Source organism: Podarcis bocagei (assembly GCF_964188305.1).
Source record: "Podarcis bocagei genome assembly, chromosome: 7".
NCBI lineage: Eukaryota > Metazoa > Chordata > Lepidosauria > Squamata > Lacertidae > Podarcis > Podarcis bocagei.
The window spans coordinates 2,215,036-2,462,493 of NC_138132.1; the positions used below are offsets into that span (position 1 = coordinate 2,215,036).

Genomic DNA, 247,458 nt, shown 5'->3' on the forward strand with positions numbered 1-247,458 from the left:
GCGGGATTTTCCTGCCGGTACAGTGATTGGCGCTCCGCAGGGGCGGGGCCAGCTGGGGGCAGGAAAAGGTGGCCGCCAAGGTTAAAGGGGCAGAGCACGTGCGCGACCCCGGCCCTCATCGAAGCCCCCAATGGTCCTACCCGCCTCGTCACTCATTGCTTTTTGGACTACTGCCTCCTGCAGCGCTGGCCGCCCACTTGGGATGGATTTTTTTTTAAAACATAATTTTTATTAACAGGCCAATCCAATCACATTATTTCCAGATCACATTACTTCCAAATTATACAGCCAGATTTTTACATTTTTTGGGGGGTACCCTTACATCAAGCTCCGAACGAGAATCAAAACATCACTTCTGTTACTGCTTTTATCAAACGATTCTATCCAGCTCTGTCCAGATAGTCTCTTTATTACTTCTTCATCTTCTTGTTATTATCATGTATTCCTTTCTTTGCAATCTCTGATAATCTTCGCAAGCAGGTTAGGAACAAACAACATCTGCGTGGATTTTGCACACTCCAAAAGTCATATCTCATAAAGACAGCCGCCATTACTCCCCTTCTTCAAAAATTTATCCTCAGTCCGTCCTATTGATTTTCCCAAGCTTGCCACATATATCACAAAGGGGCTCTGCCAGGTTATCACATTCCATCCATCATCTACATTCCAATGACCCTGGTCCTCCTCCCCTCGTCTTTCTTCAACAAGCCTGTCTTAGCAAGACGCCATTAACAACTGCGTCATAGAATTTTCCTTCCGCACTCCATATTTACCAGTCCTCTCTCCACTCAATAATTCACTCCACACAGCTCTTAAATTCTTGCTTGCGATTAGTAAAAGGTGACGATTCGTCTCTCTTGGGGTGGAGGTTTATAAATACTCACATGAGGCAAAGAAAATAACAGTTTTTTCCTCCACCCCCACTTGGGATGGATTTAAAAGAGGGTTAGACAAATTCATGGAGAGGCTCTGCTCTGCCTCCACAATTGGGAGGAAGCAGTGCTTCCTAATGCCAGTCGCTGGAGCTCACAGGATGGGGAGGACCCTTGGGCTGGTCTAGTCCTGGCTTGCAGGTAAAATAAAAAAAATTAAGGTCATATGTGTGTGTGTGTGTGTGTGTGTATTCATAAACGCACCAACCAAGCACGTACATCAATATATAAACCACATGTCTGAAACCCCACAGAAAGTCCTGAACCCATTTTGTCCCTCCCAAATTGACCTCAAACATTTCTCTGCAAGGTCGAAGGAAAATGGAAAAGCCCCCCCATTGTCTCCTCCTTCACAAATCCTGTCTTAAGGGTATGTCTGTGTATGAAAAGGGGAGCCTGTGACCTGGCTCAGGAACTAAGTCATTACAAAAGACTGGCTAGGCTCCCCGGGGTATCCAATCAAGTAACTATTAACAGTTAACCTGCCAGGCAGGAGATAAACAACGCACTCAAATTTCTGTTGTAGACCACTCTTTCTGTAATGTAGGTATGATGTATCTGGGGGGGGGTGGTCTTGAGCTACACCCCTTTCTGTGAAGTATGTATGATGTTTCTGGGGGTGGTCTTGGACTCCAGGGCGGGCAAGTTAAAATGTCTATATAAGGGCGGCCACACCTTTGTTCTGGGTCCTACTCCTCCTGTGTGTTGAGGGGGCACCCTGTTGTTAACAGTTCAATAAAGATCAGGCTTAGAAGCTGCTTTGCTTCTCAATATTCTCTGGTTGCCCTTTTTCTTTTCTCCGACCGATGGAGAACTTACAAAGGACTCTATAAGGGCTCTTGTGTTCCCCATAAGGGAATAAGGGCAGATTTTTTGTTTATTGCACAGGTTTCCCACAGGCATCTGGGAACAGCATGCTGAGCTATATGGGCCAATGGCAGGCTCTTACCCACACAACCAATACCCAAGGATATGTCTGCCTAATGAAGTTTTATTGCAAATATCCGCTTAGCTTTTTGTACTGGCACCACTCCTTTTCTCTCTTTGCAAGGTTGCAAATGGCAACTGACCCATTGCCACCTAACAAGCTTCAATCCGAAACAGGTATATGGATGTAATCGTCCTACGTTCACACATTCTAATCACTACACTAAACTGGAATCTACTCTCAAAGGTGTTGGCATGCCCAGGACACAAATCACAGTAGAATCGTAGAGTTGGAAGGGACCCCAAGGGTCATCCAGTCCAACCCCCTGCCAAGCAGGAATCTCAGCTGCACCATCCATAACTGATGGCCATCCAACCTCTGTTTAAAAAGCTCCAAGGAAGGAGAGTCCACAACTTCCGGAGGGAGGCCGTTCCACTGTTGAACATCTCTTACCCAGGGGTGTATTGGGGGGAGGGGGCCCTACGGGGGGGAAACGGCAGTGAACTCTTGCCCTTCCAGCTCAGGCTGGATATGGGAATACAGTGGTACCTTGGGTTAAGTACTTAATTCATTCCGGAGGTCCGTTCTTAACCTGAACCACCACTTTAGCTAATGGGGCCTCCTGCTGCTGCCACGCCACTGGAGCACGATTTCTGTTCTCATCCTGAAGCAAAGTTCTTAACCCGAGGTACTATTTCTGGGTTAGCGGAGTCTGTAACCTGAAGCGTTTGTAACCTGATGCGTATGTAACCTGAGGTACCATTGTACAGTAGAATCTGTGCAAGAGATATACCAAGACTTGTTCTGTTCATTCCTGTGAAATGTACCATAAACAGTCTTTTACTCCTCAACTGCACCATCAAAGCTGGGAGCCAGAGAGTTGCTGTGGTGGGTAGCTCAGCCCATGATCAATAAATGCAGAAGACAAGAAAGGCATATGGCCAGCAGAAACCATTTTGATAGCACTCAACTAAGAAACCCCCCAGCAGGTTATTACACTGAGAAAACATAGGTGGAAAACAGTCTTCTCAGCCAAACTGCAACATGAAACGTCACCTGTTCTGAACTCAGAAGGGTCTCTCCCCTCGTATGAAACGTAGAGAAGAAGAGTTTGGATTTGATATCCTGCTTTATCACTACCCAAAGGAGTCTCAAAGCGGCTCACAATCTCCTTTCCCTTCCACCTCCACAACAAACACTCTGTGAGGTGAGTGGGGCTGAGAGACTTCAGAGAAGTGTGACTGGCCCAAGGTCACCCAGCAGCTGCATGTGGAGGAGCGGGGAATCCAACCTGGTTCACCAGATTACGAGACTACTGCTCTTCACCACTACACCACACTGGCTCTATATTAAACGTAAACAGCATTTAACACTCCAAGAAGAAGACAACTGCAATCTGTTTGCTAGGAAACCTGGCTCCAGAAATAAGGCAGAAATAGCTTTAAAAGAAGATGACACAAAACTCAAGGCTCTTATGTCAAGTTTTGAATGTGACGGTTTCTCTACTAAGGTGAACACAGCACAGGCGTACGTGGTGGATGAGACTATTTTATTATAACAAGCTACACACTGGATGGCAGCAGAGGGCCTAAGGTGCTACGAGAAAGAGAGAGAGAGAGAGAGAGAGAGAAGGGAATACAGCTGTGCTCCACCCACAGGCTTCTGCTGAAGTCATTTTATGCATATATGCAAGACTGTCCCCCAAACCCCCCCAGAAAAAAGGAAATCACCTGCTGAGCTGGGGAAAGAAGCAGCAACAGAAAACAAAACAAAACACGGAAAATAAAACTTTCTTTGGAGCAAAACTGTACAAGGACATGCTGTACCAGTCTGCAGGTGATATGCTTAAAAAAAGAACGAAATAAAGCAGCCACCCACACAAAAATGGTTCTTCCTCTCTCTCTAGGCCTCCAGCAGCTTGCCAAGGAAGCGCAGATTGAGGATTTTGAGCTGTTCTTCCAAGTCCATGCGGACGATGCCATCCTCCCCGTCAATGCTCAACAGGACGCCGGTAGCCTCTCGGTCCTCTCCCAGGATGACCTTGACCTGCAGGATCGGGAGAAGCTCAGGGTCACTGATCCAAAAGCAGGAGCCACCCCACCCCAAAAAAACCCCACACTGGCCCAAGTGTGCACAGATAGGACCAATAGTAGGGACAATTAACAGATGCAACAACTGTGTGGTACGTTGGCTTGACAGCCACGGACAGAAAGTCTTTACAGAGGGTGGTGAACAGAGCACATGATATCATGGGCTGTCCCCTGAGCCCATTAGATGACATTGCAAGGGATCGATGCCTTAGGAGAGCGAGAAAAATTCTCAGGGACGATTCACACCCCAGCCAGCACCAATTTAATCTTCTAGCCTCGGGCAGGAGATATAGAAGTAGAATCAGCCGTACCAACAGGCTAAAAAACAGTTTCTATCCGCGGGCTGTTAGGCTGCTGAACAGAATATAGTGCAACTGACTTTCAGGGTTGGTGTGTTGTGCGACAAGCACACAGAGTGCAATGAGATTGAGTGTTTGTGTGTGGGGAGGGAGGCTCGGTTAATTTCATGGTACACAGGTTGTACATTGACAATAAAGGTATTATTATTAACCGAAAACAACCGTGATTAAAACGGAATGAGCAGCAGTTGTTTACGGTCTCCACCAAATTGGGTTCAAAAGCCTCATACAAAAGGGCTCCCCTGGCCACCGTCACTGCTGCCAGTTTCTTAACCCTCTCCTAGTGTTGTCTTTCCCTCTGTGATCTGGGACCGACCCCTGCCAACCAGGAGGGGAGACCATCAACCACCACCGAGAATGAAAGTCGGGGTTGATCAAGAGCGCTCCTGTGTCAACCCTCTTCAGGACAGGAGAGCACAGTAACTTAGTGCAATGTGGCAACCTGCTTCCCCCTGCCCTCCACTGTTTCGGACTATAAACTCTAATGGGAGTGGTACCCCAAAACATCTTGGTTGGGGGAAGGCTGCCATACAATATTTTTGCACTTTTTTTTTAAAAAAAAGAGATCATCACAGCAGGAGGACTTGAGACAGGAGAAACATCTTACACGTACCTTATTGTTCTTGGTTGGTATCACAGGCTCCAGGTGCTCGCTCGAAATGCTGACTACCTTCTCGCTGTCCTTAAGGTAGACTGAGCACATCCCACCCTGTCAGGGCAGAGGAGGAAGGAGGGACAGAGACAAGAGGGGAGGGAATCAAGGTGACCGGTTGCAGATGTCAGGGCAAGCAAGTAATTAATCCAGAATGCGGCAGCTAAACTGGTGACTGGGAGCGGCTGCTGAGAGTCCTGAAAGATCTGCATTGGCTCCCAGTATGTTTCCGAGCACAATTCAAAGTGTTGGTGCTGACCTTTAAAACCCTAAATGGCCTCAAAGACTGCAGACATTAACGTTTTGTTTTTGTTTTTAATGAGTAGGGCTTCAGTGGGATCCTTCATTCCTTATAATGCCCTTTATTTGAGAGTAAGGGGCGCTCAGAACTGGGGCAGGGGAAGGAGTAGGGGCGAGAGAACTACACAGAGATTCCTCTGGAGTATGACGAGCACCTAAACAAATCCCTGGCTGTTTCTCACGCCTCACCCAAAACAGCTGTCAAGGCGTTTCATTAGACACATGGGCCACTGGTGAACAAGCCCAGACCAGGGCAGAATGGCTCCTTTTTCTTGAGTCCAGGCCTTAGCCAGACACTTTGCAGGACAAAAATGCCCTGCTCTGCTCCTATTGGGTTTGACCAATGGGAAGCTATGCTACTGAACCCTGGCCAACTGTTTTAATCTCCCCCCCACCCGTTCCCCTCCGTCTCCTGACCAACCCATGCAAACAGCTATATCCATCCATCCACTTACGGTCACGCTGCGGATGACTCCGGTCTGCCCCACGACCTGGCTGTCCAAGTAGGTGTCACGTACTTTGACCTGGATGTCGGTGGTGACCCAGTCGCTGGAGCTCTGCTCGATCCCGGAACCTGGTGTGTGGGGGTTGTAAGCTCCTGGAGAGGGAACCCCTGGGGTCATAGGGCTGTAGCCCACTGGGCTAGGGCTGGGACTAGCCTGGAGAGAGAGACAGAAAGTCAACGAGGTATCAGGGTTCGGTTGACGTCAAAGCCAAACGCATCTCTGTGGATTTAACAGAATGCACTGCTAATTATGTGGGACGCGGGTGGCACTGTGGTCTAAACCACAGAGCCTAGGTCTTGCAGATCAGAAGGTTGGCGGTTCGAATCCCCATAATGGTGTGAGCTCCCGTTGCTCGGTCCCAGCTCCTGCCAACCTAGCAGTTGATCGGAGCAGGGTCCGATCAATGGGAGCTCACCCCGTTGCGGGGATTCGAACCGCTGACCTTCTGATCGGCAAGCCCTAGGCTCTGTGGTTTAACCCACAGTGCCACCCGTGTCCCTCACCTTCTTTAGGGCTACTTAAAAAAGACCTGCATACTCTAAGTGATATAGGGCGGTATACAAATGTAAAATGTAATAAACAGTAATACTGTCTGCTTCTGTGTTTAGACACAGAGGCACAGGCTGATTTTTATGTTGCACGAGCTATAGTGCATGTAACTGTGCACATGGCAAGATCTTAAGCTCTTTGCATTTCTGCAATTGATTGAAAAGTTTGCAGGCCCAAATCTTCTATGATACAAGCGTACACGTTCTTTGTGGGAGAGGGAGAATCAGTCCGCAAGCCTTTAGCTGCTTTCAAGGGCAGCAGCCTCAAAGCCATGCTTTTGGTTGCGTGTATTAAGGAGACCCAAACCCTACCCAATCTCAACAGTACCTGGTAAGCCATGGGAGATGGTGTTGGGTGGTAGCTGGCCGGAGAGTGGGTGTTTTGGTAGCCGACTGGGCTAGGCGCCACTTGATGGAAACTCTGCGGGCTTGGACTCGGCTGGTAGGAGCCCTGCGGGGATGGAACGGCGTAGGGAGAAAACTGGTCTGTGTTATACCTGCCAAGAGAGAGAGGGCTTTGGTCAGGAACAGGGAGGAAGGGAGGGAGGGAAACTGTGATGGCCTGGGATTCCGATTCTGAGAGTGAACCGGAGGAATCCCAGCCGGCACAGGAGTCCCCGCCTCCAGGGCCGGCTGAAGTGGGGCAAGGCCTAGATTCTGAGGAGCCTGCACCTGTGCCAGATCCTCAGGAGCAGGCACCAGGTGAGACCATTCTGGCCCCAGAGGTGCTTGAGGACTCAGTGTCTACAGGTGAGCCTTCCCCGGGGCCCAGTAACCATTCGGCCTCTCCTGAACTGCAGAGGCTTAGGGCAGAGAGGCGAAGGGAACTGGTTTCTCCCAGGAGTGCTCGCCTTAAGGCCAGGAGAGGCGGGGCTCCTGGGGGCCGGGACCGCCCCTGGCCTTAGAGAAGATAAAGGGCAGTCAGCCCGGTCCCAGGTTGCGGGAGCAACGTCGTCATTGAAGAGCTGTTTCGGCCAGCATCCAGTCCTGTTCCTCCAGTGTTCCTGTTCCCCGCCCGGCTTCCTGCTTCTGATCTTCGAGTGTTCCTGTCCCCGCCCGGCTCCCTGTTTCGGACCTCACCTCGCACTTTGTGGACTATCTCCAGGCTAGTGACTTAGGACTGAACTTGGACTACGGTAACAGTAACCTTCCCCCCGGGACCAGCACAGAAACACAGTCAAGTCTTCACTGCCCTGGGGTATTACACTCAGAGAAATGGCATCCTGATCTTGACCTTTAAAGCCCTTTGTGGCTTAGGGCTCTCGTATCTATGGGACCGCCTCTCCTGGTCTGCCCCACAGAGGCCCTTAAGGTCCATGAACAACCAACGTTTAGAGGTCCCAGGCCCTAAGGAAGTCAGATTATCCTCCACCAGGGCCAGGGCCTTCTCAGTGATGGCTCTGACCTGGTGGAATGCTCTGTCCCAGGAGACCAGGGCCCTGCAGGATTTAACCTCCTTCCGTCGGGCCTGTAAGACAGAGCTATTCCACCTGGCCTTTAATTTATTTCCCTTTACTTCCCTCCCCTTTTATGAAGATCACCCGCTCTGAGACCACACTGCTAATTCTCCCCTGGCCTCCTCGCTGGCCCAAGTAGGACCAATTCAGCCAGCTAGCCCTGGGGATTATGTAATGCTCATTTCCCCTAATTGATTTCTGAATTTTATTGTTATTCATGTTTTTTGACTGTATTTTATGCAGCTTTTATAATTGTTTAAAATTTGTTGTTAGCTGCCCTTATACCCGGTGGGGTATAAATAAAATATTATTATTATTATTATTATTATTATTATTATTATTATTATTATTATTATTATTATCATCATCATCATCATCATCAATCATCATCCTGAATTGTTTGGGAGAACATCAGTTTACTCCACAGAAGAGGACCGCAAAACACTAAGAAATTTACCCACATCTTAGGCAAATAAAATCCTTTTTGTTTTGCTTTCTCCATTCGCAGAGATCAAGAGAGCTCTATGAAGTCCAGGGGGAGAAGGGAGGAGGCAATACAAATCCTGGAAGAAGCAACAAACCCTCCCTTCCAACTCCAGCGCACTTACATAGCTGGGGTCCCAGGCGTCTGAGGGTTATACGGTGGGTTAACCTGCGGGGAAGAAGGGTCGGGATAGCCAGGAGTCTGTGGGTTGGGGGTTCCGCCGTAGCCTTGTGGGGAAGGGGTGGGCTCGTCGTCAAAACCATAGTCGAACTCTTCTTCCGCCCTACAGAAAAGGAAGTGGGCGGGGGGGGGGGAGGACGCAAAAGCGGTCAGCTGGGCCCAAACAGATTCTTGCCTCTCCATCCACCCACTTGCCCTGAAACCCGCCCTCCTCCTCCGATGAGGAACACCAACCTGGAGGGAGTGTTGGGGTTGTTGGGGTCCCAAGCCCCACTCTGTGCGGGGGTCCGGCTGCCGTCGTGCAAGGGGGTTTGAGAGCCGTAGTGAGGAGTCCGGTTTCCTGAAAGATGGACGCATGTCATGATATTAACACCCAAGACCGGAGGGTGAAAAAGGCAGCCTCTTTTACATGTATACCAGTGCTATCCTGGAAATCTCCTTTCTCTTGCTTAATTTATTCCGCTCCTTAAAATTAGCAAGGATTTGATATCCCGCTTTATCACTTCCCGAAGGAGTCTCAAAGCGGCTAACATTCTCCTTTCCCTTCCTCCCCCACAACAAACACTCTGTGAGGTGAGTGGGGCTGAGAGACTTCAGAGAAGTGTGACTAGTCCAAGGTCACCCAGCAGCTGAATGTGGAGAAGCAGGGAAGCGAACCCGGTTCACCAGATTACGAGACTACCGCTCTTAACCACTACACCACACTGGCTCTCAGTAACTTTATTGAGCTGTGGTTCGCTAACTAACAGGAAACCACACCCAACAGGTAAGACCTGACTGTTCTCCCCACCTCTGCCCCCAAGTGGGCCCCCCCATCCTCTACTCACCATCATGCGACGGAGTCTGTGACCCATACATTGGCGTGCGGGACCCTGACCCGTACATGGGGGTCTGAGAACCGTACATGGGTGTCCGTGCATAAGTGGAGGTCATGCCACCTGGTTTCTTTGAACCGCTGCCAGAGGGGAAAGGGAAATGCTCGTTAGATAATAACAGAATCTGGACACACACACCCTTCACTTTCTAGAAAAGAACAGACCCCGCATTCCCCAGGCATAAGGAGGAGCTATCCATTCATTCTCCATGTGGGCTGGGGCCAATGGGAGCCCGTCATCTAGACCAGTGTTTCCCAACCTTTTTTGGGCAAAGGCACACTTGTTTGATGAAAAAAATCTCGAGGCACACCACCATTACAGCCCCGTGACGTCAGCGCGCAGCGTCACGCCGGGAGGGACGCACAAAAGTGTAAGTTTCAATTTTTTTCCCTCCCCCTTGCCGGGGAACCTCCAAGCTTTGGGGGTGGGGGGGGGGAGGAGGCAGCAAAGCGAGGCAGGAAGGAGAGCACGTCTTGGCTGGGTGAGCTTTGGCAGGGGCAGGGAATGAGAGCCGCGAGGCGGGCGCTGCGGACGGAGGCGCTGCCCGCCGAGCTCGCAGGCAGCCAGGCAGGCAGACGGCGAGAGCCCCGCGCTGGGCGGCCTCTCCTCGCCGCCGCCGCCCCGCCTCTCGCCGCCCGCCTCCCTCCAGGCAACATGTCGCGGCACACCAGGCAACATCTCGCGGCACACTAGTGTGCCACGGAACAGTGGTTGGGAAACACTGATCTAGACACCACCCCACCCCTGCAGCCCATGAACGGCCAGGGATGCTGGGAGTTGTAGTCAAGCAATGCGTGGAAGGTCGCAGGCTCCCAAACCTAGTCCAAATTCCCTGGTGCTTTAAGATGATTTGCACTAAAAGCTGGGCCAGTCGTAGTCTGAAGGCAGCCCTGTTTAGGGAAGCTTTTAATGTTTGATGCATTACTGTAGTTTAATATTTTGTTGGAAGCTACCCAGAGTGGCTGGGGTATAAATAATATATTATTATTATTATTATTATTATTATTGTTATTGTTATTATTATTATCTCTGATGGGAAGGTCCGTGAGAGGTTCAAGGAAGTCAACCAGTTTGGTGGAATCACCTTTCCATTGGGGTAACATAAAACCCCTGCTCTCTTTTTCAGCGTATCCACAGTCCCTGAATGCAGGGAGCACAATGCGTTGGCTCTTCTGTGCCTCTGGGAATCCCAGGTAGTAGGGGACCCCAATCTAGTGTATATTACCAGTGCGTGTACAACAGGGGGAGGGAACTTGTGGGCACCCGGCTGCCACTGGACTACAACTTCCCCCATCCCTGACCACTGGCCTTTGAGTCCAGCAACTTCTGGCAGACCCCATAGGTCCCTCCCCCTCTGCCCCACCAGGGCTTGCAGGAGTTAGGTGTCTAAAGTGTCTTCCCACGCTGCCCCTCTGTATCCCTTATTCAATCCTGAACCCAAACACGCTGCCCTGCCGGCTCTTACAAGGTCGTGAGACGCTGTCGGTCCACAGAGATGGTCTGGCAGGTGGAATGTAGCTCCACGCGGGCGGTGGATTCCGTGGCATCCTTGACCATGCCAATGTAGCCTGTGAGAGATCGGAACCAAGCTTGTTAACACGTAGGGTATTGGGATATTCCGTTCCACCTTAAGGAAAAGGCATGACTGTTGTGTGTCACATGCCTGTTTACACTCCAGCACAGCTTGCTGGGAACTTCCGTTTGCGTATAGCTCTTGCTTTTGACACGAAGGAGACCAGACATGTTTCCTTTTGTCCCGATGTACGCTGAATAAACTGCTGGTAAATATGCTCACACAGCCTCTCCTGCCACTTCTGTTTGCACAGTGTTTACTCTGCTGAGTAGCCTGCCCGGGCTTCTGAAGCTCAGGTCGCAGATTCATGCTGCACCAAGGACTGGAGTTCGCCTGGCACACCGGCCGGTGGGCTGGAGCCAGCTGGGGGCCTGCCAATTGCCCCCCGTTTCCTTGGCTGCATGCCAACATAGGGGGCACTGCCAAACTAAGCCAGCTTCCTCCACCACATGCCTGGGAAACTGAATCCCTCGTCTGTGGAAGTCTACCCCTGCAAAACCATTTTCATTTAACTGCGGATCACTTACAACCCCAGGGCTTCAGGGGATGGTAATCCTGGCGGGGCGAGTTAAGAACACAATAAGAGCGCTGCTGGATCAGACCAAAGGCCCATCTACCCCAGCATCCTGTTCTCAGCTGCCAACCAGACGCCCATTATAGTAAACCTGCAAGCGCAACTTGAACCTATGCTTTATGAATCTGTCTAATAGCTGCGGGGGCCACTAGGGGGCGCGTTGGAAGATGGCTGACAATAACATCTCTCCGACCCACACGAGGTAATTTGGAGGCTATGATGGGGGTAATTAGCCTCCTTAAACCCCCCCCCCAGGATTGTGGGGGGGACGGCCCTTGCCTGCTGTGCCCTATACCACCCCCGAATTTGTGGGGGTGGGGGCACTAGGCACAAAGCCCTCCTGTGGGATTTCGGAACCCCTGAACGCCGTCCCTGATTCGTGCCACTAGATGCAGAACTTCAAAGGAAACAATTTGGATGAAAGGAATGCACATGTTTCAAGAAAGAAGGGGGAGTAAAGACTGCTAACAGAAGAGATCTCTGACAAAACAAGATAAGAATAAAACATGAGAAGATACGCCAAGACAAGGTACGGCAAATGACTGAGGGGGGAGGGAAAAAAAATCTCTCTCTTCTTTCCCTATGTGATTAAACAAGAATCCCCTCCCCTCACGAGTCAGAAATGTCATTTTAAGGACTTAAGCTGTGGATTTAAGGCTGTGTGGAGATAAACTTTTGAACCAAAGCATGTTTTAAGAAGAGCGAGGAATGTATAAGAGCTTGGGAATGACGCAGTTAAAAATGCCGTCGCCATATTGGGAAGTTCTGTCGGAGGTCTTGAGTCTGGGAGGAGAAAGAGAGAAATAGAGCTGTTTATATATTGTGGGTTAAACTCCTCAGTGGGACTCAGAGCGACAGTTTTACGAGACTGTGATGGAAAGAGTGATGTTATCTATGAAGGAGACGATATATGGAAACCATCTCGATTTGAGGATTGGAAGAACGGAAAATTCACACAGGACTATTATTACTATTGGTGTCTATCGGCTTAAGGAGACTATCAGAAGAGATCTTAAAGAAAAAAGAGAAAATATGTGAACAAGATGTGATGTGGAAACAGCAAGATAAGATGGGATAGAACTATGAACTTTGTTTGGACTGATTTGGACCGATTGGGACATTAACGCAGCAGCAAGAAGATGATCAGAATCCCCCTTCGGATCTTGAAATATGGGTCCCCCCCAACAAAATTTAAAATTCGGCTTTGTAATTCGGAATTTATGTGATATGATTTAATTTGATGTGATTGGCCAGTTAATAAAAATTATTTTTTAAAAAAAGAATCTGTCTAATAGCTGCGTACCGAGGGGGGGCCTTTAACCTCATGCAGCTACCCCCTCCAGGGAAGGTAATGACGCTCAACTCAGCTGAAAACGGCTTTTCAGGAGTACCGGGAGTTCTTTCCAAGCCAGTTTTCCAAGTCCTGTCCTAATTAATGTGCTGCAGAACTAACAGGAGACAACCTGGAAACACTGCTGTTTTAATCACTTTAATATTGTATTTTTAACCTGCTCCCGATAGTGAAAGGTGGGCAAGAAATCTTATAGTAGTAACAGCAACAGCCCACAGCCTGCTATCCTTTAAGCCTCTATCGGTTGCTCTCCTGAAACAAGGGCAAGAACTTGGACCGTGTTCCTGCCACCGAGCGAGGGGACAGCTTACCTTTGTAGGGGCCTTGGGAAATCCGCACGGTCTGCCCAATGAGGTCGTTATCTCTGCGCCCGCGGCCTCGGCTCATCCCGCCTCCCCCAAAGCCGCCACGCTGCCCTGCAGAGTGGGAGGAAGAACACGGAGGTGTTGCACAGAAACACAAGCGCTCCCAAAGAGACCCCAGCTTGTCAGAAACGTCAGTGGTTGCAAGCCTGGGAAGATGCAAAATGGGCATCTTCCTCCCCTGCTGTAGTCGTACACAACCTCCCCCACCAATCTCATCAACACCGTCAATTAAGGGAGGTAGCCGTGTTGGTCTGACGCGGTCAAAATATATAAATAAATAAATAAATAAATAAATAAATTGTCCAATAGCACCTTAGAGGCCAACTAAGTTTGTTCTTGGTATAAGCTTTCGTGTATAAGCTGCAGATATCTGAAGAAGTGTGCATGCACACGAAAGTTTATACCAAGAACAAACTGTTAGGATATTTCCGTTCCACCTTAAAAGGGAGCAGGCTTTGTGAGTCAGATTTTGCGCATGTCCTGTTCGCAGGATGTTTATGTTTCCTATTGCTTTCGTTTCTCTCTCTGTCAAAGACACTGACGCAGGCAGTCATGTCTTTCTTTGTTCTGATCAACGCTGAATAAAAGCTTGTAAATAATGCTCTCCTGAGTGCGACTTCTGGCTGTGCATTATCTGCTGATAAAGAGTGTGCACGAGCCCTGGAATGTGGCAAGGTATTTTCAGGAAACTCGTGTCGCTAATCGCTCATACTGCGTGACTACGTGAGATTGATGGATCGTCCAGCAGGAGCTTGGGGGCCATGATGGACTTTATCTCCCTGGCAGTATCCCAACTTAGTTGGTCTCTAAGGTGCTACTGGACAATATATATATATATATATATATATATATATATATATATATATATATATTCAATTAAATTTGCATACCACCCTACACCCACAGACCTCAGGGCACAACGTAAAAATTACAATACTGTACAGTGGTACCTTGGTTTAAGAACAGCTCAGTTTATGAATAGCTTGGGTTAAGAACACTGCAAACCCGGAAGTAGGTGTTTTGGCTTGTGAACTTTGCCTTGGAAGCAGAACATGTTCCGATTCCTGTTGAGTGTAAATTGAGGCCCCCGCTGCTATGGGAAAGCACGCCTTGGTTTAAGAAAGGACTTCCGGAATGGATCAAGTTCGTAAACCAAGGTACCAGTGTATAAAAAAACAGAAAATGCATAACAAAAGGGAAGACAACCCGATAATTCCCCCTTGCACAACACATTTTTTAAAGGGCATCAGGTGTCAATCAACCTTTCCCACTGGCAGCGAAGAAGCAGGTGCGTGTCAGCGTTCAGTTTTGGAGGGATTTGGTATTTGTTTTAGTGCCTAGACTAACAGACTCGCAGCTTATTTCATTTGCAGCAGTGCACCTCCTTGCTGGGGGGAGGGGGGCAGAAGGGGGGAAAGGGTGGAACTCAGTTCCCAGGACGCACCAGCATACATACCTCCGGCGCTGGGATGCATGGGACTGTTGATACGAGGACTCATGGGCTGGAAGCCGCCAATTGTGAAGTTTGTGACATCCCGGGGCTGGGGGGAAATAAGAAAAATGAAAACTTCAGAAAACATCAGTAAGCCCCCACCGCACACCCCGCAATCTGGCACAATGCTTCGGAAAAGGACTCAGTGAGGAGCAGGAGGGGAGAGTGTTAGAATATTCTGTTCCACCTTAAGGGACAGGCATGAGACTGTTGTGTGTCACATGCCTGTTTACACCCCAGCACAGCTTGCTGGGAACTTCCGTTTGTGTATAGCTTTCGCTTTTAGCTGTCTTGCTTTGGACACAAAGGGGATCGGACATGTTTTCCTTTTGTCCTGATGTATGCTGAATAAACGGCTTGTAGATATGCTTACACAACCTCTCCCGCCACTTCTGTTTGCGCGTTATCTCTGCTGAGTTGCATGCCCCAGCTTTTGAAGCTGTGGGTCGCAGATGCTACAACAAGTACTGGAGATCGCCTGGCACACTGGCCAGTGGGCTGGAGCCAGCTGGGGGCCTGCCAATTGCCCCCGTTTCCTTGGTTGTATGCCAACAGAGAGGGTGCTCTTGCTTTTGGTTGGGGGGGGAGAGGGAGGTGATGTTTGAAGATTCAGGATGGGGAAAAACAAAGCACTTATTAAAACAGAGCATAATGGAAATAGCTGCCACAGGAGGCAGTGATGGCTACTAGACACCATTGCTCTACTTTGAATCCCAGTTTCAGGAGGCTGCAGGAGGGGGGGGGGCTGCTTTTGTGTTCAGGTCCTGCTTGCAAGCTCCCCATTGAGGCAGCTGGTTAGCCACTGTGAGAACAGGGCTGTCTGGCCAGAGTGGTGCATGCTCTGGATATCTCCGGCTTGGACCACTGCAATGCGCTCTACGTGGGGCTACCTTTGAAGGTGACCCAGAAATTACAACTAATCCAGAATGAGGCTCCCAGTACATTTCCAGGCAGAATTCAAAGTGTTGGTGCTGACCTCTAAAGCCCTAAACGGCCTCAAAGGCCCAGTATCCCTGAAGGAGCATCTCCACCCCCATCGTTCTGCCCAGACACTGAGGTCCAGCTCGGAGGGCCTTCTGGTGGTTCCCTCACTGCGAGAAGTGAGGTTACAGGGAACCAGGCAGAGGGCCTTCTCGGTAGTGGCGCCTGCCCTGTAGAACACCCTCCCATCAAGGAAATAAGCAGCTATCCTATTTTTAAAAGACATATGAAGGCAGCCCTTTTTAGGGAAGTTTTTAATGTTTGATGCTGTATTGTTTTTAATATTCGGTTGGAAGCCGCCCAGATGGGCTGGAGAAACTCAGCCAGATGGGCGGGGTATAAATAAAAACAACAACAACAACAACAACAACAACAACAACAACAACAACAACAACAACAACAACAACAACAACAACAATAGGATGCTGGAAAAGATGGGCCAATGGCCTGACGCAGCAGGATCTTATTATTTATTATTTGTTAAATTTTTAGACCACACTATAACCTTAAATCTCAGGACGGTTCAAACCTAAAATCACAATTTCTGTTTGGCCACTATGGGAGGCAGGTTGCTGGACTAAAAAGGCTCTGCTTAGGACCTTGTGAAACCTGAAGGACAACTCAATCCGACAGCCGTGACAGACCATTGTGGATGACGAGGAGAGAAAACAAATTGCTTCGTGCAAACTTTACTGGGCCTTAGGGTTACCCATCCAACCAACTTCTTTACATCGCAAGGTTATCAAATGTACCGTATTTTTCGCCCTATGGGACGCACTTTCCCCCCTCCAAAAATGAAGGGGAAATGTGTGTGCGTCCTATGGGGCGAATGCAGGCTTTCGCTGAAGCCTGGAGAGCGAGAGGGGTCGGTGCGCACCGACCCCTCTCGCTCTCCAGGCTTCAGGAAGCTCTGCGCAACCCTCCGGAGCCCGGCGCGAAGCCGTGCCGGGCTCGGGAGGGTTGCGCAGAGCTGCCTGCGCTCCCGGGCTCCGCACAGCTCTCCGCAAGCCTGGGGAGACCGGCGCGGCTCCCTAGGCTTGTGGATAGCAGGCTGTTCTGGGGTCGGGGGAAGCTCGGGCTTCCCCCACACCAGCCCCATGCCGGGGGGTGGGGAATAATTTTTTTTCCTTATTCCCCCCCCCCAAAAAAAACTAGGTGCGTCCTATAGGGCGATGCATCCTATGGGGCGAAAAATACGGTATTAGTCAGAGGGCAGCTAGTAGCAATGTTGAACCACTGATGTCCTTTCTAAAAATGAGGACGCTGAGATGTGTTCACATGGAGGTGTGCATATTATCAACAACAACAGTAAGGTTCCAAAGAAATAAAAAACAAAGCGCTAAGTGGGTTTGTGCATGGAGAACAAGGTCTGCTCACACAATAGAACCCCCCACCCAACAGTTCCATGCAAGCAACAATGTACTTGAATCCTACCCCCTGCCCCAAATCTATTGCCAGCAACTGCTGGTTGGTCAGAGGGGTTGCAAGCAAAATTAACATGCCCCTCCTGAAAGGTGAACTACTTTCCCTTCTTACCTTTGAGCCCCCGGCCAGAACCAAATGGCGCGTCTTGCACACAAACATGCCCCCGTTTTCCACCAGCTTCTTGCAATGCAGGAAAGCGAAGCTTCTGAAGAGGTGGCGGATCTCGCCCTCGCGACCCTGGAAGGAGAGGGAGGCAGCAAGGGGCGCGTTAGTTCAATGGCAGCAAGCGCAGCCTGGGTTGTGTTGGTGGCCACGGCCTCCGCACAACAGGCAGGCAGGGCTGTCAGATGCAATGGGCAGGATGCCCTGCGCACGCCAGCTGTGCAGCTCAGCACCCGAGGGGCCCCAGCCTGCCCTGCTCCTCACCGAGTGGGGCCCGTCGATGACTTTCACGATGTCTTTGACGTGGATGTTGTTCTGCTCGGAGTCCAGCGCCACGGCAAAGCGGTTGTCCTTCTTCCGGTTCACAGCCTGGTGCCTGACTGTCACCACTTTGCCATACATGTTGAGGACCTGGGGGGGGCAGAGAAAAGGATCAGAGTTGCAGGGTTGGGAGATGTGGAAGGTGGGAAAACACACCCTCTGCTCCCTGGGATTCTTTGATGAATGCTGTATGATGAGCGAGGCATATGCTATGTCCTTGCACACGTGTGCATACACAAGATCAGCTGAAGGTAAAAGGTAAAGGACCCCTGGGATGGTTAAGTCCAGTCAAAGGCGACTATGGGGTGTGGCGCTCATCTCACTCTCAGGCCGAGGGAGCTGGCGTTTGTCCACAGACAGCTTTGCAGGTCATGTGGCCAGCAGGACTAAACCGCTTCTGGCACATTGGGACACTGTGACAGAAACCAGAGCGCACAGAAACGCCGTTTACCTTCCCGTCGCAGCGGTACCTATTTATCTACTTGCACTGGTATGCTTTCCAACTGGTAGATTGGCAGAAGCTGGGACAGAGCAACGGGAGCTCACCCCGTCGTGTGGATTCGAACTGCCGACCTTCTGATCGGCAAGCCGAAGGGGCTCAGTGGTTTAGACCACAGCGCCACCAGCTGAAAATGACTTATTGTGCCTTAACCGTTAAGAGATCCCAAGTGAACATTCTTGCTTTATAATTTTAATTTTTTTAAAAAAACATTCGTCAGTTCTGGATTTGATCCATTAAAGAAAACAAAGTAAAATCTGTATCCAGGGCAGCTGTTTACCAGCTCCATCTGGTACGCAGGCTGAGACCCTATCTGCCTGCGGACTGCCTCGCCAGAGTGGTGCATGCTCTGGTTATCTCCCGCTTGGATTACTGCAATGCACTCTACGTGGGGCTACCTTTGAAGGTGACCTGGAAACTACAACTAATCCAGAACGTGGCAGCTAGACTGGTGACTGGGAGCGGCCGCAGAGACCACATAACACCGGTCTTGAAAGACCTACATTGGCTCCCAGTATGTTTCCGAGCACAATTCAAAGTGTTGGTGCTGACCTTGAAAGCCCTAAACGGCCTTGGTCCAGTATATCTGAAGGAGCGTCTCCACCCCCATCGTTCTGCCCAGACACTGAGGTCCAGTGCTGAGGGCCTTCTGGCGGTTCCCTCATTGCAAGAAGCCAAGTTACAGGGAACCAGGCAGAGGGCCTTCTCAGTAGTGGCGACTTCCCTGTGGAACATCCTCCCACCAGATGTCAAAGAGAACAACAACTACCAGGCTTTTAGAAGACATCTGAAGGCAGCCCTGTTTTGGGAAGCTTTTAATGTTTGATGTATTATAGTATTTTAATATTCTTTTGGAAGCCGCCCAGAGTGGCTGGGGAAGCCCAGCCAGATGTGTGGGGTATAAATAATAAATTATTATTATTATTATGTTATTATAATAAAATAAAACCACTTGAGGTGCAATTTCTGATGTAAGGAATGGAAGGCAGCAACTCCCATAACCCAACCAACCCGCGAAGGCAGCCCCCACCTACCTGGAAGGTCTCCCGCTCCAGGCGGACAATGACCCCCACTGTCTGGGGGTCCAGCTGCACCAGCTCCCCCCACTCGTGCTGGCCGCCAACATCCACGCCAGAGGCTGTCTCCGAGCAGAGCTGGAGGTCTCGGGGGAGGACTTTGAGCTGCAGGATGGAAGGGAGTAATCTCAAAGAGGCACTTTTGACATTTTGACTTACACAACAAAGCACAGATGCAGAAAGTAGAGGTAATTACGAGCTTGGTTCAAAGGCAGGAGGCTGGGGATGTGTGAGTGGTAAGATACACATTGCCAAAAACCAACGAGCCTCTCAAGACACCCCACCACCACCACCAAGGCCGAGACAGAGGCTGTTTTTCTCTGCCTGCCACCCCCACTCACCTCGTGCATTGTGAGGTCGGAGAAAAGGATTACGAAGTTCTCCTCCACACGGACTATCAGTCCCGTGTCGCCCTCAAAGCGGCCGGCAATCACCTTCACGTGGTCCCCCATTTTGAAGTATTTGCGCAACTCCTGGGCCGGGAATTCTAGCATGTCCTAGTGGGGGAGGAGGAGGGAGAGAACAAATCATAGAATCCTAGAGTTGGAAGAGACCACAAGGGCCATCGAGTCCAACCCCCTGCCAAGCAGGAAACACCATCAGAGCACTCCTGACATATGGTTGTCAAGCCTCTGCTTAAAGACCTCCCAAGAAGGAGACTCCACCACACTCCTTGGCAGCAAATTCCACTGCCGAACAGCTCTTACTGTCAGGAAGTTCTTCCTAATGTTTAGGTGGAATCTTCTTTCTTGTAGTTTGGATCCATTGCTCCGTGTCCGCTTCTCTGGAGCAACCCTTTCTCCCTCCTCTATGTGACTTCCTTTTATATATTTGAACATGGCTATCATATCACCCCTTAACCTCCTCTTCTCCAGGCCAAACATGCCCAGCTCCCTTAGCCGTTCCTCATAAGGCATCGTTTCCAGGCCTTGGACAATTTTGGTTGCCCTCCTCTGGACACGTTCCAGTTTGTCAGTGTCCTTCTTGAACTGTGGTGCCCAGAACTGGACACAGTACTCCAGGTGAGGTCTGACCAGAGCAGAATACAGTGGCACTATTACTTCCCTTGATCTAGATGCTAGACTCCTATTGATGCAGCCCAGAATTGCATTGGCTTTTCTAGCTGCCGCGTCACACTGTTGGCTCATGTCAAGTCTGTGGTCAACCAAGACTCCTAGATCCTTTTCACATGTAATTGCTGGAAATTGCAGGAAGGGAGAGGGCTCTCGTGCCTGAATCCTGCTTGTGGTTTTTCCATAATGGGCATCTCGCTGACCACAGCGAGACCCGGATGCTGGACTAGGTGGGTCACTGGGTAGATCTAGCAGGCTCTTCTTATATTTCGTCACGATAAACAAAGCCAGCCAGTAAAAAAAACAGTGTGTGTCTCCTGGTCTGCCCCGCAGAGGACCTTAAGGTCCATGAATAATCATAGTTTAGAGGTCCCGGGCCCTAAGGAAGTCAGATTATCCTCCACCAGGGACAGGGCCTTTTCAGTGGTGGCTCCGACCTGGTGGAATGCTCAGTCCCATGAGCCTAGGGCCCTTCAGGATTTAACCTCCTTCCGTCAGGCCTGTAAAACAGAGCTATTCCGCTTGGCTTTTAATTTGAATTCAGCCTGATCTTTTATTCCCCTTCCTTCCCCCCCCCTCCCCTTTTATGAAGATCACCCACTCTGAGACCCCACAGCTCATTCTCCCCTGGCCTCCTCGCTGGCCCAGGTAGGACCAATTCAGCCAGCTAGCCCTGGGGATTATCTAATTGATTTTTGAATTTTATTGTTATTCATGTTTTCACACTGTATTTTATGCTGCTTTTATAATTAAGTGTTTTAAAGTGTTTTAAATTTGTTGTTAGCCACCCTGAGCCCGGTTTTTGAACCGGGAAGGGGCGGTATAAATAAAAATTCATTATTATTATTATTATTATTATTATTATTATTATTATTATTATTATTATTATTCATGCAGGCATCTCATCTAGGATGCTGGACTAAATGGGTCTTAGGCCTGATCCAGCAGGACTCAATGTGTCTGTGCTCATCCTTGCCGCAAGCAGGCACTCCCCCACCCCCACAGCAAAGGGGGCTCGCTCCCATGTCACATTTCAGCTTGCGGTTATAGATATCGCTTGGCAAACAGCCTACATTGGCTGTTCCCTGACTTTGGGGGCCATTGGACCCACGTACCTATGGGACCACCTCTCCTGGCCTGCCCCGCGGAGGACCTTAAGGTCCACAAATGACAACATTTTGGAGGTCCCAGGTCGCAAGGTGGTTAGATTGGTCGCAACTAGGGTCAAGGCCTTTTCAGTGCTGGCCCCGACTTGGTGGAACGCTCTGTCCCAAGAGACCTGGGCCCTGCGGGACTTGACATCTTTCCACAGAGCCTGCAAGACGGAGCTGTTCTACCTGGCCTTTGGCTTGGACTCAGTCTGACCCTTATGTTTTCCCTCCCCTTATGGTTTTCATCATGGGCTACTTTTAAAATGAGGCTGCATTTTAAATTATCCCCCCCCCCATTATGATTTTACTGTAATTTTACTGGTGTTGGCCACCCTGAGCCCGGCTCTGGCTGGGGAGGGTGAGGTATAAATAAAATTGATGATGATGATGATGATGATCCCCATGGCTCCATAAATTAATCCCCAGTCCCTCCTGCCCTACAGAAAGCATTATTCAGAACAGAGGTTGACACAACCCACATAAGGAAAATAATAACACAATACAATTCAGAACAGTGACCATTGATTGCACATCCATTTGAAATCCAATTAAAACTATTTAGGTTGAATTAATTCAATGAAACAGATGAACTCGATCCAGTGATCTAAGCTTTCCAAAGCCATTTACACTCCCCGGGGCCCCCTAGTTAATCCCACTGCCCCCTTGGGAACTACTGGCTGACATCATAATGCACTCGGGATGCCATGATGCCAGAGAGAGGAAGGGAGAAGACAGGGAGCCACCGTACCTTGAGGTCTTCGTGCTTCGGCATGATGGTGATCTTGTTCCCGTCCACACTCAGGATCTTGCCTTGCAGGTTGATCAACTCCCCCTCACACACCTCCACGTTGTCGCCGGGCTGGAAGTTGTGTTCCCGCTCCTTCCCTGAAAGACGGAAGGAGGCAAGTGAGGCGGCGCAACCTGGGCAACTTGCCACAGCCCCCTTCCTGAGAGAGGACAGTGTGCGGCGCATTCCAATGGCCTTGGCCTACCTGGAAGGTGCAATGGACCCAGGACAATTGGAGGCTGTGGGTCCTCTTGGCGAGGATCCCCATGAGCTAGGAGTGAGTGCCTGGGGAGTCATGGAGGAGCACACCAGAGGCCAGAAGCCTCACTCCACGGGGGGCTGCCCCTGAGACTGAGCCAGAAACTCCAGCGGGTGCAGAATGCCACAGTGAGACTCCTAATGGGGTCCTCGCTGCGGGATCACATTCACCCAGTGCTATACCAGCTGCACTGGCTCCCGGTGGAGTACAGGATCAGGTTTAAGATGCTGGTTTTAACCTTTAAAGTCCTAAACGGCCTAAGACCCTCATACCTACGGGACCACCTCTCCTGGTATGTCCCACGGAGGACCGTACGGTCTTCAAACAAAAACATCTTGGAGGTCCCGGGCCACAGAGAGGTTAGGCTGGTCTCAACCAGAGCCAGGGCCTTTTCGGCCGTGGCCCCAATCTGGTGGAACGCTCGGTCACAAGAGACTAGGGCCCTGGGGGACTTGACATCATTCCACAGGGCCTGCAAGACAGAGCTGTTCCACCAGGCCTTTGGCCAAGGCACAGTCTGACCCCCTCCTTTGGCAATCTTTACAGAACTCTAGCTCAATGGTTGCCATGAATTTGATTTTGAATTGATTTTAAAAGGAATTGATTTTAGAACGTTGTGTTACTTTTATTGTTGTTAGCCGCTCTGAGCCCGGCTTCGGCTGGGGAGGGCGGGATATAAATAAAATTTTATTGTTATTATCATTATTACCTGTGCTTTCCGTCACTACCTCCAAGTCAATGCCTTCCGGTTGGTCTTCAAATTTCTCCAGCTCGGACAGGGTGGGCTTCACTCCTTCTGTGATCTGACAATGCCCAGGAAACAGCACGGGTGGTTTGGAGGGGGAGAGAAAGCGAAACGACACAGAGCAGGTTGAGGGGGGTGGGAAGGACAGAGGCAGCACCATCTGCACCAAAAATGAACTTTTTCAAAGGCCTCTCCACTCCCTGCTTCTGCCAGGGCTGATTTGCAGATCTCACACCCCAGGGACATTGATTGCATCGGGAGGGACTACCCAGGACACATCAGCACCGGCAGATGCAAAGCAGGCCCCGGCGGGTGCCCGTTAGAGAACACCGTCCTGGTCTGGCTGGACCAATGCCTTCTCACCAGGTTCAAGTCAGCCTCCAGTGCAGAATGCCAGCCACCTGCCATTTCCTCTTATACAACAAGGGTCTATACCGCAGGAGTCCTCCTCCACCCACCCTGTTGCTCAGGGCCCCCCCAATCCTTACCACGGCAGACATAGCAAAGCTCTTGAAGAGGAAACCCTTCCTGCTGTAGCGGTTCCCCTCAAAGATGAGGAAATCCCCATCGGAGGCCACGTCGCCGCCCAAAGACCTGGAAATGAAGGGATGGAGAGGCTTAGCAGTTAGTGTGACCAGCAGCAAGAGAACAGCTGGAGATGGACAAACTGGGCATGGGTTGGTTCCCCAGGAAGACAGAGTCTGCAGCTGTCATCACTCAGCCAACAGTCTTTCTGCCCTGGGTTCCCCCTCTCAGGCCCTTCAGCACCCGCCTCCTCTCCAAATATGGACACACACACACACCCCGCCGTTCTGGACTCTCACCGGATCTTTTCGGCATCAAAGAGGCGCTGTGGCGGGCGCTTGAACTTCTTCTTTTTGGCAAACCAGTCTTTCTGAAACGGGAGAGGCAGAGGCAGGGTTTGCGACGGGAGAAGCAACCCGGGAAGTGTGGTGGTTTTAGAGAGAGTTTAAAGGTGTAAGTGGCTAATCCCTAGCTAGGGGCCTCACCTGCCTCTGGACCCTGGGCAAGATCCCAAAAATATGGAGGCAGAGGCATAAATAAAAATAAATAAAGGAGACGATCCTAAAGGAGAGAACTGGGCGTGTCCAGTGTGCACATGCAGGTGTGTGGGTGGCCACACCCACTTCTGGCCACGCCCACTAATGACCAGAACATCCCAACTCATCCAACGGGCCAAGAGCGAAGGCAGCTTACAGGGGAGAAAAGGTCATTTTGCTCTCGTTTTAGGGAAACGCATCTCTGAATTACACTGGAGCCAACGGAACTCCAGTCTCTGCAGACCCTGCTCCCATGGGTGGCTGCTTCTGTTTTGACACACCAAAGGGTTCAAATGAAGCACCTCTTCCCTTTCTCAGCCCACGAAACCTGGAGTAACCAGAGGCAAAAAACCAAAGGCCCAGCAGAAGCACCCAAAAGGTGCACTGATGAAGGGAGGCTCCCGCAATGCGCCGAGCCAACATACCAGGCTCATGCGGGCTTTGATGCGGTCGAAATCGATGCGGGGAATCATCTTCAGGGAAATCTGATTCTGGCTGGGCTCCACGTAATCCACCTAAGGGGAAAGGGAGGGAAAAGACATTGGTCGGCGTTCAGATTGCAAGCAACACAGATCAAGCACAAACTCCTTGCTCAAAGGCAGGAGTCTCTAGCCTCCACCTTGTGCAACCCAGACCATAGGATTCTCCATGTAGCATGCACTGGTGTCCAAACTTTTTTCCAAAAAGGGCCAGATTTGATGAAGTGAAGGGCCGTGGGGGCCGGCCAGCCAAAGTTGTTGAGCTTTTTATAGGATTGAAGTTGTTGAGCTTTTTGGGGGCTTGGAGTTGTTGAGTTTTTTAAAGGATTTTACCCTAGGGAAATAAACTGCCGCAGGGGCTGGATTAAAAAGACCGGTGGGCCGGATTAGGCCCCTGAATTGGGACTTTGGGCATGCCTGCAACTGAACACAAAGAGCAAAATGGCGGGCAAACGCCAGCCTACAACCTCTCAGGCTGTTGCCACCTTTCAAGCTGAGATGAACAGCGATGAGGAGATTCCAACTAAACATCAGTAAGAACTTCCTGACGTTAAGAGCAGTTCAACAGTGGAACAAACTCCCTTAGAAGCTGGTGGGCTCTCCTTCATTGAATGATTTTAAAGAGAGGTGGGATGGCCATCTGTCAGGGATACTTCAGTTGTGATTCCTGCATTCTAGGGCTCTAGACTAGATATCATCCCTGGGTCCCTTCCAACTCTACAATTCTGTGATCCTACACAAGGCGTCTGAGAAGTGGAAGTCTCAGCTGCCGCTTTTTTGGAAGCAGGTCAAAAGCTTTCAAGTTTTGTTAGGGATTGTAGGACAAGACCTGCCAAGAAAGGTAAAGAACTTATTTATGTACGCTACAGCAGCAGCAAAAGTCTTGTTAGCACAAGGATGGAAGAATGAGGAAATCCCAACAAAAGAACTGTGGCAAGAAAAACTGTGTGAAAAGGACAACTGTGACTTCAAGGAAGAATGGGAACTTTTTACAAGCTATCTAAAAAGACAACAAAATGAATTGGGACTTTGGCAGGTTTTGAATAAACATTCACAAATTTATTAGCTGAACACATGATGGACAAAGTAAGGATATGTACAATTTTATAACATGCAGAAAACAATATATGTAAAGAAATCAGGGAGGGGAGCTGAGGGAAGTCCTTGGTGGGGGGGAGAGGGAGGGTTGAGGGGGTGAAGGGGGGGAAATGATGTAACTGATTAAGAGGATTGATAAATTGTTATGTGGAAATTGGTTAATAAAAATATTAAAGAAAGTTAATAAAGCAAAAGGCAACTTTATGGGCTTAAATTTAAAAAAAACACCTTTCAAGGCAGGCAGGACACTGCTGTGATTCCGCATTGCAGGGGGTGAACTAGATGACTCTTGAGGGACCCAACCATTCTGTGATGCTATGACTGGTCTATTCTTTTGCCTATGTAACTTGGCAAAGCATCACACACACGTCAACTAGAAAAATAAGCTAAGCCCTGCTGAGTTCATACACACTCTCCCAAAACACCATAACCCATAAACCTTCACTCCATTCTGTACATTAAAATACAGTCACACCCTGGATCCTGAACGCCTTGCGAATTAAACGTTTTGGCTCTTGAACCCCGCAAACTCGGAAGTGAGTGTTCCAGTTTGCAAACGTTCTTGGGAACCCGAACGTCTGACACGACTTCCGCAGCTTCCGATTGGCTGCAGGAGCTTCCTGCAGCCTATCGGAAGCCGCGCCATGGTTTCCGAATGTTTTGAAAGTCGAACGGACTTCCGGAACGGATTCTGTCCGACTTCCGAGGTACCACTGTACAAAGAAAATACCCATCATGCCTGTTGCTAATTCCTCAATCCGGACCCTCAGCCAAGGTCTCGTCTCACCTGAGCGATGTCGTCCTTGTAGATGCCCCTCTTGAGGCGCACCCACGACTTGGGCTTCAGGTTGGTCACCTCCTTCACCACCTTAAGCACGTCCGTCATCTCCTTGATGGGCACCATCTGCTGGTTCCAGTAGCCCATCCGGAGGTTGCCCACCCCTTCGATGGCCTGCTTGACGTGCGTCTGTTTGTAGGCCTCCACGTAGATGTACCCTTTCACGTGCTCGGGGGCGACCACCGATTTGATCTGCAAGGGCTGCGGAGGAAGAATGGGGGTGGGTTACGCATAAGAGAGGCTGGGACATCGCTTGTGCAGAGTCTCCAAGCTCTCAATGCAGCTCTCTCGCATCTCTCGTTTATATCGCTCCAGGCCAGCCACACTTTGCAGGAAAAGGACACGCCAGGCTGGAACTTTGCTGTACCCAGCAACCATCAAGCTACTCACTGGCTCACAAGGGCAAATTGGACTTGGCCCTGGGCAATCAGGCTGCCCAGCAATAGACAGGTCTTCCCTCCCTTCCCTGAGCTCTCCCTTTGCACTGCAGTTTGGAGGAAGTTAAGAGAGTATTTCAAGCGACGAGGAAGGACTTCTGCAGCTTTTTTCTTTATCCAGATCCTCGGCGCAAATGAGGAAACGTAAGAAGAGCCTTACAGGATGAGGCCAAGGGCCCATCTAGTCCAGCATCCTGTTTTCACAGCGGCCAACCAGAAGCTCCAATGGGAAGCCCAGGGGCAGGATCCGAGCCCAAGACCACTCCTGTGCTTCCCAGCAACTGGTAATCAGATGCGTTGCTGCCTCCAAACGCCTTTTCCTCCACAAGGCGAGATGGAGCCAATTAAGTAATTCTCAAGAGCAGACCCAGTGAAATTCATGGGCCTGTCCACTAATTTCAATGGGTCTGCTCCGAGTCTCACCAACCTTGGATCTTGCCCACTGCCTCCTCCAATCCATTGTGTTAAAGGTTCATGAGGAGAGGCAGGGAAGAAATCCTTATTTTTCTCATACTTCACTGTAAAGTTGGCTCCCGGTGGAACATAGGGTCAGATTTAAGGAGCTGGTTTTGACCTTTAAAGCCCTTTACGGCCTAGGACCCTCGTAGCTATGGGCCTGCCTCTCCCGGTATGCCCCACGGAGGACCTTAAGATCCATAAATAGCAACACCCTAGAGGTCCCAGGCCCTAAGGAAGTCAGATTAGCCTCAACCAGAGCCAGGGCCTTCTCAGTGATGGCCCCAACCTGGTGGAACACTCTGCCTCATGAGACCAGGGCCCTGCGCGATCCGATTTCTTTCCGCAGGGCTTGTAAGACAGAGTTGTTCCACCTGGCCTTTGGCTTAGAATCAATTTGATTCCCTCCCCCTCTTTCTTTTTTCCTTTCTCCTCCTGTGAAGAGGCTGCATTTTAATGTTGTATTTGAATCTTGTTTTTTAAGTTGCATTTTAATCAACTTGTTTTTATTATTGATTGTTAGCTGCCCTGAGCCCGGTCTTGGCTGGGGAGGGCAGGGTATAAATAAAAATTATTATTATTATTATTATTATTATTATTATTATTATTATTATTATTAAAGGCAAGACCCCCAACTCATTCCCCGGCCTTTGCATCTGGCAGAGGATTCTGGGAAGGGTAAGGCCTGGTGGCAGCCATCTATGGCGGCTAGTTGGCACATCAAGCCAACGTTTGCGGCAAGGAGCAACAAGAGGGACAACCCCATGGCAAGAGCAGCGCTGTAGGAAAAGTGAAGCGTCAAGGTCTTCTTCCGTTCCCCCCTTCCCAGCCCACTTACTGTGTCTGTGAACTGGTAGGCAATGAACTTCCTCATGAGCGCAATGGCTGTGGCCCGCTCCTCTCCAATCTGGAAGTGGGAGAGAGAAGGGTTGGAATGAAAAAGGATGTCAGGTAGCAGACGCAATGCGAAAGCAACCTCTCTGTGCCTGCGGGGCTTACCTTGCATTTCACAGTCCAGAGGTTGGGATCCCTGGATGGGGAGGGGAGAACAAACACCGCAAGGTCAGCTCGCCATGGCCAAAGTAAGCATCGCCCGCTACTTAACACCAGGGCTGCGGCCTCTCAACTGGGCCGTCTCAGTCCTGCTCTCACGTCCAGAGTCATTCCCCCCCCCCAGCCTCTATCCCGCTAAGTCTCACAAGACCGAAGTCTTCTGCTCCTGCGAGAACAGAATGCTCACAACAGAAAGTCCTTACTTGACTCCAGGAAGTAGCTGTTGCTGCGTGATGTCGTCCGAAAGCTCATCAGAGCCGCCGTACACCCTGGAGAAACAGAGAGAGAGAGGAGGTCTGAGAGGTCCAAGGGTGGAGGGACAAGGCCAAGAAACTGGCCAGCAGGAGTGTTTTGAAACGGGGAACAGCCGGCAGGATAAAAGCGGCATACTCACGTCTCGCGCACCGAAGACTGGGCATACTTCTTCATGTAATACTCGCCCAACTCCTCCTCTCTCTGGTCCCTGTTGGGGGGGGGGGAGAAACAAGAAGCGTGAAGTGAGAGGGGACGTATTAGCCAGGCCAAAGCACTTTGCACATGTTCTGGTGCAGCAGAAGGGCAAAGGCAGGAAGCCCAAAGCTCAACCGCCACCCCAGTCACCTGCAACAGCCAAATCACTTGACCCCTGAGGTGTATATTTTAGGAGCCGCCTTATTGCTGTGGTTGTAAGTGGTTTTAATACTGTAATTTCATTCTTGTGATGTGCCCTGGGACCATAGGGTGAAGGGTGGTTCTTGCAGGGCTTTACCAGAAAAAGAAATCAATGAGTGACCAGCTTTGAACATCTGGAAACAGGGTTTAGGGGGAATCTGTGTCCCTCCAGGCTGCCAATTCCCTTCACCCCTGGTCACTAGCTGTGTTGCCTGGGGTCAAGGGGAGCTCAAATCCAACACACAAACTCCCTTGTTCCTGCTCCAAAAGATCCCCAAACTTGCAGGAAGCTCCTGCAGCCAATCGGAAGCTGCCGAAGCCCTGTTGGACGTTCAGCTTCCAAAAATAGTTTGCAAACCCGAACAGGCACTTCCGGGTTTTTTGACGTTTGGGATCCAAAATGTACGAGAGCTAAGCTGTTCAACAACCAAGGTACGAATGTACAATACAATCGCATCTTACGTGAATTTAACTTGCATGTTTTTAACCATATATGACTGAAGGCAGGCTGGTTGAAATTGCACATGTTAAAGGCAAGCAAGGCAGAGAGCTTTTAAGCCATCATCCATTAGCTGCAGGACAGTTCCAAGAGTTTGAATATACAGTGGTACCTTGGGTTAAGTACTTAATTCGTTCCGGAGATCTGTTCTTAACCTGAAACTGTTCTTAACCTGAAGCGCCGCTTTAGCTAATGGGGCCTCCTGCTGCCGCTCCCAGAGCGGCGCGACTTCTGTTCTCATCCTGAAGCAAAGTGCTTAACCAGAGGTACTATTTCTAGGTTAGCGGAGTCTGTAACCGGAAGCATCTGTAACCCGGGATACCACTGTATACGATTTTTCTGTGTATGTGGAACCCTTGGAACTGAACCCCCATATAAGATGCAATTGTACACTTATTTCAGTCGAGCCAAACCAGGCAATTCTGCTTTCAAAATAAACACACAAAGTCCTGCCAGAAGCCTGTGCTGCTCCTGTTCTGCGCTTTGCTCTGCATGCAATGCCATTTACCTCCACAAGTTTTGCAGCCTCCGTGCTCCAGAGCGATCCTCGTCCAGAACCACATTGTCAATATTGGACGCTAGAAGAAGAAACAGACGTTTGCAATGCTGAACAGCAGAGGCAGAGAGTTGTTGGGCAAAGTGTACGGGCGAGAGCTACAGACTTTTCAGAACTGCAAACAGCTTCAGGGCCTGGTCTGTTTGCAAGCTGAGATACCCTGCGACGCTCTCTGACAACTCCACTGTGCTTGCCAAGAAAGACCAGATAAAAGGAGGAAAGGAGAAAGGAGGAAAAAGAGAGAGAGACTTGCAAACGCTGCTAAGGGAGTCAAGGACCCGCCGTTAAGGCTGAGATATCGCAGGACAGCCCCTGCTAGGCATGAGCAGCTACTGGCAGCCATGGCCTGTTCCACCCTGTTTCTGGGTGAGGAGTCCCTATGCCAAAAATGAGGAACCTGTGGTCCTCTAGTATGGTCAGCGGGGCAGGGATGAAGGCAAGTGGAGTCCACTACAGGGTCATAGTTTCCCCATTCCTGTTCTATGCAGCGGTCTTCTGAAAAGGAAGACACATTCTTTTGGATACAGACGGGAAATGTGTGCTATACGCTTCTGATGGGCACTTGGAAGAATGGCTCATAGAATCGTAGAATTGTAAGGGACTCCAAGGGTCAACCCATGAATCACAGCCAAATAAGCCCTGGCAGATGCCCACTCTTCTCCCAGGCCTCTGAGTGGACCTTTAAACTTGGGGGGGGGGGCGGTGGGAGTAGCATGTTATTGTTTCTATTTGCTATTATGGTATGTACTTTTGTGTTCTATATTGCAAACCACCCTGTGCTCCTCAGATGAAGATCCTCATCATCCTCGTACCTACAGGACCGCCTCTCCCGGGGTGCCACACAGAGGACTTTAATGTCCATAAATAGCAACGCCCTCGAGGTCCCGGGCCCTAAGGAAGTCAGATTAGCCTCAACCAGAGCAAGGGTCTTTTCAACACTGGCTCCGGCCTGGTGGAACGCTCTGTCTCATGAGACCAGGGCCCTGCAGTATCTGATTTCTTTCCGCAGGGCCTGTAAGACAGAGTTGTTCCGCCTGGCCCTTGGCTTGGAGTCAATTTGATTCCCTCCCCCTCTTTCTTTTTTCCTTTCTCCTCCTGTGATTGAGGCTGCATTTTAATGTTTTAATGTTGTATTTAACCTTGTTTTTAACTTGTATTTCAATCAACTTTCATATTATTGGTTGTTAGCCACCTTGGCTGGGGAGGGCAGGGTATAAAGAAATATTATTATTATGAGTGGTATAGAAATTTAATAGACAATAATAAACAATTGTTCTTTTCCTGATTTTTAGATTTTGCACACTATATAGACAGATGTATGCCCATCTTTCAGGGAGGCTTGAGTTGAGATTCCTGCATCGCAGGGGGTTGGATTGGATGACCCCTGGGGTCCCTTCCAACTCTCCACCATTCTATGATTCTATGTCTCAAGTGACTAATAAATTGCAACAGAAATCTATGGACACCTGCAGGCTGTTCTCCTGGGCAGGTCCCGGAAGGAAAGGGACAGTGCTTGAATTACCGTATTTTTTGCTCTATAGGACGCACCAGCCGACAAGACGCACCTAGTTTTTGGAGGAGGAAAACAAGAAAAAAAAAATTCTGAATCCCAGAAGCCAGAACAGCAAGAGGGACCTGGCTTCTGGGATAACCTCTTACTGTTCTGGCTTCTGGGGCAGCCCGCGAAGCCTCCGCAGGCCAGTGGGATGAAGGCTCCCTGCTGCCCTGCGGAGGCTTCGCATGGCGAAGCCAGAACAGCGAGAGGGAGTGCTGCGCAGCTCTCCCTCTCCCTGTTCTGGCTTCTGGGATAGCCGCGCAGCCTGCATTCGCTCCATAAGACGCAGACACATTCCCCCTTAGTTTTTAGGAGGGGAAAAGTGTGTCTTATAGAGCGAAAAATACGGTACTTGGGACCACTGGAAGAGCATTCCTGTTCAGAAGACCACTGCGCTACCAGAGAACTTAGCTACAAGGGATCAAGTGGCAGGGGCTGCGCAAGCCCGTTCCCTGCGTGGCCACATCAACTGGGCATTTGCTGAGCATGCTCTCCCGCCCCCCCCCTCACGCACAGAACCCCACCTGGCTGAAAGGAAGCAGAGAAGCAAAGGCAGCTGGTGAAGAGGAAAGGAGCTGGAATGAAGAGGATAAAAACAAAAACCGTTCTTACCTTCAAATTCCTCTGCTCATGAAGTGGTGGTGGTGGTGGGAGGGCGGACAGTATGAGCCAAATAATACCATCAAAACCAACCACAGGGTGAGGGTGAATGGGGAACAGAAAAGCGGAAGGAACAAAATTAAGATGCGGCACACAAACCAAGCGGAAGCGAATGAAATGCACGAGAACTCAAAAAGAGAGAAGCCACCAGGCCGGGTGGGGGGGAAGCAGAGGGAGCACTACCCACAGGCAGGGGCAGCCTCGGGGGTTGGGGGGGAGGGACAACGGCCGGGAGCCAGGGGCTGCCGCCGATCCTAAGAAGCAGCTCTCCCTCCGCTGGCCGCTCTCGTTTCGCACCTCCACAACCGACAGCGCTTTCGCAAATGTGACAACCCGCGGTCATCCGCAACTCTTGGAGAAAAGTTTGATCGGTTTAAGTGCTTTCCAGAAATGGCGAGAACATTAGAACAAATGAACATGGGAATTTTAAACGAAAAAGAGTTTCCAGCTCTGGCAGGAAATAAAACAGGAAAGGAAATCCTTTTTTTAAAAAAAGAAAGAAAAGAAATTCAGTTGCATTTCCAGTTTTAGGGATCTGACTTATAACCAGGAAAGGGGAAAACATTCCAGAAAATTAATTACGCTGAATAAAGCAGATTACGTTTTCTCAGGCTTCTTCAGGTTGCTTTGGGGTTACACACAAGCATTCGAGAACTCAGCACCAGGGAGGAATTTCCTGCTTCCTCCTCAGCAGGAATTCTGCCGAAAGGTTCTGTGGGACGTCAAAGCTTGCATGCTCCTACTTGGTTATCACTCGGGCATCCAGTTACTCCAGATCCAAGATTATCTTCACAAAAAGGGTTCTCCTTACCTTTCTCCAGAATGTCTTCTGCACCATCCTCCCACTGGTCTTCGTCTTCATACTCATCATCCACATCTGGAAGGAAGAGAAAGGGAAGGGACGAGGCCCACACCATAAGCCAGGAGTCAAAGATTACATGTCTCTTAGGGTTGGGGCAGGGGGCAGAGGAGAAGAGTCCGTTTTTGTTTTTTTACCAGCTTCATCTAAAATAAATCCGCCATGTCTGGGTTTCTTCGCAGGCCGGTCATCATCGTCCTCTTCCTCCTCTTCGTCATACTCTTCCTCCTCCTCTTCTTCCTCTTCCTCCACTTCTTCCTTCTCGCTGCCTACGACACTGACACGCTCCTCTTCAGCCTGCATGTTATTGAACGAGAACCTTTAACCTGTGACTCGCAGGTGGTTCACGCTGAAGCCCACAGAAAGCAGCTTTACTTAGGGGTGGGGGAAACAGCACCAAACAGCTTGGTTACATGGAAATGGAAACCACAGGCCCCGATTCCTAGCCCCAACCTAATTTTGGACTTAGGAGGAGATATCCGGGTCTCTAGAGAACTTCTATTTTTTCCCCAAAATTTTTTTTTATTGGTTTTCACAATATTATAAACAAACAAACAAACACACAAGACAAACAAACATAAATCATAGCCTTATTGAAAATTACACTTATTAACTTTGTTAAGTGACTTCCTCGCTTCCCCTTGGTTTAATTTCATTGCATGTCCTTTTAACGGTTTTCCAAATTCCAATTCTTATGAAATTTAACCTAAACATTAACATCCTTAAATATTCACCTTATGGAATTAAACATATTAATTCATCACTTAACATAAATAAAATCCTAAGCCAATTAAGTATCTGCAAGCTATTTTCAATTAATTTAGCTTAACAAATTTAACTAGATAATCATTAAATTTATTCCACTCTTCCTGATACTCCGCCTCCTTCTGGTCGCGGACTCTTCCGGTTAGGTTGGCTAGCTCCGAAAAATCCATCATCTTCACCTGCCATTCTTCTATTGTTGGCAATTCTTGGGTGGGTCTCTAGAGAACTTCTGCCCAGGCTCAGTCCTTGGATACGGCTTGAGAGCGAGAGGCTACGCTGGGCAAACCCAAGCGCCCCTGTGCTCCTTGTGGGATTGTGCACCCTCCAACGTGCTGGTGAACTAGGCTCAGTTTAAAGCATGCCTTGACTGGTACACAGGGATGGTTTCTCTCGTTAAAGAAGCCCAAAGCTCCCTTGGGTGCACACAGCTGGATGGGGGAGTCTCTGATGATTAATTAATTACGACGATTAATTACATTTTTAAGAACCTCAAGGCGGCTTACTTCATTCTCCTCCCTATTCTATCCTCATAACAACCCTCTGAGGGACTGATCCAAGGTCACCCAGAAAGCTTCGTGGCCGAGTGGGGATGTGGAACCTAGTTTCCCTAGTCTGCCACTACACCACACTGGCCCTCTTGTTGTTCCTTACATCTGCCTCCTCACGGTAAAGACAGAAGCTTTTCTCTAAGATGTATGCGGAATGAAAAGAAAGGCTAGAATAGATATTGCTGCATTCCAGGGGGTTGGATAAGATGACCTTTAGGGTCCCTTCCAACTTTACAATCCTATGATTTACTCAATTAACGGACTTAACTTAGTCATTTCAGTGGGTCAATTCTGAGCAAGGCTAGTGCTGGATACAACCCAGAGTTTGCCCTGCTGACTCTGCGGCCTAGGACCCACGTACCTACGGGACCGCCTCTCTTGGTATGCCCTGCGGAGGACCTTAAGGTCCACAAATAACAACACTTTGGAGGTCCCGAGCCTCAAGGAGGTTAGATTGGTCTCAACTAGGGCCAGGGCCTTTTCAGTACTGGCCCCGATTCGGTGGAACGCTCTGTCACAAGAGACTAGGGCCCTGGGGGACTTGACATCTTTCCGCAGGGCCTGCAAGACAGAGCTTTTCCACCTGGCCTTTGGTTTGGACTCGGTCTGACCCTTATGTTTCCCTCTCCTTAGGGTCTTGATTTATCAGCTACTTTAAAATGAGGCTGCATTTTAAATTGCATTTTAACCTGTATTTTAAATTGGTGGGTTTTTTTTCCTCAAGAGAAGTTCAAGAGAAGCCAAAACCCGAAAAGACATGTCAGGTGAAGGGTATAAGAGCTTCTTCCTCTGTTCCAGGGTGGAAGATCCACACACGGATCTCCTTACCTGCTGAGACTGTGAACAGCCTTACATGTCTGCAAGATGCCTTGGTGACGTAAATGGTGGATAGGAAGGCTGCAAATCTGCCAAATAAATAAATTGCCTGCCTCCCCTCTCCACAACTCAGGCCAAAGACACACTTCCTTGAAGCAGGTGTGAAACACCTGCTTGCCTGCATGATCTCCTCCACCTCACCTCGTTCTCCTCCACCTCTTCCGCCTCACTGCTGCGCTCGCTCTCATCTTCAGAGAAGTTGCTGTCCTCGCTGTCAGACATTGCGGCAACACTTTTCTATCCTGGAGAAAAAGCATAAGCCTCTTAGCCACCATAATAGGCTTGCAAAATCCATTTTTGTTGCCCACCAGTTAATCCCCACGCTACAGGAATAAAGTTTAGCAGAACACTAACATCTGCAAATAATAAGGATTCATCAGTGATGTGAGGAACAACTTCGGACCAAAAATAATGTATCTCTGGACAAGACCACATTATAGGCTTCAAAGAGCATTTACATGATGAGAATGGAAAGACAAAAATCAGCATTATGCAGACGTCATAGAACTCAAATTCTCCTTTACATCTGCAGCTGCGTCAGAAACTCAGATATAAGCTAGGTGCCATATGGCTCCTTAAACTAAGGTCACAGTCACCAAAACGGAATGCCGAGTTGCCATATTTGGGCAAGACGGCTCTAAAGTCTTATTTTTCAAGGGACAGACGGTGATTGATTATCAGTTAGTTCAGATGACATCACCTTGCCAACAAAGGTCCGTATAGTTATGGTTTTAGCTATGGTTTTCCCAGTAGTGATGTATGGAATTCTGGTGCTGGAGGAGACTCTTGAGAGTCCCATGGACTGCAAGAAGATCAAACCTCTCCATTCTGAAGGAAATCAGCCCTGAGTGCTCACTGGAAGGACAGATAGTGAAGCTGAGGCTCCAAGACTTTGGCCACCTCATGAGAAGAGAAGACTCCCTGGAAAAGACCCTGATGTTGGGAAAGAGGGAGGGCACAAGTGGCCAATAACCAGGTGCAAAATGCACCTGACCAAATTTGAACACTGCTTAAGTATAAGCATGTACAGGGTCAGACAGCTGGCCAGTATTCTTCAGCTTCTTCAAAACTGGGGTGTCTTTATGGTGAATGTGTGCTTTAGGGAATGCGGGGGGGGGGGGGTTGCCTGAGAACCTTATATTGTATTTACCGTATTTTTTGCTCTATAAGACTCACTTTTTCCCTCCTAAAAAGTAAGGGGAGATGTGTGTGCGTCTTATGGAGCGAATGCAGGCTGCGCAGCTATCCCAGAAGCCAGAACAGCAAGAGGGATTGCTGCTTTCACTGCGCAGCGATCCCTCTTGCTGTTCTGGCTTCTGAGATTCAGATTCCCCCCCCCCCTTGTTTTCCTCCTCCAAAAACTAGCTGCGTCTTGTGGTCTGGTGCGTCTTATAGAACGAAAAATACGGTATTTATTGCATTGATATTCCACGTTTGGGACCTGGGTGGCGGTGTGGTTTAAACCACAGAGCCTAGGACTTGCCGATCAGAAGCTCGGCGGTTCGAATCCCCGCGACGGGGTGAGCTCCCATTGTTCGGTCCCTGCTCCTGCCAACCTAGCAGTTTGAAAGCACATCAAAGTGCAAGTAGATAAATAGGTACCACTCCAGTGGGAAGGTAAACGGCGTTTCCGTGCGCTACTCTGGTTCACTAGAAGCGGCTTAGTCCTGCTGGCCACATGACCCGGAAGCTGTACACCGGCTCCCTCGGCCAATAAAGCGAGATGAGCGCCACAACCCCAGAGTCAGTCACGACTGGACCTAATGGTCAGGGGTCCCTTTACCTTTACTATCTCACCTTTTATTCTCCAAGGAGCTCAAGGCAGTGCACAATTTTCTCCCTCCCTCTCATTTATTCTTCAATCTTCACAACAACCACTCTGAGCTGGAGAGGTAGCAACTGCCCTCCCCAGGTCACACCCACTAAGCTTCCCTGTGGCTGAGTGGGATGGATTTAAATCCTGGTCTCTCCTAAGTCCTGGTCCTCATTTAATTCCCACAACTTTGTACGGTAGGCTGGGCTGGGAGACACACACCTAGTGATACGTGGGTGGCGGCAGCAGGACTTGAACCAGGGTCACTCCCAGGTCCTAATTCTAGACCAGGGGTCAGCAGGGGGCCGGTCCTCTGTCCCTCAGACCTTGTGGGGGGCCGGACTATATTTTTGGGGGTGAAATGGACCAATTCCTATGCCCCACAAATAACCCAGAGATGCATATTAAATAAAAGGACACATTCTACTCATGTAGAAACACACTGATTCCCGGACCGGCTGGATTGAGAAGGCAATTGGGCTGGATCCAGCCCCCGGGCCTTACTTTGCCTACCCATGTTCTAGACACCACACCATGCACCACTTTGAGCCACTTAAGCAGGAAAATATGGGATATAAATCGAAACCAATGCTTAATTCTTTTAATGATTCCCCCCTTATGCTTTGGCTGTTCTTTTTTTCTCCTTTTTTTTTTAAACCTGCACACCTTCTTGAGTCCTTGTCAGGGGAAAAGGCATAAATAAATATATGACACTGACACAACTCAATCAGTACAGCATGAGACTGTTCATCTCATGGCCGTGGGTTTGAGCCCTGTGTTGGGCTAATGATTCCTCCATTGCATTGGGTTTGGACTTGATGATCCCTGTGGTCCCTTCCGACTCTATAATTCTATGACATAGAATTCAGTGTTGGAAACTCCCACTGTTCCAGGCACATTTTGCGACAGGGAATTTCATTAATGCAGTTTCTGAGCTCAAAAACAGTACTGAACCTAAAGACTTCAGATTAAAACTGCAGAGTGGAAGGAAAGAACTTTTTTCTGCCTGCCCACTTCCAGCTACAAGACTGGAGAAGAGACCCTCTTTTTAAGGATATTGGGGGCGGGTGAAGGACTGCGCCATGTGAAAAATGAAAATATTTTTGCTGCAGTTCATCCATTTTCAGCTTTGAATTCTTGTTATAAAAAAGTGCGCCTAGACATTCTGTTGTTACACCCATTTAGGTGCCATTCAGCTCCTAGCTGTCCTAGCTCAGTTTCTAACACCGATATAACAACAACAACGGCGGAATAAAGTCAACAAAACAAAACAAGAAAGCCACCGAGAGCCATAAGAAAGGGACCCTTCCCCTTCCAGGTACGAAACCATTATTATTATTACTGCTACTACTACATACTACTACTGATGGTTTATCCCAGTAGTGATGTATGGAAGTGAGAGGTGGACCATCAAGAAGGCTGATCGCCAAAGAATTGATGCTTTTGAATTCTGGTGCTGGAGGAGACTCTTGAGAGTCCCATGGACTGAAAGAAGATCAAACGTATCCATTCTGAAGGAAATCAGCCCTGAGTGCTCACTGGAAGGACAGATCCTGAAGCTGAGGCTCCAAGACTTTGGCCACCTCATGAGAAGAGAAGACTCCCTGGAAAAGACCCTGATGTTGGGAAAGATGGAGGGTGCAAGGAGAAGGGGATGACGGAGGACGAGATGGTGGGACAGTGTTCTCCAAGCTACCAGCATGAGTTTGACCAAACTGCGGGAGGCAGTGGAAGACAGGAGGGCCTGGCGTGCTCTGGTCCAGGGGGTCACGAAGAGGCGGACACGACTAAACGACTAAACAACAACAACTGCAGGGTTCATTCATTTTCAGCTTTGAATTCTTGTTATCAAAAAAAGAGCGCCTAGACATGCCGCTGTTGCACCCATCACCTCGGTTTAAGGTGCCATTTAGCTCCTAGCTCTCCTATATCAGTTTCTAACCCTGATATAACAACAACAACAACAACGGTGGAATAAACAAAACAAGAAAGCCACCGAGAGCCACAAGAAAGGGACCCTTCCTCTTCCAGGTATGACCCCATTACTCTTATTATTATTACTGCTACTACAGTGGTACGTCGGGTTAAGTACTTAATTCGTTCCGGAGGTCCGTTCTTAACCTGAAGCACCACTTTAGCTAATGGGGCCTCCTGCTGCTGCTGCGCTGCCACTGCGCAATCTCTGTTCTCATCCTGAAGCAAAGTTCTTAACCTGAAGTGCTATTTCTGGGTTAGCGGAGTCTGTAACCTGAAGCGTATATAACCTGAAGTGTATGTAACCTGAAGCGTATGTAACCTGAAGCGTATGTAACCTGAAGCGTATGTAACCTGAAGCGTATATAACCTGAAGCGTATGTAACCTGAAGCGTATGTAACCCGAGGTACCACGGTGGAATAAACAAAACAAAAAAGCCACTGGGAGCCACAAGAAAGGGACCCTTCCTCTTCCAGGTACGACCCCATTATTACTATTATTATTACTGTTATTATTATTACTGCTACTACTAAAATTTGTACGCCCCCCTCCGCCCAACAATCTCACGGTGGTTCACACCTTGTTTTAAAAAAGAAAAACGACCCACCAGCAGAAGCACAACATTGCGCGGCACGGGGTTGGGCTGGATGACCTCTGGGGGTGCCCCCTCCCTTCCCCCGCCCCCTCCGACCATTCTGCGATTCCGCGTGAGGGAAGCCACCACGGAGCAGGCCGAGAACACACACACCCTCCCTCCCTCCCCCCCCCCTGCAAAGGCGCTTCGGGGCCCCGACCGGGAAGCCAGGCCTCCTCCCTCAGGGCGAGCGGGCGAGCGAGGCCTCCTCCTCCTCCTCCCCCGCCCCCCTTAGACCCGGGCCTTGCCCTATTCTCCTCCCTCACCGCGCTGCTCCGGAGGCCTCCCGCTTCCCGACGCTCCTGCCGCCGCCGCCGCCTCAGGGCCTCTCCGTGAGGGGGGAAAAAACCGGCGCGGGCGGCGGGCGAGAACCGGAAAAACAAAAACAAAACCGCGTCGAGCGTGCCCGCGCGCACGCGCACAAGGCGTCTGGGGGGTGTGGAGAGAGGAAACCTCGCGAGAAGGCGAGCCATGGAGGGAATTGGGATTGGGCCGCCCGGGTCACGTGCCGGCGGAGGAAGGGGGGGGGGAAACAGTGACGTGTTACGCGGCTGGCGGCGACGCGGAGGAGGGTGGGGGGGGGAAATGGCGCCCCGTCACGTGAGCGCGCTCGGCCAATTACGGCTCGTCGCTGGGGGGGGCGCAAGCGGAAGGGATTGGCCGGCGGGGTGTGTGACGTAGGGGTTGGGGAAGGCCAATGGCAGCGCTGGGATGTGGGTGAAAGGTGGTTGGGAGAGCGCAGGGGATCCCCAAAGGGGCAGCCCGGGCCGGTCTACTCGGAAGTAAGCCCTATGGCGTTGCATGGGGCTTACTCCCCAGTAGCTGCGCGCGGGATTGCGGGCCTGCCAAGGCTCCTCAGCCCATTCATTGCCCCAATGGGCTTACTCGTGAGTAAATGACGTGCCTGGTGGGATCAGGCCGCAGGAACCATCCGTTTCATTCATCTGACTATTTTCCATTTATTTATTTTTCTTTTGTAATACCGAGTTTATTCTGTTTGTTATTTTTTTAAGGGTTTTTTTAATTACCGTATTTTTCGCCCTATAGGACACACTTTTCCCCCTCCAAAAATGAAGGGGAAATGTGCCTGCGTCTTATGGGGCGAATGCAGGCTTTCGCTGAAGCCTGGAGAGCGAGGGGGGTCGGTGCGTACCGACCCCTCTCGCTCTCCAGGCTTCAGGAAGCTCTGCGCAATCCTCGGAAGACCGGCTCCGAGGGTTGCGCAGAGCTGCCTGCAATCCCGGGACCAGCACAGCTCTGCCTGGCCACCGGGAGCCGGGGCGAAGGTCCGCTCCGCTCCCGGTGGCCGTGCAGAGCTGCCTGCGCTCCTGGGACCAGCACAGCTCTGCGCCCCCATCCCGAGCGGGGCGCTAAGTCCCGCCCCACTCAGGATGGCGGCAGAGAGCTGCCTGCGTCGCGGGACCGCAGGCAGGTCTCTGCCGCCATCCCGAGCGGGGCGCTAAGTCCCGCCCCACTCGGGATGGCGGCAGAGAGCTGCCTGCCGTCGCGGGACCGCAGGCAGGTCTCTGCCGCCATCCCGAGCGGGGCGCTAAGTCCCGCCCCACTTGGGATGGCGGCAGAGAGCTGCCTGCGTCGCGGGACCGCAGGCAGGTCTCTGCCGCCATCCCGAGCGGGGCGCTAAGTCCCGCCCGCTCAGGATGGCGGCACAGAGCTGCCTGCCCTCCCGGGACTGGTGCACTTCTCCCCATCGCCAGCCCCACAAGCTCGGGGGACAGCGGGGAGGCAGAGCGTGCCTTCCCACTGTTCCCCGACCTGGTTCTTCCAGCCCCGCACCTGGGGGGGGAAATAAATTTTTTTTTCTTTATCTCCCCCCCAAAAAACTAGGTGCGTCTTATGGGCCGGAGCGTCTTATGGGGCGCAAAATACGGTATTATTACCAACAACCAAAACACAGTGAAAACAGTTGCAGATAGGTAGCCGTGTTGGTCTGCCATAGTCAAAATAAAAAAATTCCTTCCAGTAGCACCTTAAAGACCAACTAAGTTAGTTCTTCGTATGAGCTTTCGTGTGCATGCACACTTCTTCAGATACACAGTGCATCAATAATAACATATTCAAATCAACCACATGTACAATTCTATATAACTTAACACTCCTCCCTCCATATGGTTTATTTAACTTTTTAACATTTTACTTACCCTAAATTGTTCAAACCTGCCCAAATAATTCAACATTTTCTCAAACCAATCCTCCTTCTCTTGAAGTTGGTTCAAAAATGGTATTATACACCTGTAAGGTTATATAGGAAAGCACACCTTGGTTTAAGAACAGACTTCCGGAACGGATTCAGTTCGTAAACCATGGTACCACTGTATTTATTGTCAAGCATAACAATTACAGTCTCTTCTACAGCTCTGGTTACCTAGGCAGCTATTCCCAGGTCTGCACTGTATGAAGCAGTTGGAGCAACAGGGGGCCCCTCCCCCCCCACTTTATGTACCTTCCCTTGAAGAGCTGCATGCACACAGCTGGAGACTGCGCCTGTGTGCAAACTTCCTCTGCTCCTCCCTTTTCAGTCCTCTCCTGGTTCAGGGAGAATGGTGCAGGAGAGGGTAGGGAAGTGCCCAGCCCTTCACTTCCCTGACCTGCCTCTTCTTCCTTTTCTTCTGACCCATACTGTGCTCCACCCTCCAGCTCTGAAGCTTCCCCAGCCTCTGAATCTTGCCTCCTGGCTGGTACAAGTGCCCACAAACCACTACCCCCCTCTCCCAAGTCAGACTCCAGCCCCTGCTTCTCCGCATGCACACTTCTCAACCAGTCCCTGAGAGCCACACGTTCCCCCACCCCTGAAATAAATGACTATCTTTACTTCTCAGGTGATTGTGTTGTAAACAAAAATCTGCCCTTTTCCCCCTTATGGGGTATCCAAGAGCCCATATGGAGTCCTTACGTAGGTTCCCTATTGGTAGGAGAAAATAACAGAGGCCAACCAGAGAATATTGAGAAGCAAAGCAGCTAGTAAGCCTGATCTGTTTTATTGATCTGTTGCAACGGGAACCCCACTCACCACACAAAGGAGGGAGGAGAGAACCCAGAACAATGGCACACAAGGCCTTATATAGACATTTTGAATTCCCTCCCTGGAGTCCAAGACCACCCCCCAGACACATCATACCTACATCACAGAAAGGGTGGTCTACAGCAGAAATCTGAGTGCGTTGTTTATCTCCTGTCCTCGGTTTATCTCTTGTCTGGTAGGTTACCTGTTAATGCTTACTTGACTGGATACCCTGGGGAGCCTGGCCAGTCTTTTGTAATGATAAACACTTAGTTCCTGAGCCAGGTCACAGGCTCACCCTTTTCATACACAGATATACCCTTAAGACAGGATTTGTGAAGGAAAAGACAGTGGGGAGGCTTTTCCATTTTCCTTTGACCTTGCAGAGAAAACATCCAGTTAGTTTGGGAATCAAAAATGGTTTCAGGTCGGTTTTCCTGTGCTGATCTATGTACGTGCTTGGTTGGTACATTTATGAACATTTATTATACATCTAAGACCTTAAAATTCTTGTTATAAGTTACAATTGTTATGAGAATTTTAAAGTCACATATATATTAGATGTTCATAAACATACCAAGCAAACACATACAATATGTAAACCACATGTCTGAAACCCACCAAAAAAGTCCTGAAACCATTTTTTCTCTCCCAAAATGACCTCAAATGTTTCGGTGGAAGGAAATGGGAAATCTCCCCATTGTCTCTTTCACAAATCCTGTCTGAAGGGCACATATAAGATATGAACAGGGTGTGAGCCTGGGACCTGGCACCTGGATTCAGGAATGGAGTAGTTAGCATAACAGAGTGGCCAGGATGCCCAGGTAATCCAATCAGGTAACCTGGCAGACAGGAAGAATCAACACACCCAGATTTCCGCCCCTTCTCTGATGTATCTAGAGCAGTGTTTCCCAACCTTTTTTGGGCAAAGGCACACTTGTTTCATGAAAAAAATCTCGAGGCACACCACCATGCCAGATGGGGAAAGGTCACTTTTTACTTATGTAAAAAAAAAATTAAAAAATAGTAACAGCATAGAAGGTAATGGTTAGGCTAGCATCCCTCTTCCAAATATGCTAGGTTTTTATTTGCAGGGACTGTTCTACATGGGAAAGCATTCAGCACTGTCATTCTCCCATCTGCCATCTGAATTGGTACTATTCTGGGTCAACTTACTCTGCTGCATGTGTAGATGAAAATGGCACCAAGTGTGGGGGAGGGGGCAGAACAGGTTTCAGATACAGGATATTAAGCATACACGTACTTCAGATTGAACTGGTTGCTTGCTTTGCAAGTTTTCATTTCCCAAATGACTGCCTTGGCAAGCGCAATACCTACCAGGCTCAACGCCGGTCTCGCACTGCCGCTTCCCGCGCTCTCAAGGCCCCGGGAGGAGGAAGGCGTGAAGGGAATCCCGAAGGCGCGAAAACCTCGCGCATGCACAGGCCTTCCGCCTGCGACAGCCCAGTAGGCCGGCCGAAGTGAGCGGCGATGGGATGTGGGAGGGAGCTCGCTCGCCGCCCCGCGTGTGCCTATGTGGGGCACGTTACAGCCCTGTGACGTCAGCGCCACACAGGCAGCCAGGCAGGCAGACGGCGAGAGCCCCGCGCTGGGCGGCCTCTCCTCGCCGCCGCCGCCCCGCCTCTCACCGCCCGACTCGCCCGCCTCCCTCCCATGGCACACCAGGCACTAGTGTGCCGCGGAACACCGGTTGGGAAACACTGATCTAGAGGGTGGTCTTGGGCCACACCCCTCCTGTGATGTATGTATGATGTTTCTGGGGGTGGTCTTGGACTCCAGGGCGGGCAATTTAAAACTCCTGTGGGAAGCTGTTGTGCAGCAATAAAGATCGTGGTCTACTGACCCAGTGGCGTAGCGTGGGGGGTGCAGGGGGGGCCGGCCGCACCGGGCGCAACATCTGGGGGTTAGGGTTAGGGGGCGCAAATCCACGGGTTAGGGGGTGCAAATTACTTGCCTTGCCCCGGGTGCTGACAACCCACGCTACGCCACTGTACTGACCGCTGTTTTGCTCCAAATTACTTGACTGGAACTTTCTTCTTTTACTGTCCTCATGGACCCACGAGGGACTTGCACCCCGATGAGTTGGGCTCTTGAGTAGCCTCTCACTCCAGAATTTATCCTTATCAATTTTGTATTGAAAGCCACTTAATTAGATTTTAATTTGATCCTGACTTGTTTTTAGGAGGTAATTTAATTATTGTTTGATTTTATATTAATGTTATATATTTGATGTTAGCCGCCCTGAGCCTGGTTTCGGCTGGGGAGGGCAGGATACAAATAAAAGTTGTTGTTGTTGTTGTTGTTGTTGTTGTTGTTATTGGAACATGACAAAGGAAAAAAAGACATTTATCCATTTGAAAACGATCATGATCCATGCAGGTAAGATGAGATGAGGAAACAACAGTTTTGATACTGCCTTTTTTGCCAAAGGAGCTCAAATCCTATCCTCATAACGACCCTGTAAGGTAGTTCAGGTTGAGAGGAAGAGAGTGGCGTAAGGTGCAGGGATATCGTTCCAGGTACCCCTGGTCTTCTTCCCACACACTAACCGCTACTCCACTCTGCCTTTCTCGGTGGTGTTTTGCACCAGCCCTTTCCTCCCTGCATACTCTCTGGTCTTTTGTTATTGTCTCCCCTACTGTCAAAATTTAGACTGCGAGCTCTTGGGGCAAGGACCGACTGTCCTTGTTTTATGTGTGTTGTTCTGTTTATACATCACTTACACTACATAAATCTCCCAGTATCTGCTGAGGGGATGGATAGCTAGAATCCAAGAAATGGATGACAATCTTTTCCCGGCCCAGTGGGTCATATTTCATCTGGAGAAACAAACAAAGAAAACCGTACAGAGGCAGGAAAATAGAAATTGCCCTTAGGAATAGAGATTTCTCCAGGGGATACAGTTCTGAACAGCACGACGGCCCCGGCTCTGTTGTTTCGCTGATGAGGGAGAGATGGGCAAGAGGAGATGCAGATGGCAACGTCTTGTTTTGTGAACCTTAAAAATGGCACTCTCTGGGGGACGTCCCCATTCCGGCTGTAGATTTTCTCAGGGGAAGGACCTGCCAGATGGGATTTGTCCACTCTGGAGAATTCAGCTCTGGAGGGAATGTACATGAAGGGGAACTCCTGAAAAAGGGAAGCAGAGCAAGATGCAGCTGTTTTTAACGAGGAACATCTGGCAGATCTGTTTACTCGCCAACGGAGAAAAAGTGCAATGCCCCATCTCAGTCAATTCTGTGGAATTTTGAAGTCATAAACAGGGTACGGTCATCCAAGATCATGAAGTACAGTGGTACCTCGGGTTACAGACGCTTCAGGTTACAGACTCCGCTAACCCAGAAATAGAACCTCGGGTTAAGAACTTTGCTTCAGGATGAGAACAGAAATCGCGCGGCGCAGCAGCCCCATTAGCTAAAGTGGTGCTTCAGGTTAAGAACAGTTTCAGGTTAAGAACGGACCTCCGGAATGGATTAAGTTCTTAACCCAAGGTACCACTGTGCATGCTTGGTATTCCACCAGCTGCTTAGTTGCATAGCGTTTTAGGTCTTTGCTTAGTTTCCTGTTTTTGCCGGCTCTGTGCCATCATCTCAGAACTGGTGCAGAATGGCAAACGTGGTGCAGAATTCAGATTCTGTAAAACCTAGTGCTTCCCCAGATGACCTGTTTATTCATCCTTATTTGCTTGCACAAAACTTATGCAGGCAGCAGACTATGTCTGGTATTAAGCTGTGGGTTAAACCACAGAGCCTAGGGCTTGCCGTTCAGAAGGTCGGCGGTTCGAATCCCCACGACGGGGTGAGCTCCTGTTTCTCGGTCCCTGCTCCTGCCCACCTAGCAGTTCGAAAGCACGGCGTTTCCGTGCGCTGCTCTGGTTCGCCAGAAGCGACTTAGTCATGCTGGCCACATGACCCGGAAGCTGTATGCCGGCTCCCTCAGCCAGTAAAGCGAGATGAGCGCCGCAACCCCAGAGTCAACCATGACTGGACCTAATGGTCAGGGGTCCTTTTACCTTTACCTTTGCAGAGTGGTAACACAATGAAGATCATTCGTCCTGATTTGCCTGTGGCCTCTTCCTCCACACCTAGTGGAGAGCCAACCCTCTCTCTAGATTCTGCCACTGCGTTCCTTCCCCCGGGAGGCAGTCACACCCTAGAAGGGGGAAATAGCCATCTCTTTGAGCCTCTGTTCCCCAGTCTTAGCCCCCATAGCTCCATGTCATCCTCCTCTTCCCCCTTCCTGTCCGTCTTATGTAAACCATTGCGCACTTGAAGATTTTAATGCTGTTTAATGTTTTATTGGTTAATTTTATTGCGTGCATCTGCTTTAACTGATTAACATGCACTGGGGTTGCATCCTGAGGTACCACTGTATTGCTGTTTCATCCAGTGCCTAAGCCAATACTACTCACATGCTGTAACCAATAAAAGTTGTGGCCTGATTTTGCCCATTACCCTAAAATAATGTGTCCTTGTGTCTTATCATACTCCTATGCGGATGGCGGGTCCTTGACTCTCAACAGGAGGCTGGACTAGGTGGCCCGTGGCCTGATCCAGCAGCCTCTTACATTATTGGAAACCTGCCCTTTGCATTTGTGTTTCCCCTCAAGCAGCAAGTCTTCAAAGGGTGTCGGGAGCTGGGTGGCCAGCTCCTTAATTTGCACCGCTGACAGAAGGCTGCTTAACTGATGTAAATAAAGCCACCCCACCCTCAGGCCATGGAGCTTAATGTGAATCTGTTCTTCATTACTGTAAGTAATAAAAATATTTCTGCCTCCACTCATTTTCATGCAAACAACTTCGGGGAGAACATCCCCTACCATTTTTTAAATTTATTGGATGGCACTGGATGCCTAGCGAGTGAGTTATTCTTCCTTCCTCTCTCTCCAGAGTGTTTGTTGACGGGAATTAATATTCCTGCCTTTTTAAGTTTGGGAAGCTGGACCGGCCACTGCAAAAGGGCTAGTTTTAAAAAGCCAATTGGTCAGTAGCAAAGAATCAGCTAGAAGGACGTGTGAGGCCAAACTGTGGCTTGAGCCAAGAAGGACCGAAAAGCCACAAGATTGGAAAGAAACAGAGGACATCCAGGTTGATCGCAGGCAAATGGTGGACAACAGAGATTCATCCTGAGTGGCCCAAAGCTTTGAGGCCTCATAGAGCATCCTTCGACACTGCTGGACCCTTCGGAATCCGAACTTTTCCTTTTGGGCTTTTTGGAGAAGGTGCTTTGTCCATGCTCCCTTCCTGCCACCTCACAGCTATTGGGCCTCTCAGGACAAGCGGTCTCCATTGTCCTGGCAGTCCTCTGCCTTTTTTCTTGTTTGGCATACAGTGGCGCTGTGGGTTAAACCACAGAGCCTAGGGTTGCCGATCAGAAGGTCGGCGGTTCGAATCCCCGCGATAGGGTGAGCTCCAGTTGCTCGGTCCCTGCTCCTGCCCACCTAGCAGTTCGAAAGCACGTCAAAGTGCAAGTAGATAAATAGGCACCGCTCCGGTGGGAAGGTAAACAGTGTTTCCGTGCGCTGCTCTGGTTCGCCAGAAGCGGCTTAGTCATGCTGGCCACATGACCCGGAAGCTGCACGCCGGATCCCTCGGCCAGTAAAATGAGATGAGCGCCGCAACCCCAGAGTCGTCCACGACTAGACCTAACGGTCAGGGGTCCCTTTAGCCTTTACTTTAAGGTTGGTAGTGCAATAGCTTTGTAAAGAAGCATTTTGGGTTCCCTGCGAATGTCCCGGTCCTCAAACACTCTGCACTTCAATCGGGAGAAAGCCGCACTCGCAGAGCTCAGGCGATGCTGGATTTCGGCATCAGTGTCGGCCCTTGTGAAAAGGTAGGAGAAGTGATTGACACTTTCCAACGTTACACCACTAAGTTGGATTTGTGGTGCTGCAGAGGGATTGTTTTGCGCTCATTGGTGCAGCACTTTGGTTTTTTGGATGTTGAGCTTTTGCAAGATGTACACGTGTACACACACACACCATGTTTGTGAAAAACAACATGCAAGAATACATTATATTAGGGGGAACTGCTTGCAAAAATGTGCACTTTAGTCAAAAACAGTATACAAAAATGTGTTTATGGGGGAAAGTCACCCTAAAATGCTGAATAACTGAAGATGACTTTAATTCATTTTTTTTAAATCACCAATTGCTGTGAAAATGTGAAGAACTGAATTTTAGACAGAAGCAATGAGAATTTGAGGGAGTTTAAACAGACAAACCTTTCCTCCTCCTCTCAAGGGCTATGCCTAAGTCAGTGGGCATTTGAAAACTCACCAATTCTTGTGGTTTGAAGGCCAAGCCCTCCTGCCTTCTCAGCTGCAACAAATGAAACCCCTTCAAGCTGACATCGTCGGAGCTCCTCCGAGATTCTCCGGGGAAAGGAACACCTAGTTTTCATGAAGACACCACAATAACAATGAGATGGGTAATTCACAGGGAACCCTGGCTTGGGTGATGGGACTGGTCTGTAACAGGATATGCTTGTTCGGGTAGTCCTAAGTGGGCAGCAAGGACATTGATCTCACCATACCTGGATGTTGAGGTGATGCTCCGCTTTGCGAAGGCAAACCTCGCACCAGACATGCAACCATAGCTGTCAACCATCCCTTATTTGGCGGGAAACTCCCTTATCCCAGCGCCGTGTCCCGCTGCTGTCCCTTACTGATGATGTCCCTTAAATTTCTCGGGTTTCAAAGGAAGCAGCTCCTCTCCCTCCCTCCCTGCCGGCCAGGGAGGAGGGAGGCTCCAACTGGGTTGCTTGGCTGCGTTGCTCACCCAATAAGGAGTCTAAGAACGACTGGGGGGTGGAGCTTGCATGCCTTGCGCCGATCAAATTGGCCACGTTGCCTGGGGACTCGCCTTTGCTCAGCGCTTCCCAGCGGAGAGGTGACGGTGGTTTTCCTTGCTGCATCCCCTTTGCCGGGTTGCTGCGCTGTGGGAACCACCGCTTGAAGCTTCGTTGGGCTGCTGGCTGGGCTTTCTGCCTTTGGCTCGGAGGGGCTCAGAAGTCGAACATACCTGTGCCCCTTGGAAAATCCCTTATTTTGGCTGCTGATCCCTTATTTTCGAGGCTGCTGGTTCCTTATTTTCACATCTGTAAATTGACAGCTATGCATGCGACAGTATGTCAAGGAGCATTACACCTGCTTCCCCTGACCTTTTGCCTTCTTGGCTAGAAAACAGGCTTTCCCCCCTGACCTTTTGTCCTCTCACAATTTGTTTGTTAGACATATTGCTTGGCTGGAGCATGACGGGGGACACAGACGTCATCAAGTATCGGGGGGAACATTTGAGGGAAACACCTGCTGACACGTGTATTTGCTAACACTGGAAATGTGCTTAGATGGAAATACGTTAAGTTCAGGGTGGTTTCACTACTGTTTCCAATTGTTGATTTCTGCTAATAAAAGGAGCTTCTGCAGAGCTAGCCGGCAGCTTGCTTGGAATATGTTTGCTAGAGCCAGTGTGATGTAGTGGTTAAGAGCGGTAGTTTCGTAATCTGGGGAACCGGGTTCGCTTCCCTGCTCCTCCACATGCAGCTGCTGGGTGACCTTGGGCCAGTCACATTTCTCTGAAGTCTCTCAGCCCCACTCACCTCACAGAGTGTTTGTTGTGGGGGAGGAAGGGAAAGGAGAATGTTAGCCGCTTTGAGACTCCTGAAGGGGAGTGAAAGGCGGGATATCAAATCCAAACTCCTCTTCTTCTAGCTTGCTTCCGCACAGCTCACCTGCATTACCAACACCTGTCTCATGTCCATCACTTCACCTGGATACAAACATTGGTCCCCACCCTGTTTATGCTTCTCTAAGTGTTTTTTTTAAAATCTGTCCTGAATCTTCCAACATTCAGCTTCGTTGGATTTCCACGAGTTCATGGAAAGTGCTCTCATTTAATCACCAGAACAACTCTTTGAGATCGGTGAGATTGAGAAGCAGCAACTGGTCCCCACCCGCTGAGCTTCATGGCTGGGTGGGGATTTGAACCCGGGTCTCCCAGGTCCTAGTCCAGCTCTCTAACCACTATGCCACACTGGCTCTTTCAAGTAGCCTGGTATCAACTAGACCTGGTATAAGGGAGCTTCCCATGTTCCTATATTAACAACAGATAAAGTGAGGGATGGGATACTTACTAGCTGTTGCCAGGAAGATCAGGGTCTGCTGGGGCAAGGAAGAGATGCATGTCCTTCTGCTTACATTTGTGTAGGTGGAAGGCTAACCATTCTTCCAGCTCTGTTTTGGGTCTTGCAACTTGGAGAGACAACGGAGATCAGCTGCCAAAACACCAGGAGCATTTTCATCCGAAATTTGCAACTTGCACCATTACTGGTGCGTCTGGTCCAGAATGTCCGGTCAACATCCACTCACCAGGACAGCGACAGCTGCCACCTCACTGGTACTGCCTGTATCCGTCATCCACAGGACCTTCTCCATAACACAACGGAAGTTGTGTCTCATGCCCCAATGCAACAGGGTAGCCCAGGGTCTCTGAGGGCACCGATCATGCAAGAGATCCCTCCAACAGAGGAACCCATGAATCACCAACACAGATTGGACGTGCTATACCAGAGCCATGGACAAAGTCAAGGGGGAGTAGAATAAAATTGTTGCGTTGGAAGGGACTCAAGGACCATCGAGTGCAACCCCCTGCAAAACTGGAATTTCAGCTGAAGCATCCCTGACAGATGGTCACCCAACCGCTGCTTATGTGCTGGGCCCAGGGGTAACCCAAGTAACGCGGTCCAGGTCCGGTCCCGAATCCAAGGGTTCCGTGAGGAGTCAGTCCAACAGGACCAAGGCAGGAAACCAGGCAAGGACAGGCACAGGGTCTCAGGCAGGTTCTAGCAAACAGCAATGTTGCTCCCGCAACCTGGGGCGGGGTCCGACAGCCTTTTATCTCTGTCGGAGTAACGGCCGGTCCTGATCCCCTGCCGACTCACCTCCCTGTCTCGCCCGAAGGCGAGCACTCCTCCTGCGAGTACTCAGGTCTCTCCTTCTCTCAGACCTCAGTCTCTGCAGCTCAGGAGACGTTGGTGGGTGACTAGACCCAGGGGCCGCCTCAGCCTCCCCTGACCAAACCGGTAGTGGAGCAGCTGTAAGTGATGGCCCAGCTGGAGGCAACGAGGTCATCCCCACATCTGGAGCCAGGGCAGGATCAGGCCCCTGACTCGGCCCAGCTGGGGTTTGCTGCAGGGGCACCTGTGCAGACTGGGACTCTTCAGGATCAGGCCCCAGATTTGGTTCAGATGATGCCTGAGGCAAAGGATCCGGTGCAGACTGAGACCCCTTTAGCTCCGAGTCCAAGTCCCAGGCCATCACAGCTCAGAAAACTCTAAGGGAGGAGACTCCATCACCTCCCGAAGGAGCCCATCCCACTGTTGAACAGTTCATACAGCCTGGAAGTTCTTCCCTGTGTTTCATTACAATCTCATTTCTCATGATTCGAATCTGTTGACTCTGTTCCTACCCTGTGAAGCAGCAAGAACCAACCTTGCTTCTCCATCGATGGGGCAGCCCTCCAGGTATTCGAAGAGGGATATCACCTCACCTCTCTGTCCTCTCTTCTCCAGGCTAAACATACTCCACACCTTCAACCATTCCTCATCAGGCTTGGTCTCCAGTCCCTCCATCATCTTGGTCTCCCTCCTCTGCCCACCTTCCAGCTTGACCATCTCCTCCTTCGACTGGCAAGGCTCCTCTTCACGGAGCGGGGGGTGGGCAGTACTTCCCCCCTAGGCTGACCCCGTTCCCGCAGTTCCACTGGTACAGCTCCAGCAGCCTGTTCAGGAAAACCAGCACAGGCCGTTCGGGGTGGTAGCGGCAGAGCCGGCAGGTGGGGCAGCGGCTCTGGCCCCTTCGGCGTAGCTTCACCTGCACCTGGTTCAGGCGGGTGGCGAGCCGGGAGAGGAGGCGCTGGGTCTGCCCTTCCTGCGCCCGCTGGACCACCTGGAGCTCCTGGTAAAAGCAGCTCAGGTTGTCAGCATAGCAGACCTACTGGGGCAAAAGAAAGAAGCAGAAAATGCCAGGCAGCATGGTTTTTTAAAATTGGCTTTGCTTGCATTAGATTACAGGCACCAGATACCGTATTTTTCGCTCTATAACACGCACCCGACCATAACACGCATGTAGTTTTTAGAGGAGGAAAATCCATAGGCATGCCACCCGTAGGCATTCCCTCCATAACACGCACAGACATTTCCCCTTACTTTTTAGGAGGAAAAAAGTGAGTGTTATGGTGCAAAAAATACGGTAATTCCTGCTCTGCATTTGCAAGAACTCACTCTTTTAGCGTTGTGGCACCTACACTTCGGAAGTCCCTGCCTTCTGACACCAGGCGGACACCTTTGCTGTATTCTTTTCGGCGTTTGCTAAAAGGTTTCGTGGAATTGTAAAGTTGGAAGAGACCCCGAGGGGCATCCAGTCCAACCCCCTGCAATGCAGAAATCTTTTGCCCCATGTGGGGCTCCAACCCATGGCGCTGAGATTAAGACTCACATGCTCTTCCAACGGAGCTGTATTTCTCTTTAGACAAGCCTACCCAGATACGTAGAATGCTGTCGTGTGGTTTGGGGGCTGATGGCTGGTGTTATGTCCTGAGTTGAATAGGATCCAAAATGAAGCAGTCTGATTGGTCCTAGAACAATAGGATCCAGGATGCAGCAGTCTGATTGGTCCTAGAACAATAGGATCCAGAATGCAGCAGTCTGATTGGTCCTAGAACAATAGGATCCAGAAAGCAGCAGTCTGATTGGTCCTAGAACAATAGAATCCAGAATGCAGCAGTCTGATTGGTCCTAGAACAATAGGATCCAGAATGCAGCAGTCTGATTGGTCCTAGAACAATAGGATCCAGAATGCAGCAGTCTGATTGGTCCTAGAACAATAGGATCCAGAATGCAGCAGTCTGATTGGTCCTAGAGCAATAGGATTCAGAATGCAGCAGTCTGATTGGTCCTAGAACAATAGGATCCAAAATGCAGCAGCCTGATTGGTCCTAAAACTATAGGACCTAGAATGCATCAGTCTGATTGGTCCTAGAACAATAGGATCCAGAATGCAGCAGTCTGGTTGGTCCACAGGAGCCACCCAATCCAGCTCCAGGTGGAAGGGAATCCGCAACCTGATTGGCCTACAGGAGAATCCCGGAATTAGCCAATCACGGGGGGCCCATTGTGTTAATAATGTATATAAAGCAGACCTTCTGGGGGAACTTCCATTTTTCCTCCTCACCACTATGAGCTGAATAAAGAGCATGAAATCCACTCTCGACTCCGAGTATATTTCAGCTGGTTTTCACGTTTTGAATGTTTTAAATACAATGGTACCTTGGTTCTCAAACTCAATCCGTTCTGGAAGCCTGTTCGACTTCCAAAATGTTCAGAGACCAAGGCATGGCTCCTGATTGGCTGATTGGCCCCGGGGGAAATGCTGAGCATGTTCGGCTTCAAAAAAAAACATTCACAAACCGGAACACTTACTTCCGGGTTTGCAGTGTTTGGGAGTCAATTTGTTTGCCAACTAAGCTGTTCGGGAACCAAGGTACCACTGTAGTTATTTTAATTGCTTTAACTAATACTTCCAGGGACGCGGGTGGCACTGTGGGTTAAACCACAGAGCCTAGGACTTGCAGATCAGAAGGTCGGCGATTCGAATCCCCGCGACGGGGTGAGCTCCCGTTGCTCTGTCCCTGCTCCTGCCCACCTAGCAGTTTGAAAGCACACCCAAAGGTGCAAGTAGATAAATAGGTATCGCTCCGGCGGGAAGGTAAACGGCGTTTCCGTGCACTGCTCTGGTTCGCCAGAAGCAGCTTAGTCCTTAGTCTGCTGGCCACATGACCCGGAAGCTGTATGCCGGTTCCCTCGGCCAATAAAGTGAGATGAGCGCCACGACTGGACATACTGGTCAGGGGTCCCTTTACTTTTACACTTTAAGTATGCATGAAAGGAATCCAGATCTCACAGCGTGGTCATTTCAAAAGACCCTTGTCCCCCACAGCAGTGCAGCCAGCCTTCAGCCATCCTGCCCAAGATGGATCCCAATTTTTCTTCTCCCTTCTTCCTTTACCTTTACTGATACTTCCACTCAACTGCTTTGAGTGTTGCTGGTTCTCCTCTCTCTCTCTCTCTCTCTCTCTCTCTCTCTCTCTCTCTCTCTCTCTCTCAACAAGGTATATCATGGAATTATAGAGTTGGAAAGTACCCCAACCCCTTACAATGCAGAAATCATGTCAATTTAATGCAATAAGCTAAGATGAAATTATCCCATTTTTATTTCTTTCAACCCAACATAGAGATGGCTGGGCCAACCAGCTTTGCCCAGTTTGCCCTCAGCATCTCGGTGGCCACTCTTAGGAGGACACAGGGCCCAGAGACAGGTGGACCACCAGTGTTACCCAACATGGGCACCGTCCTTAAAAGAGGACTTTGGGGCACGATCGCTTTCACGCTAACTTTGGACGGCTGGGTCTTTTTCTAATGCCTGCTGGGTGGTTTTGTTTTACCTGCTGAGTTTAAATTTCGCCCTTCTCAAAACACAGCTGCCTTTTTAATTGCTTTTAATTGTTTATGGTTTGGGGGAAATGCTTAAACGAAGAAGAGCGTGAATAGCTGGAGGGGCACATTTCAGCCGAGCACAGATAAGCACCACAGGCTGTTTGCGAGCAAGAAGATTTAGCCGGTTCCCACCCCACCCTGCTCTCGCCATACATACTGTCTGCAGGAGATACGCACGGTGATATTGTCTGGGGTGAACAGGGTCCCGTTGCTGGAGTTGCCCTGGAGGAAGACATCAACAGGCAGTTAGAGGAAATGAGGCTCCAAGCTTCCTGGGAGGTTTTTGGACATAATAATAATATTATTATAATTTATTATTTACACCCAGCCACTCTGGGTGGCTTCCAGCAAAATACTGAAATACAATATTGCTCAAAAAATGACACGCTAATATGCCTAGATTAAAATGAGAAGTACTGGATGGCAGAAAATTAGTAAGGAAAGAGAATAAGAATATATAGATGATTTGAGAAGATTGTAGAATGCAAAGTTTATTGTGAATTGTATAATGTGGAGGAAGTGGGGGTGGAGGGAATTGGGCGAAGGAGAAAAGAATAATATGATGGATTGAGGAAATAGAAATGTAAATGTATGGGGGAATGGGGAAGAAATGGTTTTGGCTTTGGTACATCTGTATTATAATGTAATATGTGAAAACCAATAAAAAAAAGAAATACAAAAATTCATCAAATATTATAAGCTTCCTAAACAGGCCTGACTTCAGATGTCTTCTAAAAGTCAGATAGTACTGTACTTTATTTCCTTGACATCAGATGGGAGGGCGTTCCACAGGGAGGGCACCACCACTGAGAAGGCCCTCTGCCTGGTTCCCTGTAACTTGGCGTCTCGCAGGAAGGGAACCACCAGAAGGCCCTCAGTGCTGGACCTCAGTGTCCAGGCAGAACGATGGGGGTGGAGATGCTCCTTCAGGCATACTGGGCCTTTGAGGCCGTTGAGGACTTTAAAGGTCAGCACCAACACTTTGAATTGTGCTCGGAAACGTACTGGGAGCCAATGTAGGTCTTTCAGGATCAGTGTTATGTGGCCTCGGTGGCAACTCCCAGTCACCAGTTTAGCTGCCGCATTCTGGATTAGTTGTAGTTTCTGGGTCACCTTCAAAGGTAGCCCCACGTAGAGCGCATTGCAGTAGTCCAAGCGGGAGATAACCAGAGCATGCATCACTCTGGCCAGACAGTCCGCAGGCAGGTAGGGTCTCATCCTGCATACCAGATGGCGCTGGTAAACAGCTGCCCTGGACACAGAATGGACCTGCACCTCCATGGACAGCTGAGAGTCCAAAATGACTCCCAGGCTGCACACCTGGTCCTTCAGGGACACAGTTACCCACCCCATTCAGGACCAGGGAGTCCCCCACACCAGCCCATTCCCTGTCTCCCTCTGGACAGAGATTGGCCGGCCATCTGTCACAGACCTTAGGGTAAAGGGCAGGTGGTTGTTGTTGTTAATTTCTATGTACACCTTTCCTTAATATACACATTTTTATAAATACTGTTTGGCTGGAGGACTGCGTTGCAAAATTCGGGCGGATTTTGAAGGCAGGCTGTGTTTCCGTGGCCGTATTAGTTCAAAAAGTGCAGGTTAGGTAGTTTCTTGTTAAAATGAAAATTTCCTTCCCCATCCCATGTCAGATGCAATTTGTTGATATAAGGCAGGCTGCGACTCCTAGGCTCCCCTAGGAAATGAGCAAAGAAAGTTGGGAGGCGATCAGCGTCAAACAAAACAAGGAATCCAAGGTTGGCTGCGCCACTAACTCCCATGTTTGCTTATCATATCATATCTCTCAGCGCATGCTAATCATGATCTCAATTCTCTGACTGCCGGTCCTTATATAGCCAAAACAGCTCCACCCGCGCAGAAGAGGGTGGTGTGTTAGCAAAGTTGGAGGAGTTCTGGCGTTTTGTAGAAATACTTAGAAAAACAGACCAGTGAAGACTGAGGAGAGAGATAGAATCATAGAATCATAGAATCATAGAATCATAGAGTTGGAAGAGACCACAAGGGCCATCGAGTCCAACCCCCTGCCAAGCAGGAAACACCATCAGAGCACTCCTGACATATGGTTGTCAAGCCTCTGCTTAAAGACCTCCAAAGCAGGAGACTCCACCACACTCCTTGGCAGCAAATTCCACTGTCGAACAGCTCTTACTGTCAGGAAGTTCTTCCTAATGTTTAGGTGGAATCTTCTTTCTTGTAGTTTGGCTCCATTGCTCCATGTCTGCTTCTCTGGAGCAGCAGAAAACAACCTTTCTCCCTCCTCTATGTGACATCCTTTTATATATTTGAACATGGCTATCATATCACCCCTTAACCTCCTCTTCTCCAGGCTAAACATGCCCAGCTCCCTTAGCCGTTCCTCATAAGGCATCGTTTCCAGGCCTTTGACCATTTTGGTTGCCCTCCTCTGGACACGTTCCAGTTTGTCAGTGTCCTTCTTGAATTGTGGTACCCAGAACTGGACACAGTACTCCAGGTGAGGTCTGACCAGAGCAGAATACAGTGGCACTATTACTTCCCTTGATCTAGATGCTATACTCCTATTGATGAGGCCCAGAATTGCATTGGCTTTTTTAGCTGCCGCGTCACACTGTTGGCTCATGTCAAGTTTGTGGTCAACCAAGACTCCTAGATCCTTTTCACATGTACTGCTCTCAAGCCAGGTGTCACCCATCTTGTATTTGTGCCTCTCATTTTTTTTGCCCAAGTGCAATACTTTACATTTCTCCCTGTTAAAATTCATCTTGTTTGTTTTGGCCCAGTTCTCTAATCTGTCAAGGTCGTTTTGAAGTGTGTTCCTGTCCTCTGGGGTGTTAGCCACCCCTCCCAGTTTGGTGTCATCTGCAAATTTGATCAGGATGCCCTTGAGTCCATCATCCAAGTCGTTGATAAAGATGTTGAATAAGACCGGGCCCAAGACAGTCGGTCGGTCAGCCAGTTACAAATCCACTGAGTGGTAGCAGAGTCAAGACCGCATTTTACCAGCTTCTTTACAAGAATATCATGGGGCACCTTGTCAAATGCCTTACTGAAATCAAGGTAGGCTATATCCACTGAGTTCCCTTCATCTACCAGGCTTGTAATTCTGTCAAAAAACGAGATCAGGTTAGTCTGACATGACTTATTTTTCAGAAATCCATGCTGACTATTGGTGATCACAGCATTCCTTTCTAGGTGCTCACAGACTGTTTGCTTAATGATCTGCTCCTTGATCAGATAAGGGCAGCTGTAGTGAGCCAGGACTTCCCCACACCAAAGACTCCCAGGAACTGTAGTTTGATAAGGAGGCAGCCCCCCACAGCGCTATAATTCCCAGCACCCTTTAAAAAAAGCCACAGTTCCCAGGATGTTCTGGGAGAAAGCCATGGCAAAGTAGAAAAGGAGTGCTTTAAATGGACAGTGATGGCGAACCTTTTAGAGACCGAATGCCCATACTGCAACCCAAAATCCACTTATTGATCGCAAAACGCCAACACGTCAATTTAATATGAGATAATAATGATTGTCTGCATGCACACATACAAATAAATGTAAATAAGTAAATAAAACCAGCCAGATGGGTGGGGTATAAATATTATTGTTGTTGTTGCTGCTGTTGTTGTTATTAATAATAATTTATTATATTTTGCTGTTTGATGAGAGTTTGCCTAAGAACCCCATGAATGCTAACCTCGAGTTCCGTGATGAAGGAAAGGCAGGCCATTGGTGTACGCAGGGGCAGCCATAATAATAATAATAATAATAATAATAATAATAATAATAATAATAATAAACTTTATTTATACCCTGCCCTCCCCAGCCAAGACCGGGCTCAGGGCGGCTAACACCAGGTATAAAAACAATTGATTGAAATACAACTTAAAAAACAAGATTAAAATACATTAAAACCAGCCTCATTTCAGTAGAAACTCAAATCAAAAACTTTTTGGGGGATGAAAACGTCAAGTCTTCACCATTATGTTGCTGGACTCCCAACCCCACCAGCATGGCCAATAGGCAGAGATTAGAAGTGTGATAATTCAGTAGCATCTGCAGACAGTGGCGTAGCGTGGGTTGTCAGCACCCGGGGCAAGGCAAGTAATTTGCGCCCCCTAACCCGTGGATTTGCGGCCCCTAACCCTAACCCCCAGATGTTGCGCCCGGTGCGGCCGGCCCCCCCTGCACCCCCCACGCTACGCCACTGTCTGCAGAGTACCCTCTTGGCTACCCCTATATTAAAGGATAATCTCAGCTAAAAGAAGGTAAGTGGATTTGTAACTGGCTGACTGACCGAACCCAAAGGGTGCTCATCAATGGTTCCTCTTCATCCTGGAGAAGAGTGACTAGTGGGGTGCTACAGGGTTCTGTCTTGGGCCCGGTCTTATTTAACATCTTTATCAACGACTTGGATGATGGACTCAAGGGCATCCTGATCAAATTTGCAGATGACACTAAACTGGGAGGGGTGGCTAACACCCCAGAGGACAGGAACACACTTCAAAACGACCTTGACAGATTAGAAAACTGGGCCAAAACAAACAAGATGAATTTTAACAGGGAGAAATGTAAACTATTGCACTTGGGCAAAAAAAATGAGAGGCACAAATACAAGATGGGTGACACCTGGCTTGAGAGCAGTACATGTGAAAAGGAGCTAGGAGTCTTGGTTGACCACAAACTTGACATGAGCCAACAGTGTGACGCGGCAGCTAAAAAAGCCAATGCAATTCTGGGTTGCATCAATAGGAGTATAGCATCTAGATCAAGGGAAGTAATAGTGCCACTGTATTCTGCTCTGGTCAGACCTCACCTGGAGTACTGTGTCCAGTTCTGGGCACCACAGTTCAAGAAGGACACTGACAAACTGGAACGTGTCCAGAGGAGGGCAACCAAAATGGTCAAAGGCCTGGAAACGATGCTTATGAGGAACAGCTAAGGGAGCTGGGCATGTTTAGCCTGGAGAAGAGGAGGTTAAGGGGTGATATGATAGCCATGTTCAAATATAGAAAAGGATGTCACATAGAGGAGGGAGAAAGGTTGTTTTCTGCTGCTCCAGAGAAGCGGACACGGAGCAATGGATCCAAACTACAAGAAAGAAGATTCCACCTAAACATTAGGAAGGACTTCCTGACAGTAAGAGCTGTTTGACAGTGGAATTTGCTGCCTGGGAGTGTGGTGGAGTCTCCTCCTTTGGAGGTCTTTAAGCAGAGGCTTGACAACCATATGTCAGGAGTGCTCTGATGGTGTTTCCTGCTTGGCAGGGGGTTGGACTCAATGGCCCTTGTGGTCTCTTCCAACTCTATGATTCTATGATTCTAAGTGTCAGACCACATAGGTCACCTAGGGAAGGAAAAGCTCAGGCCCAGGAGTTTTTGCCTTTCCAACCTGTTATTCAGCTCTAAATCAGGATAAACATCATTCCACAGAAAACCCCCTTGACTTTGCTCTGATCCACAGGCAGGCAGTGGGTCCCCCCCCCCCCGGGGAAAGTGGTGGTTCCAGCGGATGTGCCCTAAGTCAATCCTAAGTCATAAAGAGATGGAATCGTTGCTTTTTCACCCATTTTCGCAAAAACTGTTGGATTTGAAACTGGTCTGTAATTCCCCAAATCAGTGATCTGGTCTCCCATCTCCCAGTTCAACGCTGTAACCGCTACGCCACAAATGGGTCCGACTTCTTCCCCACCGTCAGGCTAGAGCAATAGAAATATTAAAACATATTTGGTGGGTATGTAGCTTTTACAGAGTGCTGTGGATAATTTACTGTATTTCCATTCAAAAGTCCTTCTTTTTTTTTAAAAAAAAAATATTTATTAACTTTTCAGAGGGTATACAAAAAGAAGCAAAAAACAAAAATACAAAAATATAAACACATATAATTTCATTCACTTATTTTCTTTTAACTTATTTCTCGGACCTCCTCATACCTCCCCTTTTTGTATTCCAATTCTAATTATTCATTCAGCAAATCCTCACCCTTAATTTTCACTTAATTTTACACGTTTCTTCCCCCCCCCCCAATTATCTTAATCATTACAGCTGGTAACCACTTAACTTCTTTTTATCCAACATAATTCTAACATTCATTCAAAAGTCCTTCTTGGCTATTTTATCTGTCCTACTTAACTGGCTGACTCAAACCAGAAGGGAAACAGCTGTTAGCTTCCTCCTTTCTGCTACAAAGACCTGAGAAGGGATTTTGTCAAGGCTGTATATAGTCTCCCTGCTTATTTAACTTATATGCAGAATTCATCATGCGAAAGGCTGGGCTGGCTGAATCCCAAGCCGGAATTAAGATCGCCGGGAGAAATATCAACAACCTCAGATATGCAGATGACACAACCTTGATGGCAGAAAGTGAGGAGGAATTAAAGAACCTTTTAATGAGAGTGAAAGAGGAGAGTGCAAAATATGGTCTGAAGCTCAACATCAAAAAAACGAAGATCATGGCCACTGGTCCCATCACCTCCTGGCAAATAGAAGGGGAAGAAATGGAGGCAGTGAGAGATTTTACTTCCTTGGGCTCCATGATCACTGCAGATGGTGAAAGCAACCACAAAATTAAAAGACGCCTGCTCCTTGGGAGAAAAGCAATGACAAACCTAGACAGCATCTTAAAAAGCAGAGACATCACCTTGCCGACAAAGGTCCGTATAGTTAAAGCTATAATGGTTTGCCAAGTAGTGATGTATGGAAGTGAGAGCTGGACCATAAAGAAGGCTGATCGCCGAAGAATTGATGCTTTTGAATTCTGGTGCTGGAGGAGACTCTTGAGAGTCCCATGGGCTGCAAGAAGATCAGACCTCTCCATTCTGAAGGAAATCAGCCCTGAGCGCTCACTGGAAGGACAGATCCTGAAGCTGAGGCTCCAAGACTTTGGCCACTTCATGAGAAGAGAAGACTCCCTGGAAAAGACCCTGATGCCGGGAAAGATGGAGGGCACAAGGAGAAGGGGACGACAGAGGACGAGATGGTGGGACAGTGTTCTCGAAGTGACCAGCATGAGTTTGACCCAACTGCGGGAGGCAGTGGAAGACAGGAGTCCCTGGCGTGCTCTGGTCCAGGGGGTCACAAAGAGGCGGACACGACTTAACGACTAAACAAAAAAGTGCATCTTGGTTTGCTACTGTTCTGAGTTTATATAATCACCATAGATTTTAACTCTGTGTCTGCTCTGTACGGTATGATTTGGGTGTTTCAATTAGTTTTTAACAGAGCCGTGACTCTCGCGTACACTTTGCTCTAGCACTTGGTTGCAGGTTAAAACTTGCCTCTCCTCCGATGATCAGTTACACCTGAGGAAATGAGAGGTGGGGGGAAAGGGCAAGATAATAGGAAAGAGAGAGAAGATGAGTGGAGGGGAAAAGCAGATAATAGGAACTATTGTTCAAATGGTGATACAAACATTGACCTCAGAAAACTCAGGTCATAGAATCATAGAATCATAGCATCCTAGAGTTGGAAGAGACCACAAGGGCCATCGAGTCCAACCCCCTGCCAAGCAGGAAACACCATCAGAACACTCCTGACATATGGTTGTCAAGCCTCTGCTTAAAGACCTCCAAAGTAGGAGACTCCACCACACTCCTTGGCAGCAAATTCCACTGTCAAACAGCTCTTACTGTCAGGAAGTTCTTCCTAATGTTTAGGTGGAATCTTCTTTCTTGTAGTTTGGATCCATTGCTCCGTGTCCGCTTCTCTGGAGCAGCAGAAAACAACCTTTCTCCCTCCTCTATGTGACATCCTTTTATAGATTTGAACATGGCTATCATATCAGGTTGCGGTTATTCTTTCTCCAGCTAAACAGTGAAACTCGAAACCAGCAGTTACCAAACTTTTGGGGGGGCCGCTCCCTTCCCTTGGTTCCACAAACTCACCCCCAGTGCCCTCTACACCATACAAAGCAGGGTAGTGCTTTGAACAACCCACTAAGGAAGATGATAACCCAATAAAAATTAAAAAAGTAGCAACTGATTACACATCTCCCCCCCCCCAAAAAAAATCCAATTCATAGAATCATAGAATTGTAGAGTTAGAATTGTAGAGTCTGGGTCCAATTCTGGCCATGCAGGAATATGCAACTGTACAAAACTATTTAGCTTTTTAGCTCCTTATACCTGAAGGAGCGTCTCCACCCCCATCGTTCTGCCCGGACACTAAGGTCCAGCTCCGAGGGCCTTCTGGCGGTTCCCTCCCTGCAAAAAGCCAAGTTACAGGGAACCAGGCAGAGGGCCTTCTTGGTGGTGGCGCCCGCCCTGTGTAACGCCCTCCCACCAGATGTCAAAGAGAAAAACAACTACCAGATTCTTAGAAGACATCTGGACCGGAGTGCCTGGCGTGCTCTGGTCCAGGGGATCACGAAGAGTCGGACACGACTAAACGACTAAATAACAACAACAAGAGGTGGGCGTGACCTTACCTGCCCAGGTAACACAAGGGCAAGTCACAAAACACACACTCTCTCTTTGACTTCCTCCATCGTTGGAGCAGCTTTTTAGCTATACAGTCATGCTTCATGTCATGTCCACTTCATGTTACGTTCTTTTAGGTTACGTCCCTCAGCGACTGGAAGTACTGGAAAGGGTTACTTCCGGGTTTCGCCACTTGCGCATGCACAGACGCGCAAAATGACATCGCACACATGCGCAGAAGAGGCAAATTGCAACCTGCGCGTGTGCAGATGCGCCACTGCAGGTTGCGCTCTTTTCATGTTGTGAACAGGCCTCTGGAACGGATTCCGTTCGCAACCAGAGGTATCACTGTATTTTGTAACTAAGTCTGCCTTCAGGGATCCAACTGTGAACTGGTGGTGTGAGTAAACTTCTTTTATTGACTTTGAATAAGATTGCGGTGTGTTCATTCTTTTAGGAGGGATATAAGGGGACTTACCAGGAATCTGATATTGAGAGGCTTAAACAAGCCTGCAACCAACTGCCCGCTGTGTGTTTAAAAAGGGGGATGTGAAACTCTGCTATGTAAAGGAACTTGCTAGCGCAAGTTAGGAAGAATATTAATAAACTACAAACCCTCTCCTTTGGGATGGCAAATGGTATATAGTTTATTAATATTCTTCCTAACTTGCGCTAGCAAGCTCTTTTACTTAGCAGAGTTTCATATCCCAAATGACAAAATTAATATTTTCTTGTACGCGACAACAGCAGCGAGAATGTTAATAGCCAATAATTGGAAAGGAAATTACGTTCCAACCAAAGAAGAATGGCTGAATAAATTATGTGAATACTTGGAATTAGCAAAGCTGACTGATTTGATAAAACAAAAATCAAAAAATATAATCCAGAAACAATGGAAATGTTTAAATGATTATTTATGTAGACAAAGATTAAATGTAAGGTATTGATTGTGTTTAGAATAGATTTATGAAAGATTTAGAAAACTTATTGATTAGAATATTTGTGTGAGATTGTATGAGAAAAATACGGAATAACAGATACAATCTTGCTTAAAATGTATATAGGAAGTGCAGTGTAAGTGATGGAAGTCAATCAATAAAATTTTATTATTGAGATATTTGGAAGAAATTCTTTCAACTTTTCTTCTTCTTTTTCTCCTTATTTTTTCTTTTTCTTTTCTCCATTTCTGTTCTTTATATATATATATATATATATGTGCTTATCTGAAATATGTATGTACGTATGTATGTGCAATATTTTGTAATTATGTTAAATAAAATTAATAATAAAAAAACTATATACCCTCTCCTGCCTCCCTGAACATTCCCACATGGGAATCGCATCCCTAAACATCTGGAGGGCACTGGGGCGGGAAACCCCTACGCCCGCCCCCTCCATCCAAAACATTTGGCAATTTCAGCAAGCCTAATTTGCACACCAACTCTTCCCATCCGTCTCTTGGTCCCTCTTTACTCACCATGCGCTGGATGATGCTTTGTAGAAGCCCAATGGACTCAGTCTGACACGAGAGCTGCCTGGCGGCAGGGAGACCCGGGAGCAGCATAGCCAGGAGGAAGATGCAGAGGTTGTGCAAGGCTGAAGGGCATGGGATCGCTCTGATCTCAGGCATCACGCCACCCTGGGAGAACATGGACAGCCGCATTGTTAGATGCTTCTGGAGTACCCTGAAATAAGCAGAAATTGCCACCAAACACCACCCCAGCCCAACCACAGTCCTTATCACCAAACAACTGGAGTGGGTGGTCTACAGTGGTGCCTCGCAAGACGAAATTAATTCGTTCCGCAAGTTTTTTCTTCTTGCGAGTTTTTCGTCTTGCGAAGCACGGTTTCCCATAGGAATGCATTAAAATCAATCAATGCGTTCCTATGGAGACCGTCCGGGGACAGAGGGGACCTGTTTTAAAGCAAGGGAAGGGGCAGCATGGAGAATCGCTTCTCCCCGTTGCCGCCCCTTGGTTCAAAAGGGGTCCGGGGAGAGAGGGGAAGGCACGCGCGCCTTCCCCTCTGTCCCCGGAGATGGCGGGGCTGGCAACGGGGAGAAGCGATCTTCTCCCCGCCGTCCCTTGCTTTAAACAGGTCCGGGGACAGCGGGGAAGACGCGCTGCGCTTCCCCGCTATCCCCGGAGCTTGCGGGGCAAGCTTCGTTTTGCGAAGCAAGCCCATAGGGAAATGCGTCTTGCGAAGCGGCTAAGAAAACGAAAAACTCCTTCGTCTAGCGAGTTTTTCGTCTTCCGAGGCGTTCGTCTTGCGGGGCACCACTGTATTCCCAAGGCCATTCCTGTTGGATCAGGCCAATGGCCTATCGAGTCCAGCATCCTGTTCTCACAGTGGCCAACCGGATGTCAGGTGTGCGTGCAGGAGTCAGGCCCTGGGACCAGTAGGGTTTCACAGGACTGGGGCCTGAAGAGGCAAGGTGCGGCCGCACAGGTGAGGCTGCTTGGTAACTCACTGCACCTGGTGGCAAGAGCTGGGAAGGGATATAAGGTCAGAAGAAGGAGGAGAAGAAGAAGAGTTTGGATTTGATATCCCGCTTTATCACTACCTGAAGGAGTCTCAAAGCGGCTCACAATCTCCTTTCTCTTCCTTCCCCACATCAAACACTCTGTGAGGTGAGTGGGGCTGAGAGACTTCAGAGAAGTGTGACTGGCCCAAGGTCACCCAGCAGCTGCATGTGGAGGAGCCGAGACGCGAACCCGGTTCCCCAGATTACGAGACTACTGCTCTTAACCACTACACCACACTGGCATTTCCCTTTGGCTCTTTGCCACAGCAACACGCTTCCTGATCATTGAACCTCAATTTCTTGACTCCCTGCTTCCTGACCCTCGGACCCTTGACTTTGTGACTCCTTGCTTCCTGACCCTCGGACCCTCAACTTCTTGACTCCTTGCTTCCTGACCCTCAGACCCTTGGCTTCTTGACTCCTGGCTCTCTGATCCTCAGACTCTTGGCTCCTGATTCCCGGCTTCTGGACCCCCGTTCCTGCTCCCACCCTGCCATCTTGCCCCCGGTCCCGACGTCCCCTGCCAGGACTTCGATCGCCCGTGAACTGGACCATGACACCAGATGCCCCAATGGCAAACCTGCAAGCAGGACAGAAGGATGCCAGGACCTTTGAGAGCTCCACGAGAAGAACCTTTTCCTAATATTTCATTGTTAAATAAGTACTTAAGTTAAGCAACAAGTTTATCAAAATGAAAGGAATATGGAAAGGCCGGGAAGTCAAATGCTGATGAAGAAAATTTATTGTTAGAGAAGTTTGTATATTTCTTTTGCAATTTGTGATGATTTTGATTTTGCGGATAACAATGAATGTAAGTTTATGTCGTATAGATGCAATTATGAACAATAAAGCATGAAAAAGCAAGAAGAAGAAGAATTTGGATTTGATATCCCGCTTTATCACTCCCCTTCAGGAGTCTCAAAGCGGCTAACATTCTCCTTTCCCTTCCTCCCCCACAACAAACACTCTGAGAGGTGAATGGGGCTGAGAGACTTCAGAGAAGTGTGACTGGCCCAAGGTCACCCAGCAGCTGCATGCGGAGGAGCGGGGAAGCGAACCTGGTTCACCAGATTACGAGTCCACCGCTCTTAACCACTACACCACACTGGTGCAGGAAAAAAAAGGGGGAAGACACCTTTTGGTATTGATAAGCTGCCCAGCTGGTAGGGCTGCCACTCCCCACAGGTCCCTCTGGTCAGCAAAAGAAGGAGTCTCCAGCCAAGTTAAAGAAGCAAACAGTGGCTTGTGCAAACCAGCCTGGCTGGCCTAGCAAAGAGCAAATCTGTTAATATGACAAAGGGGCCTTATGGGCCATCAAAAAGGAATCCTTTGATCTGGGGAGACAGATGTTGCCAAGGTGGTAGGGTATGTGTTTGAGGTGACAGGAAAAGAGTTTTTGAGCTGGGAAGGGTGCTGGGAAGAAGAAGGAAGAAGAAAAATTGGGATCCATCTTGGGCAGGCTGGCTGAAGGCTGTCTGCACTGCTGTGGGGGACAAGCGCCTCTTGAAATCACCACTCTGTGAGATCTGGATTCCTTTCATGCATACTTAAAGTGTAAAGGTAAAGGGACCCCTGACCATTAGGGTCGAGTCGTGGCTGACTCTGGGGTTGCAGCGCTCATCTTGCTTTACTGGCCGAGGGAGCTGGCGTTTGTCCGCAGACAGCTTCCGGGTCATGTGGCCAGCATGACTAGGCCGCTTCTGGTGAACCAGAGCAGCGCACGGAAACGCCGTTTCCCTTCCCGCCGGAGTGGTACCTATTTATCTACTTGCACTTTGACGTGCTTTTGAACTGCTAGGTTGGCAGGAGCAGGGACCGAGCAACGGGAGCTCAGCCAGTGACGGGGATTCGAACTGCCGACCTTCTGATCTGCAAGTCCTAGGCTCTGTGGTTTAACCCACAGCGCCACCTGTGTCTCAACTTAAAGTGTAAATAGGTGACTAAACCATATTTCTTAAAGCTATGACAGTCTACGATGGGTCTCAATTCTCCGAAGGAACACAGACCCTGCGTGAACCCTATGGAATCTGCAGAGAGTTACGACTTTGGTAACAGTAAGATCCCCCCAAAGGAACAATGAATTGCACATTTATTCAAAACCCAGTTTAAACTATTTGGCTTAGTAAAATCAACAAAGCTGATGAACTTGGCCAGTGAGGAAGATGGCTGAGATTTGACAGTTGAAAGGGAAAGTATTTCTGAAGGAGGTTTGACCTCAGTACGTGTTGTTGAAAGTCCCCCTGTTCTCAACTAGGCTGTCAGTAAGATTTCCCTCGAGTTATAAACTGCTCTTGTTCTGCTTGTTATCAGTAAAGTGCTATCAATTTCTTTTCTCTCTGGACTAGATTTGTTCCAGTCTCTCTGCTAACAGCTGGAGCGCAGAACATCTGGAGCGAGCCAGCTTGGCAGAGGCTGATGTAGGACACAATCCTCATGAGGCTTGCTCTTCAAGCCGCTTCTTCACAACTTTTCTCCGGAATCATTTCCCAGCTTTATGATTCACTTAGACAGCATCTACTCAAACATCTGGCAACAGACTTCAAGCACATCTAAGTGGTTACTTGACAGATCTCCTGATTCATTGCTTCCAATCTCTGCTTCGAACAGAAGCAGAGGCTTGGCTGCATGTCTAGAGTGTTTTTCGCACATTGAAAGCACCCTTCGACCCATTGTAGGGTTGGAAAGCTGAAGAATGTCTAGCTAACTGAGCCACATGTTGGAATTCTAGTCTAGGGCAGGAGACTGCATGGACTTCAGAGACCCATCAGGGCTTCCCATCTAGCTGCCAATACTTCCCCAAATCCCAACGAACAGATTGCTTGTGAATTGCCCATCTGACGGGACGTCGCAGCAAGGAGATCCTCTCCTCTTGGCTTGGGATCTCTCTGTTTTTGATTTCTAAGGAACAGGTGTGCCTGCGTAGGAGTGGCTCTGGAGAGTGCCAGCCGTGCCGTGCTCTTCGACCTACATTGGCTCCCAGTACGATTCCGAGCACAATTCAAAGTGTTGGTGCTGACCTTGAAAACCCTCAATGGCCTCGGCCCGCGATACCTGAAGGAGCGTCTCCACCCCCATCGTTCTACCTGGACACTGAGGTCCAGCGCCGAGGGCCTTCTGGCGGTTTCCTTTGCTGCGAGAAGCCAAGGTACAGGGAACCAGGCAGAGGGCCTTCTCGGTAGTGGCGCCCTCCCTGTGGAATGCCCGCCCATCAGATGTCAAAGAGAACAACTACTACCAGACTTTTAGGAGACATCTAAAGGCAGCCCTGTTTAGGGACGCTTTTAATGTGTGACATTTTAATGTATTTTTAATCTTTGTTGGAAGCCGCCCAGAGTGGCTGGGGAAACCCAGCCAGATGGGCGGGGTACAAATAATAAATTATTATTATTATTATTATTATTATTATTATTATTATTATTATTATTATTATTATTAGACCCAGTGCTCCTGCCGCTCGCACCTTGATGTAAGCCGACAGATCACGGGTGATCTGTGGGTCTGTGAGACTGTCCTCCCCCACCCTGGGAAGTCTGCCAGGGCTAATAACCCCCATAAAGGTAAAGGGACCCCTGACCATTAGGTCCAGTCATGACCGACTCTGGGGTTGCGGTGCTCATCTCGCTTTACTGGCCGAGGGAGGCGGCGTTCAGCTTCTGGGTCATGTAGCCAGCATGACTAAGCCGCTTCTGGTGAACCAGAGCAGCGCATGGAAACGCCGTTTACCTTCCCGCCAGAGCGGTACCTATTCATCTACTTGCACTTCATGCTTTTGAACTGCTAGGTTGGCAAGAGCAGGGACTGAGAAACGGGAGCTCACCCCGTCGCGGGGATTTGAACCGCCGACCTTCTGATCGGCAAGTCCTAGGCTCTGTGGTTTAACCCACAGCGCCACCCACGTCCCTGCTCCCAATAACATTAGTATCATCTAAAGAGCATGTAGGGCCTGAACCAATGGATTCAAATGACAAAGGAGAGTCCGACGAAACATCAGGAAGAAGTTTCTGACAGCAAGAACTGTTCGACAGTGGAGCGGTCTCTTTGGGAAGATGGTGGGCTCTCTTTCCTTGGAGGTTTTTAAGCAGAGGTCGGATGGCCCTCTGTCATGGATGCTTTAACTGAAATTATTATTTTGCATGGGGTTGGGCTAGATGACCCTCAGGAACCCTTCCAGCTCTCCGATTCTATGAAGCTAGGAGTCCTGTCGCATTCGTGGGAACCGTTGTGCTGGTTCCCATTAGTGCAACTCATCCAAAACCCGCCCAGAGGTTTTCAACCGAAACATATTCATGGCAAGCTTTTAAGCGTTTGCGTTTGCATCTAAAGCCTTCCCTAAACTAAGGGAAACACGGCACTCCCTTTCCCTGGGGTTTTTTCCTCCGTAAGCCTCCCTTCCTAAGCCAAACCCTCACAACAGTTGAGTGAATGTGCATCTCGTGGATATCTGACGGTTTGCCAGTGGGCAGCGGCGACTGGCTGATCTTTCTGAACTCACAGAAGATGCTTGCTCAACAGCGTTCCCCAGCCTGAACGATGCCCATTGGACAAGACACACGCAGCTCACGTTTTCCGGAGCTACGGGAAGCATGGGAGAGGCAGGATTTGCAGCTGGCTGCAAGGGGTCTCCCGTGGACTCCAAGTGGGTGCTGTTTGCTACTGCCATGGATTTGCACATGTTCTGCTTTCTGTGATGAAATGATAAGGCATCTCGTGCTGGAAGCCTACAGCTCTATCCCATCCAATCGACAGCTCAAATCCTGCAGGGTTTTGTGCTTCTGGAATAGCTCAGACTCCCATTGCTGCTGCCTGCAAGGTAAACCTCTTGGTTCTGGTGAGAAGCTTCTGTTCCACTTACCTGTTTCCACCTCAAATGTTCTTAGTTTGCAGGGCACATCCGGAGCTGTAGTTCTTGGGGTTGTGGAGGAGCTGGGTGGGTGAAGGAGCCCTGCAAACAAGAAAAGCCAGGCACTTCTCTCCCCCATCCTGACTCACCAGGCCAAAGATGTTCGTCCACTGCTGTTTTCGCCTGCCCTCTGGCTCCTCGCTGTGCCGTAGACCCTTCTGGCTGGACCGAGGCAGCACCAGCGATTCCGGACACTTGCAGGATGCAATCTTTGCCACACCTCTCTCGCTTCAGGATGGCTGTTTGGCGTTGAAACAAGGAGACGACTGCAAAGCATTCGCTGGCTGGCCAGCCTAAAGACAGCTGCCAGTACAATCACAACCCTTCCCTTCCAGCCAACAAAGTCGTTTAAAAAAAAAATTGTTTTTTTTTAAACAACAATCCAAAGAAGTCCCAGAGAGGACCGAGTCACTGCAAAGATGAAAGAGGGGAGATGGTCCAGGACTGCAGCAGGCAATGGGGGGGGGGCCTCTGTGTAAAGATCATAGAATACTAGGATTCAAGAGTTGGAATGGGCCCCCCAAAGGTCATCTAGTCCAACCCGCTGCAATGCAGGAATCTTATGTTGTGTTATGACGTGTTTGTTATGTCATGCACATGTTGTAAGGGGCGTGTCTGAACCCACATGCATGTCCAGCACCCATGCTTCTTCCTACACAAGCTACTAAGGGGTTTGGCGAGAGTTATAATGTGTGCTTGATATGAATTTGTGTTTGAAAGCCCACAAGACGTTCTCGCACAAGAGGAATAAAGCAAAGTTGGCCTGTTACATAGAACGAAAGGGACGGGTGGTCTGGATGCTGTTCAGACAGCAAGATTATAATATAAGCAAGCAGCAAATCTTACAGTGCAAGCACGCCTTGGTCTCAAGAGTAACATCATCATCATCATTTATTATTCATACCCCACCCATCTGACTGGGTTTCCCCATCCACTCTGGGCAGCTCCCAAACAGAATATTAAAAACACAGTCAAAATTCAAACATTAAAAGCTTCCCTAAACAGGGCTGCATTCAGATGTCTTCTAAAAGTCAGATAGTTGTTTATTTCCTTGGCATCTGATAGGAGGGCGTTCCACAGGGTGGGTGCCACCATTGAGAAGGCCCTCTGCCTGGTTCCCTGTAACCTCTCCTCTTGCAGGGAGGGAACCGCCAGAAGGCCCTCGAAGCTGGACCTCAGTGTCTGGACTGAACGATGGGGGTGGAGACGCTCCTTCAGGTCTACTGGACCGAGGCCATTTAGGGCTTTCAAGGTCAGCACCAACACTTTGAATTGTGCTCGGAAACGTCTTGGGAGCCAGTGTAGGTCGTTCAAGACCAGTGTTATGGGGTCTCAGTGGCGACTCTGGACACAGAATTGACCTGCGCTTCCATGGACAGCTGTGAGTCCAAAATGACTCCCAGGCTGCTCACCTGGTCCTTCAGGGGCACAGTTACCCCATTCAGGACCAGGGAGTCCCCAACACCTGTCCACCCTCTGTCCCTCAAGAACAGTCCTTCTGTCTTGTCAGAATCCAACCTCCATCCATCCTCCATCCGCCTCCAGGCACTCACACAGGACCTTCACTGCCTTCACTGGTTCTGATTTGAAAGAGAGGTAGAGCTGGGTATCATCTGCATATTGATGGACACCCAGCCCAAACCCAAAGATAGCAAGGCCATTAAAGGCTTCAGATTGCATAATAGATGGATGTTTATCTTCCCAGGCTCCAAGTATGAGTCCGTCTGCACTTGGAAAGGCTCATAAAGTTTGTTGTTCAGTGTTATTGTTTGGATGCATTTACATAAAAAAGTCAGCGCCGATAAACCAGGGCTCGACAACCCCACTTGTGTGATTTCTGTTCCTGACCTCAGGCAAAGACGTTAATTACGAGAAGCTCCCATACTCATTTTGGATAAAACGCTCAGCCGACCCAACTGTACAAATAAACCTTTCGCCATTCTCCCCTTGCCTCCTTTCAGGGCAGGCAGAAATCCAACTGGACCATTTCCAGGCAAAGCTCAAAGGGGCTTGCTGCTGATCTGTATAGAACCCTGTGCAACTTAAGGGCCAGGTTATCAGAAAGGGAGCATTCCTCCATAGAAGAGACCTTGGTTTTTTAAAAAAAGATATCGCTGATGAAATATACTCAGAGTCGCAAAGTGATTTCATGCTCTTTATTCAGCTCATAGTGGTGAGGAGGAATGAATGAAAGTCCCCTCACAGTATCTGCTTTATATACATTCTTTACACAATGGGCTGCACATGATTGGCTAATTCCGGAATTCTACTGTAAGCCAATCAGGTTGTGGATTCACTTCTATCTGGAGCATGATTGGGTGGTTCCTGCCAACCAATCATACTGCTGCATTGTTCTAGGACCAATCAGACTGCTGCATTCTGGATCCTATTGTTCTAGGACCAATCAGACTGCTGCATTTTGGATCCTATTGTTCTAGGACCAATCAGACTGCTGCAGTTTGGATCCTATTCAACTCAGTGCATAACATCTGAGATGTCGGAACCTATCACCAACGTCTGAGGCACATTTGGTGGAAATTCAAGGGAGGGCCTTCTCAGGCTATAGCAGGGCTTTGATGCGGCCCTAAGCTACTGAAAGTAATGGGGCCCTTTCTATGTCCAGCTGTCCTTTGTCAACAACAAATGGTCGCTGTTTTTTGTGTTAAATATATGCTACCTGGTAATTGATGGACCTAATAGGTATCTCAAGCCATTTGCACATGTTTCCATGCAACCAGTTCATTCAGAATGTAGGCACCCTATATATATTATTATTATTTTGGACCCCTGACCATTAGGTCCAGTCGTGGCCGACTCTGGGGTTGTGGCGCTCATCTTGCTTTACTGGCCAAGGGAGCTGGCGTACATGTGGCCAGCAGGTCATGTGGCCAGCAGGACTAAGCCGCTTGTGGCGAACCAGAGCAGCGCACAGAAACGCCATTCCCTGTAACCTCACTTCTTGCAGGGAGGGAACCACCAGAAGGCCCTCGGAGCTGGACCTCAGTGTCTGGGCTGAACGATGGAGGTGGAGACGCTCCTTCAGATATACTGGACCAAGGCTGCTTAGGGCTTTCAAGGTCAGCACAAATACTTGGAGTTGTGCTCGGAAACGTCCTGGGAGCCAATGTAGGTCTTTCAGGACCGGAGTTATGTGGTCTTGGCGGCTGCTCCCAGTCACCAGTCTGGCTGCCGCATTCTGGATTAGTTGCAGGAACCTCTCCAGACAATGGAACAACTCTTCTCTTCTCACCTCCGCCACTGAGATTTCCTGGTTGACGTGGAAGCCATTAAGCAGTTGAATATGCATGCATAGTCCGTCCGGCCCAGCCCCCTCAAATATTTTATTGGGGGCTTGAATGGACCTCGGCCCCTAGGAGTTGGCTCAGATGGCTGGCGGTTTTTAATTGTTTTAGAGCAGGGGTCAGTAAACCTTTCCAGCAGGGGGCCGGTCCACTGTTCCCTGGACTATATTTTGGAGGGGGGGGGGAAATGAACGAATTCCTATGCCCCACAAATAACCCAGAGATGCATTTTAAATAAAAGGACACATACTACTCATGTAAAAATACGCCGATTCCCAGACTGTCCAAGGGCAGGATTGAGAAGGCGATTGGGCCGCATCCGGCCCCCCGGGCCTTAGTTTGTCTACCCATGTTTTAGAATATCACACACAGAGGCAGAGCTTCCCTTATCCAACTGCACATTTCGCCCCGTCCGTTCCTGCTATCTGCAAAGACACGGAAGGCAATAAGAAGGAAGAGGCCGGAAAGAGGAACTGCTGTGCTTTTTTTCCCATTTTCTAAACTTTTATTAGGAATCTGATAGTACAGAAGCGTCAGCAGCAGGCTGGGAAAGCCCCAAAGGCACATCTTTCTGAAAGTACAAGGGATCCAAAAAGTCACCCAGATTGTTGGGGTCCAAAAGTCACCAAGATTGCGGCTCAGTGGGGCGACCGTCAGCATGGAGGGGGGGAGATTGGGGAAACAGTTAAAGGCGAGTGGGTGGGAGGCAGGCAGATCTGAGCCACCATGGGACCGATCCACCAGGACGTTCTCCTGCCCGACTCAATGATTTCAATCTGCAATGCAAAAGATTTCCCAAGTCTGCTTTGATGCCCCGTGGATGACAGCATAAAAGACTTATCATCTATACATGCATTTGTCCTGGAAGACAACACTTCGCGCTTGGTAGTTTTAATTTTTTGCCAGGAAAGTTTGTAATTTAAAAAAATTAAGAATAATGTAAATGAGGTCCGGGCAGGAGAGCTTTCCGGTGGGCTCAATCTCTGCAGGCATCTTTTGAGATATAGCTTGCGCTCTATTTTCTTTTGCAAATCGATCAGACTGCTTTCAAAGCAATTAACGCCAGTGAGTAACCAACTACACATCGCAGCCCTAAATTATAGAGAGGGGTGGGGTGGGGGGAATTACAGAGAAGGAAAAACTGCTCTGGGAATATCCTGTGGGCAAACCATTTGATGGAAAGCGAGAGCACATTTCAAGGCAGCCTAATTGCCGAAATCGCAAGCAAATCATTTTGCAAAGCAGCGGGGCTTGAGGAGCGCGAGGCAGTAAAAGGCAGGAGGGACAGGAGCTGACGTTTCAAGGGCTCACGGTTTGCTCACAGGTGATGCAAAGCAAGCTCCCAAATGCTCCATCTCCGTGGGATGGGACAAAAACATCTGGAGCGCAGGTGTGGCCAGTCTGACGGTATCTGCAACCCAAAGCAATATCTTCAAGGCAGCAGTGAGGCTACGAAACAAAGTAAAACCAGGTCAGGCTATTTTTTTGTCTAGGGATGGTGGGCAAATCTGTCCGTCTGGGTCCATTTCTTCCTTTCTTTAATTTCTGATTTTTATTGGCATTATAAACAACCCCAAAGTGATGTAGCCGGGTATTGCTTATGGAAAGCAAATAAGCAATAAAAAACAGAGACATCACCTTGCCAACAAAGGTCCGTATAGTTCAAGCCATGGTTTTCCCAGTACAGTGGGGCCTCGCAAGACGAAAAGAATTCGTTCCGCGAGTCTTTTTGTCTTGCGATGTTTTTCGTCTTGCGAAGCACAGTCCGTAGCAACTGCGCCTCTTCAAGCGGCTTTAAAAAAAAAGCGCAAGACGTTTTCGTCTTGCGAAGCAAGCCCATAGGGAAATTCGTCTAGCGAAGCAACGCAAAAACGGAAAACCCTTTCGTCTAGCGAGTTTTTCGTCTTGCAAGGCATTCGTCTTGCAGGGCACCACTGTAGCGATGTATGGAAGTGAGAGCTGGACCATAAAGAAGGCTGATCATCAAAGAATGGATGCTTTTGAATTATGGTGCTGGTGGAAACTCTTGAGAGTCCCATGGACTGCAAGAAGATCAGACCTATCCATTCTGAAGGAAATCAGCCCTGAGTGCTCACTGGAAGGACAGATCCTGAAGCTGAGGCTCCAAGACTCTGGCCACCTCATGAGAAGAGAAGACTCCCTGGAAAAGACCCTGATGTTGGGAAAGATGGAGGGCACAAGGAGAAGGGGACGACAGAGGACGAGATGGTGGGACAGTGTTCGCGAAGCTACCAGCATGAGTTTGACCAAACTGCAGGAGGCAGTGGAAGACAGGAGGGCCTGGCGTGCTCTGGTCCAGGGGGTCACGAAGAGGCGGACACCACTAAACGGCTAAACAACAAGAACAATAGAAATGGTGATGTACTGATATCAACAGAGCCATCTCTATTTCCCAAGGAGGCATGGATGGTGGATTTTGAGCATCTGAGCCCTGATGCTATGGCAATGGCTTTATATGCTGTCCTGATTCATTTGGAGAAGCAAGGGAACTATGCGAGATTGTTATTTGTAGACTTTAGTTCTGCATTTAATACTATTCTTCCGCATAGATTGGTGCCCAAACTATTAGACCTAGGACTTCCGCCGTGTTTGTGCAGGTGGATATTAGATTTTCTATCAAACCGTTCCCTACGGATCAGGATGGGTTCCCACGTCTCTGCGGATCTCATCATGAATACGGGGTGCGTGTTGAGCCTGCTTTTATATATGCTCTATACAGCTGGCTGTGCCCCCCAAAACCCCAATAATAAGATCATTAAGTTTGCAGATGATACAATGGTGGTTGGTTTAATCATGGCTGGAGAGGGAGAGGCAGCCTATAGGAAGGAAGTTGAGCAGTTGGGGGAGTGGTGCAGGAAAAACAACTTACTCCTTAAAGAAAACAAAAGAGATTATTGTGGACTTTAGGAAATGTAAATTGAATATTCAGCCACTCATTATGGAGGGGGAGTGTGTGGTCTCGGTGTTTCGATTTCTGGGAATGGAGTTGAGAGATGACCTAACCTGGGGAGAAAACAGCAAAGACCTGATGAAGAGAGCACAGCAGAGGTTATATTTTCTGAGATTCCTCCAGAAAAATAATCTCTCAAAGGAATTGTTGATGGCATTTTACCATTGTACTGTGGAGAGTGTATTAACTTATGGTCTGTGTGTGTGGTTTGGGATCTGCACAGTCAGGGGAAAAACAATGCTGTCCAAGGTTGTAAAGACTGCGGAGAGAATAACTGGGTGCACTCTTCCCGCCTTAGATCAAATCTACGCTTCCAGGTGCCACAAGAAAGCTGCAGAGATAGCGCAGGATTGTGCGCACCCCGGAAATGATCTCTTTTAGCTTCTGCCTTCTGGAAAAAGGTATAGGGTTATAAAGACTAGGATTAGCCGCCTAAGAAACAGTTTCCACCCAAATGCGATTTTGGTTTTAAACGCAGTGTAAAGAGTCTCTATGGGAGTATATTGTATTTAATTATGGGGTATCAGAGTTTTGAGGGGGCTAACCAGGCTGGGATAGCTGGGATAGCAGGCTTGTTGGTTTCTGAATGTCTGATGTAGTTTTTTCAATTTCGTTGTTCTGTATGGGACAATGACAATAAAGATTATCGTACTGCATCGAAAATAACTTAGCGAAATTGACTTGCGAGGTGGCGTGTTGTTCGATAAGAGATTGAGTGTTGGGGGGGGCTCATTTAATTTCATTGTACACAGGTTGTACAATTACAATAAAGGCATTATTATTATTATTATTATTATTATTATTATTATTATTATTATTATTATCAGGAGCCCTCTGAAACAGCAGGGCAACATGTGCTCAGCTGAGCAGGACTCCATTCCTGCAACAATCCCTCCCAAACATAAATACGCATTTAGAAAGCTCGTGGGAAGGAGATTGATGGATGATTGGTCCTTTTTTCAAGAAATCCTTGCCTCGGGTTTCTCTTTTAAAAGTATTATTACCAACCCCTGTTTCCATCAGAGACGGAATCTCTGCAAAGGACTTTCCCTGCACCTGGGAGTTCCACTTGGAAGAGAGGAGCAAAAAAGGGGGGAGTCCAGGGTGTGTGTCCATCGTTGAGTCACATCAAGAGCAGATTTTTGTCTTGCTAGTTTTTGTTTGGAGTTGACTCAGCGCAAGCCTTCCTCGAGGAAAGAGACTTGCCGGTTCCCGCAGTCTTCTCCTCCGTGTAGAAGCCTCGCCGCATGGTGGCCGCCAAATATTTGAAGAGGCTCTGGGGGGGAAGGGGGAAGAGAGAGGCAAACGTTTACTGGGTGAATCCTGCCCTCCAAAAGGGGGAGGGATGGGGGGCATGGAGGGCTATGGCAGAACCAGGGGGTGAAATGGTAGGACCACGTTCCAAAAACACAGACGCAACACCCGATCGACCCTTGCCATTTTTACGTCAATCTGAAATTTGCTATGGCCTAAGTCAGATTAGGGGGACGCGGGTGGCGCTGTGGGTTAAACCACAGAGCCTACGGCTTGCCGATCAGAGTCAGCCCAGAGTCAGCCACAACTAGACCTAATGGTCAGTGAAATATACTCGGAGTCGCAAAGTGATTTCATGCTCTTTATTCAGCTCATAGTGGTGAGGAGGAATGAATGAAAGTCCCCCCCAAGGTATCTGCTTTATATACATTATTTACACAATGGGCTGCACATGATTGGCTAATTCCGGAATTCTACTGTAAGCCAATCAGGTTGTGGATTCACTTCTATCTGGAGCAGGATTGGGTGGTTCCTGCCAACCAATCATACTGCTGCATTGTTCTAGGACCAATCAGACTGCTGCATTTTGAATCCTATTGTTCTAGGACCAATCAGACTGCTGCATTCTGAATCCTATTGTTCTAGGACCAATCAGACTGCTGCATTCTGAATCCTATTCAACTCAGTACATAACAGTCAGATAAACAACAGGTGCTAGATTCAGAAAGAAAACCCACATGGGATGATTAAAAAAAGACACACCACATTCTTGTTTTAAGAGAAAAGAAGAATGGGATATTTCTATGGAGCGGAAATCTAATCAAGGGCCCATGAAATCAAACTTGATCATGCTTGTCCAACGGTTTGTTGGAAGGTACCCAAAAGAGGTGCCTCCCCATTGCTTTGGAAATAGCACATTGGACAGGCAAGCTCAGTTCCACACAGGTTTAACTGGGGAAAACGGCTTAATCGAGGATAAGAGGACCGGGGGCGGGGGGGGGGGTAACATAGTTCTGTCCCATGCTGGTTTCATTCATTAAAAAAGAAATGCCCAAAACTGTTTCATCTCATGCTCCTTGTGTGGGGTGTTTATTTATTTCAGAAATATCGCCCCCCCCCCAAAAAAAAGGTCTGTCAATTTTTACCAAAAAAAGAAAACACTGTTGCTGTAGGTAGGTTTTATTTTATTTGTTTTTTATATTTTGGAAATGTATATCCAGGTTTTTTCCCCTTTACATTTTTTGCCCCCCCCCCAAGAGAGTGGGGCCCTAAGCTAGAGCCTGTTTAGCTTTTACGTAAATCCGGCACTGGGCGTGACGGACTTAGTTCTGCTCATTTCGCTGGGTCTGCTCCGAGTGGAACTTAACTGGCGTCAACCCTGCAAGTTTCTCTTACCTGCCAAGCCTTCTCGACCTCCGGAGTCCAGTGTTCTTTCAGAATGGGCTGGACAGCTTGGATGAACTGAGCGCCTACATACTGGGGGAGAAGTCCAGAGAAGGGAGGGTTATTTGGGGAGGTGAAAAGAGAGAGGAAGAAGAGAAGGCAGGTTGTATTCCCTACCCAGCCCCATCTTTTGATTCTGGAAACGAGGAACAGGGAAGAACCATCCAGCTCTGGCAAAATCTGGGGGTCTTTAATTCTCTTTTTCTTGGATGGTTTGGAAGCACAGCGCATAGGAATGGGTGAATCTGCCGTTTACCTTCCCGCCAGAGTGGTACCTATTTATCTACTTGCACTGGTGTGCTTTTGAACTGCTAGGTGGGCAGGAGCAGGGACCGAGCAACAGGAGCTCACCCCGTCACGGGGATTCGAACCGCCGACCTTCTGATCGGCAAGCCCTAGGCTCTGTGGTTTAACCCACAGCGCCACCCGCGTCCCAGTAGCTGGATAGGCGTATCTAAATGAAAATGTTTTTAGCAGCCACAGGAAAGCGTACAGGGAAGGCACCTGCCTGATATCAATGTGCAGGGAGTTCCACAGATGCCATCACACTGAAAGAACGATTTCTTCCAAATGCGGACCAGATATAACCTGGCACCTGTAGCAATGCCAGTTCTGACTGAGGTGAAGTATCAATCAAGGATTTCCTGGCTGCTGCTTCCGGATCTAACAAATTCCTCTCTCGTTTTCCCCACAAACTACGTTAATCTGTGGGGCCACAGAGGGGGCTGCCTGCCCCTGCCCTCCTCACCTCATAGTACTTGGGGGGTGCCTTGTACCGGAAGTGATTCCTGCCCAGCTCAAAGGCCAACTGCTCCAGTTTGTCCTCCTGGTCGAGCCGCGCCACGCTCTTCTCGATGAACGACATCACTCTGGCGACGGAAAGAGGACATGGAAGAGACAGAGAAGGAAGCTTGGCTTCAGAACAGCCACAGGTGGGAGCCCACAACGCGCATTCAGATACATGCTGTCTCTATGGGATGTAACAGAAACAATCTAGTACATTTCCTGTTTGCCCAGAGTGGACATGCAGGGGAATGTTGGTCCAGCCAGGAGGACTTCCTGTCACACCTGGTCTGGAGCATCCTCAGGTAGAATGAAGCAATGATTCTTCAACATCATGGGGAGGCAAACTAAGGCCTGGGGGCTGGATCGGGCCAAATCGCCTTCTAAATCTGGCCTGCGGACGGTCCAGGAATCAGCATGTTTTTACATGAGTAGAATGTGTGCTTTTATTTATAATGCATCTCTGGGTTATTTGTGGGGCATAGGAATTCATAAATTCTCTCCCCCCCAAAAAAAATATAGTCCAGCCCCCCACAAGTTCTGAGGGACAGTAGACTGAAAAAAGTTTGCTGACTCCTGTTCAACATCAACTTCGTTGGACTGGTCATGTCGTGTGGATGCCTGATGATCGTCTTCCAAAGCAGCTACTCTATTCCAAACTTAAAAATGGAAAGCGTAATGCTGGTGGTCAACAAAAGAGGTTCAAAGACTCTCTCAAAGCAAATCTTAAAAATGTAGTATAAACACTGACAATGGGGAAACACTGGTCTGCGAGCGCTCCAGTTGGAGAACAGCCTTTACCAAAGGTGTCTTGGGTTTTGAAACTCAGGATGCAAGGGAGAAACGTGCTAAGAGGAAGTGGAAGGATGTGTGCAAGGATGTGTGGATCCAGAATTGGCCTCCACAGTCACTTACGGACTCATTGTTAAAACTGTGTTTATGGAAGACAATCTTAGTTAGCTACGAGTGATCGCCAAAGAAGAAGAAGAAGAAGAGGAGGAGGAAGAAGAAGAGATGGGTGTGACCCTGGAAGGCCCCATAAAAGGGCTGGTCCCTTCTGCTTCTTCGCTTTATTCCATCCTGATGCCTTTTGCTGTCTTGCTGGTACTCAGCCAGCAACACATGGGCTCAATCATCAATAGGATGAACCCACACTCTCTTCTGTAACTACAAGCTTGCGCCTGCCTTCAGGATCACACTGTGGACTGAATGTGAGCAAACCTCTTATTACTTTTAAGAGAAGACTGGTGTGTCTTTATTCTTTTGAAGGGGGAACAAAGGGGATTTACCAGGAACTAATCCAATCTGGACAAGCCAGACTGGATTGCTTAAGTCAAGAGATTGTAATGAATTTACCAACTAGTCCATGGGGTCACGAAGAGTTGGACACGACTAAACAACTAAAAAACAACAACAAAGTTTATTGCGCAACAGGTTCAAAGAGGAATTTTGAAACCTGAGGATGGGGTGACAAAGACATTTAAAACTTTCCCACCATATCCCAGAATACAGTTCGTACAGCATCATTGCTACATCTCTGATATGTCACAAACGGGGCGGGGTAGACAGGGGTTACACTAGTTTCACCTTGGCAAACATGTCCAGACAAGTCCTTGGTACAAGATTAGCATAAGGGCAAGATCCAGGTATAAGATTAGCATAGGCAAACACCTCTGAAGTCCCACCGCCCAAAGTACAAGAGAACTTCCTTTGCTTGGCCCCTTGGCAAGTGAAATATACTCGGAGTTGAGAGTGTTGTTTGTGCTGTACTTTTGTACTGTTTTATTGTTGTTAGCCGCCCTGAGCCCGGCTTCGGCTGGGGAGGGCGGGATATAAATAAAATTTATTATTATTATTATTATTATTATTATTATTATTATTATTATTAGTGGATTTCATGCTCTTTATTCAGCTCTTGGTGGTGAGGAGGAATGGAAGTTCCCCCAGAATGTCTGCTTTATATACATTATTTACACAATGGGCCCCACGTGATTGGCTAATTCCGGGATTCTCCTGTAGGCCAATCAGGTTGCGGATTCCCTTCCACCTGGAGCTGGATTGGGTGGCTCCTGCAGACCAATCATACTGCTGCATTGTTCTAGGACCAATCAGACTGCTGCATTCTGGGTCCTATTCAACTCAGTACTTAACAGCAAGTTTGGTGATGGGATCAGGCTTTCCTTGGCCAACAATCAGCTCAGCAATCGTCACCTCTGAGAACTTCCTGGAGTCCTTTTTCAAGGGGAAAATAGCTTTGGAATGGAGGAAACTGGCAAAGGAGTTGATTTTATATGATTTTTAAAGCTAGGTAACTTCCCTGACCTGTCAAGTTGAAAGGATACATTCAGGCATAATATTTGTAACATTTAACAACTTTATAAAGATGTGCCCCCCCTCGTAATTCCCATAACACCTACAAGATGCTAAATGAAGTTCTATTATTATTATTATTATTATTATTATTATTATTATTATTATTATTATCATTATCATCATTATCATTATCATCATCATCATCATCATCATTATCATTATCATTATCATTATCATCATCATCATCATCATCTGTCCTTTCAGCTTCAGACGCAGAGAAGAGGGGCTGTTTTTGGCGCTACCCACCTGAGGCCGTGGGCTTGCAGTTCCTTGCTCATCTTCAGCTGCTGCAGGTCATCGATGTCCCGGAAGAGGAAGAAAACGTCTTTGCACTCGGGGTGGGTCTCAAAGAGTCTGCAGAAGGAATAAGAGGAGAAGCGTTAGTTCTCTGGGTTATCCAGAGGGAAGGCTTTCCTCACCGTGAGGCTCGCCCACCGATGCCACTCTCCAACCACCAGGGCCGGATTTGGATGGACTAGAAGAAAATGGAAGAGGGTTATAAACAAAACCGAGTGAAGCCAAGGATGATGACAGGGATTTAAAATCCTGCAATTCACAATTTCTCCTCTAAAGGACGTAAGATGTTATTGTTGTAATACCACGGTGGTTTTTAAAATCGCATAAAAATTAAAATTAACTCTGAAAAACTTTTGCAATAACCGAACTTTTATTTATTTATTTTTAAGAATAGCGCTGCAACTTCATTTTCCTAAAAAGCAATGCTTATTCCATGAAAGGTTTACAAAGTTTGGTTATTGCAAAAGTTTTTCAGTGTTAAAAAATGCACAAAAGTTAAGCTTAACACTGAAAAACTTTTGCAATAACCGAACTTTGTAAACCTTTTGTGGAATAAGCATTACTTATCCCATTCTTCGGCGATCAGCCTTCTTGATGGTCCAGCTCTCACTTCCATACATCACTACTGGGAAAACCAGAGCTTGAACTATACGGACCTTTGTTGGCAAGGTGATGTCTCTGCTTTTTAAGATGCTGTCTAAATACGGCCAACTCCAATCCACACAGAAATACGTGCTCCCAGGAGAGGGTGGTGTTGGATTGCTGATTCCGAGTTCTTTGCAGCTGATCTTTGTTCCTGCCACAAAGTCCTGCTTTGGGGAAATTAACAGGAAATGTCTAATGCGTTGCAGCTGGAATCAGTTCTGGGGAAATATGCAAATAATCCATTTGTTTTAAGAAGCCAAGAAGAGTTAAGTGGGATCGCCACAGTTCTTTTTTTTAAACTCAGCATGCGTACAGGAGCCAACCAGATGCATACTTGGGAAACCTACAGGCAGGAGATGATGTTCTGATGTGTGGAGGCTGCTAGCCATAGTTTCCCAGTGTGGATGTAACAGGAGAGAGAGGGATGGAGCTCCCCCAATGGTGTTCAGTGTGGGATGTGATCCATGAGAAGCAGTCAAGTATAACATTCCTTGTTTTCCTAGAGTGGACATGCAAAGGGATGTTTGGTCCAGCCAGTCAAAACTTCCTGTTCCTCCTGGCTGGAGCATCTTTCCTTTTGCATGTGATAGAAGGTGGGCGTGGCCTTACCTGTCCAGGTAACAAAAGAACGCAGCACACCTCTCTTTTTCACTTCCTTCGTCATTTGATCAGCTTCTAGCTAGGATTGGATTATTCCCCCTATGGGGTAGATCCACATGTACATACAGCGGTACCTCTACTTACGTTCACCTCCGGTTACGTATCCTTTGGGATACGTGTGTGACAAACCTGGAACTACTTTTCCGGATTTCACCGTGCATGCATGCACAGAAGTGCTCTACGCGTCTCGCACATGCGCAGAAGCAGCACCTCCAGTTGCGAATTCCTCAGGATCCGACTGGAGCTCCGGAACGGATCCCGTTCACAACTGGAGGTACCACTGTATTTGTAACTAAGTCTGCTTTCAGGGATCCAACTGTGAACTGATGTGAGTAAACTTATTTTATTGACTTTGAATAAGATGGTGGTGTCTTTATTCTTTTAAGAGGGATTAAAGGGAACTTACCAGGAACGTACAATTCAATCTGAGACAGACTGAATTGTATAATACAGTGGTACCTCGGGTTAAGAACTTAATTCGTTCCGGAGGTCCGTTCTTAACCTGAAACTGTTCTTAACCTGAAGCACCATTTTAGCTAATGGGGCCTCCTGCTGCCGCGCCGTCGCTGCGTGCTTTCTGTTCTCATCCTGAAGCAAAGTTCTTAACCCGAGGTACTATTTCTGAGTTAGCGGAGTCTGTGACCTGAAGTGTCTGTAACCCAAGGTACCACTGTAGTGAGAGGCTCACACGAGCCTGCAACCAGCTATCTGCTGTGCTTGTAAAAAGGGGAATGTAAACTCTGCTAATGAATAAGACTGTGGTGTCTTTATTTTTTAAATAGGGATTCAAGGGAACTTGCCAGGAATGTACAATTCAATCTGAGACAGACTGAATTGTATCATAGTGAGAGGCTCACACGAGCCTGCGACCAGCTATCTGCTGTGCTTGTAAAAAGGGGAATGTAAACTCTGCTAAGAAACTTGCTAGTGCAAGTTAGGAAGGATATTAATAGACAATATATCCCCTCCTGCCACCCTCAACATTCCCACACTCAGTTCCTCCCTTCCAACTGTACCTTTTCCTGCCCACAACTGCTGAGATTGGGGCAGTATGCTTCTTTCTACCGGCCATCCCAGAGACATTAGACCTTTACTTTCCACCCTTGTCTGCAAATGCCAGGTGAGATTTGGGGACGCATCCTGGGCAAGGGTCACAGTCTGTCTACCGCAGTGCCTGGCCTGCAATTCTACATTCTGACTGACAATGGGGTGGCGCCACCGAGCCAGCAACCAAACAAGGCCAAGCACTGCAAGCAGCCAGCAACGCCGCTTCCCTGCAGGCAGGCAGCAATGGCACTGGTGCAGACAACACTCAGGCCGATGTAGGCAGGCTGGGAGAGCAGAGCAGGCAGGGGCCAAGGTGGTGCAAATGAGTCCCTCCCTGCTTACTCCTCTGCAGGTCTGCTTCCCAGGCAAACACAAATTGTATGGGATGGGGAGGTTTTGCTATGTTGTTGTTGTTTAGTCGTTTAGTTGTGTCCGCCTCTTTGTGACCCCCTGGACCAGAGCACGCCAGGCACTTCTGTCTTCCACTGCCTCCCGCAGTTTGGTCAGACTCATGCTGGTCGCTTCGAGAACACTGTCCATAGGCGCCGACTCCATGGGGCCTGAGGGGGCCCGAGCCCCCTCAAAAATTTGTTTGGGGGGGCTCTGCCCCCCAATAATTTAAGAAAATTATTAGTTATATTATCTTCGGCGCCTGCCGACGTGGCGACCTACGCACCTCGCCCTGTCTCCGCCCGGAGAACCCGCCCCGGGCCGGCCCCCAGCGCCCCCCGCCGCTCGGAGGGGCGCGCAGGCGCTTCAGCCTAGGCCCAGGCCCGTCTACACGGGCGCTTCGCTCCTCCACCGGCACCTTCTCGGCGACCGCTGATGCTGAGGAACCAAAAGGAGGGATGAAGGGGACAGCAGCCATATATAGATATACCTTATACGTTTTATGTTCTCTCTCTCTCTCTCTCTCTCTCTCTCTCTCTCGGAGAGGGGCGAGCGGAAGATCCCTCGGCCAGGCGGAGCCGCGAGCAGGCAGGATGGAGGTGAGCCCGAGACGCGGCCTAGTCAGCCACGGAAAGAGGGAGGCGAGGAGGGCTGGGCAAAAGCATCTCTCCCCCCCCCCATGGGAGAAAAGAGGGGCGCGAGCCCCCTCCACCTCGCCCTACCCTTAAGGGGTCTCCTGTCGCCCTCCACCCGTGGACTCTGGGGAAGGGGGGGACAAGGCAGGAGGGAAATGGGGGGCACTGAATGACACCCCCCAAGGGTGGCTTAGGAAGGGGAGCTCGTAACTGAATGGTAGGGTGTAGACAAATGGCCAGAGGGAACCAGTTTTGAACAAGGACGCCCACAGACGCCGCCTCTTTTCCTCCACCCCCCAATATTTTTTATAAGTCGGCGCCCCTGACACTGTCCCACCATCTTGTCCTCTGTCGTCCCCTTCTCCTTGTGCCCTCCATCTTCCCCAACATCAGGGTCTTTTCCAGGGAGTCTTCTCTTCTCATGAGGTGGGCAAAGTCTTGGAGCCTCAGCTTCAGGATCTGTCCTTCCAGTGAGCACTCAGGGCTGATTTCCTTCAGAATGGAGAGGTTGGATCTTCTTGCAGTCCATGGGACTCTCAAGAATCTCCTCCAGCACCAGAATTCAAAAGCATCCATTCTTCGGCGATCAGCCTTCTTGATGGTCCAGCTCTCGCTTCCATACATCACTACTGGGAAAACCAGAGATTTAACTATACGGACCTTTGTCGGCAAGGTGATGTCTCTACTTTTAAAGATGCTGTCTAGGTTTTGCTATAGGGTTGCCATATTTCAGAAAGTAAAACTGTTGAGCTTTTTTTAAAAGGGGAAACCACCGAAATTGTTTCACTTTCTTAAGGAAACCCCCCAAAAAGCCACGATTTTCCGGTTGACTTGCCTAAGATCCAGGACAATCAGGTTGCCAGACGTATAGCAACCCTATTTTATAATAATTTTAGCATGAGAATTAGTACTTTTTATGACTTTGGTGGTCAACCGAATGGTCTGTCCTCCAGCTTGAAAGAAAGTGCTCTTGCCTTTTCGTTTTTGGTACCGTATTTTTCGCTCTATAGGACACGCTTTTTCCCCTCCAAAAATTAAGGGGAAATGTGTGTGCATCCTATGGAGCGAATGCAGGCTCCCTGGCTTCAGCGATAGCAAGGCAAAGCCTCTGAAGCCTGCGCTCTGGAGGCTTCACATTGCTTTCGCTGAAGCCAGGAGAGTCTGGTCTTTGAGGCTGGTGGTGGGGGAAAGCAGCGCTTCCCCCCACCGCCAGCCCCACAGGCTCGGGGGGCAGCGGGAAGGCGCGCGATGCCTTCACGCTACTCCCTGACCTGGTTTTGAGGTTGGCGGTGGGGGAAAGCAGCGCTTCCCCCCACTGCCAGCCCCACAGAATCGGTCGAAAAGCCCACAGGAGCCGCACTCTCTTTAAAGAGCACGCGGCTCCTGTGGGCTTTTCCCCAAGGAGGGAGAAGGGACTGACTGGCCAAGTTAGTCCCTTCTCCCTCCTGTGGGCTTTTGCGGGAGATGGGGGAATCCCCCCACCTCCCGCAATAGCAGGGAGAAGGTCTGGGAGAATGCACAGGCTGCGTGCAGCCTGTCCGCTGCTCCCAGAGCTGGGGGGGGGGGAATCATATTTTCCCCCTTGATTTCCCCCTCTGAAAACTAGTCTGGTCAGATGCGCCCTATAGAGCGAAAAATACGGTATTTCTTGAAGAATAGTTACACATTCTTACATAGAGATTTACAGCACAGCTGCATACATGCCTTCTCAGAAGAGTGTCCCATTGATTTCAAAACATCTCTTCAGCCCTATGAGGAAGATTATTTCTAGTTTCATGGTACTTCATAAACAAGTTCTCACCCAGTATGGTAAATAGCAAAAATCTTTCCCTGAGGGATGTATCTGCCTTCCATAATAATGACCAACATATAAGTTAAACAAGCTATAGCTTACCTTCAGTAGCTTAGGGCCTCATCAAACCTCAATCCGGCCCTGCCCATATGGGATGAACTCAGGTAAAGGGACCCCTGACCATTAGGTCCAGTCGTGGCCGACTCTGGGGTTGCGGCGCTCATCTCACTTTACTGGCCGAGGGAGCCAGTGTACAGCTTCCGGGTCATGTGGCCAGCATGACTAAGCTGCTTCTGGCGAACCAGAGCAGCGCACGGAAACGCCGTTTACCTTCCCGCTAGAGCGGTACCTATTTATCTACTTACACTTTGATGTGCTTTCGAACTGCTAGGTTGGCAGGAGCAGGGATTGAGCAACAGGAGCTCACCCCGTCACGGGGATTCGAACCGCCAACCTTCTGATCGGCAAGTCCTAGGCTCTGTGGTTTAACACACAGAGCCACCCGCATCCCTTACTATATTCTGTGACTACTAGCTAAAGCCTGCCTTCAGGGATCATACTGTGAACTGAATGTGAGTAAACTTCTTGTTGCTTTTAAGGAGAGACTCTTGTGTCTTTATTCTTTTAAGGGGGATAAAAAGGGACACCAGGAATAATCCAATCTGCTTAAATAAAGAGATTCAAAGAAATGGAGGCAGTGAGAGATTTTACTTTCTTGGGCTCCATGATCACTGCAGATGGTAACAGCAGCCACGAAATTAAGACGCCTGCTTCTTGGGAGAAAAGCAATGACAAACCTAGACAGCATCTTTTTTAAAAAAATATTTTATTAAGGGCTTTCTTGTTTTACCTAGACAGCATCTTAAAAAGCAGAGACATCACCTTGCCGACCAAGGTCCGTATAGTTCAAGCTATGGTTTTCCCAGTAGTGATGTATGGAAGTGAGAGCTGGACCATAAAGAAGGCTGATTGCCAAAGAATGGATGCTTTTGAATTCTGGTGCTGGAGGAGACTCTTGAGAGTCCCATGGACTGCAAGAAGATCAAACCCCTCCATTCTTAAGGAAATCAGCCCAGAGTGCTCACTGGAAGGACAAATCCTGAAGCTGAGGCTCCAAGACTTTGGCCACCTCATGAGAAGAGAAGACTCCCTGGAAAAGACCCTGATGTTGGGAAAGATGGAGGGCACAAGGAGAAGGGGACGACAGAGGACGAGATGGTGGGACAGTGTTCTCGAAGCTACCAGCATGAGTTTGACCAAACTGCGGGAGGCAGTGGAGGACAGGAGTCCCTGGCGTGCTCTGGTCCAGGAGGTCACGAAGAGGCGGACACGACTAAACAACTAAACAACAACAACAACAAAGAGATTCAGACAAATCAGAAAACCAGCTTCCTGCCGTATCGGGGGGGGGGGGGACTGGTTTGCTACATGACTCAGTAGCGTGAGTGAAGGAAGGGTATCATTTAATCAATATATCCTCTCCTACTATCCTTAACGTTCCCACAAGGACAGATGCAGATTCACTCCCCTTCAAGGGCTGGACTGGATTAAGGCAGAGGCAACTGTTGATTTGGCCTCTTGGCTTTCACTGACAGGGCAGCGTTTAATATCAAAGGCTGGGGAGGAGGTGATAAAACTCTTGTGAAAGGCAGGCGGTGTTTGATTCTTGCAAAATCCCCCAAAGATTTGCCGTGGCTTTATTAGCCGTTATCTGTGAGCTTTCCAACATGCTCAGGTATAAGTTAAATATGGATAAGGGGTTTAAAGCAGAGAAGGCTCAGCTAGCAGGATATAAGCTTTGAAAATTGGATTGGAATTTAATAACGCGTCCTAATTAACTGAGGAGAAGGATTAGCTCAGACCTGAGCGAACAGATTAGATTGAATCAGGAGACAATGTTTGCACCAACCCAGGAGGATTTTGATCAGTGGGGGAAATTCAATCAGTCACGACCGCCTATTACAATATCAGTTGAATGCCTAAATTCGTGCTATTTTTGCAGGGTCCCCATACGGCGGTAAAATGCGTCTCTGTGGCTGTGTACACCTCATAACTTTAAGGCGCATGATTCCGCCCCCTCCCCCCCCAAATAAAAGAATCAAGAGAAGTGAAGTTTGTTAAGGGTGCTGGGAATTATAGCTCAGCGGGGTTGGTGCAAGCAACAGTTCCCAGCAACACGAGGCACTTGCAGACTGTCAGTTTTTGCAGGGGTGGTGTCAGGGACTGTGCTGAGGAGGGCTGCACTGAGGACAACAGTATAGATTTGGAACAGCGGTTTGCAGAGGGACATAGTTCAGAGGACAGAAGCTGGGAAATACTGGATGGGGAACAGCTAGGAGAAGAAACACTGGAAGATTCACAGTCTCTGGACAGCATTCCTACGCTCTCGCCAAGGTCAAGAAGAGCTCGGAAAGTGGCAGAACAGAAAGCACAGCACAGAGGGAACAAGATCAGATTACAAGATGTAGACGTGACGTAGATTAATAGGGACGTAAGGTGGTGGAATCCTTAATTGGGAGCACCGCCATTCCAAGGAGATAAATTATTTCCCCAGCCACTCTGGGCGGCTTCCAACTGAATTTTAAAAATAATACAGCATCAAATATTAAAAACTTCCGCCTTCAGTTGTCTTTTAAAAGTAAAATAGTTGTTTATTGCCTTGACATCTGCTGGGAGGGCGTTCCACAGGGCGGGCGCCACCACCGAGAAGGCCCTCTGCCTGGTTCCCTGTAACCTTACTTCTCGCAGGGAGGGAACCACCAGAAGTCCCTCAGAGCTGGACCTCAGTGTCTGGGCTGAACGATGGGGGTGGAGACACTCCTTCAGCTATACTGGGCTTTTGAGGCCGTTTAGGGCTTTAAAGGTCAGCACCAACACTTTGAATTGTGCTCAGAAACGTACTGGGAGCCAATGTAGGTCTTTCAAGACCGGTGTTATGTGGTCTCGGCGGCCGCTCCCAGTCCCCAGTCTGGCTGCCGCATTCTGGATTAGTTGTAGTTTCTGGGTCACCTTCAAAGGTCGCCCCACATAGAGCGCATTGCAGGAGTCCAAGCGAGAGATAACCAGAGCATGCACCGCTCTGGCGAGACAGTCTGTGGGCAGGGAGGGTCTCATCCTGCGTACCAGATGAAGCTGATAAACTGCTGCCCTGGACACAGAATTAACCTGCGCCTCCATGGACAGCCTTGAGTCCAGAATGACTCCCAGGCTGCACACCTGGTCCTTCAGGGGCACAGTTACCCCATTCAGGACCAGGGAGTCCTCCACACCAGCCTGCCCCCTGTCCCCCCAAAAACAGTCCTTCTGTCTTGTCAGGATTCAACCTCAATCCTGAGATTTGCTCTTTGTTCTCTTGCTGCAATTCTTAGAGCTTCTAACTGGTAAGAAGACTCCTTTTCCTTTGTTCTGCTTGTCTGCTGCCATGGGGGGAGAAAGCCAATTCCCTGACACAGCCACATTTTGGGAATACTTTCCCCAAAGGTCAAACTTTTTGCAAGAAGAAATGTGACAGGGGAATCGCACCGGGAAATGAGAACGTAAGAACACAAAGACAAGCCTGCTGCGTCAGGCCAATGGCCCGTCCAGCCCAGCAGCCAACCAGATACCCAAATGGGAAACCAGGAAGCAGGATTCGAACCCAAGACCCGCTCTCCCCTCCTGTAGTTTCCAGCAGCTGAGATTCAGAAGCAGTGCTTCCTACGACCGTGGAGTCAAGATCATAGTTTGGGCCCTGAAATCTCAGGGTCTGGGGTACACCTAACCTGCTCCCCTCACATTTATTCGAGTCTTTGTTTTTATTGTGCCAGTTAATTTTCATTTGCCATTCGAATTCATCATTTTCAGTTTTTGGAAGCCAGCTTGGAGCTTTGCGGTTTAGAAGAAGGAAGGCTAAGACTAATCTGACGAATCAATCAATAAATCAGCTGAAATATTATAAATGCCAGGCAGACAAATGACAACCACACACACTTGTCCAGGTTTGTGAAATTGTTATGTTCTCACCCTGGGCCAGCAGGGGGATACTGTAGATCGTTTCTCTCAGGTCCACATATGCAAATAAGGGATCGAAAGTGACGTTCAGTGATTGGATAGTTACAGAAAGTGGTTACTGTTGCGTTGTAGTGGAGCTCTATATAAGCAGTCTGGCTGAACCCTTCAGTTCAGTTCAGTTCTGGCCTGTGAATAAACAAGAGCTGGTTGAAGAACCACTGTGCCGTCTGATATGTTCACCGACAACTTAACAGAAATAATAATGTTGGTGGAGAAGCATTGAACTGGGAGGGGTGGCTAACACCCCAGAGGACTGGATCACACTTCAAAACGACCTTGACAGATTAGAGAACTGGGCCAAAACAAACAAGATGAACTTTAACAGGGAGAAATGTAAAGTATTGCACTTGGGCAAAAAAAATGAGAGGCACAAATACAAGATGGGGGACACCTGGCTTGAGAGCAGTACATGTGAAAAGGATCTAGGAGTCTTGGTTGACCACAAACTTGACATGAGCCAACAGTGTGACGCGGCAGCTAAAAAAGCCAATGCAATTCTGGGCTGCATCAACAGAAGTATAGCATCTAGATCAAGGGAAGTAATAGTGCCACTGTATTCTGCTCTGGTCAGACCTCACCTGGAGTACTGTGTCCAGTTCTGGGCACCACAGTTCAAGAAGGACACTGACAAACTGGAACGTGTCCAGAGGAGGGCAACCAAAATGGTCAAAGGCCTGGAAACGATGCCTTATGAGGAACGGCTAAGGGAGCTGGGCATGTTTAGCCTGGAGAAGAGGAGGTTAAGGGGTGATATGATAGCCATGTTCAAATATATAAAAGGATGTCACATAGAGGAGGGAGAAAGGTTGTTTTCTGCTGCTCCAGAGAAGCGGACACGGAGCAATGGATCCAAACTACAAGAAAGAAGATTCCACCTAAACATTAGGAAGAACTTCCTGACAGTAAGAGCTGTTGGACAGTGGAATTTGCTGCCAAGGAGTGTGGTGGAGTCTCCTGCTTTGGAGGTCTTTAATCAGAGGCTTGACAACCATATGTCAGGAGTGCTCTGATGGTGTTTCCTGCTTGGCAGGGGGTTGGACTCGATGGCCCTTGTGGTCTCTTCCAACTCTAGGATTCTATGATTTTATGAATTGTCTTTTGTAATAACCAGCCTTTATACTGTTGTTAAAATTGGCAGTTTAATCGGGTTCAATTTGAGCACGAAAGATGTTAAATTGTTTTTTTATACGCAACAACAGCGGCAAGAGTATTGTTAGTCCAGAAATGGAAGCAAGAAGAGATTCTGACGAAAAAAGAATGGCAAATAAATTTAATGGACTATGCAGAATTAGACAAAATGACAGGAAGGATTCGAAACCCGCGAGATCAGAGATTTACAGAAGATTGGAAGTAATATATTAATTATATGAAGATCAACTGTAGCCAACCAATTATGCTAGTAGGACTACAAGAAGCTGTGTAAGGAGAAATGTATGAAGCATTGCAATTAGAGAAATAGTGATATTAGTTATGAGCTAAATGTAATTGAAGAAGTGGGAAATGTGTGATTAGACTGGAAAATGTTCAGATTAGATTGATGGAAGTAAAAAAAAAAATTGTATAAGATGTTAAAATATGTTTAATTACTGTTGAAAATGATATGTTGAAAAAATTATGTATATAAAAAAAACAATTTGAGCACGAAATGCGAGTGGGCAGAACCTTTCGCAGAGAGAGAAAGAGGTTCCTTCTGCTCTATTTTGGAATAACTGCTTGCAAAGATCCCCAGCTCAGAAGGACATCTGTTTCCTGTCTAGTAACATGTGTGGTTTTCATCTTCTCTAAAGCAACATTTGAAAAATCACCGGTGAGAACCGGGCAGCTAACAGTGCGGTCCGAGGTGGGTTTAAAGGTAGTAAAGGTAAAGGGACCCCTGACCATTAGGTCCAGTCATGGCCGACTCTGGGGTTGCGGCGCTCATCTCGCTTTACTGGCTGAGGGAGCTGGCGTACAGCTTCCGGGTCATGTGGCCAGCAGGACTAAGCCGCTTCTGGCGAACCAGAGCAGTACACGGAAACGCCGTTTACCTTCCCGCTGGAGCGGTACCTACTTATCTACTTGCACTTTGACGTGCTTTCAAATTGCTAGGTTGACAGGAGCAGGGACCGAGCAACGGGAGCTCACCCCGTTGCGAGGATTTGAACCACCGACCTTCTGATCGGCAACCCCTAGGCTCTGTGGTTTAACCCACAGCGCCACCCATGTCCCACCGAGGCGGGTTTACTCAGCGGCAAATCCCACGGTGTTCCGTGGGACGTACTCCCGAGTAAGCGCGTGGGATCGCCACTTCAAATGCCTTCGAGGATCCGCTCACTTCCCGGCCTGTCAATCATTTGCTGCCACGCAAATCAGGTTAAACAAATCAGGGAGGAGGGCAAGGGGATTTAATGAGTGCTCTTGTGGGGAGAGAGAAATAGAAAAAAGAGGTGCTAATTAGGGAAGGGGGGCGGCTATGGGGCGCCTCTTGCATGTGGGCTGCCTGGGGTGAAGTCTGAGGGGGTGCTATTTACTTAGCTACACCTGACCCAGTTGCAGCCTGTTAATTAGGGAGAGAGCGCAAAATATGGTCTGAAGCTCAACATCAAAAAAAACAAAGATCGTGGCCACTGGTCCAATCACCTCCTGGCAAATAGAAAGGGAAGAAACGGAGGCAGTGAGAGATTTTACTTCTTGGGCTCCATGATCACTGCAGATGGTGACAGCATTCACGAAATTAAAAGACGTCTGCTTCTTGGGAGAAAAGCAATGACAAACCTAGAAAGCATCCTAAAAAGCAGAGACATCACCTTGCCAACCAAGGTCCATATAGTTCAAGCTCTGGTTTTCCCAATAGTGATGTATGGAAGTGAGAGCTGGACCATAAAGACGGCTGATCGCCAAAGAATGGATGCTTTTGAATTCTGGTGCTGGAGGAGACTCTTGAGAGTCCCATGGACTGCAAGAAGATCCAACCTCTCCATTCTGAAGGAAATCAGCCCTGAGTGCTCACTGGAAGGACAGATCCTGAAGCTGAGGCTCCAAGACTTTGGCCACCTCAGGAGAAGAGAAGACTCCCTGGAAAAGACCCTGATGTTGGGAAAGATGGAGGGCACAAGGAGAAGGGGACGACGGAGGACGAGATGGTGGGACAGTGTTCTCAAAGCTACCAGCATGAGTTTGACCAAACTGCGGGAGGCAGTGGAAGACAGGAGGGCCTGGTCTGCTCTGGTCCAGGGGGTCACGAAGAGGCGGACACGACTAAACGATTAAACAACAACAAATCCTGCAACATATGAGGGAGCTCCAGCAGGGCGCGCACATGAGCCACACTTAAGCCCTTTGCAGCCCAGAGAATTTTTTTTTAAAAAATAAGAAATTAACCCTCCCTCCCACCTTTCCTTTCTGTCTCCCCTTCCCAGGGCCGGATTTAGGTTTGATGAGGCCCTCAGGAGCTCCTGAAGGTAATGGTGCCCTTTATACGTCCAGCTGTCCTTTGTCAGCAACAAATGGCCGCTGTTTTTTGTGTTGAATATATGCTATGTGGTCATTTATGAACCTCATAGGTATCTGAAGCCATTTGCACATGTGCCCCCCCCCCACATATCTGAGCGGTTTACAGCTGTACATAAAACCACAAAATAAAAACCATGGAAAAGTTAAAATCAGAAATCCACTAAGTATTATGGGAAGTTGTAGTCTTCATTGCCTCCATAGGGGTGGCAGAATAGGAAAGTTTCCAGCAAACGTTTAAAAGGCATTTACAGAAGGTGCCTGATTCTAGTGGCAGAGAGTTCCACAGGACTGGGCGGATGTCACTAAAGGCTCAGTTCCTTATGGTTGTCAAATGAGCCTCCGCAGCTCAGGGAATGGCCAGCGATGCTCCTTCAGATGATCTCAGTGACTGAACTGGGATAGAAGGAGGTTCCCTGTGATATCCTGGATCCATGTTGTTCAGGGCTTTGTAAATTGATACAAGGACTCTGAACTTGGTTTTGTGGGCAGCCAGTATGGGGCCAGATTGAGGTTTGATGAGGCCCTGAGCTCCTGAAAGTAATGGGGCCTTTTCTATGTCCAGCTGTCCTTTGACAAAAACAAATTGTTGCTGTTTTTTTGTGTCAAATATATGCTATATGGTAATTTTTGGACCGAATCTGTTAAGTTGTGGGAGAACATATCAGACGACACAGCGATTCTTCAAACAGCTCTTGTTTATTCGCAGGCCAGGACAGAACTGAACTGAAGGGTTCAGTCAGCCTGCTTATATAGAGCTCCAGTACAATGTAACTGTAAAAATTTTCTAAAACTATCCAATCACTGAATGTCACTTTCGATCCCTTATTTGCATAACTATCTACAGTATCCCCCTGCTGGCCCAGGGTGAGAATTTCAGTACATAACAGATTCGGTATCGCAAGCCATTTCCACATGTTGCCCTGCAACCCATCCATGCAGAATGTCGGCACCCTATATATAGAAAGGAGCAAAGCAGGGATATTTTAGGGAGCAGGCGAGCAGGCGGGGCCCAGGACTTACATCATAGGAGCCTACCCAACAGAAAACACTCTTGCTGTAGGTAGGTTTTATTTTATTTGCTTTTTATCTTATATTTTGGAAATGTACATCTAGTGGGGTTTTTTTTCCTTTAATTTTTTTTGGGCGCCCCCTAGAGAGTAGGGCCCTAAGCTATATGTAATCTGGCACTGCTCGCCCCCACCCTTCCTTTCTGTCTTCCCTTCGTCCCATTTTTTTACACCAGGGATTGTATATGACCGGACTGCTGGACCAGCTCAGAATTCTGCATCAGATTTGGCAACCAGGGAAGCCTCCATTTTTTTCAGTTTCAACCTGATTATAAACGTGTATATAGAGAGTTTAAAATCCTACCCATGTTAAATTGTTTTGTAATGATTTCCCCCTATGCTTTTAGCTTCTCTTGTTCCTATTTGTAAGCCTTAAATCCCTGACAGGGGAAAACACAGTGTGTTTAATCATCATCATCATCATCAGTAATTTTTTGTTAAAAAATGTTTAGGGGCACAGTCATACCTCATGTTATGTTTGCTTCAGGTTGAGCATTTTCAGGTTGCGTCCCACGGCGACCCGGAAGTACCCGAAAGGGTTACTTCTGGGTTTCGCTGCTTGCGCATGCGCGGACGCGCAAAATGACGTCCTGCGCATGCACAGAAACGGCGAATCGTGACCTGCGCAAACGCACAGACGCTGGTTGCGTTCCTTTCAGGCTGTGAACAGGCCTCCGGAATGGATCCCATTCGCAACCAGAGGTACCACTGTACTCTGATTTTGACTCAAAAAAAAATCACCATTTTATACTTCAAATCGGGGAAAATAAATACAGTAAATGGACAATAGTACAAAGATTCACAAAATGTTTAGGGGTATCCATTTCTTTGGTTTCTGAATGTTGGAAGGGCCAGGGCCAGAGTATTGTTGGCCCAGAAATGGAAGCAAGAAGAATTACCGACGAAAGAAGAATGGCAGACAAAATTAATGGACTATGCAGAATTAGATAAAATGACAGGAAGAATTCGAAACCTGCGCGACCAAAGGGTTACAGAAGTTTGGAATAAATACATGAACTATTTGAAGAGCAACCGTAATCAACAAATTACGCTAGTAGGACTACAAGAAGTTTTGTAAGGAGGAATATATGAAATATTGCAAAGAAGATAAAATAGAGATGTTAGTTATGATACTTAAAAGCAACAGTGAAAGTAATAAATGTAAACTAAGTGGAAAAGGTTGGAAAAATTTTAGATGTGATTGACGGAAGTAAAAAAAAATTGTCTAGGATATAAAAGTATGTTTTATAATTGTTAAAAAACAAACGATATGTTAAAAAACAAACAAATATATATATAAAAAGGAAGATTCAGGGCTGATAAAAGAAAGTACCGCATTTTTCGCTCTATAAGACGCCCCAGACCACAAGGCGCACCTAGTTTTTGGAGGAGGAAAATGAGAAAAAAATAATTCTGAGTCTCAGAAGCCAGAACAGCAAGAGGGATCGCTGCGCAGCGAAAGCAGCGATCCGTCTTGCTGTTCTGGCTTCTGGGATAGCTGTGCAGCCTGCATTCGCTCCATAAGACGCACACACATTTCCCCTTACTTTTTAGGAGGGAAAAAGTGAGTCTTATAGAGCAAAAAATATGGTACTTTTTCAGTGCACAGTTAAACTGTGGAACTCACTGCCACCAACTCGGATGGACAAATTCATGGAGGAAAGAAAGGCTACTAGCCTAAGGTTCCCAGGTCCCCCCCCCCCCATGAATCCAGGGACACTTTTCAACTTCAATGGATTTTGTATAGGGACTGATTTGTAAATCCGGGGACTGTCCCCGGGAAACGGGGACGTCTGGTAACCTTACATGAGCCACAACGACTCTGTTAAGTTGTGGGCGAACATATCAGACGACACAGCGATTCTTCAAACAGCTCTTCTTTATTCAGATGCCAGAACAGAACTGAACTGAGGAGCTCAGTCAGCCTGCTTATATAGAGCTCCAGAACAATCGTAACTGTTGCCACTTTCTAAAACTATCCAATCACTGAACGTCACTTTTCAATCCTTCATTTGCATAACTATCTACAGTATCCCCCTGCTGGCCCAGGGTGAGAACTTCAGTACATAACAGACTCTCCTCTGCCTCTGTGGCCTGAGTCAGCTGAGCTTCTGAATAGCCAGTTGTTGGAAACAGCAGGAGGCGAGAGGGCTCTTGAGTTCGAATCCTGCTTGTGGGTTTTATCAGCTACTTTTAAAATGAGGCTGCATTTTAAATTGCATTTTAACCTGTATTTTAAATTGGTTTGTTCCCCCCCCCCCAATTATGTTTTTACTGTGATTTTATTGGTGTTAGCTGCCCTGAGACTGGCTCTGGCCTGGGAGGGCGGGGTATAAATATTATTATTATTATTATTATTATTATTATTATTATTACAAGCGTCTCGTTGGCCACTGTGAAAACAGGGGGAGACATTGGTCTGATCCAGCAGATTCTTCTCGCTCCCCCCCCCCCGCCCCCAATGTTGAGGTCGGGTCTGGGCCCAGCGGTGCAAATTGGGAGACCCCAACAGCCTCGGAGAAGATGATTGCCTCTCCAGCTGCTTCTGATATTTGCCTAAGAACTTGGCACACTCGGTTCCGTCGCAAACAAATAAAAAGTTTCTTCCACAAACAAGAGATCAGGGCGATCCCACCCTGTCTGAACGAAGCGGAGGGCAGGTCAAGTTCCAGAACGGGGTGGGAGGGAGAAAAAATAATGGTCTGTCTCCAGATCCCCTGCCTGAAAAGCCCCTTCTCTCCGCTGCCTCTCTCCCTCTCTCACACACAGACACACACAGCCACCTGCAAAACTGCTTTCCTGAAAGCCAATTCGATTTAGCCAGACACAAAACAGATCCCTGGGAAAAAGCAACAACGCATTGCTCAGCGCAGGTCAAAAACAAACACGCATGCCAAGATCGGCCTCAAGAAGGCTGCACCAGACGGTTAAAAGCATGTCCCCAGCAAGAACCCTGGAGAAGGCAGTTTGTTAAGGGTGCTGGGAATTATAGTTCTGCGTGATGTAAATGTTACGAGAATTGCAAGGTCTAAGATATAAAATAAATGTTCATAAATGTACCAGGCAAACATACATAAATATAGAAACCACATGTCTGAAACAGTACAGTGGTACCTCGGGTTACAGACGCTTCAGGTTACAGACTAACCCAGAAATAGTGCTTCAGGTTAAGAACTTTGCTTCAGGATGAGAACAGATATCATTCTCCGGCAGCACATCGGCAGCAGGAGGCCCCATTAGCTAAAGTGGTGCTTCAGGTTAAGAACAGTTTCAGGTTAAGAACGGATCTCTGGAACGAATTAAGTACTTAACCAGAGGTACCACTGTACAGGAAAAACAGTCCTAAAGCCATTTTGACTCTTTCACTGACCTCAAATATTCCTCTGCAGTTTGGATGGAAATGGGAAAAACCTCCCCATTGTCTCTGCGCTCACAAATCCTGCCTTAAGGGCACATTTGGGTCTGAATAGGGTGAGCCTGTGTCCTGGACTCAGGAATTACCGTATTTACCATCACAAAAGAATATCCAGGTAATGCAATCAGTGACCATTATCAGGTATCCTGGCAGACAGGATTTCTGCTGTAGACCGCCTCCTTCTGTGATGTATGTATGATGTTTTTGGGGGTGGTCTTGAGCTACAGGGTGGGCAATTTCAAAAGTCTATATAAGGGCTTGTGCACCATTGTTCTGGGTTCTCTCCTCCCTCCTTCGTGTGGTGAGCAAGGACCCTGTTGCAACAGCTTTAATAAAGATCAGGCTTACTAGCCGCTTTGCTTCTCAATATTCTCTGGTTGGCCTCTGTTATTTTATCCTACCAATAGGGAACCTACATAAGGACTCTATATACGGGCTTTTGGGTACCCCACAAGGGAAAAGGAGCAGATTTTTTTCTTATAAGATAAACTACACTTCCCAAGGTTCTTTTTTTGGGGGGTACTAGAAAAGGCTCGTTTCAGCTCAAAACGCCTTGGTTCCTCTCCTTTTGCTCCCCATCGCTAAGGCGGCCCCACACCCTGCTGCTGCGCCTAAATACCTCTGAGCATGTGTGAAGTGCATTCCCCCCATACTACTACTACTACTAATAAAATTTTATTTATATCCCGCCCTCCCCAGCCGAAGCCGGGCTCAGAATGGCTAACAGCAATAAAAGTAACACAGCATGCTAAAATCAGTATTCTAAAATCAATTCAAAATCAAATTGGGTTAACCATTGGGTTAGAGTTCTACGAGGCTCACCAAAGGAGGGGGTCAGACTGTGCCTTGGCCAAAGGCCTGGTGGAACAGCTCCGTCTTGCAGGCCGTGCAGAAAGATGTCAAGTCCCGCAAGGCCCTAGTCTCTTGGGACAGAGCGTTCCACCAGATACGGACCACGGCCGAAAAAGCCCTGGCTCTGGTTGAGGCCAGTCTAATCTCCCTGGGACCTCCAAGATGTTTTTGTTTGAAGGCCGTAAGGTCCTCCGTGGGGCATACCAGGAGAGGTGGTCCTGTAGGTACGAGGGTCCTAGGCCGCATAGGGCTTTAAAGGTCAAAACCAGCACCTTAAACCTGATCCTGTACTCCACCGGGAGCCAGTGAAGCAGGTATAGCACCGTGTGAATGTGATCCCGCAGCGAGGACTCCTTAAGGAGTCTCGCCGCAGCATTCTGCACCCACTGGAGTTTCTGGATCAGTCTCAAGGGCAGCCCCATGTAGAGCGAGTTACAATAATCCAGTCTGGAGGTGACCGTCGCATGATCACAGTGGCTAGGTCAGGGTGAGAGAGATAAGGAGCCAACTGATTAGCTTGGCGGAGATGAAAAAATGCCGCCTTTGTTTTAGCTGCAATCTGCGCCTCCATAGAGAGGGAGGTATCGAAGATTACACCCAAACTCTTAACGGATGGTGCTGGCACTAACTGCACCCCCGCAAGAGATGGGAGTTGCCCCCCCCCCAATTCCATATCGTCCCGACCCAGCCAGAGGACCTCTGTCTTCGAAGGATTTAACTTCAACCGGCTCCCACGTAACCATCCAGCTCGCCTGCTTTATTTGTACATCTAAAACAAAGAAGTTCTTCCTTGAAGGCCAGAGGGCACGTGGTTCAATTGACCAATGCGCACTTCCTCTTGCAAGAAGTTAAAAGCATAATCATCCACACACCAGATCAAGGAAGGAAGGCTAACGGAACAGGTTGAGAAGGAAGTCACCTCTAATTGTCTACACGGAGCTGCTCATCTGCAAACTGGATTGCTATCTTCACAGCACGCTCCTTAAGCCAGTCTCAGAATTCCTGGTTTCAATGGGTGGGGTGGGGAATACATTGAGACAGAAAGAAAAGATGTTTCTGCAATGTCACTATTCAAGCACATGCACCAGAAATGTAGGCTAAATTGGATTAGCAAAGTGCAACAAAGCCACTTTAAAAACAACAACACAATTCTGGATTTTTTGCAGTTAGGGAAGTGAGCGGGAAATGCATCCAAAAGCGTTGGATGAACGGATTGCTAATAGAAATCCCATCTGATGGGAGGGCGTTCCACAGAGCAGGTGCCACCACCGAGAAGGCCCTCTGCCTGGTTCCCTGTAACTTGGCTTCTCGCAGCGAGGGAACCGCCAGAAGGCCCTTGGAGCTGGACCTCAGTGTCCAGGTAGAACGATGGGGGTGGAGACGCTCCTTCAAGTATGCTGGGCCTTTGAGGCCATATAGGGCTTTCAAGGTCAGCACCAACACTTTGAATTGTACTCAGAAAAGTACTGGGAGCCAATGTAGATCTTTCCGGACCAGTGCTATATGGTCACGGCTAAACATGAGGAAGAACGTTCCAGCAATAAGAGCTGTTCAAGAGTGGAACGGACTCCCTTCGAAGGTTTTGGGCTCCCCTTCCTTGTTTTTAAAGAGATCTGTCCTGGATGCAGAGGGTTAGGGCTGGATTAGGGCCAGATGTAGGTCTGACAAGGCCCTCAGCTCCTGAAGGTAATGGGGCCCTTTCTATGTCCAGCTGTCCTTTGTCCACAACAAATTGTCACTGTTTTTTGAGTTGAATATATGCTAGATGGTCATTTATGGACCTAATAGGCATCTCAAGCCATTTGCATGTGTTGCCCTGCAATCAGTCCATGCAGAGTGTTGGCACCCTATATATAGATAGGAGCAAAACAGGGATATTTTAGGGAGCAGGCTAGCAGGCGGGGCCCATGACTTACATCCTAGGAGCCTACGCAACACAAAACACGGTTGCTGTATGTAGGTTTGGTTTCATTTGTTTTTTATCTTATACAGTCATATCTTGTGTTACGTTTGCTTCAGGTTGAGCGTTTTCAGGTTGTGTCCTGCGGCGACCTGGAAGTACTGGAAAGGGTTACTTCCGGGTTTCACCGCTCGCGCATGCGCAGACACTCAAAATTACATCATGCGCATGCACAGAAGCGGAGAATCGCGACCCGCACACACGCAGACGCGGGTTGTGTTCTGCTCGGGTTGCGAACGGGGCTCCGGAACGGATCCCATTCGCAACCAGAGGTACCACTGTATTTTGGAAATGTACATCCAGTTTGTTTTTTCCTTTAATTTTTTGTTTAGCTTATACGTAAATCCGGCAATGGATTTACAGTTCTATGATTTAGCAAAGATGGAGGATGCCTGCGAAGGAGGCATCCCGCCTGAAGGAAACTGACACCCCCCTCTTGAGCAGTTGCCCATTTTTACTTTGCTTTAAAGTCCTAAAGTGAATCGCCCGCTTGCCAGGGAAATGCACAAACAACAACAAGAACACCCCCCCGAGTGAACATACAGGCAGGCGGCTGCTTGCTCTCGCCATTACCTGGGAATCAATATCGAGGCAACCGCAAACGCCTCATTTTCTCTTGGAATCAATCCCTTCTGATGCAGATAGAGAGCACAGCACAGGGAAAACAAACTCAAGAAGGTCAATGGCAACTTGCTCCCAGCATCTCTGGATCCCTAAGGATGTCAGCAAACAAAAGGGAGGTCGTCACGGCGACAGTATTTGGCCCAGCGGCCGAATGCATGTTTGGAAAGGGAGTCGCCGAAGGTTCGTTCTGTAATGGTGTTGGGAAAGACTTCTGCCTGAAGCCTCAGGAAGCAGCTGCTGGCTAGTGTGGGCAACCCTAAACAGCCTCGGTCCAGTATATCTGAAGGAGCGTCTCCACCCCCATTGTTCTGCCCAGACACTGAGGTCCAGCGCCGAGGGCCTTCTGGCGGTTCCCTCCCTGCGAGAAGTCAAGTTACAAGGAAGCAGGCAGAGGGCCTTCTTGGTGGTGGCACCCACCCTGTGGAACGCCCTCCCATCAGATGTCAAATAGAACAACAACTACCAGACTTTTAGAAGACATCTGAAGGCAGCCCTGTTTAGGGAAGCTTTTGACGCTTGATGTATTACTGTATTTTAATATTGTGTTGGAAGCTGCCCAGAGTGGCTGGGGAAGCCCAGCCAGACGGATGGGGTATAAATAATAAATTATTATTATTATTATTAACAAGCTGGGCTAGGGACCAATGCTTGTATCAAGGTACCCAAAAAGCGAAGAAGAGCCTGATGGGTCATTCACTCCAGCACCCTGATCTCACAAGAACCTAGGTCTCCAGATAGACTGCTCTTGGCCTGGAGGTTCCATCAGGAACGCCTGACTCCTGGATCACGCCAAGGGCCCATCTTCTTCTCCCAGGGAACCAGGTGCCCCAATGAGAAACTTCCAAGCAGTACCCGCAAGAGCACTATCCCCTCTTGTGGTTTCCAGCAACTGGTACCCAGAAGCACTGCTGCCTTCGGTGGTGATGGCAGAGCAGCGCCATCATGGCCGGTAGCCATCAATAGATGGTGGGCATCACTGTTTCCTGCTGGAGGGAGTTCCGTCGTCTAACTACGCAATGCTGGGGTGCGCCTGATCTGACTGATGCCTCAATCCTCAACCGAAATCAGGGCAATTTGGGTGGATCCTGGCTTCGGCCGAATCGGGTTCAGACAAAGCCCGAAACGGCCTCGGTCCAGAATACCTGAAGGAGCGTCTCCACCTCCATCATTCAGCCCAGACACTGAGGTCCAGCTCCGAGGGCCTTCTGGCGGTTCCCTCACTGCGAGAAGCCAAGTTACAGGGAACCAGGCAGAGGGCCTTCTTGGTGGTGGCGCCCTCCCTGTGGAACGCCCTTCCAGCAGATGTCAAAGAGAACAACAACTACCAGACTTTTAGAAGACATCTGAAGGCAGCCCTGTTTAGGGAAGCTTTTAATGTTTGATGTATCACAGTATTTTAATATTCTTTTGGAAGCCGCCCAGAGTGGCTGGGGAAACCCAGCCAGATGGGCGGGGTATAAATAATAAATTATTATTATTATTATTATTATTATTATTATTATTATTATTATTATTATTATTATTATTATTATTATTATTACAGTGCCATTGGCCTGCCCAGGGAGATCCAGGGCTCTCAAAAGGTGGGAGAGGGAACAACACAACAAGACGGAAGAAGTAAAAAATTGAGATCACGCATGGGTGAATGGGAGTGGGGGGTATATGGGAATTTATAATATCATTTATAATATAAATGTTCTAATCGTGTTGTATTTATATACAGCAAAGGGAAGTTTAGAGTAATTAGGTATATTTTAATTCAGGTAACTTCTGCAATAGGTTTAAGTTAGAAAATGAATATGGATTCTGAATTTGATGTTTGTAATTCTCTTTGGTTTTGGAATAATAAAGAATTTTTTGGGGGGGGAGGTGGGAGAGGGTGTCGCAGGTCCCCCCTGCAAAGAACAACACAGGGCTCTTTGCAAAAGGGCTTTGAAACAGCCCCGCACTGAGCCTTGGCTATGCAAGTGCCTCTTTCCCAAGCAGGGGAACAAACCTGCAAAGCCAAAGCGAGCAGGATTGAACCCTCTGCTCACCAGGGTCGAATCCTGCTAGTTGCAGGGGTCTGCTCCAACGCATTCCCCACAGCTTCATGAAATAGCAGAACTTTTTTCCTCCCTTTTTTTTTGAGAACTTGGGTTGTACCTTATCATATCACAGAATTATAGGATTCTAGACTTGGGACGGGGTCCTCCATTTAGCCCAATGCCCTGAAAAGCAAGAATCACAACTAACGATGAGAGAGGGCCATCCAACCCCTGCTTAGAAACCTCCCATGGAGTCCACCGCCTTCCGAGGAGACCGTCCCACTGTCAATTGGCTCTTAATACATCAGCTGCACCTGTGGGATTCCTACGCATCACAAGGATGTTCAGTTCTGACCAGTTCAGTTCCAAATGAATCCAAACTTCAAAGTCTAAAATCCCTGGTAGAGGACAAGGATCCTGAGATCACATTAAGGGTAGCCAAATTCTGCGGGATTGCCAGAAAACTTAGGGAACAAGCTGTGCTATCATAATGATTAAGGCCTTAAATGATAAATTTAGGTTATATTGTAGTGACTAAGTTTTAATTTATATGTTTTTAAACTGTTGCTATACAGTCACGGGACGCAGGTGGCGCTGTGGGTTAAACCACAGAGCCTAGGACTTGCCGATCAGAAGGTCGGTGGTTCGAATCCCCGAGCCGGGGTGAGCTCCCGTTGCTCAGTCCCTGCTCCTGCCAACCTAGCGGTTCGAAAGCACAAAGTGCAAGTAGATAAATAGGTACCACTCCAGTGGGAAGGTAAACAGCGTTTCTGTGTGCTGCTCTGGTTCGCCAGAAGCGGCTTAGTCATGCTGACCACATGACCCGGAAGCTGTCTGTGGACAAATGCCGGCTCCCTCAGCGAAAAAAGCGAGATGAGCGCCGCAACCCCAGAGTTGGTCACGACTGGACCTAATGGCCAGGGGTCTCTTTACCTTTTTATACAGTCACACCTTCGGTTACAGTCTCTTCAGGTTGTGTTTTTTCGGGTTACGGACCGCCGAAACCCAGAAGTACCAGAACGGGTTACTTCCGGGTTTCGGCGATCGCGCATGTGCAGAAGCACTAAATTGTGCTTTGCGCATACGCAGAAGCGCTGATTCACAACCAGCACGTGTGCAGACGCGTGTTGCGAACGCTACAGGTTGCGAACGTGCATCCCGCACGGATCACGTTTGCAACCCGAGAGTCCACTGTATCTGTATTGCCCCTGTTATATCTAATTGCAAATTCAAATGTATCTCCGTTGTGTTTTACGACTTCCTTGATAGTGTATGTGAGCTGGAACTGGTCTGTGACCGAAATAATAAATTCGAAAGGAAACCCTCCGTGCCACACACACACACAGCCGGCCCTTACCTGATGAAGACTATGACCCCGACCCTTGCAATGTCTTTGTGCAGGATCTTCCAGGATTCTCGGATCAGGGCCTTCTGAGACTCTGAAAGCGAGAGCCGCTCAGGGTTTCCCCCGCACTCAGTCTCCTTGCTCAAGTCCAGGCCGCCTTCCACAAACGACCCTCTCTTTTCCACGTCAAAAGTTGGCTCCGGTGTGACGCCTGGTCCTGATAAGGCACACCCCATCTTTCTCTGGGGGGACGGATTCTGGCACCCTGGGTCCTCCTTTCCCTCCACGCCAGCTAAAGCAAACAGAATTTTTTTTATTTCAAAGATAGCTGGAGATGGAACAAACAGGCATTAATTGAATCAGCTCTCGGGGGAGAAGGGAGAAGCGCTGGCGATGGTTTCGCGACACACGTTGTTCCTGCTGAAAATTGTACGCGAGCAGGAAACGGTCCGCCAGGCCCACTTTGTTTCACAGAATTGGAAGGGACCCTGAGGGTCATTTAGTCCACCCCCCTGCAATGTAGGAATCTTTCCCACAACTCTGAGATTCAGAGCTTCATGCTCTGCCCACTGAGCAATCCCACCTAAGCTAGTTTCAGTTATATTCCTATCCAGACCTCTCTCCCTGAAGAGCGGGGGGCAGAGTCTCCCCACCCCACCCCAGATAACCTCATCACAACCTTGCAAGGTAGGCCAGCTTGGCAGACGGCGGAGGACATTCAAGGGCTGGACAGTGATTTGAACCCAGGGCTCGGGTTAAAAACACTCATGCACACGCTCAACCGAATGAAAAGGGTAGTTGTGCGTGTGGAGGCTGTGAAAAGGGCAGATTCCATGCTAGGGATCGTTATGAAAGGAAATGAATATAAAATTGCTGTTATCATAATAAGGCCATTATGCAAATCTATAGCGCATCTGGAACACTATGTAGCGTTCTGGTCGCCTTGCCTCAAAATGGATACTGTAGAGTTGGAAAAGGGAACCAGAACGACCCACTTCCCTGTGAGAAAAGGTTGTTGCGTTTGGAACTTAGAATAGGGTTACCAGACGTCCCTGGTTCCCGGGGACAGTCCCCGGATTTGCAAATCTGTCCCCGGACAAAATCCGTCCCCGGAATGTCCCCAGATTTGCAAATCTGTCCCCGGGAAACGTGGCAGTGGCAGCCTCAGCAACCCGGAGCCAGCCTGGCAGCGCAGTTGGCTCTGGCTAGTTATAGGAGCTGCTCGCTGCCCGCTGCCATGGCACCCACCATTTTTCCTGAGCCACGGCAGTGAGCAGCTCCTGAAGCCAGCAAGAGCCAACTGCGCTACCAGGCTGGCCCCTCCTGGGCAACGGCTGCCCGCCCGTGACTCCTGAGCCTCCCCAGATCTGTCAAAACAAAGGGGGAAGGAGATTGGGGAAGGCTTGGGAGTCACGGGCGCAGGGCGCACCGTTGCCCAGTCTCTGCGCATTTATGTTTCACAGGGTGCGAAAGAAGGGCTTTGCACCATTATACAATATGCATGTGTGCTTGAGCCCAGGATCTTTTGTCTCACACTCCCTGCTGCTACTCAGATAAAAAAAAGGAAAAAAAGTATCCCCGGATTCATTGAAAAATAATAATCTGGTAACCATAGCTTAGAATCAGAGTTGAGACCCTGAGGGTCATCCAGACCAACTCCCTGCAGTGCAGGAGTCTCAACTCAAGCATCCATGACAGATGGCCATCCGACTTCTGCTTCTAAACCTCCGAGGAAGGGGAGGCCACCAACTGCGGGAGGCAGTGGAAGACAGGAGGGCCTGGCGTGCTCTGGTCCAGGGGGTCACGAAGAGGCGGACACAGCTAAACAACAACAAGTTTCTATACTGTATTTTATGCTGCTTTTATAATTAAGTGTTTTAAATTTGTTGTTAGGCATCCTGAGCCCGGTTTTTGAACCGGGAAAGGGCGGGGTATAAATATAATAATAATAATAATAATAATAATAATAATAATAATAATAATAATGTGCATATTTTAAGTTGGTTTCTCTTCTCATTGTAAGCAGCCCCCATGTTGTACGCAGAGCGGCGTGGGAATGCCTAAACTCAATAAACGCAGGGTGCACGTTGCAATTAACAGTGTTCCTTGCACTTCGCCAAAGAGCTTGAGGTTTTGCAGTGGGGGGCAGGCGGTGGATGGGAAGCGGTTGGCGCCAGCGGGGGGGGGGGCACTTCTTGCCTCCCACCCACCGGCTCTGCTGGTACACATGGCCACTTGGGAGCCGCTGCCAGGCTGCGAACGGAAGCCTCTGAGCTGCTGGAGGAGATCCATGGAGAGGCGCCGGCAAACCAGAGTGTTCGGCTGAAGCGGTGCCAGTTTCCGTCCGGAAAAGTACGAGGATGGGTGGGAGAGACCGGGGAAATCTCCAAGGACCCAAAGATGGAGATGGGAATGATGGGGGAACCCCAAAGCTCGCAAGGAGCATCTCAGGCCCCAAATTTATGGGGCGCAAAATTAGGGTGGACTCTGGCAATGTTACAAGGTGGGCCCTGGAGTTGTTGTTTAGTGGTGTCCGCCTCTTCGTGACCCCCTGGACCAGAGCACGCCAGGCACTCCTGTCTTCCACTGCCTCCCACAGTTTGGTCAGACTCATGCTGGTAGCTTCGAGAACACTGTCCCGCCATCTCATCCTCTGTTGTCCCCTTCTCCTTGTGCCCTCCATCTTTCCCAACATCAGGGTCTTTTCCAGGGAGTCTTCTCTTCTCAGGGTGTGGCCAAAGTACTGGAGCCTCAGCTTCAGGATCTGCCCTTCCAGTGAGCACTCAGGGCTGATTTCCTTCAGAATGGAGAGGTTGGATCTTCTTGCAGTCCATGGGACTCTCCAGAGTCTCCTCCAGCACCAGAATTCAAAAGCATCTATTCTTCGGCGATCAGCCTTCTTGATGGTCCAGCTCTCACTTCCATACATCACTACTGGGGAAACCAGAGCTTTAACTATATGGACCTTTGTCGGCAAGGCGATGTCTCTGCTGGGCCCTGGAGACGGAGGTTAATTGGGAGGGCAGACCAGCCTTGCTCAGAGTGTCTTTGCTGTGATGTGCAGCCAACTTCTTAATATTTTTTTGAAGTTATTGATAAGGGTGCTCTTGTGCACCTGGAGATTCAATCCCTTTCTCCACCTGGAGACTTCAGATCAGACCTGGAGGTCTGGAAGTCCTAAACCACATCCTTTCTCCTCAGGTGTGCCTCTCCTCAGCCCTCGTCTCTCTGCGCCATTCTTGCGTGCTGTTACCTGCCTGGAAGGTGTGGCTGTGCCTCTTCCCAAACTGGACTGTGAGTTGTTTTTTGTAATTTAAATTTTTTTATTTTAATATAATAATTCAACATTAATACAAACATGTTACAAATATACAGACAAACATACATTTTATACAATCCTTAAAAATATTCATACATACCCACACTCAATCCCACACATACTTCCTTTTCCCATCACCACCCCTCACCCCACCCTTGTGTTAGACTTTCAATCTACTCAGTTGCAATTTCTTTCCCCTTCTATTACTTTGTTTCACACACTTTTGAACCAACTTTCTACTTCTTTTTCTGTTACACATTGTTATCCATCTTATTTAGTATTTCATTATTTATAACAGAACTTATTTATTCTAACAGGAGTTCTGATTTTTCACTATGATTTTGCAAGTATGCTTTAAACACCTTCCAGTCCTTGTCTATCTTCTCTTTTGAGATCCTTCCAATTTCTCCCATTGTTTTGGATATATTGTAATACTCCAATAATTTGGCAAGCCACTTTTGTCGGTATTATACCACTTTTCCAATTTGGGAAAATGGAAAAGTGGACCGTCAGTTGTGTGCCTGTGTGTAGCTGTAGAAACTCGTGTGTGGCCAGAATTCAGCCAACAGAACAAAGGCAAGAGTCATACCACCATCTCCCGTTAGAATGCAGCCGTCGAGGGGTTTATGCGCACAGGAATGTGTCCCCCAACCTTAATTTCTCGCATTGCACTTGACAAACCTGGGTTTGCCACTGAGCAGAAACTCAACACGCACCAGGAGACAGATGCGCATCTGAACACCCGACTGACACCCCCGCATGCTAAATGCTTCAGGCTACACCAAAGAGACATAATTTGCGAACAAGTTGGGTAGGAGATAGGGACGCGGGTGGCGCTGTGGTCTAAACCACAGAGCCTAGGGCTTGCCGATGAGAAGGTCGGCGGTTCGAATCCCTGCGATGGGGTGAGCTCCTGTTGTTCGGTCCCTGCTCCTGCCAACCTAGCAGTTCAAAAGCACGTCAAAGTGCGAGTAGCTCTGGCGGGAAGGTAAATGGCGTTTCTGTGCGCTGCTCTGATTCGCCAGAAGCGGCTTAGTCATGCTGGCCACATGACCCGGAAGCTGTACGCCGGCTCCTTTGGCCAGTAAAGCGAGATGAGCGCCGCAACCCCAGAGTCGGCCACGACTGGACCTAATGGTCAGGGGTCCCTTTACCTTTACCTTTAGGTAGGAGATAAAGGAGGAAATGTAGACATGCAACCAGAGATCTCTAATATAATCGCTTTTTTCAAATGGTCTGGGGTTTTTTTTAACTAACAGATTAATCAACTCAATTTTTTTGTTGATTAACAACCAGTCGAAGCCAGGAAGGGAGCAGTCTTTTGTTTCTGGTGTGTTAATGTAAGGAATAGTGAAAGAGAAATATTCTTAAAGAATGGATACCTTTTGATGATGATTATTAACAGCCAGGACCGTTTTTTAAGCCGAGGGGTGGGGACTTCTGTCCAGTTCGTTTACATCCCGGGCTCTGCGCTACACCTAAGTAAGAGGCTCCCGGATCGCAGCCCAGGCGCCCTCCCGCGCCCTCTAAGCGCCCGGCGCCCCTTACCTGTCCCCGTCGGGGGAACTCCGCGCGACAGGAGTACCAGCAAGATCAGGTGGCTCGCCAGCTGTGCCATCTTCACTCGGCTCCGGGATCGCACTGGGCTTTTCCCTGCTCCTCTGGCAGACTCCGCAGGGGGGCGGCAGGCGGCGAGGTGGCCTTGCGCCCGCCCCGATTGCGCCCTCCAGGTGCCCAGGCAGCCCCGGAGGGAGAGGACGCGAAGGGGCTTCCCTGAGCCGGACGCAGCGCGCTCCGATGGGCGGCTGAGAGAAGGGGAGCCGGGAAGGGAGCGCGCCCTGACTCTCCTTCCCGGACACTCAGCCTGTGGCGCTCTCCAAAATCTGGCGCCCCTGCGCCACTAATCTCTGTGGGTAAGACGCCCCTGTATCATAGCTGTCAACTTTCCCCTTTTCTCGCGAGGAATCCTATTCGGAATAAGGGAATTTCCCTTTTTTTAAAAAGGGAAAAGTTGGCAGCTATGCCCTGTATAGCAGCAACAACAATATTTAATCAAGCAAAGGAACCTATAGTGAGGCTCTTCAGGGTTATTAGAAAGTAACCGATTCATCACTTAAGAAAGCCAAGGATCAAATTCCTTAATTGGCAAGGTTCTCAACCTGTGGGGCCCCCCAGATGTTGTTGGACTACAACTCCCATCATCCCTAGCTAGCAAGGCCAGAGCTCAAGGATGATGGGAGTTGTAGTCCAACAACATGGGGGGCGACGACCCACAGGATGACCAGGCCTGTGCAAAGCACGATACTGCATATCACTTAGCAAATGTAAGAAGAATTTGCTAGACCCATCTAGTCATAGAATCATAGATCTGTAGAGTTGGAAGGGACCTCCACAGTCATCTAGTTAACCCCCCCCCCCACGATGTGGGAAGATGCACCAGTCCCATCTGGGGCTCGAACCTGCAATGTCGGTGTTCTCAGCGCCACTCCAGGATCCTGCCGCCACCCAGAAGGCTCTTCTGGGAAACCCACAAGCAGAATGCCAGCAAAATTAGCAGCTCTCCCTTCCTGCGGTTTCCAGCAGTTGAGATTCAGAAGCCCGGCTGCCTCGACTGTGGAGGCAGAACAGAGAAGTTCTGGCTAGCAACCATCAATTGGTGTTGTTGAGTCGTTTAGTCGTGTCCTCCTCTTTGTGACCCCCTGGACCAGAGCACGCCAGGCACTCCTGTCTTCCACGGCCTCCCGCAGTTTGGTCAGACTCATGCTGGTAGCTTCGAGAACACTGTCCCACCATCTCGTCCTCTGTCGTCCCCTTCTCCTTGTGCCCTCCATCTTTCCCAACATCAGGGTCTTCTCCAGGGAGTCTTCTCTTCTCATGAGGTGGCCAAAGTATTGGAGCCTCAGCTTCAGGATCTGTCCTTCCAGGGAGCACTCAGGGCTGCTTTCCTTCAGAATGGAGAGGTTTGATCTTCTTGCAGTCCATGGGACTCTCAAGAGTCTCCTCCAGCACCAGAATTCAAAAGCATCAATTCTTCGGCGATCAGCCTTCTTTATGGTCCAGCTCTCACTTCCATACATCACGACTGGGAAAACCATAGCTTGAACTATACGGACCTTTGTTGGCAAGGTGATGTCTCTGCGACCATCAATAGCCTCAATGAACTGGTCCACTCTTCCTTCAAAGTCCTACAAGCTGTTGGATATCACTGTCTCTAGTGGGAGGGAGTTCCATAGTTTAACTCTCTGCCCTAAATCTCCCAAGGTTGAGCATTTTCAGACGTCCACTTCCAAGCCACATCAGGGAGACAAGGGGGCAAGGATGGGGCTGACAGGTGGGTCTTGGGGACTGGGTGAACCCTGGAGCAGCACCCAGGCTGAAGTGCTCCAGGCGAGGTTTTGCTGAACTGCCAGGAGGGCTAATAATAATATAATTTTTTTTTATATACCCTGCCCTTCCCGGTTCAGAAAACCGGGCTCAGGGCAGCTAACAACAAATTTAAAAGACTTAATTGATGCAACAAAAAACAGCATAAAATACAGTATCAATAACAATAAATTCAGAATTTAAAAATCAATTTTTTTGGGGGGGGGGGGGAATCCGTTCAATTAACATTAGATGATCACCAGGGCTAGCTGGCTAAGTTAGTCCTATTGGGCCAGCAAGGAGACCAGGGGAGAATTAGTTGTGGGATTCCAGAGCGGATAATCTTCATAAAAAGGGGAGGGGGAGGTAAGGAAGGGAAATAAATTAGAACTGGAGGAGAGGTCAGCCTCTGATCCACCCAGCGGCACAGAAAACAAACTCAGACTGAGGTTGCAATCCTGTGCACACTTACTTGAGAGCAAGCCCCGCCAAACTAAATGAATTTGCTTCTGTGTAAAGCTAGGGACGTGGGTGGCGTGTGGGTTAAACCACAGAGCCTAGGACTTGCTGATCAGAAGGTTGGCGGTTCGAATCCCCGCCACGGGGTGAGCTCTCATTGCTCGGTCCCAGCTCCTGCCAACCTAGCAGTTCGAAAGCACGTCAAAGTGCAAGTAGATAAATAGGTAGCACTCCAGCGGGAAGGTAAACGGCGTTTCCGTGTGCTGCTCTGGTTCACCAGAAGCGACTTAGTCATGCTGGCCACATGACCCGGAAGCTGTACGCCATCTCCCTCGGCCAGTAAAGCGAGATGAGCGCCGCAACCCCAGACTTGGCCAATACTGGACCTAATGGTCAGGGGTCCCTTTACCTTTACCTTAAACGCACATAGGATTGTGCTGTGATGCAAGAAAGGTCAAGCTAGAATAAAATTCACAAGCAAGGGAAGATTCACTTTGCTTCCCACCCCTGTCAACATTCTGCTTGTAACTTCTGTGGAGCACAGAGACTTGTTCCCCCACTTTTGGGGCGTGTGTGTGTGTTTATCTCCAACTCCTCGAAAGATTCCATCAACAGCGTCTCCAAAATTTTTTACATCACTTGGGAAGACAGGCAAACTAATGCCAGTGTACTGGAAGAAGCAAAGATCACAAGTGTTGAAGCAATGATTCTTCAACATCAACTTCGTTGGACTGGTCATGTTGTGCGGATGCCTGATGATCGTCTTCCAAAGCAACTACTCTATTCCAAACTTAAAAATGGTAAGCGTAATGCTGGTGGTCAACAAAAGAGTTTTAAAGACTCTCTCAAGGCAAATCTTTAAAAAATGTAGTATAAACACTGACAACTGGGAAACACTGGCCTGCAAGCGCTCCAGTTGGAGAACAGCCTTGACCAAAGGTGTCCTGGGCTTTGAAGACACTCGAACTCAGGACGCAAGGGAGAAACGTGCTAAGAGGAAGGCACGCTTGGCAAATCCACACCGTGATCAACTCTCACCCGGAAACCAATGTCCCCACTGTGGAAGGACGTGTGGATCCAGAATTGGCCTCCACAGTCACTTACGGACTCATTGTTAAAATTGTGTTTATGGAAGACAATTCTACTCAGCTATGAGTGATCCACAAAGAAGAGGAATTTGCCCAATAGACCACTATTTATATCGGTGATGGCAGAGAAAGTGATACTCTCTTAGAACAGCAAGAGAGGCAGTGTGATGCAATGGTTAGAGTGTCATAGAGTAGTTCAAACCCCCCACTCAGCCCTGAAGCTTGGGCCAGTCACTGCCTCTCAGCCTGACCTACCTCTCAGGGTTGTTGTGTGAGCATCAAATGGGGAGAAGAACCATTTATGCCACCTTAACCTCCTTGGAGAAAAGGGTGCATTAATGCAACATAACTTCAACAAATATTGCAGGTTGCGGGGGGGGGATCTCATTCCCTAGCAATGCAACAGACCGAAAAGCGCCCACTGTCCACATTTAATTTGTAAGCTTTCTGGGGCAGAGACCTGTTCCCTGCTTTGTGGGGGGGGGGCGCTATGTGGGCTTATTTTCCCGTGCCTATCTATGAAATTAATGCAATGTTAGAACTGCAGCCAGCGGGGCAGGGGGAGAGATCTCATTCCCTGGCGATGAAACAGACCCCAGAATGCCCACTGTCAACAGTTAAGTTTGCAAGTTCTCTGGCGCAGATACTTATTTCCGCCTCGGTTTGGGGTTGCAGCCAGCACTGGGGAAGGAGAAGGGCAAAGACTCTCCTTTCCTCAGCCTTGATAAAAGACCAAAAAGTGCCCACTTACCCGCGCAAGTTCTTCTCCGCAAGGGCTGGGGGGAAAACACCCGGTTCAGCAACTCCAGGAGGAAATTCCAAAGCGAGGAAAAGCAACAAACTGTCTTTGGAAGGAAATTCCCTCCTGCGCTGCTGTGATTCCTGCTCACAGTCTTTTCTCTCTGCTCCAGCAGGTGAATCCCCTATGCAGCCTGCAGATCAAGCGCCCAAGCGCAGCTCCAGGATCTCAAAGCCTGCCCCGTACAGACCCGCGCTCCCTCCTTCCTCTCCCGAGACAGCAGAACAACGCCATCACCATCACTTAGCTCTCCTGCCGCTGCTGTATTTAAACACAAATGGATCATTCTCCCTTTCATCTCCACCTGAAGCAATGTAAAGCAGAGGTTCAATTAATGCGCAGAAGAGATGGAGGGGGGGAATGTTTGCCGGCGCCCATCTGTGAACAACAAGCGCGTTGGAGAGGATTTCTCCCTCCCTCCAGGGGAATAAGGGCTGGCAGGCAGGAGGGCTGGGCGCCAGTAATGGGAGAAAGGAAGGAAAAGGCGATCCTGCAGAGAAGTGGCTCTCAGCAGCAGTTGCGTCTTGGCACCCGGGTGGGCTGCATTCCCTGCGCCCCACGCCTTGTGCTGAGCATTTGCCAGTGCCAGATTTATGTACAGTGGCACCTCGGGTTATGGGACGCGGGTGGCGCTGTGGGTTAAACCACAGAGCCTAGGACTTGCCAGCCAGAAGGTCGGCAGTTCGAATCCCCGTGATGGGGTGAGCTCCCGTTGCTTGGTCCCTGCTCCTGCCAACCTAGCAGTTTGAAAGCACGTCAAAGTGCAAGTAGATAAATAGGTACCACTCCGGCGGGAAGGTAAACGGCGTTTCCGTGCGCTGCTCTGGTTCGCCAGAAGCGGTTTAGTCATGCTAGCCACATGACATGGAAGCTGTACACTGGCTCCCTCGGCCAATAAAGCTAGATGAGCGCCACAACCCCAGAGTCGGCCACGACTGGACCTAATGGTCCCTTTACGTTTACCTCGGGTTACAGATGCTTCAGGTTACAGACTCCGCAAACCCAGAAATAGTACCTCGTGTTAAGAACTTTGCTTCAGGATGAGAACAGAAATTGCGCGGCAGAGGGAGCGGGAGGCCCCATTAGCTAAAGTGGTGCTTCAGGTTAAAAACAGTTTCAGGTTAAGAACAGACTTCCAGAACAAATTACCGTAAGTTCTTAACCCAAGCTACCACTGTATAAGCTAAACAAGCTACAGCTTAGGGTTTCACACTCTTGGGGAGGCCCCCCAAAAATTAAACGGAAAAAAATCTGGATGTACATTTCCAAAATATAAGATAAACAACTTCTTATTTGTATTTCAGTTCAACGATTACTTTGATAAAATGCATATTTTGTGATGTGCAAATGGCTTCAGATACCTATGAGGTCCATAAATTACCATCTAGCATCTATTCAACACAAAAAACAGTGACAATTTGTTGTTGACAAAGGACAGCTGGACATAGAAAGGGCCCCATTGCCTTCAGTTGCTTAGGGCCTCATCCAGCCTCAATCCGGCCCTGCCCACACCCCTAGCATTGTGGTCCTGATCCGGGTTCAAGAGAGTGTCCCCAGGTGCTGTGAGCTGCAACACTGTACTGTGGACTCCCCACTTGGGCGAACCTTGCTTAAAAGGAATTCCTACTTCTTGGGGAACACTGGGAAGGAAAGGAGAGAACGAGGGAGTGAGGGATTTCTCCTAAAGGCGCCAATTTCCCTTCCTGCAACTGGCAATGGGCAGCCCTTTTTCTTGAGTAGGTGTGCAAAGGATCCCTCAGCACGAGCGCTTCAGCCGGGAAACCCTCAATCAGTACTTCACTTCTGTCAGAACCAGCATTGCGACAGGTGCTACAGAACACATAACAGGAAGCGCTTCTTTTCACAGCGCAGAGTTAATCTGCGGAACTCCCTTCCACAGGAGTGGGATGCAAGAACTCCATCTTTTAGTGTGGCAGCCCCTACACTTTGGATCTCCCTGCCGATTGACATTAGGCCTTCACCGTACTATTTTGTTGCCTGCTAAAGTCCCCACAGGGACGCGGGTGGCGCTGTGGGTTAAACCACAGAGCGTAGGGCTTGCCGATCAGAAGGTCGGCGGTTCGAATCCCCGCGACGGAGTGAGCTCCCGTTGCTCGGTCCCTGCTCCTGCCAACCTAGCAGTCCGAAAGCACGTCAAAGTGCAAGTAGATAAATAGGTACCGCTCTGGCGGGAAGGTAAACGGCGTTTCCGTGCGCTGCTCTGGTTCGCCAGAAGCGGCTTAGTCATGCTGGCCACATGACCCGGAAGCTGTACGCCGGCTCCCTCGGCCAATAAAGCGAGATGAGCGCCGCAACCCCAGAGTCGGCCACGACTGGACCTAATGGTCAGGGGTCCCTTTACCTTTTCAAAGTCCCCACACCCCAGAAAGAAGGAATCCACATGTTATTGGCTGGATGTATGGCAATGTTCTTTTTCTTTGATATATCAAAATAAAGTGAAACTACATGCCAATAAAGTCATTGCCATCTGATTGATATTCTGAGGCTCTGGTCAGTTTTTCCATGAGCCTGACAGACCACAAAGGATTTCCAAGTGTTTTCCAGCTGTGTACTCTCTTTTGGCCACAACCAATAAAAGAGTTATAAAGTATTTGTGGTGCAAATCTTCCAGTTGGCCCACAAGTAGGGATGGAAGGATCTGTCAATTTCTCATTTCTTCCCGTCTTTAATTCAGTTCCTCACATTTTGCAGCGATTTGACTTTTATTTATTTTGGTGTTTTATATACATACAGTATATATATATATATATATATATATATATATATATATATATATATATATATATATATATATATATATATATATATATGCTTTCGTAGATTTTCACGGGTACAGGAATGCAGGTTTTGGTGTCTTCGGGTGTCTTCCCGTGTAAGAGTTGGGGTGTCTAGGCGACGTTTCGACGAGGTCTCACTCGTCATCTTCAGGCTGGTGCTTTCGGCTTCTTGTTACTGGAACAGAGCAGGATCTCAGTGTTTGAGTTCCTATAAATACTGTTGAGGGGGTGTGGTGTATAGCCTCCAACGTTCTGGGCAGAGAGGAAGTTCCCAGGTTAGTGTGCCTTATCTTCTTTTGTTCATTAATTACTTGAGGGATATCTTGAGTGATTTCTTGAGTGATATTCTGAGTACCACTTAGGAGGGTCATTAGGTGTGGATTAGTTGCTAAAGCTTTCGTGTCTTGACCTCTTGAGCTTGTGAATAGTTTTTCTGAGAAGATGGTTGTACTGCAAATAGTTGTGCTCTGGCTTGGCTTCGTGTATAGGGGCGAGCTGTGGTTTTGTGCCCTGTGCCAGCCAGATCTGTGTAGGGATTGCAGGGGGGTGCAGCATCCGGAGGTGCCACTATGGTTTGGTTACTGGATGGTGTCTGTAATTTATCTGTGGAGAGGGTCTGGGTTTGGGTCTGGTGTGGTTGATTGGAGATGGCGTTCTGTGTGCCTCTGGTTCTGGTGTCGGTTTTTGTGGGGAGGGCTAATTTCCAGATGTCTGGCAGGCGGGACGTGTCGTCACGCTTGTTCATGTTGTGAGGGTGTTTCTCTATCTCGATGGCTTCCATGATTATTCTCTTGTGGTGATGTTCCATGTTAAAGAGCAATTTGGAATCTGCAAAATTAATTTCGTGTCCTGTTTCTTTCATGTGTTGGTAAAGAGAGGAAGTTTTTTCTTCTTTTTTGACGGCATTCTTGTGTTCTGCGATACGTGCATTTATTCGTCTGTTTGTTTGTCCAATGTACGTGGCTGGGCAGACTTTGCAGGGTATTTCATAGACCCCTTGGTTTTCTAGCTGGATTTTATCTTTGGGGTTTCTGAGGATATTGGCTATTTTTTGGTTGGTGCAAAAGGCTGTTTTGATATTGTGTTTATGGAGGATTTTGCTAATTTTATCTGTAGTGCCCTTGATATAAGGAAGGAGGGCCATGCCATTGTTTTCTTCTGTGTCTTGGTTTTTGGGGGGTGTTTCTTTTTTCTAATCCAAAAAGAAACACCCCCCAAAAACCAAGACACAGAAGAAAACAATGGCATGGCCCTCCTTCCTTATATCAAGGGCACTACAGATAAAATTAGCAAAATCCTCCATAAACACAATATCAAAACAGCCTTTTGCACCAACCAAAAAATAGCCAATATCCTCAGAAACCCCAAAGATAAAATCCAGCTAGAAAACCAAGGGGTCTATGAAATACCCTGCAAAGTCTGCCCAGCCACGTACATTGGACAAACAAACAGACGAATAAATGCACGTATCGCAGAACACAAGAATGCCGTCAAAAAAGAAGAAAAAACTTCCTCTCTTTACCAACACATGAAAGAAACAGGACACGAAATTAATTTTGCAGATTCCAAATTGCTCTTTAACATGGAACATCACCACAAGAGAATAATCATGGAAGCCATCGAGATAGAGAAACACCCTCACAACATGAACAAGCGTGACGACACGTCCCGCCTGCCAGACATCTGGAAATTAGCCCTCCCCACAAAAACCGACACCAGAACCAGAGGCACACAGAACGCCATCTCCAATCAACCACACCAGACCCAAACCCAGACCCTCTCCACAGATAAATTACAGACACCATCCAGTAACCAAACCATAGTGGCACCTCCGGATGCTGCACCCCCCTGCAATCCCTACACAGATCTGGCTGGCACAGGGCACAAAACCACAGCTCGCCCCTATACACGAAGCCAAGCCAGAGCACAACTATTTGCAGTACAACCATCTTCTCAGAAAAACTATTCACAAGCTCAAGAGGTCAAGACACGAAAGCTTTAGCAACTAATCCACACCTAATGACCCTCCTAAGTGGTACTCAGAATATCACTCAAGAAATCACTCAAGATATCCCTCAAGTAATTAATGAACAAAAGAAGATAAGGCACACTAACCTGGGAACTTCCTCTCTGCCCAGAACGTTGGAGGCTATACACCACACCCCCTCAACAGTATTTATAGGAACTCAAACACTGAGATCCTGCTCTGTTCCAGTAACAAGAAGCCGAAAGCACCAGCCTGAAGATGACGAGTGAGACCTCGTCGAAACGTCGCCTAGACACCCCAACTCTTACACGGGAAGACACCCGAAGACACCAAAACCTGCATTCCTGTACCCGTGAAAATCTACGAAAGCAAATATATATATATATACACACACACACACACCAAAATGCGGATACATTTTCACTGGGACATTTTGGTGTGCACTTCTAACAAGCACACATTTCTTATATGCAGCTTTGACTAATATTCTGGGAGCAATTATTCTCACCAATATAAATATTCATCTTTATGTATGCTTCCCTTAACTGATGGGTTTATGGAAGCGTCGTTTGGCTGGAGAACTGCAGTGCAAAATTCGTAGAAACACCAAATTCGGAGGAAGACTGCGTTTCAATCTCCGCTTTGTTCCGGAAAGTTTGGGAAAGCTTGCATTTAAATGCAGACTGGCTCGAATTGGTCCCCCACCCCTACGTCCGCAGATGTCCTTTCTGTCTGCACTTGCAAAAGGATTCCGGGTGCTTTTGGCTATTTTGTGTGTGTGTGTGGTGGATCAGGAAAGGAGGGGCTGCAATGGAGATCATGTTCCATGCTCAGCCAAGCACAATGTTCTGGCTTCTGTCGAATTATCAAAATGCTCTCCAAGTTTGCAGCGTCATTTAACATGGAGCGGGGGGAACCTCCACCCTCTTTGACCAGCACTTTGATACACGACTGCAAGCTCTCTCAGGCCTGATCTCTTTCCCCAACGGAGCAATTCGTGGAATCATGTTTCCCATCCGGCCAGCCCTTTTGCACAAATCTGAGCAGGAAACACTCAGAATGAGAAAGGGAATTTTGGCAGGATGGTCGTTTTTTAAACGCTGCCTTCTTACCCAGCCATGACACGCTGACCTTGAACCACCTTGCCAGGCCCTACGGAACTGCGGTTCAGAAGGGGGAGCGAAGTTCAGTTTTTAAAGAGCCTTTTTGGGGAGTGGGGGAGGGGACACATGCGAGCGATTTGTGATGAATTCAAATTTCGCTTATGATGGAGAGCGGTGTTTGTGCGCGGACACGGAGCACTTTGGGTTTTCTGTAACTTACCGTATTTTCCCGTGTATAAGGCACCCCCGTGTATAAGACTCCAAATTTTGGGGGCTCCAAATTGAGGAAATGGGGGGATATTGCCCAGACTTGTTGAGATTTTTTGGGGGGGAAGGCTGCCAAAAATCGCTCACCCGCAGGACTGCAACAGCCAATCGTGTATGCAACCACAAAGCCACAAATCCAGTGCACAATCGCTGATGGCAAGCACCAATCGCCCGCCCGCACAATAGCCCCACCCCTATGGGCAGTTCACCCCGCCCCTATGGGGCAGTCCTCACCAGGCGCTGGAGAGGCTTCCTCCGCTGCTTGCTGGACTAGATGAGGCGCTGGCCTGATCCAGTAGGCTTTTTATTGTGCACGTGCTTTTATAAATTTTATTGAATTTTCCCATTTTAACACTTTCCTAAAAACATTATGTGGAACTCCCACCCCACGCCCCTTCCATGGTGTTCTATCTATGCTGTCGTTTAAATGCTGCACATATATTTTTAAATTATTAATCTCTAGGTTTAATCATCCTAAGTACAGTGGTGCCTCGCAAGACGAAATTAATTCATTCCACAAGTTTTTTCTTCTTGCGAGTTTTTCGTCTTGCGAAGCCCGGTTTCCCATAGGAATGCATTGAAAATCAATCAATGCGTTCCTATGGAAACCGCCTTCAGACCAGGTCCGGGGACAGTCTGTCCCCCGACCTCTTCTGAAGGCTGGGGGGGGAGGGCTTTTCTTCCCACCCCCAGCCTTCAGAAGGCTGCTCTGAAGGCTGGCGGTGGGAAGAAAAGCCCTTCTCCCCACCTCCCGCCCCGCAAGCTCCGGGGACAGGAGCGCTTTGCTGCCGACCGCCAGCATTTTAAAAGCCCCCGCTGTCCTGGGGCGATTTTAAAATGCTGGCGGGCGGCAGCGAAGCCTCCGCTGTCCCGGTCAATCTTAAAATGCTGGCGGGCGGCAGCGAAGGCTTCGCTGCCGCCCGCCAGCATTTTAAGATCGCCCAGGACAGCGGAGAAGTCTCCGCTGTCCCGGGAAGGCAGGCGGGGGGGGGAGCAAAGACTTTTGCCCCCCGCCGGCCGTCAGAAGAGGTCCAGGACCTCTTCTGAAGGCCGGTGGTGGGCGAAAGTCTTTGCTCCCGACTGCCAGCATTTTAAAAGAGGTCCCCGGAGATTTCCCTATGGGCTTTCTTCTTGCGAAGCAAGCCCATAGGGAAATTCGTCTTGCGGAACGACTCAAAAACGGAAAACTCTTTCGTCTTGCGAGTTTTTCGTTTTGTGAGGCGTTCATCTTGCAAGGCACCACTGTATTCGTCTCAATATTTTGGAGCTGTTCATATTTCAAATCATGCTCACGTTTTCATAATACTGTTGTTGTTGTTGTTGAGTCGTTTAGTGGTGTCCGCCTCTTCGTGACCCCCTGGACCAGAGCACGCCAGGCACTCCTGTCTTCCACTGCCTCCCGCAGTTTGGTCAAACTCATGCTGGTAGCTTCGAGAACACTGTCCCACCATCTCGTCCTCTGTCGTCCCCTTCTCCTTGGGGCCTCCATCTTTCCCAACATCAGGGTCTTTTCCAGGGAGTCTTCTCTTCTCACGAGGTGGCCAAAGTCTTGGAGCCTCAGCTTCAGGATCTGTCCTTCCAGTGAGCACTCAGGGCTGATTTCCTTCAGAATGGAGAGGTTGGATCTTCTTGCAGTCCATGGGACTCTCAAGAGTCTCCTCCAGCACCATAATTCATAAAATATTCTACGCGATACTTCCATTTGGCTTTTTGTTCGTTACTTAGTTTGTTCTGGTTCTTAAGCAGAAAGTCCTCTGGGATTCGCTTGTAAAGGATGCCTGATGCTGTTGTCATGGCATTTTTGTGGGCACAAGGCCTCTGCCTTCTGGCTCAGCCTCCCTCTCTCTTCCTTAGGCAACAGATGGACTAATGGCCCCTTCTCCCAGGTAGCACAGGAATGCAGGAACTGGTACCCAGAGAGGCAGCTTCGCCTACGGCAACAGAATCGCCCTGGACTTGTGTTCCAGGAAGCTACTGGGAGCTTTTGCTTGAGGATGGAAGTTTATAAATTGACACGTGGCAGGAAAATACAGTAGCAGATACAGAAACGTCCCCCCGCCCTTCTCAGAACACCACAACTCGTGACATCCAACGGAAATGAACGTTTGGAAGATTCAGGACAGAGAAAATAAAGTCCTTCTTCATGCAGCACACAGTTAAACAAGAACTCCCTGTGGGTTGTAATCCACTGGGAGCAGTCAAGTACAACATTCCTTGTTTTCCTAGAGAGGACATGCAAGCGGATGTTTGGTCCGGCTTCCTCTTCCTCCTGGCTGGAGCATCCTTCCTTGCATGGGAATAGTGGGTGGGTGTGAACTTACCTGTCTGTGATGGCCTGGGATTCGGACTCGGAGGCTCTACCTGAGGGATCCCATCCTGCACAGGAGTCCCTGCCTCCAGAACCAGCTGATCCGGGGCTGGGGCCTGAACCTGAAGGGTCCTCACCTGTGCTGGATCCTCAGGTGCAGGCACCAGCTGAGTCTGCTCTGGCTCCGGAGGTGATGGAGGACCCATTGCCTGCAGGTGCTCCACTCTCAGCCCCGACAGAGGAAGCGGAGGTCGCCTCTGGGTCCGGTAACCCTCCAGCCTCTCCTGAGCTGCAGAGGCTCAGGGCAGAGAGGCGGAGGGAACTAAGTTCCCGCAGGAGGAGTGCTCGCCTCCAGGCCAGGAGAGGCGAGTCACCTGAGGATCGGGGCCACCCTATGCCTCGGGGCAGATAAAAGCCAGCCAGCCCCAGTCCCAGGTTGCGGGAGCAACATTGTTGGACAGAACCCTGTCCTGCTCTCCTGCCTGAGCTCCTAACCAGCCCTGGCTCCCTGCTTGCAAGCCTGTTCCTGACTTCACCCAACTCCCTGCCCTGCACCCAGTTTCAGCTACTGCGGACTGCCTCCACGTTGCACCTTTGACCACAGACCAGACTTGGACCTCGCCTCTCGGGTAACCCACGGGACTAGCACACCGTCCAGGTAACAAAAGGACGAGTCACGCAGCACTCTCTCTTTCCCTTCCTTCTTCGTTTGATCAGCTTCTAGCTAGGACTGTCCTGCTAGCTCCCAGCTAGCAGAAGCATTGGGACTATTCCCCCATATGGGATAGATCCACATGTACATATTGGTAACTAAGTCTGCCTCCAGGAATCCAACTGTGAACTGATGTGAGTAAAGTTCTTTTATAGACTTTGAATAAGATTGTTGTGTCTGTCCTCTTTTAAGAGGGATTAAAGGTCGGCGGTTCGAATCCCCACGACGGGGTGAGCTCCCGTTGCTCCTGCCAACCTAGCAGTTCGAAAGCACGTCCAAGTGCAAGTAGATAAATAGGTACCACTCCAGCGGGAAGGTAAACGGCGTTTCCGTGCGCTGCTCTGGTTTGCCAGAAGCAGCTTAGTCATGCTGGCCTCATGACCTGGAAGCTATCTGCGGACAAATGCCGGCTCCCTTGGCCTATAGAGCGAGATGAGAACGCAACCCCAGAGTCGTCTGTTACTGGACCTAATGGTCAGGGGTCCCTTTACCTTTTAAAGGGAACTTACCAGGAACTTACAATTCAGTCTGAGACAGACTTAACTGTACAATAGTGAGAGGATCACACGAGCTTGCAACCAGCTATCTGCTGTGCATGCAAGAAAGGGGAATGTAACTCTGCTACATGAAGAAACTTGCTAGCGCAAGTTAGGAATCATAGAATCATAGAGTTGGAAGAGACCACAAGGGCCATTGAGTCCAACCCCCTGCCAAGCAGGAAACACCATCAGAGCACTCCTGACATATGGTTGTCAAGCCTCTGCTTAAAGACCTCCAAAGGAGGAGACTCCACCACACTCCCTGGCAGCAAATTCCACTGTCGAACAGCTCTTACTGTCAGGAAGTTCTTCCTCATGTTTAGGTGGAATCTTCTTTCTTGTAGTTTGGATCCATTGCTCCGTGTCCGCTTCTCTGGAGCAGCAGAAAACAACCTTTCTCCCTCCTCTATGTGACATCCTTTTATATATTTGAACATGGCTATCATATCACCCCTTAACCTCCTCTTCTCAAGGCTAAACATGCCCAGCTCCCTTAGCCGTTCCTCATAAGACATCGTTTCCAGGCCATTTTGGTTGCCCACCTCTGGACACGTTCCAGTTTGTCAGTGTCCTTCTTGAACTGTGGTGCCCAGAACTGGACACAGTACTCCAGGTGAGGTCTGACCAGAGCAGAATACAGTGGCACTATTACTTCCCTTGATCTAGATGCTATACTCCTATTGATGCAGCCCAGAATTGCATTGGCTTTTTTAGCTGCCGCGTCGCACTGTTGGCTCATTAACATATTGGCTCATGTTAATAAATAATATATCCTCTCATGCCACCCTGAACATTCCCACATTCCCTGCCACAGGAGGCAGGGATTGCAACCATCTTGGATGCCTTTGAAAGAGGATCCACAGAGTGTGGCTGCCATAGTGCCTCAAAGTTCACCTGCAGACACCCAAACCACATCCCAGCATGACACTCCCCTCCCCCCACTCTCACATTCTCTCTCTCACATTTAAATGTCACACATTAAAACCTTTCCTAAACAGGGCAGCCTTCAGATGTCTTCTGAATGTCAGGTAGTTGTTTATTTCCTTGACATCTGATGGGAGGGTGTTCCACAGGGCGGGCGCCACCACCGAGAAGGCCATGTGCCTGGTTCCCTGTAACTTGGCTTCGTGCAGTGAGGGAACCGCCAGAAGGCCCTCAGAGCTGGACCTCAGTGTCCGGGCAGAACGATGGGGTGGAGACGCTCCTTCAGGGATACAGGACCGAGGCCGTTTAGGGCTTTCAAGGTCAACACCAACACTTTGAATTGTGCTCGGAAACATCCTGGGAGTCAATGTAGGTCTTTCAAGACCGGTGTTATGTGGTCTCGGCAGCTGCCGCATTCTGGATTAGTTGTAGTTTCCGGGTCACCCTCAAAGGGAGCCCCACGTAATGTTCTTCTGTAGGAGATGGGTCATCGTGGAGGAGAAACCTCCCCCTTGGTTCCCTACGCACCTTCCCTGGGGAAAAGGCATCTGCAGCAGGAGTTTTGTGAGGGGGAATTGGGCGAATGCACAGAGGATAAGGCTACCAATGGCTTCGACATATAAAATGTTACCTGGCTCAGGACCTCATTCCTCAAGGACTGCCTCTCCTCATACAAAGTGACCCACACCCTGCGATCGTCACCTGAGACCTTCTTCATGTGCCTCCCCCATGAGAGGTCCAGAGGGCGGCAACACAAGAACGGGGCCTTCTCTGTGGTGGCCCCTGTTTATGGAATTGCTCTCCCTAGGGAGGCTCACATGGCACCTTGTTGCAGAAAAAACAACAACCCCAATCATTCAGTTTGTACAAACACAACACGACACACACACACACACACGACATATGTGATGTTTCTGTTATAAATTCATAGTAAATCAACCATACATCGGATTTACACCGGTCCACTTTTATTTTGCTCCATGAAGGAAGGACTATCACAGGGGGAAGGTTTGATACAGGGTGGTCATAATCCCTTAAGTGTACCAACATGTACTCAGGAGCCCTGCCCAGTTGGCATGACAACCTTGATGGTCCCAGACAGAAGACCATCAGGGACACAACGGACTTGCATATAGGAGTGGATTCAACACGGACTGGAACAAAGGATAATGATCAGCTCTTCCCTCTGGGGGTAGGAAACTGCCAACTCCCCTTTGTCTTCTGGAAATGACTGATGGTGAGGGGGAAAGGAGGAACCAGCCAGGTGACAGGACACTCAGGTTACCTCCACAACTCCTCCCTCAACCCCTCCTTTCTGTGATGTGTCAATGATGTAGTCATGATGTAGTTGTGATGTAGTTCTAGGGGTGTAGTTTGGGGGATTATTAACTAATAAAAGTTGGGGTCTTCTTTTGTTCTGGGTTTCCATCTTGTTCCACCTGGTGGCAGGTGGGAGTCCTGTCGCGACAGTCTTCAATCAAGACCAAGCCTCCTGGCTGCTGTTTTGCTCTGGTATTCCTGGCTGGGGTCCTTGTTTTCTGTCCAAGGGAGCCCTCAGACTTCTCCGTTAACACCTTCATTACATATCTTTCTTTTTTAACCAGACCTTCGGCTTTTAAATATCTCTGGCCATTTTGCACGGGTCCTAATGTAGCTTTGAGGGTGTTTACTTGCTGGTTTTAATATATGCATGAGTTTGTTCTTTTGTTTAAAATACTGCAACTCTCTTTGAGTTGCCGTAGCAAAAAAAAAAAGGAATGATAAATCTAATAAGTGATGGTGGTGGTGATTTCATTTCAGTGCCCAAGATAAAATCACTGCAAGGGCAAAACTTGCCCAAATGGAAAATAAAAACGAAAATAACCTGAAGAATTTTTCAAAAACACAAAGGAAAAGACCGGCTCCGGCTTCGTGGATAAAAAGTTTCCCATTTATTTGTTCTGGTGACGCCACTCCTTTTCAAAAGAAACAGCTCCACGTCATATTATAAATTGATTTTATGTACACCCCACGGGGGGAAAACAATGGGGAGAAAGACATCAATATATAAAAGGAGGAGGTCGGTGTTATCAATATTTATTTACAAGGGTGGGGAGATTTTAAAAAACCAGTACCCATTCTGCTGAGGTCGAAAGGAACATCCCTCTTGCTGTTAAATTAAACACACACACAACTGTGTCACTATAAATAGACATTTTTGTAAAACACGCGCGCACACAAAATCTGTTAACCAACAGGGATTCCCTAGAAAAGGCAGCGTGCCCCTTGAATAAAAAAGTGCATACGTTCATTTTCTCGCAAGGTTTAAACTGAAGCAGCACAGAAACTTCTGGGCGGAAGGCAGCAAAAAAAAGCGAAGTGGTTTCACATCTGAAACGTTTGAAGAGCAAAAAACTGATTCTGGAGTCCTGGTCGCTCAGCCAATCGCCCGGTTGCTCCTCCGATCCACCGGATCACAAGACCGTTGCCTGCCTCTGGCAGAAAATCCAGACTAGACCTCCACCCCCTTCATACTCAGACATACCCACCCGGGTTCAAATGGCGGCACAAGGCAGCCCCATTCCCATTTGTTAAAATAAGGCTTGTGCAGGAGATCTTCCCACTAGACCAGTGGTTCCCAAAGTGGGTGATGGGATTACTGGTGTGTGTGTGTGTGTGTGGCTCTAGTAAAGGTAAAGGGACCCCTGACCGTTAGGTCCAGTCGCGGACGACTCTAGGGTTGCGGCGCTCATCTCGCTTTATTGGCCGAGGGAGCCGGCGTACAGCTTCTGGGTCACGTGGCCAGCAGGACTAAGCCGCTTCTGGCGAACCAGAGCAGCGCTCGGAAACGCCGTTTACCTTCCCGCCGGAGCGGTACCTATTTATCTACTTTTTGAACTGCTAGGTTGGCAGGAGCAGGGACTGAGCAACGGGAGCTCACCCTATCGCGGGGATTCGAACCGCCGACCTTCTGATCGGCAGGCCCAAGAGGCTCAGGGGTCTAACCCACAGCGCCACCTGCATCCCTTAAGGTAAAGGGACCCCTGACCATTAGGTCCAGTCATGACCAACTCTGGGGTTACGTGCTCATCTCGCTTTACAGGCCAAGGGAGCCAGCGTTTGTCCGCTTTGCAGACAATTTTTCCGGGTCATGTGGCCAGTATGACTAAGCCGCTTCTGGCGAACCACAGCAGCGCACGTAAACGCCATTTGCCTTCCCGCTGGGGTACCTATTTATCTACTTGCACTTTGACGTGCTTTTGAACTGCTAGGTTGGCAGGAGCAGGGACCGAGCAACGGGAGCTCACCCCATCGCTGGGATTCAAACCGCGGACCTTCTGATCGGCAAGTCCTAGGCTCTGTGGTTTAACCCACAGCGCCACCCGCGTCCTTGTGTGTGGCTCTAAGAAGGTATGACTCTCTGGCATCACTGGATCAACTTCATCAACTGTGTCAAATTAATTAAGTGAAAGCATTCAAACTGGATTCTGAATAGGTGTGCCATTGATTGCTACTGTTTTGAATTTTATTGCACTAGCTTCCTTAGTGCGCTGTGCAAACTGCTACTCTGAACAATGCTTTTTCCAGGGTCAGGGAGTAAAGGAACCCAGCGGGGTGGTGGATGGAAAAAGTTTGGGAACCACTGGGCTAGATTGTGCTCCATGAATCAGTTCCGGATCACACTCATTTTGGGACCCCCACAATCCACAGGGTGCGGCCTGCCATCATGCCTCACATGAACTCCACCCCGTTCTCCACCAAATTCTCTTTCTCTCTCACAAACGTACCTGGCTTGAAACGCTTCCTGACCCCCATTGCCCGGACCCCCTCCTTGCTCCCTCCTTCTCTTGGTCAGATAAAGGCCCCTTCCCTTCCCAGTCCCCAATTCTCCCTTCCCCAAATTAATGGGGTCAGGAGCTGTTGTATATTTCCCTTGGCGATTTCTAGTTACTGTATTTTTCTCTCTATAAGACGCACTTTCCCCCTCCTAAAAAGTAAGGGGAAACGTGTGTGCGTCTTATGGAGCGAATGCAGGCTGCGCAGCTATCGCTGAAGCTAGATCCCTCTTGCTCTCCTGGCTTCAGGAATAGCCACACAAAGCCTCTTGAGTGCAGCGGGAGCACTCCTCCCTCTTTGCTCAAGAGGCTTTGCTTTCTTGTTTTCCTCCTCTAAAAACTAGGTGCGTCTTATGGTCGGGTGCGTCTTATAGAGCGGAAAATACAGTAGGTCATCCTTCTCCAACCTGGGCTCCTCCGGATGTCTCTGGACATTGCTTCTTCGCCCAATGAACTATGTAACTTCCTGCTGCAGGAGGTGACGGTGATTCACCAATTGGATGGCTCTAAAGGAAGACCGGGCAGAAGCATGGAGGGCACAGAGAATGCTCCTGGTGGCTACTAGACACTGTGGCTATGCCCTGCCTCCAATGCTTCTGAAGGACTGTTCCCGGAAACCGCAGGAGGGCTGCTGTGCTTGAATGCTGCCTGTGGATTTCCCAGTAAAGGCATCTGGTCAGCCCCTGTGAGAACAGGATGCTGGACTAGAAGGGCCATGGGCCTGATCCAGCGGCCAGGCTCTTTCTTGAGTTCCTAATGGAGCCCAGTAGTGATGATGTATGGAAGTGAGAGCTGGACCATAAAGAAGGCTGATGGCCGAAGAATGGATGCTTTTGAATTCTGGTGCTGGAGGAGACTCTTGAGAGTCCCATGGACTGCAAGAAGATCAAACCTCTCCATTCTGAAGGAAATCAGCCCTGAGTGCTCCCTGGAAGGACAGATCCTGAAGCTGAGGCTCCAAGACTTGGGCCACCTCATGAGAAGAGAAGACTCCCTGGAAAAGACCCTGATGTTGGGAAAGATGGAGGGCACAAGGAGAAGGGGACGACAGAGGACGAGATGGTGGGACAGTGTTCTCGAAGCTACCAGCATGAGTTTGACCAAACTGCGGGAGGCAGTGGAAGACAGGAGGGCCTGGCGTGCTCTGGCCCATGGGGTCACGAAGAGTCGGATACCACTAAACGACTCAACAACAACAATGGAGTCCCCTGGTCCAGAGGCAGTCTATCCTGATCGCTGGGTTCCTAGGGGTGTTTAGCCACGGCGAGGACAGGATGATGGACTGGATGGGGCACTGGCCTGATCCACAAGGGGGTCTTCTGGTGTTCTTACATGGGGGGCATCTGAAGGGCATCAGGAAGTTTGGTCTACTTCCACCACAACCAGCTGGACCGAGGTCTGAGTCGATGGAGGCCCTAGGCTGCCTCTGGCACGAAGATACTTTTAGTCCTTGAAATTCCCCTGCTAGCGACTTCCACAATTGTGGGAGAAAAACACTGACACGCCATTCAGTTCCTAACAGAGGAAATCTCCTGCATGACAGGGCCAGATGGCACAGGAGATTGCAGCAGAGGAGAATAGAAAGGACCATGGAAATTTAAGAAATTGGGCGTTACGCTGGCAAGAGGAGCCACCGGCGCTCGTTCTAAAGAGGAACCCGTTTGAAAGTTTCTCAAAAACCAGGGGGACTTCTTGGAAGGGAGAGTCAAGGAGGTGGGACCCCATCTTTGAAAGATTCTTGGAGGTTATATAAAACCACAACAGAAGCTCAGCTAGGCTGTGAGCCAGAAGAAATGAGGACATCTCAGAGGAGGCCAGCGTGGCTAACAAGCAGAGTCAAGGATGTTCTAAAAAGGCGCCAGGTCTTGGCCAAAGGAGAACAAAACTGAGCAGAAGCTCTGTCTGGCACAGTGGATGTAAGTTGATGATACAGTTTGGATGGGGGAAATAATTTATGGAGCATCTTGCTAAAACTGTTAAGAAACATTTTTTGGAAATACACCAAAAGCAGGAAATTACCCAGGGAAATGGAAGGACCGTTGGATGACAACAGAGTGGAAGGTGTGGTAAAATAATAAAAAAAAAGGAGAGAGAGAGATTGCAGAGATGTACCGTATTTTTTGCACCATAACACTCACTTTTTTCCTCCTAGAAAGTAAGGGGAAATGTCTGAGCGTGTTATGGAGGGAATGCCTACGGGTGGCATGCCTATGGATTTTCCTCCTCTAAAAACTACATGCGTGTTATGGTCGGGTGTGTGTTATAGAGCGAAAAATACGGTATTCATTGCCCGGGGTTGGAATAGATGACCCCTGGAGGTCCCTTCCAACTCTACTGTTTTGTTATTCTATGAATGAATGACCTGCCTTTCTTTTCACAATCAGTGGAAGATGTTGGGCAGATACCCACACCTATTCTTTATCTTCCAGGGGGTGGGGTATGTCTGAAGAAATAACCAGACAGAGAAGATCAGAGGTGATATTCTAGGGCAAATGGAGAAACGAAAAATTCACAAGTCTGCACAGAATGGCAGTTCTTTGACCGAAAAGCGAACCTGCTGATCTCAACGAAAACGGACAGATTTGGCTGCTGAAATCAAGTCAGTAAAAGCCAACTCTTTGCTGGAGGATGGGAAAACAGGCAAGGTAATACCATTTTTTAATTTGTTAAAAAAAGGGTATTGGTGGGAGCAGGAGAGGGAGACAGATAATGATAAATCCATTAGCTTAACATTTGCCCTTAGAAAATTGGTTGATAGCCTTATTAAAGAGAGCATTGCTAAGGATATAGAAGGAAGGAAGGAAAGATCAGCATGGCTTCTGCAAAGGAAACTCATTCTTTCACCAATTTTTTGGGAGTTCTTTGGCAGGGCCATCCATTCGGATGGAATGGACTGTTGTGGTAGGAACGCACCGTATATTTGGGCTTACCCAAAGCCCTGGGTAAACAAACGTTCAGGGTCATGATCCCAACTAAATGTTAGGAAGACCGTTCTGACGGTGAGAGCTATTCTCCTTCGTCAGAGGTTTTCAAACAGGGGTTGGGTGGCCATCTGCCAGGGATTCCTCCATTATTGCAAAGAAAGAAAGGCAAATCCTGTTTTATCAGGAGTCGGACTGCAAACGAAACTGGCGATGCTATACACTGCCAGTTTACCGAAGTCCATGGCCAGGCACATTCGGAACGCTGTTCCGCTTGCCTCAGAAAATAAAAATAAATAAACCAGAGCTGGCAAATGGTCAGAAGGGGCCAACTGAAATATCAATTATGAAATTATGCAAGGTTGCAGAGGGACAGAGGAAGATTGTTGTCTTACAACAACAGAACGGTAGATTACAGTTCCCAGGGAGAATCGTGGCCCCGGGAAGGAAATACGAGGGTCTCCTGTCAACGCTGGGCTCCCAGAATTCTGTGCGGGAGGGGGAAGCCATGACAGTTTAAAGGGGGCAGCATAGCGCTTTCAATGTACAAGGCAGATGCGGCTGTACAGTGGTTTAACAAATAATACGTCTTTACGGGGAACTCTGGATTGCTTCTAAAACAAAACCCACCAGAACCTGTCCTAAATCTGGGGGGGAGAAAGGCAGGGTAGTGGGGGCGAGAAACATGAGAAAATGACCCCCCACAAACAAACACATACACCTGAAACAACGACCCCCCAAGTGTTTCGGCACCCAACTCACCTTTCTGGCTGCTACCAATGAACTGAAACTGACTCCGACCCAGGCGAATTATTCATTCCCAACAGAGTGAGGTTCAAAGAGGGGAAGGAGGAGAAATCACCTTTCCCTGTGGCATTTGGGGGGGGAGGGAGCTGCTTTGCCGATCTTTTGGACTGCACACCCACAATTCATCTCCCTTAAACTCTCCCGCCATCCGCCCCTTCTCACCCCCTCCCTGGCGCAGTGGTAGGGCTTGGTCCTAGCCCCCGGCAGGACCCGGAAAGTTCACGTCTTGGGGCCCCCCTCTAAGGCACTGCCGTTGACCTTCCTGACGCTCGGCTGGTCCGGGGTGGGCAGCAGCGGGTGGGTCAGGCTGACCTGGGCGTTGCTGAAGGAGGCGATCCTACCGCTGCCACCAATCTGGATATTCACCGTTGTCGAATAACTGGCCCTCTGCTGGCTCTTCTCGGAGAGCTGCGCCGGGTCCGTGCTTACGGGGGAGTCCGATTCGGGGTAGCCCTCCCCCTCAAGTGGCCTCCTCTGGGAGCTTGGCCGGCACTCCCTGCCCACGTACTTCAGACACAGGCCTGGCACGTTGGGCCACTTGATGCTGCCAATTTCGTGGGACCCGGGAGAGCCTCTGGGTGTCGGAGCGGGCAAGTTGTGGGGAGCCCCCTTGGCACACCTTAGCGGCGCCTGGTCCCCGTTTACGGCTGGGCTCTCGGCCAGCCCGCCACTGGGGAGGCTGTTTCCCCGCGGCCTCAAAGGAGGCCCCGTGGCACAGTCCGGCACCAACGGCACCGGGGAGGCGATGTGGGCGGGCGGCTGCCCGGGAGGATGGGCACACAAGGGGGCAAAGCCGCAGGGCCGGGGCCCGCTTGGAGGCGGGGAGCAGACTCTGGGCTTTACGGGGCAGGGCGACTGCACCCTAGAGTTGGGCTCGGAGGCAGAGGAGAAGGGGACGCCGTTCTCAAAGGCCTGGGCTGCTGCGGACAAGGCTCGGCGGCGGGGAGGAGAGAGGGGCCCGAAACAGCGGGCCGGAGGCGCGTCTCTCAGAAACGAGGCCTCTGGCTTCCCCAGGTTGGCGTGGGCCCTGGGCGCCCCCTTGGGGAGCAGAGCCAAAGGGTTTGCCAGGGGTCTCGGGAGCGTTGGTCCAGAGGCGGGAGGCAGGAATGGCATCTGCATCTCCTCGTGAGGAGGGCCGCCGTTTTTCCGCGCCAGGCTCTGGCTGATGCAGGAGGCCGCGATGTACCTGGAAATGGCCGCCGCACTAGAGGAGAGGCACCTGCGGACCGGAGAGGCGGGGAGAAGCTTCGGGAGCGGGGCCGGCGCGCGCTGCTGTTGCGCGGAGACCGGAAGCTCTGTTGCCGCCTGGAAATCGGGCCGGGTCGGGGATTCTTGGACGGGGCAATTCTCCGTGCTGCGGGGCATCGGCAGCGGGGCCTCTGAAGAAGCCAGCGGGAGGAGCACCGTGGCCTTTGGGGTAGAATCCAGGGCCACAGTTCCGTGGACGCCGGGCAGCGTTTTGAAGGATTCGTTGCTCGATGCTGCCAGCTCTGTGTGGACTTTATCGTTCTCCTGGAAAGGTGCCGAGCCTTTTCCTGTTGAACTGCCGGCTGCCGAAAGCTGCAGCCCAGAGCTTGTATGGGAGGGGGGCCCTTCCTGGTTTTGGGGGGAGGCCCGCCCTGCTGGGGGAGCAGCTGGAGAACTGGGCAAACTGGGCTTCGGTTCCTCTACAGAGCCTGGGAAGACAGAAGAGTTTCCGGTCTCCAGGTCAGTGAGTCTCTGGGGGTCGTGGGAACGGCTGGGCACCCCTTTTCCTACGGTACCCGCCAGCTGTACCCCAGGCCCAGAAGATGACCCCGTTGCCTCTTCCATCTCCCCAGCCAGCTCTGACGCAGACGTGGTTTCCTCTGCGTTCGTGGCTCCAAGCGTGGTTCTCTCGGTTACGAATTTAGGGTGCAGAGGAGGCTCCCTCAATTTGTGTGCCTCTTTGGCCAGGGGATCCACAGCAGGGCCGGGCGACGGGGAGTGTCTGGGGCTTCCTGGTTCTCCTCCGCTTTGCTTGCCTTCTGGGAGCACCTCCCGACCGGTAGGTGCCGAGGCGTCAGACCCGACGCACGGAGGTTGGGGTGCGGGGCACAGAAGTCCCTGCCGTAGTGGACCCAGGAGTTCTGGGGAAAGGAGCGGGCAGGGCTTCTCAGCACACAGTTCCAGGGCCGTCCCCCGGGTGGCGGCAGTGATAAATGTGTTCTCCTGAACTCGGACCACGTGGTGCAGGGGCTCGTGGATGAGGACGTGGCCGTAGATTCGGGGCTCACCTGCAGAAGGAGAGAGAAGAAGAGACAGGAGGCAGCGTGAAAAGACCGACTCCTCATTCAGGGAGAGAGGAAATCAACTAGGGTCGAAAGCTTGCATTGGCTTAATCCAGGCGTCAGCAAACTTTTTCAGCAGGGGGCCGGTCCACTGTCCCTTAGACCTTGTGGGGGGCCGGACTATATTTTTTTTTGGGGGGGGAAATGAACAAATTCCTCTGCCCCACAAATAACCCAGAGATGCATTTTAAATAAAAGCACACATTCTACTCATGTAAAAACACGCTGATTCCTGGACCATCCACGGGCCGGATTGAGAAGGCGACTGGGCTGGATCTGGCCCCCGGGCCTTAATTTGCCTACCCATGGCTTGATCCATAGATCAATCAACCCAAGAGAGGGTTGATTAATCTTTTTTTGGGGGGTAGGTTTCTGATTGGAGATGGTGAGGGCTAAGGTCACCCTGGCCTGTTCGCTGAGGCAACTGTGGTCATCTTTTGGAAATGGTCTTTCCTCCTAAAACATGCATACCCTCCAACATTTCTCTGATGGAAATAGGGACATCAATAATAATAATAATAATAATAATAATAATAATAATAATAATAATAATACCTTGCCCATCTGGGCTGTCCTAGGCACTCTGGGTGGCTTCCAACATATATAAAAACATAATATAAATGTTTTTTTAAAAAATCCCTATACAGGGCTGCCTTCAGCTGCCTTCTAAAGGTTGTATAATTACTTATCTCCTTGGCTTGTGGGCTGTACAACTCCATACCCTCCAACATTTCTCCAGTGAAAATAGGGACGTCTTAAGGAAAAGCATGACATTCCGGGATGAAATCAGAAACCGGGATGGCTTTTGTAAATCCGGGACTGTCCCTGGAAAATACCTGGAGGGGTCTGCCTGTTTAAAAAGCGATTTTAGGTCCTGCATCCCTTCAAATTTTAGAGGCGTCCGAAACCCCTGCTTAGTTGCTGCTGCTTTTTTATGCTATTTCCTAAGGCACCAGCCATCGCACTCTCTGGAAGCTTCGCTGAGCTTCCCTTTGCCCTGAGATGCAACAGGAAATGTTTGTGATTTAAGAAAAAATTCGTCGTCCCCCCACTGGTTGCCGACTGCAAAATCTTGGAAGATGGACACAAAAGTCCAAGGGAGATAAGAGACTCCAGCTGGCCTTGTTTTGCAGACATTTCTTGCACGGTGGGAGTGGAGAGGTCAGAAAAGGGGGGGGGGAATAGGATGCCAAGCTCCCCACTGGCCAGCAGCTCCCCCCCCCCGCCTCCCAGTTTCACAACACAACTCAGAACGGCCTCCTGCAAAAATCAGGGAGAACAAAAAAGATCGGGGAGGGGGGCTTTAGGGCGGTATAATAGCAGGGGGGAAACCAAGGGCACCATTTGCTTTTCAGATGGAAACCACACAACACAACACACACACACATCCCAAACTTCCCCTTGGATCCCAATTTCTGGGTCAGCTGATTCTGGCACGGCTTGCTGTCTGATCCTGGGGCATGTTGACCCAGCGTGTGGCAGCCCACAAAAAGACAAATTCCATGCTAGGGTTCATCAGGAAAGAGAAAGGATTTAGCGGCGGAAAAAGGGGAAAGCTGCAACGTCAAGGAAAGGGCTGCCTGGAGCAAATCTTCCCGTTCCTCTCTCTCACTCCACATGCACAAATCCAAGCCGTCTCCGTTTAGCCCCCTGGATCTTAATTACGGCTCTGCTTTAATTAGAACATGAAGTGCTTAATTGCATGATGTAACCAGCTGCGGTGCTTTCAAGGCAAGTCCAGGATCCGGGCGCCTGTTGAGCGCTGCATCTCGCAGCCAGGGGAAGGAGATCTCTTTAAGATGCTGCCCAGCACCAAAGACAAATTTGGGGAGCTTGGGACGAGGGGAGGTGCAGTTCAGACAGCTCCACGCAACACTGTCTCTGCACTGCAGCGCGTTGGACTAGATGACCCATGGGACCCTTTCCCAATGATCTGAACGCCCCGGCTGCCCTTGCCATGGCTGAGATGAGAGGCAGGTGTGCCAACGGCAAACATCTGGCAACCTGAATGCCACTCTGGGGAGCATTGGGCTTGGAGAGATGGCCTGCTATGTACTGAGTTGAATAGGATCCAAAATGAAGCAGTTTGATTGGTCCTAGAACAATAGGATTCAGAACGCAACAGGGACTCAATTAGTGCCAGCGCCTTCTGTCAAGAGCTTGGAGGGCAGCTAACGGATTGAGGTTGAATCCTGACACGACAGAAGGCCTGTTTTGGGGGGACAGGAGGCGGGCGGGTGTGGAGGATTCCCTGGTCCTGAATGGGGTGACTGTGCCCCTGAAGGACCAGGTGCGCAGCCTGGGAGGCATTTTGGACTCACAGCTGTCCATGGAGGCGCAGGTCAGTTCTGTGTCCAGGGCAGCTGTCTCCCAGCTCCACCTGGTACGCAGGATGACACCCTACCTGCCTGCAGACTGTCTCGCCAGAGTGGTGCATGCTCTGGTTATCTCCCGCTTGAACTACTGCTATGCGCTCTACGTGGGGCTACCTTTGAAGGTGACCTGGAAACTGCAACTAATCCAGAACGCGGCAGCTAGACTGGTGATTGGGAGTGGCCGCCGAGACCACATAACACCGGTCCTGAAAGACCTACATTGGCTCCCAGTACGTTTCCGAGCACAATTCGAAGTGTTGGCGCTGACCTTTAAAGCCCTAAACGGCCTCGGTCCAGTATACCTGAAGGAGCGTCTCCACCCCCATCGTTCTTCCCGGACACTGAGATCCAGCACCGAGGGCCTTCTGGCGGTTCCCCCACTGCGAGAAGCCAAGTTACAGAGAACCAGGCAGAGGGCCTTCTCGGTAGTGGCGTCCGCCCTGTGGAACGCCCTCCCACCAGATGTCAAAGAAATAAACAACTACCAGACTTTTAGAAGACATCTGAAGGCAGCCCTGTTTAGGGAAGCTTTTAATGATTAATAGGTTATTGTATTTCAATATTTTGTTGGAAGCCGCCCAGAGTGGCTGGGGAAACCCAGCCAGATGGGTGGGGTATAAATAATAAATTATTATTATTATTATTATTATTATTATTATTATTATTATTATTATTGACACTCGGGGTCCCTTCCAACTCCACAATTCTATTACTATATTATTAACCTATCCTGGGGTCCCAGCACCCTGGGTTCAAGACCTGTGCTCCACACAATAGTTTGAGCTCTGAACTGTTTTTCCTTCCCATTATTTTTTTTTTTTAAAGTGGCAATGAGTGTAGCTAAGCCTTCATCACGCTCAGAAGGATGAGAGGGAATAACAAAATACGAACGATGCTTAAGGCACAGGGAATTAAAAACCAAGAGCCCCTTATTCCCATGTCATCTCCCCTGTGGAAAATGACAAGAGGGGGACGGGGAGATTATAGGGAACTCCCCCCCCCAAAAAACACACACACACACACCCAAAGACACTGCTAGATACTTTAGTGCGATTTTTTGGGTGCAAATTTGCCTTGATGGGTCCACAATTTGCATTTTTTTAAAATTGTGGACCCATCAAGGCAGATTTGCACAGAATGCATACGCTAATCTAGAATTTAAATGCCACAGAAGCCATCTCACATTCACCCCGCAGATAAATATGACCCAGATGACCCCCCCAATTCCCCCAAACTCACCATGGACCCAGAAACACTGCTGCCTCATTCCCAGCAAAGTCCCCTTCCCACGCCCCCCTCCCTACACCTTGCGGATGAAAACAAGGAAGGCAGGTGGACAGCAGGGTCTTATCGGTGCTGGCCCCTCGCTTTGCTCAAAACCCCACCCAGAGGCACAAAGAGCAGTCTGTGGACTTGTTCCAACACCCCGCACCCTGAGGATACACAGATACGACCCTGGTCCTGAGGAATGCTGGGAGAAAATGGCCACCTTTTCCCAGAATCCTCTGGAAGGGGGCAGGCTAGTTTCAGAAGCGCATGACACACAGGGTTCACTCACAGTGGGGGATGGCGGCTCCTTGCTTCCCCTCCTGCACCCCGGCCAGGCTCCTGCCGAGGGTCCTCCGGTGGTGGGGGGCCCGGGGTCTCTCCAGCCCCCTGCCCTGGGCTTTCAGGCGGCTGATTTTCTCGCTGTACATTTTGGCCAAGGCCTGCACCTTGCTGATGATGCGCTCTGAGTTCTCCAGCAGACACGGCTCCCCGTTGCTCTCGTAGAGGTCCAGGGTGGGCAGGTAGCCCCTGGGTCCATCGCCTGTGAAAGCCGCCTGTCTCACCTTCGCCCCCGGACCGTGGGCTTCCTCCTCCGTATCTCTCCTTGGTCCCGAGTGCGGTTCCTCCAAGTCCGAATCCTCCACGATGCACAAGGGTTCGGCGTAAACCGGCGTCTCCAGGGCGGAGGGCAACCCTCTACCTGCCCCCTTGCCCCCTTTCTTCAAAATATCCAGAGAGCTCCGCTCCTTCTCCTGCCAAGCCCTCCGGATCTCTGCACAGGATTTGAACTCGGGTCCTGTAGGCTCCTCCTCCTCCTCCAAGCCACACCCACTTCCAGAAACGTTATGGGTTCTCCCAGATGGACTCCGCCCCTTCTCGGAATCCTCACAGCAGGCCCGAGGCGATTGGGCCTCGCCGCCGGCGGAATCTTCAGAGCCGCCTGGCGATTGGCCGCCGTCGGAGCGGCTCCTCCCCCTCTTGAAATGTCCGGGGCTCACGGGCAGGTGGCTCCTCCCCTCGCCGGAATCCCATTGGCAGAAGGGCGGCTGGGCGTTACACGATTGGCTCCTGCTCCTGCCGGGACTCCCGTGGCCACCGGCACCCAGTTGTGGGCGGAGCTTCCCCGGCTTGCCCCCGCCCACTTCCGCGTCCTGGGCATCGTTCTGCCGCAGGATGCTGTTGAAGCGAAGGACGGACTCGCGCACCACGCCGGCGGGCACCGGAGGGGCTCCCTCCACGTTTCTCAAACCCGGCACCTTGTTGACAGCCTCCGTCCCTTCGTAGTAGCTCTTGATTTTCTCAATCAGGAGCCAGTCGTCCTTCGTCAAGGCGGAGTCATGCGTGGCTCCGCCCTCTGCCTGCAGGGAGCTTTGGGTGTACGGCACCGGCTGCTTCGATTGGCCGGGATCCTCAGGGGGCGGGCTTCTCGCACCCGCCACCGCCTGCCCCACGCAGCCAGCACTGCCCCCCTCTCCTGGCTTCCTGCAGGCGTCCTCCAAGTTCTCCAGGACGTGGAGAGGAGACGGACCAGCAGACTCCTCCCGTTGCTCCTCTTCCTCGGAGGAGTCGCAGGTGAAGGGATGACGAGGCATCGGAGGCGGCTGTTCCTGGACAGGGTCTCTCTGGGGGGACTCTTCCCCCTCCGATCCGCGCTCTTCCACCGCCTCCTCTTCTGCCTTCTCCTCCACCTCCTCCAACGGATCATTTCTCAGGAGCGGATCCTGCAAGAGAACGAGGTGGATGGTGATTACGGCCCGGGGAACTCCCTGCCACTCCAAACACCCGAGGCAAACGAGGGTGAGACCACGATCCCCACCAGCTGTTATCATCCCAAACGCATCCTTGAGACTGGAGGCAAGTCTCCCTTAAGTACGGACTTAGCAAAGAACTCTTAATTTCAGGCTCCGCCGAAACTCAAATCCCCCTTGGTTTACCATCCCTAGTACTTCAAGAGTCCCATAAAAGTGTCTGGCTTAAAACCGTCTATCAAAAACTTCACTCTTGTGGCCTGTCTCCACAACACCTACTCGCTCTGGGCCCCACTAAAGCAAACAGTCTAATTGGTCAACGTCTAAAAGATATCGAGCATCAGAACTGGCCACTGTAAGGAAATTCTGCCCTTGGCATGTTCATTTTCCACCTCTCCATTTTGATTCTCTGGCCCCGTTTCTGCACAAACTTCTTATCCCAAAATACAGACGTGCTTTTACACCTGCAAGACTGGATGTCTGTTCTGCCCGGACACTGAGGTCCAGCACTGAGGGCCGTCTGGCGGCCCCCAGTCAAATATTAAAAACACAACACAGCATTAAACATTAAAAACTTCCCTAAGTAAGCATAACGGTATGTAATGAATGAAGTTTTGCAGGGTTAAAGAAAGAGAAAAAATGGTGTAGAAATTATAAAGATCTACATTAGACACAACAATTTAGAAAGTGTAAAAATTTTGAGGTCTTAGAACAAAAGAACTAAGTCAATATGTGTATATGTATTGGTAATGATTAGACTAGAACGATGATATGGTTTTATTTGTAGATGTGTGTTTTTGTTATTTTGTCTTTTGTGTTCTTTTTTCTCTCGTGTGTTTTTTTCTTGTTTCTACTGTTTTATTTTGGATTCGATCTTTGTAATTTTTGTTGTAATTTTGCATTGAAAATATATTTTTTAAAAAAATCTTCCCTAAATAGGGCTGCCTCCAGATGTCTTAATAATCAATAATTATGCATCTCCCCCCCCCCAGCTTTGCACAGAATCCCCAACTCCTATTGGAACCACAGAGCTGTAGAGTCAGAAGGTACCCCAAGGTCATCTATCTCAACCCCCTTTCCCCCCTGAACCCCATGCCACTCACCTCTGCCCTCTCTTCTCCCAAAATTGGCCCGTCCTTTCCTGACTCGCCATCCAGGCCCCGTTGGCTGAGCAGTTCCAGGATTTCCTCTGTGATGGACAAATTTCCGGGGACCGGCTCTCCGGCCAGAGAGAACTCCGCCTCCCCTTCGTCCTGGTCCGACTCCTCAGCGTCCATCTCCGTCCTGCCGGACGTCACCGGGCAGGGGGGGCCGGGCGGCCCGAGGGGCTCAGAGGCCGGAAAGAGCTCTCCGTCGCTGTCAGCGTGCTGCAGAACGGGAATGCGGTGTTACGGCTGAGCTACGCAGCGTCAACGTAATGCAAGGCAGCCAAAAAAAGGTCTCTGCCCCAAGGAGGCTACACACTTTGGCAGAGGGGCAGCGGGAGGGAAGCAGGGGACAGCGGAGGGGAACATGCAGTTGGTCCGTGGTGAGCATTTAGGGAACATGTAAGGGGGACGCGGGTGGCACTGTGGGTTAAACCACAGAGCCTAGGACTTGCCGATCAGAAGGTCGGCGGTTCGAATCCCCGCGACGGGGTGAGCTCCTGTTGCTCAGTCCCTGCTCCTGCCCACCTAGCGGTTCGAAAGCACGTCAAAGTGCAAGTACATAAATAGGTACCGCTCCGGCGGGAAGGTAAGCGGCGCTTCCGTGCGCTGCTCTGGTTCGCCTGAAGCAGCTTAGTCCTGCTGGCCACATGTCCCAGAAGCTGTACGCCGGCTCCCTCGGCCAATAAAGCGAGATGAGCGCCGCAACCCCAGAGTCGGCCACGACTGGACCTAATGTTTCCCTCCCTTTAAGGTCTTGATGTATGGGCTACAGTGGTGCCTCGCAAGACGAAATTAATTCGTTCCGCAAGTTTTTTCTTCTTGCGAGTTTTTCGTCTTGCGAAGCACGGTTTCCCATAGGAATGCATTGAAAATCAATTAATGCGTTCCTATGGAAACCGCTTGCCAGGCTGGCGGTGCGGAGAAGGGCTTTTCTCCGCACCGCAAGCCTTCAGGACAGGTACGGGAACAGAGGGGAAGGTGCGCAGCGCTTTCCCTCTGTTCCCGGGGCTTGCGTGGGAGGAGGGTTTTTCCTCCCCACCGCCAACATTCAGAACAGCATTCTGAATGTTGGCGGTGGGAAGGAAAACCCTCCTCCCACCGCAAGTCTTCAGGAAAGCCATCCGATGCCGGGCGGTGGGAGAAGGTGTCCCCCCCGCATTGGAGCTTCGTTCCGAAGCCGGCGGCGGGAGGAGGTCCGAGGACAGTGGGGAAGACGCGCTGCACTTCCCCGCTGTCCCTGAGATTTCCCTATGGGCTGTCGTCTTGCGAAGCAAGCCCATAGGGAAATTCGTTTTGCGAAGCGCCTCCAAAACGGAAAACCCTTTCGTCTAGCGGGTTTTCCGTCTTGCGAGGCGTTCGTCTTGCGGGGTACCACTGTACTTTTAAAATTGCATTTTAACCTGTATTTTGAATTGTGTTTTTTTTTTCTTATTATGTTTTTACTGAAATTATATTGATGTTAGCCACCCTGAGCTCGGCTCTGGCTGGGGAGGGCGGGGTATAAATAAAATTTATTATTAATATTATTATTAAGCAGCAGAGTCGCTGTACTGCAACGCGAGGCGTAACGGCAGCAAAAACAGAGTGGTCCCTGCCCCAAAGAGGTTGCCCATTTTGACAAGACGGACGGGAGGAAGGATGCAAGCACACGCAAATTTCACATTTTGGGAATGTAAGGAGTCAGGCCAGCGTCCCATCTAGTCCAGTGCCCGGTTCTCGCAGCGGCCAACCAGACGCCTCTTTGGGGAAACCCGAATTTGAGCACGACAGAGATGCAGAGCGAGGAGGCAGAACTACCTACCTTGATCTTGGCCACGTCTGAGAACGTCCGCAGCAGCGAACAGAGGAAAGGAAGAGGAGGAGGGAGGAGGAAGAAAAAAAGAGAAGGAACCATCAGAGTCAGTGGCACAACAGCTGGATTTCCTTTAAAATGGAAAATGGGCAGGATCAGTTCCAGAGGAGCAGTCGTGCTAGTCTGTTCTAACCAAAAAAGGGAAAAAAACCCCAAAGTTTCCTAGTTAATATGCCCGGTGGTGGTGCTCCCAGTAGCTAAAGCCCAGACCCACCAGTTAAAGATCAGTACCCTCCATAATGTGAGAGAGTTTGGTCTTATAGAAACGGAAATCACAGAATCCTAGAGTTGGAAGGGACCCTGAGGGAAGCGGGGATTTGATTTAAATCAAATCGATTTAAACCATTAGTAAGACTTGATTTAATTTTTTTTTAACAGAAAACTCATTCTTGCTGGTTTAATCTTAGTATTTCCAACCAGAGGGTGGTTTCATTTTTGGAATCATAAATTTTCAGAGTAGTTTTTACAGTTATATCAAAAATTACCAATTTGGTTATACCATTAGAAATTCATAGACAGATCATTATGGAATTATGGTGAGGTTTAATAAGTTAACTTTTCTGCTGTGCTTTATTGGAAGCAATAGCATATGTATCCATATTTGTTTACTGATGTGGTTAAATGTTTGTTTGTTTGTTTTTAAAAAACAGGCGGAGTTTTAGCACACATGAAAAACTTAAAACAAATCCTGATTTCCTGATGAATAGCCTTTGGACTATAATGCAATTTAAATAGAAAGCTATCTTTAGAAAGATTTTTACTCCGAATGCATTGTATTTTAAAAATCTGATGGAAATTTAAAAAAATCCAATTTAAATAAAAAAAATCCATTTTAATTATTATTTTTTAAATTGATTTTTATCCACCCTGCCTGAGGGTCATCTAGTCCAACCCCCTGCCATGCAGGGATCGAAACACACGGTTCCCCATCCAATCTGAAACCAGACCGGACCCTGCTTAGCTTTCCAAACCTGCGGCAAGATTTATTGCTTTGCGCAGCTTGTTAAGAGCACAGCTTTTCTTGCAGCGCACTGCCCCCTAGTGCCGCTCTGGAGAATGCAGGGCGCCTTTTGCAAAACCTCCATCCCAGCTTGCACAGAAACGGGAAATTCCCCGGAAAGAGAGAGACCTGTGTAGTTTTCCTCACCAGACTGCCTGCGGCCGCGGCGGTAAGAACCACTCTTCTCCAGCTGCAAGATGGGGCAGCTCCGCCGCGCTCGTTCGGGGCTATACATGAACTCCGGTGGGTCTGGGGAAAAAGGAAATGAAAGTTTCGTCATGTCCAGAATTCACTCGCCTACTGAAGCTTGCCTGGTCTCCGTAGCAAAGGCACGTGGCTCGGATGCTGCTCTTTAACTCTGTCTACTAAATCAGTATTTGTCCATGGAGTTTTCTTGGCAGGGATACTGGAGTGGCTTGCCGGTTCCGGCTCCAGGTGGATCACGTTTGGTCCAAACTCTCCACTATGACCTGTCCGTCTTGGGTGGCCCTGCACGGCAGAGCTCATAGCTTCTCTGAGTTATTCAAGCCCCTTCGCCACGGCACGGCAGTGATAAAGAAGGCTGATCGCCGAAGAATGGATGCTTTTGAATTCTGGTGCTGGAGGAGACTCTTGAGAGTCCCATGGACTGCAAGAAGATCCAACCTCTCCATTCTGAAGGAAATCAGCCCTGAGTGCTCACTGGAAGGCCAGATCCTGAAGCTGGGGCTCCAAGACTCTGACCACCTCATGAGAAGAGAAGACTCCCTGGAAAAGACCCTGGTGTTGGGAAAGATGGAGGGCGCAAGGAGAAGGGGACGACAGAGGACGAGATGGTGGGACAGTGTTCTCCAAGCTACCAGCATGAATTTGACCCAACTGCGGGAGGCAGTGGAAGACAGGAGGGCCTGGCGTGCTCTGGTCCAGGGGGTCAGGAAGAGGCGGACACAACTAAACGACTAAACAACAACTAAATCAGTGGTTCCCTAGTTTTTTGGAGGGGAGGCCATTACCCGTTAGGCCACATAAACTCATCCCCCCTTTTTCAGACGAGCAGGTTTGCACGACACACCAAGAGACATTATGATGCAATAACATCCTTCTGGAGCGTCTAGAGGGGCTGGGAGCTGGGGGCACTGTCATACAGTGGTTCCGCTCCTTCCTCCTGGGCCGTGTCCAGAAAGTGGCGGTGGGGGATGAGTGTTCAGACCCCTGGGCTCTCACCTGTGGGGTGCCTCCGGCTTCTGTCCTCGCCCCCACGCTTTTCAATATCTATATGAAGCTGCTGGGAGAGATCATCATTTAAGTTCTCCCCTTAAATGTGAACTGCACAATCCCTTCTCATCCCTCCTTCATCTGCATCGAAGGGGGCTGGACTAGATGACCCCTGGGTATCTTCCGACTCGACAATTCTGTGATTTCATGACTTCCTCACCCGATTGCCGCCGGTTTCGGCTGCACGCCACGGACTCATCAACCCGCGTCGAAGGTAAGGTCTTCTTGGGAGCCCCTGGGCTGGAGAAGACCTCTGGGGAGCCTGCAGCAAATGAAAATAAAGAATGCAAATACCTTGGTTCTCAAATGCCGAAAACCCAGAAGTGTTCCGGTTTTTGAATGTTTTTCAGCTATTGTTTCCGGGGCGCCTGCAACAATCAGAAGCCGCGCCTTGGTTTCCAAACATTTCAGAAGTCAAACGGACTTCCAGAATGGATTAAGTTTGGCGCTTTTGTTTTTGCTATTTATTTTGAGGTTTTGTCTTTGAGGCCTTTTCGGTTTGTTTGTTTTTGTGGCTGTGTGGAACCCAGTTCAGCTACTGATTGATTGATTGATTGATTGTGTGACTGCGGAAATGATTAAGAAAAATATCCATCTAAACAATGACTATCATCAGTGCAGGTAAGAAAAAATAATTATTTTTATTTTTATTATCTACAGTACTGTCTTATTTATTTTATAGTACAGTACACTGATTATTGCTTTCATTTTATGGGTCACTGGTCTCGTTAGATAGTAAAATTCATGTTAAATGGCTGTTTTAGGGGTTGTTTTTAAAAGTCTGGAACGGATTAAACCGTTTTGCATTACTTTCTTTGGGAAAGCACGCCTTGGTTTTGGAACGCTTTTGTTTTGGAACGGACTTGCGGAACGGATTAAGTTTGAGAACCAAGGTACCACTCTGTAAATATTGTTACACAACAAGGAGACAGGTGTCTTGGGTTTATGCAGAAGAGTCCAGAGCTAAAATCCTATGGAAATGAGAAACCTCAAGAGCAGGCATCCCCAAACTCGGCCCTCCAGCTGTTTTGGGACTACAACTCCCATCATCCCTAGCTAACAGGACCCATGGTCGGGATGATGGGAATTGTAGTCCCCAAACAGCTGGAGGACTGGAGTTTGGGGATGCCTGCTCAAGAGTTTGGGAAGGAGGGGGAAAAGAGACTGAGGCACTTACCCTGGAAGCTGTTCTCTAACAGGACTTGCTTAGCCTGCAACAAAGAGCAAAAGAGAAGGAAGAATCAGATGCGGTCAAGTGCAAGAGACAGCATGGTGTAGAGGTCAGAAAGTCGGACGAGGACCCAGGAGACCAGGGTTCAAATCCCCGTACTCGGCCATGAAGCTCACGGGGTGACCTTGTGTCAGGAGTGCGTGCAGGAGTCAGGCCCTGGGACCAGAAGGGCTTCACAGGACTGGGGCCTTCCTAAGTTTGTTCTGGAGAGGCAAGGCGCGGCCGCACAGGTTAGGCCGCTTGTTAACTCACTGCACCTGGTGGCAAGAGCCGGGAAGGGATGTAAGGTCAGCATTGCCCTTCGGCTCTTTGCAACAGCAACACGCTTCCTGCCTTGGGCTTCTTGCTTCCTGATCCTCGGACCTCGGCTCCCTGACTCCCTGCTTCTCGACCCTGGGACCCTTGGCTTCCTGACTCCTTGCTTCTCAAACCTCGGACCCTTGACTTCGTGACTCCTTGCTTCCTGACCCTCGGACCCCTGGCTTCCGGACTCTCATTCCTGCTCCCACCCATCTTGCCCCCAGTCCCGACGTCCTCAGCCAGGACTTCAATCACCCGTAGAAAGGACTGTGACACCTTGGGTCAGTCGCTGCCTCTCAGCCTCACCTACCTCACTGGGTGGTTGTGGGGATGAAATGAGGAGGGGGAGAGAGAGCCGTGCACGCCACCTGAAGCTCTCCAGGGAGAAAAAGGTGGGATGGAAATGCAATCCATCCACCAACAACCCACTCCTGGGATGACACAAAGCAGAGGACACTGCCTTATTCTGAGCCATGCCGTTCGTCCAGCCGTCTACCATCTGGTACACAGGATGAGACCCTCCCTGCCCGCAGACTGTCTCTCCAGAGTGGTGCATGCTCTGGTTATCTCCTGCTTGGACTACTGCAATGTACTCTACGTGGGGCTACCTTTGAAGGTGACCTGGAAACTACAACTAATCCAGAATGCGGCAGCTAGACTGGGAGCAGCCGCCGAGACCACATAATACCAGTCCTGAGAGATCTGCATTGGTGCTGACCTTGAAAGCCCTAAACGGCCTCGGTCCAGTATCCCTGAAGGAGCATCTCCACCCCCATTGTTCTGCTGGACACTGAGGTCCTCCTTTGAGGGGCTTTTGGCAGTTCCCTCCCTGCGAGAAGCCAAGTTACAGGGAACCAGGCAGAGGGCCTTCTTGGTGGTGGCACCCACCCTGTGGAACACCCTCCCATCAGTTGTCAAGGAAATATCTGACTTTTAGAAGACATCTGAAGGCAGCCCTGTTTAGGGAAGCTTTTAATATGGGCAGGAATATGGGTGGGTGTGGGGGACTCCCTGGTCCTGAATGGGGCAACTGTGCCCCTGAAGGAGCAGGTGCGCAGCCTGGGAGTCATTTTGGAGTCATTTTGGCACAGGTTAATTCTGTGTCCAGGGCAGCTATCTCCCAGCTCCATCTGGAACGCAGGATGAGACCCTCCCTGCCCGCAGACTGCCTTGCCAGAGTGGTGCATGCTCTGGTTATCTCCCACTTGGACTACTGCAATGCGCTCTACGTGGGGCTACCTTTGAAGGTGACCCGGAAACTACAATTAATCCAGAATGTGGCAGCTAGACTGGTGACTGGGAGCGATATATTTTGATGATACAGCGGCATGTAAATATTTTTATAAACAAATAAATATTGTGAATGCACAATGAAACAGATGGCTGGAGGGACCTCTAACTTCTCTTTCTCTCTCCCTGAGCCATACAGGTACCTCCACAAGGTCTAACAGGATTCCAGATTAACTCCCACCAGCAGGTAACACTACTCCTGGACCCCAGTTACCTTCTGAGGGATGGATGCTGGGTGATTCTCCACGATTAACCGCTTCAGATAATGGATCCACAGGCGTTTTTCTTCCTGGTTCCTCACCTGCGGTAGCAAAGGCCAGCATTTGGGACATTTACCTTTCCTTTCCATTCTTTTCTTATCTATCTATCTATCTATCTATCTATCTATCTATCTATCTATCATCTATCATCTATCTATCTACAGTGGTACCCCGCAAGACGAATGCCTCGCAAGACGGAAAACTCGCTAGACGAAAGAGTTTTCCGTTTTGGAGGTGCTTCGCAAGACGAATTTCCTATGGGCTTGCTTCGCAAGATGACAGTCTTGCGAGTTCCTGCTGGTTTTTTTTCCTCCCCCCCCCTTTTCTAAGCCGCTAAGCCGCTTATCAGCTGATCAGCAGATAAGCCGCTAAAAGCCTCTAAAAGCCGCTAATAGCGCTAATCCGCTAATCCTTCAATGGGCTTGCTTCGCAAGACGAAAAAACCGCTAGACGAAGAGAATCACAGAACGGATTCTTTTCGTCTTGCAAGGCACCACTGTATCTATCTATCTCTATCTATGTATTGGTTTTCACATATTACATTACAATACAAATGTACCAAAGCCAACACCATTTCCTCCCCATTCATTTACATTTATATTTCCTCAATCCACCATATTATTATTCTCTCCCTCTGCCCCCACTCGATTTCCTCCACATTACACAATTTACACTAATCTTTGCGTTCTACAGTCTTCACGAGTCATCTAGATATCCTTATTCTCCCTCCTTACTAATTTTCCTTCCACCCAGTACTTCACATTTTAATCTAGGCATATTAGTGTTATCTTTTTCTGAGCAATATTTTGCCATATACTCATCAAAACATTTCCGCTCCTTTTTAAATTTTTTGATTCGACTGATTTCTTATTTATAGCAGTTAACTTTGCCAAAATTAAATTTTCATTTAGTTTACAAATCCCTTCTTCCTTTGTGCGTATAGTTTGTGACTTCCACCTAGCGGCAGTCACTATTCTATCAACTGTACTTGCATATAGAAAAATTCTTTTCTTCCCCCGTGGTATCTCTTCATCTATCAATCCAAGAAGATATGTCTCTGGTTTCTTTGTTATTGATATTTTGGGTGCATCTTACACAGCCGGGTATCTCAGGTGTATAAAAAGATGCACCTGGTGTGCGGCACTAACACACTTTTGAAATCCGCAAAGCCCTGCACAATGTTTGGGGGCATTTTTTGTGCTTTCATTTTGCCTTCCAGCTCGGCTCGACTTTGAACCCTCTCCCTGGAGCTCACCTGTACCATGTGTTGCTGTTTGGGGATGGAGAGGTCGGAGATTTTGAAGCTCATGGGGTCCTTTGTGTTCTCCTGCAGGGCCAAGTTGCAGCACTGTAGAGTCAGAGGCAGGAAAAGAAGAAAAATGGAATGGAAACGGCGACATCTCGTCCAACCGTTTGGCATGAATCATACAATCATAGACTCATAGAGTTGGAAGAGACCACAAGGGCCATCGAGTCCAACCCCCTGCCAAGCAGGAAACACCATCAGAGCACTCCTGACATATGGTTGTCAAGCCTCTGCTCAAAGACCTCCAAAGAAGGAGACTCCACCACACTCCTTGGCAGCAAATTCCACTGTCAAACAGCTCTTACTGTCAGGAAGTTCTTCCTAATGAAGACAGCAGAACAAATGCTCTTCCAGGACTGAGCTCTGAGATTAAAAATGAATCAACAGGCAGAGACTCTGCCTGAAGCATGGAGGGGTATAAACAGTGCCTGATTTGCGTATAAGCTAAACAAGCTCAGGGCCCCACTCTCTTGGGGCCCCCCAAAAAAAATTAAAGGGAAAAAACCTGGATGTACATTTCCAAAATATAAGATAAAAACAAATAAAATAAAACCTACCTACAGCAACTGTGTTTTGTGTTGTGTAGGCTCCTATGATGTAAGTCATGGGCCCCAGCCGCTAGCCTGCTCCCTAAAATATCACCAATTTGCTCCTTTCTATATATAGGGTGCCCACATTCTGCATGGAATGGTTGCAGGGCAACATACGCAAATGTCTTGAGATACTGATTAGGTCCATCAATTACCATCTAGCATACAGTGGTACCTCTGGTTACGAACGGGATCCGTTCCGGAGCCCCGTTTGCAACCTGAGCAGAACGCAACCCGTGTCTGTGCGGGTCACAATTCGCTGCTTCTGCATATGCATGTGACATCATTTTGAGCGTCTGCGTGAGCGGTGAAACCCAGAAGTAACCCTATCCGGTACTTCTGGGTCACCACAGGACGCAACCTGAAAAGATTTAATCCAAAGCATTTTTAACCTGAGGTATAACTGTATATTCAACACAAAAAACAGGGACATAGGACAACTGGACATAGAAAGGGCCTTCAGTAGCTTAAAGTGGTAAAGGGTAAAGGGACCCCTGACCATTAGGTCCAGTCGTGGCCGACTCTGGGGTTGCGGCGCTCATCTCGCTTTATTGGCCGAGGAAGCCGGCGTACAGCTTCCGGGTCATGTGGCCAGCAGGACTAAGCCGCTTCTGGCGAACCAGAGCAGCACACGGAAATGCCATTTACCTTCCCGCCAGAGCGGTACCTACTTATCTACTTGCCCTTTGACGTGCTTTCGAACTGCTAGGTTTGCAGGAGCAGGGACTGAGCAATGGGAGCTCACCCCGTTGTGGGATTCGAACCGCCGACCTTCCGATCGGCAAGCCCAAGAGGCTCTGTGGTTTAACCCTCAGCGCCACCCACGTCCCCCTTCTGTGACTCTACATGCCCCCAAAATCTGGGCCCCTCATTCTTCCTCCCCACACCCTCCCCCAGCCCCTCTTACAAAGATGTGGCTCTTGTAGACGAAGGCTTCTCCACGGCGCTTGGCGATCAGGACCACCTTGCTGAGGAGGAAGAAGACCCTCTCCTTGCGTGCCCGCGGCACCCGGAACTGCCCCTCCAGGACCAGCTCCCCAAAAGCCCCCAACTCTGGGCCTGTCCAGCCAAGCAGCTGCCTCTGGATCTCCTAGGAAAAGGGCAGAGGCATGGGGAGGGAGGGAAAACAAGGAGACAGAGCTCAGCTCCCAAAGAGGAAAGAGTTACTAGCCGCAACTTAATAATAATAACAATAATTTATTATTTATACCCCACCCATCTGGCTGGGCTTCCCTAGCCACTCTGGGCGGCTTCCAACAGAACACTAAAATACAGTGACCTATTAAACATTAAAAAGCTTCCTGTTAAGTTGTGGGTGAACATGTCAGATGACACAGCGATTCTTCAAACAGCTCTTGTTTATTCACAGGCCAGAACAGAACTGAAGGGTTCAGCCAGCCTGCTTATATAGAGCTCCACTACAGCGCAACAGTAGCCACTTTCTGTAACTATCCAATCACTGACCGTCACTTTCGATCCCTTATTTGCATATGTGGACCTGAGTGAAAACTATCTACAGTATCCCCCTGCTGGCCCAGGGTGAGAACTTCAGTACATAACACTTCCTTAAACAGGGCTGCCTTCAGATGTCTTCTAAAAGTCTGGTAGTTGTTGTTCTCTTTGACATCTGGTGGGAGGGCGTTCCACAGGGCAGGCGCCACCACTGAGAAGGCCCTCTGCCTGGTTCCCCGTAACTTGGCTTCTCGCAGCGAGGGAACTGCCAGAAGGCCCTCAGAGCAGGACCTCTTAAGAGTATGGCCTGTTTAGAAATCGAGGCGGTTTTGAGTTTGCCTACTGGTTGAATGCAGTACTGCGCGACATTGGATGCCCCTATTTTGCAGGAGGGTTTCAGGTGAATTCTGGGACTTTGGGCTTGCAAAATTAAAGCGGGTTTATAACGCTCTGGTGCCCCAGCACACATTCAAAAAGCAATGCCTTACGGTCTGCAAATAATAACACCCTGAAGATTCTGGGCCCCAGGAAGATTAGACTGGCCTCGACCAGAGCCAGGGCCTTTTCAGTCATGGCCCCGGGCTGGTGGAACGCTCTGTCACAAGAGACCAGGGCTCTGCGGGACTTGACATCCTTCCACAGGGCCTGCAAGACGGAGCTGTTCCACCAGGCCTTTGGTCGGGGTTCAGTCTGATTCTTTTATTTCTGTATAAGAACAAGCATTAAAGAGGCCAGTGTGGTGTAGTGATTAAGAGCAGTAGACTCGTAATCTGGGGAACCGGGTTCGCGTCCCCGCTCCTCCACATGCAGCTGCTGGGTGACCTTGGGCCAGTCACACTTCTCTGAAGTCTCTCAGCCCCACTCACCTCACAGAGTGGCTGTTGTGGGGGAGGAAGGGAAAGGAGATTGTGAGCCGCTTTGAGACTCCTGAAGGGGAGTGAAAGGCGGGGTATCAAATCCAAACTCCTCTTCTTCTTCTTCTAGCCTGCACACAGGTCCTTATAATATCAGTGGAAACAGTTGCTCCTGGCAAGTATTAACTGCTTTCAATTTTAACCTGAGGATTATCATTTGTTCAGTTTCAACTTTATTTTTAATTTATCTGAATTAATTTTGGGGCACATTTTAATCGATTGATTGCTTATTTTTATGCATATTGTATTATTTATATGATGTTAGCCGCTCTGAGCCCAGCTCTGGCCAGGGAGGGCGGCATACAAATAAAAATATTATTATTATTATTATTATTATTATTATTATTATTATTATTATTATTAGAAAAGGAATAGGGAAATGCGTTGCAAAGTAGGGTGTGCGTGTGTGTCAATGAATGCTCAATGGCAAGATGCGTCAAGAGCTCATAAGCAAATCAGGATGATTGCTCATTGTCTGTGCAAATGAATCAGACCAAATGATCAATTAAGGGAGGGACAAAGTCTAATCGTGGTGCAAAAGTTCCTGCAAACAAATACTGAATCGGTAGATAGTCTGGGGGGTTTCATAAGCTCCAAGGGGAAGGGGACTGGACTGATTTGATAATAAGAATAAGAATAAGAATAATTCTTATTCTAAGAATAATAATTGAGAGCCAGTGTGGTGTAGTGGTTAAGAGCGGTAGTCTCGTAATCTGGGGGACCGGGTTTGAGTCTCCGCTCCTCCACCTGCAGCTGCTGGGCGACCTTGGGCTAGTCACACTTCTCTGAAGTCTCTCAGCCCCACTCACCTCACAGAGTGTTTGTTGTGGGGGAGGAAGGGAAAGGAGAATGTTAGCCGCTTTGAGACTCCTTAAAGGCAGTGAAAGGCGGGATATCAAATCCAAACTCTTCTTCTTCTAATTAATTTTATAATTTATACCCAACTGGCTGGGTTTCCCCAGCAACTCTGGGTGGCTTACAGCAGACACTGGTACCTCCAGTTATGAACGGGATCCGTTCCAGAGGCCCGGCTGATCCCGAAAACTTTAACTGGAGGCGCCCTTCTGTGCACCGCACATGGCGAAACCCTGAAGCATACACTTCCGGGTTTGCCACGTTTGCAACCCGCAGTTTACGTGTCCAGAGGGATACGTAAGCAGAGGTACGACTGTATATAAAAACATAATAAAACATCAAACATTAAAAACTTTCCTATAATGCGATGTGTCATATGCATTTTCAGCAATGTATAATGGATTATTTCCTCCGACATGTTCAGGTTGCTGTAACGGAGGCAAGTACCCGCTGAAAGATCTTCTCTGTCATAGCACCCAGAGAAGCAAACATCTGGCCGGTCCCCCTCTTGAGGACCTCAAATAATTCTGGTGTGCCCTCGGCACAATCAGCTCTTGAGTTTCCCCCTTTTTAATACCTGCAGCCGGGTGGCATGTTCCTGCTTGCGCTTCATGTCATTGATGTACCAAGCCACGGCCGTCATGGTGATGCTCGCCTCTTCCACGGCGTCGTAGCCGGGACTGCTCTTGTCATAATGCTTTGCCAGTTCCTGGAAAGGGAAGGCAAAGTCTGCGTTGCTTGATGGAGATGGTCAGGAGTGAGCCGGCAATAATAATAATTTATAATAATAATTTATTATTTACACCCCGCCCATCTGGCTGGGTTTCCCCAGCCACTCTGGGCGGCTTCCAACAAAATATTAAAATACAATAGTCTGCCAAACATTAAAAGCTTCCCTAAACAGGGCTGCCTTTAGATGTCTTCTAAAAGTTTGGTAGTTATTTTTCTCTTTGACATTTGGTGGGAGGGCGTTCCACAGGGCGGGTGCCACTACTGAGAAGGCCCTCTGCCTGGTTCCCTGTAACTTGGTTTCTCACAGCGAGGGAACCGCCAGAAGGCTCTTGGCACTGGACCTCAGTGTCCGGGCTGAACGATGGGGGTATGCAGGTATACAGGACCCGAGGCCGTTTAGGGCTTTCAAGGTCAGCACCAACACTTTGAATTGTGCTCGGAAACGCACTGGGAGCCAGTGTAGGTCTTTCAAGACCGGTGTTATGTGGTCTCGGCGGCCGCTCCCAGTCCCCAGTCTAGCTGCCGCATTCATTACGACCGTCCAGAAGGATGTTATGGTTGATGGTGTCAAAAGCCACTGAGAGATCCAGCAGAACTAGGAAGCAGCTCTCACCTTTGTCCCTAGCCTGCCGGAGATCATCAACCAGCGCGACCAAGGCAGTTTCAGTCCCATGATGAGGCCTGAATCCCGACTGGAAGGGATCCAAATGGTCCGCTTCTTCCAATAAATTGCACGAACCTCATTTCTTAGAAGAAACAAGGTCTGCACCCGAGTGCCGGGCCTAATGACTCTTCTCAGTACGCCTTGCGGAGACTGAAGGTCCCCACCTCACCACAGCCGGCTGTGTCCCTTCCTCTGCAGGGAGTTTCCCAAGCAATCTGAGACTACGCCGACGCTCCTCCTTTTGTTCTTCTCACTTCACACCTCTCCTGGTCCTGGGAGACCAGGGCGGAGGGGAGCTTTTTGCAGCAGGCTCCTTCACTGGCCTGACTCATTTCTGCCACTTTGAACAACCACAAGAAACACGTGGCTAATAACGATCTAGCAAAAAAATTATAACATTATATTGTTTCACACTTCATAAGCAGAAAGTATGTAACCCTTGCATAAAGTCACAAATGATAAGAGTCAAATCAATGTTCCATGAACAAAATTAGAAAGCGTGTCAGCATCAAAGAAAACTGAAAAGAAGGCAAATTGTCTTTCAACAGTCAAAATGCTGCGAAAGTCTGGCGATAGGTGCTCCGAACGTAGAATAGTTTTTCCAGATAACGAACTGTTTCAATGGCAATTCTTCGCCAGCAAATAAGTTGTCCCTACAGGTACTTCAAATAGAAATAGATCAGCAATCCCTTAACAGTGTAAAAAGCTGATCAACAACAAAAAAGCTGTGAAGCAATAGGATGTTACACATTTTTTGTTAGATCATGATTAACCGCATGTTGCTTGTGGTTGTTCAAAGTGCCGGAAATGAGTCAGGCCAGTGAAGGAGCCTGCTGCAAAAAGCTCCCCTCCGTCCTGGTCTCCCAGGATCAGGAGAGGTGTGAAGTGGGAAGAACAAAAGGAGGAGCGCCGGCGTAGTCTCAGAGTTTTCTGTTTTTGCAACGCAGGGGATTTCATTTCGGCCACTTGGCTTTTCTCTTTTCCTGCTTCCAGTTCTGCTCCTCTCTGACACAGACTCTCCCTGCTCACTAAGTCCTGTTGCCCCTTCAGCATCCGGCACCTTCTCTCCCCAGCCTTCTCCCTCTGACCACTCCGCGTTGTCCCTGGCCTCTGAGCCTTCTTCCCTTGCAGAGTACAACCGGTCCACGACAGAGGGGCTTCCTCGCTAGGCAAAAGACTCTGAAACTAGCCACAACGGCTGTGATCGGCCTCCACGGTCGGAGACCACAGTGCGCCTAAACGCCAGCTGCTGGAAGCCCCAGGAGGGGCCAGCGTTGCTCTTGTATTCGAATCCTGCTTGCAGGTTTCTCCGCAGGCATTTTGTTGGACACTGCGACAAGACTGCCCTTTACACAGCAGACCTCACCAACTGATGCCGAGCAAAATGTGGGACCTCCGGCCCACAACCCCCGAGAAGAAGCCAAATAAGGTTTCTCCTGGCAGATCGGGACAGAGATATTGAAGGTAAAGGGACCCCTGACCATTAGGTCCAGTCGTGGCCGACTCTGGGGTTGCGGTGCTCATCTCGCTTTATTGGCCGAGGGAGCCGGCGTACAGCTTCCGGGTCATGTGGCCAGCAGGACTAAGCCGCTTCTGGCAAACCAGAGCAGCGCACGGAAAAGCCGTTCACCTTCCCGCCAGAGTGGTACCTATTTATCTACTTGCACAAGTGTGCTTTCGAACTGCTAGGTTGGCAGGAGCAGGGACCGAGCAACGGGAGCTAACCCCGTTGCGGGGATTCAAACCGCTGACCTTCTGATCGGCAAGTCCTAGGCTCTGTGGTTTAACCCACACCCGCGTCCCGACAAAGATATTACTGCTTCCTTTTTAGCCACAATTTTACTCAAAAGGGTTCCCAATGAACTATCCTTTCAGGAAAAAGACAGGGTGTAGAAGAATATCCAAATGCACACAGCCATAGTGTGTCTTTATAATCCTCGACAGCTTTGCCCTTGTCTTTTTAAATATTCCAGTTTTATACTGCGATGCCAATGAAGGTATTTGATTGACACTGCAACAACCAGGGGCTGGACTAAACAGGCCCTTGGCCCAATACAGGTTTTACAGTGGTGCCCCGCAAGACGAACGCCTCGGAAGACGAAAAACTCGCTAGACGAAGGAGTTTTTCGTTTTCTTAGCCGCTTCGCAAGATGCATTTCCCTATGGGCTTGCTTCGCAAAACGAAGCTTGCCCCGCAAGCTCCGGGGATAGCGGGGAAGCGCAGCTCGTCTTCCCCGCTGTCCCCGGACCTCTTTTGAAGCAAGGGGCGGCGGGGAGAAGATCGCTTCTCCCCGTTGCCAGCCCCGCAAGCTCCGGGGACAGAGGGGAAGGCACGGGCGCCTTCCCCTCTCTCCCCGGACCCCTTTTGAACCAAGGGGCAGCAACGGGGAGAAGCGATCTTCTCCCCGCAGCCCCTTGCTTCAAAAGAGGGGACAGAGGGGCGCTTCCCCTCTGTCCCTGGACGGTCTCCATAGGAACGCATTGATTGAGTTTCAATGCATTCCTATGGGAAACCGTGCTTCGCAAGACGAAAAACTCGCAAGAAGAAAAAACTTGCGGAACGAATTAATTTCGTCTTGCGAGGCACCACTGTATTGTCTTATGCAAAGCTGCGATCACAGTACAAGAGTCCAGGAGCTTCGATTCCCAGAGTTGATCCCTCTTCGCCTGGGAGGGGAACGGGGGGGGGGGGAATCTCTTAACAGCGCTCAGCGTCCTCAACAAACTGCAACTCCCAGAATTCTTTGTGGGGCAGCCATGGCACCCTAGTGCTTTAAATGTCTGGTGGGAACGTTGCTCCAAAGAGCCACTTCCAAACCTCCGCAGCCTTCCTCCCCCTTGCATTTTCCCACTCTGCCCAGACCCTCGATAAGCCCGCCAGGGCCCAATCCTGACCTGCAGCAGCAAATGGTATTTCAGGATCCGTTGGACGGGCTTCAAGAGATACGTCTCCAGGGGCAGCGAATGCGACAGCGTGGCTTGCCTCTCGCGGAAGAACTTGGCCAGGGAGTCGTTCTCCATGCATTCCCGAAGCACCGAGACCGAGCTATGGGAAGGCGAGAGATGGGGCATGTGATTGTTGTCTTTTAATAATAATAATAATAATAATAATAATAATAATAATAATAATAATAATAATAATAATAACAAACAACTTTGAGGGGGTGGGAAGGAAGGGGAGAAGTTGGCGGAAAGGGAAGAGGGCGTCAAAGGAAGGCTGTTTCCTTGGGCCGACCTAGGATTTTGCTGAGCGGAAGTCATCTTGACTTTCAACAGCTTTCGCCAAACTTTCTAGTCCTCAGCAGGGAAGAAAAAACTGCTCCTGGACATTTCAAAGGCGCAGAGCTGCAGCCCGTTGTGGCGTGCATTGAGCGTGAGCAGGTTGGAAGGTGATATTTGTGAGAATAGGAGAAATTCACGTGTCCCTGCCTATAGAGCTTATAATAATATAATAAAAATAAAAATATTTTTTTTATTTATACCCTGCCCTTCCCAGTTCAAAAACCGGGCTCAGGGCAGCTAACAACAAATTTAAAACAATTATAAAAGCTGCATAAAATACAGTAAAAAAACATGAATAACAATAAAATTCAGAAATCAATTTGGGGAAATAAGCATTAGATAATCCCCAGGGCTAGCTGGTGGAATGGGTCCTACTCGGGCCAGCGAGGAGGCCAGGAGAGAATTAGCAGTGTGGTCTCAGAGCGGGTGATCTTCATAAAAGGGGAGGGGGAGGGAAGAGAAGGGAAATAAAAGATCAGGCTGAATTCAAATTAGAGGCCAGGCGTAATAGCTCTGTCTTACAGGCCCGACGGAAGGAGGTTAAATCCTGCAGGGCCCTAGTCTCATGGGACAGAGCATTCCACCAGGTCGGAGCCATCACTGAGAAGGCCCTGGCCCTGGTGGAGGATAGTCTGACTTCCTTAGGGCCTGGGACCTCTAAACTATGATTAGTCATGGACCTTAAGGTCCTCTGCGGGGCAGACCAGGAGAGGCAGTCCCGTAGATATGGTCTATACTAATGAAAAAAAGCTGGTCAATAAGGAATGGAAACTGGCGGGAGAATGAGAAGCAAAAAATTCAGCATAGTGAGAGTGAACTGGGCAAGATTTGCCTCGAAGTCGGGGTTGAGAATGATAGGTTCGGGGGCCACCAGGGGATTTTAGCAGAAATGAGCTACGAGGCCCAGACATGTGCCAAGAAAGAGAGGCTTACTTACTTGGGGTAGTTCATGCAGTACAAGGTGTAGATATCAAACTCTTCACTCTGCAAGAGTTAATTGAACCGCGTTAGTGTGCACTGAGGTGCGTAAGGCTTGTTAGTTTTCAACAGCCAGTAGGAGGCGCTATAACCTTACTTAACACTGGGCTTTAGGGACTCTCTGCCTCTTTCCAATGCACTCTGCAACCTTTTCCTGAACAAAATCTTAGCTTCGGGAGAAGGATGAGGGCAGGGGAGAGAGTTCTCTTCCGATTGCTTCAACAAGCCAGCTCCTATGCTCTTGAATTACTGTATTTTTCGCTCCATAGGACGCACTTTTAGCCTCTTAAAAACTAAGGAGAAAAGTCTGTGCGTCCTATGGAGCGAATGCAGGGGGGAGGCAGGCGGGAAAAGCCCCCAAGAGCCGCACACAAGCTTCGCGCGGCTCTTGCGGGCTTTTCTCCAGGAGGGAGAAGGGACTGACTGGCCGCGTCAGTCCCTTCTCCCTCCTCGTAGAAAAGCCCGCAGGAGCCGCTCGCTCCTTAAAGGGTGTGCAGCTCCTGTGGGCTTTTGTGGGAGGTGGGGGAATTGCCGGGAGAGGCTGCGCAAGGCTAAAGAACCCAAGACAGGGAGCAGGATCCATCCCGCTGGCTGTCTTGGCTTCTGCCATAGCCGCGCAACCTCTCCAGCCGGGAGCTAAACCTCTCCAGCGCGGCTAAAGAAGCCAAGGCAGCGAGCGGGATGGATCCTGCTCCCTGTCTTGGCTTCTTTGCTCTTTAGGGCTGGGGGGAGGGGGAAATACTATTTTTTTCTTGATTTCCCCCTCTAAAAACTAGGTGCGTCTTGTGGTCCAATGCGTCCTATAGAGCGAAAAATACGGTAAAGAGCAAAGGCCAAACCAAACAGCCATTTATAACGGTGTGAGACCACAGAGGATATGAGATGCAACTTTCTGACTGTCCTGGGCTGGAATGCTCCGCTCTCGGCTGGAAAACACTACTCTTTATTTACTTTAAAAAGTTCCCCCACCACCTCCCCACTACAAAGCCCAGAAAATAGTTTACAAATCCAATTGCGACACTGTCAAATGCCAGCCGAAGTCAAAACCAGCTGGACCATCAATACTAATAATTTTAAAAAATCAAGAGGAAGAACAGTGCAATCAATATATTTCTATATATAAAGAAGCAGAGAAAGCAGATTGATCTCAATAAAGTTACTTCATGGCTAGTAACCATTTATAGTCTTGACCGCCGTGAATTTGTTGACTCCCCAGAAAGGTTTTTTTTTACTTGACAGCCCTCACTTTGACTCCCCCCTTCTCCTCCATTTTGTCTAATCCCTGTTTGATTTAACATTACCTCCAGACTCTCGCTATTTCATGAGAGGGGCTGAATCGCATGCTAGAAATTTAGGTCCGTGCTAATAATAATAATAATAATAATAATAATAATAATAATAATAATAATAATATATTATTTATACCCAGCCCATCTGGTTGGGCTTCCCCAGCCACTCTGGGCGGCTTCCCAAAAAATATTAAAATACTGTAATACATCAAACATTAAAAGCTTCCCTAAACAGGGCTGCCTTCAGATGTCTTCTAAAAGTTTGGTAGTTATTTTTCTCTTTGACATCTGATGGGAGGGCGTTCCACAGGGTGGGCGCCACCACCAAGAAGGCCCTCTGCCTGGTTCCCTGTAACTTGGCTTCTCGCAATGAGGGAACCGCCAGAAGGCCCTTGGAGCTGGACCTCAGTGTCCGGGCAGAACGATGGGGGTGGAGACGCTCCTTCATGTCTACTGAACCTTTGAGGCCGTCTAGGACAGAATGATGGGGGTATACAGGTATTCAGGTATACAGGACCGAGGCCGTTTAGGGCTTTCAAGGTCAGCACCAACACTTTGAATTGTGCTCAGAAACGTACTGGGAGCCAATGTAGGTCTTTCAAGACCGGTATTATGTGGTCTCAGCGGCTGCTTCCAGTCACCAGTCTAGCTGCCGCATTCTGGATTAGTTGCAGTTTCCGGGTCATCCTCAAAGGTAGCCCCACGTAGAGTGCATTGCAGTAGTCCAAGCGGGAGATAACCAGAGCATGCACCACTCTGGCGAGGCAGTCCGCAGTGGATTAAAGTGCTCGCAGGCATTAAATCCACTTCAAAAACAACAGCAGGATTTTTTCTGTTAGGAAAGTGACAGGGAATTGAACTAAAGGGTATAGAATAATGATCGGCTGATGGGAAGACGTACAGCCGCTTGGGTGAAAATTGAGAAGAAAGGGTAAAGAGTAGACATTGCCCCTCTGCGTAAGCTCCGTGCAAGCAAATCAGGATCCGTGCTCAATAAAGCAATCATATGGAGCAGTCTTAAGTTAGCAGCCCTCGCCAGAAGTTGGTCCTTCAGTTATCCTGGCTCTGGAGCATTTAATAATATTAATTAATAATTAGAATTTTATCATTTATACCCTGCCCATCTGGCCAGGTTGCATTTAAGGGCCTTATGGGTTAAAACCAGCACTAGTCTGCAGGAACTAACTGGATCTTGAAATATTGGGGAACCATTACTCTCCATAAAGGTAAAGGGTAAAGGGACCCCTGACCGTTAGGTCCAGTTGTGGCTGACTCTGGGGTTGCGGCGCTCATCTCGCTTTATTGGCTGAGGGAGCCGGCGTACAGCTTCCGGGTCATGTGGCCAGCAGGACTAAGCCACTTCTAGCAAACCAGAGCAGCACACAGAAACGCTGTTTACCTTCCCACCGGAGTGGTACCTATTTATCTACTTGCACTTTGAGGTGCTTTTGAAGTGCTAGGTTGGCAGGAACAAGGACTGAGCAACGGGAGCTCACCCCGTCGCAGGGATTCAAACCGCCGACCTTCTGATCGGCAAGTCCTAGGCTCTGTGGTTTAAGCCACAGCGCCACCTGCATCCCGATTACTCTCCATAGTTAGTCCCAATTAATAACCTGGCTAGGATTTACAACCTCGGCAACAACAACAACAACAACAACAACAACAACAGCAACAACAACAACAATTTATTTTTTATACCCCGCCCATCTGGCTGAGCTTTCCCAGCCACTCTGGGCATCTCCCAATCAAATGTTAAAAACAGTACAGCATTAAATATTAAAAAACTTCCCTAAACAGGGCTGCCTTCAGATGTCTTTTAAAGATAGGATAGCTGCTTACAGTGGTGCCTTGCAAGACGAAAATAATCCGTTCCGCGAGTCTCTTCGTCTAGCGGTTTTTTCGTCTTGCGAAGCAACCCTATTAGCGGATTAGCGCTATTAGCGGTTTAGCGGCTATTAAAGGCTTAGCGGCATAGCGGCTAAAAGGCTATTAGCGGCTTAGCGGCTTAGAAAAAGGGGAGGAAGCGAAAAAAATCGCAAGACTCGCAACACGTTTTCGTCTTGCGAAGCAAGCCCATAGGGAAATTCGTCTTGCGAAGCGCATCGAAAAACGGAAAACCCTTTCGTCTAGCAGGTTTTTCGTCTTGCGAGGCATTCGTCTTGCGGGGCACCACTGTATTTCATTGACATCTGGTGGGAGGGTGTTCCACAGGGTGGGCGCCACTACCTGTAACCTCACTTCTCACAATGAGGGAGCGTTGCAAGGGGTGGTTTGATCTAGATGACCTTTGGGTGTCCTTCCTAGCGCCACAATTCTACGATTCTACGACATTCTGCGGGTTTTTATATAAATGTTTTTTATTGGTTTTACGTATAATCACATTACGTAACATCGTACCCTCTTATTTTATCTCTTTGGCTCGACTGAGCCTAATGGCTTCCATGCCTCCCGTCTGACGCTTTACAAAATTAAACTTTACATCTTCACATTTTGCTTCGTTTCCTATCCTTGTTATAACATTACCTAAAATATTCTATTACTCAACAGGTAGCAATTTCATCTTACAGATCTTCAAAGAGCTGTGCTAATGATGTTAAATTGCTTACAGTTGCCTTTCAAATATAATATACGTTTGTTCCAGTCCTTTTGGAAGGCTTGGTCTCGCTATGGCATTCTGGACCGGTCGAAGCTTCTTGGACGCTTTTGCGAACACAGCTAAGGGCAGTCGGGACGCCGTTAAGAGGTCAGTTCGTTCCAAAGGAATCGCAGAGCGAAGAAGTTGTGAGCAGAAAGCAGCGAGACCCTTACCCTTTGAACAAAGCACTCTGCGACAGCCTCAGCGCTGGTGTTTCGCTCCATGTCTTCCAGTAGTTCACTGCTCAAAGACAGAGAAAACATAAATAAGCATAAATAAGGCTTCTCACGACGCTTTCTGCCCTGCCCGTCGAACAATACTGGGCTGTGACAATATAGTGGTACCTTGGCTCTCAAACTCTTTTTTCCTTTTCAAAATTTTTTATTCATTTTATAACACAAATAAAGAACACAAATAGAAAAGCAAACAATACAAACAAATTCTTGTCATATCCTTATTTTTCTAAACATTCTTAGGTGGGCTTCCCCACCTTCATTTTACTTCATCTTTAGCAGCTTACATATAGCATAGTTTCTAACCATCTTTTTTTTTTAATCACGCTTAAAATAACTTCTCATTTTATCACTTACAAATAATACTATTTTAAAATACACTATCTTCTAACCCTGCAGCCTATATCCATTTCCAAAGCTATTCTAAGATTTAAATATTAACATATTTTTTCAAATATTCCTTAAACTTCTTCCAGTCTTCTTCCACTGTCTCTTCTCTCTGGTCTCGGAGTCTCCCAGTCAGTTCGGCAAGTTCCATATAGTCCATCATCTTCATCTGCCATTCTTCTATAGTTGGTAAATCTTGTTTTTTCCAATTCTTCGCTAGCAATATTCTCAAAGCTGTTGTGGCAGACAGGAAAAAAGTAACATCCTTTTTGGGGATTTCACCCCCTACTATACCAAGTAAAAAGGCTTCTGGTTTCTTAATAAATGTGTTTTCCAACACTTTTTTCAATTCATTATAAATCCTTTCCCAGAAGTCTTTTACCTTGGGGCACGTCCACCATCTCAAACTCAATCCGTTCCGGAAGTCCGTTCCAAACCAAAGCGTTCCAAAACCAAGGTGGGCTTTCCCATAGAAAGTAAGGCAAAACGGATTAATCCGTTCCAGACTTTTGAAAGCAACCCCTAAAACAGCGATGTAACATGAATTTTGCTATCTAACGAGACCATGGATCCATAAAATGAAAACGATAAACAATGTACTGCAGTCACACAATCAATCAATCAATCAATCAATCAGTAGCCGAACTGGGTTCCACACAGTCACCAAAAAAAGAGAGAAATATGTAACTGTGCGGTATAAAGTAATAGATAGACAAATTACAGTGAGATTAATTGGAAGTCAGTTTTAAATTTCTTTTCTATAAATTTTATAATTGTGTTCAATACCAGTATAGGTAAATGTAAAGGGACCCCTGACCATTAGGTCCAGTCTTGGCCAAGTCTGGGGTTGCGGCGCTCATCTTGCTTTATTGGCCGAGGGAGCCGGCGTACAGCTTCCGGGTCATGTGGCCAGCATGACTAAGCCGCTTCTGGCAAACCAGAGCAGTGCATGGAAACGCCATTTACCTTCCCGCCTGAGCGGTACCTATTTATCTACTTGCACTTTGACGTGCTTTCGAACTGCTAGGTTGGCAGGAGCAGGGACCGAGCAACGGGAGCTCACCCCGTCATTGCGGGGATTCGAACAGCTGACCTTCCGATCGGCAAGTCCTAGGCTCTGTGGTTTAACCCACAGCGCCACCTGTGTCCCACAATACCAGTATATATGATGATAATTATATTAATCTTCTTATATTTTATAGTGTGGTGGTTTGTTTGATTTTCCTGTTATTTGTTTGTTTGATTGTATGTTTGTTTACTTGTATGTACGTCTGTTTTTCATAAATGTATTTATTTTAAATTAATAAGATATATATATATATATATATATATATGCTTTCGTAGATTTTCACGGGTACAGGAATGTAGGTTTTGGTGTCTTCGGGTGTCTTCCCGTGTAAGAGTTGGGGTGTCTAGGCGACGTTTCGACGAGGTCTCACTCGTCATCTTCAGGCTGGTGCTTTCGGCTTCTTGTTACTAGAACAGAGCAGGATCTCAGTGTTTGAGTTCCTATAAATACTGTTGAGGGGGTGTGGTGTATAGCCTCCAACGTTCTGGGCAGAGAGGAAGTTCCTAGGTTAATGTGCCTTTTCTTCTTTTGTTCATTAATTACTTGAGGGATATCTTGAGTGATTACTTGAGTGATATTCTGAGTACCACTTAGGAGGGTCATTAGGTGTGGATTAGTTGCTAAAGCTTTCGTGTCTTGACCTCTTGACCTTGTAAAGAGTTTTTCTGAGAAGATGGCTGTACTGCACTTAGTTGTGCTCTGGCTTGGCTTCGTGTATAGGGGCGAGCTGTGGTTTTGTGCCCTGTGCCAGCCAGATCTGTGTAGGGATTGCAGGGGGGTGCAGCATCCGGAGGTGCCACTATGGTTTGGCTACTGGATGGTGTCTGTAATTTATCTGTGGAGAGGGTCTGGGTTTGAAAACAATGGCATGGCCCTCCTTCCTTATATCAAGGGCACTACAGATAAAATTAGCAAAATCCTCCATAAACACAATATCAAAACAGCCTTTTGCACCAACCAAAAAATAGCCAATATCCTCAGAAACCCAAAAGATAAAATCCAGTTAGAAAACCAAGGGGTCTATGAAATACCCTGCAAAGTCTGCCCAGCCACGTACATTGGACAAACAAACAGACGAATAAATGCACGTATCGCAGAACACAAGAATGCCGTCAAAAAAGAAGAAAAAACTTCCTCTCTTTACCAACACATGAAAGAAACAGGACACGAAATTAATTTTGCAGATTCCAAATTGCTCTTTAACATGGAACATCACCACAAGAGAATAATCATGGAAGCCATCGAGATAGAGAAACACCCTCACAACATGAACAAGCGTGACGACACGTCCCGCCTGCCAGACATCTGGAAATTAGCCCTCCCCACAAAAACCGACACCAGAACCAGAGGCACACAGAACGCCATCTCCAATCAACCACACCAGACCCAAACCCAGACCCTCTCCACAGATAAATTACAGACACCATCCAGTAGCCAAACCATAGTGGCACCTCCGGATGCTGCACCCCCCTGCAATCCCTACACAGATCTGGCTGGCACAGGGCACAAAACCACAGCTCGCCCCTATACACGAAGCCAAGCCAGAGCACAACTAAGTGCAGTACAGCCATCTTCTCAGAAAAACTCTTTACAAGGTCAAGAGGTCAAGACACGAAAGCTTTAGCAACTAATCCACACCTAATGACCCTCCTAAGTGGTACTCAGAATATCACTCAAGTAATCACTCAAGATATCCCTCAAGTAATTAATGAACAAAAGAAGAAAAGGCACATTAACCTAGGAACTTCCTCTCTGCCCAGAACGTTGGAGGCTATACACCACACCCCCTCAACAGTATTTATAGGAACTCAAACACTGAGATCCTGCTCTGTTCTAGTAACAAGAAGCCGAAAGCACCAGCCTGAAGATGACGAGTGAGACCTCGTCGAAACGTCGCCTAGACACCCCAACTCTTACACGGGAAGACACCCCAAGACACCAAAACCTGCATTCCTGTACCCGTGAAAATCTACGAAAGCATATATATATATATATATATATATAAAGGCTGATCGCCGAAGAATTGATCTCTGTGGGCTTGAGGAGACTCTTGAGAGTCCCATGGACTGCAAGAAGATCCAACCTCTCCATTCTGAAGGAAATCAGCCCTGAGTGCTCCCTGGAAGGACAGATCCTGAAGCTGAGGCTCCAAGACTTTGGCCACCTCAGGAGAAGAGAAGACTCCCTGGAAAAGACGCTGATGTTGGGAAAGATGGAGGGCACAAGGAGAAGGGGACGACAGAGGACGAGATGGCTGGACAGTGTTCTCGAAGCTACCAGCATGAGTTTGACCAAACTGCGGGAGGCAGTGGAAGACAGGAGTGGCTGGCGTGCTCTGGTCCAGGGGGTCACGAAGAGGCAGACACCACTAAACGACTAAACAACAACAACAAAATATATTTTTTAAAAAGGGCCACAAAAAGGCAAAATAAATAGCAAAAATAAGACAGACCTCATCATAACACTCAAATCAGAAGCATAACTCTCAAAATGGAGCACCTTTGGCTTCCGGCAAAAGTTCACAAACCGGAACACTTACTTCCGGGTTCGCAGTGTTTGTTTTCCAAGTTGTTTGAGAACCAAGGGGCCACTATAATGGACTACCTTCCAGGCCTGTCCTTTTGGACCTCCGCTTCCCTGCCCAAGGCAAAGCATTTTGTGCGCGTAGGCAAGCGTACTGGCGGGTGCTTCGTGAACGGGAAATTATTGATCCTTTTTTATGGCGGAGGAAAGGTCACAGCGCAGTCTCCCTCGGCACAACCGGCTGGGGTGGGGTGGAGGCGCTCCTTCCTCTAAAGGGTTAACTGGGGCCGCGTGATCCGAGCTTCCAACTTTCCCCACATCTTCCATCCGTACCCCCCACTGGGCTCCGCTTAAGCTCTTAAACAGAGCCAGATGGGAAAGCAGGTTGGTTGACTGAGAGGTTGGCAGGCGACCGTCTTTTGGGGGAAGCAGCAGGAGATGGAGCGCGAGAAGGGGAAAGAGGAAAGGAAATGGTGTGAGAAAGGGGGGAAAGGGGGAAGAACGTGGCTGCTGGCCAGGAGACCCTGTTAGGGAACAATGTTTCCGTGGCTTCAACTCCCATCGTCGGCTAGGGTTTACAGAGACCTTCCTTTCCTGATGGGGAATATGTTTTTCCCCCCAATATGGGGCAATCAGGGCATTGCAAATGTCCTCCGGGAACAGAAGGAAGGCGACGCGTCCATTTTTAGGCACAGGAAAACTGAGTCAAGGCTGGCTGCAAATTCAAGGTGGCAAGCGGACAATCTCCTAGGGAGAGCAGAAACTGCTCACAGGGGACCAAGGGGGAAGGTTTGGCAAGCAGGAAGAGCTTGTTCCTTTTGTTGCCTCAGAGGGGTATGTAGACAGACAAGCCATAATTAATAATAATAACAATAATAATTGTATACCGCCTTTTGTCCCCAGATCACAGGTTGGTTCGCAACATAAAATCATCAAATGAGAACATAAAATACGTAATAAAAACAAGATGAAGAACAGGAACAAAACCAATAACCTCTCAACCACAAACATGTTTAAAAGGACATCAAATGTTAATCGGCCAAAGGACTGGTGAAAGGGAGACATAAAAGGAGTTATGGGTTTGCAGCACTGACAGATACTTCTGGACTAAACTGAGAAGTCTCAGATTCTAGCTTTTCCATCTTCCCTCACCTGGAAGGATAAAGCCTCTATATGTGTGGGAGCTGGTAGCAGTTACTTGGTCCTGAAAGAAACACACTTTGTGCATGCGCAGAGGCGCTCTTTACTTGCTCCAGTTCCAAGCGCTGGCGCATGCGACAGGTTCTGGGACTGATCCAAATCCAACGGGTGGAGGTGGCCCAGTTGCAACGGAAAAACACGCTTTGTGCATGCCCAGAGGCACACTTCACACGTCCCAGATCCTTTGCGCTCACAACAGGTTGTGGAGCTGGCCTAAATTAAACCGTCCCGAAGACCAATCAATGAGTAAACTGGGGCAGTTGGAGACAGACCAGAGAAGGCACACCACTAATTCACTGGGGAAGAAAACGCCGGCCAGACACAATCGGAAGCTCAGTATTTAGCTTCCCTGCTGCTCCTGAAGGCTGGGATTTGGCAGGTCCATGGAGTGGAAGAACTTTGGGGCGCCTCTTTTGAAAAGGGAAGATTGAGTGCTTGTCTCCTTCCTTTGAGGACAACGCTTCTCCATAAACTCACACGCTCCCGTCTTTTTCTGACCTCCATCTTCCCCATCGCCTCCAAAAACACACACTTCCCCCCTCCTTCCAAACCGCTCTCCGGCACCCACAAGCCCGGCTCAAATTACCTTCTCAGCAAATTCCAAAGCTAAAAGCATTTCCGCCTTGAGAAAACCTCCTGTTCTTCTGGACCTTGTTAATTGCTGCAAACACACACACAGAGAGAGAGAGAGATCGCCCGGCTTGCTTAGATCTGGGAAAAGGGAACTGCGTGGCTAAATATCCACCGGAGGGATGCTACTGGCTTATAACACTGGCATGATTCCAGTAGTAGATAGGTAGCCGTGTTGGTCTGCCATAGTCAAAATAAAAAAATTCCTTCCAGTAGCACCTTAAAGACCAACTAAGTTAGTTCTTGGTATGAGCTTTCGTGTGCATGCACACTTCTTCAGATACACTGAAACAGAAGTTGCCAGACCCTTCTATATAGTGAGAAGGTGGGGAGGGGTGTTACTCAGAAGGGTGGTGGGAATGGGAGATTGGCAGATAGCTGAGATGAGCCTGTTGACGACTCTTAACGACTGTAATAGGTCTTACAGGAAAAGGCAAGGGGTGAGAAGGTGAGAAATGGCTTAGTCATGTATAATGAGGTAAGAATCCAGTGTATCTGAAGAAGTGTGCATGCACACGAAAGCTCATACCAAGAACTAACTTAGTTGGTCTTTAAGGTGCTACTGGAAGGAATTTTTTTATTTTAACACTGGCATGAGTTCATCGCTGTCACCTTATTGCCTTGTGTTCTATGAGATGCTAATAATAATAATAATAATAATAATAATAATAATAATAATAATAATAATAATAATTTATTTCTAACCCCCACCTCCCAAATCTGGCTGGGTTTCCCCAGCCACTCTGGGCGGCTCCCAACAGAACATTAAAATCACGATAAAACATCAAACATCAAAAACTTACCCTTAACAGGGCTGCCTTCAGATGTCTTCTGAAAGCTGTATAGTTCTTTATCTCCTTGACATCTGATGGGAGGGCGCTCCACAGGGCGGGCGCCACCCACCACTGAGAAGGCCCTGTGCCCTGGCTCCCTGTAACCTCGCTTCTCGCAGGAAGGGAACCGCCAGAAGGCCCTAGGAAGTGGACCCCGGTGTCCGGGGTGGACAATGGGGGTGGAGACGCTCCTTCAGGTATACTGGACCGAGGCCGTTTATGGCTTTAGAGGTCAGACCCAACACCTTGAATTGTGCTCGGAAACGTACTGGGGGCCAATGTAGGACTTTCAGGACCGGTGTTATGTGGTCTCAGCGGCCGCTCCCAGTCCCCAGTCTAGCTGCCACATTCTGGATTAGTTGTAGTTTCCGGGTCACCTTCAAAGGTAGCCCCACATAGAGCACATTGCAATAGTCCAAGAGAGATAACCAGAGCATGCACCACTCTGGCCAGACAGTCTGCGGGCAGGGAGGGTCTCATCCTGCGTACCAGATGGAGCTGGGTGACAGCTGCCCTGGACACAGAATGGACCTGCGCCTCCATGGACAGCTGGGCGTCCAAAATGACTCCCAGGTAGCGCATGTTTACTACTGGGCCCTTTCAAATCCAGAACAGGTTAGCGGGCTCATCACACACAAGTCAGATCCTGAAATGAGTGAGCTAAGAGTGCACAATTCCAGCTGTGAGCAGAACCAAGTTACACTAAAATGTTGGTGAGAGGAAAATAAGGAGCGATGAGGTGTTTGGAAAGTCCAGACTACGACCTGGGAGAGACCAGGACTCATTTAACAACTCAGTCGTGAAAACTCACTGGGTGACCTTGCGCCAGTCATTGTCTCTCAGCCTGTCCTACATCACAGGGCTGTTGTTGGGGGAGCGGGGTTTACATAACAATAAATGAGGATTCCTCTTTCAGGATCACACGCAAGATCATATTCCTATACTCTACAGGTCATGCAGATTACTTAGGTCTGCAACGTTTGCTCAGTTAATTGGTAAGATTAGTCACATGTAAATGACGGGGAGAAACCTGTGTGACATAAATGCCATTATAAATCCCCCCCGCTGGTTATTGGTACCACCCAGGAAGCCCAATTCGTTTTATCGCTGATAGCCAAAGGCCTTCACAATGAACAACACAGGGCAAAAAGCAAGGCATTCCTCTAAAATCACACAACATACCGTACTTTTCGTTCTATAAGACGCACCAGACTACAAGACGCACCTAGTTTTTGGAGGAGGAAAACAAGAAAAAAAATATTCTGAATCTCAGAAGCCAGAACAGCAAGAGGGATCGCTGCGCAGTGAAAGCAGCAATCCCTCTTGCTGTTCTGGCTTCTGGGAAAGCTGCGCAGCCTGCATTCGCTCCATAAGACGCACACACATTTCCCCTTACTTTTTAGGAGGGAAAAAGTGAGTCTTACAGAGCAAAAAATACGGTAAGTCTATAAACCTACAAACCTAGACAGCGTCTTAAAAAGCAGAGACATCAACTTGCCAACAAAGGTCCGTATAGTTCAAGAGGCCTGGTGTGCTCTGGTCCAGGGGGTCACAAAGAGGCGGACACGACTAAACGACTAAACAACAACAACAAGTCTATAAAAGTCTACAGCATAAAAGTTTAATATTGCAATGCATCAGCAGAGCTGAGGTGAAGCCCCTTAGCTGCCAGAGCAAATCTGGCTACCAGATGTCCAATTTGTAGCTCTTTATTGGCCAAGAGTTTGAGAACCAAGGAACCACTATATCTGGACTACCTTGCAGGGCTATCGCTTCCCGGGGGAATTGATCTGAGAACCAATAAAGAACAGGAGATAAAAAAATAATTCTTTCAGCACTGTCTATAAAGGGCAGATCAACAAACAGGGCATAATGTCTTCAACCTGATTACATCCATAAATTCATTTCCAGATTCCATAAATGCATGTGAGCTATTGCAAGAGCTATTACCCTCTAAGCATACAGAGAGCATCCGCTGAACTATCAACTATAGCCCCACATGATTGTATAAATCGGAAGGTCTGCGGTAATAAGAATGGGTCACAGAAACATAGGAAGATGGTGATCTTCAAGTTGTGGGGCAGGTGGCGGTGGGGCAATTCCCTGCCATTTGGAAAGCTTATTCTGCTGACGCCGAACCCTCCCTCCCTTCTCCAGGTGCCAGGAAGCCCTGCTGACTCACCTGTTGAACTCATAGATGTCTTCAATGTTGCAAAACAAGGCGCTGACTTGTTCTGGTTTGAGCGGCAGCTGTCCGCAGTCGATGATGCAGCCCAGGTAGTCCTGAGGGAAGGGAGGATGGAGAAAAGAAGGAATCAGCGGCAGAGATACCTCGTGACTATCGCAAACACACCACCAGGGCAGCATGGCTTAGCCTTTGCTAAGCAGGTGCTTGGAACTACAACTCCCAAACGCCATCTCCAACTCCTCAAAAGGAAGCTTTTAATGTTTAGGGAAGCTTTTAATGTTTAACAGACCACCATATTTTAATATTGAAATATACTTGGAGTCGAGAGTGGATTTCATGCTCTTAATTCAGCTCATAGTGGTGAGGAGGAATGGATGTTCCCCCAAAATGTCTGCTTTATATACATTATTTACACAATGGGCCCCCCGTGATTGGCTAATTCCAGGATAATCCTGTAGGCCAATCAGGTTGCAGATTCACTTCCACATGGAGCTGGATTGGGTGGCTCCTGTGGACCAATCAGCCTGCTGCATTCTGGATCCTATTGTTCTAGGACCAATCAGACTGCTGCATTCTGAATCCTATTCAACTCAGTACATAACAAATATTTTGTTGGAAGCCGCCCAGAGTAGCTGGGGAAACCCAGCCAGATGGGCGGGGTATAAATAATAAATTGTTGTTGTTGTTATATCAACGGCGTCTCCGAAAAATCTGACACATCACTTGGGAAGACAGGTGAACTAATAACAGTGTACTGGAATAAGCAAAGGTCACCCGTATTGAAGCAATGATTCTTCAACATCAACTTCATTGGACTGGTCATGATGCCTGATGCTCGTCTTCCAAAGCAACTACTCTATTCGAACTTAAGAACGGAAAGCGTAATGCTGGTGGTCAACAAAAGAGGTTTAAAGACAAATCTCAAGGCAAATTTAAAAAAATGAAGTATAAACACCAACAATTGGGAAACACTGGCCTGCGAGCGCAGGAAGGACTGTGGAAGGACGTGTGGATCCAGAATTGGCCTCCACAGTCACTTACAGACTCATTGTTAAAACTGTGTTTATGGAAGACAATGTTACTCGGCTACGAGGGATCACCAGAGAAGGAGAAGGAGAAGGAGAAGAAGAAATAATAATAATGTGTCTTCAGCACGAAGACTCTGTCCTTTCCCATAAGGGACCCTCACGTCGTCCCATCTCTGCAGGGACGGAAACAGCCAATGTTTAGACGCTGCAGACGCTCTCTGTTTGTCCCCAGCTGCCAAGAGGCCTGGGAGGAGATGCTGGAAGAAGCATCTTTTGGACCAGCCGCCCAGAAGAGAAAGGTGATGATGATGTTGATGATGATACAGTGTCACCTCTGGTTGCGAATGGGATCCGTTCCAGAGGCCTGTTCGCAACATGAAAAGAGCGCACCCCGCAGAGGCGTGTTTGCGCACACGCGAGTTGCAATGCGGCGCTTCTGCGCATGTGCATGACGTCATTTTGCGCATCTGCACATGCGCGAGTGGCGAAACCTGGAAGTAACCCTTTCCGGTACTTCCGGGTTGCCGCGGGCCGCAACCTGAAAAAACGTAACATGAAGCAAATGTAACATGAGGCATGACTGTAATCATTTTAATATTTATACCCATCTGGTTGATGCTGTTGCCTGGAGCAGAGGCGGCCCCGAGCCGTTCAGGCGGCTTTCTGAGAAAGTGAGTAACACTGCAGGAGAGGTCCCAGGAGCACTGATGGCCCTCTCTTCCTCTGTGGATTTGCCCAATCCTCTTTTACAGCTATCCAAGTTGGAGGTCAACATGGCCTCTTGTGACAGTGAGTTCCATAGTTCAACTACAATGGTACCTTGGTTCTCAAACGCTTTGGTGCTCAAACTTGCGTAATCCAGGAAGTAAGTGTTCCGGTTTTCAAATGTTTTTGGGAAGCTGAACATCTGATGCAGCTATCAGCTGCACCAGTCAGAAGCTGCGCCTTGGTTTTCCAACATTTCGAAGAGACTTCTGGAACGGATTAAGTTTGGCGCTTTTGTTTTGGCTATTTATTTTGTGTTTTTGTTTTTGAGGCTTTTTCGGTTAATTTGTTTTTGTGACTGTGTAGAACCTAGTTCAGCTACTGATTGATTGCTTGTGTGACTGCAGTACATTCTTTATCGCTTTCATTTTATGGATAAAAGCCCCTCATCCAAACAATTTTTATCACCTGCAGTTCTGTCTTATTTATTTTATTATACTGTCTTATTTATTTTTATCACCTACAATACTGTCTTATTTATTTTATAGTACAGTACACTGATTATTGCTTTCATTTTATGGATCAATGGTCTCGTTAGTAAAATTCATGCTAAATTGCTGTTTTAAGGGTTGTTTTTAAAAGTCTGGAACAGATTAATCGGTTTTGCATTACTTTCTATGGGCCTCGGTTTTTGAAAGCTTTGGTTTTGGAACGGACTTGTGGAACGGATTAAGCTTGAGAACCAAGGTACCACTGTATGTTTTTTGTGAAAAAGGACTTCCTTTAATCAGTCCCAAATCTTCCAGCCTTCACCTTCATCGCACACCCATGAGTTCTAGCACTATGAGAGAGAAGGAGAAGACTTTCCTCTGCTCCCTTTCTCCATGCTGCGCATCGTTTTTATAAATGTTACTCGTTCCACCAGTTACTCGCCTTTTCTCTAAACTAAGAGGTCCCTGAGAAAAGCAATGACAAACCTAGACAGCATCTTAAAAAGCAGAGACATCACCTTGCCAACAAAGGTCTGTATAGTTAAAGCTCTGGTTTTCCCAGTAGTGATGTATGGAAGTGAGAGCTGGACCATAAAGAAGGCTGATCGCCGAAGAATGGATGCTTTTGAATTATGGTGCTGGAGGAGACTCTTGAGAGTCCCATGGACTGCAAGAAGATCAAACCGATCCATTCTGAAGGAAATCAGCCCTGAGTGCTCACTGGAAGGACAGATCCTGAAGCTGGGGCCCCAAGACTTTGGCCACCTCATGAGAAGAGAAGACTCCCTGGAAAAGACGGAGGGCACAAGGAGAAGGGGACGACAGAGGACAAGATGGTGGGACAGTGTTCTCGAAGCTACAAACATGAGTCTGACCAAACTGCGGGAGGCAGTGGAAGACAGGAGGGCCTGGCGTGCTCTGGTCCAGGGGGTCACGAAGAGGCGGACACGACTGAACGACTAAACAACAACAACAACAAGAGGTCCCTAATGTGGCAACCTTTCCTCGTAAGAGGAGTCACACCGTGTCGCTTGCAAACAGGCCAAAGAGCCGTTGGGATTTCAGAGAGACGACGCGCAGACAATGAGAGAGGGACGGCCGGGGGAGTCTTAATTTAGGGGCACGCAAGAAACCGTCTTTGCAGCCAGACAGACCCCAGTCAGCTTTCCTCTCCTCTTTCAGTGGTCCCAGGAGAGGCCAGAGAATTCCAGAAATTCCAGCAGTAAAGCGAAGCAGAGGCTGGAGGAAGACGCTCGACAGGAGATGGCAAATGGGCTTGACTCTAGCAGTTGCTTCCACCCTGGAGGGGCTGCGGAGTCAACGCCTGATGGCAAATCCAGGGCTCAAAGAAGACCTTCTGGAGGAAGATGGACCCGTCTAGCTCAGCATCCTCTTATCCCAGATGCCGGAGGGAAACCAGGAAGCAGCCCCTGTGACCTCCAGGAATTGGCATTCAGAAACAGTGCTTGGCTGCTGCGGCTGGCAGCCGTCGATAGGCTGCTCCCCCATGAATTTGCCCCATCCTCTTTTAAAGCCATCTATTTTGTTATAATAATAATAATAAGTGAGAGATTTTACTTTCTTGGGCTCCATGATCACTGCAGATGGTGACAGCAGTCACGAAATTAAAAGACGCTTGCTTCTTGGGAGAAGAGCAATGCCAAACCTAGACAGCATCTTAAAAAGTAGAGACATCACCTTGCCGACAAAGGTCCGTATAGTTCAGTGTTTCCCAACCTTTTTTGGGCAAAGGCACACTTGTTTGATGAAAAAAATCTCGAGGCACACCACCATTACAGCCCCATGACGTCAGCGCGCAGCGTCACGCCGGGAGGGACGCACGAAAGTGTAAATTTCAATTTTTCCCCCTCCCCCTTGCCGGGGAACCTCCAAGCTTTGGGGGTGGGGGGGGAGGAGGCAGCAAAGCGAGGCAGGAAGGAGAGCGCGGCTTGGCTGGGTGAGCTTTGGCAGGGGCAGGGAATGAGAGCCGCGAGGCGGGCGCTGCGGACGGAGGCGCTGCCCGCCGAGCTCGCAGGCAGCCAGGCAGGCAGACGGCGAGAGCCCCGCACTGGACGGCCTCTCCTCGCCGCCGCCGCCCCACCTCTCGCCGCCTGACTCGCCCGCCTCCCTCCAGGCAACATCTCGCGGCACACCAGGCAACATCTCGCGGCACACTAGTGTGCCGCGGAACAGTGGTTGGGAAACACTGGTATAGTTAAAGCTATGGTTTTCCCAGTAGTGATGTATGGAAGTGAGAGCTGGACCATAAAGAAGGCTGATCGCCGGAGAATGGATGCTTTTGAATTCTGGTGCTGGAGGAGACTCTTGAGAGTCCCATGGACTGCAGGAAGATCAAACCTCTCCATTCTGAAGGAAATCAGCCCTGAGTGCTCACTGGAAGGACAGATCCTGAAGCTGAGGCTCCAAGACTTTGGCCACCACATGAGAAGAGAAGACTCCCTGGAAAAGACCCTGATGTTGGGAAAGATGGAGGGCACAAGGAGAAGGGGACGAGAGAGGACGAGATGGTGGGACAGTGTTCTCGAAGCTACCAGCATGAGTTTGACCAAACTGGGGGAGGCAGTGGAAGACAGGAGTGCCTGGCATGCTCTGGTCCAGGGGGTCACGAAGAGGCGGACACGACAAAACGACTAAACAACAACAACAACAATCTGGCTGAGTTTCCCCAGCCACTCTGTGCGGCTCCCAATCAAGTGTTAAAAACCATACAGCATTAAATATTATTGTTGTTGTTTAGTCGTGTCCGCCTCTTCGTGACCCCCTGGACCAGAGTAAGTCTTAATTCGTTCCGGAGGTCTGTTCTTAACCTGAAACTGTTCTTAACCTGAGGTACCACTTTAGCAAATGGGGCCTCTCACTGCCGCCGCGCGATTTCTGTTCTTATCCTGAAGCAAAGTTCTTAACCCGAGGTACTATTTCTGGGTTAGCGGAGTCTGTAACCTGAAGCGTATGTAACCCGAGGTATCACTATATTATACAGTGGACGTTCACAACCCGGAGCGTTCGCTACCCGTGTCTGCGCATGTGCAAAACGTGATTTAACACTTCTGCGCATGTATGTTTGCCGAAACCCGGAAGTAAACCGTTCGGGTACTTCCAGGTTTGCAGTCCGCAACCCAAAAAAACACAACGTGAAGCGGACGCAACATGAGGTATGACTGTAATATTATATTATATTATATTATATTATCATATCATATTATAAATTTTTCAGCATTCAGCCTTGTTCAGGGAAGGGCAGTTGTGCTCAGTGGTCAGAGCAACAATATAAAGCCAATCTCTATGCAGCAGCGAAGCATAGGGCACACAGCCGTGCCTTGGGGCTACAGCGTTTTGCTGGGGGGCATGTCTGTCCGAACAAGAAACCTTTTTGTGCTCAGGAAACTCTCACAGGCTGAAGGCGAGGGGAGCACCTTTCCCTGTGACGCACGGGCAGGAAGGAAAATTTAAATATGTGTTTCCTGACCGCAGTGGGCTGCAGAGTCCACACCCCTAGTAGGCAGCACCCCCCTGTTTCAGAACTCCACCCCCCACACCCCCAGGTTGAAAAGGTGCACACAAGAATCGTAAGAGTCGGAAGGGACCCCCAAGGGTCATCCAAAGCAACCCCCTGCAATGTGCAAATCACAGCTTACTTACACAACCAGACCTTACTGCCTGTGGCTCAGGCCTCAGTAGGAGAATTTAAGAGCATCCCTGTGAACATGAGGACATGAGAAAAGCACGCAGGATCAGGCCAGTGACCTGTCCAGTCTAGCATCCTATTCTCAGTGTGGCCAACCAGATGTGTCTCTGGGGAAACCTGCAAACAGGTCCTGGTGCCAACAGACCTCTCCCCTTCCAGCGGTTTCCAGAGTTCAGAAGCATTTATGCCTCTGACCATGAAGGCAGACCACAGCCGTCATGGGGAGTAGCGATTGATAGCCTTAACTTCCTCCAGAATCTGTCTCCAGTCCTGCTTTAAAACTATCTAGGTTGGTAGCTGTCCTTGCTTCCTGAGGCAGGCAGTTCCAAATGTGCTGCACAAAGAAGTACAGTGGTACCTCGGGTTAAGCACTTAATTCGTTCCAGAGGGCTGCTCTTAACCTGAAACTGTTCTTAACCTGAAGCTAATGGGGCCTCTCGCTGCCGAGCGATTTCTGTTCTCATCCTGAAGCAAAGTTCTTAACCCGAGGTAATATTTCTGGGTTAGCGGAGTCTGTAACCTGAAGCGTATATAACCTGAAGCGTCTGTAACCTGAAGCGTCTGTAACCCGAGGTACCACTGTATTTTATTTCGCCTGCCAATAATAATAATAATAATAATAATAATAATAATAATAATAATAATAATAATAATAATAATAATAATAATAATAATAATTTATAATTTCTATCCCGCCCACTCTGGGTGGCTTCCACCGAAATATTAAAAATACATTAAAACATCAGTCATTAAAAACTTCCCTAAACAGAGCTGTCTTCAGATGTCTTCTAAAATTCAGATAGTTGTTTATTGCCTTGACATCTGATGGGATGGCGTTCCACAGGGCGGGCACCACCACAGAGAAGGCCCTCTGCCTGGTTCCCTGTAACTTTGCTTCTCGCAGTGAGGGAACCATCGGAAGGCCCTCGGAGCTGGACCTCAGTGTCCAGGTAGAACGATGGGGGTGGAGACGCTCCTTCAGGTATACTGGACCGAGGCCGTTTAAGGAAAGTTCTTAACCCGAGGTACTATTTCTTGGTTAGCGGAGTCTGTAACCTGAAGCGTCTGTAACCTGAAGCGTCTGTAATCCGAGGTACCACCATACAGCCAAATGCCTCCGAGAAGCCCACCTCGCAAGACAAGAGCTCTCTCTTGCTGTTTCCAGGAACAGGTAAGGAGAAGAACACGGTGGTTCAAAAACTCTGCAAAACTGGATCAGGAAACACCTGGCTGTTCGCTTTCTCACACATTACAGCGAAGAACCGCCCCGTTAATTTATGTCATTGAGGCTGGCCAAGAAGCAAATGCTGAATTTTAAACGCATTGCCAGGAAGGCGCAAGTTAACTCCTGCTCTTCTGAAAAGCAGAATGCAAACAGACCAGGGAAAGGGAGGAACGAATGGCTTCCTTAAAATGGTGGAAATAACCTGCCTGGGCTTCCCCAGATTACTGAATTTGTGGACGGGCAACATGAAACCTTCTCGCTGCAAAGAGCTTTCGGCGTGGGTGTTAAATGCAGCCAGGATTTCAACAGCGCAGCGAGAAAGCGGAAAACGTCTGCACTGGGCTGTGTGGTGTAAGAGTTTACGGTCTTTGGCGACTGCGGGGGAAATTACGCATCAACTACAAGTTTCCGGGGAGGATCCAGATGCTTATTATGTCATCTGGTGGAATTATATTTCCTATGCTTTGGATTTGCTGTTGTTGTTGTTTAGTCGTTTAGTCGTGTCCGCCTCTTTGTGACCCCCTGGACCAGAGCACGCCAGGCACCCGTGTCTTGCACTGCCTCCCGCAGTTTGGTCAAACTCATGCTGGCAGCTTTGAGAACACTGTCCCACCATCTCACCCTCTGTCGTCCCCTTCTCCTTGCGCCCTCCATCTTTCCCAACACCAGGGTCTTTTCCAGGGAGTCTTCTCTTCTCATGAGGTGGCCAAAGTCTTGGAGCCTCAGCTTCAGGATCTGTCCTTCCAGTGAGCGCTCAGGGCTGATTTCCTTCAGAATGGAGAGGTTGGATCTTCTTGCAGTTCATGGGCCTCACAAGAGTCTCCTCCAGCACCACAATTCAAAAGCATCCATTCTTCAGCGATCAGCCTTCTTTATGGTCCAGCTCTCACTTCCATACATCACTACTGGGAAAACCATAGCTTTTACTATACGGACCTTTGTTGGGAAGGTGATGTCTCTGCTTTTTAAGATGCTGTCTAGGTTTGTCATCGCTTTTCTCCCAAGAAGCAGGCATCTTTTAATTTTGTGGCTGCTGTCACCATCTGCAGTGATCATGGAGCCAAAGAAAGTAAAATCTCTCACTGCCTCCATTTCTTTGGATTTAAGATGTGCCAAATCCACGATACACGCCACATCAGGAAAAAGGGAGGCTTGGCTTGACATTGGTGCGTCACCGTGTCTTTCTCTTATGATTTATAATAATAACAATATTATTTCATTATTTATATCCTGCCCATCCGGCTGGGTTTCCCCAGCCACTCTGGGTGGCTTGCAACACATATAAAAACATAATACAGTGGACGCTCGGGTTGCGAAAGTGATCCGTGTGGGAAGCACGTTCGCAACGCACAGTGCAGCATGTGCGCATGCGTGGGTTGTGATTCGGCGCTTCTGCTCAAAGTGCGATTTAGTGTTTCTGCGCATGCACAAGCGCCGAAACCCGGAAGTAAACAATTCCGGTACTTCCGGGTTCGGCGCGGTGCGCAACCCGAAATCGCACAACCCGGAGCGTCTGTAACCCGAGGTATGACTGTAAAACATTGAGCATTAAACAAAAACACTTCCCCAGACAGGGCTGCCTTCAGATGTCTTCTAAAGGTTGTGTAGTTACTTATTTCCTTGACTCGCGGAGTCGCATAACTCCACACCCTCCAACATTTCTCCCGTGAAAATAGGAACGCCTTAAGTGGGACATTCCTGGATCAAATCAGAAACCGGGACGGATTCTGTAAATTTGGGACCATCCCTGGAAATTAGGGGCGCTTGGAGGGTCTGGGGTTTGTGTGTTTTTTGTGCAGTTTACATTTCCTTAGCTGCGCCTCACACTGAAGTCAGAACAAGAACACAGGAACTTCCCTAAACAGGGCTGCCTTCAGATGTCTTCTAAATGTCAGGTAGTTGTTTATCTCTTTGACTTCTGAAGGGAGGGCGTTCCGCAGGGAGGGCGCTACCACCGAGAAGGCCCTCTGCCTGGCTGCCTGTAACTTCACTTCTCGCAGTGAGAGCGACAACAATTTTATTATTTACTATTGCTTGTTTGCTTTTTGCATGGTGCGACATAATACTCTGTTCCCTCACTTTGGGGTTAAGAACATAGGAAGAGGTTTGCCGGATCAGGCCAAAGGGGGATCATCTCCCGGTATGCCCCAGCGGAGGACCTTAATGTCCATAAATAGCAACACCCTAGAGGTCCCGGGCCCTAAGGAAGTCAGATTAGCCTCAACCAGAGCCAGGGCCTTTTCAGTGATGGCTCCGGCCTGGTGGAACGCTCTGCCTCATGAGACCAGGGCCCTGCGGAATCTGATTTCTTTCCGCAGGGCCTGCAAGACAGAGTTGTTCCGCCTGGCCTTTGGCTTGGAATCAACTTGATCCCCTCCCCCTCTTTCCTTTTTCCTTTCTCCTCCTCTGTTGGAACTCCTATTTGGGGACTTCCCTGGCTTTTTTCTGGCCCATGTAGGACCCAGTCTGGATAGTTGGCCTTGGTGAAGACTTGACGTTTTCATCCCCAAAAAAGTTTTTGATTTGAGTTTCTACTGAAATGAGGCTGCAGTTTAATGTTGTATTTTAATCTTGTTTTTTAAGTTGTATTTCAATCAATTGTTTTTATATTTGGTGTTAGCCGCCCTGAGCCCTTGGCTGGGGAGGGCGGGGTATAAATAAAACTATTTATTATTATTATTATTATTATTAGTCCAGCATTCTGTTCTCGCAGAGGCCGACCGGATGCCCATTGTGGAAAACTTGCAAGCAGGATCTTGCCTGATCTAGCCACTGATCACCCTCCCCTCCATAAATCCGTCCATTCCCCTTTTAAAGCCATCCAGGTTGGCAACCATCACTGCCTCTTGTGGCAATGAGTTCCATAGTTTAACTCTGCGCTGCGTGAAGAAGGACTTTCTTTAGCCTGTCCTGAATCTTCCAGCATTCAGCTTCTAGTGTTATGAGAAAGGAGGGGAAACCCAAATCTCTCTCCATTTTCTTCACATGCTTCTGTCACGCCGCCTCTTCATCACCTTTTCTCTAAACTAAAAAGCCCCAACCTTTCCTCACCGGGGAGTCGCTGCATCCCCTCGATCAGTTTGGCGGAACCTTTTCCAACTCCTTTTTGAGGAAAGGCGACCAGAACCGTACGCAATATTCCATCAACACGCTATGGAGCGTTCTAGGCTGGGATGAAAAGTGCTCAGCCGTGAAGCCAAGCCTGACCATCTTTCAGCCTAAGCTACCTTATCTAATTTCGTTCACTAAACTGACACACCACCCTTCATCTGAAGAACACAGCATAGAAACACAAAAATACATAACACAATAACAAACAAAACAATACCCCCCTATTTTAGAAACAACAACAACCATGGATTGCTTAACAGCCCAAGGCCCGGTTGAAGAGGAACATTTTCTGCCTGGCGCCTAAAGATAGATAATGAAGGTGTCAAGGGAGCTTCCCTAGGAAGAGCATTCTGCAAATGGGGAGCCACCACCGAAAAGGCCCTGTTTTCATGTTGCTGCCCTACCTTACAGGGCTGTTGCCAAGAAGCCCCTGGGAGGGGAAGGCAGGGTCAAAATGCAAGGGGAGGCCAGGCGCTCAGCCCTGTCTGCTCTTCCTTCCTTCCTTCTGTCCTTACCTCCACAATGCTCCTGAGGTCCCGGACGTAAGACTGCTCCGTCTCCACGATCTCCATCACCACCCGGTCCAGGTGAGACAGCTTCATCCGGCGCTCTCTGGCCCTGCCCGGACTCGGCGACCAACCCGGGCCTGCCTGGGCTTCCCCCGGCCTGTCCAGCAAGGCCACCGGCGTGAGGTCCAGGCTGATGTCACTGCCGTTCTGGTGCTGGGGGTAAGTCGGGGGGCAGCCCCCCAGCCCCCCGCTGCTGCCAAAGGCACTCTGGCTGTCCGGCAGTGAGGCGGACGACGCCGAAGAGCTGAGGCTGACCGGGCGGTCGCTGTCCGAGCACACCGTGTTGACCGAGGTGCAGCTGCCCAAGATGGGGTCGGAAGCCATGCTGGAGCCGAGACCGCTCAGCGAGGAGACGGACGAGGGCCGGGGTGCTGCTAGCCGGGGGGCCAGGAGGAAATGGAAAAGAGAGAAAGCAGCAGGGGTTGGAAATAAATAAAAAGTTGCATGCTCAGCCCCCTATCATAAAGGACGTCCGCCCTGACCCATCTCTGGCCAGCCCCACGTGCAAAGGAGCAGTTCAACAGGAGTTCGGTCTTTTTTCCTAGCCCCCCACCTCACCACAAGTCTTCTGCATTCACCTTCTGCCTCCCCGGCTTTTCAAAAAATAGAAAACCTCCTCGCTCTCTTCAACATCCTTTTGTGGCTTTCTCTTCTCTCTCTCTCTCACCTTTTGAAGCTGTGGTTTGCCTCGCGAAGGATGCCGGGAGGAGAGGCAGTTGTGCAAAGGGCCGCACACTTATTCTCCTCCGCTTCCTCCCTCCCCCCCCCCAGTACCACAATCTTGCATCTAAAGCGTTCGCCGCTTGCAAAAAGCGTGCGGCTAGGGAGAGAGAGAGACGCACAGGCTCAAAAACCGACGAGCGGACTTTGGTTGGGATTTATTTTTCAAAAGTCTCAGGATCTGGAAGGGGAACCCATGCCGGGCTGGGCTTGTTCAGAGACACAGATCTCCAATAAGGCAGCTTTTGCCAATCGGGAAAAGTTTGGGACGGAAGCAGCTCCCCTCGGCCCAGCTGCCCCATAGGCAGGGTGCTTTGGGGCTTCGCAATCTCTGCTGGGGTGTGGGTTTGCGTACGCACCTGCCTTGCCGCCTCTCTTGGTGCTGCCCCTGCGGGCTCCCTCGGGCATGGTGATGTGGTCTCCGGCGCCCGTCCTGCGAGGAAGGAAGGACACTGTTAGAATGGGTTCGGGGGCAGCTCGCTGAAGGTCCTGCACCAGCAGTTTGATGCACCGCAAAAGCCCAACAGATCGTCTCGTTCAGCACCCAGTTCTCGCAATGGAGAAATACATCTGTGAAGCTGGGAATGATAGACTGCCCCTGGAACTGGAAGTTCTATTAGGACGTAAGAAGGGCTTGGGTGCTAGATCGGCCAAAGGCCCACCGAGCCCAACATTGGCTCCCAGTACATTTCCGAGCACAATTCAAAGTGTAGTGCTGACCTTGAAAGTCCTAAACGGCCTCGGTCCAGTATACCTGAAGGAGCGTCTCCACCCCCATCATCCAGCCCAGACGCTGAGATCCAGCTCTGAAGGCCTTCTGGCGGTTCCCTCCCTGCAAGAAGTGTGGTTACAGGGAACCAGGCAGAGGGCCTTCTCGGTGGTGGCACCCGTCCTGTGAAACGCCCTCCCACCAGATGTCAAAGAGAACAACAAATACCAGACTTTTAGACGACATCTGAAGGCAGCCCTGTTTAGGGAAGCTTTTAATGTTTGAGGCATTACTGTATTTTAATATTGTGTTTGAAGCCACCCAGAGTGGCTGGGGAAACCCAGCCAGACGGGCGGGGTATAAATAATAATAAATTATTATTATTATTATTATTATTATTATTATTATTATTATTATTATTATTATTACTACTACTACTACTACTACTACTACTATTATCCTGCTCTCGCAGTGACCAAATACAACTAAGAACCTAGGGCTATAGATAACAACAATAACTGCAATTTATTGAAATATTGAAGGTCATCCGCGATAGCACCAGACTGAAACTCCGAGCCAATTTCACACCGAGGTTTTGCAGAGGAACCCAAACGTCGAAACTGAGCCCCAACAACGTGACCCAGAAAATGGCGCATTGGCTCCCAGGAAACTCCGAACGAAACCGGAGTCCTGGTGGATGCGGAGAGCATCCACACTGAAGGTGGCATCGGATTCTGTTTGCTGAAACCGCCACCGCTGTCCTGTCCCTGTGGGTGGCAACGAAGGAACCCAGAAAGATCACAGAGGCACCCGGGTGGCAACAGGACGGCACAAATCTGCAAATGGCCTCAGGCAGCCACCGTGCTAAGGGGCAGAGGCCCCATTGGTGCAGGAAGCCAGGAAAGAGGGTGCTGAGAGCCAGGAATACAGACCCACCAACCATATAATGGTACGGAATAGTGGTGCACCGGGGACAGGGTTATCTGTGAGCAATAAAAAGCCAAAATACGAAGCTGTACATTCCGTCCGATAGTAAAAAGTAAATTATGGTAGATGGAAGAGGCAAGGCGAGGAAACCAGATTCTGTGGCCACCATAAAGCTGCAAAGACTTCAGACTTTCCCTTTGCCTCTTTGCACTTTTAAATGGTGTGCAATCTTTCACAGGGAACGGCATGGAGTGGGAGTTTTTTCTGTCGTTCTGATCTTACATTTTTAGCCTTTGAACTTGCTTTCTCCTTCATCACAATTTTAAAAAGGGCAGGCCGTTTACCATTTTCGCTCCCCAGAACGCCATTCTCAGCCAACACATTTCCTGTACTGTATATTTCTAGGGACGCCGCATGCTAGGGCTGGGTGATAAGGTAAAGGTCAAGGGACCCCTGACCGTTAGGTCCAGTCGTGGCTGACTCTGGGGTTGCGGCGCTCATCTCGCTTTACTGGCCAAGGGAGCCGGCGTACAGCTTCCGGGTCATGTGGCCAGCATGATTAAGCCGCTTCTGGCGAACCAGAGCAGCGCACGGAAACGCCGTTTACCTTTCCGCCGGAGCGGTACCTACTTATCTACTTGCACTTGTAGGGCTGGGCGATAACCTGGTTTTCAACTTCGTGATATATCAGCAGCTAAGGTAAAGGACCTCTGGACGGTTAATCCAGTCAAAGGTGACAATGGGGTTGCGGCACTCACTTCGCTTTCAGGCCGAGGGAGCTGGCATTTGTCCGCAGACAGCTTTCTGGGTTATGTCGCCAGCAGGACTAAACCGCTTCTGGTGCACGGAGGACCGTGATGAGTGCCAGAGCGCATGGAAACTCTGTTTACCTTCTCGCCGGAGTGGTGCCTATTTATCTACTTGCACTTGGATGTGCTTTCGAACTGCTAGGTTGGCAGGAGCTGAGACCGAGCAACGGGAGCTCACCCCGTCGTGGGGATTCGAACCGCCGACCTTCTGATCAGCAAGTCCTAGGCTCTGTGGTTTAACCCACAGCGTCCCAGGGCTGGGTGATATAATATCCAAAATCGATACGAAGCTCGTATCATGATAATGGTTTCATTATTTGTGACCTGGCAATATATTGCAAAAAAAATAAAAATGATGTGTATGTTTGTGCTGTGCAAAAAATCACAATGTGAGGAAAACCGTGAAGCCAGCACATGTCTCTCCATCCTTATTTTAGACACTGTCATTTATCCATATAGCACGATGTTTATTTCAAACACTGTGATCTATATGTATAGCACAATGTTTAGCTGCTGTGGCACTGTGGCCTAAACCACTGAGCCTCTTGGGCTTGCCGATCAGAAGGTCGGCAGTTCGAATCCCCGCAACAGGGTGAGCTCCCGTTGCTCGGTCCCTGCTCCTGCTAACCTAGCAGTTCAATAGCACATCAGAGTGCAAGTAGATAAATAGGAACCACTCCGGCGGGAAGGTAAACGGCGTTTCCGTGCGCTCTGGCACTGATCACGGTCCTCCGTGCACCAGAAGCGGTTTAGTCCTGCTGGCCACATGACCCGGAAAACTGTCCGCGGACAAATGCCAGCTCCCTCGGCCTGAAAGCGAGATGAGCGCCGCAACCCCAGAGTCGCCTTTGACTGGACTTAATCATCCTGGACTTAATTTAGCCTGGAGAAGAGGAGGTTAAGGGGTGATATGATAGCCATGTTCAAATATATAAAAGGATGTGTGTATCTGAAGAAGTGTGCATGCACACGAAAGCTCATACCAAGAACTAACTTAGTTGGTCTTTAAGGTGCTACTGGAAGGAATTTTTTTATATAAAAGGATGCCACATAGAGGAGGGAGAAAGGTTGTTTTCTGCTGCTCCAGAGAAGCGGACACGGAGCAATGGATCCAAACTACAAGAAAGAAGATTCCACCTAAACATTAGGAAGAACTTCCTGACAGTAAGAGCTGTTTGACAGTGGAATTTGCTGCCAAGGAGTGTGGTGGAGTCTCCTACTTTGGAGGTCTTTAAGCAGAGGCTTGACAACCATATGTCAGGAGTGCTCTGATGGTGTTTCCTGCTTGGCAGGGGGTTGGACTCGATGGCCCTTGTGGTCTCTTCCAACTCTAGGATTCTATGATTCTATGATCAAGGGGTCCTTTACCTTTACCTTAGCTGCTGATATATCACGAAGTTGAAAAGCAGATTATCGCCCAGCCCTACTGTGCACCCTGAACCTTTTCAGAACCGAATACCTTCTTTAGCCTCAACCTGCAATGGGAAAGGACTGTATAGGTCGGGGGCGAAGAACCTGGGTTGCATGCAGAAGGTCCCTGATTCGAATCTCTGAGGGCATCTTCAGAGGGGGCTGCAAAAGACCCCTGCCTGGAGATGGTATTTAACACGTCAAATTTAATCAAATAAACAAGGGATATTCGGTGTTATGTTGGAGGGGACAGCCAGGAAACCGGGAATTATGTTCACATGTGGTGGGGGTGTAAATATGTACAATTTTGGGGGGCAAAGGGTGTTTAAGGAGATAACAGAAACCACGGGGTTAAAGCTGACCAAAAGTCCAGAGGTAGCACTATTATCAATTTACGATGGGGTGGAAGGTTCGCAGGCTATAAAGGACTTGCTCACAAATTTATTGACAGCAACCACTACTATGCTATAAGGTCCACAATCCTGTAATATTACATATGAGCCTGTTCTACTGATGAAGCCTAGGATGGCGAAACAAGGCTAATATTCCGGAAATCCTCGTCTTAGACTCTGTGGAACTGTAACAACTTTTCGTGTGGATTGTTGGACTCTATGAACAGACAGGTGGAATAGACACTTATATATGTATGGACCTTATGCATGAACTGACTAGATCAGTGGTTCTCCACCTGCGGGTCCCCAGATGTTGTTGGACTACAACTCCCATCATCCTGAGCTCTGGCCTTGCTAGCTAAGGGTGATGGAGAGTTGTAGTCCAACAACATCTGGGGACCCACAGGTTGAGAAAGGCTGAGCTAGAGAATGAACTGATCCACTGGGTCTTCTGCTTTTTTCGTTGAACTTTATGAGACTTCCGTTGAAATCTACAATTTGATACAATGGACATTATACCTTATTTATTCAAAAGTACAGCCGGTTTTGTCTTGTGTGTTTACTGAGTACGTTTCACGTAACCAGAGGTTTGTCGTCGTTGTTTAGCTAAGGAAGTGGAAGGGAGCTGGCGGGATATAAAATGGAAGAACGGCACAAAGAGGTTTGGGATAGAGCAAGAAATTAAAATGTGCCATTAAGGTAAGACGGGGAATATGTAGGAGAAACGATTTTGAAGAGATAGGAAGGATGTTCGCAGAATTTGTATTGTTAAAACGGAAAGGGGTTAAACCAGTGCGAGAGGCGCCGAAATTTTGGGTCTGGCTGTATAATGCAGTTTCCTATTTTCCTAAGTTCCTATGAGGTCTGTGGGTGGTGGAGGCAGAAAAATCTCTCTCTCTGTGACTGGTGGTTCTTGGCTAAACCGGCAGCTCTCCTTGGACCGCCTCGCTCGCCCTCCCCACACAACAGTCTTTGTTCCAGCCCTGTCCCCTGGAAGTCTTGTAAAAACCCGTAGAGGGTTGGGTAAACTGAAGGGGGATGCGTCACTCCATCCTGGAGAGGGCGAGAGCAAAAGGTCGCTCCGTCTGGGAAACAATGAATTCATTCAAGAGAGGCGGCAGGTCAGAGAGGAAAAAGCGGAGGCCTCCGACATCGCCCTCCTCCCCACTCCTCGCCCTCCCTGTCCCCAGGACCATATGAGAACGTTTCACCACGCTGTGTGGGGAAGGGCAAGGGGGCAAAACATGGAGCCTGGGAGCAGAGATGGAAAGGAGAGGACCGGATGGAGGAGGAGAAGGATGCAAGGACGCCACGCACATCACATCGCAAACCTCTCTCGCCATTCCGTCTGCCAAGACTTCAGAAGCTCAGGGCAGCCTCCTGGATGAGGCCAAAGGCCCATTGAGTCCAGCATCCTCTGTCTCACGGCGGCCAAACAGAGGCCTGTGGGAAACTCTCTGTTTCCAGCAACCCCGGATTCAAAAGCATCTCTGCCTCCGACCATAGCCAGATAATAATAATAATAATTTATTATTTATACCCTGCTGAGTTTCTCCAGGCACTCTGGGCGGCTCCCAATCAAGTGTTAAAAACAATACAGCATTAAATATTGAAAACTTCCCTAAACAGGGCTGCCTTCAGATGTCTTTTAAAGAGAAGACAGCTGCTTATTTCCTTCACATCTGAAGGGAGGGCGTTCCACAGGATGGGCGCCACTACCAAGAAGGCCCTCTGTCTGGTTCCGTGTAACCTCACTTCTCGCAATGAGGGAACCACCAGAAGGCCCTCGGAGCTGGACCTCAGTGTCCGGGCAGAACGATGGGGGTGGAGACGCTCCTTCAGGAAAACTGGGCCTTTGAGGCTGTTTAGGGCTTTCAAGGTCAGCAGCAACACTTTGAATTGTGCTCTGAAACATCCTGGGAGCCAATGCAGATCTCTCAGGACCGGTGTTATGCTGTCTTGGCGGCTGCTTCCAGTCCCCAGTCTAGCTGCCACATTCTGGATTAATTGCAGTTTCCGGGTCACCTTCAAAGGTAGCCCCACGTAGAGCGCATTGCAGTAGTCCAAGCGGGAGATACTTCTCCGGTTTTACCCAGAGCTGGAAAGACAACATGATACATACTAGGTACGACTGGCAGATGAAATTACTGGATTACACAGAAATGGCATGATTACCCGGGAAAATCAGAAACCAGGAGGATCAAAACTTCAACAAATAACGGGACAAATATATACAGTGGTACCTCGGGACGCGGGTGGCGCTGTGGGTTAAACCACAGAGCCTAGGGCTTGCCGATCAGAAGATCGGCGGTTCGAATCCCCGTGACGGGGTGAGCTCCTGTTGCTCTGTCCCTGCTCCTGCCAACCTAGCAGTTCGAAAGCACATCAAAGTGCAAGTAGATAAATAGGTACCACTCCGGTAGGAAGGTAAACGGTGTTTCTGTGCGCTGCTCTGGTTTTCCAGAAGCGGCTTAGTCCTGCTGGCCACATGACCCGGAAGCTGTACACCGGCTCCCTTGGCCAATAAAGCGAGATGAGCGCCGCAACCCCAGAGTCATCCGCGACTGGACCTAATGGTCAGGGGTCCCTTTACCTTTACCTCAGGTTACAGACACTTCAGGTTGCAGATGCTTCAGGTTACAGACTCCACTAACCCAGAAATAGTACCTCGGGCTAAGAACTTTGCTTCAGGATGAGAACAGAAATCGCGCGGCAGCAGCAGGAGGCCCCATTAGCTAAAGTGGTGCTTCAGGTTAAGAACAGTTACAGGTTAAGAACGGACCTCCGGAACGAATTAAGTTCTTAACCCGAGGTACCACTGTACTGTATTTGAAAGACTACTGCAAACACATGAACTCTTTGGCAGGCTTTAAGTAACTCCTGCAACGATACATAAACTTTGGATATAATTGAGGATGGTAAATTAGATGGACTTACAACATGCAGTTAAAAAAAAAAGTTATTTAAAGAAACCACGAAGGGGAGGAAGAAAGTCTTGGGATTCGGAAAAACCTTGTGCAAAATTATTATATTTGTAACAACGTTATCTATGTGAGTGAATTTGTAAAACTAAATAATTTTTTAAATAAAAAAAAATAGCCCTCTCCATGAATTTGTGCACTCCTCTCCTAAAGCCATCGCTGTCTCCGGTGGCAAGGAGTTCCATAGTTTAACTAGGAACACCTGCTTGCTTTTATCCACCCTGAATCTTCCAACATTCAGCTTTGTTCGATGTCCACATGTTCCAGTGTTGTGCGAGAGGAAGAAAAACCTCTCTCTATCATCCCCTTTTTATATATAAACTTGTATCATGTCATCTCTAATTCACCTTTTTCCTGAATTAAAAAGTCCCGAATGCTGCAATCTTTCCTCGTTGGGGAGTTGCTCCATCCTCTTGGCTGTTTCGGGATCACACGGAAGGACATTGTTCCAAACCAAGATGTGCTCTTCCAAGACGACGTTCCCAGCCTCTTCGAACTCCTGTCTCAGCGACGTCTACGCTGGCTTGGTCATGTCTGCAGAACGGAAGATGTCAGGATCCCCAAGGAGGTGCTCTGCGGGGAGCTGGCTTCAGACACCACTGGCAGAACTCTGCGCTAGAAAAATGTCTGCAAACGTAACATGAAGGCTGCCGATATCAGTGTGGGAATCCCTTGCAGACGACCGCTGTGCCTGGAGACGGACGGACAGGTTGTGCATCCACAGCAGTGACCAGAGGAGGAATGACCGCTGGGAGGAGGGCAGAGAGAAGAAATGCCGTGGTGCATCAGCAGCAGGACAACTGGTCGCCTTCATCTGCCCCGGCTGCAACAAAACATGTCTCTCCCATATTGGTCTCAGCTGCAACTGTCCCAACCTCTTGACCTCAACTCCCAAAGATGCACTCCTCCACTGTCTTCCAAGACAGACAAATGCCACGATTATGTGGCACTAGTAATGGTGCCAATTCCACCGATCAAAGCGACCTCACAGGTAAAATGGTGCCAAGTTGTTCAGGGCTTAAAAAAATAATGACTGCAGTATTCACCAATTCAAAACAAGATTTGTGCAGGAGACAAAACAGTTCTATGAGCTATGCTTGAAAGTACCCGCAACGTTTGCAACAGCACAGAGAGAGCAGAGTAGCGGGAGGTCTCCTCGGGAGTAGGGGGGAGGAGTTTGATTCCGTTTGCATTCAAGGTAAACCTACCTAATTCACACTTTCTGACCAGAGGAGGAATGACCACTGGAAGGAGCACAGAGAGAAGAAACACCATGGTGCATCTGCAGCCTTCATCTGCCCCGGGTGCAATGAAACATGTCTCTCCCCTATCAGTCTCTACAGCCACAGCAGGAGCTGCAACCGTCCCAACAGCTTGACCTCAGCCCCAAAGGTGCGCATCTACGTTATCTCCTGACACAGATAGATGCCAACAAGAAGAAGCTACATCCCAGCCACAGGGACGCGGGTGGCGCTGTGGTCTAAACCACTGAGCCTCTTGGGCTTGCTGAGCGGAAGGTCGGCGGTTCGAATCCCCACGACAGGGTGAGCTCCTGTTGCTCGGTCCCTGCTCCTGCCAACCTAGAAGTTCAAAAGCACACCAGTGCAAGTAGATAAATAGGTACTGCTGCGGCGGGAATGTAAACTGCGTTTCCATGCACTGCTCTGGTTTCCATCATAGTGTCCTGTTGCGCCAGAAGCGGTTTAGTCCTGCTGGCCACATGGCCCGGAAAGCTGTCTGTGGACAAACACTGGCTCCCTCGGCCTGAAAGCGAGATGAGCGCTGCAACCCCAGAGTTGCCTTTGACTAGACTTAACCCTCCAGGGGTCCTTTACCTTTACTTTGCCTTACCTCCCAGCCACACACACTCTTTTGTGTGTGTGTGTGTGTGTGTGTGTGTGTGTAAGTTTTTATTAGTTTTTTAACTTATCATTTCCAACAATAATTAAACACACTTTTATATCTTATACAATTTTTTGCCTTCCATCAATCACATCTGAAAATTTTCCAATCTATTCATTTAATATACATTTCTTACTTTCACTATTACATTTAAATCTCGTAACTAATATCTCTATTCTTTCTCTACTTTGGAATGCTTCATATATTTCTCCTTACAAAACTTCTTGTAGTCCTCCTAGCATAATTTGTTGATTACAGCTGTTCTTCAAATAATTCATATGCTTCTTCCAATCTTCTGTGAATCTCTGGTCCCGCAGGTTTCGAATCCTTCCTGTCATTTTATCTAATTCTGCATAGTCCATTAATTTTGTCGGCCATTCTTCTTTCGTCGGAATTTCTTCTTGCTTCCGTTTCTGGGCTAACAATACTCTTGCCTTACATCCCAGCCACACTCAAGCCAGAGGTTTCTGCAAAAACACTCTCACACATCTCTCCATCCAGAAGGCATTGGCCATCGTTCAAGAAGAGGGTGGAAGAAGGTGCATGAGGGTTTTGCCTGGGAAAATTCTGCTGCCTAGGGGGAGTCTGGGGTCCACACAGAGACACTCGGGGGCCACGCTGCCACGTTCAATAGCCCCTGGGCCTGCGGCTGCAAAGCTAGGCTGTCAGCCTGGGTGTGGGCTTGCTAAGAGAAGTTTGACAACCACCTTCTCCCTTCCACTGCCTCCGAGCGAGACGGGCCTGGAGGAACTTGGCAAGGAAGTCTGGCAGGGCTGCCAGCTGGTGACAGGCTGCCAGGAGCCAGGCCGGAGAGAAAGAAGGGAGTCCTTTGATCTACAAATGGGTTTTCATTTCCCCCCATTCATCTCCACCGGAGGGGAGCAGATCAACACCCAAAGCTGTAGGCTCTCTCTACAACCCCCCCCCCCGCTTCCTTCTTAGGGGCTACTCGCTCCCAAGCTAAAGGGTGAAAAGCAGGAGGATCATTAGGAAAGAAACTGGAAATAAAACTGCCGGGATCATAATGCCATTATACAAATCTGCCGCACAGCCACCTTGGAAAAAGAGTGGTACCTCGGTTCTCAAACTGAATCCGTTCTGGAAGTCCGTTCCAAAACCAAAGCGTTCCAAAACCAAAGCGCGCTTTCCCATAGGAAGTAATGCAAAACTGACTATTCCGTTCCAGACTTTAAAAAAACAACCCCTAAACCAGCCATTTCACATGAATTCTACTATCTAACGAGACCATGGATCCATAAAATGAAAGCAATAATCAATGTAAAGGTAAAGGTAAAGGTACCCCTGACCATTAAGTCCAGTCGTGGCTGACTCTGGGGTTGCATCGCTCATCTAGTAGGGGCATGGGCCTGATCCAGCGGCCAGGCTCTTTCTTGAGTTCCTAATGGAGCCCAGTAGTGATGTATGGAAGTGAGTGCTGGACTATAAAGAAGGCTGATTGCCGAAGAATGGATGCTTTTGAATTCTGGTGCTGGAGGAGACTCTTGAGAGTCCCATGGACTGCAAGAAGATCAAACCTCTCCATTCTTAAGGGAATCAGCCCTGAGGGCTCACTGGAAGGACAGATCCTGAAGCTGAGGCTCCAAGACTTTGGCCACCTCAGGAGAAGAAAGACTCCCTGGAAAAGACCCTGATGTTGGGAAAGATGGAGGGCACAAGGAGAAGGGGACGACGGAGGACGAGATGGTGGGACAGTGTTCTCGAAGCGACCAGCATGAGTTCGACCAAACTGCAGGAGGCAGTGGAAGACAGGAGGGCCTGGCGTGCTCTGGTCCAGGGGGTCACGAAGAGTCGGACACGACTAAACGACTAAACAACAACATTCAAATTCTGCTGATCATCCCCACAAATATTAAGTATCCTGGAGGTTTTCCATATGTTCTTATGCGTATCAATGACGCTGTTCCCAATGAGGTCCTTTTTTTCTGACAGGCGGATTCCATAAGTCCGTTTACACAGCTCCTTGGCTTGGCATGACGTTCGTTCCCCTGACAATGGAATCTGATGAGATGCAATTACAAAATGCAAGGCCTCTTTTCTCCCAGGCATAGGCAGCTGGGAGGAGGAGGAGGAGGAGGAGGAAGAAGAAGAAGAAGAAGAAGACAGGGAAGGACACGGAGTGAAATGTCTAAAGAGCTGACGGTTTTTCTTTTCAAAACCCAATCTGGCGAACGCCGGCCAAATGCCGTATTCCGGAACGAAAGCGGCAGCGAAGCAGCTGGTCTCCTCCGATAAGCTTTGCCAAATCAACATTTCAGAAAGAAGGCGCTTGATGGAGCGGCTGTCTCGGGATTCGAAGGAGCAAAGCGTTAAAATTCCCCCAGGGACTGGAAAGCACCAGAAAAAGGCATTTATGGAAAACTGAAGCGGCTGATTCTTGCATCCCCACTGCCTCTCTCCCAAACAAGAGTTGGTGGTGTACACAGGGGTCAAGGGTTGTTGGTCCTCCAGGATTGACCTGAAGTCGCCAAGTTGGCCCTTCCAGGTCCCAGGCAGGGCCAGATTTATGTCTGACGAGGCCCTCAGCTACTGAAGGCAACGGGGCCCTTTTATGTCCAGCTGTCCTTTGCCAACAACAAATTGTCGCTATTTTTTGTGTTGAATATATGCTATATGGGGGGCGCGGGGGGGCGCTGCGGGTTAAAGCACAGAGCCTAGGACTTGCCGATCAGAAGGTCAGCGGTTCGAATCCCCGCAATGACGGGGTGAGCTCCCGTTGCTCTGTCCCTGCTCCTGCCAAGCTAGCAGTTCAAAAGCACGTCAAAGTGCAAGTAGATAAATAGGTAGTGCTCCGGCGGGAAGGTAAACGGCGTTTCCGTGCGCTGCTCTGGTTTGCCAGAAGCGGCTTAGTCATGCTGGCCACATGACCCAGAAGCTGTACGCCGACTCCCTCGGCCAGTAAAGCGAGATGAGCGCCGCAACCCCAGAGTCGGCCATGACTGGACCTAATGGTCAGGGGTCCCTTTACCTTTATGGTAATTGATGGACCTAATAGGTATCTCAAGCCATTTGCACATGTTGCCACACAACCAGTCCATGCAGAATGTAGGCACCCTATATATAGAAAAGAACAAAGCAGGGATATTTTAGGGAGCAGGCTAGCAGGTGGGGCCCATGACTTACATCCTAGGAGCCTACGCAACACAAAACACTGTTGCTGGGTGTAGATTTTATTTTATTTGTTTTTTATCTTATATTTCGGAAATGTACATCCAGGTTTTTTTCCCTTTACATTTTTGGGGCCCCCCCAAGAGAGTGGGGCCCTGAGCTATAGCTTGCTTAGCTTATATGTAAATCCGGCACGGACACCCAGTCTCTCGCATCCACTGAAGCTGACCTCTGAACGGAGGCCGGTCACCCGGGCACTGGTCCCGGGAGGGGGGCTTAAGCGCATAAGAACAGCCATCTGGGTCAGGATGATGCCCCAGCACCCTTTTCTCACCATGGCCAACCAGAAGCCAATTACAGCAAACCCTCAAGCGCAGGATCGGAGTGCAAGACCCCTCTCCAACTTTGATTTCCAGCAACAGGCATTCAGAAGCTTGCTTGCCACTGCCTGGCCTGATCCAGCGGGCGCTCCTTAGGCTCTCACCTGGAAATTATTCCCCTGTTCCATCTTGCCTCCGGCTCCCCCACCCCAACAGCTGTCCTTTCATTGAATCATCGAGTTGGAAGGGACCCCTGGGGTCATCTAGTCCAGCCCCCTGCAATGCAAAGCCGAGAAACGCGGTCCAGGACAAAAGCAGAAATCCATCTTCTGCCTGCCGTCTCCCTCCCCAGCAGTTTGCATATTCCACATTGATCCCAAAACAAACCTCTGAGCAGAATCATTTTTTTAATTTTCAGTTTCTGGCGTATGCAGGCAGCTGCCGTCTAACAAGCCAGAGACTTGCTCCGCCTCGCCCAGTGCTGCCTGCACAGACTGGCACCAGCCCTGTGATAAGAATTTTAAGGTCTTAGATATATAATAAATTTTAATAAATGTACCAACCAAGCGCATACATAGATCAGCACAGGAAGACCGACCTGGAACCATTTTTGATTCCCAAACTGACCAAATGTTTTCTCTGCAAGGTCAAAGGAGAATGGAAAAGCCTCCCCATTGTCTTTTCCTTCACAAATCCTGTCTTAAGGGTATGTCTGTGTTTGAATAGGGTGTGAGCCTGTGGCTCAGGAACTAAGTATTTATCACTACAAAAGACTGGCCAGACTCCCCAGGGTGTCCAATCAAGTGAGCATTAATAGATAATCTGCCAGATAGGAGATAAACAATGCACTCAGATTTCTGCTGTAGACCACCCTTTCTGTGATGTAGGTATGATGTATCTGGGGGTGGTCTTGAACTCCAGGGCGGGCAATTTAAAGTGTCTATATAAGTGTGGGCACACCTTTGTTCTGGGTCCTCCTCCTTCTCCTGCGTGTGAAGGGAGCACCCTGTTGCAACAGATCAATAAAGATCAGGCTTACTAGCTGCTTTGCTTCTCAATATTCTCTGGTTATTTTTCTCCAACCGATGGAGAACCTACAAAGGACTCTACAAAGGCTCTTGTGTACCCCATAAGGGAATAAGGACAGATTTCCATTTATTACAGCCCCCACCAGCTTTCCAGACGGGGAGTGTTTCTCCCAACCCCACCTGGCGATGCAGCTGAGAATTGACCCTGCGGCCTTTGGCACCAAGGCAGGTGATCTTCCACGGAGCCAGAGGCGTAGCAAGGTCAGGTGTGTGCTGGGCCCGGGGGTAACCCGTGAAACGCAGTCCAGGTCCGGTCCAGAATCTGAAGGTTTTGCTAGGAGACAGTCTGACAGGGCCAAGGCAGGACACCAGGCAAGGACAGGTACAGGATCTCAGGAAGGATCTAGCATACAGCAATGTTGCTCCCGCAACCTGGGGCGGGGTCCGACAGCCTTTTATCTCTGTCGGGGTAACGGCCGGTCCTGATCCCCTGGCGACTCACCTCCCTGTCCAGAGTGGCTGGGGCAGCCCAGCCAGATGGGAGGGGTATAAATAATAAATTATTATTATTATTATTATTATTATTATTATTTCCAGACCAGAGAAACCGACAGCTCCTGTGCCATAGGAAGTACAGTGGTACCTCTGGTTACGTACTTAATTCGTTCCGGAGGTCCGTTCTTAGCCTGAAACTGTTCTTAACCTGAAGCACCACTTTAGCTAATGGGGACTCCTGCTGCTGCCGCGCAGCCAGAACACGATTTCTGTTCTCATCCTGAAGCAAATTTCTTAACCTGAAGCGCTATTTCTGGGTTAGTGGAGTCTGTAACCTGAAGCGTATGTAACCTGAAGCGTATGTAACCCGAGGTACCACTGTATTCTGGTGAGCAAGGCTGGACAAAGGGGGCAGGACTTGGGCGAGTGGCCCACCCCCTCTGACTCGGCCCCCATAAAACTTTTCCACCACTTCAGATCTTCCCTCTTCCATTTCTCTATTTGGCCTCCGGGCAAGGGAGCACCACAGCAGCAAACATTTCTGTGGCTTAGGTTCTCTAAACAGGAGCGCTGGGGAGGGAGAAGGCTGCTTTGGCAGACAGGAGGGGTGACGTCAAGTCTCCGTTTCCACCCCCCAAGGTGCCAAGGGCCCCTGTCCAAACAGACAGGGCATTCCTATAGGTCTACTCCCATCATCTGGAGACGCCTTTGATTCTGCAATGCCCTTGACCGGCTGTTCCCATTACAGTGGTACCTCGGGTTAAGTACTTAATTCGTTCCAGCTGTCCTTTGTCAACAACAAATGGTCACTGTTTTTTGTGTTGAATAGATGCTATATGGTAATTTATGGACCTAATAGGTATCTCAAGCCATTTGCACATGTTGCCGTGAAACCAGTCCATGCAGAATGTAGGCACCCTATATATAGATAAAGGTAAAGGGACCCCTGACCGTTAGGTCCAGTCGCAGACAAATCTGGGGTTTGCTATGCCTAATAATGTGTGGTTTGCTATGCCTAATAAAGGACTGTTTCAGTGGTACCTCGGTTTACGAACTTAATCAGTTCCGGAAGTCCATTCTTAAACCAAAACCATTCTTAAACGAAGCGCGCTTTCCCTAATGAGGCCTCCCACCGCCAGTGCCCTTCCACCGCTCAGATTCCATTCTTAGACAGAGGTCAAGTTCACACACCGGGACACTACTTCCGGTTTTGCAGAGTTCGTAAACCAAATTGTCCGTAAGCAGGGCTGTTCTTAAACCGAGGTACCCCTGTCCTGGGCTAAAACTGGGGAGATCAAGGTCCCCCATTGTTCTTGGGCCAGTTATAGCCTACCTCAGAAGGTTGGCGTGAGGAAGAAACAGGATAGGGGAGAAAGACCATATAAGCCTTGAATTTCTTCCAAGAGAAGGCTGGATGTAAATGAAAGAAATAAACCAATAAACGGGTCTCCTGGGGCCACAATAGGGAGAGCCCAAAGGCCCAGGAGACTTCCAGACCAGGGAATGTGGCTAGCTGTGATTCCTGCATTATAAGGGATTGGACGATGACCCATTGTTGTTGTTATTGTTGTTTAGTCGTGTCCGACTCTTCGTGACCCCTGGACCAGAGCATGCCAGGCCCTCCTGTCTTCCACTGCCTCCCGCAGTTTGGTCAAACTCATGCTGGTAGCTTCGAGAACACTGTCCCACCATCTCGTCCTCTGTCGTCCCCTTCTCCTTGTGCCCTCCATCTTTCCCAACATCAGGGTCTTTTCCAGGGAGTCTTCTCTTCTCATGAGGTGGCCAAAGTCTTGGAGCCTCAGCTTCAGGATCTGTCCTTCCAGTGAGCACTCAGGGCTGATTTCCTTCAGAATGGAGAGGTTTGATCTTCTTGCAGTCCATGGGACTCTCAAGAGTCTCCTCCAGCACCAGAATTCAAAAGCATCAATTCGAGTCCTTTCCAATTCTAGGATTTGTTTGTTTTTAAGCTTACTTGAATTCCCCTGGAAAGGGTAAACTCACATGAAGGGGTGGGGGGAACACAGGCTGGCATTTTGATGCCAAGTAGTCGCTGCATAGGAAGTGGGTGGCGCTGTGGTCTAAACCACTGAGCCTAGGACTTGCCAATCGGAAGGTCAGCGGTTCGAATCCCCGCGATGGGGTGAGCTCCCGTTGCTCGGTCCCTGCTCCTGCCCACCTAGCAGTTCAAAAGAACATCAAAGTGCAAGTAGATAAATAGGTACCGCTCTGGCGGGATTTAAACGGCGTTTCCGTGCGCTGCTCTCGTTCGCCAGAAGCGGCTTAGTCATGCTGGCCACATGACCCGGAAGCTGTACGCCAGCTCCCTCGGCCAGTAAAGCGAGATGAGCGCCGCAACCCCAGAGTCGTTCGTGACTGGACTTAACTATCAGGGGTCCTTTACCTTTTTTTTTTTAGACGCTGCAGAAGATTTCTATGCCTAAGGGTTTGCAATCTGACCAAGAGCACCCACCTGGAGTCCTGCTCAGATGCCAACTCTGGGTCCTATCCTGGCCGCTGCATCCTTATGTGCAGGAACGTATGACTCTGCCTGAGCCATTCAGTGCTGCCAACACCCAGAATCAGAAATGTTACTAAAGAAGCTATTGCTTGTTTCCCAAAATTAATGTGGTTGAATTTTATTTTATTTTAAGACACCGATGTGGTTATCTTGACAAAAGAATCAGATCTTGGCAGCATAGATAGGAACTCAATGGAAAACAGCCACAGATCTTACACTGAACGCTTGGGTACCACTCACTTATAATGGAGAAAATGACGTATAATTTGTGATTTCAACAGGGACTATTTGGCATTCTTTTATGACACCGTTTTCAAGACATGGCTGGCAAATCTGGAAAGATCCTTGATAATCTGGCAACGTTGATAGTCTTTGCTGTTTTAACCCACATGCAACTGGACTCATTCTGCGTGCCTCCTTTATAGTTTTGCTCGTCACCTTTTAATTTTTGTTTGCCACGGACCGGCGGCTGTTCCCAAACCACCTTTTCCCCCCATCCAATCTCCAAAATAACAGCGGTGGCTGTGCCCCACTGCCATCTCCTCTGCCAGCCCTCTCCACGGCTGCCGTGAAGTTTCTGGGGAATCAGGGAGCAGAAAGCAACGTATATAGTATATAGTTCATGCCATCGTTGCTGAAACGAAAGGAAAGGCTTTGCGGACAAACCCAAGAAATTCCATTTCCTTCCGAGTCGTAGCGGAGGCAGATTGACCTGATATGAACCCGGCCCTTTTCGGAACACACAGAAAACCCTCAGGGCAAGGCAGGATACAAGGAGCCAAGTATTGTTTTAGGCCAACCACATCCATACAGAGAGGCAGTGTGGTGTAGCAGTTAGAGTATCAGACTAGGACCTGGGATAGGTCAGGGTTCAAATCCGGCCCGCCCAGCTATGAAGCTCGCTTGGTATGACCTTGGCTGGAGGCTGCCCCTTAGCCTAACCCGCCTCGCAGGGTTGTTGTGGCGTTGATATGAGGACTGGGACCTGGGTTCGAATCTCCAGTTGCTGCCTCTCAACCCCACCAACCTACCTACCTCACGCGGTTGTTTTGGGAATAAAATGAGGAGGGGGAGAGCCACAGTCCTTGGGAGGAAAAGGTGGGATACAAATGCAAATGAAAATACAGTGGTACCTCAGGTTACATATGCTTCAGGTTACAAACTCCGTTAACCCAGAAATAGTACCTCGGGTTAAGAACTTTGCTTCAGGATGGGAACAGAAATCATGCTCCGGCGGCACGGCAGCAGCAGGAGGCCCCGTTAGCTAAAGTGGTGCTTCAGGTTAAGAACAGTTTCAGGTTAAGAACGGACCTCCAGAACGAATTAAGTACTTAACCTGAGGTCCCACTGTATTGTCAAGAATGTCCAGAGCAGACGCTGAACCGGGCCACGATTACAGAGTCCGTTTTGTGCATGTGCAGAGTGCGTTTTCTCCCGCCGCGAAGTAACTGCTGCTGGTTGCAGCTGGCTGAGTGGGGGAATTTGAATTCCAAGCCCAGTGCTCTAGCTGTTACAACACACTGCCTCGCGATCCTTTCAGCTCCTTGCAATGCCTTCTCAGCACCTAAATAAAGGTAAAGCGACCCCTGACCATTAGGTCCAGTCGTGACCGACTCTGGGGTTGTGGCGCTCATCTCGCTTTACTGGCTGAGGGAGCCGGCGTACAGCTTCCGGGTCATGTGGCCAGCAGGACTAAGCTGCTTCTGGCGAACCAGAGCAGCGCATGGAAACGCCGTTTACCTTCCTGCTGGGGCAGTACCTATTTATCTACTTGCACTTTGACGTGCTTTTGAACTGCTAGGTGGGCAGGAGCAGGGACTGAGCAATGGGAGCTCACCCTGTAGTCGCAGGGATTCAAACCGCTGACCTTCTGATCGGCAAGCCCTAAGCTCAGTGGTTTAACCCACAGCACCACCTGTGTCCCATTTCCCCCCCCCAAAAAAAAAAAACCTCCAGAGGCTTTGCACACCTTTTACAACCCTTTTTCTCTCTGCTCTGCACACCTCCTTCTTTGGCTTCAGAAATTTCTTCCTCTCCTCTTTCGTGCCCAAATCTGCCCCTCCAAACCCAATCCTGTAAAATTCAATCGCTTTTCCAATGCAGGACCCCTACCCCATTCCGCCAGAAAGAGCGCCTGACCGCTGGCCAGCCCCCTGTTCGCAATTTGCTCCTCCATATCCCACACACCCGCCACACAAAAACCGACACATGACTCCCTTTCTCCCTCCATTGAAAAACCGAGCATTGCATTCCACGCCCAGCTCCTGGAACAGATATCCCCCCCTTTCTTTTCCCCACTCTCCCAACTGAAGACCTCCCTGCTCTCTGCATTCAGCCGCAGAACGGATCCCAGACACGCTTTTTAGGGTGCTAGATCTCGCAACCCCTACACTCGCTCGCCTGCGCTGTTAAAAACACAACAACAGCCCAGAAAGCCTCACGGATCCGCAGGGACTTTCCTAGGAAGGATTCCTGGAGGGCGAGTCAAGCCAAGCCTCCCACTTCCTGTAAGAAGCCCAAGAACAACACCAACCCCTCAAAAAAAATAATTACGCAATGCGCACCTAAACTCTGCCCATGCACAAAGTTCAAAATGTGAGGTTTGTTGATGCGGCGCTTGGTGGTTTGGCACACCGGGCTTCGCAAAGCTGGCAGGCACCCTTCAAATATTTTGGACTACAACTCCCATCAGCCACAATCAGGGCTGATGGGAGTTGTAGTCCCAAACATCTGGAAGGGGCCCAGTTGGCGAAACCTGGTGTGTGTGTGTGTGTGAAAGAGAGAGAGAGAGAGAGAGATCACACTTTTTCCTTTTGGTTTGGTCTTTCTTTAACCCTAATTCTCAGGATTGCAGAGTTGTAAGGGACCCCCAAAGGTCATCCATTCCAACCCCGTGGCAACGCAGGAATCACAGCTGAAGACCCTCCCAGGGATGGCCATCTAGGCTTTGTTTGAAGACCTCCAAGGAAGGAGAGTCCACCAGAGAAGGTGGGGCGTGTGGTGGAGGGCATCACTTTGCACTAATCCTCCCCCCCCCTTTGAAGTAAACAGTGGTTTACTCCAAAGTAACTGCCTTATGGGAAACGGAGAGCCGTGTGACCCAGCAGAATCCACAGCTGGCGAAGGGTGGTAGCTCAATGGTAGGGCCGGCACCTTCCACGAAGAATGTCCTGAGTTCAAATCCTGGGGAAACTCCTGCTGGAAACCCTAGAGAGCTGCTGCCAGTCTGTGCAGGTAATACACAGCTGGATGGGCCAAGGGCCTGACTCTGTACAAAGCAGCTTCCAGAAAGGGTTGGAGCTCCATGGAAGAGCGTCTGCTTCGCATGCAGACGGTCCCAGGTTCTAGTCTCAACAGCTGTGACTCCTCCATTGCAGGGGTTGGACTAGATGACCCCTGGGGTCCCGTCCAAGTGTAAAATCCCACCATCTCCAAAGGGAGGCTGGGAGAGACTACCTGCCTGAAAATCTGGAGAACCGTGGCTGCCAGTCAGTGCTGCCCGTATGGAGTTAGAATGGACCAACGAACTGTCCGACTCATTCTGACGCAGGTTCTTCTGTTCCCAACTGTTACCCAAGATAAAAATGGTGCTCTTTTATTCTGGATTAATGCTCCCAGGGTGTGGAGTGTGAAAGATGGGTGCTTTGGTTCCGTAGGTAAAGGTAAAGGTAAAGGGACCCCTGCCCATTAGGTCCAGTCGTGGCCGACTCTGGGGTTGCGGCGCTCATCTCACTTTATTGGCTGAGGGAGCCAGCGTACAGCTTCCGGGTCGTGTGGCCACCATGACTAAGCCGCTTCTGGTGAACCAGAGCAGTGAACGGAAACGCCGTTTACCTTCCCGCCGGAGTGGTACCTATTTATCTACTTGCACTTTGACGTGCTTTTGAAGGAAAAAGCCGGAGCAGGGACCGAGCAACGGGCACTCACTCCATCGCGGGGATTCGAACCACCGACCTTCTGATCGGCAAGTCCTAGGCTCTGTGGTTTAACCCACAGCGCCACCCGCATCCCTTTGGTTCCGTAGAGACAAGCATAAACCGTGCATCAGAGACCCACCCTGCAACTGGGCATTTTGAGCGCAAAAATAAGCCTTTTTCCACCACTCTTGATGGAGAGATCAGCTGGACAGTTCCACTGCCCAGCCCTTACTTGAAACTAGTGAGTTTCAATTAGTTCAACTGAGTTTCCTTGTGGGAAAGATGCTCAATGTTGCAGCATCGGGGTGGAGCATAGGAGTCATTGAAGAAGAAGGCGACCCAGCCCAAAGAGAGGCGACGGCAGCAGCGGTTCTTGCAAAAGAACAGCAACTGGAATCAGGTGAGGAACACAGAACTGTAAGGTTGGGAGGGGTCCTCCAGCGGTCATCTAGCCCAACCCACTGCAAGGCAGGAATCTCAGCTAAAGAATCCCTGATGACCATAAAAACCTCTGTTTAAAAATCACCAGTGAAAAAGAGTCCATCACCTTCTGAGGAAGTCCTGCCCTCAAAAAGTCGTTCCTAAGGTTTAGCCGGAAACTTGAAATTTGAACCCACAGCCTCAGGTCCTCCCTTCCGGAGCTGCAAAAAAAAAGCAAGCCTGCCCTCCAAAACCTCTTCCTTGGGGGCCTTAGCCCCACAACCTGCTTTTCGGTACCAAAGCTCCGCTCTGGGGAAACGGCAAGGGTGCCTCTGAACATGCGCAGAGCGCCCAACTCCTCCCAACGCCAGCAGCGGGCTGATGAGAGCCAGGCCCCCAGAAATGCGTGACCAAAGTTTATGAGAGGAGAGGGGAGCGTGACTTCGCGGCGCAGCGGAGGGGAGGATTCCTGGCACCAGAACTTTAAAAGGCCATGCTGGGGATTAAAGAGGCCTGCCCCACAGAAGCCTGTGTGCCGGGGAGGAGGCGCCGCTCCTGCGAGGCAGTGTCCCTCAGTTCAAAGGCAGGCCAGTTATTCATCACATTTACGCCCAGCGTGTTTTACAATCCTGCCTTGCATTCTTCCCGGGACGCCTGTGCCCCACCGCACCCCACGGCCGCAGATGGAGGAAAGCAGGCCCAAGACCACGTGACGCCTAACCAGCTGTGTACCTCATAGAGCATGTGCAGAGTGCCCTTGTTTATTTATTGAGTCGCTGCATATGTACCCTTCCAAGGAGCTCAAGGCAGTGGCGTTATGCCCACCCTCGGCAAAACCCCACAACAATCCTGCGAGGTTGGCTGAGAGGCAGGGAGTTCCAGGGCCAAGCGAGGGATTTGAACTCTGGTCTCCTAGGTCCTGCTCTAACCACTGCACCACCCTGCCTCTCTCAACCACACCTGAAAGCAAGCCTCTGTTTAACCATATGAAACCTCAAAAACTCCCAGCACAAAGCTCTTTTGTGTTGGAAATTTTTGAGGGTTGCTTTTTTAACAAAAAGAAATTTTGGGGGAGAGATAAAGAGGTCCAGCTTAAATCTACCTGGAAGGTACACAGTCTTTGGCCTGAAAGTGCTTTTAATCCACACTAAGCCGCACTGGCTATTACTAAGTGCACCTGTGAGCAAAAAGCACTCTGGACATGCTCTTGAAAAACCCCTTTGTATTCCAACATTCGCCTCTCTGCCAGGATCAAAAAACCCAAACCTTCCAGCAGAGCCAATGGGAGCAAGCTCCCCAGGAAACTCAAGGGGGCTTACTTCCGAGTAAGACATCCATGCATGCATTACACACACATACACCCCGGACATTTTTGGGGATCCGCTGTTTCCAAAGCGCATCGACGCGCGACTCACCCTGCCAGATTGTGCCGGAGCCGGAGTCTTCGCGTCTCCCGGTTCTCAGTTCCCAGTCCAAACCATCACCGCTGCCTCTGCCATGCTGCCTGGGGATACTGGCCGAGCCCCGCCGGGCGTGGGAAGGAAGGGAAACGCTTCTGGCTCTCAAATCCAGCTTGTAGAAAGAATAATAATTAAAAAAACGCCTTCCTTTGACTGCACACACTCGGAGAGGTCTTTCTCGCTTTCTCTCTCTTTCTTTCTCCCCCGCCCCTAGAGCTTTTGGGGAGAGGGGGGTGGGGGCTAAGCCAGACCACCCCCCAAGCCTCCTCTTCCAGGTTCCCCACCCCTCCTTTTCTTGCAGATTTCTGGGGGTTTGGGAGATTTCTGGAGAGAGACAAATATAGCCACCTCTCCTCTCTTTTTTTGGAGACCAGGCGCGCAACAGATCCCAGCTGGAGGAACTGGGAGATGGGAGAGGAAGGTGGGGGGGAGGGAGAAAGGAAGGGGGAGGGGAGAGGGGGTGGAGGGAAGGAGGTGGGGGGAGAGGAGAATAAGCAAATGAAGGGAGGGGGGAATGTTGCACGGAGGGGGGGGTGGCGAGGGAGAGGAGGAGGGAAGAAAAAGCCGAGCAAGAAATTCTCTCACACTCACTTCTGTTGGAGAGTTTCCTGTGCGCAGACAGATGCGGGAGGGCGGGCTTTTAACTCCTCGCTCTCCAGACTGGCAAAGCTGCTACGTTTTCCTGGACAAAGACAAAGACCAAAAAAAGAGGTCCCTGGTCGAGTTTTTTTGTTCTAACACGTGGAAGCTGAACCTCGAACATCCAAACGCGCGATGCATCCCCCCGGCGCGTAATTCCTTACCAAAATAATAATAGCAATCTTTGCTGATGGTGGTGCTGTAAGTTTGGCTAGAATTGGCGCAGAGGCTTCTCACCCACAAGTAATTTTCTGGTGCTGCAGCTTTGGAAGAAGCGCGGCGAGATTTTTTCTGAGCATGCACAAAGTGCATTTAAAACTCGTTGGCGGGCGGAACTGTCAGCTTGGCCGGAATCGGCACAAAAGCTTCCCCCTGCTACACAACCCATACTTAATTTTCTGGTGCCACAGCCGAGCCCCGGGGCTTTGGAAAAAGGGTGGCGAGGGTTTCCCTGGGCATGCACAAAGTGCATTTAAAACTCGTTGGCTGTTGTCAGATGGTAGCCGTGTTGGTCTGACGCAGTCGAAATAAACATCTGGTATCTGAAGAAGTGTGCATGCACACGAAAGCTTATACCCAGAACAAACTTAGTTGGTCTCTAAGGTGCTACTGGACAATTTTTTAATTTTTTAATTTATTACGTTGGCTGGTGGTACTGTAAGATTGGCTGGAATTAGCTTGGAGGGTTTTCACCACCATTGCCACGATTGTTTTCCCGGTGCTACCTGGAACTTGTGAAGAAACATGAGAGTTTCTCTGAGCATGTACAAAGTGGTTTTTTAAAATAATAATAATAAAGTTTGCTGGTGGTACTGTAAATCTGGCTAGAACTTGCACAGAGGCTTCCCGCCACAATTATCATTCTGGTGTTGCAGCTGAGCCTTGTGACTTGTGAAGGAACATGGCAAAGGTTTCTCTGAGCAGCCACAAAGTGCATGTTCCCCAAAAAAACACACCCAAAACACCTTCCTTGTTGAGAAAATGCCAGAGCTTACCCCACATGCTTGGCATTCAAGGCCAATGTCCCTGAGTCAGAAAAGGCTTCCCACACCCTTTTGCTTGGAAAATAAACAGTGACTAGACTACAGGCTCTGGTAGCTGCGAAGACATTCCGATGGATGACTGAGAACTGGTAGCTGCTGGTGAAAAGCGAAACACGCTTTATTTCTCAGCCTCGGGTCTCCAGATGTTGTTGGACCAGATGTTGTTGAAGCCAAGTTACAGGGAACCAGGCAGAGGGCCTTCTCGGTAGTGGCGCCTTCCCTGTGGAACACCCTCCCACCAGATGTCAAAGAGAACAACAACTACCAGGCTTTTAGAAGACATCTGAAGGCAGCCCTGTTTCGGGAAGCTTTTAATGTTTGATGTATTATAGTATTTTAATATTCTTTTGGAAGCCGCCCAGAGTGGCTGGGGAAGCCCAGCCAGATGGGCGGGGTATAAATAATATATTATTATTATTATTATTATTATTATTATTATTATTATTATTATTATTATTATTATTGGACTACAAATCCCATCACCCCCAGCTAGCAGGACCAGTGGTCAGGGATGATGGGAGTTGTAGTCCAACAACATCTGGTGGTTCAAGGCTGAGAAAGACTCCCCTGCAATATGGGAAAGCGGGGAGGAGACGTCTAGTTCAAACAAACCGAAAACATTCCTCAGATGCGAGGAACTTAACATTACGCATATAAATCTGCAAATACATTCCAAAGGTCTATTTTTAGGTTTCCGATAGGCCGCACACACCAGTGGGGACGTTGGACTAAATTATGTCAATTTTGTTTTCTATCGGTTTCCAGTTTTCCCAGCCTTAAATTCATTTCCACATCAGCTTGAAATTTTGCTTCTGAGCCTTGCAAAAAACAAACAAAAACCACCGGCATTTTTAGTGTGGATTTCCCCCCAAACAGACACATTTTCGCATGCAATTTCTGCAGCCCATCCTGTGGATTATAGCCAATTCGCTTTTACTCAGAGTAGACCCATTGAAATGAATGGAACCAAGTCAGGCATTCTTTTCTCAGTGAGCGTGAGCCTGCGTACAAGCAAGTGCATTTTTGCACCTAGTTTCGGGTTGGAGACTCAACATTGCAAGATGTGGTTCATGTGTTGTTTCTGGGAAAGTGCAGATTGGATTTTGTTCAAAACCTGAACCAAACTTCTCAGCTGACGCTTGAGCGCACTGAATGATCCAACTCTGCAACATTTGCCACCAAGATGACTCAACACTGCCTTCCCTTTAGTTTCTACTGTATTGTTTTATTTATTATTTAATTTATGTCTCATTTTCCTGTTAATTATGTTGTTTCGAATGTGCATTTTATATTTGATCTTCCTCTGCAACTTTTTATTTTGGAATTCTTTCTTTGATGTATTAATGGGGGCCGTGAACTGCTTCGAGGTGTTTTTCTTTAAAATATAAAGCAGTATAGGAACGAAATTAACAGCAGTCACAACATTTATATAACCCCAGAATGTAAGAAAAAGGGTTCAATAATATAAACACAAGAAATGCCTGCTGGATCAGACCAATGCCACCCCCCACCCCCGGTCCAGCTTCTTCTCCTTCTTCTGCAATCCCTTATAGCCGAGTAAGAGTGTCTTCCATGAACACGGTCTTAACAGCGAGTCCGTAAGTGACTGTGGAGGCCAGTTCTGGATCCACACCTCCTTCCACAGTAGGGACATGGGTTTCCGGGCGGGAGTTGATCCCGGTGTGGATTTGCCAAGCATGCCTTCCTCTTAGCACGTTTCTCCCTTGTGTCCTGAGTTCGAGTGTCTTCAAAGCCCAGGACACCTTTGGTCAAGGCTGTTCTCCAACTGGAGCGCTCACAGGCCAGTGTTTCCCAGTTGTTGGTGTTTATACTTCATTTTTTTAGATTTGCCTTGAGAGAGTCTTTAAACCTCTTTTGTTGACCACCAGCATTACGCTTTTCATTTTAAAGTTGGGAATAGAGTAGTTGCTTTGGAAGACGATCATCAGGCATCCGCACAACACGACCAGTCCAACGAAGTTGATGTTGAAGAATCATTGCTTCCACTCTAGGAATCTTTGCAAACTATTCCGAACTTAAGACTGGAAAGCATAATGCTGGTGGTCAACAAAAGAGGTTTAAAGACTCCCTGGAAAAGGCCCTGATGCTGGGAAAGATGGAGGGCACAGGGAGAAGGGGACGACGGAGGACGAGATGGTGGGACAGTGTTCTCGAAGCTACCAGTATGAGTTTGACCAAACTGCGGGAGGCAGTGGAAGACAGGAGTGCCTGGCGTGCTCTGGTCCAGGGGGTCACGAAGAGGCGGACACGACTAAACGACTAAACAACAACAACATGTTCCTGATCACTCTCACAGTTTCATTTATTTGTTTATTTGTTTATTTATTATTATTATTATTATTATTATTATTATTATTATTATTATTTTATCCCCCTTTTCCCTGACTGGGACTCCAGGCACCTTAACAGCTACAATTTCATTTCATCCCATTTATCTGTTGAAGGCGTTCGACACCTCGCACATTTTTCTTCACAACACTCCTGCGAGGTAGGCTGGGCAGAGAGGTTGCAATTGGTTCAAGGCAAGCAATGTCGATGTGCGCAGGACGTCTGTGGGTGCAGCGAGAGCAAACACGGGAGAAGCTTCTTGATGTTCCTGTTTCAGAAGTTCCAGAAGTCCATTCCAAAACCAGAACGTTCCAAAACCAAGGCACACTTTCCCGTAGAAAGTAATGCACAACGGATTAATCTGTTCCAGACACTTTTAAAAGCAACCCCCGAAACAGCAATTTAACATGAACTTTACTATCTAACGAGACCATTGATCCATAAAATGAAAGCAATAAACAATGTACTGCAGTTGCACAATCAATCAGTCAGTAGCTGAACCGGGTTCCACACAGTCACACAAAAAGCCGCAAAAACAAAAACACAAAATAAATAGCAAAAACATACAGACACTCAAAACGGAAGTGTGGCGCTCACATCGGACACGTAACACTCAAATCGGAAGCACGACACTCAAATCGGAAGCGTAACACTCAAATCGGACGTGTAACACTCAAATCGGAAGCACGACACTCAAATCGGAGCGCGTTCATCTTCTGAAAAAAGTTTGCAAACCGGAACACTTAATTCCGGGTTTGCAGCGTTTGGCTTCCAAGTTGTTTGCGTACCAAGGCATTTGAGAACCAAGCAACCACTGTATAGCCTTTTCCTCCGCCAGCCCATTGTGTTTTAATTGTAAGACCTGGGATCTTAGGATGACAGGCGGGCGATTAATAGTGACAACCACAATAATAAATTCCGCATTTAAAACAGCATTCACAATGCAGGGAACGGCTTCCTCCCAGGAAGGTGTTTTCATGTCTCAACCAAGGCCATGCCAGAACTTGCCTGTGATCAGGAGACGAGGTACGTAGGTATCACAAAACACATCTCTTTTCCCTGTTACAGATAGGTAGCCGTGTTGGTCTGCCATAGTCAAAATAAAAAAATTCCTTCCAGTAGCACCTTAAAGACCGACTAAGTTAGTTCTTGGTATGAGCTTTCGTGTGCATGCACACTTCTTCAGATACACTGAAACAGAAGTTGCCAGATCCTTCTACATAGTGAGAAGGTGGGGAGGGGTATTACTCAGAAGGGTGGTGGGAATGGGAGATTGGCAGATAGCTGAGATGAGCCTGTTGACGACTCTTAACAACTGCATTAGGTCTTACAGGAAAAGGCAAGGGGTGAGAAGGTGAGAAATGGCTTAGTCATGTATAATGAGATAAGAATCCAGTGTATCTGAAGAAGTGTGCATGCACACGAAAGCTCACACCAAGAACTAACTTAGTTGGTCTTTAAGGTGCTACTGGAAGGAATTTTTTTATTTTGACTCTTTTCCCTGTTTCAGTTTCAAACCTCAAGCTGTTGGCATGGGGGCTTTCATTGCCATTTGCATCGACACTTGGCTGATGCCAACTCTCTGGAGAAACCAGATGGGACCTCTCTCCCGTTCCAGGAGGGAAGCAGGTTGCAACCGACAGGACTTCCAAGGGAAGTTTTTAAAAATGTCTAATGTTTTATTAAGTTTTTATCTATGTTGGAAGCTGCCCAGAGTGGCTGGGGCAAGCCGGTCAGATGGGTGGGATGCCAATAATAAAATGGTTACTATTATTATGATTATGGAATAGGACGTCCCTGTTTTCATCAGATAAATGTAGGAGTGCACAGGCAAAACAGAGTAAAAGGACCCAGGACGAGAGGGTGGGGGCAGTAGAGTCCAGTGGTCAGAGCAGTTGTGCCAAGAGAAGAATGGCAGCACAGCAGCTTCCTTAAGGCCTTGAAATATACTCCGAGTCGAGAGTGGATTTCATGCTCTTTATTCAGCTCATAGTGGTGAGGAGGAAAAATGGAAGTTCCCCCAGAATGTCTGCTTTATATACATTATATACACAATGGGCCCCACGTGATTGGCTAATTCCGGGATTCTCCTGTAGGCCAATCAGGTTGCGGGTTCACTTCCACCTGGCGCTGGATTGGGTGGCTCCTGTGGACCAATCAGACTGCTGCATTCTGGATCCTATTCAACTCAGTACATAACAGGCCTCTTTCAGGACAGGTGCAGATTGTTGGATCTGGGCCTAGGCACCATTTAAAGCAGCGTTCTTCCACCTTGGGTCTCCAAATGTTGTTGGACTACAACTCCCATGGTCCATGACCATTGCCTAAGCTGCTTGGGGATTATGGGAGTTGTAGTCCAACAAACATTTGGGGACACAAGGTTATTTTTTATTTTATTTTGTGAAATTTATGTACACCACTTGAGTGTAAAAAACACACACACACTTTTAAAGCTGTCGAAGGACACTGGTTTCAATCACACCGAAAAACCAGCCCTCCAGCCCTAAACCAAGATTCGTGGGAACTGTAGCAGACCCCCACAATTCCCTCCACACCCTTAGCAAACTACAGTTCCCAGGATTGCTTTTGTGCTTTCATTGTGCTCCACATGCACAGTGAGTTAGAGTCCCTCCACCGTTCCCGAGAGCCAAAGCAAAGTTTGGCCAGCGATGACTCTGGCACGTACCCCCAAGGCCTCTGCAAGGCGACGGATGAGACAGGCCTCCGCGGCAGCAGGAGAAGTAAATAGGATCCAGATGGACGAGGGAATGTGCGGCTCGCTCGCTTGCCTGCACACGCAAGCATTGCGTGGGAGAAAAGCGAGATCGCTCGTAAACGGAGGCAAGGCAAGCGAAAGAGAAGGGAGGCAGAGAACGGAGACAAGGACTCAGGAAGGAAGAAGGAAAACAGCCCTTTCTTATTCTATATAATTAGCATTCCTATCTCACCTCCTTCTCAAAAAGCAGAGACATCCCTTGCTGACAAAAATCCATATAGTTCAAGCTCTGGTTTTCCCAGTAGTGGTGTATGGGAGTGAGAGGTGGACCATCAAGAAGGCTGATGGCCGAAGAATGGATGCTTTTGAATTATGGTGCTGGAGGAGACTAAACGGCCTCAGTCCAGTATCCCTGAAGGAGCTGACATTCTGCATGGACTGGTTGCACGGCAACATGTTCAAATGGTTTGAGATACAGTGGTGCCCCGCAAGACGAAATTAATTCGTTCCGCAAGTTTTTTCGTCTAGCGAATTTTTCGTCTTGCGAATCACGAAATCCCATAGGAATGCATTGAAAATCAATTAATGCGTTCCTATGGTCAAAAAAAGTCCAAACAAAGCCAAATTTGGTACAACAACAGTTTATTAACTGCTCTTTAAAGTCACACATACTGTAAAGAGCAGTTCAAAAACTGAAGGGAAAATAAATTAACTTTATAAACAAAACATGTCTTTGTTTTTAGACAAAGGAAACAAAGTCGCGAGACGTTTTCGTCTTGCGAAACAAGCCCATAGGGAAATTCGTCTTGCGAGGCAAATCGAAAACGGAAAAACCTTTCGTCTAGCGAGTTTTTTGTCTTGCGAGGCATTCGTCTTGCGAGGTACCAATGTACCTATGAGGTCCATCAATTACCATCTAGCATATATTCAACACAAAAAGCGGCGACAATTTGTTGTGGACAAAGGACAGCTGGACATAGAAAGGGCCCCATTACCTTCAGGAGCTGAGGGCCTCATCAAACCTAAATCCAGCCCTGATCACTCTTTAAATGTATGGTGTGAACACCACTAGAATTTAACCCTGCTCCTCATTCTGCCGGTAGCATCCTAAGTTCTCTCTCAGCTCCCTTTGGAAAATTGTGTTGTTGTTTAGTCATTTAGTCGTGTCATGGACCAGAGCACGCCAGGCACTCCTGTCTTCCACTGCCTCCCGCAGTTTGGTCAAACTCATGTTCGTGGCTTCCAGAACACTGTCCCACCATCTCGTCCTCTGTCCTCCCCTTCTCCTTGTGCCCTCCATCTTTCCCAACATCAGGGTCTTTTCCAGGGAGTCTTCTCTTCTCCTGAGGTGGCCAAAGTCTTGGAGCCTCAGCTTCAGGATCTGTCCTTCCAGTGAGCACTCAGGGCTGATTTCCTTCAGAATGGAGAGGTTTGATCTTCTTGCAGTCCATGGGACTCTCCAGAGTCTCCTCCAGCACCATAATTGAAAAGCATCCATTCTTCGGCGATCAGCCTTCTTGATGGTCCAGCTCTCACTTCCATACATCACTACTGGGAAAACCATAGCTTTTTCTATACGGACCTTGGTCGGCAAGGCAGTGATCCATGAAGGGGATCGGAAAATGAGTAGGAGGCAAAGAGAGGCAGGGAATTAGGGGAGGGAGTGGTAATGAACACAGAGGTGGGAACTGCCGTCAGGTGCAACCCAAATATCGTGTAACTCTTTACCCAAGCTGTCAGTCAAGGCTGCCTCGCACAGGCCCCGTAGTCCTCCCACAGGAAATGTTGCCACCTGCAATTCAGTAGGCAAAGCTCATTTTCCTTCCGCGTTTTGACATAGCCATACCGATGTGGCAATTCTCATTGCGTTTGTGCAGGCCGCCCAAGATGCTGACTCACTGCATCAGGGTTGGGTGTGCCTCCAGAGTCGACTGGCGCACCTTGCCATACTGGACTACCCTACAGGGCTGTTGTACTGCGAGCGCATCCTTCAGGGAGTCTCCTAGCAACTCTCAGACCCTGAACAAACTATATTGAGGTTGAATCCTGACAGGACAGAAGTTCTGTTTTGGGGGGACAGGAGGCAGGCAGGTGTGGGGGACTCCCTGGTCCTGAATGTGGCAACTGTGCCCCTGAAGGACCAGGTGCGCAGCCTGGGAGTCATTTTGGACTCACAGCTGTCCATGGAGGCGGAGGTCAGTTCTGTGTCCAGGGCGGCTGTCTACCAGCTCCATCTCGTACGCAGGATGAGACCCTCCCTGCCCACGGACTGTCTCGCCAGAGTGGTGCATGTTCTAGTTATCTCCCGCTTGGACTACTGCAATGCGCTCTACGTGGGGCTACCTTTGAAGGTGACATGGAAACTGCAACTAATCCAGAATGTGGCAGCTAGGCTGGGGACTGGGAGCGGCCGCAGAGACCACATAACACCGTCCTGAAAGACCTACATTGGCTCCCAGTACGTTTCCAAGCACAATTCAAAGTGTTGGTGCTGACCTTTAAAGCCCTAAATGACCTCAGTCCAATATGTCTGAAGGAGCGTCTCCACCCCCATCATTCTGCCTGGACACTGTGGTCCAGTGCTGAGGGCCTTCTGGCGGTTCCCTCGCTGTGAGAAGCCAAGTTACAGGGAACCAGGCAGAGGGCCTTCTCGGTGGTGGCGCCCGCCAGGTGGAACACCCTCCTATCAGATGTCAAAGAAATAAACAACTACCAGACTTTTAGAAGACATCTGAAGGCAGCCCTGTTTAGGGAAGCTTTTAATGTTTGATGCATTATGGTATTTTAATATTTTGTTGGAAGCCGCCCAGAGTGGCTGGGGAAGCCCAGCCAGATGGATGGGGTATAAATAATAAATTGTTGTTGTTGTTGTTGTTGTTGTTGTTGTTGTTGTTGTTGTTGTTGTTGTTGTTGTTATCACGTATATTTCTCTGGATTTTTTTTTTTGGGGGGGGGGAGAATTGGGCCATTTAAAGTGGCACAGTGCTGCTTTAAACGCCTTGTGCAGATGGGACCTAGGAGCCTGGCATCGCAGCCTCTGCTTTCTCAGACGGCTTCCCGGCTGGCACGGCCTCTCTCCAGAGAAGCACAAAGGCCCGATTCATGGCTTGAAACACCTTTTCCAAGACAAGAGGAAAAGGAGAAGGCTCTCTCTCTCTCTCTCTCTCTCTCTCTCTCTCTCTCACCCACAAGCACAATTGTTGCCAGTCAACACAGGCTTGCGACTGAGCCCCTTTTGCCAGCTTAGGGGAGGAAGGAGGGTATAGTGGCTAGGGCAGAAGACGCTTCCAGCCATGGCTCCTAGGCAGGATGCCTGTTCTCTGCCCCCACTGTCAGAAGCCCCATGATTCTGAGTACCGGTTGCTTTAAAAAAATATGTATAATATATTGAGCTTATTATAGTAAAGGAAAGGAAAGAAGAAAAAAGAAGAAAAAGAAAGAACAGGAAAATGGGGAATACATAAAAAAAAAACGTTTTGGTAAGCAGAGGAAAACAGCAGTAACAAAATAACCATAAAATATAATTAAGGATACAAAAGTATACAGTTTATATGTAGATGGATAAACTGTTTTCTCAAGTATATATATATATTATTATTATTTTTCAAATTTTTTTATTGGTTTTCACATTTATCACATAAAAAAGAAACAAGAAACAAGAAAAAAGAAAAACATTACAAAACAAAACACAAAAACAAAGAAAAAGACATAAAAAAGAATTATTACTTCCAGTTCCTAATTTCCTTACATTGATAACTGACTTCCTCAAATCCCCTCTAACTGAATTTCATTACATCACCTGTTTAGCAGTTCTCCAAATTCATATTTCTAATAGTATTTAACTTCTTTCAATTACTAACCTTTTCTCCTTTATTAATATTCTAATCCTTAATATTTATTAACAACTTATTCTTATTCTACCCCTAAGCCTATTTATTACTTCCAAGAAATTTCTCTTTATCTTATATCATGTTTTCTCAAGTATATATTAAGCCACGTGTCACTATGGTTTCAACAAATACCGTATTTTTTGCACCATAACACTCACTCATAAAGGTAAAGGGACCCCTGACCATTAGGTCCAGTCGTGGCCGACTCTGGGGTTGCGGCGCTCATCTCGCTTTACTGGCCGAGGGAGCCGGCATACAGCTTCCGGGTCATGTGGCCAGCAGGACTAAGCCGCTTCTGGCGAACCAGAGCAGCGCACGGAAACGCCGTTTACCTTCCCGCCGGAGTGGTACCTATTTATCTACTTGCACTTTGATGTGCTTTCAAACTGCTAGGTTGGCAGGAGCAGGGACCGAGCAACGGGAGCTCACCCCGTCACGGGGATTCGAACCGCCGACCTTCTGATTGGCATGCCCAAGAGGCTCAGGGGTTTAGATCACAGCTCCACCCACGTCCCTTTTACCCTATATATAGTAAGGAACAAACCAGTGATATTTGAGGGAGCAGGCTAGCAGGTGTGGCCCATGACTTACATCATAGGAGCCGACACAACACAAAATTTGAACCGCTGACCTTCTGATCGGCAAGTCCTAGGCTCTGTGGTTTAACCCACAGCGCCACCTGCATCCCTTTTATACATCCTAATATCCCCCCAAAAAAAAACACCAAACACCTTTGCCCATACCAGTTGAACCACAGTAGGGGAGAATTGCTCTTGTTCTGAAGTTTCCCATAATGGGCATCTGGTTGTGATGGCCTGGGATTCGGACTCGGAGGCTGAACCTGAGGAATCCCAGCCTGCACAGGAGTCCCCGCCCCCAGAACCAGCTGAGCTGGGGCTGGGGCATGAGCCTGAAGGGTCCTCACCTGTGCTGGATCCTCAGGTGCAGGCACCAGCTGAGTCTGCTCTGGCCCCTGAGGTGATGGAGGACCCATTGCCTGCAGGTGCTCCTCTCTCAGCCCCGTCAGGGGAAGGTGAGGTTGCCTCTGGGTCCGGTAACCCTCCAGCCTCTCCTGAGCTGCAGAGGCTCAGGGCAGAGAGGCGGAGGGAACTAAGTTCCCGCAGGAGGAGTGCGTGCCTCCAGGCCAGGAGAGGCGTGTCACCTGAGGATCGGGGCCGCCCTATGCCTCGGGGCAGATAAAAGGCGGCCAGCCCCAGTCCCAGGTTTCGGGAGCAAGGTTGTGGCTAGCCTGTTCCTGTCTGCACCCTGCCCTGTTGGATCTCCTGAACTCACCCGACTCCCTGCCTTGGACCCAGCTACAGCTTTGACGGACGGCCTCAATTCTGCACCCTCGACCTCGGACTGGACTCGGACCTCGCCACACGGAAACCCACGGGACCAGCACACCGGTTGTCCACTGTGAGACTGGGTTTATGGGTTGGCTGGGCCACTGGCCTGCTCCTCTGATGTTCTCATGATGGTCTCCAGAGTTCTCTTGAAGGACCCCTAGGCGACCATGAGCCTTGGGGAGGTGGGGGTTGGGTGACTGGACCTATCATCCAGGATTCATAAGGGACGTGGGTGGCGCTGTGGCCTAAACCACTGAGTCTCTTGGGCTTGCCGATTGGAAGGTCGGCAGTTCGAATCCCCACAACAGAGTGAGCTCCCGTTGCTCGGTCCCTGCTCCTGCCCACCTAGCAGTTTGAAAGCATGTCAAAGTGCAAGTAGATAAATAGGTACCACTGTGGCGGGAAGGTAAACAGCATTTCCGTGCGCTCTGGTTTCCATCATGGTGTCCCATTGTGCCAGAAGCAGTTTAGTCCTGCTGGCCACATGACCCGGAAAGCTGTCTGTGGACAAACGCCGGCTCCCTCAGCTTGAAAGTGAGATGAGCGCCGCAACCCCAGAGTCACCTTTGACTGGACTTAACCGTCTGGGAGTCCTTTACCTTTCCCTTACCAGGATTCATAGCTTGGCAGGTTCAAAGAATCACAGAATTGTAGCGTTGGAAGGGACATCTGGTACAACACCCCTGCAAGGCAGAAACGACAGCAGGGTTGATGAACTAATTTGCCTTCTTGAAACTGGAAAGATAATAATAATTTATTATTTATACCCCGCCAATCTGGCTGGGTTTCCCCAGCTACTCTGAGCGGCTTCCAACAAAATATTAAAATACCGTAATACATCAAACATTAAAAACTTCCCTAAACAGGGCTGCCTTCAGATGTCTTCTAAATGTCACGTAGTTGTTTATCTCTTTGACATCTGGTGTTCCACAGGGTGGGCGCCACCACCGAGAAGGCCCTCTGCCTGGTTCCCTGTAACCTCGCTTCTCGCAGTGAGGGAACCGCCAGAAGGCCCTCGGAGCTGGACCTCAGTGTCCGGGCAGAACGATGGGGGTGGAGACGCTCCTTCAGATATAAACTGGGCCAATGCCGTTTAGGGCTTTCAAGGTCAGCACCAACACTTTGTTGTTGTTTTTTTTAATCTTTATTTATACAACAACAAAAACACACACAAAGAAACACATATACAAAATTACACACAAATTACAAAAATAACCATAGACACATAATTTTCTTGGCAAACAATAAAACATCTATTGGTCTTAACACTAAAGACCCAACTTCCCGTCTATTCCATATTTCAAATTCATATTACTTATTGCCAATACACATTTTCATAATTAAACTTATTCTCAATAAATCTAATTTCTTCTATCTACCTTGCAACTGTTACTGAAGTTCCTCGAATGCTGCAACAGAATTTAAACTACTATATTTATTTTTCAGATATTCTTTAAAAACCTCCCATTTAGAAACAAATTTCTGATTTGATTTATTCTTTATCTTTTCTGATAAACCATCTAATTCAGCATATTCTGTCAGCTTTCGGATCCAATCTTGAATAGAGGGGATTTCATTACTCTTTCATTTTGCTGTGATCAAAACTCTTGCTGCCGCCGTCGCATATAAAAAGATACCCTTCCTCTTTTGTGGAATATCCAAATCTGTTATTCCCAGGAGGTAGGCCTCTGGTTTTTTATTGAAGGAGATCTTTAGCATTTTTTGCAGTTCTGCATGTATACTCTCCCAGAATACCTGTATTTTCCTACATATCCACCACATACGGTAGAATGTTCCTGAGTCTCCGCATCTCCAACAATTACTTGACACATTTTTATACATTTTTGAAAGTTTCCATGGTATTAGATACCACCGAAGTTGCATTTTTTGAAAGTTCTCTCTAATCGTGTAACAGTGTGTGAATTTCCAATTGATCTTCCATAAATTTTCCCATTGGGCCATGGTTATTGAATGGCCAAAATCCTGGGACCACCTCACCATTGCCACTGTTACCTCCTCCTCCTTGACTGTCCAGTCAAGCAGGAGTCGATAAGTTTTGGAAAGAGTTTTTCTTTTAGAATTTACAAGATCAGATTTGAATCGAGAAATTTCTACTGAGAACCCCTTTTGTTTGTCAGATTTAAATTTTTCAAATAACTGATGGTATTGGAACCAGTCTGAAATGTGTTCTCTTATTTCCTCAATTTTTTTAAATTTTATTTGGTTATCTTCATTTTTTAGAAGTATTTTATATGTTGGCCAGCTTTCCCGAGTATTTTTCCGTTTTACTGCTATGGCTTCTACTGGAGAAGTCCAACACGGGACTTTAGGCTCCATCAGGTGTTTATATTTTTCCCATACAGCAAAGAGTGACTTTCTTATTATATGGTTGGTAAAATTTTTATGAATTTTCGCTTTTCCATATATTAGGTAGGCGTGCCAACCCCAACGGTTGTCGAAACCTTCCAGGTACAGGAGGTCCGGATCCTGCAACGTGCACCAATCTTTTAGCCAGGTGAAACAGGCTGCCTCGTAGTAAAGTTTTAGGTCGGGTAGGGAAAAGCCTCCTCTCTCTTTTATGTCTATTAAGATCAGGTGTTTAATCCTAGGTTTCTTCCCTTCCCACAAGAATTTGGAAATTTCTCTTTACCATATCTTGAGACAACCTGCTTTACCCAGTATCGGAATCATTTGAAATAAAAAGATTAATTTTGGAAGCACGTTCATCTTTATAATGGAAATCCTACCCAGAAATGTTAATTTTAGTTGACTCCAGGTTACCAAGTTTTTTCTAATCTCTAACCAAGTTTTGGCAGCACCAACACTTTGAATTGTGCTCGGAAACGTACTGGGAGCCAATGTAGGTCTTTCAGGACCGATGTTATGTGGTCTTGGTGGCCGCTCCCAGCCACCAGTCTAGCTGCCGCATTCTGGATTAGTTGTAGTTTCCGGGTCACTTTCAAAGGTAGCCCCACATAGAGCGCATTGCAGTAGTCCAAGTGAGGGATAACCAGAGCATGCACCACTTTGGCAAGACAGTCTGCGGACAGGGAGGGTCTCATCCTGCATACCAGATGGAGGTGGTGGACAGCTGCCTGGACACAGAACTGACCTGCGCCTGCATGGAAAGCCGTGAGTCCAAAATGACTCCCAGGCTGCGCACCTGGTCCTTCAGGGGCACAGTTGCCCCATTCAGGACCAGGGAGTCCTCCACACCTGCCTGCCCCCTGTCCCCCAAGAACTGTACTTCTATCTTGTCAGATAGCAACAAGAGGCTTGGATTCACGATAACTTTATTCCCTGGTAGGCGTCGGACCCCCCAGGCAGAGAACCAAAGACTGAGCTCGCGCAAAATTGACACTGCCAAGATATTTATGATCCATTTGGGAACAATTAACCAATTGGCAGGAACAACCCCTCCTTTGTTGTCCTTGGGGAGGCTAAGCCTCACATATCAGAGGCCTACATCTACACTTCCGGTTGTCCCTCTGCTTTCCTCCAGAGAAGCCCGCTCTGTGCTGCCGAATTGGAGCAAACGTCAGTTGGGTTTTCTCCAGATTGACGTTTGTTCCGCTGTAGTGCTAAAGAGCGGGTGGTCTGGGGGAAAGGCAAAAGCCGTGGTCTCTAGGCAGCGGACAAGCAGGATGAGCCCCATAAGTAGATCAGAAAGGATACTCAGTGATAACTGGGCACAGTCTAATTTTCCGTGGAAGCTTTGTGCAAGCAAATCATGACAAAAGTTACGAGGGATTCAAGAGTGGAGTCATAGTCCCACTCTATTCTGCCCTAGTGAGGCCACACCTGGAGTCCTGTGTCCAGTTCTGGGCTCCGGAATTTAAGAAGAATATTGACAAGCTGGAACGTGTGCAGAGGGTCTGACCAAGATGATTGAGGGTCTGGAATCCATGCCATATGAGGAACGGTTGAGGGAATTGGGTATGCTTAGCTCACCTCCTGGCAAACAGAAGGGGAAGAAATGGAGGCAGTGAGAGATTTTAGTTTCTTGGGCTCCATGATCACTGCAGATGGTGACAGCAGCCACGAAATTAAAAGACGCCTGCTTCTTGGGAGAAAAGCAATGACAAACCTAGACAGCGCCTTAAAAAGCAGAGACGTCACCTTGCCAACAAAGGTCCATATAGTTAAAGCTCTGGTTTTCCCAGTAGTGATGTATGGAAGTGAGAGCTGGACCATAAAGAAGGCTGATTGCCGGAGAATGGATGCTTTTGAATTCTGGTGCTGGAGGAGACTCTTGAGAGTCCCATGGACTGCAAGAAGATCCAACCTCTCCATTCTGAAGGAAATCAGCCCTGAGTGCTGACTGGAAGGACAGATCCTGAAGCTGAGGCTCCAAGACTTTGGCCACCTCATGAGAAGAGAAGACTCCCTGGAAAAGACCCTGATGTTGGGAAAGATGGAGGGCCCAAGGAGAAGGGGACGACAGAGGTGAGATGGTGGGACAGTGTTCTCGAAGCTACCAGCATGAGTCTGACCAAACTGCGGGAGGCAGTGGAAGACAGGAGGGCCTGGCGTGCTCTGGTCCAGGGGGTCACGAAGAGTTGGACACGACAAAACGACTAAACAACAAAGCTTGGAAAATAGGAGATTGAGAGGAGAGATGATAACCATCTTCTAATATCTGAAGGGCTGTCACATGGACTAGGGAGCAAGCTTGTTTTCTCCTGCTCTGGAGGGCAGGACTCGAACCCATGGCTTCAAGTTACAAGAAAGGAGGTTCTGACTAAGCATCAGAATGTTCTGACACTAAGAGCTGTTCAACAGAGGAACGCACTCACTCGGGAACGTTGCGGACTCTCCTACCTCAGAGGTTTTTAAGCAGTAGTTGGATGGCCATCTCCCATGGATACTTTAGCTGAGATTCCTGCATTTCAGGGGGTTGATCTAGATGACCCCAGGAGTCCCTTCCAACTCTACAATTCTATGATTCTATGAAAGCTCAATAGGCAATGGGAGGAGCCCCAGTCTTGGACAGCAGACCTCTGCAGGAAACATCTGATTGCATGAATAATGCTCTGATTGCCTGAATCATTCCAGCGCTTATTCGCTTGATGTGCAGGCAGAGGCTGGAGGAGATATATCTATGTATAAATATAGAAATACCAGGCTGTGCTCCTGCTTGGTCCACTCACCACCCACATTAGCCCCCGAAAACGCCCCCTTCCGTCTCCCCCAAGCAACTACTAAAATAAGGACAGCCTGCTAGATCAGGCCAAGGGACCATCTATAAGAACTTGTGGACTTTGGAAACTGTTTTTCCTGGGGGGACGGAATATCCAGAATGCTCCTGTATTATTTGGTGGGTTTTTATTTCCTAGGCTTCAGACTCAGATGCTCAACATTCACCATCCTTACTTTTCCCGCCCCGACCTGGCCACAGTGATCCATGTGACAGTCACCTCCAGGACTGACTACTGTAATTCGCTCTATGCAGGGCTGCCCTTGAAGCTGTCCCAGAAACTCCAGCGGGTGCAGAATGCTGCAGCGAGGCTCCTCACGGGGTCTCTGCCATGGGAGCATATTCACCCAGTGCTTTTCCAGCTGCACTGGCTCCCGGTGGAGTACAGGGTCAGGTTTAAGGTGCTGGTTTTGACCTTTAAAGCCCTTCACGGCCTAGAACCCTCGTACCTACGGGACCGCCTCTCCCGGTATGCCCCACGGGGAGCCTCAAGGTCCATAAATAGCAACACCCTTGAGGTCCCGGGCCCTCAGGAAGTCAGATTAGCCTCAACCAGAGCCAGGGCCTTCTCAGTGATGGCACCGGCTTGGTGGAACACTCTATCTCATGAGACCAGGGCACTTTAGATCTGATTTCTTTCCGTAAGACAGAGTTGTTCCGCCTGGCCTTTGGCTTGGAATCAACTTGATCCACTTCCCCTCTTTTCTTTTCGCTTCCTCCTTCTGTGATGGAACTCCTGTTTGGGGACTTCCCTGGCTTTTTCTGGCCCATGTAGAACCAGTCTGGATAGTTGGCTTTGGTGGAGATTTGACGTTTTCAACCCCAAAAAGTTTTGATTTGAGTTTCCAATGAAATGAGGCTGCATTTTAATGTTGTATTTTAATCTTGTTTTTAAGTTGTATCTTAATCAATTGTTTTATATCTGGTGGCAGCTGCTCTGAGCCCGGTCTTGGCTGGAGAGGGCGGGGTATAAACAAAATTTATTATTTATTATTATCCATGCCACCTCAGGAAATAGGGATGTCTCACAGCGGCCAACCAGCTGCCTGCAGGAAACCAGCAAGCGTGACCCGAGTGCGAAAGCTGATTCCCCTCCTGCGGCTTGCAGCGAGTGGTGCTCAGAAGTATCGCACAGCCATTGTGGCTAGTACAAATCAATAGCCCAGAGGGATAGTGCAATCAGTAGAGCATGAGACTCTTCATATCAGGTCATGGGTTCGAATCCCACGTTGGGCAAGAGATTATTGCATTGCAGGGGGTTGGATTGGTGACCCCCGTGGTCCCTTCCAACTCTACAAATCTGCCATTCTGTGAATTTGCATGATTCCCTTTCAAAGCCACCTAAACTGTGACCATCGCTGCCTCCTGTGGGAAGGAGTTCCAGAGATTAACTCAGCGCCGCGTGAAGAAGGACTTTCTGTTCTGTGTCCTGAACCTTCCAACATCTGGGCTAGCTTACAGCATGAGACTCTTAAGAGGCAGCAACGGTTCTGAATCCGAGTTGCTGGAAGCCACAGGAGGGGAGACAGCTATTGTGGCCGGATCCTGCCTATGGGCTTCCCAGTATGGACTCTGGTTGGCCACTGGGAGAACAGGAGGCTGGACCAGTTAGGCCACTGTCCTGAAGCAGCAGGCCCCTTCTTATGTTCTAATCCTGCGGCGGAGGCTGCGTGACGACAGCCTTACATTTTTATGTATATAGGAAGATATTATGCTTTCGTTGTAAAAGCATGTTCCTTTTGATGCTGAACCGCGCCGTGGATTTCGTGGCATTAAGGACTCGTAAATGTCTGACGCAGGCCCGTCTCCTGCACAAAAGGGTCGTCGCGGGAGAGAGGACACATCACGAGGGCGGGCAGCCGGCTGGGCGCGGAGAATCAAAACCAGAACGATCGCAGGAGCTTCAGCTGGGCGTTTGATGTGGAAATGTCTCGAAATAACTCTATGCCACGTGATCCTCCCATTGTCTCCAGCCAGACTTGCGCAGGAGAGGTTCCCAGTGGAAACGGCAACATAATCCCAATGACTGACCCAAATGTGCTACTAGGGGCTGCATTCTGCACACATACCCCTCCCGGTTTGCCGCAGCGACTGGTCCCAAGAACCGGGGTGTCACCTGAACGCCAGTATCAGCCCATACCTTGCGAGGGGCTTCACGCGATGGGTTTTTGTGCCAAGGCAGGACCCCTTGAGCTGCTCAGGATTAAGAACAGAATGAGGAAGGGGGAGCGAAATCCCCGCCGGTGGGTCGGCGACCTCAAAAACTAGACCCTGCTGTCTCGTACAGTCATCTTTTTTCTGCTTCTCTGTGAAGTCATTCCTCAGGAATGTGCTGGGGCCAGTTTTCTTTCTTTCTTTCTCTCTCTTTTTTTCCAAAGTAATTATTCTCTTGAAAGAAAACACGTGTTCGCTAAATGCTCAGAAGCCAAAAGGGAGGGGGAAAGAGGTAGCAGAAGATTGGGGAAGGGCAGGAGGGAAGAACAGGCAGGGCTCCCCTTAGAATCCCGGCTTCCTTTCGATTTGCTCTTTCTTCAACCTTGATGATCCTGGAATTGAAGAGTTGTAGGGTGGCAATGTGGGTTAAACCACTGAGCCTGGGACTTACCGATCAGAAGGTCGGTGGTTCGAATCCCCGCAATGGGGTGAGCTCCCGTTGCTCGGTCCCTGCTCCTGCCAACCTAGCAGTGCGAAAGCACATCAAAGTGCAAGTAGATCAATAGGTACCACTCCGACAGGAAGGTAAATGGCGTTTCCGTGCGCTGCTCTGGTTCGCCAGAAGCGGCTTAGTCATGCTGGCCACATGACCTGTATGCTGGCTCTGCTCTGGCCAATAAAGCGAGATGAGCGCCGCAACCCCAGAGTTGGCCACGACTGGACCTAATGGTCAGGGGTCCCCTTTACCTTTAAGGGAACCTCAAGGGTCATCTAGTCCATGCAGCAGTCACAGCTCAAGGGGACCCCGACGGACAGCCGTCCAACCTCTCTTTGAACACCTCCAGTTTTATCATATGCAGTGGAATTGTAAGGTAGCAAAAGGATTTTGGGAAATGATATATAATGAGTTGAAAATGTTTAAAATAACCTTTGCTTTAACCCCCCCCCCGAAGCCTTCCTTTTAGGAATTTTAGGTGCCGAAATCCCAAGCCACCGCCTCTCCTGGTATGCCCTGCGGAGGACTTTAAGGTCTACAAATGACAACATTTTGGAGGTCCCAGGTCACAAGGTGGTTAGATTGGTCTCAACTAGGGCCAGGGCCTTTTCAGTACTGGCCCCGACTTGGTGGAAAGCTCTGTCCCAAGAGACTAGGGCCCTGCGGGACTTGACGTCTTTCCGTAGGGCCTGCAAGACAGAGCTGTTCCGCCTGGCCTTTGGTTTGGACTCAGTCTGACCCTTATGTCTTCCCTCCCCTTACAGTTTTGATCTATGGGCTACTTTTACAATGAGGCTGCACTCGAACCCACGGCTTCAAGTTGCAAGAAAGGAGATTCGGACTAAAAATTCAGAAAAACTCTGGTGGACTCTCCTTCCTCGGAGGTTTCTAAGCAGAGCTTGAGTGGCCATCTGTCATGAATGCTTGAGTTGAGATTCCAGCATTGCAGGGGGTTGGACTAGATGACCCCAGAGTTCCCTTCCAACTATACTATTTTATGATTCTGTGTTAATACACTGCCATAACAGAAACTAATTCTGGAAATTCAAGCTGATACTCAGCTTTCCAATTTGTGGAAGGCCTGTGAACTTTGTCCCATCTCTGATTTCATTCCTGCCTCCCAAATCAGATATGGCTAATGTTAATTTTTTGCAGAGGGTTTTGTTTCTCATCAGATTGCTCCTCCCTGTTTTTAGTTTGTGTTTTTTTTAAAAAAAGCTTTTCTACTTGATAAATTTCAACATTTTATTCCCCACTAGAACCACTCAGGTTCACGCGCTGAAGGCCCACATCACAACAAACGGAAGCGTCACTGACGAAACTTACAATCTCCTCTTGGGAGAACCGTTACAAGGGAACCTAATGAAATTCAGTTAGGGGGGATTTGAGGAAGTCACGTAATAATGGAATTTAAAATGAATATAAGAATGAATATGTGTTTTTGTTTTTCTTGTAGTATTGTGGTGTATGTTTTGTTTTGCATGTTTTGTTTGTTATAGATGTAAAAAATCAACAATTTTTTCGGGGGGGGGGAGAAAAAAAGAAAGAAACTTACAATCTCTTGTTTTCAAACAGAATCTCTTTCAGAAGTTCTAATATGGGACTCTTTCAACCACTGTTCCCCGCTTGTTGAAAATAAATAAATGGGAAGGATTGTGGGGTTTTGTGCCTGTTTCAGCTTCTGCTTTGGGATCTGAAGGCTCGAAAAGAAATAAAATTCAGACCACCACCCAGAGCCAGATTCATTTTTAGGCTTGTGATAGGAATTTTGAGGTCTTAGATATATGGCAATGTTCATAACCGCACATACGTAGATCAGCACAGGAAGACCGACCTAAACTTGATTCCTAAACTGAGCAAATGTTTTCTCTGCAAGGTCAAACTGGAAAAGCCTCCCCACTGTCTTTTCCTTCACAAATCCTGTCTTCAGGGTATGTCTGTGTTTGAATAGGGTGTGAGCCTGTGACATGGCCCAGGAACTAAATATTTATCACTACAAAAGAATGGCCAGGTTCCCCAGACAATCCAATCAAGTGAGCATTAGCAGGTAACCTGCCAGACAGGAGATAAACAACGACAGGAGAAAAACAATATTCAAATTTCTGTTTTAGACCGCCATTTCTGTGATCTAGGTGTGATGTATCTGAGGGGTGGTCTTAGGTTACACCCCTTCTGTGATGTATGTATGATGTTTCTGGGGGTGGTCTTAATCTACAGGGTGGCAATTTCAAAAGTCTTTATAAGGCCTTGCACACCATTTTCTGGGTCCTTCCTCTCTCCTGCAAGTGAGGGGAGCACCCTGTTGCAACAGATCAATAAAGGCCAAGCCTACAGGCTGCTGTTTTGCTCCAAGTAATCCTGGTTGGTCTCTTTGTTTTTGTCCAAGGGAGCCCTCGGATTTTTCCGTTAAGAGGCTTAAGAAAGAAAAGAAAAGGCAGGGAAACGAGACTCTTTCCAAACATCGCATATTTTCACGAGCCTCGGAGAAATGTCACGGAAAGAGTCGAGGTTTTTCGGCGCTTCCTGCAAGCTCTGAGAACTTTGGAGCCTGACTTACCATCTCTTTTTCCTTTTGACCAAAGTTAGAAAAGGTTTTTCCTCCGCAGCTCCCGCCCCACAACCAATATTCCATCCACCAGGATTTCAGCTAAATCCCCCCCAAAGCATGCTTTGCCTTTTTAAGGCAGAGCCGGGAGAAGGCAACCCACGGTCAGATTACTCATTCTCTGCCCTAGTGTCATGGGAACCAAAATCTCAGCCGCTGTGTCTCCCTGCCCCCCCCCCCGGTCCCTTTGGGGGTTCACACAAGTGCAGCGACGGAGCAGGCCCAGGCACAGCCAGGAAACCTGTTCCAATTGTCCCAAAAGGTGTGGTGCGATAAAAGACGAAGGTGCTTCTGAGAACGTGCAGAGTGCTTTCTCTCCAGCTGACGAGGGTCATGACTCGGGGCTAACGCGAGGTTTTTTGGAATTCAGTTTTGACGGAAATGATAAATATTTTGAAAGAAGTTTCTGTTGGTTGCCTGAAATTAACGCGACTGCATGTTTTCTCTTCTTTTCTTTCAACTCAATTTTGCTGGAGGTTTTCACCATATAATACAATGAAAACCAAACACAGGTCATATCCAAAGAGAGCAAAATAAGGGAAAGGAGAAGAAAAGAGAGAGGAGAAGAGACGAAGAAAAAAACAAACACACCGACGCAAAACACCTCTGGTTGGGCGGTTGGAGGATGGATGGCGGCTAACAGAGTGAGGTTGAATCCTGACAAGACAGAAGGACTGTTTTTGGGAGACAGGAGGCGGACGGGTGTGGAGGATTCCCTGGTCCTGAATGGGGTAACTGTGCCCCTGAAGGACCAGGTGCGCAGCCTGGGAGTCATTCTGGACTCACGGCTGTCCATGGAGGCACAGGTCCATTCTGTGTCCAGGGCAGCTGTTTACCAGCTCCATCTGGTACGCAGGATGAGACCCTCCCTGCCCATGGACTGCCTCGCCAGAGCGGTGCATGTTCTAGTTATCTCCTGCTTGGACTACTGCAATGTGCTCTACGTGGGGCTACCTTTGAAGGTGACCTGGAAGCTGCAATTAATCCAGAACGCGGCAGCTAGACTGGGGACTTGGAGCGGCCGCCGAGACCACATAACGCCAGTCTTGAAAGTCCTACATTGGCTCCCAGTACGTTTCTGAGCACAATTCAAAGTGTTGGTGCTGACCTTGAAAGCCCTAAATGGCCTCGGTCCAGTATACCTGAAGGAGCGTCTCCACCCCCATCGTTCTGCCCGGACACTGAGGTCCAGCACCGAGGGCCTTCTGGCGGTTCCCTCACTGCAAGAAGTAACGTTACAGGGAACCAGGCAGAGGGACTTCTCAGTAGTGGCACCCGCCCTGTGGAATGCCCTCCCACCAGATGTCAAAGAGAAGAACAACTATCAGACTTTTTGAAGACATCTGAAGGCAGCCCTGTTTAGGGAAGCTTTTAATGTTTGATGTATTACAGTATTTTAATAATTTTTTGGAAGCCGCCCAGATTGGCTGGGGAAGCCCAGCCAGATGGGTGGGGTATAAATAAATTATTATTATTATTATTATTATTATTATTATTATTATTATTATTATTATTATTAATTCTATCAACCTCCTATTTTAATCTTTGATTCACAGAGATCTTCCCAGCTCCCACCTGGGATAGCTCCCATCTTTCTCAGTCTCACACCCTGAAAAAACCCCACTCTATTCTGTCTCTGACACAGGTCTCTTCCATCCATTCCATCTGAATGTTTTCAGTGACGTATCATCAAAAGAATAGAGGTCTTTTATAAGATCTTGGCAGCTTGGATGGTAATTTCAACTCAGTGGGAAACAGGAGAAAAGGCTAAGAAGCAAGGGGTTGTTTTAGTTGAGATTCCTGTATTGCAGGGGGTTGGTCTGGATGACCTTTGGGGTCCCTTGCAACTCTGTGATTATATGATTCAGACAGGTATTCTCTGGCCCAGCCCTACCTAGAGATGTTAGGACTCGAACCTGGAACCTTTGACACGCAAAGCAGATTCTCCACCACTGAGCTGCGGCCGCTGCCTCAAGCCGCCTCATGGCAGGGCCGGTCCCGGCTCTGATCCGTATCTTGGAATCCATGTACGGTTTGCTTTCGCACCGGTGACCCTCGCATTGCAGCAGGTTGGGCTGGATGACCGCTGGCTATCCATTTGTTGTTGTTGTTGTGTAGCTGTTTAGTGGTGTCCGCCTCTTCGTAACCCCCTGGACCAGAGCATGCCAGGCCCTCCTGTCTTCCACTGCCTCCCGCAGTTTGGTCAGACTCATGCTGGTCGCTTCCAGAACACTGTCCCACCACCTCGTCCTCTGTCGTCCCCTTCTCCTTGTGCCCTCCATCTTTCCCAACATCAGGGTCTTTTCCAGGGAGTCTTCTCTTCTCCTGAGGTGGCCAAAGTCTTGGAGCCTCAGCTTCAGGATTTGTCCTTCCAGTGAGCACTCAGGGCTGATTTCCTTCAGAATGGAGAGGTTTGATCTTCTTGCAGTCCATGGGACTCTCAAGAGTCTCCTCCAGCACCAGAATTCAAAAGCATCCATTCTTCGGCCATCAGCCTTCTTTATGGTCCAGCTCTCACTTCCATACATCACTACAGTTCTATAATTCTATGAAATTCTGCAGACCCGTTGAGATAAAAGTAATCCTCCATTTCCGTCTCTGCTCCTCCTGCAACTTTCCTCGCATTCCTGCCAGAGGGGCCAACTTCTTCTTCCAAATCCCCTTTTGTGGAGTGTGACAAGGCAGGCTTGCAGCAGCGGCCCACCGCAGCCGGGGATGTGGAAATCCAGACCGAATGGTCCGAACGGTCCGTCTATTTTAAAAAAATATTTTATTAATTTCCCAAAAATGTTCCAAATTTTCATTATCAAACATAAAAAAGAAAAAAGTTGAATTCCCCCTAGTCCCTTCCCTGCTTCTATTGTTGATCATCACACCGCATGTCCATTTTGAATTGAAAAATCATTGAAATTACTTATTGTCCATTCTTAATGTCATTACAAGTATTTCTGAAATCCTGCTAACGTAAACTTGGGTATATTGCTTCTGTATATATGCAATAAAGCCCTTCCAATCTTTTTTGAATTCATTCTTGTCTCTTCCTCTTAGTTTCAATGTCAATTGCCACCTGCCCAGATTTTAACTTGTCTGAATTAATTTAATTAATTAATGGATGTCTGTTTTTATGCATATTGTGTTGTTTTTATGATGTTAGCCGCTCTGAACCTGGCCTCAGCCGGGGAGGGCAGGATGCAAATAAATTATTATTATTATTATTATTATTATTATTATTATTATTATTATTATTATTATTAATGTTGCCATTTCACCATATTCCATTAATTTCACTTGCTAATCTTCTTTAGCTGCGACACCTTCTTCTTTCCAATGTTGTGCTAATAGTATTCATATGGCTGTTCTTGCATACTTAAATAAATCTTTTTGCGATCTTGGTATATCCACTCCTGTAATACCTAATAGGAAAGCTTCTGGTTTTTTAAAAACAAAAGGTATTTTAAACATCTTCTTCATTTTATTATAAATCATTTCCCAATACTTCTTAACAGTTTTGCAATCACACCACATATGAAAAAAATGTCCCTTCTGCTGATTTACATTTCCAACACTTACTTTCTTTATTTCTGTACATTTCTGCTACATTTCACTGGAGTTAGAGAACAGTCCATCTAAACCATGGGTAGGCAACCTCAGGCCCGGGGGCCAGATCCGTCCCAATTGCCTTCTCAATCCGGCCCGCAGATGTGTTTTTACATGAGCAGAGTGTGTCCTTTTATTTAAAATGCATCTCTGGGTTATTTGTGGGGCATAGGAATTCATTCATTTCCCCCCCCCCAAAATATAGTCCGGCCCCCAAAAGGTCTGAGGGGCAGTGGACCGGCCCCCTGCTGAAAAAGTTTGCTGACCCCTGGGCCACCACACAGCAGAGAGCAGGCCTGTCCCTGGCGTGACTTCTTTCGGAATTCGTAAGTGCAAAATTGTTTGGGAATTTCAGGTGCACAAATGCAGCCGGGCACGGGAAGAAGACGGCACAATTTTGGGTCACCTAGTTCACTGCGTCCGGGCTTCATGCTCCGTCACGGGGCGGGGCAGAGAGCAGGCGGGGGTGTGGCGTGCATCCTGGGGGTGTGGCGTGTATCCTGGGGGACGTGGCACCCAGCACGGGGGGTGGGCAGCCACGATGGCACCCCACCCCCCAGGATCGTGGTGCTGGGGGCAGCACGCTCCACCTGCCCCCTCTTCCTCTGCCAGCACCTCTGGGACAGGGGAGGGTGGTCCATTAGGGCAAATGGGGCCTCACCAAACTCATCTGATACCAGTGCTGCAATGGGTCACTGCAACTGGCTGTTAACCAGAAGGCTGGTGGTTCGAGCCCACCCAGGGACAGCCGTGGGGAGGAATCCTGTATCGCATGGGGGTGGGTCTAGATGAACGTCGGCGTCCCTTCCAATTCTGTGGTTCATTGATTCCAGGGGTTGGTGTTATGTACAGTGGTGCCTCGCAAGACGAAAAGAATCCGTTCTGCGAGTCTCTTCGTCTTGTGGTTTTTTCATCTTGCAAAGCAAGCCCATTAGCGGCTTAGCGGATTAGTGCTATTAGCGGCTTAGCGGGCTTAGCGGATCAGCTGATAAGCGGTTTAGCGGATCAGCTGATAAGCGGCTTAGCGGATCAGCTGTTAAGTGGCTTAGCGGCTTGGGGAAAAGGGGGGGAGGGGAAAAAACCCGCAGGAACTCGCAAGACATTTTCGTCTTGCAAAGCAAGCCCATAGGAAATTCGTTTTGCAAAGCACCTCCAAAACGGAAAACCCTTTCGTCTAGCGAGTTTTCCATCTTGCGAGGCATTCCTCTTGCGGGGCACCACTGTACTGAGTTGAATAGGATCCAAAATGCAGCAGTCTGATTGGTCCTAGAACAATGCAGCAGTATGATTGGCCCGCAGGAGCCACCCAATCCAGCCTCCAGGTGGAAGTGAATCCGCAACCTGATTGGCTTACAGGAGAATCCCGGAATTAGCCAATCACGTGCAGCCCATTGTGTAAATGATGTATATAAAACAGATATTTTAGGGGAACTTTCATTCCTCCTCACCACTATGAGCTGAATAAAGAACAAGAAATCCACTCTTGAATCCGAGTATATTTCAGTCGGCAAGGTTTAACCTGCCTGGGCCGGTCAAGCCCCGCAGAGATCTCTCCATGGGCCGGAACATGTGCGTGAATTTATTGTGACATGATGTAACATATATTATTATTTTCGCTTTTTCTTCTGGATGACTCTTTTGTTTGTTACCTCTTTTTAATCGCAATAAAGCATTACAAAAACCCTTGACTGCCTGTCTCCAAGCCCTAGTGGAGATCTGTAAAGGATTCCCACAGGATAGGGGTTGATATTGCCCCGGGTCAGGCATAATATCCATCTTTCAGATTGGGAAAGGTTATAGAAAACTGATTTGAAACTCTTAGCATGCTGTACATTCAAAGAAAATTAAAATGATGTGCTGATGGTATTTGACTCCCAATAAGTTAGCAAAAATGTATAAGACAGGTACAAATATCCGCTGGAAATTTAAGAAAAAGAAGGCAGCTTTTATCATATGTGGTGGTCTTGTAAGGTAATACAAGCATTCCAGGAAATGATATACTGTATTATGTTGGGGGGGGGAAATGTTTAAATCAACTTTTATAAAAATAAAATAAACCCAGAGGCTTTTCTGTTAGGAATTGTAGGTCCTGACATTCTAAGGGAGCCGAAACGACTTTTTATGTATGTGACGACAGCTGCACGGATGCTATTAATCCAGAAATGGAAGGAAGATAAAATCTCTACCAGAGAAGAATGGCAAATTAAACTGTTGGACTATGCCGAAATGGCAAAATTGACCGGAAACCTCAAGAAGCAAGAGGACCAAAATTTCAACAAAGAATGGGGGAAATTTATAATTTATCTTGGAGACTGTGATAGGAATTTTATGGTTTTAAATATATGGTAATGTTCATAAGTGTACCAACCAAGCACATACATAGATCAGCACAGGAAGGCCAACCTGGAACCATTTTGATTCCTAAACTGACCAAATCTTTTCTCTGCAAGGTCAAAATAGAAAAGCCTCCCCATTGTCTTTTCCTTCACAATCCTGTCTTAAGGGTATGTCTGTGTTTTGAATAGGGTGTGAGCCTGTGACCTGGCCCAGGAACTAAGTATTTAGCATTACAAAAGACTGGCCGGGCTCCCCAGGGTATCCAATCAAGTGAGCATTAACAGGTAACTTGCCAGGCAGGAGATAAAGAACGCACTCAGATTTCTGTTGTAGACCGCCTCTTCTGTGTGTGATGTAGGTATGATGTATCTGGGGGGTGGTCTTAGGTTACACCCCTTCTGTGATGTATGTATGATGTTTCTGGGGGGTGGTCTTGATCTACAGGGTGGGAATTTCAAAAGTTTTTATAAGGCCTTGCACACCATTTTTCTGGGTCCCTCCTCTCTCCTGCAAGTGAGGGGAGCACCCTGTTGCAACAGATCAATAAAGGCCAAGCCTACAGGCTGCTGTTTTGCTCCAAGTAATCCTGGTTGGTGTCTTTGTTTTTTGTCCAAGGGAGCCCTTGGATTTTTCCGTTAACAAGACCACTGCAAGCAGATGAAAACATCAGCAGGATTGCAATAATACAAGTACTATGGGGACAATGATGTTATATAAAATGTAGGTGATTGGGAAAGATGCAGTAGAAAAGGTTTAATAATAGGACCCACAGAGGTGGGAAGTCCAAAGATTTTGGAGGCATCTTTTAATTGCTGATGTGTATGGTTGTATTGTTATAATTCTATATTTGTAAAATCAAATGAAAAATTATTTTTTAAAAAAACGGTATTGCCACAGACCACATTTCCAGACATTTTTGTAGCGCAGTTAAACTGCGGAACTCTCAGCCACAGTAGGCAGCGACGGTCGCCGACTTGAATGGCTCAAACAGAGGATTAGACAAATTCATGGAGGTTGAGACTGACAGTGGCTACTGGTATAATGGGTACCTAGTTGGCCACTGTGGATGCTGGTGAAATAAAAAAAATAAGTTCTTTTATATATATATAATAAATGTTCATAAATGTACCAACCAAGCGTATACATAGATGTGTGGACCACATGTCTGGAGCAGCACAGGAAGACCGCCCTGAAACCATTTTTGCTTCCCAAACTGACCGGATGTTTTCTCTGCAAGGTCAAAGGAAAATGGAAAAGCCTCCCCATTGTCTTTTCCTTCACAAATCCTGCCTTAAGGGTATGTCTGTGTTTGAATAGGGTGTGAGCCTGTTACCTGTTACAAAAGACGGTACTGGCCAGGATCCCCAGGGTATCCAATCAAGTGAGCATTAACAGATAACCTGCCAGACAGGAGATAAACAAGGCACTCAGATTTCTGCTGTAGACTGCCTCTTTTATGATGTATGTATGATGTTCTGAGCAGAATCATTTTTTAATTTTCAGTTTCTGGCGTATGCATGCAGCTGCCGTCTAACAAGCCAGAGACTTGCTCCGCCTCGCCCAGTGCTGTCTGCACAGACTGGCACCAGCCCTGTGAAAAGAATTTTAAGGTCTTAGATATATAATAAATTTTCATAAATGTACCAACCAAGCACATACATAGATCAGCACAGGAAGACCGACCTGGAACCATTTTTGATTCCCAAACTGACCAAATGTTTTCTCTGCAAGGTCAAAGGAGAATGGAAAATCCTCCCCATTGTCTTTTCCTTCACAAATCCTGTCTTAAGGGTATGTCTGTGTTTGAATAGGGCGTGAGCCTGTGGCTCAGGAACTAAGTATTTATCACTACAAAAGACTGGCCAGGCTCCCCAGGGTGTCTAATCAAGTGAGCATTAATAGGTAATCTGCCAGATAGGAGATAAACAACGCACTCAGATTTCTGCTGTAGACCACCCTTTCTGTGATGTAGGTATGATGCATCTGGGGGTGGTCTTGAACTCCAGGGCGGGCAATTTAAAGTGTCTATATAAGGGCGGGCACACCTTTGTTCTGGGTCGTCCTCCTTTCTTGTGTGTGAGGGGAGCACCTTGTTGCAACAGATCAATAAAGATCAGGCTTACGAGCTGCTTTGCTTCTCAATATTCTCTGGTTATTTTTCTTCGACCGATGGAGAACCTACAAAGGACTCTATAAGGGCTCTTGTGTCCCCCATAAGGGAATAAGGGCAGATTTTCGTTTATTACAACTGGAGTTGATGGGGTCTCTGGCCTGATCCTGCAGGCTTTTCTTAGTTTCTTAAGAAAACGATCGGTTCTGCAATGCAGTGTAATGTAATAAGGCTGTGGGATGGGAGCCGATGACGCAACACGACACACTTTTCAAGAGAATGAAAGAACTTCGAGCAACGACCGAGAGTTGCAGGAACTGGAAGGGCCAGCTCTTTCCAAACTCACGTGGCCAAGAAAACTCCCCCATTTTCTGGTTTTCATTTCTTCCTGGCATTAAGGACACCTTTACCTGTTTGTTCCAGTGACTCCCCCCCCAAATCTGGGTCAAATCTGAGCTTGAGAAAAACTGGGAAAAGGGACAGAGCAAAGGTCCGGCTTGCAGCCGGCCTCGCCATGTCCAATTTTGGTATGGAAAAAAAAAAAGGCAGTTTACAAGCCGAGGATCCAAAAGAGCTTCAAGAAGCTGATAAATAAAGGAATTATTTTGGTCTCAGACTTGGCTCGGAGAGACTGACTGGAATAACCAAGAGGCCTGGGAACAGAGTGGGTGCGTCCGGCGGGGGGGTCAGTTAGATCTTTGGAGTTTGCTCAGTCGGTCGGGTCTGCCTAGAGGGCACCTCAGAGGTCCTCTAGTCTGACCCCGTGCAATGGCAGGCTGAGGAACGTGTCAGAAATGCCGCCACTAGGTCAGGTCAAAGTGAATTTGGCTAATTTGGAGGAGGAGCGTCAGGCCTAGTGGGCAAATGTGGCCCCCCGACACCTCTCTCCGGCCCTTGAACTCTCTCCAGGCCACACCCCTTCCAGAGCCACACCCCTCTCCCAGGCCACACCCTCTCCCGGGCCACACCCCTTCCAGAGCCACACCCCTCTCCCTAGGCCACACCCCTTCCAGAGCAACACCCCTCTCCTAGACCACACCCTCTCCCCGGGCCACACCCCTTCCAGAGCCACACCCCTCCCCCAGGCCACACCCTCTCCCCGGGCCACACCCCTTCCAGAGCCACACTCCTATCCCTAGGCCACACCCCTTCCAGAGCCACACCCCTCTCCCTAGGCCACACCCCTTCCAGAGCAACACCCCTCTCCCAGGCCACACCCTCTCCCCGGGCCACACCCCTTCCAGAGCCACACCCCTCTCCCAGGCCACACCCTCTCCCCGGGCCACACCCCTTCCAGAGCCACACCCCTCTCCCAGGCCACACCCTCTCCCTGGGCCACACCCCTTCCAGACCCACACCCCTCTCCCCAGGCCACACCCTCTCCCCGGGCCACACCCCTTCCAGAGCCACACCCCTCTCCCCAGGCCACACCCCTCTCCCCAGGCCACACCCTTCAGCCCCTCTCCTCCTCATTCTCCTTGCATGTTCTGACCCGGCTGGGATGTCTCCTTGAACCCGGATAAATGCCTCTTGCTTAGAAGTTGGATAGAGGCAGCGACTGGCCACCAACTCCGCCTAATGATTCTAAGCAGAGATTTCCCCCAGTCTGCATTGGTTTCAGATGTTTGGAGGTGCTCTTATTGATGCACTGCTTACCCGTTGCCCTGGGATCCTTTGGGAGGTCGGGTGGGATAATAATGCAATAAATAAGAAATGAAAACATGATTATTTTCAGCTGCTTTTTTCCTAGTTCAAGCCTTTATTTCATGAGCTTAAGCTGGATAACAGTTTTAGAACGTCTTGGCTTTTTTTAGCCCCTGGAATCTGTGCCGCAGTTTAAGCCAGCCGGTGCATTTTGAGACTTCTGTCTCGCTGCCATCAAAAGACAGTGGCACCTTGGTTTTCAAATGCCTTGATACTCAAACAAGTTGGAACTCATAGAATCATAGAATCATAGAGTTGGAAGAGACCACAAGGGCCATCGAGTCCAACCCCCTGCCAAGCAGGAAACACCATCAGAGCACTCCTGACATATGGGTGTCAAGCCTCTGCTTAAAGACCTCCAAAGTAGGAGACTCCACCACACTCCTTGGCAGCAAATTCCACTGTCGAACAGCTCTTACTGTCAGGAAGTTCTTCCTAATGTTTAGGTGGAATCTTCTTTCTTGTAGTTTGGATCCATTGCTCCGTGTCCGCTTCTCTGGAGCAGCAGAAAACAACCTTTCTCCCTCCTCTATGTGACATCCTTTTATATATTTGAACATGGCTATCATATCACCCCTTAACCTCCTCTTCTCCAGGCTAAACATGCCCAGCTCCCTTAGCCGTTCCTCATAAGGCATCGTCCATTTTGGTTGCCCTCCTCTGGACACGTTCCAGTTTGTCAGTGTCCTTCTTGAACTGTGGTGCCCAGAACTGGACACAGTACTCCAGGTGAGGTCTGACCAGAGCAGAATACAGTGGCAGTAACCCAGAAGCAAGTGTTCCGGTTTGTGAATTTATTCGCAACGAGAAGGGGATGGCAGAGGAGGAGATGGCTGGACAGTGTTCTCGAAGCTACAAACATGAGTCTGACCAAACTGCGGGAGGCAGTGGAAGACAGGAGGGCCTGGCGTGATCTAGAGGCGGACACCACTAAACGACTAAACAACAACAACAACAAAAAGCTTAGTGGTGGACGCCTGGTGCCCCCAGAATTTGACGCCCAGGTGCCCTGCGCCCCTTGCACCCCCAGGTAAAGACAGCCCTGACTGGATGTACATTTCCAAAATATAAGATAAAAAACTAATAAAATAAAACCTACATACCCGCCTGCTAGCCTGCTCCCTAAAAGATCACTGGTTTGCTCCTTTCTATATATAGGGTTCCTACATTCTGAATGGACGGGTTGCACGGCAACATGTGCAAATGGCTTGACATACCTATTAGGTCCATAAATTACCATATAGCATACAGTCATACCTCGGGTTGAAGTTGCTTCAGGTTGAGCGTCTTCAGGTTGCGCTCGGCGGCGACCCGGAAGTAACGGAATGCGTTACTTCCGGGTTTCGCCGCTTGTGCATACGCTCAAAATGACGTTACGCACATATGCAGAAGTGCCGAATCGTGACCCGCGCACGCCCAAATGCGGGTTGCATTTGCTTCAGGATGTGCACGGGGCTCCGGAACGGATCCTGTTTGCATCCAGAGGTACCACTGTATATTCAACACCGAAAACAGCGACAATTTGTTGTTGACAAAGGACAGCTGGACTTATAAAGGGCCCCATTACCTTCAGTAGCTTAAAGGTAAAGGGACCCCTGACCATTAGGTCCAGTCGTGGCCAACTCTGGGGTTGCGGCGCTCATCTCGCTTTATTGGCCGAGGGAGCCGGCGTACAGCTTCTGGGTCATATGGCCAGCAGGTCTAAGCCGCTTCTGGCGAACCAGAGCAGCGCACGGAAACGCCGTTTACCTTCCCGCCGGAGCGGTACCTATTTATCTACTTGCACTTTTGACGTGCTTCTGAACTGCTAGGTTGGCAGGAGCAGGGACTGAGCAACGGGAGCTCACCCCATCGCGGGGATTCAAACTGCTTAGGGCCTCATGAAACCTCAATCCGGCCATAGAAAATCTTCTTCGCATGCAAGAGGTCCAAGCGATCAATCTCTACCTCATCTCCAGGGAAAGTCCAGGTGGTGTTGACCGTGGGAAAAAGTGATTTCCTTTACTCTGTCATTTTATGCAGACTCGTCATCACTGAACTGACAGCTCAAATTTCAAGTTGGGCTGAATTCAAAGGCTTCTTCATTTTTCGTTCTCTTCCTGCTCTCCCAGGCAGGTAAATCTCTCCTTGACCTAAAACTTTGCCTTTGGACTGATGACGGTGACTGCAAACGTTTAATCCGAAGGACTGGCGTGACCTCTAGCGGAGAGGGAAGAAAACTACATCCGACCCCCACATGGTGCGGGTTTTGAGCAGATGTATAACACAATTAAAGAACCTTTTGTTTAGGGTGAAAGGGGAGAGCGCAAAATATGGTCTGAAGCTCAACATCAAAAAAACGAAGATCATGGCCACTGGTCCCATCACCTCCTGGCAAATAGAAGGGGAAGAAATGGAGGCAGTGAGAGATTTGACTTTCCTGGGCTCCATGATCACTGCAGATGGTGACAGCAGCCACGAAATTAAAAGACGCCTGCTTCTTGGGAGAAAAGCAATGACAAACCTAGATTTTCTTAAAAAGCAGACGCATCATCTTGCAGACAAAGGTCCGTATAGTTAAAGCTCTGGTTTTCCCAGTAGTGATGTATGGAAGTGAGAACTGGACCATAAAGAAGGCCGATCGCCGAAGAATGGATGCTTTTGAATTCTGGTGCTGGAGGAGACTCTTGAGAGTCCCATGGGCTGCAAGAAGATCCAACCTCTCCATTCTGAAGGAAATCAGCCCTGAGTGCTCACTGGAAGGACAGATCGTGAAGCTGAGGCTCCAAGACTTTGGCCACCTCCTGAGAAGAGAAGACTCCCTGGAAAAGACTCTGATGTGGGAAAGATGGAGGGCACAAGGAGAAGGGGACGAAGGAGGACGAGATGGTGGGACAGTGTTCTCGAAGCTACAAACATGAGTTTGACCCAACTGCGGGAGGCAGTGGAAGACAGGAGTGCCTGGCGTGCTCTGGTCCAGGGGGTCACGAAGAGGCGGACACCACTAAATGACTAAACAATAATACAGATTTGCTTTAACGGCTTTTGGCCCTTCTCTCCAAGAAACTGTAACTTTGTAGATGAGGCTAAGGAATTCCCTCAGACATTTCTTTGACCCCTGGTCAAACTACAAATCCCAGGAGTCTTTGGGGGAAGCCAGGGCACGAAACCATGGTTTGGGGGACTGAGCCTAACCAAAGTTTTCTCTGGCTTTGTTGTTGTTGTTGATGTTGTTGTTTAGTCGTTTAGTCGTGTCCGACTCTTCATGACCCCCTGGACCAGAGCACGCCAGGCCCTCCTCCCGCAGTTTGGTCTAACTTATGCTGGTATCTTTGAGAACACTGTCCCATGGACCTAATAGGTATCTAAAGCCATTTGCACATGCAGAATGTAGGCACCCTATATATTTGTTGTTGTTGTTGTTGTTGTTGTTGTTTAGTCGTGTCCGCCTCTTCGTGGCCCCCTGGATCAGAGCACGCCAGGGACTCCGGTCTTCCACTGCCTCCCGCAGTTTGGTCAAACTCATGCTGGTAGCTTCAAGAACACTGTCCCCCCATCTCGTCCTCTGTCGTCCCCTTCTCCTTGCACCCTCCATCTTTCCCAACATCAGGGTCTTCTCCAGGGAGTCTTCTCATGAGGTGGCCAAAGTCTTGGAGCCTCAGCTTCAGGATCTGTCCTTCCTGTGAGCTCTCAGGGCTGATTTCCTTCAGAATGGAGAGGTTGGATCTTCTTGCAGCCCATGGGACTCTCAAGGGTCTCCTCCAGCACCAGAATTCAAAAGCATCCATTCTTCGGCGATCAGCCTTCTTGATGGTCCAGCTCTCACTTCCATACATCGCTACTTTTGTTGGGAAATCGTAATAAGAATAATTAAAAGAAAAAAGAAAAAGAAGAAAGAGAGCAAGAGGCTGGATTAGTTGGGCCATGATCCATCTTGCTCATCTTATGTTCTGATGAAGCAAGCTTTTCTTATTGATTCTACAATGTGTTTTAATTAATTGACTGTGCGATTTTATGTACACTGTGCTATTTTTACCTGAGCCTGCCCTTGGCCGGGGAGGGCGGGATACAAATAAAATATTATTGTTGTGGTTGTTGTTGTTAGCGCCCTTTTGGGACTTTCCTTCCAGAGATTGCAAAAACTCAGCTTCCCATTAAGTCAGGCAAGGCAAGACTCAGAGACTCCCTTATCATGTTGCATTTCTCTCTTTTTTAAAATAGATATTTATTGAGAATTTTCCATTTTAGTACATTAAAAAACCAAAAAAAAACCAAAAAGAAAACATATACAGTTTACAATCCTTATTTTCTATGACATATTTCCCTGACTTCCCCACACCTCCCCTTCTTATATTCCAATTCGAATTGTTAATTCAGCAAGTTCTTATCCCCAATTTTTAACCTTTTTGTATTTAGTCCAATTTAAAAAAACACACCAGTTTTACAACGTCTAAATTTATACATCAATACCCATTCTTAAATCCTTTTTCTAAAGTCGACCCAAATTCCCTTCCACGAATTCCCCACTTTTCCTACTAATAACAAAACAGAATAAAAAGGGGAAAAAAAAACTCAGATTATTATTATGCACCCTTTGGATCCCCAAAAACCCCACCCCGTCCCCTTTCCCGGTTTCAATCACCAACAAATGTCCATCAGTCTTAATCTGCTATCAGCCTGGAGATCTCACGTCCGAGGCTCTTAATTCTCTCTCAGTTCCTCTCTGCCGGTTTTTTTGATAGTCCTTAGTATTAAACAGCAGATCTCTGAGATGCTCTGGCCCGATAGGGACAATGTTTCTTCCAGCCAGACCTCCATACTTAAAAATGGAGCCCAAATCTTGTTTCTTACTCCTTTCAAGTCCAAATGTCCCCAAAGCTCCAACTTTCACCTTAATCAAATTTGTAAACCTTAGGTCTTCAGATTATGTTGCATTTCTCACCATCAGCAAACAGCGTTGCGCGTTTCGACACGATGCGCAGGGAAATTGCATGGGTAATCCGATCTGCGTGAAAAACTGGCGTGAAAAACTGGCATTGCTCATCGCTTATTAGGAAACGAAGGCAAACTGCCACATCAGGACCGGCGAGGCAGCAGCTGGGGCAGGAGTGCTAGAAGGAAACCAGGCAGCTAGACCTCATTGTCTGAGAAGGCACACCTGAGGAATTTGTGCACAAGGGGCAGCGTTTGCTGTTATATGGACAGAGAGTGGAAGATTCACCCTTATTTAATATGGAGGCATGGTTGCTGAAATAGCTGGGGGCACAGCTAGCACACTGAAAAACTATTGCTGACATTTATCAATATTGTTAAATGGGAGACTCCTTTGTTTTGTTTTTGTTATGTACTGAGTTGAATACGATCCTGTTAAGTAGTGGGTGAACATATCAGACGACACAGCGATTTCTCCAAAGCAGCTCTTTATTTGTAAGCTGGAACAGAACTGAACTGAAGGGCTCAGTCAGCCTGCTTATATAGAGCTCCAGAACCTCGTCACTGTAACAACTTTCTAAAACTATCCAATCACTGAACGTCACTTTCGATCCTTCATTTGCATAACTATCTACAGTATCCCCCTGCTGGCCCAGGGTGAGAACTTCAGTACATAACAGATCCAAAATGCAGCAGTCTGATTGGTCCTAGAACAATAGGACCCAGAATGCAGCAGTCTGATTGGTCCACAGGAGCCACCCAATCCAGCTCCAGGTGGAAGTGAATCCGCAACCTGATGGGCCCACAGTAGAATCCCGGAATTAGCCAATCATGTGGGGCCCATTGAGTAAATAATGTATATAAAGCAGATATTTTGGGGAAACTTCCATTCCTCCTCACCACTATGAGCAGAATAAAGAGCATGAAATCCACTCTCGACTCCGAGTATATTTCAGTTTTTTGTTTTGTTTTGTTTTTGACCAAAGAATTTACCATAACTAAATGAGAATAAACACATGCACCCTACCCCCGAGACCATTGCATTGTAACTATCCAACCTCCCAAAATTGCAACACCTCTTGCAATGGTTTGACCCCTTTTAACAGTACAAATTCTACAAACACCTTCCATATCTCCTCAAAATAATTTCTCCCGCATATTCCCCGTCTTACCTTAATGGTGGGACAGTGTTCTCCAAGCTACCAGCATGAGTTTGACCAAACTGCGGGAGGCAGTGGAAGACAGGAGTGCCTGGCGTGCTCTGGTCCAGGGGGTCACGAAGAGGCGGACACGACTAAACAACATTCATTCATTCATTCATTCATTTATTGTGTCCCCAGATTCACTGGAAAAAAATCTGGTAGCCTTATGCTAACACAGCGCTTTAACGTCACCCCCGGGGGCACACTCCATTTTCTCTCGAGACAGAGGGATGCGAGCCACAGCTATTCTTGTTTTGTAAACCGCTTTGAGGTGTTTACTGGTTCACAGTGGTCCCTTGGTTCTCAAACGCCTTGGTGCTCAACCAACATGGAACCCAAACACTGCAAATCCGGAAGTACCGGTAAGTGTTCCGGTTTGCGAAC

The 247,458-nt window shown here is 48.8% G+C and overlaps 4 protein-coding genes and 1 long non-coding RNA gene across 12 annotated transcripts; all 5 read right to left on the minus strand.

Annotated features, from left to right (window-relative positions):
* Positions 1-3,392: 3,392 nt before the first annotated feature.
* On the minus strand, positions 3,393-40,382 carry SUPT5H (SPT5 homolog, DSIF elongation factor subunit). 2 transcript variants are annotated; one of them, XM_081200173.1, is made up of 30 exons: positions 40,225-40,382; positions 35,678-35,778; positions 33,485-33,644; positions 33,300-33,365; positions 32,441-32,452; positions 30,226-30,295; positions 28,962-29,030; positions 28,771-28,836; positions 28,514-28,544; positions 28,353-28,421; positions 26,571-26,822; positions 24,632-24,721; positions 23,970-24,040; positions 23,634-23,739; positions 23,110-23,203; positions 22,103-22,239; positions 19,472-19,627; positions 19,089-19,235; positions 17,499-17,645; positions 17,184-17,309; positions 14,631-14,715; positions 13,121-13,225; positions 10,777-10,879; positions 9,264-9,391; positions 8,671-8,776; positions 8,381-8,539; positions 6,644-6,812; positions 5,717-5,920; positions 4,923-5,018; positions 3,393-3,906 (listed from the first exon to the last, which is right to left on the minus strand). In XM_081200173.1, exons 2-30 carry the CDS (start codon positions 35,756-35,758, stop codon positions 3,763-3,765), a joined length of 3,249 nt encoding a protein of 1,082 aa, XP_081056299.1. In that variant the 5' UTR covers positions 35,759-35,778; positions 40,225-40,382; the 3' UTR covers positions 3,393-3,762. The 2 variants fall into 2 exon arrangements, with proteins under 2 accessions (XP_081056299.1, XP_081056300.1); XM_081200174.1 differs by lacking the exon at positions 32,441-32,452.
* A 3,166-nt stretch (positions 40,383-43,548) lies between these two features.
* Positions 43,549-71,764, minus strand: LOC308590587 (uncharacterized protein). Its single transcript, XM_081200766.1, has 8 exons — positions 71,467-71,764; positions 65,431-65,592; positions 55,727-55,771; positions 51,980-52,988; positions 51,131-51,941; positions 49,276-49,388; positions 44,983-46,127; positions 43,549-43,699 (listed from the first exon to the last, which is right to left on the minus strand). The coding sequence occupies exons 2-4, from the start codon at positions 65,581-65,583 to the stop codon at positions 52,698-52,700; spliced, it is 489 nt and encodes a 162-aa protein (XP_081056892.1). The 5' UTR covers positions 65,584-65,592; positions 71,467-71,764; the 3' UTR covers positions 43,549-43,699; positions 44,983-46,127; positions 49,276-49,388; positions 51,131-51,941; positions 51,980-52,697.
* A 6,344-nt stretch (positions 71,765-78,108) lies between these two features.
* On the minus strand, positions 78,109-117,202 carry LOC308590519 (neuroglobin-like). 3 transcript variants are annotated; one of them, XM_081200638.1, is made up of 6 exons: positions 112,669-112,950; positions 107,814-108,093; positions 83,750-83,857; positions 81,096-81,216; positions 80,300-80,380; positions 78,109-78,926 (listed from the first exon to the last, which is right to left on the minus strand). In XM_081200638.1, exons 1-6 carry the CDS (start codon positions 112,736-112,738, stop codon positions 78,801-78,803), a joined length of 786 nt encoding a protein of 261 aa, XP_081056764.1. In that variant the 5' UTR covers positions 112,739-112,950; the 3' UTR covers positions 78,109-78,800. The 3 variants fall into 3 exon arrangements, with proteins under 3 accessions (XP_081056764.1, XP_081056766.1, XP_081056765.1); XM_081200640.1 differs by lacking the exon at positions 112,669-112,950 and adding an exon at positions 113,580-113,683 and having other exon boundaries at positions 78,110-78,926; XM_081200639.1 differs by lacking the exon at positions 112,669-112,950 and adding an exon at positions 116,782-117,202 and having other exon boundaries at positions 78,111-78,926.
* A 12,173-nt stretch (positions 117,203-129,375) lies between these two features.
* LOC308590684 lies at positions 129,376-219,870 on the minus strand. Its single transcript, XR_014009873.1, has 2 exons — positions 219,571-219,870; positions 129,376-130,128 (listed from the first exon to the last, which is right to left on the minus strand). It is a non-coding gene; the product is annotated as an uncharacterized lncRNA (long non-coding RNA).
* On the minus strand, positions 133,562-209,194 carry PLEKHG2 (pleckstrin homology and RhoGEF domain containing G2). 5 transcript variants are annotated; one of them, XR_014009738.1, is made up of 19 exons: positions 193,937-194,123; positions 186,721-186,794; positions 185,588-186,015; positions 174,801-174,901; positions 165,917-165,983; positions 161,779-161,825; positions 160,455-160,605; positions 156,741-156,872; positions 153,850-154,032; positions 152,302-152,394; positions 151,001-151,087; positions 149,143-149,176; positions 148,126-148,227; positions 146,859-146,960; positions 145,661-145,677; positions 143,815-144,078; positions 141,253-142,684; positions 134,127-137,265; positions 133,562-133,616 (listed from the first exon to the last, which is right to left on the minus strand). XR_014009738.1 is itself a non-coding variant. In XM_081200140.1 (18 exons), exons 2-18 carry the CDS (start codon positions 186,767-186,769, stop codon positions 135,230-135,232), a joined length of 5,325 nt encoding a protein of 1,774 aa, XP_081056266.1. In that variant the 5' UTR covers positions 186,770-186,794; positions 208,731-209,194; the 3' UTR covers positions 133,568-135,229. The 5 variants fall into 5 exon arrangements, 4 of the variants coding, with proteins under 4 accessions (XP_081056266.1, XP_081056267.1, XP_081056265.1 ...); XM_081200140.1 differs by lacking the exon at positions 193,937-194,123 and adding an exon at positions 208,731-209,194 and having other exon boundaries at positions 133,568-137,265; XM_081200141.1 differs by lacking the exon at positions 193,937-194,123 and adding an exon at positions 208,731-209,193 and having other exon boundaries at positions 133,568-137,265; positions 185,588-186,012.
* Positions 219,871-247,458: the final 27,588 nt, after the last annotated feature.

Coding starts and splice junctions, on each gene's coding strand:
- SUPT5H (XM_081200173.1), bottom strand. CDS start 35,758: ATGTCTGACAGCGAGGACAGCAACTTCTCTGAAGATGAGAGCGAGCGC. Junction 28,422..28,513: donor TCTGGACTGTGAAATGCAAG/GTAAGCCCCGCA, acceptor TCCCACTTCCAG/ATTGGAGAGGAGCGGGCCAC. Junction 26,823..28,352: donor CCTACCAGTTCACAGACACA/GTAAGTGGGCTG, acceptor CTTCCTCCGCAG/CCCTTGCAGATCAAATCGGT.
- LOC308590519 (XM_081200638.1), bottom strand. CDS start 112,738: ATGGCACAGCTGGCGAGCCACCTGATCTTGCTGGTACTCCTGTCGCGC. Junction 108,094..112,668: donor AGTTCCCCCGACGGGGACAG/GTAAGGGGCGCC, acceptor TGTTTGCTTTAG/CTGGCGTGGAGGGAAAGGAG. Junction 78,927..80,299: donor AGGTCGAGAAGGCTTGGCAG/GTAAGAGAAACT, acceptor CTTCCCCCCCAG/AGCCTCTTCAAATATTTGGC.
- LOC308590587 (XM_081200766.1), bottom strand. CDS start 65,583: ATGCCTGAGATCAGAGCGATCCCATGCCCTTCAGCCTTGCACAACCTC. Junction 55,772..65,430: donor AAAGCATCATCCAGCGCATG/GTGAGTAAAGAG, acceptor GTCTTCCTCCAG/GGCAACTCCAGCAACGGGAC. Junction 52,989..55,726: donor TCACCCCAGACAATATCACC/GTGCGTATCTCC, acceptor TTGCCCCAGTAG/GTCTGCTATGCTGACAACCT.
- PLEKHG2 (XM_081200138.1), bottom strand. CDS start 193,998: ATGGAGCAACTCCCCAACGAGGAAAGATTGCAGCATTCGGGACTTTTT. Junction 186,016..186,720: donor CAAGAGAGGCGGCAAGGCAG/GTGCGTACGCAA, acceptor CCCCCCGGCTAG/CAGCACCCCGGCCCTCGTCC. Junction 146,961..148,125: donor CCGAAACCGGCGGCAATCGG/GTGAGGAAGTCA, acceptor CTTTTTCCCCAG/ACCCACCGGAGTTCATGTAT.